Source organism: Sceloporus occidentalis, unplaced genomic scaffold (assembly GCF_023333645.1).
Source record: "Sceloporus occidentalis isolate IW3139 unplaced genomic scaffold, rSceOcc1.0.p SCAF_5, whole genome shotgun sequence".
NCBI classification, from domain to species: Eukaryota; Metazoa; Chordata; class Lepidosauria; order Squamata; family Phrynosomatidae; genus Sceloporus; species Sceloporus occidentalis.
In genome coordinates this window covers 124,240,569-124,528,926 of record NW_028316985.1, presented here as the reverse complement: position 1 = coordinate 124,528,926, position 288,358 = coordinate 124,240,569, and the positions used below count along the sequence as shown (strand labels likewise).

Here is a 288,358-nt window from a genome sequence, read left to right as displayed (position 1 = left end):
TTTGCTATGGAAGCTGAGAGGAGGCAGCTTTCAAAGGTTATACACAAAGGGATTAAAAGTGGTTCTGCTGTTGGATCTAACAGTACAATCTAATATTAAAGGGAAGCATTTTCTCTGTGAAGGATAATGTTTCTGAAAGGGCTGATCTTGAGGCTGGATGCTCAGGAGAGATAAAAATAGACAAATCAAAATGATTTCCCTACTTTTTAATCTTTTTTTATTGTAAAAATGAACTTCTGATCTTGGTGATTACATCTTGCTAGAGAAGTCAACAAGAACACATTAATTAGCTCTAGTATTTCGGGCCATGAGGCTTGAGTAGGTGACTCTACTATCCCCAGTTAAGTGGTACATACTGGCCACAATCTGACTGTTGAACAATATTTTCTGATAGAAGAAAAGGAAGAAATGGAGTCGGCAAGAGACAATAAGTATTGGCTGTGTCAATTCAGGGTGACTCTGCCATTAGGCAAAGTAAAGTGACTGCCAAGCATTTGATTTGTACTGTGGTGGAAGGACAGGAGATATGTGGTTATTTTTATTGTGAGGAACGGGGAGAGGTACTTGTATGTTTTTCTGCTTCAGTTACCATGATCACTTTGCTGGACATATATGCATTTTCCAGCATTAAATGAAATTGGATGGTGGTGTCACTTGCTGCTCCATCTAAAGCAACAAAATAGCTTGTGTCTGATTGTGCCTGCTTTAAATCTTTATTGCAATGATTCCTTTGAGATTTAATAATTAAATTGGCCTTGTAAATTAGGCATTCTTGCAGAATAACCTGGAATTAACTTTTCCATCCAATAGTTTAATTTTCCTGCATCATTTGACTAATCTGTATGATACTATATCTACACCAGGTCGAAAATACAGGTATACCTCAGTTCATGAAGTAGATATGTTCCTAGGAACTACTTCTTTAGCAGAAAATTTGGTACCAGAGGTGGAAGTAATGTGGAAAGAATATAGGTAGTTTCCTGCACTACAAAAAAAGAAGAGGAGTTTAATATATTTCTGCAACTTTTTATTCAATATGGACATTAAAAAAAAATAACCAGGTCAGGTAAAACTTGCAAAAGTAAACAAAAATATTTTAAGTTTTCTAGAGACCAGCTGAAGGCTTCTTCCAAAATGCATTTAGGAATTATTTTTTTCATCAGCCAGTGATTATTTTTTATGATTTCCATTATAGGGACTAAACTTACAGAACTGTGCTTATTTAAATGCTTGGGGTAGCTGGTGAGACAGGTTTATCTGCTTTCCCTCTTCCTGTCTGTGTTGCTGTGTGTTATGCTCAGTAAAGGATTCTGCGGTCAGCTGCTGTTTATCTTGCCTGTTGTAGACAGAAAAACATAGTTACAATGTGTTTGGCTACATACAATCCTGCTCTTTTCCAGTAGCAGCTTTATTGCCTTGTTTGCTGCAGGCACCTTGCTGCAACCTGACACCAAGAGTTTCTCTTTTTCCAGTTCTCCTTCACTATCCTCCCACTACCGATGCTGCCAAGGAATTGTCTGCATTGGGCCCCTTGTTCTTCTGTCATCCTGTTTGGACAATACACAGCCCAAACTTAGTTCTGGGGTGGATAATCTGGACTATATCTGGCATATCTCTCATCACAACTGGGGCATAACATGTTTAAAAACAGAATAAAATAACTTACCTGTTGCTCTGGATCTTCTGGGCAGATCTTCAGCCCTCTGGTGGCTTTCTGCATGAGCGCCTTGCTGAATTGCCCAGTGTATCCACTGCCATCACAGATTGCTCATTCTGAGATCAGAACAAAGGGTATTGCTGGGCACCTTATTCTGATGTCAGAGGTAAGTGACCTGTGGCTGGTGACAGATCCACCAGACTGCCCACTGCAGACAGCCATGGCGATGCAGAAACTGAGGCCAAGGTAACTGACTGATGGTGGGTGGGAATAGGGCAGCTATGAAGCCAAGCTGCTCAAGGCTGCCCCTGGGGTATCCTGGCCAGTGCAGACAAGGCCCAAGAAACTTCAGCTAGAGAGAGGACAAGAGAAAAATGGTCCTGGGCAGGTATAAAAAGTCTTTGTGAAAAGGACCTTCTTTGTCAGAGGTTTTGGCCATGAGCAGATATGACAAAAGAAGTGACCAGAGGCTACTCTCACCCTGTTCTCTACCCACTGGGTGCAGGACCATGGCGATCAGACACCATGGTCCTGAGGCTGTCAGTCATCGTGGTCTGCAATGGACCACCAGCAAGAAGCACTTCTTTTGTGCTCCTTTTTCCACCAGGTTTGGGTCACCTTATGGTGTGGCTTAAACCCAATCCAGGGGCATGCGTCATCTGAATGCCATGCCCTTGGATTGGGGCAAAGCTAGCGCTTTTGGCCCATCTGTTTTGGGCCCTGGTTAACTTACATATGGCTGTACTCAGAGGCAATTTTCAGAACATTTTGAGCAGTGTCTGTCACTATGAAATCTGCTGAATTTCATTTTGTAAAAACATTAATGGACTAGCTTAGACATTACAGATTTGGATGACTCAAAAGTGAGAGATACCTCTTGGGGGTGTCACTCCTCCATGTACCAATCAGTGTTTAGAAAAAATAATAATATTTTGGCTACAATACTCAGATTCCATCTTGTCTGGGGATTCTGGCAGTTGTAATCCAATATTTGTATTGATTTTCTTGGTTATCACTTGTGATAAGGTAAAATCAATTATTTGGCCATTTTTGTAATTTCCCATCTTAATTGTATAGTGATTCTACTTTAAGTAGAGTGCCTTAAAGAAGTAATCATGACTCTTGGTGGCATGGTAACCACTTGATGTACAGAGAAAATTCAACACTGTGAAGGTATAAAATATTTTTATTGTGGTACACAAACTAGCACTTGGCTGCATTAATACTATTCTCTTTGCTGTCACAAACCTAAATTATCTCTGGTACAACACATTTCCTGTACCTGGGTGCAATTCTGTTGCTATGCCATTTCAGATTAAATACATCTGTTCCTGGAAAGTCCTAGAGTTTGTTGAAAAGCATATTGAGACAAACAGCATTGTAAAAACCATGGGCTTTTACCCAGTGAGTTTTCTGAGGCAAATCACACTCTCTCAGCCTCAGAGGATGGCAAAGGCAAACCCTCTCTTAACAAATCTTGCCAAGAAAACTCTTTGCCCCTCCTCCTTTCTTCCCTTCTTGTCTCTTTCTCTGCCTGGCTCTTCCTTTGATCACCTGCTCTCCCTCACTGCCTCTTTTTCTGTGCCAACTAGCATTCACTACCTCTTCCTTTTCCCTTCTCTTGCAGACTCTTTTCCATGCCTGCTAGCCTTCTCTGCCTCTTCCTTTGCTCACTCGCTCTCCCTCGTTGCAGTGATGTAGCCAGGTGTGGGTTCTGGACCCCTCTTTCCGCCTGGGAGGCCACCAAAAGGAATAATGGGTGGGAGGGTGGGAGAGGGCACCTAAGGTGCTCTGGACCCCCTCTTCCTAAAATCCTGGCTACATCCGTGCTTGCTGTCTCTTTCTCTGTGCCACCTAGCCTTCCCTGGCTCTTCCTTTGCCCCTCCCTCTTTTTCCCATGGCCAGGTTGCATGTGAAGGGAAAGAGCCCACTTTTGCTTTCTCTCTCTCTAGTTTGTTTTTGTCCCTTCTTCTCATCACCTTTGGAAAGCTCTCAATTAATTAAATCCATGAATATTAAACTTGTCAATGAGGAGGTGTAACTGTAAAATGACTCGCCATCCCTGTTCTAGAAGATCCAACACAGGAGGGAGTCCTGAAGAAACAGATGATTTTGACCTGCATAGCCACATCTTGTCCACATGTCCACCCTAACCCTAACCCTAACTCAGGGGTGGGGAAGCCATGACATTCCAGATTCTGATGAACTACCATTCCCTTCACACCTCACCATGTAGCACGTGGCATCACCATAAAGAGCCTGGCTGAAATTTCCTTCAGCTTGGCTGGTGGTGAGGCATGGCGGGAATGGTAGTTCATCAGAAGCTGGAGAACCAGAGGTTCCCCACTCCTGCCCTAACCTGTTTAATACTTTGGTAAGGTACATCAGCCTTCAGCAAATTCAGAAAGACTTTATTCAGCAAGCAGAGTAGATCATAGTACATAGGTATTGTCAGGACAAAGGAAATTCCAGTTACACCAATGTATTTTGAGTTCAAACAATTCACCTGTTACAAAAGGTCTCACCCCAATTGTAGCAGTGGAAACCATATTATTTTCCCAGGTCTGGACCCTCCTTATTTTCCCTCTCTTTCAAGCTACAGAGTCCCATAAGAATGAACTTGGCATTTGGCAACTCATATTTGCTCCCCACATATCTGCTCATTGTCCCAGACCACTCCTGGTACACAATCTTTATTTCACCCAGCTTCACCAACAGGATATCATAACCCATCATCTTGCATTTACACATATATGTTCAAACACAGCAAATAGGCATGGCAGGACCATGATCCTGACACCTTTCCTTAAGAAGTAGAAATGATAATTATTTCAAAATTTGTGTCATCTCCCATATGTCCTGTCTCTGGAGACTGGTTCATTTCTATTCACACTTCTACATAATGCAGTTTAATTTGTGTCCCTTAAAATACACATTCACATGACCGTGAAGTTACCTACTGACATGTTTGTATTTATTTTTTAATTTTGTAGCATGTAATACAAGGAAGACACTGATGCTGACATTTATCAAGGGGGGGGGGGGAGATCATTTTGCAACTTGAAAATAATAATAACTTTATTACAGCCATTTGGCCAGCACAATTACAAAATTCCAATTTAAAACGTAACTTAGTTTTATACCATAGGTTCATGTACAGGCAGATTGGAGATTATAAACAAATGATAGTTTATAAAAAGTAAGGATAGTACTGTACGATTAGGTAAACACACAACAATGAGTAGGCTGCCAGCACCTCACAAACAACTCTATCATATTGTGTAATAGAGCTCCACATTCAAGACATATTAGTTCAAAACCACAGTCATATCCCCCGTCCAAGCAAAAGTTAAACTACAAAGTGTCATTAATCAGATGCAACTGGTTGGGGTAACTTCATTAGACTTTAGTTCCCAACTAGGTTAGTTTGATGCTTGTAAAAAGTAACTTGGAAAAAAAAAACATACCACTGCCCTCTCTGAGGAAGAAGGAAAGATTATTTTACTTCAAAGCATTTCTATGAAGTCTTTTGTGGCACATTGATTTGGAAAACCCTGTGACTCACACAGGGCCTGATCCAAATCCCATTTGAGTCAATCAGATCCTTCCTAAACCTGTAACAGCTTCAAAGCTGCTACATGAGATTTTTTTCTTTGTAGGTTAGTACTGACCTCCATTTTCCCTTCCTTTTTATATCGAGCTTTAGCAACCCTTCATTGATGAAATGCCACAGCTGTAGAAAAACAGTATTAATAGTCAGAGTACTACTCAGGAAGGATAGGAAGCATACTCCACATGACCTGGGATACACGTAACTAATTAATCACAAGCATTTACATTTTGACTTGTTATGTGGTAAAATAACCATAAGAAAAACTCTATAAACACACTTAGCAATTTTAATCTTGAATATATGAAAAATGGTGAAGTCTAAAATGGCATCCCCATTTACTATTTGCCTGTTTGTTTGCTTTTAAAAGTCACTATATTTGTATCCTCAATAGGAATGGAAAGAATATTTGGAAATACAAGCATATTTCATTTAACAACATCTCTGACAAAGAGCTCCTTTTTACAGTCTATGTACACCTGACCAGCCCCCTTTCTTTCTTATGTTTTGTCTAGCTGGAAGGTTTCTTTTCAGCAGCATTGTCACTGGAATGATGATGAAGGAGGGATAGAAAAACTCACTTTGTGTCAGTGTCAGGCTGAAGCAGTATATTTAGAATAGACAATGGAATAAAGCTTGAGCTGGGAAAGCAAAGCATTCTACTACAGTCACCCCTCCAAGTCCGCGGACTTGAGATACGTGGACTTGGAAATCCATGGAGGGGTGACTGCCATTAATGGCAATGGACTATGGGGCTTGAATATGCGTGATATTTGGAACTCATGGGGGTGAGTGTTTCCACAACGGTTAATGTCCTAAAATAGTCCTTCCTTCCTGATGAATTTCCCTTTATTAATTATTTTATCAGCTCCCTCCTCCTGGCTATTTTGCCTGCAATAATCCCACTTTAGGGTTTAATGGGGGCTTTTCCTAGAGTTTCCATTTTGCCATTTTCTTGTTCTGGCATAGGACACAGACATTTTTCTACATCAAGTGAATTAGGAAATAGTGCCCTGCCTTTTACTCATGCCAAGGCCATCCATGTTATTTTAGCACAGTGGTTTTCAAATATTGACCTTCCAGGTTTTTTTGTACTTCAGTTTCCAGCATCCCTGGCCTGGCTCTGCTGACTGGGGCTTCTGGAAGCTGAAGTCCACCTAGCCAAGTGAAGCTAGATAACACTATGTGGAAATGAGGCAGAAATTCTGACAATCACGTCTCCCCATTCCTGGTGGTAAAAAAATCCCCAGTAGTAACAAAATAAGTGACAATTTATTTTCCTTTCATGAAACCCCAAATGTGTTGCCTTAAGTGGTCACCCCACTGACTAACGGTAGGGCTGGCCCTGTCTTTCCTTGGCACAAGCAAAGTTCATAGTAAGAGACAGATGACACCAACAGACACAACTCAGGCATGGTATAATGAATGGGATTCTTGGGAATAATCCTGTCCTAATTCAATATGCTGTGGTTTCATGAGAAAATGACTTTAACTCACCTAGTGAATGTCTGAAGCAGCTGTAAATTGATTGTAATGAGTTCCAGCCACAATGTTTTTTCTGTACAGTAGAGAAGCACATCTTCTAAACAAAGCATCCCAAGATCTCTGTAGTGTCAGCTTGTATTGCACCACAGCTCTTGGATGATGTACAACTTTTTACAATTCAAGTGTTGTTACTTGAAATGGAATAATGTGAAATGGAAATAGTTTTGCAACTTGAAATGGAATAATGTAAATAGCACTGGTTTGTCCAATGGAATACCAAGCCTCATACCCTAAAACTCTAACTTATACAGAATATCCAGTTTTCATGCTCTACACTGCTGACCTCACTTTCCTCCTTTCTTGAAGGATGTTGTTGCAAATTGTTTTTACTGATCACTCCTTCACACAAAATATTGATTACTACAAACTGGCAACCTCTACAAACAATATTTATCACAATGGTTTCAGCCTGACACCTGCCAGGAATACCTGAGTGGAATTTGATTATCTTTTTCTGAATGGCAGTCTGAGTTGCACAAGTTTGCTCTTTTTGAGTATCCCAACTAGGCAAGGCTTGTGGAATAAATACTAATTTATTCCTTGTCAGCTTCTATCAGATTTTGCATTTGGCTTGTGTCAGGACACTGGAAAAATTCAGACTCAGGCTAATCCAGTGCCATTGTATATTAAACAGAGAGGGGATGCTTGGTGCCAGTTGGAATGCTTCGTTGCTAAAAGTAATGTGATAGCATGCTACTAAGTTTCTTTTCCAGGTGGAGACTATTGTGCAAAGAGCCGGAGAGTCCCACAGCATTGACTCTGACACTTATGGAAACTGTGCTGTGGAAGGTAACTGAACAAGGAATTGATAGTTTCTTAAGGAAATGCTGTAGAGGAATAGTATTTACAAGTTGGACAAAACAACAGGAATAAAAATTGAAACACCAAGACTGTAAGTATACTACTAGGCATCTCCTTTTTCTGACCCACCTACACAATCTGGCCTCACAAAGGATGTGTGATTCACCATTTATCCCTCTCATATCTCTTTTGGCTGGTACCATAAAATGCTCATGCCCTTTATGTGAGAAGGAGATATTTAATTTAAATGTAGAATTTACAAGCATCTAAGGAGGCAAATAATCTGTTTATCAGAATCTTAATACAAATTGGTCTTATACTTCCCAGTAATGCAGTTTGTTGGGAGTTTCCAGGAACTAAAATACCTGTAAAGCCATAAACTTTCCCCTCTTCAGTTGAAATGTCCAGCAGTTAGCAACAGATGAGCAGCAGTAAATTATCCTATATACATTTGCTTTATTCTGTTTGTTTTCAGCAATGCAACAATTACCACTGGAACAGACTACAGATAAGACAACACACCTATCGGTATGCATGTGTACACACACAAACATGCATGTTAATGAATGGGAATCTCTGTATGTATTCTGTGAATGATCCAAAACACACTGGAGAAATAATCCAGTTTGAGACTGCTTTAACTGCCCTAGCTCAATACTAGTGAATTTTGGGAATTGCAGTTTATTATGGCATCAGAGCTCTCTGACAGCGAAGGCTAAATGTCTCAGAAATCTACAGTTTCCAGAATTCCCCTGCACTGAGTCGGGGCAGTTAAAGTAGTCTCCAACTGGATTATTTCTCCAGTTTGCATGAGTTCCTATTCCTAACTACAACATACACAACCAAGACATTTACTTCCATAATGCAATAATCGTTCTGCTCATGCTGAAGAGAGATAAGTGAGAGTTCTAGTAGAAAAGAACCTATGCAATTTAACAGAAATACAAAACAAAGTTGAAGAAGGGCTATATTTAAGGAGACACTTTGGCGGGTTACAAACTGCCAAAAAATACATATGGAATACATATTAGGGTTAGGAAGGGGCGGTGCTTCCGCATCCCCCTAACCCTAGTACGTATTCCATATGTACAACATGGCGGTGCCCCTTCCACATGGGGGCCTCCATGTTTACGTATCGGACGCTGTGCATCCGCATGTGTCGCGGCGTCTATGATGTCGCGAGTCCGCCTCTGGCGCCTCGCGACGTCATAGAGGCGCCGCTTAAAGAAGCTCCATTTTGGAGCTTCTTTTTCGGTCCGTACGGGAGCCGCGCGGTGTGGCTGCTGTGGCTCCCGCACGGAGCAAACAGCGGCAGCAGCAGACCGCCTCAAAGCGGCGGTTTATAACCCGCCTTTGTTGCCTGAGGCAAGGCAGTCCTCACTCACTTAAGTCAAGGAATTTAACTATTATTATTGACTAGAAATAGTCAAAAGAATTCCCATACTTTGGATCAAACAGTGATCAGAGTGGTGACTGCAATGAAGAAATCAGACTGGAGAAATCAGTCAGTTCCACACTAGGACTGGGAAAGGCAGCTATGAACGAACTATACAAGATCCTAAAATGCAGAGACATAATACTGAAAACTAAAGTTAGCATCATCCAAATCATTGTATTCCTCATCACCATGTACACATGTGTGAACTGGACAGCAAAGAAAGCTGGTAGGGGAAAAAATCAACTTATTTGAGATGTGGTGCTGGAGAAAAGTGCTAAAGATACCGTGAATGGTCAAACAGACAGATGGGTCAAGCATGAACTTTCCCTGGAAACCAGGTTGACTAAATTGAGGTTGTTGTAGTTTGGACACACTGTAAAAAGGAAAGACTCATTAGAAAAGGCAATGATGCTAGGAAAAGTGGAAGGCAGCAGAAAGAGAGGAAGACCACATGCCAGATGGCTAGACTGAATGAGGGAAACCACATGCCTGAGACTGCAGAACCTGAGCAGAGAAGTAGATGATAGGGGGTCATGGAGATGTCTCATCTCTCATTTACCATTAGCCAAAGTCGACTTGAGGACAGCCAACAACAACAACAATGCAGCAGTAGTAGTACCTAAAGCCAGACAAGTATCTTGGCCATTGAGGCAAACAAACATACAAAAACCTCTCTCATCTCTGATGGTAAAAATACAAAATAGGTTGAGACCTTCCTATCCAAAATCCTGAAGTCGAAAACACTCCAAAATCCAAAACTTTTTAAATGGATGGCTGAGGCAGTGATACCTTTGCTTTTTGATGTTTCAATGTATAAAATCTGCTACGTGAGGAACCAACCTCACTTTGCCTAATGGTAGGACCAGTCTTGGTCTCTAGGAAACATGCAAGACTTCTTCTCTTGTTTCCAGCTGGGACTTTGGATTCATGTGTCTATGTACTGCTATTCCATGTAAAGATACAAGATCTTGGCCCCTGGGGAAGGGCTTTTATGGCCTTCCTATGTAAGTCATTGTGCTTTTATAAATGCTTTGCACATTGTCAATTCTTATTAATAGGGAAATCTGTTTTTCTCAGACACCAAACCTCCTTTTAGTCTAAGAAGCCAAGTTTCCCCCAGAGAGACTCGATACATTCTGCTCATTGTTAATGCAAATATAATTGTATTTCTTAATTTAAAGGATTTCTACCCTGCTTTGTAGTCAAATGTATTTTCAAGGTGACCTGATAACGGAAAGCCACAAACAAAATTAAAATGTATGTTGAAAATCGAAATCCATAGAAAGTAAATACATGCAATTAAGGAAAAGAAAACAGAACTAGCTCTGAAACAATAAAGACCTTTAAAACCTGAATGTATAATAAACACTTATAGAATGTATATAGAAACCTAAATATATAAGGTTAACTAGGAACTTGAAGTTGATTGAACTAGGTATCAGGTAAGCTATCTCAAGAAGAAGGTTCCAGCATTGGGACATCACTAAAAATTACTATAATTTTAGGTTGTTTGTTTTTTTAGATTTCAGCAAACAAGGCCCTATCAACAGATCACTTGGGAAGAAAGAGTTTGCCCATGTGAATCCAATACAGTTGAAGTCCCAATCCATTATTTACTTGCATGCCTGATTTATAAAGATATAAGAGATGCCTTATTGAAAGAACTAGGAATGGTACCAAACATATCTGATTTGTATTTGATCAATTTTTTACTAGGGGACACTATACTACACATTTCGGAAAAGGTAGCTTGCTTTGCATTAATTTTAAGGAGGAAGTTTTGTAAGGATGACGGTTAGGTTTTAGGATAGATTTCAACCTATAAAAACTTGTTTTTGAATGATCTTAGCTTTGTGAAGTAATGTTATGTATTTCCAGTGTATCTGATTTCTGTGTTTATTCAGTTTGATTTGAGCCTTTAAGGTTAATGTTTTTAGATGGTTTTAGCTATGTAATGTAATGTACCACTTTTATAATGCATCCGATGTTCATGTTTTGTGTTGGATTCTTTTTTTGTAATCGCTTATGCTATACAAATAAATTTACTTACTTACTTAACAAGGCCCAGGACACCTGCTTGTTGACCAATGGCCCTTTTCAAAGCATAATTCTGAAAAGTTATACTAGATAAGGACTTCTTAGCCCTTTTTTTCCACCTATTACCCTGAACAGTATCACTCTCTTCCCAAGGAGCATTTCCTTTGAACATCTTAAATTCATCTTGCATCTGCTTTCACCTCACTTTTGCTTTTGGTATTCATCCCCAGCACTTCAGCTGTTCTACAAGTAACATTTCCTTGTTGCTTTCTACATGCCTGGCAAGCTGGACTTCAGAGACCTTTCATTCTGTTTAACAATCCTGTCACAAATATAAAGCAATTAGGATACAGTATTTTATTGACCTTCCCCCAAGTAAGGTATGTCTTCAAATGGTCAGGCTTAAATAGCTTCTCTGGCTGCATATCAATTTTTTAAAAGAGTTTAGCTGAAACTTCAGAAATCTGTCCTTAGCTGTATTTTCCCTTATGCAACAAATAACTCCATGCCAGCTTTTCTAGGGACTATTTAAATAAAGAACCAGCACATGGCACAGAACATAGCAACCCACAATAAGCTACTGTCAACACAGTTTCATAGCATCTCCCCTTGCTCTTGTTCCAATTTGAATTCAGCCTTCATAACATTGGTGACCAAAACAGATCAGATAAATGAGGTGTTTCAATTCAAGATGGTGAACCTCTAGCTCCCCAGATATTGTGGGAACCAGTTCCTGCCAGCCAGAAAGCCAATGGTTAAGAGTGATGTGGGGTGTATTTCAACAACATATGAAGGGTCACAGATTCTGTGCTGTAATATTTGATAGACTGACTACCCAAAACTACATGTGTGCATTGGCCCAAGACTTTTAAAAAATATTGATACAACAGTATGTTTGATTACAAGGCTATGCTGTTGTTTGCTTATACCTTTGTATCTGAAACAACAGAATGAAAGAGATACTAGCAATTTGTCTGAATGCTAGGGGTGGGAAGAATGTTTGCAAATATTCAAAAATGGATGAAAAATGTGTTTCTTGAGTATCACAGAACTTTAATGACAAGAAACCTAGTCCCATGAGAATCTTCGCAGTTTAGGATTTCTTCTTTGCAGAATTTGCACGTGATTGTTTTGTATAGGAAACATATACCTTGTGCAGGAAAATAATGGCTGGAATCTACTATCATGGTTAAAGATGCATAATCTAGAATTATGCATATATAAATGAGTTGTATTCATGGTCCCTACGTATTCACAGTTGTGGCAATGTTGACATGATCATAAAAGTTCCCCATTCATGTTTTACCTGGCTGTAGCCATTGCAAGCAACAGAAGTCAGTTCTACTGTAAATTGTGGTGCAGCATACTGATGCTTCTCACCCCCTCCAGCCAGTGGTCTCCAGTAGGAGGAGGAAATGTGACAGGGATTCTGCTTCTGATTGTCATGATAGACATCACTGAAAGGATGAGGTGGAAATATCAGTATGCTGCACGCTGATCAACTGGAGAATAGACTTTCACCACTCGCAGCATTTGCTGCTCACTAAAGCAGAAGTGTGTGGGGGGGGGGAAGGGGGGAGGCCAGGGGATGCTAGGATTTTCCTTGATAAAAAAAATAGATGTTTTCTGTGCAAAAAGTCACATGAAAATTTTGTGCAAAATAAGTCCCTAACTGAAAAATAAAGCCTGAGCATCATGTTAAATCCCAGCATTACATAGGACTGATGTCATAGGTCAGTATTGTTGCAGTGAGAGCAGGTTTGTTTCTGGGCTGTAATACTTTAGATGCCAGATTCATTCTAAGATTTTAGAACTGAGTGTATGCTATCTGCACTGGAAGGCTATGTGTTGAATATGCATCATGCATCTTTCCTATTCTGTCGATCACTGAGAAGTTAGATATTTCAGGAACAGGAGATAAGACCTCCTCCCCAAGCATATTGGCATGAGGGAAAAGGAAGAGATTTTGCTTATTCACTTGTCTTCTAGCCTTATAACATTGCAAAAGAAAGATGAGAGGCAGCAAGACAGAAGTGGCTTTCTGCTTACCTTCCTGCATGACATAGTAGTACTTCCAGTCTCACTCCAGAGTGAGCCAGTCATAAGTGTGGCTTTTGTCAAATGAATTTTTTCCAGCAGGACAAAAGCCATAGTTTTACAATCATCTCCTTCAGCAATAGAATGGAAGTGCTCTGTGGGCATGTGCAAAAGTAAACAGAAAAGCCACTTCTATCTTGCTGCCTCTCCCCTTTCTATTGTAATGCAATAAAGCCCTTATTCCTTAAATACTTGGAGCAAAGAAGTTGCCAGTTGTGTAGTATCTCTGATTTGCTAATAGTTGGAAACCATCTAGAGTTGTCCTAACAGTTTGCAAACAGTAGAAAAAGTTATTTTGTTTCTCGGTGCTAAACATTCAAGTCCTGAGATGTCATTAGGACTGGGAAATTTTTTTTAATTAACTCTTTAGAACATGATCATGGCATAGTGAAGTGTAATAGTTCTGCAGCCAGAACTAGACTACATGTTAACCTCCTAGGTTCACTGTTTAGCCACAGCATCCTCCCTCCATGGCCACATAGAGATTGGTGGGGATCAGAGGACCATAAGGCTTTGCCCCATTAATCAGAAAAAAGTGGTTGACATCTTCTGTTAAGATCTGCTGGGATCCTCTGAAGATTTTATCAGATGCCACTGGTTTGTGTTTGGCTATGTAGCAAGTACTATAAACAGTGCTACTCAAAGTGGTGTCTATGAACTGGTGCCGGTTTCTGAGCCATCTGCTGCTGCTACTAGTATAATTTCCTGTAAAGAAAGAAGCAACTGTATTTATTTTAATTATTTACTTCAAGGATTTATATCCCTCCTTTCTCCCACAATGGGAATCAAGGCAGTGGCCAATGGGCACAATTATGGTGGTGGTTGTGGCACACTCAGAAAAACAAAATTGCTGGTCTTCCACATCAATTAGTTTAAGAAGCATTGCTATGTACTATGAGTACCCGCGTGACAGAGTGGTTTGAGTGCTGGATTATAACTCTGGATAGGTTTGCCTTAGGGTCTCAATAAGTCAGAAACAACTTGAAAGCACACGACATATACACATGTTATAAAATATTCCTCCTGTCACCAAGTTCTTAGTACACTGCTCTTGGAAATCTCTTTGTTATCTATTCTGTTTCTGCACTGATCAAGAACAGAAAGTTGGATTAGTGCAATGTGAGCTGTGGGAAGAAGCTCTTCTGAGTGATCCTCCACCATAACTCTCAGACAGGTACACCTCTGAATCTGTCATTCCTGTCAATCCTTCTTTTTACCTCATTATTACTGTTGATAAATAGCTTCTAAAATGCAAACCTCTATTATTATTATTATTATTATTATTATTATTATTATTATTATTAACCTTTATTTATAAAGCACTGTAAATTTACACAGCGCTGTACATACAATCTTTATAATTGGACGGTTCCCTGCCCTCAGGCTTACAATCTAAAAAGGCACGACACAAAAGGAGAAGGGAGTGGTGGTGGGGAAGGGACCTTTCTAGTAGGATAATACATATAATACATATTTCATCACCCCTCATTGCAAATTCTGCAGTGAAGGTAGGTCCTGTAAGAGGAAAATCCCTTCACTCTTGGAAGCCTGTATCCCATCACCATCCTGGTTTTGTCCCACCTTCTACCAGAAAAAAAACTGGTCTGCTCCCCAGGGAAAAAAATTGCACGGCAAATTAATGTTTCTATTGCTGCCATTATTTGCACAACATATTTCTCCACATATCTTAAAAGAAAATGAGATTTGGGGCTGTGAACATTGAAAAAAATATCCCCCCAAAGAATCGGTGTTAGACGGTTGTAACAAAATGACCAAAAGGAGGTCAAGTGGGAAATAGAACTTAGTTGGGGTTCTACTTCTAGCCTTCCAAATATGCTTTATCCTGCACTCCAAACTGAAATTCATAACTGAAATACATCAAACTGCACTTATTCACCTTCATGCCTTTTTTCCCCTCCAGAGGAGCTCTTTGAAAGATTTCTTAGACAGCCCTGTTTAATTTTTTGAATTTAAAGTTGGATTTCACCACAAGAGGGGCTATTTCATACAGATTTGTGTCTGCTGATCTTCATTTCAGAATACAAGGGTTTTTTTTTAAAACAAAAAAACAAAAAAAATGACCTTTTAAAAATACCATGGTGCTTCAGCACATATATATTGAAAGACATCTTTAAAAGCTAAAAATAAAATTTACAAAGCTATTTGACTCCATTTTTCTCTTCTGTTCTGGCATATAGTTAAAAGCACAAACAGCATGGCTTCATTCGTATTCACTTTATTACATATTCATACACAGCGTGCAGATAACATGCCTATAGGGAAGGCAGAATTCTTTAAAAGAAGTGGTGATAGGGCAGACACAAAGACACCTTTCCTTGTTCAAACATATATCCACGTTTGCCTACCATTTTCATTTATAGATCTATGAATATATTTTTTTCTTTCTTTAATAGATCAAAATCTGATAGTTAACCTTATCAGAACATTACTGCTCCTGCTGTTCATTACCTGTGTTATACCAAAGGAAAACCAGAGGAGGGTGGGGAGGAATCCAAACAGATAATCAAAAGAGTGTTAATAGGATAATAAGTAATACTGTGAGAAAAATGGGGAATAAAACACTTTTTAAATTATCTGGAATCCACCATAGATGTTTATATGGATTATGTGTGGAATTGTCCTCACCTTATCCTAGTACCCCTTTAAAAAAACTGTTCCAGAGGGCAATCCGTCTGGAGATGCCTTAGGGGCAACTCCAAAAGCTACAGGGATATGTCACAAACACTAATGTTACTGCCAACCTAAAGAACCAGGATAAAAATCAATAGTTTTACAGGGCCACATGGAATCTTATTGGCTCTTTTTGTCACCTGACCCCTGTTGGAGTTAGTAGCACCCCTACTGTCTTCTCACTATCCACAGTGGTAGCACTGAAGCAGAAGATAGTTGATTTCTTTATTAGTTAGCTACATTTATATTCCTCCAGTGAGCAATAAGCATCATACATGGCTCTCCTCCACCACATTTTCTCTTTCACACAGCCCTTTCTGGAGGGGCCCAAGTTAACCCGGTCACTTTTACAGTTCAGTAGGACCTTGAATCTGGCTCTCCTGATAAACGCTACCCCATACTGGCTTAGCAGATAGCTCTGTAGTGTGGATCCAGAGCAAAGCGACTAGCACTTGGCATTTGAACCCACAGTACCTAACAAGGCCAGGAAAGAAAGAAAAAACAATATATTTCTTCTTACTCTGGCCAATGATGTGAAATGTGAGTGAAGACAAAATTCAAGATGGGTATGGATCGCCTTTCTTGGATGCAGTCCATGTGTACCCATAGAAAGTGAACTGGCATAGTGCTGTTTTTAGTGAGATATTCCTTCTGAGCACAACTTTCCTCCCACCCAGCTGGAGAACTGCAGTGTAATGCAGGCTCAGGACCAACCCAAGACTTCAATTGCCTGAAGCAAGAAATGGTGCCTCCACCCATTCAAGTTGAGGAACATTGTGTTTAGCACCAGCCAAGTAATTCTGGCACATGAGGCAGAACTTCCCACAAGCGTCATTTCCCATCTTTGGCAAGAAAAATCCAAAAATTCTAAAGCAAATAATTAAGATTTTGCAGCATTTTCATGACGCTCAAATATGCTGATTGGGGTGGTTGCCTTGCCCCCTCCTCATGCTAAGGATGGGCCTAGCTGACCTTAGCAACAATCTATCAGTAGAGATTTAAAAACAAAACACCCTGCTTGAAAACTGTATGCTTCCTTTAAAGAAGTGCTCTTTTGGGGGAAACTATTTGAAATCATGACAGGCTTACCACAATATTATAACAGGGTCAGTGTAACAGTCAGCAACATTCTAATTGAGAATGTATGATATGACAGCTCCTTAATAAAAGCAAATATAGAAAGAGATGTCACACTTGTTAACAGAAGGCAGAGAAGACTTGAGTTTAAATAACCTGCAATTCACAGGTCAGTTGAAGTAACATTGTATTGTTGTTAACATTCCTCACATAGAACTGGCAGACCATCAGACATGTTACAGATTTACAGCTTTATCTGTCAGTACATATTCTTGAAAGTAGCATCCATATTTGGAGGTCTACTTAAAGTTTGTGGCCCTACCCCCCAAGAGTCGGTGTGTGTGTGTGTGTGTGTATGAATGAATGATACTCTGTTGTGTAAAGAAAGAAAGGAACTGAAAATCCTTTCCTCCACCCATTGTTCCCCATTACACTCTGTTGCTTTATACAGTTTCTTTCCTACTGGAACTGAATTGAACTGGTCATTTAAAGAGGTGGGAAGAGATTGGGGTGAAGCAGTAGGTTTAATTCTCTTCCCTCACGTAAAGAATAGACTGCCTCTAATTTAAGTATGAATAGAACAGACACATATGTACCCCATCACCTCCAGTTTTTCCCTACTTTGGAAAATGTGGAAGGCAATTAAAGGGACATGGTGGCTCAGTGGTTAAGACACTGGCTCTGATGATCACAAAGTCAGCAAATCAGCAGTTCAAGACCCAAGTGCTTCTGTGAACCTAGCAGTTCGAAAGCATGTAAAAGTAAAAGTAGATAAATAGGTACCACTTTGGTGGGAAGGTAATAGCATTCTGTGCAGTCATGGTGGCCAGATGATGCTTTCCTGGGACATAAGTACTATGTGCATGTATATAGCAACATTGAAGTCAATGACATGACTCAATATGCAACTCAGGGGCTCTCCAGACCACCCCTTTCCTGGCCAGATCGGGGCTGTGGCAAATAGCAGCTCCTTTTTGTGCTCTCCAAAAGGTGTCATAGCTGTGGCAGCATGGCTGTATGGCTCCCCTTCTGCACTGTGTCATCTGGAGGCAGCGTCGGAGGGGCGTCATGATGCCGTGCGCCATCTGGTGGCAGAGTCAGGGTGTGCGTCATCAGGATGCTGCGCCCTGACTGCACCCACAGGCCGGCCTTTTGGGCCCATCTGAATAGGGCCTGAGTACCTAAATTGGACTTGGGTGTCAAATGAGGTATGTTTCTGTGCGAGTTATTACCAGTTGCAAGAACAAACAAGCCATTTATCGTTTTGTTAGGTTGTCCAAACAGAGTGAAGTAGTGGTGGTTATATATAACTTCTGCTGCAGCATTTTAAGGCAGTGTGGTCTGCAGTCATAGCCACACTAAAATTATGGTTTTCTTACTGTATGACATTGAGTCCACTAGGCCATTAGTTGGCAGGCCCAAGGTCCTCAGGACTGAGAATCCTCCTCAGAAGTAAGAAGCCTCTCCATGATCAGTTAGCCTTAGGTTTGATCCAAATGCTCACAGCTCATTTCTGGTGGGATTATGGAGGGCCAAGGTATTATTTACAATCTTTCTACTGCTTTGCAATTCAACTGCTTGGGAAACCTTGTTGATTCCTTACTCCAAATGTGTGTGCCTGCATGTGTATGCATGTATGTATGTATTCGTGCATCTCTCTCATTCTTTCAGTCCACATCTGCACTATAGAAATAATCCAGTTTGACACCACTTTAACTGACATAGTTTTGTGAGACATTTAGCCTTCTCTGTTAGAAAGCTGTGGTGCCACAACAAACTACAGTTTCTATAATTCCATAGCACTGAACCCTGATCTTGCTCTGGCTCAAAGTATGGATATGTGTGCAGAGACAGTATGAAATTGATTGGTATGCCAATCTTTGTTTGTCAGTGCCTAATGGAAGACCAGAAGGCCCATGATTATTCCTACTGTATAGAATCAGTTCTGGTCATTCAGTGATATCCTGTACAGACCAAAGGATTCCTTCATCCACTACAGTCTCAAGAGATTGGTAAATTAGCTCCTTTACAATCCTCAAATATCTTGGGACATCATCTTTTAACCTGTCTGGATGTTCTCACTACCTGTCAGTTGTGACAAATAAGGCAGTCAGCCAATTCTACCTCATTCTCCCAAAATCAGTATGGTGCACATGAAAAAATAAATCCAGGAGGCAATCAAGGGACACCAGTTTAGTTTTCCCCCTCAAACAACTAGCACAGACTGACACTGAACTGAAGGAGGGTGAGAGGGGAATGTATTTTTGACAGGGTGCAAAGGGTCTTTCACCCAGAAATTATCCAAAAAGAAGGATTCTGTCCATTTAAAAATTGAGTAATAATAATGATCATGATAATAATAATAATTTATTTGTATTCCACTTTTTCACAAGGAATCAAAGTGGATTACAACAGTATAATTAAAACCAAAGTGTGCGGGGTGGATTGTACAGGAGTAGGCACTCCCACAAGTAGTCAGGACCCAAGCCATGCAGGGCTTTAAAGGTTAGAACCAATACCTTGTATCTTGCCTGGAAACTGATAGGCAGCCAGTGGAGAGATTTTAGAACCGGTGTAATATGGGCAGTTCTGGATGTGCCCGTGACCAGCCTGGTAAAGATCTACATATTTGTAACTGCAGCTCAATGTAAGAAATCATAAGAAAGAATTTGACTCATAAGTAAAACTGAATATTTCTGACTTTTCTTCTCAGATTACAATTTTTTTTCCACTTTCTCACATTGATTTTACTTGTCTGAAGCTTTAAAAAATTGTACAATCCCATTTTATTTGTGCTTTATATCGTATTGCACACACAGAGAGATACAGATTGATTTCTTCTCAGCTTAATTTTGATTCTCTCATTTGATTGCACTTTGCGAGCACACATATCTAGTGGAAAGAACAAAACATTTGCCACAACAGATGTGTTGCTTTCCCCTATGACAATTCCATATTCAAATTCATTCAAAAATAAAGCAGTGCCATTATGTAGGCTACCTTGAATCTGTGATATTTAAGTTGCTCAAAGGAATGTCAAGATCACTAACAGTATGAAAGCAGCAGTTGTTCTGACAGCTGAAGCATGAACTGAATCTGTCGTGCAAAATTAGCCTAATATGGTCAAATGGCTTTTGCTTTTTAACCAGAGACAGCCAACAGAGAGAAACATGTTTTTCTACCATTTGAGTATCAAAAGAGGCTCATTCAGAAATTATTTAACATTTCATTTTGTTATCAGAGAGGAGCTGTTTGTTGAGGTGCAGATCCTGAAAATACTGTGACAAAAAGGCAGTTTAAATGACCAAGATGTATTCCTTTCTTTTTGCATTTTTGGGGGCTTATTTTATGTATTTATTTATTTTAGGTTTTGCATTATATCGCATACTCAGTTAGATGAAACAAAAGATTTCTAATCCTTCAAGTGTTACAGAAAATGTAAAAAAAAAATTAAAAAAAATGGAACCACTTCTGTTTAATGCCAATGAGACAAAATGACCCAAAGGCTCATTTTCTTTTCTTCCCAATTCACCTTCTATTGTAATAGCTTAGCCTTTAGTTAGTTTGTTTGTTTTCACAAGACCCTCCAGTTATGAAAGGACATGAGTCATTTTTCTATATTGAGCAAATGCCATGACACAGATATAGCTTGAATATGCACAAATCAAGTAAACAACCAATAACCTTTTGAAATCTGAACTGAAATTTCCCCTTGCTTAACTTTGGTTGGCTCTATCCTCCCCCCTCCTTCATTTTTGACAGTGAGAGGTCACTTGAGACATCTTTAATGGAACCTTTAACGTAAATTATCTTAGTCCATTGGTTTATTATAGTTGAGGGCATTGGTTTAATATTGAACAACATCTACCCAAGAGGTTTATCAGTAGTCAGTTGAATCCAATGACATCCCTCACCTTTGTTTTGCCAAAGGCAAGGAGATTCTTTTCCGTGATTTGGAAGCAATGCAAAGTACCCATTGTGGTTGCAAAAGCCTCATGATTTATTATACACTCAGTAGGCCATACAAAGGAATATGCATAAATTATATCAAGCAACCTCTTCTGTTCAATGCCTGGGAGCCCTGAAAAGATAGCAGTCGTAAAAGATAGACCCCTTCTCTAGCCACAATTGCGTGGTAGCTCAGGCCTGAAAGGTTTATGCTGAAGCTCTGACCTTATGCCAATTTCTTAGGAGTTTTATAGCTCCAAGATAATGTCACTTTTAAGATCAGACCCCTCCCATCCCATGCCATCGATCAGATTGTTGTTTTCACAGGTGTTAGCCATGGGCTCAACACCACTTTAAAGCCTGCGATCTTTAGATTTCTCCTTATGCTCTTCCATATGATGGTACTTCTAGGGGTTCCTCCCTCTGCTTTCCCACTTATACACAATCTCTAGGAGATTATCACATTACAAAAAACCATCTTATCCACGATGGGATACAGTCACATTTCAGATTGTAAACAAGTTTTACTGCGTTTAAAAATGTTGCTGCTGCCGCCAAGCAACTGCAACTCGCATGCAGCCTGGCTGATTTTCAAACATGGAAAGCCCCCTTCTTTGAAAACCGGCCAGATAAACACAGCTGGAACCTGGGCTGCATGCAAGTTGCAGTTGCCTGGTGGCAGCGGCAACATTTTTGAATGCGATAAAACCCGCCTGTCATCCGAAATGTGACTGTATCCTGTTGGGGATAATATGGGTTTTTTTGTTTTGTTTTGTTTTGTTTTGGTAATGTGATAATCTCCTAGGTCAGCTTGCTACCTCTTCTCAATGCTTAGATTCCTCTCTGTGCTCTCCCTAAAACATATTGTCTTTTACAGATATTAGCAAATATACAAGAACAATTATTTAGCAGAATCAAAGTAAAGTTTGGCTCAAGGAAATTAAAAGAAGCTCCGTTTTGGTAGCATGGAGAACATTGACAGGCCACTACACCTCCTCGAGGTACGGTTGCCCATACACCCTTAAAGTATATTCACAATACACAGTTGTAGTAGTTCCATTGTTGACCTAAAAAGCATTATTAGGGCCTACCATGACAAGTCCTAAGCTGTTCGCATAAACTTTTAACTTGGTCCTACCCAGCACCATCATATATTATCCTAGGATTTGTAATTTGGGGAGATACTTAGAATTCTGAATAAAGAGAGCTTTAGTGCACTCCCCTGAACTATACAACTGTTGCTTCCTAGCAGGGAATTGTAAATAACTCTCCAAACTACAAATCCCAGAATTCTGTAGGCTGTGGAAAGTACAGTGATATTGAATTGAAACAACTGTGTAGCATACCTATATGCAGATGGAAAGCTCTTTGATCTAGTGGAGGTTGTTTATTTATTTATGAATTTTTCTTGCTGATTCTCCCATGCACTGGACCTTAGGGGAAGGGGGAACAAGTGAAAATGCCCTTCCTTTCCCCCTTCTTATTCCTGTTTTGAAAAATTCCAGTGAATCAAGGAATCTGCCTTAGTGGAGAGACACCGCTAGATAATTTTCAGGCTCTTTCTTGAAAATGTGTGATAACTTTAACAGAAAATAGATACAGTATTTGAATTCCCTCCACTTCACTACTATAGTTCAATCTCTCTCTCTCTCTCTCTCTCTCTCTCTCACACACACACACACACACACACACACATATAAAATAAAAAAAAATCTGGAATATTTGTTTATTTCTATTTTATTTATTTATTATATATTTTTAATATTAAAAAATATTTCTCTCTCCATTAATCCAGGGGAAGATCCCCACCAACACACATTAAACAACAAGATCTTTAAGAGGAATACCATCTGTTGACTAAAACATTCAATATGCAATAAAGCTCTTTTTAATGATAAGCGGAAGTATACTATACCTTAAGCTGTAAAGTGAGGTGGGCCTCCAGCAGTCAAGTTTTTTTTTAAAAAAAGGAGCACCATATAGCTGCGGCAACACGGCTATGGTGCCCTTCTGAGGGTGCAAAAAGCAGCTGTTTTTTGCAGTGCCTCTTTCAGGGTGCAAAAAGCAGCTGTTTTTTGCAGTGCCTCTTTCAGGGTGCAAAAAGCAGCTGTTTTTTGCTGCTTCTTTTTGTGCCCTTGAAAAGCTGGATCGGGGTTGCAGTGTGAGGTTGCCACAGCCCTGATCTGGTTAACTGAAAAAAAAAGCTCCTAACTGAAAGAAAGAAGTTGGTAGCATGAGCTTTTGTAGACTTGAGCCTATTTCTTCAGATGCATGTTTACATGTTTACGAAAGCTCCTGCTACCAACTTCTTTCTTTGCTACAAAATCCCTTTGTGTACTGATAAAACGTTTAAACAAAAGTTTAAAAATGATTCAACATCAATTCTATTAAATATGTGTTTTTAACAGAATTGATGTTGAATCATTTTTAAACTTTTGTTTAAACATTTATTTTAAATCTCATAGGCTGCCTTGGGTCCCTGAGCAGGAGACAAATGGCATACAAATTGAATGAATGACTAATGAATAATATTATTATGAAGACTGGACACTCTCACTATTGAGTTTTTTTAAAACCCAGTTTTTACATACCAGTTAAATAGGTGTTTAGAAATTACATTACCAATTGCCTGTTTCCTTTTTTTTTTTTTTTTTTTTTTTTGAGGAATGCCTTTTGCTCAACAGGCTGGCCATTGTGAAATCCATATGAATAAAAATATCTTCCTCTGCTGACAGAAGAACAACTGGGAGTGAGGAGTAGCTCTTTGGAAGCAGCCACCAAAAAAGTCCTCTCTATCATTTGCAGTAAATGTGCATGTGAGTGTAGATGGACTTACAGAAAAAATTCTCCAATGCTTTTGTACATGGGCAGGCTCATAAGGAATATAATATGGTTCCTCACCAAGGATCACTAACTGGCTGAACAGACCAGCAAAAAGAGCCGGCTTCAGGGTGGCATGGGGGTGTAGCGTCTGCATGCTGCACACCCTGACTCTGCCCCCAAGCCAGCATCACACCATCTGCTTGACCAGGCAGTGGGCAGCATTAGAACATTCCTGCTGTGTGACGATTAGATACTGCATGCCACAGAAATGCATAAGAGCCACTGGTGTGGTGAAAGGGGCAGCTTTTTTCCATCCCAAAAAGAATGGATGGTGGGCAGCATTTTGCTGCTTCTTTTGGGCCTGGAAAAATGGGGCCGCAGTGTGCAGTTGCCACAGCCCTGATCTGGTGCTCAAAGGGGCGGCCAGGAGCCACTCTTTCAGGGTGGTCTGCTTCACCCCCAAGTAATTTGAATTAAGAAATATGATGTAGAATTTAGTATATGCACTGTGCTCTGAGAAGCTGACTTTCTGTTCTCTCCTAATAAAGGCAAGGATGTGATGCTGTCATTCCAGCTTCTAAAAGAATGTTACATTTTATGGAAATTATCAAATCTTACATAAAGTCTTTTTGTCACACAATAGCCCAGGAACATGAATTAAGTGGTACATTCACTCTCTCTCTCCTGAGGGTGGCTGTGTTATTTTTCTTCAGCTGTATTTGGCAAGCAGAAATACACAGTTTTTCTAATTATAAAGCCAACAGTGTTATTTCAATAATTTCTGAAGATGTCAGACATAGTCAACATTAAATCTTATTCCACTGCCCTCCAGATACTAATATACCTTCACTGAAAATCTCAGCTGAAACCTAACAAATGTTGCTTTTGAATTTTTTGGCATTTCCACAGGAGAAATAGTATCTGATCATAAATTCATCGACTTTCTATTCAAATAGGACTGGAAAGGCTGAGGGTATGGGCATAGGATGGAGAAAGCTTGTTTGTATGTTCCTTCAAATCATCTGTCAAATTGTGCCAACCCCCTGAATTTCATGGGATTTTATGAGGCAAGGAATACTCTGAGGTGGTTTTGCCATTTCCTTCCCCTGAAATATAGCCCACAGCACCTGATATTCCTTGATGATCTCCTATCCAAGTACTAACCAAAGCTGACCCTGCTTATCTTCCAAGATAAGACGTGATCTGTTAGGGTATTTAGGCTTGTTGTTAATTGCTCTCAAGTCAACTTCAATTTATTTAATTCACCAAATTAAATTATACTTTCCTTAGTTTCTTAATAAACAATTCTATACTTGCAATTTAACAAGTTTCTCTCCAACACTTTTCATCAACACGCATATACTGCATAGTTCCTTCCTAGAATTATTTACACAAATCACTCAAGAGCATTTCTAATAATTGTACCTATTTCTTCTTTTAGAAATTTAATCAATGACTCCCATCCCTTTTTAAAATCTTCTATTGGTTTCTTATTTATTAATTGAGTTAATTTATCCAATTCCATATAGTCATATAATTTTAGAGACCAGTCATTTATATCTGGTATTTCCTCATTTTTCCATCAGGAGGCGTAGATCATTCCCGCAACAGTTATTGTATAATACAATAGTTTCCCATGTTTTTTTCAAGTTCTTCATCACCAATCATATTTAATAGATACATTTTCGGGTCAGCACACCCCTCAATTTTTATAATTTTTTGGAGGCAAGAGTGAATCATCTACCAGTATTGTTTTGCCCTTTTACATTTCCAACACCAGTGGAAAAAGGTACCAACCTCTATTTCACATTTCCAACAAGTATTTTTATATATTTTTAAACATTTTGGAAAGTCAGTATGGAGTTAGGTACCATTGGTATTTCATTATTATTATTATTATTATTATTATTATTATTATTATTATTATTTTGTTATACAATCTTTTACATATTATTCCACATATATTATGTAATAAATCACATTAATTATCCATTCTTTACTACCTTATCCATTCTTTACTACCTTATCTAAACCTTATTCATATCAAACCATTTAATATTAATTAAACCAGTAATTAAAAAACACATAAAATTATTATTAATATTTTCATTCTTCTTACTGTCTTCTTTTATCATATACTATTCATTATTCCACAAAGATATAATACTATTAATTTTATCACTAATTCATTTTTCTTATTCTTTTCTTTTTTCCCCTTCCCCAAGTGCTCCCCATCACCAGAGACTAGTATCTTCATATTACTCTACCCTCCAAAATTGTAACTCTTCTTTCAGAGTTAAAACACCTCCCTCTTTTACTAAAGCTTTTGTACAGATATTTTCCATATTGCTTTTTTTAATCTTAATTCTGCAAGTTAGCTTATTGGTATTTCATTTTTATGAGATTTTCCTTCAAATCATAGTTCATAGAGTATCCTATTCTTTTATTCCGTTTTTTTCCCCATTGTGATAGCTGAATGTTTTGACCTAAGTCTTTGGCAGTTAACTTTTTAATTCTTTTAATAAGCAATGTATTCAAATTGACACTTAATTGTCTTCACTTTCCTACTCAAACTCGCATCTATTTTCAAACCATGGAGAGACACAGGATGAATAGAAAGTCTGGAGCAGCCAATGAGGATCTGGCTGACAAAAAGATGGGGGCTGGCCTGATAAGCAGATAAAAAAGGGTGGGGAGAAGTTGAGAGTGGGAGAGTGTGTCATGATCCTGAGAGATTAACAGCCAAGAAGGCTGGGGGTGACAGAAACTGCCTGTGGAACAGTTGGGATTAAGTTTCCAGACAGGGAAGGATAAATTTAAAAGGGATAAGAGAACTCCTAGGAAACCAGTTTAAAATAACAGGTTCTGTGAGAAGTGGAGAGCTAGTGAAGGCTGTGTATAAAGTCTAATATTCACAGGGTTCATATTCCTATTGACTAGATTGTAGGGGAAAGTGTGCATAAACAAATACAGTCAGCCCTCCCTATAGGCAGGCTTTCCTTCCACAGCTTTGAGCTTATGTACAAGGCAAGCCCTGGCAAAAGTAATAGAGTGCATACTTGCGCTGCTGCGAGCACATGCCTCCATGAGCACGCACCCCGTTATTTTCTATGGGGCTTGAGCATGCGCTCTTTTCCCCATAAGTGGTGGTGGTGGTGGTGGTCCGGAACGGATCCCCCGTGTATGTGGAGGGCAGACTATATAGCAGCACTGAAATGTAACTGAAGATACTCAGAGAACCAAAACAGTGATAATTTTGTAACCAGTGAAGTAAAATAACATTTTGTAACCACAAGCTTTAAGAACCAGCTACCAAGAGAAATAACATAAACCAGTGATGGTGAACCTTTTAGAGAATGACTGCCCAAACTCAAAGGCTGAATGTTACCCAGTGCTAGGGGGTGGGACCTCTTTGATGAGACTTCTGGGGAGTAGGATTTCCAGGGTGGTACCTCTCCAGTTATAGCTGAAGGCCTGTGATCATGGGGGAAAGAATAGGCGCGAACCTGTTCCTCATTCCCCCTATCCTCCTGGTCCTTTAGTTGTCTTTAGAGGCAACTAACTGCATGGGAGGGTGGGGGAAGAGAAGGAATAGGCACGTGCTTGTTCCTACTCTTCCCCCACCCTCCCGTTTCTCCGCATGCCTTCAGAAATGGCTTCACATGCCAGAGAGAGCACATGTGCTATAAGTTTGCCACCACGTTTATAAGCTCTTTGTGTAAATAAAAACTAATTTTCTTTTTGTTCACAACAGAGTGGCCTGTTGTTATTTAGTAACAACAACAGAAACATGCTACTAAGTATCTGAAAACATTTATTCATAAAGAGGGATAAAGTGTAAGGTTGAGCATGGTAGGACTCAATCCATGCGAAGTAGACAGATGGTCACATATCCAATAATGTTCATCCCCATGGACACTTGTACATGCTTTGGTAAAAACCATGATTCCTTTTTGTGTGGAGTTTGAGGAGATTTTTAGCTCCTGCCTTGCAAAAAGAAAACCCCAATTTCCTGCAAGTAGCAAGTGGAAGAATTGTATTCTATTCAAATAGAATGAGGAATATTTTAATTGTGTAAAGAAGCCTCTAATCTTTTTCTTATTTCTTCACTGCAGTCTCCATTCTGATTAATTTTTTGGAGCAGATTGTTGCCACACGTGTGTGGCTGCCACAGCAATGATCCGGGGGAGAAAGGGCAACCTCTGGCCACCCCTTTCTTCTCATCTGTAAAGCCTCTAAGATGATACCACAGAGAGCTGCCAAACTGAAAATTGGAGAGGGCTCCTGTACCTTAAATAGTTGTGTAGAAGAAGACATTTCAGCAGGTATTATTTGTCGCACAACCAGGCATTCCCTCTTATACCTAATTCCCTCTTATACATAATCAGCAGCCATTTTCAGTTTTCACTTTGGCAAGCCAATGTGAAATTAACTTCAGTGGAACCATATTTGTGACTTTTCAAGGCCTTTGCTTTTCTCAGAAACCTTAACACTATTATGCTTGTTTTATTAAGTTTCTCAAAGGAGAGATAACCTACAGCCTGTGAACAACTGTACAGAAATGTGCTGTTTAATGTTGCTACTGCTGTGTCAAAATGACTTACTCAGATAGGAAAATGTGTATCCGTGATTTTCACACAGTGAAAACAAAGCTGCAGTAGAAGTGCCTGCAGGCAAAACCGGCTAACTTTAGAATACAAAACTGTCACCCATTTCTTCATCTTATGTGAATTACACTTTGGAATAACTCGGTCTGTCAGAAAACAGCAGCATCGAAGTCCCTTGAGAACCAGAAGTGTTCTTTAATATAACAACAATGCTATGTCTGGTGTTGGGGTAGAACTGCTGTTTTCAGTTAATGAATCCCAACTAACACAATGAAATAGCAGTGACTGAGGAAACACTAAAACCTGGGAGAAGTTGGGGAAAGCCAAAAACAAGCTCTCTAAATTCTGGCATATGATTTGGGGCATTCTTTCAGAACTTACCTTCATCTTATCCACCTTACCATTTGGACCACTGGATTTTAGTTGCTATCTTATGTGTTCAAGACTTATGCATCATTGTTCTTCTTAGCCTCTACAGAGTGCCTTTTCTTTTTTAAAGATTCTAGACATATGGGCAGAGGAAATAACCAGTTTGTACTGAGTAACTACTAGATAGAGATGAGAAATCTATGTACCTATGTTTAGTTGCAAATAACCACTGCCATTGGTGGGGGAAAGGCTTGGAGCTGAGCATCAAGACATATGCTGTCATGCTCTCTTGGAGTTTGCTATATTGTGAAAAGGAGAATCCAGACATAGTCAGACACACATTCTAGACTTTAGGAGAGCTGATTTCAATAAACTTAGGGAAATACTGGGGGTGATCCTGTGGTCAGGAATACTAAAAGAGAAGGGAGTTCAGGATGGATGGGAGTTTTTCAAAAGGGAGATACTGAAGGCACAATTTCAAACTGCTCCAACAAGGAGGAAAAATGGGAGGTGTTTCAAGAAACCAGGATGGATGACTAAAGAACTTTCAACAGAGCTAAGTTTCAAACAGGGCATGTATAAGAAATGGAAAAGGGGGAAAATTACCAAAGAGGAATTCAAACAGATAGCGAGCACATGTAGGCATAAAGTCAAAAAAGCTAAAGTGCAGAATGAGCTCAGGCTTTTTAGAGAGGTTAAGAACAATAAAAAGGGCTTTTTATAGGTTCACAGCAAAAAGAAGAAAAAGGAAATGGTAGGGCTACTACATGGAGAAGGTGGTGAAATGCTAACAGGGGACAGAGAAAAAGCAGAACTACTCAACACCTTCTTTGTCTCAGTCTTCTCACAAAAGGAAAAGGGTGCTCAACCTGAGAAAAATGGAGCAGAGGACAGAATAATAGGGGAAATGCATCACAGAATAAGTAAAGAGGTAGTACAGGAATACCTGGTTAATCTAAATGAATTTAAGTCTCTGGGACCAGATGAACTATATCCAAGGTATATATATAAAAAAACTGGCAAATGTAATCTCCTCTGTCCACTATATGTGGCATAGCTGTACAGATTTCCAGCTCTATATAATAATGGCTGTCATCCTGTTAGTAAGCATACACAGATAGAATTCCAACTCATGCCTAGGCATATCTTCTTTCCTCCCTGGTCATTCTGGATGCTAACCAGAAGCCCTTGATAACACACATTCCTCTACGGTACCCTCTGTGGCCAGTGGAGATTGGAGTATAGCTGAGAAATGTCTGGCTATGTGACTATAGCCTGACAAACAATGATGAAGGCATCATTGGAGATCTCATGGGTGGGTGGTCCTTTGGAGGTCCTGGAACATGGCATTGTTGTGCATCTGGGGGTATTTACATAGCCAGATGCTGCTCAGCTACCTCCTGTTCTCCAGTAGTCACTGCCATGCAGGCAGGGTACAAGAGGAAGTTGAGACCTGTGGAAAGAGTAGGGGAGAACTTTACAATACATCTCTTAATGCATGATCTCAGCCAATATATTCAGCCACCAAGGCCACCAGTAAAATCCACAACCCATATATATTTCTGCAGTCCTATTCTGGTGGTAAGAACAATCCTGATAGATTCCATGGACTAAACCGAATATTGGTTATCCACACTACAAAATTATAGCACTTTGACAGCACTTTAACTACCATAACTCTAGCCTACAGAATCTTGAGATTTATAGTTTGGTGAAGCATGAGAGTTCCCTATCAGAGCAGGCAGAATACCTCACCAAACTACAAATCCCAGTTTTTTGTGGGTTTTTCAGGCTATGTGGCCATGATCTACAAAAAACTATGGATGCCGGCCATGAAAGCCTTCGACTTCACATTACAAATCCCAGGATTTCATGGGATAGAGTCATGATGTGATGTCAAACTGCTATACTTTTTCAGTGTGAATACATTCATATTTCACATAGTGTTTAGTGAACAATAAGCAGCTGTAGAAACGGTGTACTTTACAAACAAAGCACACCTTGCAAAACCTGTCATTTACAAATGAATGCACAATATGAATAAATTAAGTTTTCCATTTGCTTTCTAAGAATATCCATATTGGCAGACACTGGATGCTTCTAGGAAGCAAATGTAAAAGGGCTCCAATGAAATGTAGCCCAACTTGATATTTAGATTTGCAACTAAATCTAAATTTAGATTTGCAGTTCTGTCAAGGGAACAATATTTTGAATCTTTCAAATACCACAGCTATACCAGTAAATTTAATCTACAGTAGCAGTCTAGCAACTTGCTTGCTGAAACCTACATTCTTCAGTATAGCTCTATCTTCCAACAACTTATAAAGCCCCATGTAACTTGGATCCAGACTACTTGAAAGACTGTGGTGACCGCACGCCCTTGAACCCTAGGATGTACAGTTACCCATACGAGGTGCGCATCCATGATGCAAGCGCTGCGCAACATCCGTATGTCACTGCTCTGCGCTTGGATCGCTGATGCACCACAGTGCCCTAATGGCGCACTCATGGTGTCAGGTGTGTGCTCCTAAAAGAACCTGTTTTTTCTGGGTTCTTTTAGGTGCAGAGGGACACCACACAGTTTGGCTGCTACGGCATCCCTTGGAAGCAGAAAGGAGTGGCTGCAGACCACCCTTTCAGTGCGGTCTGTACAGCCCCTGTATCTCCTCACTTAAAGCAGCCCTTGTTTTGAGAACCTCAGGGAAAGGTTTTCTCTCAGCAGTGTCATGGGCATGTTTCATGAGGATATAGGAAGCACAAAGGCCTTCTTAATAGTTCTCAGGGTGTGGAACTCCCCACCACAATAAATTATTCTGGCCCCCTCAGCTCTTCTCTCACCAGCCGGCAAGGACTTAAACATGCTTTGGGGTCATTGCCTGGTTGTTATAGAAGAGTTTTGAATGGGACCATGCTGTACTTTCCCCCTCATCTGTTGTGTTTCAAATGCTTTTATACATTTTTAAATTCAGTACTGTTTTAATCTGACACTTTTTTCAATTTCTCTCTCTCTTTAAAAAAAACCTATTATTTTTAATTATTTCATTTACTGAATTTATATGCTGTCTTTCTCCCAAAATGGGATTCAAGGTGGCCTGAACACCCAGCTAAAACATTAATATACAAAAGTTAAGAAGACATGAAACATCAATAGTATTTAAAATATGATGGAAGACAGCTAAAAACAGTAAAAACAAATCATTGCCTTTAGCTATATTCTGTTTTAATCAATTCTGTAAAATGCCTAGAATCTTCTATTGGGACTAAGATGGTATACTAAACAAAAAAGGAAAGAAGGAAGGAAAGAAGGACAAAGGAGTTAATTTGTAGACTCTAAATTGCAGCAAATACATTTTTTTGCTTTTGCAGATGAATTTGTTGGAAGGACCCATATTCTGTCACCTTATCAAGGCATGGAGGTGACTCAGTATTCTCAAAGACTATGGCTGCATTCCCACTGCAGAAATAAGTTTGACACCACTAACTGTCATGGCTAAATGATATGGAATTCTGGGATTTGTAGTTTTGCAATATATTTACCCTTCTCTGCAGCTTCGGTGCTACAACAGACTACAAATCTCAGAATTCCATAGCATTGAGCCATGGCAGTGAAAGTGGTGTCAAACTGGATTGTTTCTGCAGTACAGATGTACCCTATGCCATTGGAATAGACACTCTGGCAGGTTCTATAAAGCTGGCAAAGCATCACCTCAGTGGAGAAATGAGTATGTGATGTCTGGTCAAGCTATGTAGAGAATGTTGTCAACAAGCTGCTGGATTAACAAATAGCAACTTTGAACACTGATGGTATAAAATAGCTGCAGTCTGTATCACTGTTACAGATCACAACTATTTTCACTGAAACAATGGAGTTTCATGGGAAACGCCTTTTCACAAACTTAGTGAATCTTACTGGAGAAGTTAAGTTACTTCTCTTAAGGATAAAAATCCCATGCATGCTTAAATGGAAGTAAGCCTCTTTGAATTAACTGGGATTTGCTACTGCAGAAGTTAATAAGGTTAGAGCTCTCTCTCTTTGTGGCATTCACCAGCAACACTCACAAGATACTGAAATTACATTGGAACATTAGTCCTGTCCTTCAGATATCAGGTACTGACTGAAAATTATTGAAGAAAATCCAGAGGATAACAAAGTTAATTCTTCCAAAATGACTCCATATCCCTATGAATAATTAATATGCACATGGATGCATAAAATTACCATATATAAAGATAATTAGCGATCTGTGTCTCTGTAGATGTTGTTCAACTCCCTTTTCTCTGACCATTGCTCATGCTGGTTGGGCCTAATAGGAGTTTGCATGTGACTTCTTGAGGACCACAGCTTTCCCATCCTTTCTGTATACTGAGATAGAGTTTACCTAGCATAGTTTACTGTGAATGGCAGTAGTTTCACCAAATCTCAGGCCAAGTACCTTTCCAGTTCTGCTAGCTAAGCTCTCTTCAAATAGAGGTATCAGGGACCTGAGGTGGGACATTCTGTCTACATCTGACATGCTACCACTTTAGGTGTTTTCTTGGATTAAAATAATCGCCCCCTCCAAATTCTTTCTCTTTTGTTCTGGTCTTTCTGTCTCTCTATTCTGGTACTCATTCATCCTGTACTAACTTTCCCTGGATGATAAAATCCTTTGTCCTTACACCAAGTGCTATTCAACATCTTTATCAATGACTTGGAGGACAAAATTGGAGGCATACTTATCAAATTTGCAGATGACACCAAACTAGGAGGAGTAGCTAATACCCCAGAGGACAGGATCAAGATTCAAAATGACCTGAACAGACTAGAAAACTGGGCCAAAGCTAACAAAATGAAATTCAACACAGAGGAATGTAAGGTACTGCACTTAGGGCAGAAAAATGAAATGTACAAATATAGGATGGGGGACACCTGGCTGAACAAGACTACATGTGAAAGGGATCTAGGAATTGAGTCAGCAATGTGTGACATGAGTCAACAGTGTGATGCGGCAGCTAACAAGGCCAATGCGATTTTAGGCTGCATCAATAGAAGTATAGTGTCTAGATCAAGATAGGTAATAGTGCCACTCTATTCTGCTTTGGTCAGGCCCCACCTGGAATACTGTGTCCAATGCTGGGAACCACAATTCAAAAAGGACATTGATAAACTGGAACATGTCCAAAGGAGGGCGACTAAAATGGTGAAGGGTCTGGAAACCATGTCCTATGAGGAATGACTTAGGGAGCTGGGGATGTTTAGCCTGGAGAAGAGAAGGTTAAGAGGTGATATGATAGCCCTGTTTAAATATTTGAAGGGATGTCATATTCAGGAGGGAGCAAGCTTGTTTTCTGCTGCTCCAGAAAACAGGACCCAGAACAATGGATGCAAGCTACAGGAAAAGAGATTCCACCTCAACATTAGGAGGAACTTCCTGATAGTAAAGGCTGTTCAACAGTGGACAAACTCCCTTGGAGTGTCGTGGAGTCTCCTTCCTTAGAGGCTTTTAAACAGAGGCTAGATGGCCATCTGTTGGGGATGCTTTGATTTAGATTTCCTGCATGGCAGGGGGTTGGACTGGATGGCCCTTGCAGTTTCTTCCAACTCTACGATTCTATGATTCTATGAGTCTATGATTCTATACTGTTTCTCTTCTTTCTTTGTCTATGCTTTTTCTTTCTTATTGGTATGCCTTTCCCTTTATCTGGGAGCCCACTCACATTACAGAACCAAAGCACTGTTATACCACTTTAAGTGTCATGATTTCATCCAATAGAATCCTGGGATTGGCAGTTTAGGGAGGGGTATTCAGAATATCCTTATTCTTGAGAAGCTCTCCTACTTTTGAGTAGTCTCATGTCTGCTACCTAATGGGAATCTCAACGTGTTTTTTTAGGCACAAATTGTCGTGCCAGTTTCTAGATGTCTAGGTTTCCTCATCTTGGAACTACGAGACAGACAGAAAGAAAGATGCATCCATCACACTTACATTATTATACAGGCTTACATATTGTTTCCATTTATTTTATTTAAATATCTTTATTCACCAAACACACTAACAAATTTCTTATCCATTTGACTCCCGAACAAATAACACATTAGACAGTACATTTTAGCCTTAACAATTCCATAAACATAAGTTCTTCCAAAAACATTCCAGTCTTTTCCAGCAAAAAATAAAACATGCAACATTTAAATCTTGACTTCCTCCCATACAAGTCTTGCTCTTCTTTATATCTTAATCTGAAAACATACTTAACTGTCCAATTCTATCTTGTATCAAAAATACAAAATAACATTTTCTAACTAGTTTTATCTTTCCCCTTTTTACCTCATAAATTCAATTTTTGAACATCTATATTTCATTCAATTATTTCATATTTGTTCTTTGTTTTATATATATAGATATACATGTATATATGTAGACTTATATGTGTATTTCCATGATACCTTGTCCATAAAGGCAACCTTTCCTTTGTACTATTTACAAATTTCCTTTGTACTATTCCCCCCCGCCTTTCCCCTACGTTCTTGTGTATGATTTTATTCTATTTACATTGTCTTCTCTATTCCATCTAATTTTCTATTATAGAAAGCTTTCCCCAAAGCATTCTCAGGTAATCATACAACATTTGCAGTCTTTTAAAATATATTCCTCTGTCTTCCCTTTCATCCAGCTTGTCATCTTATCCCTTTCTGCTGTCTCATATTGTTTGGATAGCCATTGAGCTATTGCATATCTTGTTTTTTTCCAGAACAGAGCATAAACCATCCTAGCACATGTTAACATAAAGAAAACAGTTCTGCCATTTTCTCTCTTTATCTTATTCAAAATCCACTGTCGGCTCTGTTAAGTGCAAATCAAACTGAGATTAACATTATTGCTATAATTCCATTAGCTAAGGATTTCCTGATGGATGGCTAATTGTTGGCTGTTTGGAAATGTTCCCATAGCTGCGCTAAATAATCTCCCCTCTTCCTGTTTCATGGTATTAAATAAGTTATTGTTTAGCACATGCAAACAAAAAGCTAAAAATATAGATTCTAGGTAAATATATTCATCAAAGGTAATCAATACATTTTAGGTAAACATATTCATAGGCATAGCAAGGGAAATAAACATACTGTAGGCAAATATATTCATCTTGATAAATAAGCAGTTAGATGCATGTATGCTTTCATCTAGGTAAATAAATGGACAGCCCTTTGAAATACAACTATTAAATAGAATTTTCATTTTACATTATTATGGTAAAGAATAAGTGTTATAAAAAGCGAGTAACTTTTTAAGTAAAGCAAAGGTAAATAATTGCAAGCTGCATATATACATCAAGACTTATCCTCTTTCTAGCACTACCCAGTTTTGCAATTCTGCTAACCTTAGAAGCAGGGGTGATACCCGGAGAGCTGTGAGGAGTGGTTAAAGTGTAGTGCTTGATGCCAGCTGCTTGATCAGCTTCCTGGTAATTGCTTGCATCTTGCAGTCAAGGATAATATTTACTGTAGTGGATAAAGTGCTGTAACAAGATATTGAACAACAGGAGACTTTTCAGCGCATATAGTCATAGCACTATGATTCCATTTTAATTGCCAGGACTCCAGTTTAGGGAGAGGTCTTCAGAATTCCCAGCCAGAGAGCTCTAGTGTTTCACCAAGCTATGAACCAAAAGTTTCCATAGAAGATAGGACTACAAAGGTGTTGTGTGAAAAGGGTCCCAGAATAGGCAACTGTTGCCAATATGAGATCCAATGTTCCAACCTTATTACCCTTTGGAGGGGGGCACACACACTGCCACAGGTTAACAAACCAAACCAAACCAGAGGTAGCCAGAATCCCACTTTTCGGTTTTAAAAAATGGCTGTTTCTTTATGTTGGACAGTTCAGAGGTCCTTGCAAATTATTTCAAAGATGAATGGTCACTCCTGGAAAGGCCACATACCTTTTTCTGAGCAGAAGATGGGAAGCGTAACAAGACTGGAGAGATCTAGAAACACAAAAGCAGCCTCAGGATCTACCTGTGGTCCCTTGGCTGCATTTTGTCCACACTGTCCTAAAATATTTATGGCATCATTGCCCAGATATTCACAAGGTTAGCAACAGGCCTGAAGCGAACAGCTTTCTCCTATTTTCACCTCTTCCCCTTGGGATGCAGTTCTTTTTCCTGGAGGGTCTGGGGCATGCAATAAGCATACAAGGAAGCTTTTCTGCTTAACTTGCAATTAAATGCAAAGAAGACTATTTTAGACCACTACTTGTGAGTGAAGGGAATTTAAGATTGCCTGGCCAGCTTGTTCTTTCCCTTAAGCCCCTCTCCCATGTGTAGGAGAAAAAAATTAAACAAAACCTCCATTAGTACCAAAAACATTTTTCTTCAGTTTTCCTCCCATGCAGGGCAGGGGGCAAAGTGGGAGACAGGGAGCTTGAGGAAAGATTCGTGCCTTTTGTGGGTTTTTTGGGCTATGTGGCCATGTTCTGGATGAGTTTATTCCTAACGTTTTGCCAGCATCTGTGGCTGACATCCTCAGAGAATACAGAGTCACAGATGCTGGCGAAACGTCAGGAATAAACTCTTCTAGAACATGGCCACATAGCCAAAAAAACCTACAACAAACTATGGATGCTGGCCATGAAAGCTTCACAAAGATTCAGGCCTTCCCTATGGGGAAATACTATTTTATGTGTATAAAATCTTTCCTATACAGAACATTCTGCAGTTGGGGATAATTGTGCAAATCTACAGCACTATATAAATAATAATAATAATAATAATAATAATAATAATAATAATAATAATAATAATGGAAATATTATCTTATGTCAAGAAAAAGCTGTTTCCTGAACAAAAATGCTGTTTTCAGAACAAAATAGACACATGCAAATTTTGCCCAGAATAAATCCCATAGTGCAAATAGGGTTCAAAAACTGTATGAGATTTTTTAAATCTTTCTCACTGCAGTAAGAAAATTTCTAAAATTACTCACTGCTTCATTTGACAAGAAAACAGTGATCAATTGCATAGTTGGTAAAGAAACATGAGTGCTATGACATGATATGCACACATATCTGGAAGTAAATCCAGTAGAACTAAGTAAACATGTATAGGACCAATCATTAGAACCAGAATTTACAAACTTTATTTTTAATTAGAACTCCCAGAATAAGAATTCTGTCCACTCAGACAGACCTGAATGTATGTTTGCAACACATATAGGCATTCATAATATTCATTTTATCTAAAGGCTTTAGAGTTTTCCAGGTAAGTTTATGAAAAACAATTATATCTGATTCATCATTACTTCTGAAACTGCAAATTTGTTTTTAAACTGTTTTTAAAGCTGCCTGCACATAACTGTATAAATAATATTGTACTATATTATGCAAAGTATGCTCAAGGATAATCTTGTTTAATTTTTTTTAACATTGCTCCATTGGAATATTATTACTGAGAAATCACTTTCCAAGCACTGATTATTTCTTCTTGCTTTTTCACAGACAGTGGCATTGGTTATTATTATTTGCAGTGTTTCATTTAATTTTGATTATGTTTGGGCTTTGCAGTTTCAGTAAGTATAAAAATGTCTAGAAACTTTTTTTCTTGTATTTTCTCATGCCTTTCACATCAGTTGCTTTATTTCCTTCTTGTTTCTTACTGCTTAAAGAGAAAGTGGGAGCATGCTTTCACCATGGGAACCCAGCCAACTAGGAATCCTGTAGTAAATATAACAATGTCATAGAGTTATAATTTCAACCAGATTTGGCTACTTGATGTTTCTGAATTCCTCCAGATGATCACTACTCCTTGTAAATGTCAGGCTAATCTGTTTCTTGATTGCATGCCTTACGAGTTGTTCACTACCACAGATCCAGACATGCCATAAATATACCTTCTTAGCCCTACTTGAGGTTAATTGTGGTGTTTGAAGGATTTCCTTCTTCTCTTATGCTTCCACATGCAAACTGTCATCACAGGGGGTATGGAACATTCTTTTATTTGGACATTTAAAAAAAATAACAGCAGAGAAATGCCCACTAAATCCCCAGGCTTTTCACCAGTCCATATGAGCCTTCCAAGAGCAAAGAAGTCTTCCTGTTGCCCAAAACTGGCATAGTTTCCTTTGCAATTTCCCAACAGTGTTGTATTCCCCAGCAGCACTACATTATGTTGGTCTGATCCAAATTAACAACTGAATCTAGACACGTCCATCCAGCATGTCTACAGTGCTGAGTTTGGTGAGAATTATTCCTAGGTAAGTGTGGCCAGGATTACAGCTTTACCGATCAGCCCCATGCAACTCCAGTCCCATTATGTTAATATTGAGCTTAATCCCAGTTAAATGGGCATAAGAAATGGACCCTTGATCACATAATTATGCCTGACTAGTTACAACAGAAGGGGGTGGGGTGTATTTGAATAAGCATCTGAATGCATGTTCTGTTGAATAAGATGCATTGGGTATGAATGATGGCTGCATCTTGATGTGTATATAAATCAAGATGACATGCATCTGCACTGCATTACTTACAATGGACTGAATATTTGAATGTGCATCTCAATGTGCACTTGTGACAGATCTGGGGTTTGGGAGAGAGGTAGGGAGGGTGAAAAATCTTTCATTACTGGCAGAACTGGAATTATTTTAGGGTGATTCTAGCCTGAACTGTTCAGGCTGTCCAAATGCTGAGGGCATGTCTAAACTGTGTTTTCTAATCCCTCCCTTCAGACCAGTTCTAGAAGAAACATAAGGAAAAGGAAAAGGGGAGGGAAAAGAAAGGAGAAAGTAAAAAAAGAAATGTCCCCAGAAGATTAAAAACTTACAGAACCTAGTAAACTCTCCTTAGGAGAAAGGGCTTAGCAATCACACAGTCTAAAAAGCATTGCAAAGAAAGTCTAACTAATCACACAGTATTTCTAGTATAGGATTATTTTGGTGAGAAACTCCGTAGTTTCCCCCCCCCCTCAAAATAATTAAATCTAACTATTGTCATAATAAAATTGAAAAAAGTGGGGGGGGGGGAGAAGGTGACAGTGATATACACAGCATTGGAAGGGTTTTTTTAAAAAATATATTTTTAAAACAGTCTAACAGTGAGCTTCCAGCTTTTGACCTACCTCAATTGAGTTTTGGGTTTCAGAGCATATGGAGTGTTAATTACAAAAGAGATGACACCAGAAACACCAATTTGGATGGTTCTATAAAGGTAAAAATATTCTGGCAATGTTTCAGTTATACGTTTTCAATTTTCAAAAAGCCCACAGCATTTTTACATGCGCAGATTGTTGTCTGTATCAACCTTGAAATACATTCTGCCTCTGCTGCAAATGGTCTAGGTGGACAATCAGACATTTATTTAGATTTTGAGTTATTGGGAATAAAAGGAGAATGAATAATAGATTTGTTCTCAGGGGGCTTGTCTACAGCTTCTGCCATAAAGTACTCCTGATCTTCAAAATATCCCGCTGTATAACCACATGTGGCTAGATTGGGACTACTGTGTCCCATTTTCTCTTTACCTTCATACTAGCACATTTCACAAGAAACTGATATTTTTGTGAAATTTACTGAGCTCCTCAGAATTGCCTGTTAAAAATCTAATTGGTTTACATAACTTCTAGGTATTTCTTTATTTTGCTTTCTAATTCTTGCACTGTTCATTTAAGTGCCATGAAAATCATGTGCTATTCCACTGAATACTTTGTTTATTAAATTGGCCAATCCCCTTCAGAGCACTTGCAAAAGTAAATTAATTGCTCTTATCCATCTCTCCCTCAAAGCACCAGTTTAAGCAAATATATCATGCAGCCTTGTATATGGACATTTAATCAGGACAGCTCTAAATATTTTAGAAAACAAACATAATGCACTTTCTCAGAACACTGAGCTTATATGATGCATTAGGCTTGAAATGTACTCTCATAATTATTATTAGTGCTTTGACTGCTACTTTAAGCAAAGCAAAACAGAACAAAAAGCAAGGAAAACAGGAAAAAATGCGGGAGTAGAAGTGAGCAATATGCCCTTTGCTCTGTGGAGATGGAGAGTAAAATTACAGTTGAGCTCTCCCCACAGCCAGGCAAATGAAGAATGACTGATGGGATTGCTTTGCTTTCAAATCAGGTCTCATACAGTGGTGGCATTACAACCCATCAAGTTATTCAATTAAATTCTTCACGAATGCATTTAATGGTCTTTAGGGAGGGGAATCACACTTAGCTGGAAACCTCAGTACTCTGTCACTCCCCATGGGAGACCATTATTTGTTTCTGCATATATATTTGCTATGTTCCCAAAGTATCTATTTCACAGAAGTCACTCATGCAGTAAATTCCAGAAGGGTCACTACATTAACACTTACAATACACAAAATCCTCAGATTTCAATATTCAAAATCAAGACATGTGCACATGTATATCAATCACTTTGCTGAATGTTCATTTTTCAATGCAGTTAATATGGAGCTTTTTCTCCCCTGTAGTCCAACACTCCTAGGCAACATTCTTTCATGGTGCCTTTAAATCTGGTTGATTCTAGTGACCACATGCTTTAGAGAACTGGGCAGCAGGATGGCTTTGTGCCCTGGGGCCCTTCCATAATACCCAATTCTATCACTATGCTTCTTGTTGAACTGTGGTGGCTGCATCCTATGGAATTTTAGGGTTTGCAATTAGTGCATTCTAAATTTTGTTGCTATGTGCCTTCAAGTCATTTTTGGCTTATGACAACCCTGTGCCTTCAATGGGTTCCTGAGGCAAAGAGTGCATGACTTAAGCAAGGTCACCTGAGCAGGGATTTGAACTCTGGTCTCCAGAGCCATAGAGCAAGACTCAAGCCAATATACCATGCTGGGTTGAAAATTCTAAATACTCCTCCCTAAACTACAAATCTCAGAACTCCATAAGATGGAACCATGGCACTTGAAGTTAAATCATAGCATTATAATTTTGCAGTGTGAAAGGGCTCCTGTTGTGTGCATGTGGGGAGAACGAGTATAGTCTGTTTTCCTTTCTTTCTACTCTCAACCTATGGTGGTCATTCCCCAAGTGGGGATTGGGAAATCTTATCTTCCCCAATTTGGGGTGAGGCCACTTCCCACTTGGACCATGGCCTACCTTGCCCTGTGCAACAGCTTGGGGAAAATCACTTATTTGGGTGACAGCTCCCAAAATCTTCTAGCCATTATAGCTGTATGTTAATTGGGGGATTCTGGGAAGTGTAATACAAGAACTGTCCCATGCTTCTTGGATAGTTCTTTCTCCAAGTCTTAAAATGGGGCAGTGGCAGAAGCCTATTTCCAAAATTGGCTTCAGCACCATGGACAGCTTCTAACTTATTATGTATTACTTTTGGCTCTAAACATTTAATTTGAAATCTAAGATCTGTGGTACAGATATTCCTTTTCCCTCCCCAGGTGAGGTCTGATTCAACACAATTCAGACTCAGCTTCAGTTCACAGTGAGAAGGTGAAGGAGAATAAGATGACACTAAAACAAAACAGTTCTACCTTTTATACTTTCACAGTAATATTGGGACATGCTTACATTAAGCTGTCTAACCGAGAAATCTCAGTGCATTCACTAAACAGCAAGATCATTTTATCCAGAAATAGGGTATCTTTGGCCCTCCAGATGGGTGTAATGGAGCTTGTAGCCTTAAACATCTGGAGGGCCAAATGTTACTCAGCTCTGGCATAACAGAAGCCAGACAAGTTTCATTGTTATAAAGCTGACATGAATTTACAGTGTAGGTAAAGTACTATTCCAGTCTAACAATATTTTATTCTAGCAAAAATTGAGGCGGGGGTTGGAACCTGTGGTCTCTTCCAACTCTAAGAGCCTGATCTATGAACTCTTATGTTCATACCTAGCTGTCATAAAGTTCACATATCTGAAGATGGAAATTTCCATGGACCACCTGAGATTTCACGCCAAGATTCTAGTATCAAGAACTTACTCCATTAAGGCAGTAGTGGGCTACCTCTGGCTATCCAGATATTGCTGAATTATTTCTACCATACATGACCAGTGGCCAAGCTGGCTCTGATGGGTGGAAGCTGACACCACCTAAACCCCTCACCTATGAATTAGGTTGGAGTTCTGAGTTGCCATTGCATTTGTAATGTGCTGGGAACCTATTACCTCTTGACCTGGTCACCTTGTCATCTTGTGACATATGAACAGTTGGAAACGGCAATAAAATTACTTCCTATATTGCTGCGTAAGCCTTCTGGGTTTCTCCACTACCATTCTTACAAGTTTGACAGGTCTACTAATGAATCAGTCAAAAGATGACATTTATTACTAATGTAGTAACTGCTGGTAATTTTTCATTTTTTGTGTATGTGTCCTATTAAATTTGAAATCCTTTGAAAAGTGCCTTTCCAGAATATATTTCTGTCAGTGACAGATGTGACAAAACAGTGGCAGCCATCTCAGGGATAATTTGGGGGTTATCCTTTTTGAGATGTGGTTAAAAATATTTTCAGTATCTGTGCCACAGATCCTAGATTGTTCTGTTGGGAAATGTAACAGATAATATTAAATCAAGGAAAAGAAGAAGTCATCTTGGTCTACACTATTTCAAGAGATCTTTTTTCCATTGTGGCTAGCTCAAAATAAGACAGACAAAACAGCACAAGGATTATGAAATGAATCTCTTTGCTCTGTCCTTGTTCATCTACAGATGAATGGCAGGCTGATAGTGGAAAGACCACTTTTACTGCCTTGGCTCCATTCTATTGATTCTTGAACTTGTATTCTATTGATGTATTTAGAATTCTCTTTACAAAGTGCTCCAGCTCAGTAGCTTGGAGAATGCACTTAAGCTTTCTAGCAGAGAATCATAAATGCCTCACTAAATGAAGAGTCCAAGGATACTGGAGGAAGGATCTATCACACAAAGTGGTAGCAAACTACTATAACTGTGTTGTGTTTTGTTGTGTATACACACTCTCTGGTAGGAATCAAGTGGCTCTCCAAATAATGTTAGACTGCTAGCCCCAGCAGGTCAAGCCAGCGTATTCAATAGTAAGAGTTGCAGCCCCAACAGCTTCTGGAAGTTTGAATGATTTCTATGCCTGTTCCATGCTTGTTCTTATCTGCCAGAAATGAATCTATTTTGTTACTAAGAACTAACTTTTCTCTGGAAACATTTCATGTCTTTCTAATGTTGCCCTAAAGTTCTGAGGCAAACCTAAGTCATAAACAGGACCTCCAAGATTGGCTGAGATTTTACCTAGAAGGTTTATAGTTGACAAGAAAGTCAAGCCAAAATGCCAGAATATTTAGTACTGTCATAGTAATATGATGCTACCTGAAAGGGTGGTTAGATTTATGGTTTTCTGGAACTTTTTGAATATATAATAATAATAATAATAATAATAATAATAATAATAATAATTTTATTTATGTTTCCCCGTCTCTCCCGATGGATCGAAGCGGGGTTACAGGCTACTAAAAACAAGTACATACAATAATCTTATAAAATACAAAGAAGATATTAGTACATACAATAATCTTATAAAATACGAAGAAGATATTACAACAATAACATCAATCCATCAAACATTTAGGGGCAAGGCAGAATATCGCTGTCAGACAGGCATATTGGTCTTCACTCCTCGGGGGGGGGGGAGCTTGATGAAAGAGTATGGTTTTAAGTCTCTTTTTAAATGTTTTCAAGGGGGTCGTGAGACGGAGCTCGTCAGGAAGACTATTCCACAACCTCGGGGCCATTATTGTAAAGGCCTTTTGGGATGAGGAAACATATTTGGAAGATGGTGTTTCCAATAAGTTTTTACCAGATGTTCTAAGTGTGTGGGGCGGATCGTACGGGGAGATGCGGTCCCTTAAGTAACTTGGGCCCAAGCCATGTAGGGCTTTATAGGTAATAACCAAGACCTGTATTGTGCCCGGAAGTGAATAGGCAGCCAGTGAAGAGCTTTCAGCTTAGGTGTTATGTGGTCAAACCTACATGCACCAGTGACCAATCTGGCTGCCATATTTTGTACTAACTGAAGCTTCCGGACTTGATACAAGGGTAGCCCCATGTAGAGTGCATTATAGAAATCTAGGCGAGAGGTTACCAGAGCATGTACCACTGTTTCAAGGTCCCTTTGGCCCAGGTAGGGTCGCACTTGGCATATCAACCGAAGTTGATAGCAAGCACTTCTGACCTTCACATCTACCTGAGATGTCAACTCAGGTAGGAACCTATCACAAGTACTTCCGTTTTCTCTGGATTCAGTCTGAGTTTGTTTTCCCTCATCCAGCCCATTACTGACTCCAGACAGGCATTCAGAGGAGAGACACCATCCTTAGTCACTGCATCAGTCGGAGACACAGAGAAGCATATCAGCATACCCCATGTCTCCAGATGATCTCTCCCAGCGGTTTCATGTACATGTTAAACAAAGTAGGGGACAAAATAGCTCCTTGAGGGATGCCAGATGTCAGCTCCCTCTTAAAGGAGCAAGTGTCCCCTAACTGCACCATCTGGAATCTGCCTGAGAGGTAGGATCGGAACCACTGGATCACAGTGCCCCCGATACCCAATTCCTTCAGGCGTTCCAGAAGGATGCCATGGTCAATGGTATCGAAAGCCGCTGAGATGTCCAAGAGCACCAACAAGGTCACACTTACCCGGTCGATGCTCAAACGGAGATCATCGACTAAGGCGACCATGGCAGACTCAACTCCATATCCCGCTCTGAAGCCAGTTTGAAATGGGTCCAGATAATCAGTTTAATAATAATGATGATAATAATAATAATAATAATAATAATGATAATAATAATAATAATAATAATAATAATAAAATTTATTTGTATCCCGTCCCTCTGAGAACAATCAGGGTGGCTAACAAAATTAAAAATACAAAACATATAAAATACCTGGTACCAAAACTGCTTGGAGTTGGAAGGCGACTGCTTATATGAATAAATACCTGGGGTAGCTAAAACAGATTGAGAAAATACATCTGGTGGTAGGAGGAGAAATCAGTCTAGTTGACACTTTAATATGACCTACCTAATTTATGTTTCCCAAAGTAAGCCATGAATTGTAGCACTGGCTGCATCTGCACTGCAGAAATAACCAGTCTGTTACCACTTTAATTGCCATGGCTCAATGCTATGGAATTCTGAGAACTGTACTTCATTGTGGCACCAGAATGTCTCAGAAACTACACATCCCAGAAATCTATGGCACTGAGCCATGACAGTTAGTGCCATCAAACTGGATTATTTCTGCAGTGTGGATGCAATCACTGTTGACTTTTGTTATTTGTACTGCTCCAAATTTTCTAATGCAGTTCAGCAAGCCTTTGAGTATATTAAAAAAAAAATCAAGGAAATCCATATTATATTATGGAAAGTTGCTTCCAAAATGCAAAATTGTATACAAAAATGTGTACATTGGGAGAAATGTGCCTTAAAATGTGTACAATTTTTCAGGTAGACTTTAAAAAGATGAAGAAACAGGATGGAGCATATTTTAAGACTGAAAGAATGAAAACTGGGATAAACCAAGAGTGATAGATTCACCAACCCCTATGGGTATTAGCACGCCAATACTAGGTAGCTTGTAGAATAATTTGAATGTGCATTAGTGCCTCATGCCTTTTGGTAATAAAATGAGTAGCTTGGGGATGGCAGGATGCCATGTAGGAAAGAGCTTGAGAGCCTATGGCCACACTGATGTTGTTACCCTCCAATTCCTATCACCTGTTCCAATGGGTATGCATGTAGAGGCTGATTTGGAAATGGAGACCAGCAACACCTGGAGGGTTTAGTTTTTCCAGCTCTACTTCAAGAGTTGTTGTAGTTGTGCACCTTCAAGTCACTTTCAGCTTATGGCAACCCTGTAAACCCATCACAAGGTTTTCTCACCAAGATTAGTTCAGAGGGGAATTATCATTGCCTTCCTATGAAGCTAAGGGGATGTGACTTGGACAAGATCTTCAAGTGGGTTTTCTTGGTGAGCGGAAATTTAACATTGGTTAACATCCTAGTCCAGCATTCAGACCATTTTCTCTCTCTCTCTCTCTCTCAAACACACTTACACAGAGACACAGCATATCTTTTTGATTCTAAGAAAAATATCAACCTATTTTCAAGGTCTCCTTTGTCTGAAATAATGCTAAAATCAATTATTTCAGAGTTTAGGAATGTAAAGACTTGGTTGTTGGATATTTTTGCATAACAATGTTTTCACCTCAGTTGCCAAAGAAACCACTTTTTGCAGACATCAACAGCTGTGAAACCGAAAAACTAATTTTTAAGTGTCAGATTCAGAGATGGATTTTTAAAGGTTGTGCTGGGAAATTCTAATCTTACTGCTCTGACTTGATAAGAAGTAGAAAGGGAGAGTTTTTTTTTAAACTTCTAATATTAAAGACAGTTTGACATGTCCCAGCAAGAAAGTCAGACAGAACCAAAAAATGGAATTAACACAGGACTACAGTGCCAGATCTCATGATTTAGTTATGATTGAACATACAATTAATCAGAAACAGAATCTATAACATAGTGATGCTGAGACAGCATGACATGAACTCAGCATCTCTGATCCTCCTATTTTTCCTTTTAATTTTCTTTTCCTTTTCCTCTTGTGTAAGGGACATGGAAACCTCAATCTTGAATTTGTTCTAGTTGTCTCAGTCCCACCTAGATTTTCTGTCTCTCCTGGGTTGCATCACATTGCAGAAGTAATGCAATTTGGCACCACTTTAACTACCATGGCTCAATGCTATGGCATTCTGGGATTTGTAGTTTTGTGAGATATTTAGCCTTCTCTGTCAGAGAGTTCTGGTGCCACAACAAACTACAAATCCCAGGATTACATAGCATTGAGCCATGACGGTTAAAGTAGTGTAAACTTGGATTATTTCTGCAGTGTGGATGGAGCCAGTTTTGTACTGGGTAGCAAGAATATCTTTTCTTCCTGAACAGAAATAAGTATTTTTATCATGCATTTTTAAAACTCATTTTCTTAAGTTACACATTTTCCCATTGACTAGAATATAGAATATTACATATTTTCATTTTATTTTGTAATATGTGTGTGTGTGTGTGTGTGTGTGTTAGCGTACATATTAATTTTTGTGCAGTTTGAAAAAAGGAAAAAGAAACAATACGGCTTGCATCCCCCTCCTCACCATGACAGCAAACTGTCAGATGGGCATATGCTTTTCTTTATTTTTTCATATTTTTCTTTATTTTTTCATAGAGGCAGATTGGATAAGTTCATTAAAAATTCCATTTAATACAAATTTATGCCATGTCTGTTCAAGCATACCTTTTTGTGTGTATGTGCCTGCAAATCACCTGTCACCCTATGGCAACCCTAATACTCAGAGGTTTTTTTGCCAGATCCTTCCTCTGAAATATAGCCTACAGTACCTGATATTCACTGGCAATATTCCATTCAAATATTAACCAATACTAACCCTGTTTAGCTCCATGATAAGATGGGATCTGATGCCTTTAGGCTGTAGTGTAAGGTTAAACAGATTACAGTTTAACAATGCGTAATACAAAAGATAGTTTATTTCTATAGCGCTATAAATGTACACAGCGCTGTACATACAAATGATCAAATCAATAAAAATAAAGCCTGCCAATGGTGTACAATCTACAAAATACATATAAAACAATAGGTAATAATATAAAATAGAATTGGTTTAAATAAGCAGGCAACAATTAAAAATATCAACATCAACTATCCAATAAAAATCAGATAGATAATCACACAGTGCCTGGGAATGCTTCCCTGAACAGGATAGTCTTCAACTCAGATTTAAAAGTGGCCAAAGAAGTGATGGACTGTGTTCATGGGGAAAGAAGGTTCCAGGAGTGAGGGGCAGCAAGTGAGAAGGGACGAGTCCAGGAAAGGGTGGTGGAAATCCAAGGCTGGCACAGCAGACCTTGACTACTAGAATGGAGGGTACGAGTGGGAATGTACGTTGAAAGAGTTCAGATAAAGAGGGGCCAGCCCATGCAAACACAGATAAAGACTGAAGGCTTGTTCAAATAAATAAAAAAGTATTTGCATCCCAGCCAAAAGAAACTGAAAAAGCATCTAACTGTGTGAGAGAAAGCGTTTCATTGAGGGCAGCCACGAAGAAGAGTATCTCCCATGTCCCACCCAACATATCTGTGATGGTGGCAGAATAGAAGGAAAGCATTCCCCTGGAGATCTTAAAATACAGACAGGCTTATATAGGGAGTTAGAATCTTTCTGATAGTCTGGACACAATTCATACAGGTCTTTATAGTTTAACTGTTACCCATGCTATGCAAAACACAAGCCATTCCTTGATGTCATTAATCATCTCTTTTACTATATGGGGTCAGAAGTCAAGTGAGAGCTTCACAAATGAATAATCACAAAAAAGCCACCTTATAGTAATAGTTGTCACTGTAGACAAATACTACAAACAGATTTCCCTATATGTTGACTCACTATGCAACACTTGGGGCTTGTCTACATGGCAGATTTATCCCGAAATTTCCCTGGGCTTGCTGCATCCCACTTATATGGTGCAGGGTCAAAGCCCTGAATTGGGTCTGGACTGTCTTCAAGACACTTGCAGCAAATCTGGGGCTTCCTCCCACTAACCTGAATGTAAATAACACACCTTAAACTGTGGGATTTTGGCTCTCTTTGGAGCAACAATGGCAGCTGTCTTTTTGTTGACAGTCCCTTGAGCTGCCCAGCACTGCTGCTGTGAGTGAAAATTGTTCAGAGGTCCAAATGAGGAGGCCAATTTTGATAGCTTGGCTGGGTACCTTGTTTTGATCTCAGTAGCAGTGCTTGGTGATAAATGGAGGCAACATGAGAAGTCAGCCACCCATTGATCGCTACAAGAGCTGATGACCTGCAGCAAAAGAGAGCATGTTTGGGGCAAATTTGGGGGAAATTTAGGGCCAGAATACTCTGGGGTCAGCCTGGAGCATTCTGGCAAGTGTAGACCCAACCTAGGTCTATTTTGGTTAGGACTAACAAACAGGATATCAGCCATGATCTTTGTGATTTCTTTCATTAAAAGAAAATCACTGTTAAAAGCATTATTTTAGCAATGGGAGCTTCCAGTTTCCATGTCAGGGGTGCACTGCATTTGTCTGGGTTTAAGTCTAGACTTTACAGGAACTACCCATGATACTATTTAAATACATAGCAATGTTAGTCTGAAAAACCAGTATGCAAAGGGATCTAGCTGACAGTGTCCATGTATCCATGGTGCTGAACATTTTCTTTTGGGGATAGGTCTTAACACCTTGGACATGGAAGTCATCATCTGCCACAATGGAAATGTTACCATTTTGTAGCAGCGGTTGCTGAAATCTTCTGATTTTTTGAATGTGTTAAAGATGTTAAGGTAAAATGCAGTAGTTGTACATGCTGGACTAGTGAAGTAGCAGCTACAAATGTATTCACAGAGTTCATTATCAAGTTGAAATTTAAGTTAAACAGGAACATTTTCTTTCCTAAGGCACAGGGGGGCAGTGTTTAATAAACTCAAACCTGTGTGAGTGTGCTTTCAGTTGTGGTGCTAGTTCTTGCAATAAGAGAACACCAGTGACAGACACAAAAGATCTATCAAACAGTGTCATTGTATAGATCAACCTAAAGGCACAAAGAGTGAATTAAAAAGAGGAAGAAAGCCTTAAAAGCTTTGTAGATTAACCTTTTGGAAGTATTTTCTTGGATATCCAACACACGGCTGATGCCATAGTAACAGCTGCACAGTGCTTTTCTATCTCAAAATATTAAAAAATAAATATAATTACTAATTATTAATTCTTGCCCTCATTCTATTAATAGGCATCCACAACTACTACTTATAAGCGAGAAAGATGACTGGTTTCAAGACTGATGGGATGAAAGGATAAGATTAATATTTCAAATATGTTATCAATATCACATGTTTAAGAAAAACTGCTTAAAAAGATTAAACAACTTCAGAGATGTTTGCATTAATTAAGGCTACACTGACTGTTCTCCAGCTTCTCTTTTCATAGTGAAAATATCAGCTTCAGATACAGAAGGATGGGTCCCTTTTTGCTCCTTATTAGGGCTAGAGAATTTGCATGTAACAGTATCTGGGATTGAATCATGGAATTATAACAAAAATTCAGGAAAACGTTCAGGAGAGTATTTGGGTTGTTCTTGTCTCAGGATCACTCTGTGTGTGTTGTAAGAACATCACTGGGCAGTGTGTCTGAGAGAAGAGGGATTCTTAAAAGTTAGCGTAAAAATCCTAAGGCCCAGCCATATGCATTTCAGGACAGAGGATGCTTCTTTGGAGAAAATGCATCGATTTCAGAGGGCATACAAAATGGTTGTTGTGCCAGATTAACCATTTTACTAAATGTGTCTCTGCCTTTAACATTCAGACTTTTAACAAGAAAAATGGAAGCCCACTTGAGATGGAAGCAGATGGCATCTCCTAAAACTGAAGTAGATGGGGAGGTGTTTAAGACTTTCCTTGCTGTGGTTCTGCCCAAGTTGTTATTTTTTCCCTTTTATATTGTTATCTTGCTATTTCTTTGACTGGATTATTTCAATTAAAAGTTTTTTTAAAAAAAAAATCATGCAAACTGAAAAAAGATACACATTTAACTTTATTTTGACTGCATCGATTTGATTACAAATCAAATTGCAATCAATGAAAAATGATGCCCTAACTGCACTTAGGGGACACAACAGCCATAGATTGGAGGTATCATCAAGTGATAAAAATATTGCCAAAGACACTTTCTCCCTGGGTCTAATCACAGTCTAAAAGCTGTGCATAGTAATATCCTAATACAGTTGGCCCTCCTTATCCACAGATTTTTCTCTCCATGTATTCAAGCATCCACAGATTGAAAATATTCAAAAACAATTATAAATTCCAAAAAGCAAACCTTGATTTTCCATTTTGTATAAGGGACACCATTTTGCTATGCCATTATAATTAATGGGACTTGAGCATCCATGGATTTTGTTATCCACAGGAGGCCCTGGAATCAAACCCCAGCAGATAACAAGGACCCACTGTATATCCCCTCCCCAAACTAATGTCTTCCCAAATTGGTCTAATTTGATTCTAAGTTTATAGTTGGTTTTCTTTTTGCTATATTCAAGTAATTTCCAGCTTATGGTGTCCCTAGGACAACCCTATCATTGAGTTTTCTTGGCAAGATTTATTCAGAGCAGGTTTGCCACTGCTTTCCTCTAAGGCTGAGAGAGTGTGACTTACCCAAGGTCATTCAGTGGGTTACCATGGACAAGCAGGGATTCAAAAACTGATCTCCAGCATCATAGTCCAATGGTCAAACCACTATATCATCCTGACACAAAGCTTAAAAGATTCTAAGGTTAGCATATGTTATTCCATGGGATGGATTTGAAGCACAGAAGAAGACTTTATCCTGTAAATAGAGTCCTGGTGTTCTCAATCAACCTTACCTTGGGTTCATTGGGAACACCAGGTGTTACCATATATCAATTTAGATGATTTATCCAGAGTTGTATACTGGTCATGCCAATGTCCACACTTACTGGATGATACTGATAATTGTATCTCCCCCCCCCCTTTTTTTTGGGGGGGGGGCAAACTGTACACTGAACAATGATCCCTCATCCTGGAATGTTTCTTTCTAATGGTATAGTGTAACCCAGAGGCTGGCTTTCAAATAGAAAACACTGAATGTAGAGATGTCTTTCGATTTTACAAAGTACTATGTAGCAGGATAACTTACAATAGGCTAATGCTGCAGAAAAAGGTTCCAGAGTTGATAGGAGCCTGATTCATAGTAACAATGAGCTGAACATCAAAAGGTTCCCAGAGTCCTTTAAGATTTAATTTCCTCAACCATTTATGCTTTCCTACATCAGTCATGTTGAAAAGGTGTCTAGACAGGTTATCGGCAGCTACCAGGGCATTGCTAGATGCATGCTCTGCGTACCAATTGTATCTGATTATGCACAGAGGTAGCCTTCAAACATCTTGCTGGTGCTCATTTCAGCTCATCAAGAGGGTGAGTGTGCCTTTCACTCCAAAGTACAAAGGAACCTGACATGTGCAAATATTTCTCCATATATATACAATGGCATTTCATTTTCTTGGAGTTTGTTTTCCTTTGTCTTATCAGAATACAGTGAACCTCAGCCCTGGACAGACATGAGTAGCAACTGATAGAATCCTGATGAAGTCCAAACACTGATATATTGAAACAATGCATTAATGGCATCAAGCCAATTAGTCCTGATCTGGCACAAAGACCAAAGAATGCCAGAAAGCAAGGCAAGGGAGCAGGGTAATACAGGGTAATTAAGCAGAGGCTAGATTGCCATCTGCTGGGGATGCTTTGATTTGGAATTCCTGCATGGCAGGGGTTTGGACTGGATGGCCCGTGCGGTCTCTTCCAACTCTATGATTCTATGTGTGCGCGCTGTATGTGTATTTATCCATCACATACACAAAAAGTCTAAATGCAGAAGCAGCACACATAGTTCACAGGGAAAAAAGAAATTGTATCCTGCTACCAAGATGCAAAAAAGCAACAGGTATATTAGTACATGTGCAGTATATGTTTAAAAGGTGACTTGCACAGAAATCCTTTTTCCTCTTCCCCCTCCCCCTCTTTCTTTGAATTTGGACAAATATTAACTCCCTATGTCTGGACTGTCATAGCTCCAAAATTTGGACCTGTGAAAAATCTGTGAAAAATATATGAAAAGTTATTGCCCTTTTGATGGCTATATAGATGTCAAATGCAAATCAAAGGGAGGCACTAATATATGGATTTTTTAAAATTCTGTTGGAATTAGGATCCAGGTTGGTTTACATTGGGATCAGTTCATATCAAATCAAACTCACTTACAGGGTTGCCATAAGTCAAAGTTGGTTTGATGGCATTTAGAAACTACAGTCGCCCCTTCAAGACTGAGGACTTGAAATGTGTGGATTTGAAAATCTGTGGAGGGGTGACCGCTATTCAACTTAATGGGGTGCCCACCCATGGTGTATGTACCTCATGCATGCACTCCATTCAAGCCTATGAGCTTGAATATGTGCAAGATTTCAAACTTGGGGGGGGGGGAGGTAGAACAGATCCCTGTGAGTTCAAAGGAGCAACTGTACATATATATCTATGCTGTTGAATCTGTTTTCTACATTTGACATGCACAGCATATGGAATAGCATAAATCTAAAATTATGCCATACTTACTGTGGGTTGTTTTAATACATAATTTGTCACCTTACTGAATTTCAGAGCTTCTAGTGAATGCTAGCTCTATTTTTTTCTTTGACATAAAGGTGGCAGCAATAGAAGCAAAAGGTAGAGTGTAGGGAGCAGCTGTTGGAATGCTCCAAAATATAAGGACCCTTCTGTGCATAAGTCCAGGAGAATGGAAGCTGAGAGAAGAGAAGAAACTACTCAGTTTCACTGTGCTTCAGTGCTGTGCTTCAAGAACAACAACAAAAAAAGATTTTTCAAGATGAAGAGTTCTGCGGCTCCTCAGTTGAAGAGTATTGATTGGCGAGTCCTAAATAATATAGAAAATTAGCTCTAAGCCAGCAGCTGGGTCTAAAAATGAAGATGTCAGCTTTCAAACTCAGTTCATGACATTCTTTGGCAAGCCTGGAAGACTTAGCTCTGGTGGTCAGAATGTTAACAACCAAGGAAACAAGCACAAGCATTTAGAGGGATGTGGTCTGTCTGTGAGGACACACCTGCTTCTGTGTGTATGTATACTGTATTTTCTAAAAAGATTAAGCTGCTTTTGCAAACCATCAAACATCACTCGACAAACTTCTTTTCTCAAGAAGATGGTGACAATTGAAAAAGTTATTAGAAGATGTGCACATAGCAATAGGTCTTTGCCCAAATTTATACTTTACTTTTCTTGCACCTGAGTGTGTGTATGCAATTAATTATGTGAGAAGACAGCATACATTTTGCAGAATGAGGTATACATCTCTTTCAAACACTTGATAACAGGTGCCTCATCCTTTCCTAATTCTTATTTTAATGCAAAAGCGCTATGCTTTTTAAAAAGGGTCATTCCTAATCAATGTGTTTTTTGCCTTTGATGTGCGTGTTTACCAAAGTCTAATATATATCATCCATTTCTTTATTTCTACCACACCAAGCCGCTCATCTTTTTATTGACTTAAATAAATGGGGAAATAATTCATTGCTGCTTTAAACAGTGGTTGCCAACAACAACTCTTACCATGATTAAGAGCTTCCCTGCAGAGTGATAATAAGTAAGTCTGATATAACATAACCAAGAGCAGGAATGAATAGAAGAACAACTAATACACACTTCATAGTCACTAATGTCTTTGATTACATCAATATTTTGCCCCCACTTCTTAATGAGGGGAACTGGCTTGACTCTATCAAGACAAAGGTCTTTTGTACATTTGCCAAAATACTCTGGGTTGCCCACAGAATATTCTGGCCCCAAATTCCACCAGAATCCCCACCACCACCACCATGTGCTCCATGTTTGGCTAATGGCAGGAGGCTGCCTTTCCACATGGTCCTTGCCAGTGCCAGTACTGTGGGTGTGAGTTGCTCTGAGGACAGAACGAGGTGTCCATCCATATTATCAACAGTGGGTGTCTTGTTCTGACCTCACAGCCCAAAGATATGCCAGCAGTGACACAGAAGGAAAACAGCTACCCATCACTTCATTTGGTCTGGATTTTCTAGAACGATAAGCAAAAGGTAAGTCTTTTTAATACAGGACAAGAGGCAGAAATCCCAAACTGGGTCCAGGTGTTGTATAAACAGACTGGACCTAATTTGGGCTTTGGAGACTGTGTAGTGTTAACAATATGCAGCCAGCCTATGGCAAATTCAGGGTTTCTAGGTACTATAGACAAGCCTTAAGAAACAACTCGGAATTTAAAACCTTGTTACTTTCCTAGTGAGTTTTCAGAATAAAATTATCTGTTTTCAGGGAATTCTTTCCCTGGTGTAATATTGACCCAATAATTCTAGAGTTTGAATTCCCCAAAGAGGTCAATGTCCCTGCATCCTAGGCAGAAGAGAACATTTCAGACAGTACACCTGCTGCAATATCCTGTTTTTCACAGCTCTTAATGGCACAGAGTCCTGTTCTCCTTTGTCTGTCTCCATTGTATGTTGTGCTGAAACGGTCTTCTGAGTTTTGCTTGTGCTATGATTAAAAGCCATCCCTGGTTTTCACTTGCTTAGACTCAGAGAAATGTCCCTCAACATTTCTTCTGTTCCACATCCAAGTCCTGGACAGTAATTACAGCTTGGGGGAAAAATGTGAAACATGAACACACATCCTAACACTACAATTTTGTATTTTAGATTTTTGGGGAAAGTGTAGTCTGGTTTTTAAAGCTCTGAAAAAGCACCTAAGTACAACAAAGGGCCATTTCAGCACCAAGCTTCCTGATGTGAGTAAGCGAAAGGTTTCAGTCTTTATGTTCTTGTCTGCAAGCTGTCCCCTTGTTCTTCAAGTTGACTCTTGGACTAGGAGAGCCACATTGGTCTCCAGCATCTGGAAAAAAATTCACCCAAGAACAGTAAAACAAACAAATAAAAAGCCACCCTTTGTAAGGCTGTTCAATGATATTTTGAGGAGACTCGGCTCCCCAAAATAGCCCAACCCACTCCCCCAGAAAGACCTGGACTTTTGTTCCAAATGTGAAAGAGAACACAGCTTCTGCACCTGTAATAATTCTTGCGCAACAGGTGACACTTGCTAAAATTTCCCCTACACCGAGTCTATTAAAGGTAAAGGAACTCTGCCATCTCTTGCATTGGCCGCCATTACACTGGCCTAAGGGAAAGGTATGCACAGAGTATCTAAAGGTAATGTTGAAGCTCATTCAAACTGACCAGGAGATTTGGACTGTGTGGTCTTGTCCTCAGAATTATACCCATTCCCATGAACTATTGCCTGTGCCATAACTCAGAGAGTGCATGGATTCCTGGCACTGTAAAAACAGCCTTCAGGAATGTTTGCACAAGTAACAAAATTTATTTACGCTCTCAGAACTTTTTGGAGAAATGACAGACAATATGTAATGCATCAAAACAATTCAAGGTGGATATAGTCATATCCCAGAAATGATAATTAATGAACACCAGTAATATCATTCTATTGCTAGTATTGTCCGTGGAATATTGAGAAAGCATTTTTTAACATTATTGGCATATGCCATTGATAAAACATTTGCAAAGATCCCCTTCTACAAGTAAAGTGTGCAAGGCCTTCAGTTCAGATCAATTTCCATTGTTCAGTAGTTAATTCAAATTGAAAACTTTGTCCCACTGAGATTCATTCTTACATTTATGACATTAAAAAGTCCAATAGAATGTTATAAATCCTAATAAGCTTTTAAAGGTTATTATTTTAAGCAAGATTTTTACCAGAGGATATAATTGACCTCTTAAGTTTACCCCTGGCAGTTTATTCATTATGAAATGGTAAGTAACATCTTCCAAATAAACTCTCTTTTAATTTCTTTTTAAAGAACCCCAAAGGCTGAAATTAGTCAAACCTTCTGAAAGAACAACTACTTTAACCTTTGGGTTTTTTTTGGGGGGTGGGGGTGGGGGTGGGGGGCATTTTCCCTTGCAGCAGACCAATTCAGTAATGGACAACTTGAGGTTGACAGTAACTCAAATAACATTCAACTCTAACTGATATTTTACATGAAGAAATGACATTTTCATAGTGTATGGATTTTCTCCTCTGTATTCCCATGACTCATAATAACTGTCAAGTTATTTAAATTACTTTAAAGCCTGATTTAAAGCCCATACTCAGGCACTTTATCTCCAATGTTTGAGGTTGTGACAGTTTCAGTGGAAGAAACTCTTGGAAGGAAGATACCAACAGAAACTAGCTTCAGTATAAGCAAGACAATCTGGAAATGGAGCAGTTGTATTTCTAACTGAAATAAATAAAAAACAAACTACCTATCTTAGGGCTGTTGAAGAGCAGGGTTGAGGCTGGGCATTATTCTCCTCTTGAGGGCCAAATGAGCCATTATTTTGTCATGAGCCCTATCTGTATTTTGTTCCATCCAAGCCCCCAACCCTGTACCACGATCTTCACCATTATCTGCTTGGCTCCAGCAACTATGGGAAAATTCCTCACGCAAACGTCTGAAAATTCCAGCTCCAAAGTCCAGGCATCCCCCTTTGAACCCCTCCAATTTACATGGCATTACACTTTCCATCATACCTCTTCAGTGTCACCCCAATGTGTTTATTTTTAAAGTATTCCAATATAGTGACCTACCAAATATATTTACACAAGACAGAAAACCCCAGATTCTGACACCTAGTTTTAGCCAAGGCGTTTGGTGTAATTCAAGGAAACAAGGTGGTATCCTTGCTTACATTCAGAGTAATATGGCAAATACTCTGTAATATAATAATAATAATAATAATAATAATAATAATAATTTATATTTCCCACCTCTCCCTGCGGATCGAGGCAGGATTACAACAATAGAAACCACATTACAAGATAAAAAACTACAGTTTCATATAAAATACACTCAATAAAACAGTAATAATAATAATAATAATAATAATAATAATTATTATTTATAGACTGTCTCTCTACAAAAAGCAATCGGGGCGGCTTACAAAGTTAAAATATACAGTCCAAAACCTCAACCCACCCCCCTTAAAATACAATTAAACAGTGTGGAATTAAAAACATAAAACATACTTAAAAAACAATAAAATAACTGTGGTGAAGTCAGAGGTCAGCAGTTAGATTTTCCTTCCGATGTCCAGAGAGCTATTCAGGAAAGACCTGCTGGAAGAGATCTGTCTTTATAGCTTTTTTACAGCTGTTTAGAGTGGTAATATGACGGATCTCGTCCGGCTGGTCATTCCACAGTCTGGGAGCAACAGCTGAGAAGGTCCTCTAGGAGCTCGTAGACAGCCTTGTTTTACAAGGCTGTAACAAATTTTTCCCTGAGGATCTAAGTGTGTGGGGAGGATTATATGGAAGGAGGCAGTCCCGAAGATAGGTTGGACCCAAGCCATTTAGGGCTTTAAAGGTAATAACCAACACCTTGTACTGAGCCTAGAAACTGATGGGCAGCCAGTGGAGTGATCTTAAGATTGGTGTTATATGGTCTCTTCTAGATGTACCAGAGACCAATCTGGCTGCCATGTTCTGAACTAATTGAAGTTTCTGGACCAAGCAGGAGGGTAGCCCTATGTAGAATGCATTACAGAAATCAAGACGTAGGTTACCAGCGCATGTACTACGGTGTCAAGGTCCCTGACTTCCAGGAAAGGTCGCAGCTGGCGTATCAGCCGGAGCTGATAACAGGCGTTCCTGATTGTCACATTCACCTGATTTGTCATGTGAAGTGATGAATCTAGGAGCACCCCCAGACTGTGAACACAGTCCTTTGAGGAGAGTGTGACCCTTTCTAGGACTGGAGGTTGTATCCTGATGCCTGGGTTTGGAGCCGATACCATAAGTACCTCTGTTTTGTCTGGATTCAGCTTCAATTTGTTTTCCCTCATCCAATCCATTACTCATCCAATCCATTAAGACAGTCATTGAGAAGCGAGATGCCATCTGAAGTCACAGCTGAAGACCAAGACATGGAGAAATATATGTGGATGTTATCAGCGTACTGATAACACCCCCTCCATGCCTCCGGATGATCTCTCCCAATACAATACATATGTATTTTAAATCACCATTTAAAATACATATCTTTACAAGTAGAAGTGGGGTATTTATAACTCTCTAATAGCAGATTGGGTGGATAGGCCTGCCAGAAGAGATCTGTCTTAAATGCCTTCTGAAAGGCATCGAAGGTGCTAATAAGGCAGATCTCCTTCAGCAAGCCATTCCATAATTTAGGAGCTACTGTAGTAAATGCCCTGTGGGAAGTTGTTGCTAACCTGTTGTTTATATAGTCTAATAAGTTCTTCCCGGTTGTTCTGAGAGTGTGGGGCAGATTGTATAGGGAGAGGCATTCTCTCAAGTAACTCGGGCCCAAGCCATGTAGGGCTTTAAAGGTAATAACCAACACCTTGTACTGCGCTCGGAAGCTAATCAGTAGCCAGTAAAGAGATTTTAATACTGGCGTTATGTGGTCTGATCTAGATGTTCCAGTGATCAATCTGGCTGTCACATTTTGCACCATTTGAACTTATTGGAGGCCATTAGAAACAGAATGCTGGGCTAGATAGATCTTTGGTTCTATCCAACCAGGCTTTTCTTACATTATTTCTAAGAGGGAAATGAACAGCCTCACATTTATTTATTGGTCATACTATATAACACTCACGACTTCTTTACTTTACACACGACTACTTTACTTTACTTTCTCTGTATCAATTCATTCTGCAATATATTAGTTATTTGCTGAATAGCATAGATTTTTTTTCTGTTACAAACTAACTATATTCCTTTCTTAGAATTAGTCAAAGATGTCAGTCAGCAGGGACTGAATATATTCAACTGTCTTGACAGGACATAACACATACAGCAAGCAAACTTGACACATACCAGCCCAAATAAATAATTCACATGGCCCTTCAATAGCACTTACAGGAATCAATACGTTTGTACCAACAACCTGACAAGATTGCTGAATATTTTTGAAATCTATAACTCCAATGTGGCAGATACTTGACAGAATACATCTCTTTGCCAGCACCTGGCTTTACAAATGGCTTTCTGTGAGTCTTCCATGGAAAGCCTATTCACATTTCACAACCGTTGTCAATTGCACAAAATTATGCATGCGGTATGTATGCTGAATGCCTGTCTCAAGAGATATAAGGAAAGAAGGCTGCTGCTGCTCTCTCTTAAGTAGGTAGAAATAATCCCAATGGCATCTTTATATCAGAAAGTTCCATTACAACATAGCTTTGGCTTCAGTAGGCAAACTAATTATGTGAATAATCATTATTCTTTTCCTTTTAAAGTACTAAATTTTGACTGAATAATGTATTATCCATTTAAAAGGATAAATAAAGTGATCCTCTATAAAGTGGATCCTTTTGGACCAGCACTGACTCTCTACAGTGTGAGACGATGTTTTCTCCAAACATTGCAGTGTAAAACAGGGCCTCTCATGCTACTTAATGTGGGGAGGTCAGCAATTATTTCCCCCCAAAGTATCAAGGATCAGCATCATCTTTGTGTACACTGGCTACAATTGTTTCTTTCTTTCCTGGACACTTTTCAGGGACCAGCCGACAATGGTTTAGGGACCACCACTTTGAGTAGCACTGCTCTAAGATCCTTTTAACTAGAAGTATTACAATTGGCAAGTGACACACACCCTAGTTAGATCCAGTTTGGGTTACTGTATTATACTCTACATAGGGCAGTTTTTGAAGAGTGTTTGAAAACTTTATTGCTACAAACTGCTCCAGCCACAGTGTTCACTAGGGCTAGTTACAGGAAACATAAACTCCCCTGGTACAATAGGTTGCCAATCTGTTTCTATGCACAATTTAAAATGTTGGTTATGATTTATAAAGTCCATTTAAAATCTGAGGTCCAGGTTATGTGGCAGACCCCATCTTCTCATAGGAGCCTGTTTTATTCCAACATTCTTTAGAACTGGAGGTTTTCAAGTGAATGTAATGAAGAGAGTGCTGTACTGTTTTAACTGTATCATTTGAAATTGCATTTTATCATGTTTAAGTGTGTGCTTGACTTTGTTTTAATATTGTTAATAGCCAAATCCTGTTTTAATATTTATCTTTTGCATGTTTTAACTATAATGTGTGTGTGTTTGTGCGGGTGTATGTGTCTTCAAGTTGCCTGTGGACTTATGGCAATCCTCTGGATTTTATAGGGTTTTCTTAGGCAAGAAAACCCTTAGGCCAGTTCCTTCTTCTGAAATATACCCTACATTATATTGTATCCATTTTAATCTGCAAGCCATTTTGAGTCTCAGTTTGGGGAGAAGATGATTACAAAGATGATGATAATGGTGACAATGATAGCAATTGAACTTTCTGTGCACAACATCCTGTTCACTGAGCTACTACTAGTGATGGGAGAGTAATTTCTTTCATACAGTATTTTAATATGCAAGTACCCTTTGTTTGCACCTCTCAGAAACAAATGTGGACCTACATGGACCCAAAGCAACTTACTGTTGGCAATCTGATGTGATTTGCAAAACAAAACAATGACGTATTGAGGCAAAACAACCCCATATTTGAAAAAGTTATATGAATATCAATGGGAAAATGCATGGGATCGTTGTACCTATTTTGAAAAGTGCTCATAGAAATAGGCTTTTTTTTGGTTTGGGAGGAAGAAAGGCTTGCAATGCATGGCAGATCCTAGTCACAACTAACTCGGTATGGAAAAAACAAGAATCTGAACAAGATCAAGGCTGCCCATTTCTAGCTACAGCCCTTCTCCAGAGGAGCAGGGGAGGTTGTTACTGATGAATGAAAGTTTTTGCTTCACTGTTTTTGTCAAAAGGGTGTGTGTTTGTGTGATAATAATTATTGCTGTTGAGTGCCTTCAAGTCGTTTCCAACTTATGATGATACTAAAGTGAACCAATCACAGGGTTTTCTTGGCAAGTTTCTTCAGAGGGGGTATGCCATTGCCATCATCTGAAGCTGAGAGAGTGTGACTTGTCCAGTGAGTTTACATGGCCAAGCCAGATTCAAAACCTGGTCCCCAGAGTTGCAGTCTGATATTTGTCATCAAATATGAACAAGGCTAAAGTTGACATAGCTTTAGAAGCAGCAGTAGCATCAAGTGGCTCCCATGGAAGTATGTGGTGAATTTCCTCTAGGTTTTAGTGTTAAAGGAGCTATCCAAGATTTGGAATGCTATTCCTCCAAATAGGTTCAGCACCTCGAATATCTCCTTTAACATAGCATAGTTTTTACTGCTGAGCTACCAGCTTCCCCTGACAAGCTAAATTCATGGTCATGTGAATGGCAGATCACATATGCTATATTAAATCACAGAGAAACCTGTGTTTTGCTTACTATAACCTCAGATGCCACTGTTTCTAATTGAGTTATACATTCATCTTCCAGTCGTTGAGTGTAAAGATTTAAAGTGAGGTAATGCATGTGGGAATCAACTCAAAAGAGAACAAAAAACCGCAGGCAGCAACACAATGGTGGTTTACAAATCACAATGTTTATCAAAATGCAGGGGAAATGTACTGTATACAGTGTAGATCACATGTAACTATAGCAACCATTCCTGTCATTATACAAAATCCATTCTGTAGGTTGCTCCTGATACCAAGCTATCTCCAATGTGTGATTTGAGGATTAGCATTTGTGTTTTCTGAGGGACAGTCTCCATTAAAGCCTTGTGGCCATCTAGAAATGACAAATGTTTGCCTTATTGAAATGTAAGGAAATGTGAGCGCTTCCAGTTGTTAGTTACTGTTTATTTCTAAGAAGAGACCAGTAGATAACATTTCTGGGTAGTAAATTCTAATACAGGAAACTCTTCTACTGTGTAGCTTATCAACGCACAGGGAGAGATTCCCCCCCTCTTCATCGCCTCTCTCTCCTGACACATCCTCTCAATGTGGATGCCATTCTCCTCGCCCTCTAGCTCCAATTCTCAATTTTGTCTGTCATTGTTCTTGACATACACTGAGGATATGTGTGTCCTATTAGCCTGCCTCTTTCTTCAGGGCTGACATTTGACATAGTGCAGCCTAAGATAGTCAAGAGGACTCTTTCCTTGATTCCATCTGTAAAAGTCGGTTGGAATACCTACTGAGGTGTATTTCAATACCAGGGATGGGATAGCATGCTTGACCACAGCTGAAAGTAGCAAATCAATGATGGGGTGAAGGACAGACACATACAACTCTGTGCACCAAGGGAAGAACTTTGACAATAATAATTATTTATTATTTGCACTTTTTTGTGCAAACCCAGAGCCCTGTTACTGCAATTTAAGTTTTTTTGTAAAAGAAAAGAAATAGAAAAAATATAGAGGGAATTAGCCTACTTGGGAATAGCAAAAGGGGGGAACAGGGGGAGAGGAGGAGACACTGAAACCACATGACTGCCAATATCACAACTGCCCTGGCAGTGATGCTTTGCACCATAGGACTAGCACAGTTGATGGTTTCCCTGCCCCCCCCCCCCCCCAATCAATCAAAAGAGATGTCCTAACTGTGCTTCAAGGACATAGCAACTACAACTTGAAGATATTGTTGTGTGATAAATATTGGCAAATCTGCTTTTTTTCCAGCTCTAATTGTGGTTTGAAAGCTGTGTGTGATTAAGTCCTGAGAGTGTGTGGCTCGATCAAGGTCATGCAGTGGGTTTGCATGGCCAAGTGGGGATAACTGAACACTGCTCTCCAGAATCGTAGTCCAGTGTTCAAACCACTACCTCACACTGGCTCCCAGCATTTGTGAATTTTCATTATATTACTGCTGATTTAATTATTTTAGCCCTGGAAGCTGAAAAACAAGCATGTGTTGCAAAACCTGTTTGCCTGATATTTCACAAAGTTCTTTTCCTATCAAGTGCCATCCATGCCAAGCAGTTAAAGAGCAGTGCACTGGTTTTACTGGTTTAAAGAAAAAATCTCTTCCTGATACTAACTCTCTGCAAGGTTTTACAACCTGAAGGTTTTAAAAATCGACAATTTACCAGAGTAATTCAAGTGAGAATGAGGTAGAAGGACAAGCTGATTATACAGCAAAAACAATTACTTTATTTAAAAGACAAAAATAGATATCAGCAGGAACTAACAGAACACTCAATGCTAGCTGTTTTGCAAAGTAAGTTGGGGGGGCACAGAAGCTAAATTCCTTCGCCTAATCAATATAAGGAGGCTAGAGCCATACTTAAGGGACTACAGACCTTAACACGTGCATGGATTTTCTCATCCTCTGTTGTGAAGACGAAGACCGGAGCAGCAGAAGTCAGGATGGCAGGTCTAAGAGAGAGACTCTCTCTTTGTATCTCTTTATTTCAAGGCCTTCCTAACTTGTGGGCTGTCTCTTAAGAGTGAAGAGAACACATTTCGGTGGGGCTGGACAGTGTTGATCTCAATGACCTCAATGTTGTTCTAACCACTACCACTACCACCACCCCCACCCCCAAATGTGTTTGCAAAGGACAAAGGTGAATTTGCCTTTCAGGTACTGATAATGACTCTTAAGTAGTCTGGGCAGTATTGAACAATGGGATTGCACACACAGAACAAAGCCAATCAGTATAGATATGTATTCTGTTTCAAATCCAGACAGGTTTCTCAACCTTTCTGGAGTTTGCAGGATACCTCATAATGTGTGTAGGTATGTACCTATTTGAGCCAGCTTTTGCCAATCTCCATGCAGTGGAAGTGGATGAGACAGTTAAGCACTGATCACTCTCAGTCAATGCAACCATTTCCTTGTCAGCAGCAGGAGGGGGAAGTTTGGACTACAATTTCAGGTTTGGACTTTAGCTTGGCTCCCCCCCTCCCCCCAAGATGGACCGAGTCCAGGTCACAGCAGCCATAGCCTGTCCAGTGGGTTTTTCTTAACAATTTGTGCGAACTCTGGCAACAGACAGCTTTCCTCACTTATGCATCAGTCTAATATTCATCTTTATTGAGTATAACTGATAACAACCTCTCCTGCAAATTTATAATCCCTGATATATAAAAAAGAGAGTTGTGTGAAAACACCAGGGATTGTTAAAATGACTGTTTAAAAGGTGAAAATTGAACATTTGGGGTACCTTTAAATGGTGTTAGAGAAGACAGATTAATCTTCTTCTTCCAGAGAAAGGGGGAGTGGGTGAGAATAAGTGGCATAAAGTCACCTCTAAAAGTCAGACATGTCAACATGAAACAGTCTTAATGTCAATTGAAAGGAAAATGATGCCACAATGAATGCCTTGAAATCTAGCATCCCAGGAGCTAAGTACTCATTTTCACTGTGTGCTACAATAAATCTGTCTAACACCTTTTTCTGAAGTGTTCTCGCACAAACTGTTGTTTTCCAGCAGGTCTCTCACATAATACCATGTCCCAGGTGATTTGAAGTGGTGACAATCAGTAAACTATGCTGATTCTGCAAGTCTCTCTCACTTCACTCTATTTAATCTCTGCACTAGGAAGATGACACACAGTATTCCCTGCTGAGTAAACTTTGCTATTTCCATTTCTCCCCCTTATCAAGGGTGAAAGTGTGGTGTTAAGAGAACAACGAAAGACTGTTTGAGCTATATAGGATCAATAACACCAAGATGTAATTCAGTTCATATCAGTTGAAATTCCAGTGGCAGTCAATCTGCTGTCCTCCAGATGTTTTAGATGACAGTTCCTATAAATCTCACTTAACACAGCCCATGGTGAGGTGTGTCTGTGTTTGTTTATGCATGTATAGACACACTGACATGCAATATATTCTAATTTAGTTCAGTTCTCAGGGTGCTACCTGCCACTTCTGAATTCAAAATGATAGGAGGAGTGTGAAAGCGGGAGGTGTCATCAGATAAGAGTTGTTCTTGAAGTTTCCAAATGTTTGGAAAAACAATGAAACGTGGAGGAGACTGCATCATGTCCCATTGAGGATTTGAGAAGCTCAGAGGCCATGGAATGAGGTATCAGCAGGTTTGAGTTGGGAGGAAATCCCGAGATCTGCAGAAGTACCCTCCCATCTAAATATAAATTGTTTAGGAGAAGGAAAAATGTAAGAGGGTAGAAACAAAATGAAAGAAAAACCCACATCAACCCAAAACTACACAATGAAGATAGAAGATGCTGTTACAGCAGGTCCCCAGCTATTCATCCATCAGTTCATTCATTCATGGCATTTCTTTATTGCCTCTCAGTCCACCAGGGTCAATTAAGCATTTGTCATGAGCTGGCAAGGAAGCAAGAATAGCAGTTCAGCAGAGATTCAAAAGTTGCTGTTAAGTGTTCCATAACTGTGAGAGACACCACACAACAGTGGCACTTTTCATCAGGAGTCATCTCCAGTTCAAAGTTTGGAAACTTATTTTGAAGAAATATAAATACAATGACCTGCTGGAGCATGCATAACTGAGCAGTGGTAAGATGCATTTAGGACCCACAGAACCATCCCACTATGGCAAGATTCTACATGCCATTACATTCAGTCTTCAGTGTTTATACTTGCCCGAGTTCCATCTGCTTTGGAATGGCTGCATGAGGCATTTCAGCTTCCTGCATAGGAGAAATATCTCCAGCCTCTCACTGATCCAGAAATTTACCCTCTGGACCAAAGTCCAACTTTTTAGTTTAACCTCCACTCTACCATATACCAGACCTGGAAGAAGGTTAGCGGTAGGTAGATTAGGCTAGAGAGAAGCCAAGTGTTTAATTTTGTGCTTTAACCTTAAAGTAGTACCTAGTGAGTTTTATTTTGATGCATCCCTTACCTTTGAACATTTTAAAATAAGAAATGGGTGAATCTGTGAATTTTACTTTCTCCCACATTCTTTCCATCCCATAGATGATGATTTTTGCTGCATTTGGTAATTTCTTATTTACAGCGGACCCTTATTATCTGCTAAGGTTTGGTTCCTTGACCCTCCTGTGGATATCAACATCCATGGATGCATAATTCCCATTGATTGCCTGGCAAAAAGTAGGATAAAAATAACAAAAAAAAAAATCTTTATTATAAATACAATTGCATAGTAAAATGGTGCCTCTTATATAAAATAGTAAAATCAAGGTTTAATTTTGTTTTTCAGAATTTATATTTTAAAAAATATTTTCAAGTCATGAATGATTGAATCGATGGATAAAGAATCTGTGGACACAGAGGTCCAACTGTATTTTTTTTTCTTTAAAGAGCATGGCTATCTTCTCTGGTCAAATTCAGTAAGTACAGTATGCCCAGGATAGCTGTTAAAAATAAGGAGCCTATCACAAAAGAAAAAAGAGATGGCAATCTTAACGTAATACCCCAATATGGCTGAATAGGCAGTAATTCAAAAACAAACATTTAAGAGCTAAAGATGCAAAGTCTTCTGCAAGATTTGATTCATCTGATAGATTCATTCAGTTTTTGTTAAGGCACAAGTACTTTCTTGTTATATTTAGAAACAAATTTACATGTTTTGTATCATGCTGTATATACAAATACTATGTATACATAGCATGTAGCCTTTTTTGAAAAAAATGTGCCAAAATATACTTGAATTTCTTTGAGAGATGGAAAAAATATCACCCAGTATCATAGATGCAATGAAATCAAACTGTGAAATGTTTATGTTCATCTCATTTCCTTCTGGTGCCTTGGCTTAATTGTGTCATGACACCCAAAGTCAAGGTTCCTAAATCCTTCATACATGCCACATAGCCCACCTGGCTACCTCTGTTGGGCTAAAACTGCTGCCTGCACCTACTACTGCACAAGATGCTAAAGAAATATCCAGTCTCCACATTCTATTTACAGAACTTTACTACTAAGTATATACAGCACTCTATACATGGCAACAGTCCACTACCCAGCAGTAACCACTACTCAGTAACCCACATTGTCCATATATTATGTCTATATTTATGCACATTGTTCATGTTGAGATACAGAGTCTTGAAAAAATGCACAATGTGGTATTATATAGTGACTGGGCAACAAAAGGTCACTGCCAGCCATGATTACAAGGATTTTGCACCATCAGGATTTTGCTGCATAATGGGAAGTGACATCAGAGATGATGGTCTCCAAGTGCAGTAAAGTGCTGCAAAAGGCTGCAAAAGTGCAAAGTCACCCTAGACAGGGGACAGAGATCATTGTGACACAGGAGGAAGAGGCAGGACCAAAAGGCCACATGGAGCCTTGGCTATAAAAGGGATGTGCAGTGTGGGTCGCAGTGGGTTGTTGCGATGGTGGATGGTGTTGGAGTAGGGTTGCCATAATTCTCTACTAAAAACCGGGACAAAATGTAGGACAAAATTTAGACCAAAATATAAGACAATTGTAGGATAAAATTAAGCCCAAAATGTAGTATATTAAAGAAAAATGAAGGACCTTAAATGTCCTACATTTTGGGCTAAATTCTATCCTACAATTGTCTTATATTTTGGCCTAAATTTTGTCCTACATTTTGTCCTGGTTTTTAGTAGAGAATTATGGCAACCCTATGTTGGAGTTGTATGATAGTGTTGTATATAGTGGAACTTCTGAAGAATAAAAGCCTCTTAGTGAGACGTCTGTCTGCAGTATCTCTTCACTGACACTGAAGGGGAGAGGTGTTTCTCCAGCTTGTAAGCAGCTGCCTGCATCTCCAAAGGTGAAGACTCTGGTGCCAGACGCTGACTGTGCAAACCACACTAACAGTTCATGGCATGATCTCTCCTCCTAGGTCCCTGCAACTGCCCCTTGTATCAGCCTGTTGAATCTTACTGGGCATATCGTCCAAGTGGTGTGAGGATGACACTTCGCCATGGTGCAACTTTTCTAGATATGGCTTTATCCAGTGATTCCTCAGCTGCCATATTCTGTCCTGTGAAAATTCATAATACAATGGTGTACATACATCCATACATACACTTACACCCTGCCTTGTGGACAACACAAATGAACTCTATATTTTCAGTTGTGTCCTGAAAATACAATGCTCACCAAACTTAAAATGATCACTATTCTGAGCTTTTAAAATAGTAATAAGAAGATGAGTAACATCTACTTCTTAATCTTGTTTCATTGTGAAAACACTACCCATTTTCAGTCTATCCATCTACGCACCTACATAAAGAATGAACAGTCCTTAACAAGCATCAGCTCATGTCCAAGAAAGTTTCATGGAATCCACAAATTTAGATTAGAATTCAGAAACATAGCCATGTTAGTTTGGATTTTGTACTACCGTTGAGACTAACTATAGAATATTTCCAGTTTTTAACATGAAACAGGTATATAAAATTGCATTTTGTGAGTTTGTGCCAATTTTGGTGCAAGACCCTATAGCATTAAAAGTGACTAAAGATAAGCATATGTGCTGAGACAGATGCTTAGTTATAAAAAAAGTAACCAGTGTCTCCTGGCCCAGCCCTCACAGCCCACCTTAAAATCCAGTGGCCAGAGCAGGTTAAAGAGCAGGTTCAACTTATCATGAGGTGCAAGAAGGAAGGCATTTCCACTTCCCTCTCATCAGCAAGTGAGGTTATAACAAAGACTTGTGACACATGTTGTCTAGCATGGAATGGGGGGTGGAAATGTAATCTTCTTTGTGTCCCAATTTAAAGTTGAACAGACCTAATTCTCCTAATCTAGTTGCTGTGTCTTCAAGTGGGCTGGGGTGGCATTTATGTAGTTACAGTAAGATTACATATTCTTATTGAATACAAAACAGCTATAGATGTCTAACTACAATAGAGCATACTAGTGATTGTGTCAAAATTCTTCCTTACTTCCCCACAGGATTTATTATGAATCATAAAAGGTCTAACTCTTTGCTCTCTATAACAAATTGTCCACTACTGAACTCTAATAGGACTATAGATATAGTATTGTATTGTACCATTAGTTTCACATAGAAGAGAACCAATGACTTACCAAGTTACTAGTGATTCAATAGGTCTACTCTAGCAGTTCTTAATTTCTAGCAATACACAGCTAAAGAAAACAAGAATGAAGAAAACAATGGAATATCGTGAGAAATCTATATGTGAACTCAAAATAATATCATTTCAATTTTGCATACAGCAAAACAAGTAACTACTCTTTGTCTAAAAGAAAGTGGCCCACAGAAAAAATAGCAAATAATATATAGATATTCCTTAAACTATCATTAAATGAGAACTCCAAATTTTTGAGAATGAGTTGTGCCCTCTAAATCTAAAGTTGTTAGTCTGGAAATGAGAGCCAGCATGGTTTAATGGCTTGAGCTATGGACTAAGGGGCTATACAGACTGGCACTTTGTGCCTGAACAGCACTGCACATAAGGGGCATCATGATGCCATGACACAGTGCTTAAAATGCCCTGGAACACAAAAAGAAGCCCTTTTTCAGGGCTTCTTTTTGCTCCATCTGGAGGCTATGGCATGTGGTTGCCGTGGCGTCCTTCTGGGGCACAAAGGGGCGGCGTTGAGCCACCCATATGTATAGCCCCCATGACTCTGGAGAACAAGGCTTCAATACATGCTCAGCCAAGAAACCCACTAGATGACTCTGGGCAAGTCACATTCTCTGAGCCACAAAGGATGGTGATGGCAAACCCCCTCTGAAGAAACTTGCCAAGAAAACCCTGTGATAGGTTCACCTTTGGGTCTCCATAATTCAGAAATGACTTGAAGGCAACCACAAGTTATTTGAGAGTCAGTTAGGCTTGCTCTCAAGGTAATGCACTTAACATTTATATTTTTAACATTAGGTTACTGTAGATTGCTCCCAAGGCAAAGAAAACCCTTGCATCAATGACTTGTATGGTGGTTTATTGGGAAGTATCAATCAAAAGCACAATTGATTTTCACATTTGCAGTTTGTAATTTGTAAAGTCTGGATCTGCTTGGAACCTGTGATTAAGTCATATTTTTCTCTTTAAGAAATATTTGAACTATATATTAAAAAGAAGCCACAAAAGGGCATAAACCAAAGAGGGAGGAGAAGTAGTTCTAGAATGATGTGGATAGAATACTAACAGCATTTGCACAGATTATTTGCTATTAATACATTTTGGAATATAAAAATAGAGCAGTGGACTATAAATCGCATTAGGAATTCTTTGCAGTTTCTGCTACTACCGTGATGACATTGGGAAACTGCAGCAGAGGGCAACTGATCAGTCAGGGCATGGTAAGTTTGTACATAATGCCATCTTTCATAAATCATCACATATTAATTCATAAAGCAATTTTTACTTTAAATGGTTTCTCAAAGCTTTCATTCTAACACTGTATATTGGAAGAGTCACCTCCCACTGACATTTAGTACCATCTGAGCACAGCTTGGTGAAATTACTTTTTGGACTACAACTTCCAAAATTCTCTCATTAAAGAAATGGCTGGGGGGCTCTGGGAGTTCTACTCCAAAAAGTAACTTCCAAACTCTGCATTTGAGATTCAATTTGAATATTTCCCATCGGGGAGTTAGAGCTTGGAAAAGTTGCTTTCTGTACTGTGAGATTTCCTTGGCTAGCATGGCTGCAACACTTAGCAGCTGGAAAATTCTGTGATTTGTAGTCTGGAAGGTGTGAGTTGCTTTTCTGTCCAAATTGTAGTTGTGTCAATTCTATAGTCACCAGAGAAATTGATATCTTTCTACTAGACTAAGGATGAGAAATGTGCTGCCCTGGGGCCTCATGTTGCCCCAATTATGCTTTTGCAACTCACAGTTCCTCCAGACTGCCCTTTTACTGCCCCCTCCAAAACAGTGAATGGCCTTTTCTGGTTGTCACCAGCACACTGAATTGCACCTGGAAATGGATTGGCAGCCAGTGGAGCTGTTGCAACAAGGATACAGTATGCTCCCAGTTAACAATCTAACTGGAGTTGTCTGAGCCAATTGAAGTTTCTAAACACTTTTCAAAGGCAGCCCTACATAGACTGTATTACAATAATCCAAACAGGAGGTAAAACCAAGGGAAACAGTAAAGTATTCTGACCTCTGCAGCAACCAAAAAATGAAATACAATAGAATAAGTTGGGCTTGAACTATTTTAACTCATATACAAGATTACAGCATATGCTTTCAATACCTGTAAAGGATTTCTTAGCATGCCTTATTTATTTATTTATTTATGGATGGATGGATGGATGGTATGGAGAAGAATACTTAGAATACTGTGGACAGCCAAAAAAGGCAAACCGATGGTCTGGGAATAGATAAAGCCAGAACCCAAAATGATTAAATTGAGGATGACATACTTTGGCCATATAATGGCCAGAGAAGACATGGGTCACTGGAAAAGACAATAATGCTAAAAAAAGGTAGAGGGTAGAAGAAGGAGGGGAACACTGCATGACAGATGGAGGGACTCAATCAGATAGGACACGGGCATGCGTTTGCAGGAACTAAGCAGAAAAGTGGAAGGTAGGGGTTCTTGGAGGTGTCTCATTCATGAATTGAGGTCAACTTGAGGGCACACAACAACAACATGCCTAGCTGTGTGTATAGACCATGAACAGTCCTGAGGGAACAGAATCAATCCTGGACCTGCTGCGGTTGCCCATTCCTTTACTATACAAATCGGAAAGCTTAAGGAGAGGAGGGTGCATACATCACTCCACTTTCCTCTTTTGCCTTGGCAATCTGTTGGGTGCTTGGAAGGCAAGATGGCAGCATTCCTGAATTGAAAGGGAAAGTGATGTAAAGAAAAATGACCAGCTCAAAAAAGTAGAGCAACAGGATTCAAAACTTCAAAATATCTCTAGCATACTCCCTCACCACCTTGGGTTTGAAATTTTAGACTTAAAAATTTCTATATGTGGGAGTGAGAGAACAAACAAATTTCAGTGTGATAAGTGCTAACATTTTGCAACTGTCACTGCTTTTATTTAGAATTATAAGAAGTGACTCTCGTTCAAGTCACATGAAAGAGCTGGTGACCCACCTGCAACTCAGTGAAGCATATTCATTTCTTGACAAGATCAAACCACACACACACACACACAATGTTCCACCCATACTATAGAAATGATCTATTTAGTAGTTATCACTTTCCACAATTTATCTGTCAGGATTATTTGCTGCTTTATTGTTGGCTTTCTAGTAATCAATGAAATGAACACTTTAAGCATCATAGTCAAAACTGTGGGAAAGGGGTATAAAGAGCTGTTATAACAAGAAAGTGGAATTTGTGGTCCTCCATAGGATGTTGGATTGTTACTACAATTATCCTTCATCACTGGCTATTTTGGCTTGGTCTGATGAGAGTGGGAGTCTTGAAATATCTACAGGGCTACACCTGTAGAAGCCTACCCCCATATTCACATAAATATGAAAAGTTGATGGCGAGCAAACCTAAGCCAATCTTATTAATAACATTAGGTATCATTTATATTGTAGTGAACTCATTGCCCAAATGTAAATGTTCAAGGAGCCAAAACAACAGCCTTCATATGTAGATGCAAGTTAGCATAAAACTGGCTGTAATACTAATACTTAAGCAGACACACACATACCAAAACATCGGTGGTAACAAACCAACGTTTTTAAACAAGTAAGAATCATTGATGTCATAGTGTTTCCCTCTTCTATGTACAGATGTGGAAGCTGGACAGTGAAGTAAAGATGGCAGAAAGAATATCAACTCCTTTCAAATATGGTGTAAAAGACAGTTCTACAGATATCAGGGACTGCTAAAGAGAGAAATGAGTGGTTCTTAGAACAAATCAAGCATACTCTCTAGAAGCCAAAATGACTAAACTAAGATTATTGTCATTTGGCCAAGTCATGGAAAGACATGATTCATTAGAAAAGGCAATAATGCATGGTGAAGTGGGAGACATTAGGAAAGAGGAAGGCTGCATTACAGCTAGATTGATTCAATTAATCAAGAAGCTATGAGCCTAATTTTGCAAGACCTTTGTGGAGCTGTTGATGACTGGGACTCAGGAGAGAGGGAGCTTTCATTCATAGGGTCCTCATAAGTCAAGGCTGACTTGATAGCACATAACTATTCAAAATTACAGTATTACCATTCTTGTCCCCAGAAATCGTTCAGCCAGTGGGAGCGGTGCCTGATTAATTGCATCTGAGAGTATACCGACTGCTCTTCAAGAGAACATGTGTCATCCTCTCTGTCCTCTACATTGTTTTAAACCTTGTGGCCTACTGAAGAAACTTTGGTTTCTAAACATAGCACACCAATATGTCTGTACCTTTAATAATACAGTTGTTCCTTGGTATCCATGAGGGGTTTCGTTCCATAAGACTCCATGGATACCCAAATCCATAGATGCTCAAGTTCCATTAAATATAATGGGATAGTATAATGGTGCCCCTTATGTAAAATAGCAAAATCAAAATTTGGTTTTTGGAATTTCTATATTTTTTGAATATTTTTAAGCCATGGACACTTGAATCCATAGGTAAAAAGCCTAGGGAGCACTGACTACTCTAATACTAACACAATATGGAATCTGGAACTTGTTTTAGGGTCAGGTTTAGAATTAGGCTGCTCCTACATTTGTAAAATTTGTGATGTACATGGAACATGGGTGGGTGGGTAAAACCAAGGGAAGGGGGACCCTAAACAGGCCTGAAGGAACTAGCCATATTTTGTCGGCATGGAATGCTAATTGACTGTTAACACTATGAGCAAGAGGCAGCCAGTTGGGGATAAAAATAATTATCAACCACCATCCTGTTCAGTGCTTGTTCTAAGCTTTGGGAAATTCCCTTTCAGTAAGCTCTGTTCCCTGAGTAAGTGCCCTTTCTATTTGGCACTATTTCTTTCAGTTGTCCATTAGCTTGCCTCTCTCCAGGACTTTAAAGGTCCTGCCTCTGAGACAGAGGGTGCACCTACACTGTTGAAATAGTGCAGTTTATCATGACTTTAAGTGCTGCAGCTCCATCCCATGGAATCCTGGGATTTGTAATTTTGCAAGGTCTTTAGGCTTCAAATAAAATGACAAATCCCAGGATTCTGTAGGATGGAGCCATGGCTGTTGAAGTGGCATCAAACTATATGTACAGTGTAGATGCACCCAGAGAGACATGTACTGGAGTAAAAATGCTGAGTTCCTGTATTTTCCCTTTTTCTCCTCAGAGCAGAGGTGTAGCTATGAGGAGGGGGAGAAAGAAGGGCATTGCCCACAAATAACATTTCTGCTCCACCACATGAAATTGCCCTTCAGTACCCTTCTTTGTGCAGTGTAGTGGCTTGAGTGTTGGACTATGATTGGAAACCAGAGTTTGAATTCTGGCTCAGCCATGGAAACCCACTGGGTGACCTTGGGCAAATCATAGGATTTGATCACACTGGGAAAATTGGGGGTTTCAACTGTAAATATCTCATGAAAATTGTGCGATCTTGATTAAGATTTTCACACAATGTCATAATTAAAGAGTTGTTATACTGGGAATAACCAGGGAATAACCAGCAACAAATCAGTCACGGGATTTCCCCAAAAATGATTTGTTGCTGGTTATTCCCTGGTTATTCCTTGGATAATGACTCTTTCATCATGATTTGTGTGAAAATCTTACTTCCTATCGTGCCATTTTCATGGGATATTCACTGTTTAAACCCCTGATTCCTCCCCCCCACCGCCCCAATTTTCCCCTGTGTGATAAAGTGCATACTTTCTCAGGACTTTTCCACATGGGGACCTATGTGCTTCCATCCCAAAAATGGTTAAAGTGTTGGCAACCCGGAAAAGCAAGCAAATTCGCTAATGCTTATCACACAGAGAGCACAACAAAGGGTTAAAAGCACATTACTTAGGCAAGGAAGTGGGTTGAAAGTGAATTTGGGTTTCAGACAGATGAGGACAAATCCTGTTGCTAGCTTGGAAATAACTTTTTTGTGCATGCTCCAAACTGTCATTTCTACAAGTGCATACACACACATGCTCCAGGGAGGGAAGGGAAACTGGGGAGGAAAATCCTCTTTGCCCCAGAATCTGTTTCAGAGGAAGCAAGGAGAGGTGAGGTGAAGTTTTCCCAAGTGCTGGGATTTGAGGAGAATTCTGCTGCCTTGCACAACATTTTCATTAATATTTAAAAGCAGTCTAGCAGTGAATGAGCCTTGCTCCAAGGTTCCTCAGGCCTTAATTGAGTACAAAAGAATTAACAGTATGTGTGACTTTGCTACAACTGGAAACAGAAAATCTGAATCAAGATGAGGATCTGGGTTGGGGTTTTTTTCCTTTTCATTTTAGACCCTAAAGCAGCCCAGACTGTGGACAGAGGCCTGGAAGATTCATTGGTGTCATTCAAAATAAATAACAAACAGTTCTATTTTTTTTTTTTTTTGCCAAACTGCATACGTGTTAACCAAAACAATTCAAGTGTATGACTAATCATTGGAGAAATGTGTGTGGATGGGAGCTTGCTGGAAGAGGAGGGAAGAGGAGGGAGAGATCAGGGTCAGATGTTCTCCTGATGTCCCTCCCTCCCTTCTTTCCTGCCTGTCTATCATTCCCTGAGAAGAGCTGTCTATGAGGTGGCAACTTATTCCTATTTCTCCTCTTCCTTAGCCTTCCCTGGTAGGATGTGCCACCGCAGCAGAGGGAGGGCTAGTTTTTGGCTTGCTGCTGTTGCCAAAGAGTGCAGCTGAGAATTAATCAAAGGATACACCAGTCAGAGCATGTGTGTGCAGTGATACTTTTCATTTTCTGTCCCCACAAGTGAAGCCAACAAACGTAAAGAACTGGGTCAGGTGAACTGGTGCAAACTGGCTGAATGGCACCACTTGGAAGATGGGTATCACCAAATGCAAAGGAAAAGCCCAGTGGCATACCCTGCATATTTGACACTCAGTGCAGATCATTTTTTTAACATCCCCGGCAACCTCCAAGCAGACAGGTACAGCAGCAGAGGTGGCAGTGGGGCCAACTCCATGTTTCTGCTACCTCTTCCTCCTCACTCAACATTGATCCCAGGGAACATTTTGATTCTTATGTTGTTGCTGATGTTGTTGTTATGTGCTTGTAAGTCATTTCTGACTTATGGCAACCCTAAGGTGAATCACAGGGTTTTCTTGGCAGGGTTTATTCAGAGAGTCTTTGCTTTCTTCTGAGGCTGAGAGAGTGTAACATGTTGAGGTTACCCAGTGGGTTTCCATGGTGAAATGGGGATTCGAACCCTGGTCTCCAGAGTCATAGTCCAATGCTCAAACCACTATACCACACTGGCTCTCTTGTGTGCTAATTATAATTCTCTTAAGAAATAGATGTGATCGCAAGTTACCAGAACAAGTCTGCTTACAAAGTGGTACTGTCAAGCTTAAAATATCCTGTAGAACTGCATCCTTCAAACTGAATCTTATCATATCGTAAGTCCACTTTATAATATCTGGAGGTATCCTTTTATTTTATTTTTTAAAAAGAGTCACCTTTTAAATATGTAGAATGTGATGTCCTCAAAATTTAGAAATAGGTATGCTAACAGAAATTATATATTTAAAAAAAACTTGAAAGAAAGAGAAAGGTGAGATAAATGATGATATCTAGCCATCATTTGGTTGAAAAGAATTCCTAACAGAGAAATTGTACTGGCAGTATCTTGCATGTGGGGTTCACAAAAAAAGGAAAGAAAAAGGTAGATTTCAAGGTGATGTCATCAAATTTATTAAAAAGTGAGAGAGCAAGAGGGAAAGATACCACTTAAATATCACAAAAGGCAAAAGTTCAAACCAAAGAACAGGGTGTTGTGAAACACTCTTGACCTCAGTGGCTTTCTTTTGACTGGAAAATTAATATACATATCTCACACTAGTAGAATATGCTGTGGAATGAAAAACCTCAAAATATCATCAAATATCTATTTAGATGATTAGAAACTTGATATAGTGGCAAGATGTCTTCAGCCATAGTAAAACCAGGTCCACCAAGGGATGGTTACCCAAGTTAATAATGTTTCAGAGCTGAAAGGGAAAGGTTGCTCCACATTCATCAGTGGCAACAGCATCAGGCACCGCCCAGGTTCATAGTCTGCTGTCTGCTACCTTCATCATTCTACCTCCTCTGCTACTTTTTCAGCACCTTGGTGGCTGTATCTTGCCCCTACTGAGTTTCCCTTTCATTTTCATGGACTATGCATGGAAACAGATATGGTTGCCCCTCTGAAGGGATATGCATCAAGCAAAACCATAAGAAATAAATAAACATATCTCAATCAAATGACAGTATATAATATTTCTAACAATACTAATACTAATAGTCTGTGAAGATAAGTAAGCCAAAACATTTATATTTAAAGCTGTTGGAAAGTGATATATGGAATATTGAAAGTAACTCCACTGAAGAAGACCAGCAAAAGGACTTCATAAGCTCCCAGATGTGGCCATCTTGAAATGATACATAGACTTTGCCATCATGCATAGCTTGGATATACATACACCTTGTTTCTGTCTGTCTCTGATTTCAAGACTACATATAGTTATTTTCTATGAGTGTTTTTTGTAACCCATTATATGAGTTATTAAAATTCCTTGCAGGCCTGCAATTTTGTGGTTATCTATCTTGGTTTCCTACCAATGGCACTACCCTTCCATGGTGATGGGATTGTGTACTCGTGTGAGGTAAGGGGCAATGCTGATGGTAACAGTACTGCTGGTAGGACTTCTCATGTCAGGTAGGCTTTTGCTGAGGAGCCAAAGTAAATGTGCAAAACAGTTACTGGTCATTGGTAGCAGAGGGTGCTGACACAGGCAGAGGATCTACTGCTCCAGAGAACAGGACCTGGAACAATGGATGCAAGCTACGGGATAAGGGATTCCACCTGAACATTAGGAGGAACTTTCTGACAGTAAGGGCTGTTCAACAGAAGAACACACTCCCTCGAAGTGTAGTGGAGTCTCCTTCCCTGGAGGTCTTTAAACAGAGGCTGAATGGCCATCTGTCAGGGATGCTTTGACTGAGATTTCCTGCATGGCAGTGGTTGGACTGGATGGCCTTTGTGGTCTCTTCCAACTCTACAATTCTATGATTCTATGATCTCTCAGAGGCAATGGCAATACTAACAAAGTTAACACTTGTTAGTACTGCACAGAATGGTGCATGGTAATTTCCTTTTGAATGTCTTTTACCATGAAAATTCTATGATGAAAAATCCAAAATGAAACAAGAGATAGTGCCAGAAGACATCTCATGGATGGTCAGCTCAAGGAGCTGCCAGAACAGAGCAGAAAACAACTATGACTAGTGCTTTGGTTAATAATGCTGCTGGATTCAAGCTGAAAGGACATCCAACTGTTGACATGCTTAAAGATAAAAGGAAAGTCTGAAGCTGCACAATACATAATGTATAATCATGGAATGTAAAAAAGCATCAATCGGGGAAGTTAGCCATAGTAAAATAAGAAATGGTACAGATAAACATTGCAATCATTAGGAGAAGTGAACTAAAGTGGACAGCAAGGGGACATTTTGAATCAGCTAATTGACTCAGGTGTCCTGCTTGTCTCTACTGAGGGCAGCACAGCAAGGGAGTATACAAAGGAATAGTCCAGAGTCCAGTCCAAAGGTCACACCATACCAGTCAGCCAGTCACAGTAAAGGGCAGAGGCAAGAGCATAGTCACAAGGCAAGCCGAGGGGTCAGATAACCAGAGTCATTAATCAAATAGTAAGGAACACAGGAACAAGGCTGCAAGATTGGTTGTTGGCTGCAAAAAACCTCTACAGCCGGAAGTATTTTAAAAGGCCTCTGCTTCTCTCAGATGAAACTTATTAGCTTTCCACTTGGCTTCTAGCCTGGATGAACTCCCCAAAGACTCCTTGACCTATCTTCGTTCCACACATCCTAGCACCTGCAGCCTAGAGTCCATAGTGTCTGTTTCTCCTTCTGCAACTTCCTGAGTTTCCTCTGAGACTGCTGATCTAAGCAGCCCCAGATATGCCCCTGTTTCAGTCTCCCCCATGTCTTCAGAGTCTGAGTCCTCAGGCCCAGGACAGTCCATGACATCAGGAAATAAAAATATAAGAAGAAATGGGGTGCCATTAATAGCGATGAGAAATGTATCAAAAGCAGTCAAAGGATATGACACAAAATCTGATTGAATAATATTAATAGGAGTTCAGGGAAAATCCATCAATATAATCACAGTCCAAAAGCCAAGAAGATAAACAAATGGGTTCTTGAGCACATCAAGCCCGAGCTATCTCTGGAAGCAAGGATGACTGAACTGAAGCTGTCGTATTTTGACCACATCGTGAGAAGGCATAAATCATTAGGGGGGAAAAACCCAGTAGTGCTAGGTAAGGGCAGAGGAAAGCAGAAAGAGACGAAGACCACATACCAGATGGATGGACTCAATTAGAGAGGCCACGGGCCTGAGCCTGCAGGACCTGAGCAGAGCAGCAGAGGACAAGGAGTCTTGATGAAGTCTCATCCACAGGATTGCCATGAATCAAGGTCAACTTGAAGGCAGTTAACAACAACAAAGAAGAAGAAATTCAGGGATTCTGTGCTGGAGTCCAGGAGAAAATTGAACATACACCAAAACATTCTTAATCATAGGTGATTAGAATGCAAAAGCAGGACTCAGAGCAGAATCAAAGACTAGGAAAATTTGGCTTAGGATCAAGAGATAAAGCAGGAGATCAATTGATTTAATTTTGCAGGGCAAACAGCTTGTTCACAGCAAACAACATTCTTCAAGCAAACCAAAAGGTGACTGTATGCATTTTGAGACTTTTTTTTTCTATTCCCAGAAGTTGCTGATGTTACTTTAAGTGTTGCTACACTGCAACAGCTCAAATGGCTAAAACAGGGAGTGCAGGAATATATAAACTCATCTAATTTGATTTGATTAAAGGCCCTCCCCCACATATTCAAAATTTTGCTTGCATAGGGTCACTTCAGAGGCCATTAGTATGCAATGCAATTTATGATTTGAAGTGTTAGCAAGATTGAAGCAAGACAATTACATTTTGCATACAGCTATACCATGGTGACCCTGACATTTGAACAATCTACAGATGCTCCAATGTATAGTGCTCAGTCTGAAATTTCCTGAGGGTTGCAGCCTATCAAGGATTAGAAGTGTATGATTAATGACTGCAATTTCTGGAACATGAAAACTCATCAAACAAAAAGCAAACTAGTCCTGATATAACAAGAGACTCAAATTTTACAGCTTCTTTTTTTTTTTTAAAGTAAAAGATTACTTTTGAAAATGGGATATTTCATAAACATGTGAGATGCTTTATAAATATATGAATATATTTGGGGGGTTAATTGTTTTTCACATTACCATAACAACAAGAAAGTTGCAAAAAAAAAAAAATCCCAGAATCTATAGTTCATTCAGTAATGAGATGAATTCATTAAAATAAAAACTCCCAACACAATTTTAAAGAAAATAGCCAGTATTTATCACATGCCATATTATGCTCTGATACAGAACTACTCTATAGAAGAATCTGGTAGCAGAATAATGACTTCAGGCTGACAATTTGTATGTTAATATTTGGGTGCATGCATTTCCAGACTGAAAAATATACTAAAACTCTAAGCCTGTAGAAAGATAAGGGAATGATAATACTGTGTACCACAGCAAAAAGGTAACTTTGAATAATCAATAAAATTTCCTCTTCAGGATTTTTATTGATTTTATTATAATTACCATACCTGTATTACCGATCTTAGTGGTCTGATAATACTTTCCTATGTTAAGTTCTTAGTCCCATTTCCTTTCATTTGGCTGTACTGCAATTGAAATTTTAGCAAATCTTAAAATGCATTAAGTCCAGAAGGCAGTGCTTGGAAAAATTCCCAGTATAGAGTTAATAAAAATAACCCAGTGTTGAGGTAAAAATAATTTCTAGTAAAAGTATTTTATTGTACCCTTGCTGAGCCAAGTGGTGTAATAATTTGTGTGTTGGACTAGGACTTCAGGGGCCCAGGTTTCAGTCCCTACTCAGGATGCATCTACACTGTAGGAGTAAATACAGTATGACACTACTTTAACTGCCATAGGTCCTACAGAATCCTGGTATTTGTAGTTTTGTGAGGCACAGCACTCTTTGGGAGAACAGTCTAAAGACCTTGTAAAACTATAAAAGCCAGGATTCCATAGGATGAGCTAAAGTACTTAAAGTGGTTTCAAACTGCATATTTTTACAGTGTAGATGCACATGCGGTCATGGAAAACCACTGGATGACCTTGGCAAGTCATACTTTTCTAGCCTTAGAGGAAGGCAATAGCAAACATCCTCTGAATAATCTGGCTAAGAAAACCCTCTTCCAGGGTTGCCATGAGCTGGCATCAGTTTGAAGGCACTAACAATCACCTCTTGAAGAATATTGTGTTCTAACTTTTCTGTGATGGACTATAGGCAAAAAGGTTTTTTAAAAATATTCTTTTCTTTGTGGGACAAAATTTAAACATACTATTTTCCATCTTCAGTATGAAGTGGAATAGACCAGTAAGATCTGCCCCCATCCCTCAAGTCTATTGATAGTGTAGCTGGACTCTAGGCTGCATCCGCAGTGCAGGAATAATCCCAGATTTCAGGGAATTCCCCAGTACTTGGCAACACTGATAATAGCCAATGCCACATGATTCCCTTTTCTTTAAGTTCTTCTTGTTATCTTATCTTATATTGTTCATTTTGAAAGCTAATTAGGTCTCCAAATACCATCTATTTATCATCCATAGGAAGTTCTTCTTAATGTTGAGGTGGACTATTAAGAGAATTTAAAAGCCAAGATGGGAAAGGATGAGGACTACATGTGGTGAGATGGACTAATTCAGGAATCTTGTCCACATAATCAGGCTGCAACAACTGAAACTGTTACCAAGAAAATTTACCAGATGGTGCTCTGGACACATCCCTAGACTCTGCAATAACTGTGTCATCATGTTCTAAATGATTATGAACAACTTTCTGCTCCAAGTGCTTGGCAGATTTATCACAGCAGTCAAGCAAGGCCTCTAATCCTGGCCCATCTGAACCTGATCCCAATATGCTCTTCACCCACTTGGAAAAGCTCTGCTGGAGGGTGTACCTGTTTCATTGCCTATAGATGTTCTGTAAATGCAAGCAAATTAAGGGCTCCACAACATTGGATTGGGCATTTAGGTGTGACTGCACCAATGGCCTTTTCCATCTCACCATTCCATAGTGGGACGAAGACCTAGACAGAATTGCCAACCCCTGCAGGGAAGGCCTGCAACAGGAAGTTCCTCTTTATCTGATGGATTAGGAACCAGAGGACTGTCAAAAAGTGGAATTGATTGAAAAATGGAACCCAGGTTTTTTTAGGTTCCAAATGTAAGACTGAACACTAGATGGCACCAAGTCAACTGAGAAAAAAAATAGCATGTTGAGTAGACTGAGAGGAAAACAACAACAACAACAACAGTGTACTGAGTTGTCTGAGAGGGAGGGAAAGCAGCAGTAGTGCTTGAAAGAGCAGACAAGGGGTCAAAAAAGCAAAGTACATGGCTATACTTTAGATCTAGGGAAACAGTGGAATGTCCAGGACACCTGTACTGCCAAACCAAACTTCACAAGGAAAGTCCAAATCACACTGCAGAAATAATCCAGTTTGAGAACACTTTAACTGCCCTGGCTCAGAGCTAGGGAATCCTAGGAATCCTGACAGAGGAGTTTATCACATGGGAGGAATTTCTCTTAATTTCAAATGAAAAGAAAGTGGGGCCAGAACGCATCCACATAAATTCGCTAGTTTGGCGAATGTACGTAAATTCGAATTGCGTTCGAACTGACTTCCCATTGCCCGAAAATAGCTTGACATTGCCCGAAATTGCATGTGATCACCTCTCATGCAACAACATGAAACCCCATGATTGCGTTCGGATTGCCATTGGATTATACTTCCAATTTCCCTTGTCTGATAAACTCTGGAGAAAACTAAATCTCTCACAAAACTACAGTTTCCAGAATTCTCTAGCATTGAGCCATGGCAGTTAAAGTGGTCTCAAACTGGATTATTTCTGAAGTTTGTTTTGGACCCAAGTGATCTGATCATGTCAATGGGGTTGTTGTACACCCTGCTAAAACCAGATCACCCCCTCCCAACCATTCAATAGCAAAACCTATATCTAATGTATGTCCTGCCACACGTGTCTGACCAATGATGTATTGAGACAGCCCCATGGTTTTCATAATAGCCATGAACATGTCCTCTCAGAACAGCTTCAGTATTGAAATAGAAGACCACCAGAACCACAGTCCTGGGGTTATCCAACAAGGCAACTGAGTCATCGAAGTTTATCGTGCATGTTCTGGGAATGGGATGGGATTGGCATGGAACGGGTGAGAACGGGTGTTACTGCACGGGAGAATGCCACTGATGCTACCGGGAGTCCCCAAGCCCTTCCCCATTTGTGATATGGCAGCTGATTTTGAAGAATGATTTTGAAACGTTCTTCAAAATTGGCTGCCATAGCATTGATAGGAAACTGCTTGTGGACTCCCAGCAGCATTGCCAACGTTCTCCCCTGTGGTAACACCCATTCTCATCCATTCCATGCCAATCCCATCCCATACCCAGAACGGTCTGGAAATGGCATGCTATAAACTTAGTCTTCAGACAGCGAGGTTGCTAGGTGGTATACCAGTAGCATCCTTGTTCTGTTTCTTTGACTCAACGGAAAGTACCAACTTTCAAAGTCAGTGCTAGAATGGATGGACTTTCTTGTGAGAGTAATAGAATCTTTATCGATGACAGCAGCTCCTCCTTTCAGCCCCCTAGTCTGGTGTGAATACCCAGGGGGACAATGTTGGGACAAGTTGACTCCGCTTAGCTCACCACCACCACCCCCAGCTCTTCTAATACATACCAGGTAATCCCATTCATCCATAACCAGGTCACACATGGTTTCTGTTTTACAAGTAATACAGACTGACCTGGGATTCAGCAGCAGCACTAACAGAGTAGAGAGCAGGCTGAAAGGGCAACCCTGATCTTGACAGAAGGGAGAAGGACCGAAACATGGGATAGATTTGAAATATCTATTCTAACTTTTCCTTACTTGGCCTGTCCAAACCCCAGCACCCTATCTCCCTCTGCCCAAGATTATAATCCTGAGGCATCAGTTCCTTCCCCTCCTCTGAGATTCACCTATGCACAAGTCTTGAATGTGCTCACAGACATAAAAAAAAAAAGAAATGAAAAGCAAACACACAAACATAAAACAATCTGAAGCAAATGTCAATGCAACAGATCAGACACAGAAGTCACAATAGTTACTTAGCTCTCTCCTGAGTAACCCTAATGTTTTCTCCAGCAATCTCACCCAGGGATTCTGGAGCTGGACAGTACAGAACCAGCCCTCACACTCACTGTGGGAAGCACAATGTTACCAGACCCTGCCTCTCACCCAGTGTCTTCCTATTCCTTTGATGTAGAGGCCATAGGGGTTGACTCATCACCAGTGCTTGGCTCTGCTTTATATCCCCTCACCAGCCAGGAAGGTGAAGGTCCTGAGTATGGAGGAGTAGCTGGTCCCAATCAGGAATCGGTCATGGTTATGCAGAAGCAGTAACAGCTGCCAGCCCAGTCCCAGTTTTGTGCAGAACAACTGCACCTCTACAGGAGTATAGGCCAGTAGATGTCAGATGGAAAGCCTTCCTCTTGTTCCCTTCTCTCTCCTGCTGGTCTAGCTGCAGATACTGACCACTGGTAAGGTGGTAAATTACTTCCTCAAATCAAGAGAGAAGGGTTCTATCCCTTCTTCTGGAATTCAGGTATCCAGAGTACAGGGAATTATATTTCACAGACGAACATTTAGTCATTTGAATCCATGCACCAGTAACTGGAAGAGGCGTAGCACAAATATTGTCTTGATGCCTTATATTTGTGACTGTGATGCTTATTCCCCATCTAGGTACCTATCGTTCCACTATCCCCCAAGGTGTAAATCTCTTTTTTGATTCTTTGTGACTATAACATTCAATGCACTGTTACTCCTACACACTTTCCTTAAATTTCTCACGTACATTCCTCCTACATACATTAAATGTGCAAAGCAGTGCTGTAAATCTGAGGGTGGTGAATAAAATAAAGGGCTCCCCAACCCCAGCCTTTTTAGTGATATTGTTAACTTGCAGTTAAAGAGATAGGGAGAGTGCCCTGGCTCTGACTAACCTTGAGAGCCTTAGGAAAACATTCTCTGTATACATTCAATGTATACAATTATGGAATTCGTGTTGGAAGAGGATTCTTGGGTTATCAAGTCCAATACCCTTCTCAGTGCAGGATTATTTTCACCTATATCATCACCATGAAGTAGCTGTCCAGCCTCAAGATGTCCACAAAAAAGATGCCCCTACCACCTGTGTAGTTGCCAAACTGCTTTTACTGTCAACTTCTTTCTAACGTTCAATTGAAATCTACTCTCCTGTAACTTAAAATCATTAGACCTGGTCCACCCTCTGGGACATCAGGAAAAAAACCTGGCCCCTTCTCTTTGCAACAGCCCTTGTGGTATTTAAAGAGTCAGCCTTCAGCCTTCTGTTCAACAAACTGAACAAGCCCAGCTTCTTCAACCTTTCCTCATATGTTTTATTTTCTATACCTCTTATCATTTTTTTTTTGCCTTTCTCTAAACCCACTCCATCTTCCTAAAATGGGGCATCCTGAATTGAATGCAGTACTCCAGAGGAGGCCTGAGTAGCACAACATATAATGGGACTATTACTTCCATTACACTTTAAACTGAGGCTGTCATATTGTGGCTGTCATATCTTGCCTACATCACAAACAGGCATGAATCATTAGAAAAACCAATAATGCTAGTTAAGGCAGAGGGAAGCAAATAGAAAGAAAGGTCACATGTCAGATGGATGGATTCGATCAGAGAGGCCACAGGCCTGAGCTTACAGAGCCTGAGCAAAGCAGTGGAATCCAGGGAGTTTTGATGAAGTCTTATCCACACAGGAACAAAAATTCAGCATTGGCTTCAGATAAAGTTCCCCATTTCACATTAGCAGATTGGGTAGTTCCCTTCCAAGTAATGTCTTACTTTTCAAGTAGTAAAGGCTTGAAGTGAGATGCTATTAATTAGAGTTCAATTGGATTTGAGGGTGCTTCAGGCAAAATGATGTCAGAGGATCCCCATAAATAGTTCTATCTTTTTGGAGTCCTTGATTAAACAATATGAAAATGATCATTGTGAGCATGGCTGAGATATTCCATAGGCAGTGTAGATTTAAAAATACTACTTGGTCTTATGTCACCAAATGAAGCTTTGATAGGAATTATTTATCCGTGAAAAACAAAATCTGTTTTTTTAAAAGAGCCTTGTGTCACCTTTAAGACTCAATCTGTTAGACATAATGGTGCCCCAAGACACCCCAATCCCTTTCTTTTATACTTATACAACTGCCTCTTTGAAAACTGGTACAATAGAACTCATCCAAGGAAGGGTTTCAGGCCCTCTTGTAGTCTTCCACTTCCATCCTGTACCTTCATGAAGAGAAAATATTATCTGAATTGGAATGTATCATCTTTATTTAAAGTAGTATATTACAATTTTTCCTCATCTGTTCCCAGAAAGACTTGGTGTTTTCATAATTGTGTTTGGGGTGTACTGTGTTCAAATGGAAATGGCACATCCTGGGATATACATCAAGGAAGCATTCAGATATAGTCCTCTCTCCATATATGTAGTTTCTCTGTGTGTTTTGGACTTTTGACAACTCAACTAAATAGTACAAAAATAAAAACAACAGCACAGCAAAGGCATTGAGACTGCCAAAAACAAGAATAGAACCCTAGAGAGTTGAGGGTAGGTAGAAACTGTCTATATTGACTCTTCCTCATTGATTAAAGAATGTTGTTCTTATGCAATTGCAGATAAATGCAAATGGCTGCTTTACTGCTAAGTCTCTAGCCAGACATCCTAGAGATTTTGCAGAACAGGTGACCCAATCCTGAGCAATTCCTTCCCATAGATTTATATGTATTTGTTTATGAACATTTATTAATTTCTTATATCTGAAGATTTCAGAGCCAGGTACCATAGCAATAGCAATAGAAAGTACATGCCTATACAACTTATCAGTGAACTAATACTCCCCAAACAGTTTACAGTGTGTAAGCTTATTGCCCCCAACAAACTGGGGCACTCATTTTACCAACCTACGAAAGGATGGAAGTCTGAGTGGACTTTGGAGCCCTGCCTGGTATCAAACTCATAATCTTGTGGCTGCAGTGCTGACATTTAACCACTGCACCATCAGGGCTCCCAACAATAAAGAAAAACATGGGCTGGTATCACTGACCTGCATTGCAGTTATGGATTAATGGCATAGAGTTATAGATCCATTATTGCTCTGCATTCAGTTATGTTCATGACCATGGCACTATTGCCATTATTGCTACCCAAAAACTACCTTAAAGTCCAAGTATCCACTTCAACAGGTCTGTGGTGCAATTGAGTGGGGCACTTCAGGATGATGATGCCAGCTCTCGACCTTCCCCATGCTATGGTGCAATGAGAATTGGGTGCCCACACCATCCTAAAGCACCCCACTCAACTGCACTGCAGACTTCTTTTGTTCAGAGTGGCTCCCTAAAATTTAAGGTGGATTTCAGGGGTCGATTCCTTAGATTATTCATAGCCACATTTGCAAACATTTACACAGCTGCAAATCTTGAAGTCATGACTACATAAAATAATACATAAAATTAAGACTCAGAATCTATACAGTGGAGCCTTGTTATACACCGGGGTTTGGTTCCAAGATCCCCCATGGATAACAAAATCTGTGGATGCTCAAGTCTCATTGCAAAATGGTGTCCCTTATTTTTTTAAAAATGGAAAATCAAGGATTGATATTTGAAATTTATACTTTCTTGGAATACTTCCAAATTGTGGATACATGAATCTGTGTATAAGAAGGGCCGGCTGTATTTTATTAGCTATTAAACAGATGGTAAAGCTGAATTAAAAAAACTTTTTTAAAAATAGGCAAGTCTTCAACATCTGCCTAACAATAAGAATAGTAGTGGGGTATGTATGTATGTATGTATGTATAAATAAATAAATAATGTGCTATCAGACAGAAGATTATTTCATATAGTGGGCGCTACTACGCTTGTCAGAATTAATGTAATGAATCATATGCAAGGGAAGGATGTCACTTTTCACCACCATACCTCCCAGCCTGTCCAATGTAGCCAGAAGTGACTGGTTTCATTTTTGGCCAATTGTTTGCCCCCCCCCCCCCATCCCCAACACACACTTATAGGTAAACTTTGCTTATGGTCTTGGTCTTGGTCTTGGTCTCAGTCTCTCTCTCCTCCCTCTCCCTTGCTTTCCCCTTTGGTGTGTGTGTGCTGATGGATTTTAGAAAATTCACATCCAATCCAAGGAAGGCTCTGATGATTTCCAATCAGATTCTGTTTTTTCCTCTCACAATATGGGCATAATACTGTAATATGGTTGAGGTGTTACACATGCCACTCTTAGTTCTGTCTCCACCACTAATCTGTATTATCAACACTGGATTACATTACAGGACTCATACAAATCCACAAACCCCCATCCAACCACCCTGGATTACATCACATGCAGCTGGGTAATTCTGGGCATTGTAGACTAAACAAAATAACTTTTCAAAGCTGTGCAATGAATATATTTATTTTTCCAGAGCTTTAAAATGTTACCTTTTTGGACTGGGAACTTTTAATTCCTCTCTCCCCACAACATCATATCCTATGGAAGGATCCCAGGCTCTAGTTTTTTTCTCCTCTATCTTTTTCCTCAAATAATTTATTTTATTAGACTGCTGATAGCCAGCCAAAGGAATCCTTGCTTGCATGTATAATTTAAATGCACAGGGTTTTTTCATCCCTGGGAATATGGTAAATATTCATTTATAAATGTAACACTAGTTCCTTGAGCACTGGTGGGCTTTCATGAGTCACTATGTATGCTACTGAATTTTGATTTGGCACAAATAAAAATATTTAGAATATCTAGAACAAAAGTGCTGAATAAACATTAACAGATTAATTAACACCCTTCAACACTTCTGGGAGGTGAATAAATGAAACCCAAGAGGAAAGCATCTTTATTTAGGACATCTAAATTTGTTTTGTTCTTGCATTTCCTACACAGATACAGTATTTTCAGAACAACAAAGCTCACATGCCCAGAGCTCATATCACTGTTAACTACGTCCCGTTCCGCACGGGCAAAAAGTACATATTAGGTACGTACTAGGGTTACGAAAGGGCGTCCCTTCCGGACACCCTAACCCTAGTACGTACCTAGTACATACAAAATGGCGGCGCCCTATACACATGGGCACTGCCATTTTGACGTTGCGGATGCTTAGCGTCCGCACGTCGCAGCTCACTTATGACGCCGCAAGTGTGCCATTGTCATAAGTGCACTGCCAAAAGAAGCCTCTTTTTGTAGCTTCTTTTTCGGCCGTCGGGAAGCCTCGCCATTTGGAGGCTGAGGCTTCCCAGCGGCGGAAACAGAGGTGCTGGCATACTGCCCTTTTTGGACAGTCTATAAAGCGCCTACAATACATTATTTCCTGTTGGTCACTGCAGAAATACTCAGTTAGCATAATATAAAAACTGACTCCTAATAATGTACAATATTTTTTCCTCTTGTTCTACCTGGGAAGGATGATAGCTCAGTTTTAGGACATACACCTAAAGACCTACAGACAGACAATTGTATTGTATTGCATTGATATGTATACATATTTTGTCAGTTATTTCTTTAAACACTGTATTGATCCATTTTGCTTATGCTTTTAAATATTCTGAGCATACGTTTGTACTTTTTAATGTAATACTTCCCTTTCCCTGTGGGCATGGAAGCAGCACTTTTCTGAGACAATGTCCATTAGATGTGATCTTGGACAAGTTACTGGGGAAAGATAATTTTCTAGGCTGCAGCACATACAATGTAATGACATGCTGAATGGTGGATTCTGGGATCTGTCATATAAGAAAACCCACTTCCAAGCTGTGCTCTTTTGTACATGTATGTTCAGGGTTTGTCTAGTCTTAGCTCCCTATTCCCAGCGGAGCTGTCATTGATTGCTGTGAACTACATGGTCAGAGCAGACCAATGACTCAAACAAGTTACTTGCTCCTTTTTCTTTTTTTTTTTTTCATTTTTGTCCTAAAAAAGTCCTAAAAAACAATTATAGCTCTGTCTGGATCGTACTAAAAAGCTGATAAAGATTGCTGCTTAAAGCTGTAGCAGACTGCAGTCTCTTAGACAGTCCATAAGAAACAACTCAGGAATCATAAACCAGGCTTGTAGGTGGTTCTGGAAATGGAGGGGAATGGAAAATAATTTTTTGTCCTATTTGTATGATTTCAGGCAGAAGAGCAGAATGGATCTGGGAAAATAATAGTGGATGGGGTGTAAATGGGAAGGAGGGAGAGATTTCTACAAGGACATATTGGAAATCATTCCAGCGTTCTCTCTTCATTTTCTTTCTTCACTCTGAGAACCCAAGACAGATACATCAACTATCCACTAGGATAGATAGATCAATAGACAGATGAACATGGGAAGAAATAGCTGCTAGGTTTTATTCCTACTCTATTCTTTGAAGCAAAATACAAAAATGTTTGATGAAGCATTCAATAGTAACTCTGGTTCATGTCTTCATGGAAATCCTTGCAAGACTTCTAAAAAAATTATTTCTTCTGACTCCATCAAGATGAAGAAATTATAATTCAATGGTTCTAATATTTTCCATTGTGAAAATCATGCTTTTTCTATTGGAGCTGTGCTAAAAAATTTCTTCTCCTTTCCCCCCCCAATTATATACTTATAAAGAAAATAATAATAAAAGAAATGTTTTTTGGGGGGAGGAAATAGTAGAGGATCTTTGGGGTGAAATTTTTAAGACTTGAGAAAAGTTTTTGTATTGAACCAACTTACACAGTGTCCATTGTGTCCTTCTGAGTGTTCTGTATGCTGACTTGAAAATCGTTTCTTCAGTGGTCTTCAGCCTTCTTAGCTTCCCACACTTCAGTTAATACCTTGGAGAAGATATTAGAAGTAAAGTCCTCCCATGAGAGTTTTTCTTTTATATCAGGAACTGCAGGCAACTAGGGAGAAGTGTGTAATAGAAAGAAAAACATTCATAACACCATTTACTGTCTTGCAAAAATAGCTTATAAACCTTGCTAAAAGATATTCTTAAGCACCCTGAGAGTGACCCGGAGTAAACCAGGAGGGTTTTGTTTTCCCCCCTCAGAGCATAAAACCTTTAGTAAATGGGAGAACAGATTTCAGCTGAATGTGGGGACTTAGCAGATAAGACATCAACTCTGATGACCGCAAGGTCAGCAGATTGACAGTGACCTAAATGCCACATGATGGAGTGAGCTCTCATCACTAGTCCCAAATTCTGCCCACCAAGTAGTTCAAAGGCATGTAAAAGTTCAAGCTGACAAATAGGTACCACTTTGGTGGGAAGGTAACTGTGTTCCATGCACCTTGATGTTTAGTCATGCTGGCCACATGACCACGGAGTTGTCTTTGAGTTCTCCCTACACCCCTTACAATCAGACATGACTAGACAATTAAGTGAAAGGGGAGACTTTTACCTTTACCTTTTTTCCTCTCCCAATAAAACAAGGATAGGAATAATGGAGTGGGGTGGGAAGCTCCATGCATCATTCAGATCTCCTAGATCCAGTCATACCTTTCAAAATGCCTCCCACCCCAATATCAACTAAAAATAATGTTCAGCTAGAGGTTACTCTGGGGTGTGCAGTTTTGTCCTATAACACTGCTTCAGGTGGACCAAAACTTGAAACAGCAAAAAGTTGACCTGGTTCTCCACAATGGCAGTGATGCAGCCCCTGTAGGTTTGTGAGGAGTGAAGAATGGCCCTCTAACCCTTTGCCCTTGTCAACTTTACCAAAATATATTCTAATGTACAATGTGAGTAGGTCACATGTAAACGTAGGTTACTACGTTTACTCTGATTGAATCTCTCTGTGGCAATTTACTGTATATACTCATGTATAAGTCAAGAAATTTAGGTCAAAAAATTGACCCAAAAAGCCTGAGTTGACTTATCCATGGGTCAATGTAAGTACCGTACCTTAACTCTTCTTTAAAAGAAGAAACCATCCCCTGATGAAAAGTAAGAGTATAATCTGTTCTGGAAGCACTGACTCCCTCTACTCTCTCATCCAGCCAGCCTTAAGAGAGGGCACAAAGAGATATGTCTGCTGGAATTTTGTAAATTCTTTGACATTGTTTTGCTTTGCTTCATCCTTTAGCTCCTTTGCTATATGCCCCTAAGTCTTACCCTCGACTTATCCACAGGTCATATCAAAATCCATAATTTTGCCCCCAAAACTTACCTTCCACTTATACATGAGGTCGACTTATAGTCAAGTATATACCGTAACCCTGGTGAAGTTCACATTACCATTGGTATCAATTTAAAATGGAGCCACCATTTCAATAATTCTCAGTCTTTTAAAATGTCAATCTAATGATGCACATCTACATCACATTGCTTGGGTGAATCCTCACCACCACCACCCCCGGTCAGCCTCAGAGGATGGCGATGCCAAGCCCCTCTGAAGAACCCTTGGTTCTTCAGACCCCTAACCCCCACTCCCATTGATAGGGTGTTTTTAATGCACCTTTGTCATACTGATGATGCCAGTATTTAAAGGTACTGTCTACTGCAGCCATGCAATAGCACACGTGCATATTCTATCAATTATTTTTAAAGTACACCATCTAATGGGATGTTCTGAGAACCACCTCCATGGCTATGGTTTTGGCTGGCAGAGAAAGAGCAAAGGGGTGGGCATGATCTGTGCCCTGCACATTAAACCCTCCCTTCCTGTGCTCCAAACTGAATTGAAAGCAAGTTCCCATTTGCAGCTAGTAAAAAAAAAATCCGGTTCTTTTGAAAAGACATGCAAATGAAGTCTGAATTCTCCCTAGAAGCCAAGAAGACTAAACTGAGACTGTCATACACGACTTCCTAGAAAATACAATAATGCTAAATAAGGTGAATGACAGTAGGAAAAGAGGAACACCACATTACAGATGGATAGATTCAATCAAGGAAGCCACAACACTGACTTTGGGGGACCTCAGTAAAATTGTTGAGGACAAGGTAGTTTGGAGGTCTCTCACTCATAGGGTCACCATAAGCCGAAGTCCATTGATGGCTGTTAACAGAAACAACACAGTAGGATTGGCTAGGAAAGTGGACTTATAGAAGCAACTGACTACAATACTGCATACATCTTCTGGTATTCAATCTAAACTATTTACTGTACTATTAACAATCTGAAGGTAAACTCGTCAGTCATCCTGATTGTTTCTGTGTAGCAGCTGGGATACTTATCATACAGTCTCTGGAGGAAGTATAAAAGGAGAGGCATAATCTCTTCATTCTTGCCAGAACTTTTTTTTCCTGTCCAGCAAAGATACTGGAATTCAGACACCAAGCACCTGGGACTGCATCACTGTCTGGGCCTCATAATTGGCAAAGCTACTGTTCTGGCAACGGCTACAATACAAACACTGCTCTTTTGCCTAGTTCCTCTAGAATCAGTGGATTCTGTTCTTTTCCTCCACTATAGCTGAAACCACGCGCCAAGCTTTTATGTCCTGCAGCTGACTGGCCTCCCACTGATAACCAGGAGGTTTTGAAGAGCCCAGTCTTAGCAATATATTGTCAGTACTTGTGACTCTAATAACACTTTGGCTTGTCTGGACTTCTCTCCTCTTGTGATTTATCTCCTTTTAGCTCTGTAGCTTGGTTGGATCAATGACAAGGCTGGGTTCACTTGTCCCAATGGGAGCCCAGTCTCACAAAACATTGATGTATTGTGTGCACTCAGGCTCACCCTGAGCCTACTTGCAAAGAACCAATTTAATGCCTTGCATTACCCCTAATTGGGTTGCACTCCCACTTTCTCTTGATCCTGTGAAAAGTCCACAGTTAACATAAAAATATATCTACATTACATTGTTGTATCACTTTAATGCCACTTCAGCTGTCACCAGACCATTCTGAGGAATCCTGGAATTCGACACTAGAGAGAACAGAGGACTGAACAGGTTTAATTCTGTAACATAAGCAGGCACTCAGAGAACCTTGGGAGTTATAGTTCAGAGGAGTTCACTAAAGCTCTCTAGCTTCTTCTAGTCACCACATTAAATGTCAAATTCCAAGATGCCTGTGGGAGAAGACACGACAATTAAAGCAACATGGAACTGATATAACTGGGTAATGCAGATATACTTTTGGTTATCACATGGAAATTAATGAATCTGTATTTGCACCTTGAGCCAAATTAACTGTTGTTGGGAAGATAATCACCACTGTTTATCCCCTCCCTCCCCAGAGTCCCACAGGATGGTTCTGTATTTCCCTGTGCTGAACAATTCTTTTCTAAAGTAGGAGCACACATAGTTGAATTGTGTATACACTGCTGTATGCATTTAGACAGGAATTCTTGCTGGATATTTGGAGGGTGTTGTTTTTTTTCCCTTTGGTGAGCACTGGCATTTCATTTATGCCTTGTTATACAGTTATGATATCATGCAATAACAGCAATCTGGTATATGATAGGAGACCCCCATTTGCACAGTCCAACCAATTGCCTCAGTGCCAAGAACAACTATAAGCCATTTAGGTCACAAAGCTAGGGTGATAAAAATGTATAATTATGACACATGCATTTTGACCCAGTTAAAGACATAACACCAGGAGTACAAAGGAATGTGGGGCTTTGGATAGTCACGTGGAAAGAAACCAAGAGCATATTTCAAAATGGAAAGAAAGTGAGAATGTACTTCAGAATGGAAAGATGCTGAGGGCATATTTCATAATGCAAACAAACTGAAAAAAATCTCCTTAATGACAACTTTGTGCAAAACATAGTATACAAACTATGCTTTACAATGTAAAGTACACTGAAGTACCAAGTCCTAAGACATATAATTTCTCTAGTGTACAAAAGGATACTCTAAAAACAGACAAGATATTTGGCCGGGGATCGTGGTGAAACTAACAAAGCCTTTACCCCACCTTGTCAGAGTCACTAAGTAGGAAACAGAAGCTAATGAAGTGAATGATGTGGGTCTCACACCAAACAATGACACCAGTCATTTCACCAAACATTCCCCAACATTATTTTAGTCAGCTGCATGATTCTTTTCCCATCAGAAAAGACTGTGCCGCTATTGTCATAGAACAGGATTGAGTACTTGTGGCCCTCCTGATTTATTTTTAAGCCTACAACTCCCATCAATCTAGGCCAGCATAGCTAATGGTATGGGACTATGGGAGTTACAAGCCCAAAATTTCTGGAGGGTCATTACTTAAAAGCTTTAAAAATCTGTAATAAATAAAATATTTATGGAGTGATGCTGGTTGACAAAAATGAAAACACAGGGATACAACAGTTCAGGAGGAAGGGCCTCTAAATCCTCAGTAACAAAAGTGTGAGCAAAGACAGTAGTGTTGAAAGTGGAGAAAAAGCTAGTTTGGAAGCTGTCACAGAGTCAAAACAAAGATATGTTGATTTTAAGCACCTGGCCTTTAGTGATGTAACACAAGGAACAAGATAGTAAATCTGATTACCATGAGTGTAGGGGGTTTGCTAAACGTACAGTAAAATCAGAACTGATCAGGATTTTCCAGATTCACGGTGAACCTGGGACTTGTCTATATATTAAAAGTGAAACTGAGGCTATTCACAGCAAATTCGAATTAAGCAGTGATATGTTCCCCCATCCACAGGTTATGTCAATGTAAAATGACAAGCTTCCCCAAATTATTTCTGGCCACACAAAAGTGGCTGTTCTGCATTACTTTTTTTTAACCTATCCATCAAGGATGCATACCTATGCATTTCTCCATAGTGCAAATGCAGAGGAGTACAGGTAAAATATATCAATGAGATATCCCTGTATGCGGTTATATGCACAAATATAGCCACCTTTTTAAAAAAAAGACAACTGTGCTGCTCAAGCCCCCTTGGGGGCTCATCACCTCCTGGCAGGAATGGTTCTGGCTTCCTCCCACACAGCCCAAGTTGCTCTGCCACTACTAAGGTGAATCTGACAGCCACACTTATCACATATCTGAATTTTCCAGGAAAACCTGGAGAAAACTGTGATTCTTTTTCCCAAAATTATCTGCAAAATAAGCCCCCAGGTGCCTAAAAACCCTACATATGCTATTAACTGGCCAGTTGGTCATGGGTCCACATTGCCACCAATTCAGGGTGAGTAAGGAATTTTTTTAAAAAAAAGGTATAGACAAGCTATGGGGCTGGGCTTTAGGAAACAACGTTATTTTAAATTACATGTGGAATCAGGTTTATTAATGCCACAAGAAAAAAGATCTAAAAACCTTTAACCCTTTCCAGTTCTCTGCCCTACTGTTCATAACGGGAGGTTGAGAGAGAATGTTTGGTATGTTTTCCCATCATCATGGCCAAATATATTTTTCATTTTAATTACTGGTCAGGGTAGTGTCAGAAAACTCTGAGCTTGGAAAGTTAGAGGCAGTACAGACCGGCACTTTGTGCCAGCCTGACTACATACTAGGGGTGAACAAGGGCTGCTTGAAGCCCTTCTTCATTCCCTGGGGTGCCATCTTGGCACGCTCCCATTTACACGGGGCGCACCACAATGACATCCTTCGTGCACAGTGCCCAAACAGCACTGTGCACAGGGGGCGTTATAACGCCACACCGCAGCGGTTATGGCGCCTCTTCCAGGAAGCTGCCCGGAGCAGCTTCTTTTGGGGCACAGATTGGTGCTGCTGCGTGCGGCTGCTGTGGCACCAATCCAGGGAAAACACGGGCAGCATTTAGCCACCCATCCGTATAGCCCCTTATTCCACTGGCCATATTTGTGGGAATATTCTGGACATTTTAGTCTTAGAATTATTTTCCCTCCCAAAATATATGATTCTGAAACTGTTACATATTTTGGGCCCTTCCTTCTCTCTCTGTTAGAATTTCTGGATATAAAAATTTCTGCCTTGTTAACTGATATTTTATGTTTTAGGGTTGTTTGGAGAGAGTGGGGAGTCAGAAGCATGACACACACTTAGCAATGCCTCTGACCCAGAGAAACATCAGGGTGCATGCATTATGAAAAATGTCAACTGGTTCAAGCTGAGATTGCTTGACCAACCTGCTGCTGTAAATGTTTTTTTAAAAATAGAGGCACTTTGCTTTTACCAGCATAACACCCTGGTAGGCTTAGATTATTGCAATAAACAATTGTTTTTCCTTTCCTTGTCAAATTATTACACAGTGAATGCATTTTAAAAGATTAGAAAACAGTTTTTACATATAACTAGCATCTTATTTTTGCTCAGATTTCAAAGTTTTTTTGCCCATTATGAGAGATACATGGTGTAGGGATTCTACAGCACATAAACACAAGTCCTGAGAAATTGGCTGTGGAAGGAAAGAATGCTTGAATCCCATGGATGATGGAAAAGATTCTGAAGGAACAATAAGATCTGTTGCTTAGGCTGCATCTCCTCTGGAGAAATAATCCAGTTTGCTACCACTTTAACTGCCATGGCTCAGTGCTATGAAATGTTGGGATATGTAGTTTGTTGTAGTACCAGAGCTCTCTGACAGAGAACGTTAAGTATCTCACAAATCTCAGAATTCCATCGCACTGAGCCATAGCAGTTAAAGTCAAGTCATACTCGATTATTTCTGCAGTGCAGATACATCCTTAGAAGCTGTTGCTGTGTGTTGAGCAGGGATGGGCAAAATCTCTGGGGAGAAGCAGATCAAATCCCCCTCCCAACCCACCAAAGACTATGCCCTACTGATTTTTTGTTGAAATTTAGCAGTGCAGCAGCAGCAGGAGGAGGAATGACACAATTTCCTTTAAAACAAGATGACTGAGTATCATGTACCTTGTTTTTAAAAAGAAGCACACTTCCTGTAGGCACAATGACAATTTGGGTAATGGTGGCGGATTGGGGGAGAAAAGGCAACATAAATAAGCAAGGAGCCACCTTTTGCCCACCTTGTGGTCTAGATAAGCCAATTTCTGCCATTTCCATTTGGCTTCTTTATATCCCATATTTTAAAACTATGTAACTAAGGAGGATTTAGGAAGAGACAACAATTAAACATCTACACATAGACACACAATCACAAATCCCCTTAATGGTTCATTTCCCTCCTGAGGGTCTAAACTGAATGTTGTTCAAGGAAGGAGGAACAACATGAATATGAACAGTCAATCTATCCGGTACCATTTTTTCCTGAAGTTACCAAAAACCTAAGAAATCTTACTAATAAAGAAAGATACAGAGTATTTTTCTTATAGGTAGGGCATCCCTATTTTATGGTTTGTTGTTGTTGTTGTTGTGTGCCTCCAAGTCATTTCTGACTTATTGTAACCCTAAGGCAAGCTTATCACAGGCTTTTCTTGGCAAGGTTTGTTTGGAGGTGGGGGTGGGGGGTTGAGAGTGCCTCCCTCTGAAGTTGAGAGAGTGTGACTTGCCTAAGGTCTATGGTAGCATTGAAAAATGTGTGGCCAGCCAGATATTGTTGGATTACAGTTACATCTCTCACCACTGGCTATGCTGGCTAAGGCTGAAGGGAGCTATATTCTAACAATATCTGGAGGACCATACACAGTCCAGACCAGCTCTATGAGGAAGATTCTGCCATGTAGGACAAAGGAAAAACACTCAGCCCTTTGGGGGGTGCTTAGGATTTACAAGTGTTAACATGGCTTGCCAACTAGGAACATGTGCAATAGATAGAATGTCATGTAGATCCTGTTTTTTGCTGCTCCAGAGACTAGAACACAAGCCAGTGGTTTCAAATTATATGAAAAGAGATTCCACCTAAATATCAGGAGAAAATTTTTTTACTGTTAAGAACTGTCCAACAGTGGAATAGACTGCCCCAGAGAGTGATTTGCTTTCCGTCTTTGGAGGTCTTTAGGGGCAGTTGTTAAGAGATACTGTGTTTAGTTTTCCTTTAAATCAATTGCCATTAATCAGATTATATGAAAAGATTGGTTACACTAGCTTGACTCCCATTGATTAGTCCTAGCTGGCACAGATCCACTGAATCAATCACTGAATGCTGAGATAACACATAGGTAAATCCCATTGATTCAATGAGTCTACTCTATTTGGGACTAACCATAGTATTCAGACCATTGTATGAGTGTGTGTGGTGGGCCGGTCAGGTGTTACTCTTTCTGGACCATTCAGCATAAACCATCCTGTACTTCTAGGTCTATTGAGTCTAGAAAATGACAGTATAATAGTGCTTTGGTTCACTGCAATTTAGTTGAATTTTGTATAGGGGCATCCTCAATGTAAAGTAATTAATACTATCTATGGCCCCATACAGACTGCCAAAATAATGCTGCTTCGGGTCACTTTGGAGGTATGCTGTTTAAATGATGCAAACGTCCTAAGAGTCTGGAAGCCATGCCAAAGCCACATTCCATTCCTTAGGACTGGATTGTGGCTTTGGTGCAGCTTCGAGACTCTTAGGACGCATGCAACATTTAAACAGCATACCTCCAAAGTGACCTGAAGCAGCATTATTTTGGCCTGTCTGTATGGGGCCTGAGTCATTTATTTTAGAATGTCATCGCTACAGGCAGCCTGAATGAAAACAGTGAACAGTTACAGGGTAATATCTTTACATGGCATTTATTTAAAACATTGTTATTTTGCCTTTCATCCTTTAGAGGATTTCAGGGCAGGGTACGTTCAGTTACCAATATAATAATGAACAATAAATAAAACCTGTATAATCAACCTACACTCTTTTGAAGCCCTCATATAAACAGAAATGTTTTTTTTTTTACTTTCTGCTGAGAGAATTTAAGGCCCCTTTGAGGAAGATGATCTAAATCCACGATGCCATGCCAGAAGAGGAAGAAGAAAATGCTCTCTGTTGTTCAGTACTGAAATTACAATGAAGAAAGTACCTCCATGGGCATACTGAAAAGGTATTTCTTTAGGTTTTGGGGTCACAGGCCATTTAGGCATATTATCTATTTTACCTGTATCAAAAATTGATTAAATTATTCTTTCCTCCTTGCAGGAACAAATGGATTTTATGGGATTTAAATAAGAGAGGAAGAAATATAATCTTGTACTTCCCAGTAGCTTCTTGCCTCTGTGCTTTCCTCATAAGTAACTTGTGCCATTTTGACCAAACTCTGATGTTGCTTGAAGTCACTTGAAGGCACATACTTATTTTCTTAAACTATGCCCATATCCATTCTAGGTTAGAAGCCATAATAAGAGAGAAACACTGACAAAATTTGCTCTTACTACTTTGGAAGGTTTGCTTTTTTTTACTAAACTATCCACCCACCGTCATTCAAAAAAGCCATGAAAAATATTAAATAGTCCATCAAATAATCTATTAAAATCTTGTTTTAAAAAAGGCTGAATTAACTGTAAACACTCCCAGTGCTATTTCCCCCAGACTGACTGGAAATATAGGATTTGTTCTTGAACATATTAGAATGAGTTGTTGTTGGAAGTCTGAGAAATGATTTGCTAGCTCATTAGGATGCACTAGCAAGAAAATTACATTACTCCAGACTTTAGAGAAGAAATCAAAACACTATAATAAAATGCTTTCATGGAATCAGTGTTTCATGTTTGGAGCTAAAGAAAGGGGAGAAAAAGGCCTAAACTCATGAAGACTATCTATTATCAGGATACTAAATGTTTATCTCATGACAAGTGGTGGTTTTTTTTTTTTTTACATTATCTCTGAAGAACTGCAGTCTCTCTTCTACCATAGTGTAATAGTATACATTAATAGTCTTAATTTTTTGGCTTGTCTTCTGATGACGAGCAAAAATCATATTCAGATGCAAAACACTGTTCTGGGCCAAATCAATGTGCTGGTACTCGCTTTTATAACTCTTATCCTCCAGTGTTTTCCATATGAAAACTGAGACACATGTGGCCAAGCAACATCAGTGTTATCAATCTGACAAAAGTTATTTAAAAGGAAGATCACACAAGCTAGAAGAGGCTGCAGCACTTTGCTTTTGCCTGAGTCTACAACGAAAGGTACGATTCTCCTCCCTGCTGAGTTAACTGAATGCAAACTACTTTTGCACTTGGAACTCAGTTTGCAGCAATGAAACAAAGGTGAGAACAAAGGGGGAAGTAGCAGGAGAAAGGAAAAACTGAGACATTTTAAAAGCAGCAGGAAAAGTGGGATAACAGAAGATTAATTAGGACAGTCCTTGCTAAATCAGCAATACACAAGTCCTTTATATTCTTTAGAAGCCCATCCCACTCTCATAACTACAGGATCAATTTATGGATTTCCTGGCTTTACAGAGCATTCATCTTCAGAACAGTATGACGTACTGATCTACATCTCTAAATTATCCATTCCCACAGAAGGGATTATTCAGAAGGAATAATTTGATCAATTTTCCCCCTGCTGCAGGAACACCTGCATTTTTTGCAGATTTTTTGACAGTCTCCGCTTGACTCATCTTTGTCCTGTGCCCCTCAAGACATGTCGTGGCCTGCAGGACCAGGACTGCTAAGTGAGAAGGATCTTCACCTGTGTACCTCTGATAATGACAGAGCAGAGATCCTCTCTTGACTTTCCTCTCCTCCCCGAAGTATTGGGTATCACTGCCACCACCTGTGTTTGTCTGATGTAGGCAGTGGCAGCGACCTTTATTTGGCTGCTTCCCATCACATTAATATACTCATTGGAAAGTGTGTCAGTTGAGCTGAGAACACTGCCACCACTGGTATTTTCCTCTGACATAGGTGGTGGTAGTGATCTTCCATCATCATCATCATCATCATCATCATCATCATCATCATCAATTTATAACACTTTCTTCACCAAAGGACAGAACATCAGGCCTATATAATCAAGAATTAAACAATAAAACCCAACAATATACTAAGAACAAAGTTTTCTTCACTCCAACAGTCACTATCCATCTCAGCAACTTAGGCGCTGGACAGACGGGCCCTATGGGGCACCGTCGTCACGTGCGAGGGGTGGCGCTTCCAGACACGACTCTCCCCTCACACGTGACGTGGGCATCAAAATGGCGGCGCCCTGTACATATGGGCTCCGCCATTTTGATGTGACGGACATGTAGTGTCTGCATGTCCTGGCACCTTTGTGATGCCGCAAGGGCGCCATTGGCGCCCTTGCAGCATCACAATGGCACTACAGAAAGAACCCGCTTTTTGTGGGTTCTTTTTGCTGCACGAGGGAGCTGCGCAGTTTGTCCACTGTGGCTCTGTTGCGCAGCAAACCAGGATGGCGAGAGATCGCCCTTTTGGGCAGTATGTATCCCACCTTAGACACACACAGCAGCTTAATCTGGTGAATCAAGCAGGAAGGTCTTCAGCCCTTTATGAAAATGTGTAAGACCTTTCTCTACCTGGAGGTACAAAGGAAGACAGTTCCACAAATGCAGAGCCAGATTCTGAAAGGCTCACAGCCTTGACAGAGCCAAATGCATTGGTAGAACAACCAATAATCCTTTGACTGTAGATCTTGAGTTGCTAGGTGGTACATACCATGCCAGCTGAGTGGGGAAGGTTAAAATGCAGGGCTTTAATTACCAGGACCCAAAGCGTGTAATGAACCCTGGCCCAAACTGGTAGCCAGTGGAGGGATCTATGAAGGGAAGAAACATGTGAGTATTTAGGGAGATTTAAGACCTTCATTTTTTGACAGTGGGAGAGAACCGGGGGGCGGGGGGAGTCATCATTGATTCTATTCAAAAACTTGAAGGACAAAATAGAATAAATAATAATAAATAATAAAAATTTTATTTGTATACCGCCCTTCCAAAGATCAGGGCGGTGAACAACAGATTAATAATACAGAAATCAATAGAAAAGGGACTTTAGGAAGATTCTCATCAACATGGTTTCCTGTCACTTCAGAAGACCTCTTTTTATTTCCCTCAAGACTTCAAATATTACCATTGCCACCCCACAATTGTGTGGCCATTTTAATTGTGAACAGATTTCCTACAAGATATCTTAAGCTCTCAATTTATTCCAGGCCAGCACTAGAGCAATTTTCTAGGCCAGTGCTGGTGTTACATCTTACCTTACCTTATATCCAATTTCAGAGTGACCCTTACTTCCTTGGACTCTTGCTACACACTGCCTGCAAGCTCCTGTGGGCTTTGGCTCAGAATAGGACACTAGAAACAAAGCTAGCTTTCAGACTTTAAGAGTGCAACTCAAAAAAGATTCTAATTTTCTTTCTTTTCTCCTTCCTTTGTTAGCACACATCTTAGTTTTGCCAGTTCCATCCCCCTGCTTTCTCAAAATCATGACCATATCACCAATACTATTTTAAAATTAATTTCTCTTGGGCTTTTAAGAAGCCCAAGGAAGGGACTTGGAATTCATCGGGGGGGGGGGGGACTCACCTGAGAAATAGCATATTTTCTTCCTTAAAGAAAAGTTAATTTTAAGGTAAAATCATGCTGTACAATTCATCCTTCCTAGTTTCACTATAATTTGTTCAGCAGTGCCTGCATTCAAGCTATCCCATGGCTCACAGTTTTATAGGCCTATATTTAGAACCTATATAATATTTTTTTTTTAATTAAACCTCTTTTCAGTTGTCTGAAGACAATTCTCCTTTTTGACCTTCCTTCACCAGTAATGCTTTGCCCCATTTTTTAGTGAACACATTTTTACATCTTACTGGGGATTTGGGGACTCCTACTGTCCTTCGCTACTGCTTCTTTGCACTTTGCATACAATATGCTTTCTCTATTTTATTACAAATAAATATTTTAGGGTTGTTTTTTTAAAAAAAATCCTTTGCAAAACAAAATAAGCTTGTGAAGGGTTTTTATTTCCTCTATTATGTATTTCTCTCAGCACAAGTTTCTCTCTGCTGATACATTTATTTGAAGCAAGAAAACAAAATATCTTCATTGTGTTTCTCTCTCTCTCTCTCTCTCTCTCTAGATCTCTCTCTCTTCTGTAAAGATAGGGAACATTCTTAAATGTTCTAGCTCAGGCCTTTATCATTATGTGCCTGATTTATGCAACTATTTTCTATTTTCCACAGTACTTTAATATATAATATAAATAAATTTAATATACATTACAAAAAAAACTCCAAATATTGATTTTGCCATTTTATATAAGGGTCAGTGTTTTACAGCACCATTGTATTTCATGGGACTTGTGCATCCATACTACCAAACCCCAGTAGATACTAAGGCGCGTTACAGACCGCCCCTTGGGGGCGGCCTGTAGACGCTCCTTGCCCCGCTGGATCGGGGCCTCAGCTGCCAGAATGGCAGCCTCCGAGGCCCTGATCCGCCGCTTTCCAGGCCACAGGGAAGCGGCAAAAGGCCACTTCCCCACGGCCTGGAAAGGGGTGTCCTTGGGGCTTCATGCTCCAAGGACACCCAATGGTGGCGGGGAGGAGGAGAAAGGGGCCGCTTGGCCCCTTTCTCCCTTGCGTCGCTGGTGCAGCTATCTAAAGGCTGCGCCAGGGATGCAAATCACGGAAGGAGCTCCGTTTCAGAGCTCCTTCTAGCGCCATTTGGAGGCGGCACATTCGTGACGTCGTAATGGCGGCCCCTGTGTGTATAGGGTGCTGCCATTTTGTACGTCCTGGGGACGTACTAGGGTTAGGTGCATGCGTAAGGCATGCACTTTCCCTAACCCTAGTACGTCCCCAGGACGTATTTTACGCACATCTGTAACGGGCCTAAGAGCCCACTGTATCGCAATATGCTGAGGATGAGAAAATTTGTGAGTATTCTTTGCATTCTTACTTGAAAAAGAAGCCATCAAGCCAAATAAATACTTAGAGTTCCCCAACTCCCTAATCTCTTAATACATGAGCACATGGATTTTGCTACAGTTTGGACCTTTGCCACCCCACTTGTTTAGTTCTTTCATTAGTTTGAGGAACACTCAATTTGGCTATTCAAGAGGGGGCAACAGGATTTGCAGGATCCAGTATCAGCTATGTATACTGGTAATAGCTGACAGGGACTTCAGGCATGTGAAACTGTGGCAGATTACAGACCGCCATTTAGTACGTAATGAATATGTACTAGGGTTAGGAAGGGGCGGTGCTTCCGCACCTCCCTAACCCTAGTACATATTCTGTACGTACAATATGGCGGCGCCCCTTCCACATGGGGGCCGCCATGTTTACGTATCGGATGCTATGCGTCCGCACGTGTCGTGGCGTCTATGACGTCGCGAGTCCGCCCCTGGCGCCTCGCGACGTCATAGAGGTGCCGCTTAAAGAAGCTCCATTTTGGAGCTTCTTTTTCGGTCCGTGCAGGAGCCGTGCGGTGTGGCTGCTGCGGCTCCCGCACGGAGCAAACGGCGGCAGCGGCAGACCGCCTCAAAGCGGCGGTCTATAACCCGCCTGCGTGAACCTTTATTAAAGAATTATAATAAGCACACAAATGCAGGTAACTCATCCAAACAGCCAACAAAGAGAGCTAACTAAGGGCCTCAACAGATTGGCATAAAGAGCCGGCCTCGGGGTGGAGTGGGGGGCATGGCATCTGCACATCAGCCACCCAGACACCACCCCCATGCCACCCCCATGCTATCCACCTGACCAAACTGTGGGTGGCATCACACTGTGTCTTTGGCACAGTGCTTACATGTGCTGTGCTGAAGAAGGGGTGAAAACTGCCACTGCCACCAAGGCTAGGGTGCCCTTTCCACTGTGCACAATAGAAATGCCAGATCGAGGCCACGGCATGTAATTGCTGTGGTCCTACACTGATGACAAAAGAGGTGGCTGCAGGCCACCCTAGTCTGTTCAGCCTCTAAATAGGAAGGTGAAGTGAAATAGACTAACTGCTTTATCACACTAGGGGGCAAACAGGATTTAAACAAGAGTTAAAACTAGAAAAAAAACAGGAAATGTTGGTGGGATACAGACTGCCCAAAAAGGGTGGTCTCCCACTGCCCTGGTTTTCTCCGTGAGGGAGCCACAGCGGACAAACCGCACAGCTCTGTCACGGTACAAAAAGAAGCCACAAAAAGTGGGTTCTTCTTGTGGTGCCTTTGTGACACTGCAACGTGCCAATGGCGCACTTGCGGTGTTACAAAGTTGCTGGGACGTGCAGACGCTAAGTGTCCATCATGTCAAAATGACTGCGCCCATGTGTATAGGGCGCTGCCATTTTGACGTGCGGAATACGTACTAGGGTTAGGGGGTGTCTGAATGGTGCGCGCTTCCTAACCCTAGTCTTGCCACCGGCACGCTACAAAATGCAGGTATGTATCGCACCATTGTGTGATAAACATCAAGCATTTCCTGGTTTTCTGTAGTTTAACTCTCATTTAAATACTGTTTGCCCCCTAGTGTGATAAAGCAGTTAGAGGCTTAGGAGAGGGGATGCAATTACTGATCCTGAAGGAATAATCCACGGAAAGCTGGAAAGAAGAAGGACTGAAGCTGCAAGGCTTGGGTGAGTAGCTTCAGGGAATGAATGGAACAGACAAAGAAACTCAGACCAAAACCTGACGACAACAGTCATGGTGCAAGTGGAGCAAGCTGGCTGCATCAACTGTCACAAAAAGGTTTTGTTGTCTGAGTTATATTTATACCCTTCATCCATGGAAGTTCCATGGGAAACCAAAAGTTTGATTACCTCTGACGGAACCCGAGGATGTTTCTAAAGCAAAGAAATTGTTTAGGTATTTGGGACATGAGAAGTTTTGATTCTGATCTATGATGCTTCACATACCTTACAACACTTAGACAAGATTTTGATTTCCTAAAGTGTGAAGACAGGCAGTGTGTTGAACACATAAAAGATAAAAGAGGATTTTGGTCTTGTTTTATCTGGCATAATCCACCCCTTAGCTGTCGGTTTGTGTCAGAAATGCAGAATGGGGGTAGGTGTCAGTGCTCTGCTTCTTGCATGCTTCTTCCTTTCCATGCATTTCTACATCGCTGAGGCTATGTGTCATTCACATACTCCTACATCTGATGATATGTGTGTCACTTCATACCATGTCTGCTCATGCTGGCACTTTAATTTCATATCAAACTTTATCTGGATTGATATGTGTATCAGGAGCTGTTCTGCGCATTACAGCTGTGTCCCTGGCATGCTGCATAGGCATATAGCCAGCCAGGGTAGCTCATTATATGCTGGCATAGAGGAAGACTGAATGCCTCCTCATCCATTTTCTGCCCCCCTCCCCCCACACACCCAGCAATGGACAGAAACTGGAATCCTAGTAATAACGTGAAGAATGGTTTGAAAAACTTTCGAGATTATCGCACACACCTTATCCCATCTTTTCCCAGATGAGATGTGCATGTGTGTAACTGTCAATAATGGATCTTATCACCTTGTTCAGTGGCCAGGTCTATGCAGCCCGTGTTTTTCCCCTTAGCTTTTCAATGAAAAACCATGGGATAAGCCCAGGTTGCTTATGGTCTGCATATGTCCGGCCACTGGAGAATGCAATAAGAGCTATTATTGACAGTTAAACATGCAGGTATCCTGTCCAGGAAAAGACTGAATAAGGCATGTGCGATAATCTCCTTGTGGTTACTTCCCAAACTGACATCTGAGCATGTTTTAATACATTTTTCCTAATCTTTGACTTGATTTATGCAATTCTTCTCCTACTAAATAAAGCATGTTTTGTGTATTTCTAAAAATCATGGGAATTTCAGCTGTTTGCATTTCAAAATGCACACATTGTTTTGTTTGCACTCTACTTTGTGGAAAGGCTATGCAACCTGCACAAATGTGTGAATTCTTCAACCAATTTATTTGAGCTAATTAGACTCAGCTGATTTTCTCACAAGTCTCACAACGTACAAGAATGCAACTTTTTATGACACTACCAAGTCTAAATATTGAGACTGTTGAGACTAAATGTGCCAAACAGCTACTGAACAGCAGCAGTAGTGGGGGGGGGGGGGGGGAGAGGAGTAACACTGGCAGAGGATCTCTCAGAGACAACGGCAATGGCATCATAACTAACACTTCTTAGTACTGTGCAGAAGGAGGCACAGTAAATGTCTTTTACCACAAAAGCCCTATGATGAGACAATCCCAAATGAAACAAACAATAGTGTCAAAAGATGACATTCCCAGGTCAGATGACACTCAATGATCTATTGGGGTAGAGCAGAGGACAACTATGAGTAGTGCTGTGGCTAATGATGCAACTGGACCCAAGCCAGAAGGACTTTCAGCTATTGTTATTATAGAAATATGGAATGTGAGAAGCATGAATGGGGAGAAGTTGTAAAACAAGAAATGGAAAATATCAACACTGTAAGCTAAAATGGATAGGAGTGGGGCATTTTGAGTTAGGGCTGGAACACACCGGCAAAATACACTGGCTTCCTGGTGGCTTGGGTGGAATGGCGTATGCATGACACATGCCCCAAGCCAGCAGGAAGTCGCCCTGAAGTCGCCTGGCTGTTTACACGGCAACAGCTTTTCAGTGCTCTGGTTGCACGGCCTTTAGACACCACATGCTGCAGGAGCACTGAAAAGCCCTTAATGCTTCTTTTTGCGCCTGAAAAAAAGCCAAATTGGGTGTGCAGCATATGGTTGCTGTGGCCCTGATCTGGCACTCAAAGGGGCAGCATCATGCCGCTCCTTTGGGCCTGTCTGTTTTGGCCTTTAGATAATTAAACACTGTTTTCATTAGGAATTGAAAACTGAAGAATGGGGTGGCATTAATACAGAGGAGACATGTAGCAAAAGCAGTCAAGCATACAATGTAAAACAGACCAAATCCAGGTTGTCTCTCCTATCCAAAATATTTGGGACAAGAAGTGTTTTAGATTTTTTTTTTTTTTTTTTGGATTTTGGAATATTTGCATATTCCAATTTTATAAAATAAATAAAATAAAAGCTTTATTTATATCCTGTTTCTCTATTACAACCAAAGTGTCTTACAGTTAAAATACCGAACAATACACTATATATAATATCCTAATCTTCCCTCCCCCTTAAAACAATAATTAAACACAATTTCAATTAAAATAAACTATTAAAATCCATTAAATTATCAAACTGGCCAATGGGGTTACAAAGAAGAGAATGGGGTGAGTAGATTCAATTTATGGCTGTTTTTTTTTCTATTCACGAAAGGCCTGCTGAAAGATATCCATCTTGACAACCATTTTGAAGTTGTCTAAGCTGATAATCTGACTGATCTTCTCAGACAGGCTGTTCCACAGTCTGGGAGTGGTTGAAGAGAAGGTCCTCTGGGAAGTTGCAGTCAGTCTGGTCTTTATAGCCTGCAATAAATTCTTCCCAGAGGACCTGAGTGCGCAGGGTGGATTATACGGAAGAAATAGGTTGGACCCAAGCCATGTAGGGCTTTAAAGGTCATAACAAACACCTTGTACTGCGCACAGAAACCAATAAGTAGCCAGTGGAGTGATTTCAAGATAGGTGTTATATGGTCACTCCTAGTTTTTACGGTGACCAGCCTGGTTGCCATATTCTGTACTAACTGAAGTTTCCGGACTAGGCACAAGGGTAGCCCCATGTACAGCACATTACAGAAGTCAAGTCATGAAGTTACCAGTGCATGTACTACAGTTTCCAAGTCCCTCAATTCCATCACATTTACCTGATTTGTCATCTGGAGCGACGGATCTAGGAGCATCCCCAGGCTGCGAATACAGTCCTTTGAGGGGAGTGTGATCCCATCTATGACCAGTTAGTGTATCCCAGTACCTGGATTAGGGGCCCCTACCATGAGTACCTCCGTTTTGTACAGTTTTAGTCTGTTTTCCTCATCCAGTCAATTACTGCTTTAAGACATTCATTGAGAGGAGAGATGCAATCTGTAGTCAAAGCTGTAGACCAAGACATGGAGAAATATATCTGGTTGCCATCAGCGTACTGATTGTGCATTAAATGAGGTTAAACTGAACCAAAAGAAAGCAAAGTTGTTGTACTGTACTGTTGTACTTTGGAGATATTATGAGCAGACATCACTCACTAGAAAAGGCAGCAATGCTTAATAAGGTAGAAGGCAGTAGGAAATAATCTTAACTCCCCCCACCCCACGAAACCTATTTTACTGGACACCAGCTGCATAGGAAAAAGGATGACCATTCTGCAGGCAGTTGGAGAATGGGTCTGGACTGAGGGAAGAACTGCCCACAAAACTGGTGACAGTCCATACTGTGGTAATTATCTACTTTTCCACTTAAAGGCAGAAAAATCAAGTGGGTGGTTTTTGTTTTGTTTAGTTTTGTTTTTGCACAAGCCAGAGGTCTGCAAATGCTTCCCAGAAAACTTCTCTCAGGTCCACCATCTTCTTTCTCCTAGAATAAAGAATTAGGAAAAATCTGCTTTACATTAGAATCATAGAATCATAGAGTTGAAAGAGACCACAAGGGCCATCCAATCCAACCCCCTGCCATACAGGAAATCCAAATCAAAGCATCCCCAACAGATGACCATCTGGCCTCTGTTTGAAGACCTCTAAGGAAGGAGACGCCACCACACTCCGAGGGAGTGTGTTCCACTGTCAAACAGCCCTTACTGTCAGGAAGTTCCTCCTAATGTTGAGGTGGAATCTCTTTTCCTGTAGTTAGCATCCATTGTTCCGCGTTCTAGTCTCTGGAGCAGCAGAAAACAAGCTTGCTCCCTCCTCAACATGATATCCCTTCAAATATTTAAACAGGGCTATCATATCACCTCTTAAACTTCTCTTCTCCAGGCTAAACATCCCCAGCTCCCTAAGTTGCTCCTCATAGAGCATGTCTTAATCAAATACATAGGGCCGGAGCAGATGGACATAAAAGAGTGGCCTGAGTCCACTCCAGCTGCAAGTGGGTTGGAAACTTGCTGACTGCACGGTCCACTCCCAAGGCAGGCCGTGAACACAGTGGCCAACCAGTGGCATCAAGAGACGATTTATCCCAGCTCCTTTTTGCTCCAGTCTGAAGGACAAAAGTGCTGCTTTGGTGTGGCTCCCAGCCACCTTGGAGTGTGCACCATCTAAACACCATCTGTGTCACCCTCTAGCCTAATGGAGTAGAGAGAGAAGAAGAAAATGGCTGTAGATTAGAGTGAAGTTGCCACCAAGTCACCATAAATACTTGCTGTTTCTAGACATTACATCTATACACTACTGTACAAACTAGCAATTAGTGAGTATAGGCATGAAAAAAATCTGACTTCAGTACTTCTATATATGTCCTTGGTTCAAGGATAGCAACATCAGCCAGAGGGACATTAGATGTCAGAAAATACTACCTGACATGGCCATTGGTGGAAGCACTGTCTTCATTTCCTCAAGTAAGAATTTACCCAACAATCTTTATGTGTCATCTTACAGGTATGCAAAATTCCCTTGCTACAGCTTGAAAAATACTTTGCATTCCCTGCCAAAATTTTCTTTAAGAATACTTGAAAAAAAGTCAAGGCAAAAATTTGATTAAAAACTTGAAGAGGAGGTGTATGAAAAGTGCTGCAAGCAAGCCAATTCATCTCAACACTTACAGTATTTCCTGCTTGAAAATATAATCTTTGTTGTTTTTTTCTGCCCTCTTCCCAAGGCAAATTTAGGAAACACAAACCCTGCAAAGCCCATGTTCACCATCTTTCATTTTCCTTCTGGGAGCTCAAGGGCAGTACCCCTGGTGGATAACATGAACAGCATGTACACCATTTTTTTCAGGCTATTGATTCTCCCAAAATAGCCAGAAGCTGTGCCAAGGCCACACTAGAAGGCTAAAAGACACCCCAAAAAGGAGTCAGTTTGGATCAACTCCTGGTCAGCACAGCTTGGGACTGTGGTGGTGGCCTGCTTTGGGAGCGGGCCATGTAGTTGCCATGGTTCAGGCCCGGTTGCAGCTGGAGGCTGTCTCTTCATGGCCATCTGCTTCACTCTTGTTTCAAATCCCTTCTAAGCCATGGAAACTCACTGGGTGATCTTGGGAAAGTCACACACTCTCAGCTTTAGAGAAAGACAATGGAAAGTTTCTTTTAAATACAATATTGTCAAGAAAACCCCTGGAAAGGTTTGCCGTAAGTTAGAATTGACTTGAAGGCACATAACAACAGCAACAAATTGAATAATTTTCATGAGTCAAATGGCCCAGTAAATGTCCTAAATCATATACTACAATTTTCTTAATTAAGTTGTTTTCTTAGTTAAGTTGTAGAACTTCTCACAGAATTAGAACGTTTGCTCCACTACTTAATCTAGTTCTACATTTCTACAGTTTAAAGTCATTGAATTTAACAACATAAACCATGATTTTCTTTCTCCCTGTTTATATACCACACAGAAAGGAAACACTTTTAGTTCAAGCTGTTCAAGGTAATTATTATAAAATGCTTGTGTAAAGTATTCCTCTTATTAAAAGCTTTTGATCAATATTTGCTCTATAGAATCATGCTCTTCTGGTTTTACTGCAGTGAGGATTTTCTTCCACCCAGTAACAAGGCCCCAGGGCTCAGAATACCCAGAGGAATCACAGCCTCTTCAGCAGTCTTAGTGTCTCTTTTAAAGGCCAAACTGCTAGGCACTCAGAGAGTGTAGTAAGGAGAGGATCAAAGCTACTCATCAGCCACGAGAGGAGAAGGGAGGTTTCAAAAATAGAATGCGGGGGAAGCAAAAGAGAGCATGCATATGAAATCATACTTGAACTTGTTGCTGGCACGAGGCAAAACGCAGGGTTTCCCTAGCAGGGAATGCAAATTAATAAGACATCAGACACAGAGAAAAAGTTAATCTGAACTGTCTGTGGAAGTTTCCTTCCTGATTTTCCAACTCTGGTTTTTCAAGGCTTACAGCCATCATCCCTTGTGAACACTCTTATCCCAGGCTGGGGAAATTGCCACTTTCCAGATGTTGTTGGATGAAAACTAACATCATCCTTTATCCTGAGGACATCCAAGATGGCGGCGCCCCATCTACATGGGGGCCGCCATGATGGCGTCACAAACGTGCCACCTCCAAACGAAGTGGCGTGGACGTGATGCTGTCGCGCCTCGCGAAGGCGCTTAGTGCGCCCTTTCGTCCGCGCAGGAAGGAGCTCCGAAACGGAGCGCCTTCCTGGTCTTGCGTCGCTGGCGCAGCCTTTAGATGGCTGCGCCCAGTGACGCAGAGGGGAAAGGGGCCAAGCAGCCCCTTTCTCCTCCTCCCCACCACCGTGGGGTGTCCTTGGGGCTTCAAGCCCCAAGGACACCCCTTTTGAGGCCTTGGGGAAGTGGCCTTTTGACGCTTCCCCGCGGCCTGGAAAGCAGCGGATCGAGGCCTCAGCAGCTGCTGCTCTGGCCACTGAGGCCCCGATCCGGCGGGGAAAGGGGTGGGTGCAAACCGCTTTTCGGCGGTCTGTAACACGCCATAGAGTTTGGGATATACTCACTGTATAAAACTACTCCTCTTCCAACGCACACCAAATAAAAATTAAAAAAAACATCAGATTTGATTTCAATATGGTAATTTTAATTCAAATGACATGCAGGCACTTAGCAGGAAACCTTGTTGTATACAAAGCCTGCTTGGATTGGCCAGCTCTCCCTGCCTGCCCAGGCCTCCCTGTCTCCAAGACTATCAGAGCGGTAGTTGCTTTCATATGATCGTCGCATATGGTGGGGATGCAGCCGTGGCCATTTTTGAGCTCCCACCACCATATGCGGTGACCGCAGCTTCTCCATTCTGGCTCAGAAGTTTCAGCATCTGCCCTGTAAGACGACACCCGGTGTATAAGACGACCCTCGACTTTTGAGAAGATTTTCCTGGGTTAAAAAGTAGTCTTATATGCCAGAAAATACAGTAATTAAATACATACTAGATTAAAAGAAAAACACACCATTTTCAGCACTGTTCTGCCATATGGTTAAAATCAATAACATCCTGAAAAGAAAGCAGAGAAGGGAGTAACCAGACTTCCCATATGAGTCTGAGAGCAGCCACAAAAAAGGCCTTCTCCTCTATCCACACCAACTGCACCTGTAAAGGCAGTAGGACTCAGAGAAAACCCTCTCCCAAAGTTCTTAGAACTTGGGCCAGCTCATATGGGGAGATACAGGGGCGAAAGAAACCACTCCTGCTGAAGCTGGATTGGGGCTGTGGCAAGCACATGCTGTGGCCCCAATCCACCTTGAAGCTGGTGGAGTAAGGAGTGGCAAACGTCTGCTCCTTTTTCAGATGGCAAAAAACCAGCTTTTCTTACCCTGCAGCATCTTGAAGCCAGTCCCCCCCCCCCAACTCTTGTGTTTCACTCCAGAGGCCTGTGGTATATAAATGCCACACTGCTTGAGTGTCTTGAAGCCGCTCACACCTAAACAGCTGGGTGGCCTCAAGACATCTTGGGGGGGGGGGGGGAGTGTGATATCTAAACACCATGCCCCCACGCTGCCTGGAAGGCGGCTTTATGGGGCTGTCTGTTTCAGTGCACAGTATTTTAGACAGTCTGTCCAAGACTTCCCTCCTTCTATGGAAGCAAGTTTCTGAGGACCCTGACAAATGAGATCAGATAAAGAAGGGGGAATCTATCCAAAGGGATCTTGTAGCACCTTTGAGACTAACTGAAAGAAAGCAGTTGATAGCATACCATAGACTTAATCTTCTTCATTAGATGGATGGAGTGAAGTGCCTAGGAACAGGCTTTAATAGTCTATGAATGAGCAGATTGTATGTGTGAATGGAGTTGGGGCTAACAATTGGATTAATTCACTATGTCCTCAGCACCCCTACCTGGGTGGGAGAACATAGGCCATGAAAACTTTGGAAAGTTAAGGTGGCTTGCAGGGGAAGTGCACAAAATGGATGGAGATGTCATTGCTCTTGATAGACTGATTTAGAATATTTGCACAATGGCTTTCCTTCAGCTATCTTCTTAGGTGTCTCAGGCAAATGAAAGGTCAACACCAGTAGGGTCTCCTGAGTTACTGGATTCCTGGCAGTTACCAGATGATGCTGTAGACCACTGTCTGTATCCAGAAGTGACTAAGAGCTTTAGACCTGTGGGGGCAATGTTCTTGAACTGCAACTTTAATGAACTCTAGCCAACAGCTAAGAATGGGGATTACAGGTGTTGGAGTCCAACTGTGTCCGAAGCATCACAAATTGTGCTGCCCTGATTAATCTGCCAATTCTCCCTTATTACAAGAGCTGTCTCTTTTTGAGAGTTGGAAAGCCTGTCCCTTTAAGACACACCTAACGCAAAGATGGGGCAAAGATAGTCTGACTGAAAAGAGGCAAGGCCAAGAATGAGATCATGTCTTGCTGCAGATTAGCCATCCTCTCATGTCCCAGCATGGAAGTGTTGGCTTAGCTTCATAGACCATAAGCCATTTTAATTTGGTTTTAATTTTATCACAACAAACCCATATCTTCCCTTGCATACATCTGTCCCTAACAATTAAGACCACGTTGATGGAAGATTTATTCTGACATTGTGGTTTTTTAAAAAAAAAAAAAATCTGATAGATCTGCTTTTATTTTCTCCTTGCTTTGAAGTTATTTTTTTTTTTAAAAAAATAACCCATTCTTTCTTGCATTAATAAAAAGAGGTTGCTTTGATTTGCCTGAAGCACACTGAACTATACAAAGCAGTAATGATCCAAGCAAAGACTGAATGTCTAATAAGATGTCTCCAGTCCAGCCTGAAGCATGCCCTAAGTAAAGGAAGCACTTGAATGCAGTAATTAGCACACCTCAGTGGGAACCTGCTTTCCTTAAAGGCACCTGTGTGCTCAACCTTTATTGATCAAGGAAGCCATTTTAATTATTCTTTTCCCCCTCCTGTTTGTGCATAGTTTACAGCTGCTGAAGCAGCCATTAAGCAGAGCAATTAACAGCTCTCTTTGATATTTGGAGACTTAAAAAGAGGAGAGCATAATAGATCACATATACTTGTCACTTGTTTTCACTGAAGGCAATTGTGACCTTAAGGGCCAGGCTGGTGGTGGCACTGTAAAATGCTCTTATTATCCCAGAATATGAGAAATGAGAATGTGAGAGATCCAGAGTTGGCAGCAGGGAATACCAATAAAACACAATGCCCATATTCCTTTGCAGAAGAATATAGTGCTTGTATATTTTTTTTGATGGAAGAAGGATGGGATTAAGAGTATTGAAAGTATGGACTTTACAACACAAGAAAAAAAGGTGAAACAGATTGGGAGAATAGTGGCTTTCTCTATGCCGCTCCATATATCATCATAGTCCTTCTGTTCTCTTCCTGAAGGGAGATGGTCACCAAAGTGTACCTTTTGCCAAATGAGAATTCCTTCAGCAAAAAGCATGTTTTATTTTTTTTAAAATTTTATTTTTAGACATACAAAAGTGAAATCTTTATAAACAAAGAAATATAAAAAAGACAAATACATAAAACATACAACCTAAAACATAAAAAAAGAAAAAAACCTATATAAGTGAAGTATAAGAAATAAAACAAAATAACCTGATTTTAACAAGCATATATCTACCCTGCTACAAAGTAATTTTGCAAGCTGAAGTATCTTCTATTTACAGTTTGTTCTCAGTATATTCGTTACAATATATCTTCCTTCTTACTCTTGTATTATTTCGTAGATTATACATCATAGGCAAATTTGCTTTACTATTGCTTTTAACATATCCACAAGTCTTTCTTAATGTCAAAAGATCGTTCCCAATATTTTATCACTGGATTCCATTCTTGCTTCCATTCTTCTTCTGATCTGTTATTTAATAATCTTGTGAGCCTGTCCATTTCTTTCATTTCTTGTGTTTTTAATCTCCAATCTTCTATGCTTAGGGGTTTGTTGTTCCAGTTTTGTGCAATAATTAATCTCGCTGCCGTTATCAGATATAAAAGCCCTCTCCAGTACTTTTTTTTTCTATGTCTTTGTCAATATCCATTAACATATTCAACAAATATAGTTCCGGTGAAAGATTAATTTTACAACCAAAGATTATTTGCATTTCTGAATGAATTTTATGCCAAAATTTGCTGATCTTATTACAGGACTACCACATATGGAATAACGTCCCTTCATTTTTTTTACATCTCCAACGCTTCAATTCATGTAGTTTGTAATTTTTTTTCATTTTTACAGGAGTAAGATACCACCTATTTGTGATTTTAAAATGATTTTCTTTTAAAGCTTGCGAAGCGGTAAACCTATTCATTTTATCCCATGACCTTTGCCAAGCTTTGTAGGCAATTGGGTGTCCTATGTCCTGTGCCCATCACACCATATTGCAAAAAGCATGTTTTAATGACAATATCCCCTTGGGAAGACAGTGGAAATGTTATGACAGCATGGAGAGGGATCCGAAGAAAGTTGCTCCTATCTCGATCCATTTCGTTTCTTGTGTGGTAAAGTTCCAGTGTTCTCCTAGAAGATGTTAAACTTTCTTAGATTTTGGTTGGAGGTCTGTGCTTTGGAAAACAACTTCCCAGAGCCTCAAGCCAACATAGCCCTGAATAATACATGTAAGGAAAAAATGTACAAATCTATGTAACTTGCAATATACTACCTCTTCCATTCATAGCATACTGGTCCTGAGTGAGGGAAATGTCCAATCTGTTGTTCACTACACTAAACTGTATAGGCATGATTTTCACTTTCGGTATAAGAGATCTTGACTGAATTCTGAGACAAGCCACACCTTGGAGGAAGAATCATGCTTAGAATAAAGGAATGATAGAGATGGAAGGAGTCTTGGAGATCACCTAGTCCAACTGCTGCTCATCTGCAATACAAGACTATACCACCCCCAACAGATTGCTCTCCCACCTTGGCTTAAGTGCCTTTACCAAATGAAAGCTTAATATTTCTCATGGCAACTTTGTCTGCTGCCACACTGCAGAATTAATGCAGTTTGACACTGTTTTAACTGTCATGTCTCCATCTTATGGAATCTTGGCTTTGTAGTTTGTTGTGACACTAGAGCATTCTGACAGAGAAGGCTAAATATCTTGCAGAACTACAAATCCCAGCATTCCATAGCATTGAGCCATGGCAGTTAAATTAAGTTTTTTTCTCCCAGGGAGGAGGGAGGCTCACTAATACAGCAGGTGGTTTGCACACCAACAGTCCCAAGGTCCTTGCTCAGCATCTCCATATAGGGTTTTGAAAATTCCTATCCTAGACACTGCCCATCAGTGGTGAAAATAACTATGGTACACTGACCAATACTCTGTATGTGAATTATAGTTAATATAATTATGTGGCTTAGCTATTAGTCAGCATTGGATTTAGGTTTAGCTGGATGTAATCTGAATGCCATTCAGTTATTCAGTTCTTATTTACAAAAAACAATACCAGGTAATGGGGAGTGAGGAGGCTAATCTGCTCTAGTTGAGGCTCCTAGAGTATGCATGGGGCCTTTGGACTGCAGGCAAGTCAACTAAATGCCACTTAGAATTGCCATGTTTCATATCACCCAACATTTCGCAGATGAAAACCAGGATGTGTGGCCAAGCAACATCAGAGTGTAGTCAAGATGGCAAAAGTTATTAATAAAAAGAGCACACAAGCTGGAAGAGGCTGTAGCAGTTTGTTTTTGCCCCAGTTTACAGCAAAGAGCAAGTTTGTGCCCTTTCCTCATCTGTCCCCACTAAGTTAACTGAGTGCAAACTATTATTACACTCAGTTTGTAGCAACTCGACTAAGCTGAAGACAAAAGGAGAAGGTAGAAGGAGGCAAGAGAAACTGGGACATTTTAAAAGCAACTGAAAAGTGGAATGATAAGGATTTAATCAGGGCTGTCCCTGTCAAATTGGGAAGATGGGAGTATGGCATTGAGTGGTTGGTCACATGATGTTTTTGGAGAAGGGAAATCACAGCACCAGGTGCCAAGGAAGATGAAATGCTGAGAGAAAGAAAAGAAACATGGAGGAAGAGAAAGGAATGGAAATGTCAACATGGTGAGAAGAAAGCAGGAAGTCTGGGGTAGAGAAAAAATGTATACCATGTTGTTATTTACTGATATTTGTTAAAATGCAAAGAAATGTTTTTGAAATATGTAAATTTGGCAGCCAATTGTTGAAATAAAAATCTGGGAGGGGGATGAAAGGACTCAAGTGACTACTTGGATACATCTACAGAGTAGGAGATGTAAATGAGGCAGCTATTGGTGGCCCCCTGACTTCAGGAAGTTGTTCATCCCTGCCTTCAGACAGTTGGCAGAAGACAAATGATAGCAAATAAAAATATTACAAAATGTCAAACATCTAATGCATTACACTTATTAACATTAGTTTCCTGAAAAGTGTCCACTTTTGCATTCTTCTTACATGCAGCAGTCCTGCTTGAAGATAATATCTCCCTACACATTTACATAAATGACTAATGTTTTAAAATGCAGTTTATTTTCAGAGAGACTTAACATTCTGCAGAGAAACTCTTTGTGTTGCATAATTTATGAATAAAATTTGACCCTTCCCATAAGCGTGTAACTCAACCTGCATTTATTCCCCAGGCACTGGCAGATTTACATCTTCTCCAATGACAGGCAGTCTCATGAACCCACTCAGAATGAGTGGCAATAATCAGCACTTAAAAATAATTAGGTATCTTCTGTACAACTGGACAAAGTAATGGAGCAATTACAGGGTCAGAGTTAAGGCCCTCTGTTAAGGTTAGGTCACATGAACTGCCTTCTGCTTTTATAACCAGAAATCATTTGTAATCATAATGCAGGCCCAGGTTCCTCACTTTGTTGTGTTGTTTCCTTCAGTGTACTATTTACACATTGGAAACAAGTTGTTGAATTAGACAGACACTTGGGAACAAATTACATGTGACTTTGACTGCATGGTTATACCCTCCAATGCAAGATTGTCACATCAGGACCAAATTGTCCCATCCACCCTGAAGTACCAGAGCAAGAAAGAAAGTGTTAAGGGCCCCTGGTCCCATGTTCTGGAGCCCCAATCTAGATGTCTGTTGTGGACATTGAGGCAACAGTGAAGTGGATAGGAGCATGTGATAGGTCATTATGTTTTTACATTCAGATGAGTTTTTAACTACTTAAAAAGTAAAATATTTCCTTTAAAATATTTATGTTGTACTACTGCTGGCTCCAAGAGTGGCATAGCTATGCCAGTGCAGGAGATGGCAGCTGCCTCATTGACAAGGGTGCACTGAATTTGCAGGGAGGCATTGGGCCAGTGGAAACTTTGGCAGGGAGGGCTTAGAGAATAGCCTGTGCCATGGGCTGAAGAAACTATAGTTTATGAGCTGAAAGCAGACCCTAAAGCCCTTTAGCATTCCTACTTTCCCCCCCTCTGAATATCCCCCAGAGAGGCTAAATTGCAAAGGGAGCATTTCTTTTGCCCTTCTTCTGACATTTTGAGCCCAGGAAAATGCTTTCTTTCTGTATTGCTAAAAGCTATAAAAGCTATAAACCGTCACAATTCCATATACTTTAAATAAAACACCAGATAGTATGTTGACATTTAATATTTAGCACAAAAACAGATAATGAAACAAGAAAAGTTTAAATAGAAGTATAACAAGTTTAAAGCATTATTCTGATAAATCAGCATGACAAAATCCTTTATTAATAGTTTCGTAACTTAACTTACTTGCAGCCAAAGCAAATTTTGTCACCATCTCTGTTTATCAATATTGTTGCCTGCTACTAAAATACAAATTTGCTCAAGATGTGGGTAAATGATACACAAGGTGATATAGGTTTGTCAGTCATTTGGCCTATTAGTTGTCTCTGAAATGTTCAAGCAATGTTTTCTTCTTACTGGAAAGTTAATTCCCCCAAAATCAAAGATCAGATATCATTATTTTAAAGAAATGTTTTTTGTTCCCCTTACTGTGATGAGAAACAGTATACTAATATCTCTAGTGGGTTAGGAAACCATTATCTCTGTTTAAACCTCTCTTTATCTCAACCAGCTATTTCCTTTTCCAGCTTTCCTTGAAATTCTTTTATTCCCAAACAACTATTCAGTCAGTGATTGTTTAACTTGGGAGACAGAAATGTTCTCTCTGAAATTTTGAGTGTTGAATGTTAACTGCCCTCAAGTCAACTTTGACTTATGATAGCCCTATGAATGAGAGACGTCTAAGTTATCCTATCACCAACAGCCCTGCTCAGCTCTTACAGACTTAGGGGCTATACAGACAGCCCCAAAGGGGCAGTCTGCAGGTATTCATTTACTGGCCAGATTGGGGCCATGGCAACCTCACACCGCAGCCCCGATCCAGGCTCCGGAGAGTGCAAAAAGGAGCCACAAAAAGCAGCTCTTTTTTGTGCCCTCTAAGGGATGCCATAACTGACATGGCGCAGCATTATGATGCCCCTTCACTGGTTAGGTTGTTGGCATACAGGAATTAATTTGTTGGAAAATTTATGTATTGCATTCTCCTTTCCTTCCTTAGATAGACAGGGACCTCCCTCTATCTCATTCTATCTAAACATATGACTTTGGTCATTCACTCTTGGAGGCTGCTTAACAGATTCTCTGTCAAGATTCTAAACAGTCTCCTCTCAGCCGTCAAAGTATCCTCTGAAGGAGGTTAACAATCTCGTCCCACTATATTAAAGGTGATGAGATTTCATCTCTCTATCCAAACCATCACCAGTTAAGATAGGGTTTAGGTTGTTATGTATTTATTTATTTATTAAAGTCATTATTTGTTTTTAAACTACAAACTGCATGTTTTTGTTTTTTGGAGTAAGTCTTTGTTCTTTAGGAACCCAGATTTAGAATAAATAGTTGAACTCACACTTTTGCTGTTCTGCTGATGAAAGCTGACCTCTAACAAGTTTAACTTTCATACTTGCATATTTTTGTTTCCTTTAAAAGGGTTAACATTCTGAAAACTAAAATTGCACCTCACATAACTCAATAGTGGCTAATTCTCAGGAGTGATGCAAAGGCTATAATGTAATTTGCATTTTTGGTGACAAATGGTTTGAGAATAAAATGCATATATCCAAATATCCGTACAGCAAAAGTCCCAGTGCTTGAGAGACTGGGTGGCCCAGAGTTGCCTGGTTTATATATTTTGGGTAGAGAGAAGGTGTTTGGTTGAGGTTTCTGTGGTATGCCTATGGTCCAAAACACCTGCAGAAATAATCCAGTTTGAGACTGCTTTGAGAATTATGGGCACTGTACTTTTGTGAGACGTTTAGCCTTCTCTGTCAGAGAGCACTGGTGCCACAACAAACTACAATTCCCAGGATAGGTATATTTATATATAGACCTATGTATATTTGTATATTCTCTCAACAATTAGAATAGGGTTTTTGTTTTTTAGTTTGTCTGTTTGTTTTGTATTCTTCAGATCTGTAGACTGGACCATGCAAATTGTGGTATCAGACAGTTGTCTGTCAAGCTCCAGTGTGTAGTCTGACTTGTTCATAAAGGCAGCAGCCTCTTTTTTCTCTTTAATGGAAATCTTTGGATTGTTTCTGAGGCTTTAAATGGCTGCGCACCATACAGGCAACAATGTGTGGTAAATTATGTCACTGATTATTTCAGCTTGGAATTTAAAATTTAAAATCTTTAGATTTTAAAAATTTAAAGATCTTGTTTTCCCTGAAGAAGAGAAAGTGAGCAAGTTCCATGGCTGATGGGTGTCAGCATGCCACATAAGAATAATAATGGTACCTCATCTTCCTTTCCATATAAATAAGAGATTAGCTGATATACTACCAGCAGTAATCTCTCAGTAGCCTATTGTTTTCATGATACTAACTAAAAGATCATATTCCATGGGAGACTTTAGAAAGATATTAATTTTTCATCTCAGTGCTCACCATCTACTTTATATTTCTCAAAACCTAACTATAGGAGGAAGATAAAATGTTATCTGATCTAACCTTTGTCTAGTTTTCCAAATTCTTTCTCCTATGATGTCAAGCCAAGCAGATTTTTACTGCTCCTCTAAGTAATATTATTTCAACTTGAAAAAAGAAGTGGCAACGATTTAGTGTTTACTTCAAGCTCTTTACTTTATGGTAAAGCCATACATTCAATCTTTATGATGGGCTTGCAGTTTGAAATGCAGTTTCAGGGGTTACGTTGATCTCTTGTAGACTCTCAGCTGCTTGTATCTACTATACTGGCCATCATGTATTTGTATACAAGTAATGCCATGACATAAATCTTTGCTTATTTTCTTCCTGTGCAGGCAGACAAAAAATACCAAGAATATTCTCTCCACTAGGTGAAATTATTTCATATTTTTGGACTCTTTTTCTCCCCAAAAAATAAAGTTGTTTTTACCCAAAGAATATTTTATTTTGCACAAATATAGATTTTTTACGCCTAATACAATGGCTAAATCCTAGCTGGGAGGGGCAAGGAGGAGGAAGAAGAGAAAGCAGAAGAAGGGGAAGATGAAAGGTGTGGAACAGTTGTTCTTTCTCAGAGGTTGTGAAAAAGTTGTTCCGAGTGTAGTCAATTAATCTGCATGGGTGTGTACATGTGGATGTGTACATGCATGCATGTGCATGCACACAGTGAGAGAGAGAGACCGCTCTTACACTTTTGATTTGTTGGATAGGGAACTAATCAGCAGTTTCACAATAGGCTAACTCAGACCTGTGGCATCTAGTGTATAATTGGTTTTGCATCTGTAGGATCCACTACACTAGAATATGGGTAGGTAGAGAGCCAACATGGTGTTGTGGGTTGAATGTTGGATTAGGAATATGAGAAACCAGGGTTTTAATTTCCACTCAACCACAGAAATTCACTGGGTGATGTTGAACAAACCACATTGTGAATAAACCTTGCCAAGAAAACCCTGTGATAATCTTGTGGTAAATTGCAGTTAACTTGAAGATACATAACAACATCAACAATTGTATAGTTATCTAATTCAATCATTATTTGCAGGCAATAGACCCGGCGAGACATCCTATAACTTAAAACTATATAAAATAGAAAAGTTACACAAAAGATACAGGAAGTTTACATAAAATTAAATTATCAGATTGGGTTACAACACTGGAAATTGTTTTTGGTTATATAATTATAGATCTAGGGTATGTTGCCATTAGTCTGCCCATTTTTGATAATTACATCTCTCTAATTTTAACAGCTAAAGGTAACATTTTTGAAACAGACAAGGTAATATTCATGCATTTATCTTGCAATAGTATTTTGATATAAAACATTTCAGAAAAGCCCAGCTTGACTCCAAGATGGTGACAGAGAGGTAAGAGTGGATGTTAGCCATATATTTTTTCTTTGCAGAAAATACATTTTTGTCCACAAACGATTTTGTGTGAAATATAATATATTTTTTAAAAAAAACAATGGAACCAAAAGAAGTGCTCATTTGATCACTGTCATACTAGGGCATTATGTTAGTAAATGTACATTTTGGGGCATCTCCTAACCAAACTAATGTGCAAGTTCCACCTTAAGATACAGTTCACGAGAGCTGAGGTGTCACCTATAAAGTATGTTACACTGTTCTGTGTAACAATATTCCATAGAAGTGAGATAATAAAAATGACAGATGGACATTTGACTAGTCAGTTGACTTGTGTGCCAGCTCTACTTAGATTTCTTTAAAAAAAAACAACTAAATATATTGCATTGAGAAAGAAACTCTTTCCAATTTAGCTTTATAAAGTACAATAAGTGTTTTGGTTCACCTGAGCATCCAAAGTGAGCAGTCAAGTAATTCCTGTTTTGTATAAAAGGTTGACTGCTTTGCTTCAACCTGAGTGACAGAGATAAGAGCCTTAAATACCATTTTAATGTGTCATCATTCTCAGTCATCAATATATTAAAAGCATGTGCACTACCAAACTATATGCCCTGCTGCAAGAGTTTTATATACTTATGAATTTGATGTTAAACATTTCTCTCATCCCAATCAGAGACCATCTTAACTCAATGAACTGATAAGCAGCATATTCTAGAAAAGCCAGCATTTTCTTTGGATGTATAGTAAAAACTACAAAAATGATGGATAAAGAAAATGCATAAACTTTCAAATTATGAACAACAAAACTAGAGCACACAAAGTAATGCATTGCCTTTGAATGGATAGTTTTCCCTAGGATTTGGAGGGTAAAGGTGTGACACCTAAACTACTAGAGTGGGAAAGATTCTTCACCAATCTTCTTGTCTTTTATGAGAAATGGTGTTTTGACAGACAGAGATATGCTATCAAACTAACTCTACAAGCTACCAGAAGATTTTTGGCTTTTGCGGGAACAACAAAAAAGAACTTGCCCTTTTCTGTTTTCTTGCTTTGCTTTTTTTGTTCTTTGCTATAATGTTCCCTGCAAAAGAAACCTACTATCAACAGTGTACAAAACCCCATGTAAGTTCACCCAGTGGGGAGAAAATTTTTGATTTTAAAAAAAATTCATGTGGGAGAACCAAAATAAAAATTAAAATTGTACTACCACCTGGCTTCCCAGACCTCCATGTAACTACATTAAGCAGCATTTCCAGCTTCCAATAGGACATTGGCCACAAGTTGCACTTGAAAAGCTCTTGTCATTTTTAACCTTCAGCTGAATGCACATATTATGACCTATGTGGGGGAAGTCTACTCCTCTTGCATATTTAGTGATGAAGTCTGCAGGAAGACTGTAAGTCTGTTGGCCTGAAAGGTCTCACAAGTCCCTTGTGATTAGGAACTCTGCCTGATCAGGATTCACAATTACACAGAGTTCTGGAAGTGCCTTCTGCTGAAGACATTTACAGAACACATGTAAGCCTTTATCCCCAGGACAAACCAATTTATGGAAGAAGTAGATAGGAAGGGTTATTGGAGACAGAGCTTGACTGTGTTTTCTCATCCCACACTCCATTTTTAACCTCCAAATCTGTATACTCTCCAACTGTCCTGATTTAGAAGTGCCAAATGCCTTGCACCTCTTGCAACTTTCCCCCTTTGTCATTAGCTTATTTCAACTGCTGCAAACTGAGTTCACAGAATCTTGCACTTCCCAGTAGGCGCAGTCTGGGAAGTGCTACAGCCTGTCCTAGTTTATGTGTTCTTCCTCATTAATATTTTCACATCTTGACCATATTATGATATTACTTGGCTACATGTGACCTGGTTTTCATCTGTGAACTGCTGGAGGATATGTATGTACTGGTTTTGGTTCTACCACCTTTCTGTTGCTTCTTAATATTCATTATACTTAGTATGGTTGTTCATACTTAGTATACTTGCTCATGCTTGCCCACATAGGGCTTTGGTTCTTTCACCCTTCTGTTGCATTCACAATACTTAGTATGTTTGCCTGTACTTCCTCTATGTAAATTTTTGGAGTCTGTTCCTCTGATTTCCAATTCACCACTATCTTTTCTACTCCAGTCTTCAGTAAAAGGGGAGAGGGGGTACTCATCCCATTTTTTTAAAAAATAGTACTCTCAAAAACAAATTAATAACCAAGGGCAAGGAAAGTATTTATTCTCTGCAGTCTTGTGGGCTATTGTTGCTAAAAAAAATGACTAAATTATTTGAAAGGAAACAACACTGATGATTATAATTTGTGGCAGGCATCATAATATTTGATTCATTATGGATCAAACTTTAGGGATAGGACCTAGAGCCTTATCACATTATTAAACAAACAGATGTGTGTGTTTTTTCTCCTTCCGCTTGGTCGCTTCAAGTTGGAAAAGTGTGGGAGAGTGTTGTAAAAGTATCATTTTTGCCAAACAGATTATTTCATCTTGGCAAATGGGATACCTTTATGACACTTTTATGACCATCTCCCATGAAAACCAGAAGAGAATGAAAGTGAACAATGTCAGGCAGAGGGAGGGGGAAAATACACAAATCTTTTCTTTTGGCTGCAGTAACAGGATTAGTCATGCTTAGCATTTAGCATTATTCTACCTGATCATCAGAATATTGCCTTCTGCTTGTATCTGGATAATAGAGCACTACCTTCTATGTGCTTAGACTGCTAGGACTAGTACAGGGGTGAGCAAAATTCCTGGGATGTAGTGAATGCCACTCTCCCAATTCACATTTTATTGGAAAATTAATATTGGTACCTCAATAGACCAGATAATGACTACAATATCTGTTGTTAAATTTAGTTAAAAATAGACTAATTATGCATTTGGCATTGGGTCCTGCCTTGATCATCAATGAAGCTCCAGTCCTGATATTGGGGGATGTTATGCTGGATGATCTACCATCTCTGCATTTAGGTACAGCTATTTTGATCCTGAGAATTGGTTCAAAAATGACATTGTTCTCAGGATAACATACATCCCTCCCTATTCTTCTTTCTGCAAATGTTGTATTCTGTTTATCCTTCATTTCCTGGACTCATAGAGCTATTATTGGATATTGCTATTCCATCAAAGGAACTAAGGCGGGATACAGACTGCCCAAAAAGGACGCCTTGTTTTGCTGCATGAGGGAACCATAGCGGACAAACCGTGCGGCTCCCTTGCGCAACAAAAAGAACTGCGGCACCATAAGGACGCCGCAGTGCACCAATGGCGCATTCGTGATGTCCTTATGGGGGTGTGATATGTGGACGCTAAGCATCTGTCACGTCAAAATGGCAGCGCCTGTGTGTATAGGGCGCCATGATTTTGACGCCCTTGTCACATGCTAGGGGTGAGGCACGTATGGGCGGTGCGCCCTCAGCCAACCCCTAGCACGTGTCGGGGGCACCGCAAAAGCCTGTCTGGAAAGGGCCTAAGATGCCATTTCAATTTTAATGAAGTAATATAGGTGCTATTTTTTATTTGGTTCATCCCCCAGCCCTGCTGTACTATTTCATCTTTTGTCACCACATGGGTACATTAAACTATATGCACCTTAACCAAGCAGTGTCACCCAACCTCCCCCCACCTTAACCCTTGTGGTTTGGGAGGAGTCCTCAAATGACTGGAGGCCCAGTCATTACACCACGCCAAAGCCATGCTCCAATCCTTAGGACTGGAGTGTGGCTTTGGCACAGCTTCTGGACTCTTAGACACATGCATCATTTAAACAGCATGCCTCCAGTGACCCGAAGCAGCTTTATTTTGGCCTGTCTGTATGGGGCCTATAAGTTTAATCCTCTACAGATCATCTACTATAATTCATTGACTGTGGGCCCAAACAGACAGGCCAAAATAAAGCTGCTTTGAGTCACTTTAGAGATATGCTGTTTAAATGATGCATGCATCCTAAGAGGCCAGAAGCCACATCAAAGCCACACTTCAGTCCAAAGCACTGGAGCGCAGCTTTGGTGCAGTTTCTGGATTCTTAAGATGCATCTGTCATTTAAACAGCATACCTCCAAAGTTTCCCAAAGCAGTTTTATTTTGGCCTGTCTGTTCAGGCCCAAAGTCATTATCATCCCTACACCAGCATCAGCATCATCAGCATCATTTCCTCAGGCTCTGGGTAAAACTTCAGAGAAGGCCTTCCCACAGCACTGTATATGAAGGAAACTTTGATGTGTATTAGAAATTGTTTTATAAGGAGGAGCTGTATTACATTTGCATATATGTAATTGAAATATTCATTTTTCAAGGAGATAAGCATGGATGCTAATGACAGTCAATCAATTCTAGTAGAGGATGCTTAGAGAATTGGAGCTGTGCATTATTTAGACAGATTGGTACCTTTCCAACACCTCACTAGAAGCATTTAAGTACTATTAAGATTTAAGCAACCATGTTTGTTACGGAATGTATTTAGTACTCATGCTGTTTAATCCTGCTATTTGAGGGGGAAAAAATCAGTGCCCTGTAATTAAGGTATAGAGAACAACAGTGACGGAAATGAAAGTAGGATTTATAACCTAGAAAGTTACTGAAAGTAACCTCTTCTAATAATAGACGTCATTGTGTATATAGGTTACAGAAGACTCCCCCCCACCCAATGTATTAAAATGCTATAAGATGAACAGGATGAAAAATGAAGAAAACTGAAACATCTGAAAGAGATTTACATGAATTAAGTCCAGAGGGGTTTTTTTTAATCCAACTTATGTGAGAATCAATACAAAATATTTGGACTAAAGGTATAAAATTACACAATTGCTAGCCAAGATTTATAAACTGTGTAGAGTCTGGTTTGACATAATGCATGTGTGTGATAATCTACAAAACTTGAGGAAATACCAAGGGCTAAATTCAGTTGGAAAATCCTAACTAGTGGTGAACCACCGAGTCAGTTGTTGAATGGTGAGACAATATGCAGGTTAATCTTATTGATACAAAGAGGCTACCTTAATTAGGATAAACAGTAGGATGTAGGCTTTACATCTAAATTTTGAATGTACATGGTTCAGTAGCTATTTTGAATTGACAAATTATTTCATCATTGTTTCCTGACATTTCAGGAATGTTTTTATTTCAAGAACTAAACTGGACTACATTAATGGGATATTTAGTAGAAGTCCCCCTTTAATTTGATGCCGTGAACATGTGTGGAAAGGTGGCGGCATATCTTTCTGGTGTGATAAACTTCCTGATAAATTCGAGAGTGACAACTGTGGAACAGGAATATTTTCCCACACTGACATCTTCTTACATTTATTCAGAAACCTTTTGATATACAGTATTCTCCATGCATTCATCCTGAAGTGTTGCAGATGAATTATTCTGCATACAAAAAGTGTGGAACTGCTTTTTGAAGAGAAAAGATGTTTCCTGAAACAATGTTTCCTGTACAGAAAATCTCTCTCTCTCTCTCTCTCTCTCTCTCTCTCTCTCTGTGTGCGTGCGTGCGTGCGTGTGTGTGTGTGATTTCTCAGCAAGCAGATGATTTGGAATAGGAAAGCAGCATGTATATGGGTGCTTTTAACCATTTTTTTTTTGTTCTTCCTAGAACCATTTTACCCTCTATGGTATTCGAAATGTGTGTTTGGTCTTTTTCAGATAGAAGTTTCAGCCGTTCAACACTTTTGTTATGCTACCTCTGGGCCAAACTAGAAGGTCTAGCAGTTAGCCATAACTTCAGAAGTGCCTGGAACAATTGATATGTGCCTGTGACAACTCAGTTCCCTCTGCAGCATTTTTCTGTCTCACGTCCTAGGGCTGAATTATTCATGTGCCATGATTAGTGAACTGTTCCTCTTCCAGTCTGCCAGTTACTGAAGCTCAGAAGAGGCCATAAGCAGCCAGAGGAATAGCAATCCCAGGTGAAAGGTGGTAGCTAGAGAAAGAGATCCTTTCCTGAATTAAATAAAGTTCTAAGTTGTGCTTATCCTAGAGTGGAATATAGCCAATAAGAAAATGCCACAGATACCATGTACATTCAGATGAAGAATTTATCCTCCTTGATTTTGTATAGCTAAAATGGTTTAGGCCCCTCCTCATTTCATCCATAAAATTCACCCGCTTGTTTAACAGGTAGTATGTTTGAGGCAGGAATGGGAACCTTTCACCTTATGATCTGTAGGAGGTTGAAGTCCCAAGTACCTGCTTTCCTTATGAATGATCAGAGAGAAGGAATGCCCCTCTTCCTTCCCTATAGTGAGAAAGGGTGTCAAGATTCTAATTGTAGTTTGGATTCCAAAGAAACGTCTTCCTTGAATTGCAAATGGATACTAAATTTACTTGACTGTGAAAATCTACCAGTGACCGCATGGTCAAAGGGGTAGGTGCCAGCCTGCAGATAGCCCTCCCTACCATCTGAACTAAGACCAGAAACAGAAAATGCAGGCCTATTACTAACATTTAAGGTGGTTATCAGAGGGCAGTTTGCAAGAAAACTAATTTAAGTGAAACATGCATCTCACTTAACAAAAGAATACGTACTGAATTTAAAACTTAGAATTCAAACATAAAATATGTTCTGCAGATATTTTATTGGAGTTAAAAGGGAAAAGGACTGTCAGATATTAGTAACTGTGATTTAAATGTACTAAACAAAGATTCTATGACTTTTATAATAAAAAATCAACATTACTGCTTGATTACTGGCCAGTTTCCTAGTTGGTTTTGGGTGCCTTCAAGCAGTTTCTGACTTATAGTGACCCTATGCAAACCTATCATGAGGTTTTCTTGGCAAGATTTGTTTAGAGGTGGTTTGCCATTGCCATCTTCTGAGGATGAGAGAATGTGACTTGCACAGTGGGTTTCCATGGCTGAGCTGGGATTTGAACTCTGGTCTCTAGAGTAATAGTTCAGCACTAAAACCACTACACCATGCTGGCTCCTTAGTTTCCTAATTAAAACAGGGAAAATAAAAATAACAGCCAACTCCAGTTTATTAAGGATCTTAATAAGATGAAATAACATCAAACTTGTCAAGCTTTTAAAAGAATACTTTAAGCCTGTCTATGTATCCTTCCATCTTAATGAAAAAGTAATTTACTGTCTTCTGAGAAAAGCCTACTGAAAATCAGTAACTGGGGGGAAAACAGGGTCTTTTTTAAATTGACCAATCAATCATTCTTAATGAAATTTGTGTTGCTGATGGAAAAAACAAACTTCACAAAGTTGCACAGTTGGATGGATTCAGTGGCAAGATTTACAGAACTTGCAAGGAAATAATTTCACCTACATTGTTGCCTATATTCAATTGAGCTCTAGCTGGCATATTGATTCATAAATAGAATTGATTCACCAACCAGAAGAAATGAATTGCTATTGGTAAATTTTATTAATTAATTACCATTATGGCCTCTAGATTGGCTACTATAATTGGTAACTACACTGGAAATGATCAGTTGGATTTCATTCAAAAGAGACTATATATGTTCCTGTTAGCAGATATCTTAATGTCTTAAATACAAGCAAAGTAGATAAGAAAAAATCAGTCGCAGTTGTGTCCTTTAGTGCTAAGAAAGTGTTCAATACCTTGAAATGAAGGTTCCTTTAAATGTATGTACGGAATAGATAAGTTTATTTTAGCATTGCATATGTTATATTATTGCCAGAGGTCTTCATACCAATAGTCTAGATTCTTCTCCATTTGACATTCAAAATGGCACTAGGCATGGATGTCCACTGTCACGGCTACTATTTGTGCTGGTGATAGAACCATTTGCCAATATTCTATGAGAAGGGCTGTGCTACTTTAATCAATGGATGAAAATACAGTGTGCCCTTTTTTTATGTGGGGGATCCATTCTGCCCCCCCCCCCCCGCATAAAAAAACATGTATGCTCAAGCCCCATTGAAAATAATGGGGCTTGTGCATGGAGTGTTGGTGCGGCGGTGTGCATGCCATGGGAACGCACCCCATTATTCTTAATGAGGCATGCCGCCACTTGCGCCCCGCATGCTCCCTAGCGGCTTTCAGCATATGCGTATGATGCAGGTGCACTGTATTTTGCAAACTTATTTGCAGATGACATTGTGGTGATATGTGATAATCCTATTTTGAACATTTCAAGGATTTTGAGTATAATATCTGAATTTGGTACAATCAGCTCTCCATATCCACAAATTTTTTATCCACTGATTAAAGGCCCCGCTGTATTTCTTCTATTGTCTATCAACAAATAAAAGTACTTTTTTGTATAGCTATAACTAAGGAGATTACAACACAGTTTTCAGAATGTCTAGATGTGATATTTCCAGGTAACTTGTGGAAAAATGTTGCATTTAATTGTTTCAGGTTACAATGCTATGGGAGAAACTGAAACTCTTGTTGTTGGGCAATATTGTGACATACTTGTGGAAGATTTGACAAGATTGCGGAAAATGTCCATACTACCTACTACTGTCCATTCCAAACAGATCTCGTTTGCCTGTCTCCAAAAGATTTGAAATATTGCAAGATTCTATTAATGTATTTATTAACAGAGGTAGGTACAGTAGAGTGGCCTATTCTGTAAAAATATTAAGCAAAACAATTATTATTCACCCTTTCAAATATACCAGCTTGTTAAAATGCTCAGGGATGAACCCTCAAAAACATGGCTTTCTCCTCAGATACACAAATCTAACATAAATTGATTAGTGGGTATTGCATGTTTTGGCTTTACTAATACTATAATTAATCAGAGCAAGAATCTGACTCTTAGAGTATTGAAAAAAATGAAACATCTCTCTACCATCACCAATAATTCAGTGCTCAAATCATATACCTGCCTTTAACACAGAGAAGTGGAAAAATATAGGGGATGAAGATCAGAAAAATTATACAGATTACTTGATTTACATATAGGATCACAAGTTGAATCTGAACAAGACATTCACAACAAATTAAATGTCAATGAATTCAATGGCTTCAAAATTTAAAGGTGACCAAATTTATCTTGAATGTAACTGGTAGGGAATGTGGTATAAAACTACTAAATGCCTTTAAGGATCTTATTGTTACATCAACAAATACTGTTCAAGATCTAAAAACTAAAATCTATGACTTGGTGATCTTTTACACATACAGTGGGCTCTTGGTATCCACTGAAGTTTGGTTCCCGAACTGCAGTGTATACCAAAATGTCTCATTATATACAATCTGTAGTAAAATAGTATCCCTTATATAAAATGGCAAAATCAAAGTTTGCTTTTTGTGGAGAAAAATATTTTCAAGCCATGAATGGTTGAATTTGTGGATGCAAAATCCGTGAACACAGAGGGCTGACTATTATTGTTATAGGGGCACAAAAATGGAAGAAAGATTTAATTATCAGTATAAATGAACAGATGTGCAAACTGGACTAAAACTCCTAGGTAATTTGTTGCAAGATATATTTAGGAACACATGATTAAGCTCATACACAGATGGTATTCTAACCCAATGCATTTAGGGTGGATTTTTAAAAAGTTTAGATCAAAATCCTGGAGATGGCATGAAACCTAGGATCTTGCATGCACATGTGGTGGGCTTGTCCCTTGATTGGACATTTTTGACAAGCAATGTTTAAAAAGATGTGTACTATAATTAAACAAAGGGCTGAAACAGATCCAGAACTATTTCGGGATTCTAATGAACCTATCCAGCATAAAGAGCTAATCAGGGATTTTTCTATCTAGTAGTTAGAAATAACATGCTACTGAACAGATGCATTTAATCTGATTGAGGTCACTCACCCTTATGATCATACATATTCCTGGAAAAAAAAGTAAGGACCAATCACAGAACTACAGAATTTATTAATTATTCTAATTATGATAACAGTCAGTATTGTCCATCTGTTTCACATAGTAACTTATAGAAAGATCTGTACAGGACTAACTGCTAAGTACCTGTAACTGATTTGGGTGACTTTGGAGGATGTTGTGGTTTTTGTGTTTCTCACTGTGTTGATTGTGTGCAGCTTATGTTTCTTCTTGTAGTTTTTTTACTTTTTGTAATTGTACAAAACTTTTAAGTAAATAAATGTGAACCTCAAAGAACATACACTAGAGTTGTGTTGCTCTTATTGCCTCGTAAATCAACATAACTTTATGGTAACCTTATAAATGAGAGATCTACAAGTGACCCTGTCATTAATAACCCTCTCTGGAATTGTCCTGGCATTTTGTATTAACAGGAGTTCACGTTAATACAATTCCACTTCAGTGACAGGGTAATGACAATATCAGTGCTGCGTATATGAAAGGCTTTCATGCAATTGCAGTCATGGACAGGATAAGGATGGGAGTGCGAACCTGACCCTGTCTCATCCCTGTATGAAAGCTACCACATCTCCAAAGCTACCACAAAGCTATGATTGTTAGATAAGTGCTTTAATAAGCAGTTTGAATATTCTGTTCAATGTTCTGGTATATTTGTCATTAGACTTTTTTAAAATGGAGACTAGAAATGGGATGTTGCTTTTAAAATGAAACTTTAGTGCAGATGGGAAAAACAAAACTGCTATCAGGAAGTCTGAACTCAGAAGAGGGGTTTATTGCAAGCTGATGTAATGTAAGAATTTGGTAAGCAGTGCATTCCTCCCAACCTCAGCATTGCTACTCCCCCCCTTCCAATATAATGAGGATACTATGGCCTGTTACAGACAGCCAAAATAAAGCTGCTTCGAGTCACGGTGGAGGTTATGGTGTTTCAATGATGCATGCATCCTAAGAGTCCAGAAGCCACACCAAAGCCACACTCCAGTCCTTAGGGCTGGAGCATGGCTTTGGTACGACTTCTGGACTCTTAGGACGCATGCATCATTGAAACACCATACCTCCACTGTGACTCGAAGCAGCTTTATTTTGGCTGTCTGTAACAGGTCTAAGTTACCTTACAACATTGACGTGAGACAGAATCAAGCAACTCAGTTCTCTCTGGTTTTATGGGGCCCTATTCAGATGGTGAGAATAGTTCAGGATGAATCCATGTTGAATCTCTGGATTACATGCTTCCAGAATGCACCCAATTAAGTTTGCGGGCGCTGCCAAAAAGCCCATTTAACTTGGGATAATTGTTACCTTTTTCCCCCTGAGTTTTTTTTTTAAAAGATTCATATCATTGGCAGTGTGAACAACTGATCTGAATATACCTGGAATAATTCAGGATTAAACTCTGCACACCTTGAATGTGTTTTGAATGCATTCACATTATCAACTCCTTGTTTATTTGAGTGCTGGCATGTGTGAGCAACCAGATTCTCAGAGATGCACATAGATACTGTTCCATAGTGTGAATAACAAACCTGGAATGCATGAGTGAGATTATTCATATCATTCTGCTAAATAAAAACAATGTTTGAATGACCTCTGGGACGATAACTCCTGTGATTCCTGTTCACTTACCATTCTGATTTAGAGTCTTATTTTAAAACATCAGGAGGGGTATATAGATCTGGAGAGCACAATGAAGCACTTCAATTATTCTAAAGCACAGTATAAATCCTAAATCCTATAAATCCTTCCATTTTAATTTTGGATTTTTCTGCCCTGGGAAGATAGCTGTACAAGCAAACTTCAGATGTATTTTCAGTTTTCTTGAATCCCATTTGGGGAGAGAGGTGCGCTATAAATCCAATAAATAAGATAAAATATATGAAAGCAACACCATCTTTGCTGGGAGTGGGGTGGTTCAGGTTAAACTAGCAGTAATGTTCTCCACTTAGAACACAGCCAACCAATTTGAAGATGTCTGATTTATAACAGATCCTGGGAGAAAAAATTGAACTGCTTAAGGTTGAAAGCCTCTGCCAACATACCCAGGAGCAAGCCATAGGAAATACAGTCGGAAATATTGCTGAATAAATATGAGTAGGATCACATATGTCTGGCAGATTCTGCTAAAACAGGAATATAATCTGAAAGCAGCAAGAGCTGCTGATTTTGAGTCACACACATTGCAGCAATTCTCTTTTTTCACTGGGCCAGCCTTCTCTCCACCCATTTCCTCCAGCATGAAAAAGAGTGATTTGCATATCTTTTGGAGGGGAAGGGTCAGGTGGAAATCTTTCCATTCTCTCCCTAGAGATCTCATACAGATGTAGCACATTATCACACAAGGGTAGCATACAGGAACTTGACCATGATAATTCCATCTATGGCTAAATATTACGCATGGTGTTGTGATGTATCTGTAACTGGTCTGTTTGCAAACTGTTACGCTGCCATACCTTTTCATTCACTCAACAAAACTAATAGTAGAATTTTTTTAAAAAATTGTACTTGTTGCATTTACACTTTACTTTGTCTCCTCAGACCTTACAAAGTGCTGAAACACTATTAACATTCATGTTCCTAAACATATTCTTCATATGAACAATGAAGAGATGAACACATTGACAATACCATCTTGGATTAGTCTGCTGAACTGTGGTGTATAATTTGAATTAATTATCGGGAACCAGATAATTGTTTTGTCCCTTTGTCCAAAGACATTGCATGGGGTCCCACAAACCTTTTGAGCTAATTTTCAAATTGATGATGTTTAGCTTATCTACAAATGTTGCCATGAGAAATGCACATATAAAACTACTGAGTGCACAAGATTTGGGATATAGCTTAATAATTCTTAAATTTATTTATTAGGTCCAGGCTCATAAAATAAATAAATAAATAAATAACTGAAAATCAGTGTATTTAGAAATGGCTAACAACAATTAATTATTGGAATTACTGTGAAGCTTAGCCTAGTACTGGTAATTATAAATGAATGTTCTTTGATGAAGAGACAGTTCTCATATAAACAAATGAAATAATATGTTATATTGCTACGGTTGGAAAAACAACTGAGTTACGATTTTGTCACTTTGTTATTGCCAAGACCTAGATGTGGGAAAAGCACTTCCATTCGGTCACAGATCCTTGTTTCATTAATTTCAGCCAAGCACTAAAATGTAATATATTGCCAGACTTTATCCCTACCAATGGGGAAAGTGAGGCATTCACTTCAAGCAGCAGATTTTGGATGTCATGAAAGGGCAGCAGACTATTGTTCGTGCTGAGTAGTTAACTAGCCTGATATCACAGGAGACATTTCCTTCAAAACTTTGCTGAGAGAAGCAAGGCTATGTTTCCTGCATGTAGCAAACAGCTATATATATAAAATCACAAAGGAAAAAAAATGAAAGGGAAAGAAAACCCATAATTATGACACATACAGTAAGAATAATAAGGAAGCTCCTCTGAAAGGAACCATGAAAATAAAATGCTGTATATATAATCACTGACAAAACGGAGTAGCAATGAAAACAATATATTATTGGATGCAAAGAGCATTGTACCAAGTAGCTAATAATAAATGTACTGTACAAAGGGGTTTCCCTATGATTCATAAGAGTTTTTGCATAATTGCATAACAAGTTTTTCATCTGTAAAATACTTCCCAATATATTTCTTTTCCTTGTAGGTTTGTAGTGAAGAATGGCCCTATATGTGAACTATAAATATGCAGGCAAAACCAAAACACCCCCCCCCCCAAAACAAAACAAAACAAAACAAAAAAAACACCTGGTAAACCTTGATACTTCCAGGGACTTTTTCCTGTCTGGATAAGCTCTAAGTTTCTCAAAGCCAAGTCCAGCTTTTAACCATAACACTGCACTGATTTTATTTATTTATATCACCACAGTAAAATATCAGTTTAAATTAATTTGCTGGCATTTTATTGTGTATTCTTTCAAATATATATTTGTTCAAGACACTGAAAATGGGAATAGTGTTAAAGTGTCGAGTAGCAAGCAGTTTGTTTATTGTTGTTGTGTGCCTTCAAGTCATTTCTGACTTATGGCAATTCTAAAGTGACCCTATCATGGGGTTTTCTTGGCAAGTTTCTTCAGAGGGGATTTGCCATTGCCCACCTCTGAGGGTGAGATAGTGTGTTTTTTCCAAGGTCACCCAGTGAGTTTCATGGCTGAGCTGGGATTCAAACCCTGGTCTCCAGAGTTGTAATCCAATGCTCAAACCACTACACCATGCTAGGACCTAGTAAGCAGTATGTATCAACAAGCACCAGTGGTCCTTGAGCATCCTGCTATGGGGAGGGAATGAGGTGTGCACGCACACATGCACACACTTACTACTAGGACCATAGATTGCTGTTACAAACTATATGCCTATGGTCCATGGTTTGTGTAGCATTTGTATTACTCATATGAACCAACCACATATTTGGAAGTTGGAATAAAACTTGAAATATCTCATTAGAGTACAATGATGTTCTTGTGGCTTAAGGTGTCATTACATTCAGAACAACCAGGATCTCTCTAAACAGAAACAGAACTTGAAACTAACAATAAATGACCAAGATGACTGTGTTAATATGAAGCATTAAATCGTTACAATGAGGGAGATGATTCAGCTGTGATAATTAGAATGGGGATTTGTAAATGACTAGGATTATTTCTCCTGATTCCATTATTGTTCTGATATATTGAGAGTGTTTATTTCTTATAAATAAATTTTGATAGGTTTCATTAGTATTACACACACACACACACACACACACACAGAGTGTGTGTATGTGTGTATGTATGTAATTTCTACACTATCTGGAGGTCATAGCTTATATTTGTCAAGTGACAGAGAACAAGATTTAATTCAATAATTTTTTATTTGGGGTTTCAAGGAAAAACAGAAGAAGAACAAGAAGAAGAAAGTCAGCGAGCGAGCGAGAGAGAAACAAAACAGAATGCATACAAGATATATTCAATTTTAGTTTATAACATTGTCCCTATCCATTTCCCTACCTTTTCCCTTTTCAAAAGCCAAGTGACAGAGAATAAGATTTAAGGAAGCCATATGCTTTCTTAAAATGACTAATTTTAAGAAATTACTGTTAAGCAAAGTTGCATGGTTATTTTCCAATCAGCTTTATATCACTAAAGAAAAAAAATCACCCAGTTTTAAAATATAGGTACATGCATACATATGGAAGACAGAGGACTGTATTTATTGACATTGCCACTTGGCCATGAACACAAGTAAGTCATTTGGCTTCAGCTTGCAATGCCACAATGAAGTCAACACTATTTATAGAAAATGTTTTTGTGGTAGGCAAATGGAAATGTTTTAAGAGTCTGTGGTTGTTATTGTTAAAAGACACCACAGCTTCTCTGCCAGTCAGATGAATAGTTCACCTAATTCAATATCGTAATAGCTGGTAATGCCAGCTGCTTCAGATTTCCAAACATGTTATAATATTGCAATATTTAAGAAGAAATATACCTTTTTTTAATTGTTATTTTTAACTTTTCCACATAAAACAAAACATTTCACACATTACAAATTTGACAATAGACCACCCCCATACCCAAACATCATTATTAAAACTACATATATGCGATATAAAGCTACTCTATAGATGTATATTTCTAGGTAAAGCAAAGAATATTAACAATGAATTTTTTTTGATTCAACACAACATAAGGACAGATCCAGGTGAAGGAACTAAGAAGGAGAATACTTCAAGATAAAACAAGATGGAAGAAACCTTCAGCGCAAGCCTCAAGTAGTATTAGGAAGCTCAATTTATGTTATATGTAGCTTTTTTTGTATATTTTAAATGCCCATATTTAAAGTTTCAGTATGCTTATTTTTAAATAAATTTAATTTATTTGTTTTTTAAAAAATATATTCCTCTTCCACCAAACTAAATATATCATTTTAACCAACTTAACACTACAATTTTGCACCTGTTTATTCAGAAGTAGATCCTATTAAAATTCACTGGGCTTGATCCAGGAAAATGGGTGTAAGATTATAGTTTATTACAGTAAAAGACAAATAAATGCTAACATCCAGTTTCTTATTGGATCAGCACTACTTATTTGCAAAGCATGGCGGTTTTATGCATTCTTTGTTTCCGTGGTTTCCACATGCTTGTACATATCTTGGTAACTCATGTACTGTAGTATCATTTTCTGTTTGAATGATCAGAACGGATACCATACTAAGATATATCCATTCTTTGTAGGATGTAATTGTCACAGGATGTAATTGTCACAGTCCACAGTAAAGGCAGCAGAACAATTGTGGAAGTGAAGCTACTGGGCAGCAGCAGTAATGAAAGGTGACAGGATCACAGATACAATGGCAACAGCATTTTAGCTAACTAGTACTGCACAGAAGAAGGAACCACCAAATAACTTCTCAATGACTGAAAACTCAATACTATGACGATTCCAAATGAAGCAAAAACATATGGAACATATGGTAATATATGGTATAAGCTAAAGTAGGCAGGAGAAATACATTTTCACTCAGCTAATCATATATTATTAGTTTGAGAATGACAGCCTACAAAGAAGAAACACAGTGAGGTGAGATATAGCAAAAGCAGTCAGGGGATATAATGCAAATTCTGTCCAAATAATATCAGTAAGACTTAATCAAAAATGTATCAGTTCCAGAAGGAGTGGTAGCCTTTTCTGATCATTTACCTTCTTAGGCATACACTCTTTTTGTAGCTATCTTTTACTTAAGATTATTTCTTTTTTAGGTGAAGAGATTTTTTTTCATTTTATATGATCTTTAGTTGCAAACAATAGCTCACAGTTACATAAAACCAGGCTTTAGGAACCTCTGTGTGCTGCTGATTAAATAAGTCTACACTATCTCCCTTGTTACTAAAATAACTTGTTTTTAATCCTACCACTTACTTTTCTGTGTTCAGCAAATGATGTTCTTAGGTTTAGCACATGTGCTATTTTCAAGCACTAATAATATCAGTTGTTAGGAATTTGGACAAGTGAGCAGCTGATTAATTCTGCAAAAGAGTTGTACTCTCCAGCTATGACTGAACAGGATAAAATGTTCTTACAGCCAATGCATGACATTATTATTTTCATATCTTTATAATCCACAATGGTATTTCACAGACAGAAGGGATCATTTATTTATTTTACATTCCCAGAAGATGACACAAGGGTACATATTGTTAGGAACAAGATAGCAACTCACCTTTGGCTATGTGGTACAGTTTGCTGATGCTATGGGTCTGAGGGCAACTACACATACCTACCAATATTTCAGAGACTGAAACAGGGAAATTTGTGGCCAAGTAACATATAATAGGTTTGCCTTAGGGTCTCCATAAGTTGGAAACGACTTGAAGGCACAAGAGCAGCAACAACAGAGCATGGTCAAGATGGGAAAAACTATTAATGAGCAAGAATGCATAGGCTAGAGAGTCTGCAGGAATTTGCTTTTGCCTGAGTCTACTGGGAAGGGCAAGATCCCTCCCCTCCTTCCCAGTGATTGGGAGGTATATAAATAAATCCTATTATTATTATTATTATTATTATTATTATTATTAAATTAGTTTTATTTTATTGAGGCAGTTGGGAGCTATACAATTTCTGCTCCCCCCCAAGAAAAGACAAACACTCCTGTGGAAAACACTGTTTGGTTATGGCAACTAGGAGATATTCACAAGCAGAGGAGCTATTTAGGTCCTTTCCCCCTCACCATCTTTTTCTTTTGATTCTCCCCTGAGGAATGACGGATTGATTGCTGAGGAGGCAAGAAAGAAATCTGTGTATTATATATGTAGTGTAGCTTAATTTTTGCAGCCTTTGTGGCATAGCAGGCCAGAGCTAATCATGGCCTACTTCACATCTGAACAGCAATAGTGTTAGCATGTGCTATATATATCTCGCTGGAATATAGGCCCCTCCAAAAATGGCAAAAGTATCATTCTCCCATGCTCCAAGTAGAACTTCTTCTCACCATGCAGCTGATGACTGGTAAAGTAAGTTTGGAGTAGTTATGATCCTGGCAATAGTGTCAAAATCATGACTTATTAGTGATCTTGAGTACAAAATAGTTACGGATGAGTAAATCTAGATTCTGTATTCATGACTGGTAGAGAACAAATGCCATTCTTCCAGGCCCAGGTCTTATGAAAGGCAGTTCAGATTAAACCAGTCTTTTCAGCTGCTTTTAAAATGTCTCATTTCTCTCTCCTTCTCCAACTTTTCCTCTTTGACCTCTGCTTACTTCCTTCAGTGGTGTCACTAGGAGGTGTGGTGGTGCGGTCTGTACCAGGTGACACTTCAGAAGGGAGGTGACACCTGATTGGGCCCTCCTCCTGCATTCCTCCAAGCACTACCCCATGCATGCTCCATACCCCCCTACTTTGCCCCCATGTCTCTGTGCTCGTTCCCACACTGTGCCATCCTGGATGGGACAGTGTGCACTTCCTCCCCACCCCCCCCCCCGACATGCTGCCCTGTCTGTGACAGTATAGGGAGAGCATGTGCAGGAAAGTGCAAGGATGGCACGGGAGGATGGTAGTGCATATGGGGAAGGCCCACCCCCAGAAGCCCCCCCACACACACACACACCAGGTAACATGAAGTTCAAGGACGCCACTGACTTCCATTACTGCAAAGAGAAATCAAAATACAACATGTCATGCCCAGCCTGGAGGACGACTTGGAGGAGTCAGAGGATGAGCCAGAGCCTCTGGAACCTGAGCCTGCAATTGGGGAGCCTCAGGCCGGCCCTAGCTCTGCTGTAGCAGAGTTTGTGGTCTCTCCAGAGGTTCAGCAGCCAAATCTGCCTGGGCCCGAGGGTGTGGACATAAAGGAGGATCAGGGCACTGTGCCTACCTTCAGGGAGCATCGAGCCAAAAAGGAGAATCTTCAAAGGTCATGGAGGCTTTATCAGAAACGAGTTGGTAATCACATACACCTGAATGCTTGCTGCTTGCTTATTTAGTGTATCTGGTTGCAAGTGATTATCTGACCTTTTTGGAGGAAAGACTCTGGCTCTTGTTCCCCTGGATTTTTGGACCAAGCCCTTGCTTCTTATACTACTGACCTATCTTGATTATCTGGAACCCTTGACCTTGGACTGCCTTATCGACCTGCCTTTCTGATACCTTGAATCTCAGACCATTTGACAACTCTTTTGGTAATCTTTCTTCTGATATTGCCTTTAAACGCAAAGGCTGTGTTGCTTGCACTGACTCTGCTAGCCAGGGGCTTGTTTATTTGGGAACTAGGTTGGCCTTATCAGCCATTTGGCTGTTTTCCTGGACACAACAGTATAGAGTCACAGAATCAAAGATTTGGAAGAGAGCACAAGGGCCATCCAGTCCAACCCCCAGCTCAGCAAAGGAGAGGGGAGGTAGAATCTTGCCCTTAGACTGAGGCATAAGCAAACTGCTGTAGCCTATCCTAGCTTGTGTGGTCTTCGTCATCAATATTTCTTCATCAATATATTGACCTCATCAGTCATTTGCTATCTTGATCACATATTGATGTTGTTTGGCCACATGCACCCCAGTTTTCATCTGTGCAGTGTTGGAGAGCATATGATAGCTCTTGGGAAGGTTCCTTCTCCTACTGTTTCGAAGTGTTGCCGCTGAGGATTATACTCAAGAGAGGTCTTGAGTCACATGGCTTGCTCCAAATGGCATGATGGGCTCACATGCATACACCTATTATCTGTCTCCTCCTTCATCTCTCCTAACTCCTAGGATTTGATACACTGACCTTACTGATGCTGAGACATACATGAAAATAGCATTGTGGTAAGACAGAGAACCATGGCACCAGCTGAAAATGGGTTGTGATGGGTACTCAAGCTTTAAAGCCACCTCACATACACAAATTTATCTCCTCCACCTCCTCCTCCTCCACTATCACTGTTCATCCTGATATATGAATTTCTATTTGGATTGCATAGACTTCAGTTGGGACCTTTGACAAGTCAGTCATATATAATATGAGAATTCTGCATAGTTGAGAACTCTGAACAAGTGAGAAGAAGAACTGGAAAGTATACACACTTACTGGAGTGTAAATCACAATGAATTTGGAGGGTGGAGCTTACTTTCAGGCAGACATGTATAGGATAACACTGTCAGTGGGCATAATAATATAAGCTGTGTTGTATATTTTACTATAGACATCGCATGCAAGCATAATATATTCTAGCAACAAAACTAAAGACAATCTTTTGACTCTGATTTTTCAGCCTAAAAGCTTTTAGGGGCTTCCTGAGAGACACAATATATGCAGTTACTTGCATTAAATCTAAGCCCCCCCCCCTTTCATGCATGACACTAATTGCAGAAGAAGTAACTTGTTTTGAACAGATGTGTTTCAAATCCCTTTAGCCTGGAAATGGCTATGCTGTTACTTGTGTGAATACAATAAAGCTTCACTTTCCCACACTAAATAGAATCATTGATAAAAGTCTTTGTGCAGTAAAGCACACATTGAAATTGGAGAGCTCTTTAGCTTTGGCTAATCTTCTTCAAAAGAATATATAGTTCGTTCTATATCATCTGGAAGTGATTGAAAAAAACAGCCAACAAGTACCTTGGACTCTTGTGAGAACAACTGCATTATTCACTTAAACTACCAAATTAGTGGCATGTGCAGATGGGACAAATAATGGATATAAGGACAAATAGCAGCACATTTCACATATATTTCCAAAGGAAATTCAATAAAGCCAGATTCTGGTAGAATCCAGCCTCACATATGACAGATATCCAGCCCAAGATTTTTGGATATGGAAGAAATTGGAGTAATATTGTTGCATCTATAGCTGCCATGTTGGATGAACCATGTCAGATGAATTGTGCCTCATTATTAGATACACGAAAAACACCGAATCTCAGTTTCTTTGAATTTCTCCAAATCCCAGCTGCATATCTGTCATTCTTGGCTCATATTAGGCTGCAAAGCTTTATTATTCCTTCCCACAGGGGATTTCATACACACTTTCTGTAGACATTTTTAATGAGATAGGCATTTACTTATGCACATTTTGTGCACATGTTTCCTCACTGTATAATTTTATGCATGCATGACTTCATATATATTTCATTTCTCCAAAATGTTCCATAAGCCTTGCAAATGCACAAAATTCTGAGGCAAGTTGTGATTTATCTCACAATGAGCTAAGGAAGGTGCAAAATGAATAATTTCCAAGATTCTTTTTCTCCTTGGTACTCATTATAAGCAGAAATGGGATAGCACATATAGTGAGGAGAAATGCAACAAAATTAGTCAAAGGATACATTGAATAACATCAATAAGATTTCAGGGAAAACCTACCAGTACTGTATAATGATTATCTAACTTTAAGCTTCAGTTACATAGGCAGAAAAAGAAAAAATGGAAAGATTCTGTGTTGGAGTCCAGGAGAACTCTAAAACTGGACTTCTTTTTAATAATGGCAATTGGAATACAAAAATAGGCAACAGAGTAAAATCAAAGAATGTAGGAAAATTTGGCCTAGGATCAAGAAAAGAAGCAGGAGAGAAACTAACTGAATTAACAACAAAATAAAAATGAAAGAAGCTAGCACAGTGAAAGGCCTATCACAATGTCCAGAATACTGTTGGAGAGTTACAAAGGAATAAACTGGTGTTATGCATTCATAACTGTGCGGTATTCACAATCCCTACATAATCCCTGGTTTAGGGGCACATAGGTACGGTGAGCCCCTCCCAATCCCCAATTAACAGGAAGCAATTGCTGTGATTGATGAATGTCCATACTCTTGTTGCTTGGGAAGCAGCTGACTGATGTTTCCAACAGCCTCCCCCCTCACACACACAAACGATCTCTGGCATGAGGGGGAATTGTGACAGTGAGACCACCTCTGGATGTTGCAATGGAGGTTGCTTATGGGAAGAACTGGGAACATCAGTCAGCTGTTTCATGAGTAACAGGAGAAAAGACCCCCATCTATCAAAGCAGTTGCTTACTGGCAAGGTGGAATGAGGCGCAGTGGTGTCAAGAGGGGAGTGTGGGATAGGAGTAAATATGTACAAGTATGCATTTAAGCTCCAATATCCCTGAAATTAAAACAACTCAAGATGATCCTACAATACCAAGCAATTGGATTGCGATATTATTATGAATAAAGCCAATGCTTCTAGAGATCCGCAGATTTGTAGCAGTTGTAGAAAGGCTACCTCTTATTCAGGGGTATTACTCCAATTTCCAAGCAGTGTTCCATTTGATTCTTCAGCTTGCCTAACATAGGCATTACTTTTCCTGCTAAGCTTGAAAATTTCTTGGGTTTCTATTGCTCCCCCCCCCCCCCCATTAAACCAGCTTGTTGGATCATCTCCTCCTCTCTTTCTTCTTAAGTATAATTTATTTTATTCCCCACTTTACATATCCACACATTTGAAACCTGCTGTTCAATCAGTTTTGCTGGTTTCAAATGCCTGCCCGAATGGTAGGGTATATTTGTGTGTGTGTGTGTGTGTGTGTGTAGTTGTATAAATGCCAGACTTTCACCCCTCTCATTGTGAATTGCAGAGCCTATATAGAACTGTATATGTTTAAATTCTATTTTTAGTCTTGACTAGAGTTGAGTCATTAAATTAACTGGATTTACCTATATGTGGACTCATGATTCAATAGTTGATTTAATTGGTTACTCCAGTTGGGATTAATCAACCAGAATCCAGTCATATAATGAAATCATTTCAAAAGAAGCCTAGCACTTTTTCTCATTAATCTGAATGGGCAAACACATTCAATCCACTTTGACAGTTCTTGCAAATGGGGAAAGCTTATTATTATTATTATTATTATCATCTTTAAAAGTGCACATGCCTGTTTTGGCTCAGGGCCCTAGAAAAAACTGCATAACTTGCAACTCCATTCCTGGAAAAATAAAATTACACCCCCAACTGAGATCTTTTAGTTTTAGGCTTCACGTGCACTGCAGAAATAATGCAGTTTGACACCACTTTAAATGCCATGACTCAATGCTATGGAATCCTGGAATCTATTGTGGCACAAGTACTCTCTGATAGAGAAGGCTAAATATCTCACAAGTCTACAAATCCCAGAATTCCATAGTAGTGAGCCATAGCAATTAAAGCGGTGTCAAGCTGCTTTATTTTTGCAGCCCAGATGCAACAGTTGATCCTACATAGTTGGAGAGATGTAAACATCTGACACTGGATAGAAGTGATTAATTATACCACTGGAATTATGCTGCACTTCTGCTTCTGTCCCAAGTGCCACACAGTTAGCTGTCCTTGGGGTACACACTCATGGCCTGGGGAGGAAGGGGGCATCCAGTCAGCATCTGACTGCAGTTATGCAACCAAAAGCGAGGAACAGTTGTTGGCCTCCCAGATCACCAGCGATTATACTGCATGTCCTCTAATGCATGCTGGTGGTTTCTTTTTTCCTGACCCCATTGCAGCTGGACACTGTTGTTCCTCCCCTTGTTATTAATTTTCTTGTGAGACCATGCCCCACTGCTGTCAGGCTTCAGTTATGTGAGGAAGGATGCGATGAGATACTGGTTACCTCCTTACATAGTTTCCCAAAGAGTACATAAGCTGGTGTAACACTGGTTTTGCCATCCTTCGTTGCCAACAGAATTTCAGACAACATTGAATGAATCCTATATTCTGATGAAGCATTCTATTCCTTCACAGTTTTAGCTTTTTACTATTTAGTCGGTTTTAATAATTTCTTTTTTCTTGGTTGTGTAATTCTACAATGCTGGAAATTGCTTTGATTATTATTGTTGCAATACAAGAACAGAATACATTTAAAAATCATAAATACAGTTGGTCCTCACTACCTGTGGACTTGCCATCTGCTGATTCAAGCATCTGCAGATGTCAAGCCCGTGTTGTCCCCAATGGCAGTGCATGCACATGGCTTTGCTGCCATTAGGGACAGCCCCCATTGTCCCATTGCAGGGTACGCATGCAGCCGTGCCTTCATTAATTCCCGTTATCCCTAATATAGCTGTGCTGCCACTGGGGACAACATGCATGTGCCACCATTGAAGTTCCTTTGTCGCTAATGGTGGCATGACAGTATGAGTGCACCATCATTGGCAACAATGGAATTTGAGCATCTGTGGATTTTGGTATCCACAGGGGGAGAGGATTTCATGCCAAGCCTGGAGGAGGACTATGAGGATGAGTCAGTGTCTCCCCTGGGACCTGAGCATGCAGCTGTGGAGCCTGAGTCCGGCCCTAGAACTGCTATGCCCACTCCAGCAGAGTCTGGCCTTTCAGGAGGCTCAGCAGCTAAGTCTCCCTATGGCAGTGTCTTTGGACATGGAACTCAGTAATGAGTTCACACCTTAGGGTCACCATAAGTCAGAAACAACTTGAAGACACACAACAACACCATTATAAGAGGGTCCTGCAACTAAATGTTGCAGGATGGGATGTCCCTATTTAAGGTTCCAGACAGCCATATCCTTTTCCAAGATTTGAAAGACTGTATCTCCCCATATGAACCTGCTGGAACTCTAATCTTCAGGGCTTTCTCTCAGCCTCTCTCTTCAAAGCTTTCTCTCTGTCCCACGACCACCACAGGCTTGCTTTCTGAGGACATGGGAGATAGCCTTCTTGGTGGCTGCTCCCACACTCTGGAACTCCCTTCCATGGGAAACTAGGATGGCACCCTCTCCTTTTACTTGCAAGCAAAAATCTTTATCTTCAAGCAGGCATTTAATATGTAATTGCACCCAGGGAGGCTTCTTATTTGGGCATTTGCTATTCTATTATTTTAATGGCTTCCTTTTTTTTTTAACTTAATAGGTTTTTATTGATTTTACATTTTATAACTTCTTATATTAATGTGATCTTTTAATTCTGTTTTAAAAACTGTACTGTATTTAAATATCTTTTGTGAGTCGCCTTCGGTCCAATTTAGGAGAAAGGTGGCGTATAAACTAAATAAAGAAAGAAATAATAAAAGATTCTCCATTCCTTACCCTGCACACGGCTGGTGTCATTTGGGCTATATAACAACCAGCACACAAGAGAATCAGCTTGTCATTAACTCACTGCCTGCAAGGGGCAAACCTTAAAGTCTGGGAATCCCACTACTGTGTAGGGAAGCACTGACTGAAGATAAAAGATTTCCAGAGGGTGAAATCTCATGTTTGTGATTGGAGATAAGAGGTATTATCTGGCCAGTGTTAACACCTCTGCCTGGGCAAGGAGACAGCAGATTAGATTGTAACCTCTTCACCATCTGGAAACAGGTGCCACTGTTGGCTGAAGGTGTCCCCAATCCCTGGGCTAAACAGGGAAGCGTACACACACAGACTAACACACACATAAGGGCTGGATCTGCCTTGTTTGCTGTAGACATTTAGGAATCCTTCCAAAACTGCTCTTCTGATCTCTTGTCCCAATATCATGGAAGCAAAATCTGCTAGTGAAGCAGCTCCGATTGCTCTCGTCTACTCCTCCCACTCCATCAACAACATCATGCAGTTCCCTCCCCCTGGCTGGTGCATAGCCAGGCAGAGTATGCTAGCAGATGGCCAGTCTGGCCCATTCAGACAATGATATCACCCACCTGCAGTCATATCACCCTTGTTTTTCAGGCTGCCTCTGACATATGCTACCAAGAGGACCAAGGAAGGAGATGGGAGGATAAAGGTAAGGGAAAGAAGCTCCTGAATTAATCCCTCCAGGGTGAGGGAGCACAACAGAAGGCCAGTGGGACAGATGCAGCTCATGGATTCCACCTTTTAAAGCTCCACTTTAGGGGCTGTAGTCTACTCTAGGTCCTGTGTTTTCAGAGCAGACAACCAAAGCCCAAGACATCATGGAAGCGGCTCAAAAGGACAGCAGCCCAGAGAAAATAAGCAGAGAAGAGTCCACAGGCAAGATGGGTGATAGGAAGCCTATTCAAATATTCATGTACTACATGTGAGTCCTTTTGGGACTGAACCACTATAGGAAGCAAGTGGGGACCATATGTTGAATGTTTCTCAGATCTTAACAACACCAGCTCCCCATTCTGGCCACTGAGACCCAGCAAGCTGGCAAGAAGGCCAAGACTGAACTTTTCTCCTTGATGTACTGGTTTTCCAGAGGCAGACAGATGGCAGAACTACCTTAAGTCAGCATCGAGCCGAAAGGGAGTGCTTTCGAAGGTCATGGAGACTTTATCAGAAATATACTGGAAATCAGATGCACCTGGACACCTGCAGCATGCTCATATGAGCAGCTGCAGGATGCCTGCCTAGTTGCCAGTGATTATCTGATTTTCTTGGGGACAGTACTCTGTCTCTGGCTCCCATTCCTTTTTGGACTGAAACCTTGCTTCTTGGACTGCTGACCTGGCTTGACTTTCTGGAACCCTTGACCTTTGGACTGCCTTATCGACCTACCTATCTGATACCCTGGACCTCGGGCTTCTTGACAAATCTTTTGGTAATACCTCTTGTGATTCTGGACTTGGAATCAGATACTTTGTCTGCTGCTTTGCACTGGCTCTGCCAGCCGGTAGTTTGTTTGTTTGGGAACTGAGCTGGTCTTATCAGCCATTTGGTCACTTTCCCAGACAGGGGGCTGAAACAGATCTCCTGTGGATACCGAGGGCTGACTGTAAATAATAAAGATGTGTTCTAGCATCCTCTGTGACATCATGCTAACCAGAACCCCATCTTCAGTTTGTGCATGTTTCCAGAATAAGCTGCAGCAGGTATTCCAGATATGCATGCAATACTTGCCAGCCAGAATTTCTGTGACTTCAGAGATGTACGGCTGAATAGATTTGTGTAGGATTGCCCTATTAGTCTGAAGTCCTATGTATGTACATTTACTGGAAAACAGTTCCAATGAATACCTTTGCATATTAGCATGCAAATAAGAAATGTATATGATTGCACAGCTGCAGCTGGAGCTTGAATTTATCCTACACTCAGGTCCAGAAATTCTATAAAGCCTCAAGCTCAGTTTCAACACTTTACTTGTGATATAATAAGTAAACTATTTGTGATTGAGTGCAGAGTATGTTTCCTTAAACACTGTGCAGTCGCAACCAGCCCTCAAATGCTTAACAGACAGGACCATGACAATCATGAGAGATAGTGATGAGACTTAGGCTAAGCATTTTTAAAGAAAGGAAAGGAAAAGGAAATAAATTACATGCTGGTTTTTGAATGGGTTAAAATCTTCAGTGCTGTGGAAATATTATATGCTCGAGGCCAGCAGCTTTCTTTAATATTTTCATTTGCATTTAATTAATATAATTTTCTTCTCCTTGGCATAGTTGTGGGACATGCTGGCCCACAGCTGGTAATTTTGTTGTACATTTCTTTGATAATATTCCAGAATATTTGCTCTTTTGTGCTGGCAATGAATATGGAACCTAAGCATGTGTGAAGCACTACAGGACATACAAATTTTAAGCATTCTTCAGCAGTATAGAACTGCTGCCTTCTGCCCACTCTGGCAGGCTCCATAGCCAGATCTGTTTCTGCCATATATTTTATCTCTGGAAACCTGTTTGATGTACTCATGCTTCAATTTATAGCACCTTAGCCATGCCCCTAAAATGTTAATGACATGCTGCTGCTGCTGCTACTGATGATGATAATTTTATTGTTTATATATTGCCTCACTTCCTCAAATATTCAAAGAATATTAGAAAAACTAGAACAGACACAAACAAAAAAGACATATAGATTTAAAAAGATACAATTCAATAGATATATTAATAGTCTTTTAGCTAACACTTTTGTGTTTTATCTAAAAGAAAATTAAGTGGTCTAGGGAATAAACATAAATTAAAATATATCAATTAAAACACAAGAGATAATACAAGAGTACAACACACCTTTAAAACAACTTCTTTAAAAAATAATGAGCACCAAATGTCTATTGCAATAAAAAGACTTCACCACCTGAGTGAAGGATAAACATGAGGGTCTCAGCCAGCCCAGTCTCTCTAGGGCCCCATTCCCACTTACAGATAAATCACTGTGCAATCCGAATCGATTCAACAGCGGATTGTAGTTTCCACTACATTTCCCTCCAAAAAAATCCACTTGTGGTTCACATTCAGGCATAAATTGATTCAAAATGGACCTGCTCCAACTGTACGAAGGGCAAATTTAAATCAATTCCTATCCGCACGTGGTTCACACTTGCGCAAATTTGATTTATGAAAAAAGAAGTGGAAATTAGTGTCAAAAAGACAAGAGCTAAAAGCGTCTAGCACAAGGCCCCTCTCTCGGAATCGCTTCAGCAATTCAGATTAAGTGGGAACCAGGGACATTTGAACCAGTTCAAATTGATTCATGATCCAATTTAAAAGGTAGTGGGAATGAGGCCTAGAAAGGGGGTGCCTTGGAGCAGTCACTGAGAAAGCTTTCCCTAGTGTTCCCACCAGTTGAACCTGTGAGGGTAATGGGACCAAGAGTAGGGCTTCCCCTGAAAATCTCTAGACAAGTTAAGACTCATATGGGAAAATATAGGCCTGTTACAGACTGCCAAAATAAAGCTGCTTCGGGTCTCTTTGGAGGTATGCTATTTAAATGATGCATGGGTCCTAAGAGTCCGGAGGTCGCACCAAAGCCACACTCCATTCCTAAGCACCGGAGTGCAGCTTTTGGTGCAGGTTCCAGATACTTAGGATGCATGCATCATTTAAATAGCATACCTCCAAAGAGACCCGAAGCAGCTTTATTTTGGCAGTCTGTAACAGGCCATAGTCATTCAGATAGCCTAGATCCCAACTGTATATGGCTTTATGGGTCACAACCATCACTCTGCTTTGTGTCCAAAAACAGGCTGTGAACCAGCAACACTTTTTTAGCAGGTGAGTTATATGCCTTTTGTAACCAATTGTGGTCAAGATGCCCATAAGATGTGGTTCCATGATGAGCCTTGAACTTATGCATTCCCCTTTTCCTTCCTCCTTTGCACAGTAAGAGTAGAACAGTATAAAGTTTCTGTACATGGTTTTTGGCAAATCAAAATTTCATCACTTGTCTGAATAAAGGAAAGTGGAAAATCATGTTTCATTTACAAAGCAGGATATCAAACCAAAATTTGATACTGGCTTAATATCCTTAACCAAGATTGTCATATCTGAATATAGCCTGAAAATGAACAACAGCTTCTAGGGCTGGGGTGGTTCTGCCATCCCCATAACCCCACAAGGCCTCACCTATTCCATAAAAACTACGTTTGTTCTCTAGACCACTCCTCCATGCTCTGAACCCTGGGGAAAAAAACCCTGATGAGTCCGAAAATAGGCAATTGTGCCCCTCAGAAGCCCCCACAGAGCAAGATGGGTTCCTCTAGATTCGTTTTAGGCTAGCCGAGGCCTTTTGTAAAATGAAAACTGAACCAAACCTCTTAAATGCTTTTCAGTGATGTGCTCTTGGGGAAAAAAAAACTTTGTAGAATTTATAAATATGTGTTTAAATAATTTTTAGATTATTTTAGAAATTCAATGCCCTGAATTTCAGACATTTCATGGGGAATATAGCAAGCCATGGATCAAACACTCCTTTATCTGTGCTTAGTGGTAGTTTAACATTTCCTAAATCAAAGAGAAGAAAAAGCTATTTCATTATTTTCCTGATTACAGCCGCAGTGGTGGGGACTGAAAGAGCTAGTAAGTCAGCTGTTTGGCCTACTACCAAAATAATGTCCCTTTGCCCCCGTTGCAGGAGGGCTTCCTTCTTTAAATGAATCTTCTTACCACCAGAAATTTTTCATATGTGCTGAGTGTGTAAGTACTGCAATCTACCGCAGCTGGGTTTTTAAAAAAATTTCACATATGGCCCCACATTTGTTTCGCACAATGTTATGCCTTGCCTTTTGGAGCATTGCTACTGTTGGCATGTGCACCCTCTGGCATATGAGGAAACTAAAGGTGACAGCTGCATGGTGCTTGAATGACATACAGGGACTCAGTTTCTGAAATTGTAGCAAAAGAGCTTAGGGATAAAATCACTTTCCATATTGGGAACAGGAGCTGAGAGTGGGGTGAGTAGGTGGAAGAATATATAAAGAGCATTAAATTAGTTCTAGTCCAATTAGAATTAGCTGAACTTTTATGATTAATTGGACTTCCAAAAGTGTTTGCATTGAGTAGACTGTATAGCATTTACGTCACTTGGTTACAAATGAAGACCGTTCTTTTTTGAGTAGTGGAAAGGATACAAGGGTACTGTTGATACCTGAAAAGACTGCTTGATATCAGAGGGTAAATACCTTCCAAATGTCTCAATGTGGCAGGGAAAGTCCCTATTAATCCTTTGTTGTCCCACCTTTTCAGCTACTTTTAAAAGGTGTCATTTTCTCTCATCTCCTCCCACTTTCTCCTTTCTTCCTTGCCTACTTCTGTTGCTGCAAGCTGAAGTCTAAACGCAAAAGTAGCTTGTACTGAATTAACTCAGGAAGGAAGGGGCAGAATCTTGTCTTTCTCACTGGCTCAGGCAAAATCAAAGTGCTGCAACCTCTCCTGCATGTTTTTCCTCATTAATAACTTTTACCATTTTGACCAGTTAATTGGCCACATATAGCCTGGTTTTTTTTAATCTGTAAAACATAGTAGATTATGATACTGGGCAATTAATGTGCTTCAGGTCAGTGTGGATGTTGTATAAAATAAGCCAAGCAAATACAGTTAGGGTATGATAAATCTTTCCTTCGCTTTGAAATAAATATCTGAAAAGCCAAGGTATTTTTTTAATAAAATGACATGGCATCCTGATGGTGTTTTATATACATGTAAGTTGTCTTAGGCATAAGGTTGGGTTTATTTGTTTTTTAGCCATGGTGTATTCATTTCACACTTGTGTATGCAGAGTTTCATAAGTGTAACTGTTGTACATGTACTTGTACATTTTTGGTTGGTGCACTATTAGTCATCAATGCCTTCAGTGTACCATTAGTTTTTCTGAGACTGCAGAAATAGCAAGTACAATACGTTTGTAGATAAGCAATTGGTTGTGCCATGTTGGTATTCAATGGAAGGGTGGTATAACTTAACCAGCATGTAACTATTCAGGGGTAGCCGAATATGACAAAATCCAAAATCCACAGAAGAGTGATACATTTATTGGCCAATCAAAATGCAGAAAACACATCACACAGGCTTTTGAAGCTTCACTGGCTTCTTCATCAGACAAAGATGTTAAAAATCATGCAGGAGAAAAAATGCGACAATGTTAGAGTCACAGGCTTTCATTTTGTCTCAGATGTTATTTCTGTTGTCAGTTAAGATGGTTAGATAGATATCAATGTAGGCAGAGGCCACTACAACTTCTTGGATGTATGAAGACCAGGGGAAAGGGGAAAGAAAGGTAATACATTTTTAATGCCATTAGCAACAGAAAAAGAACTTCTCTCAAGATCCAAGGTGCCTCTTTCTTGTGCCTCTCTTAGGTAGAGAACATTGGATTTCTCAAGAAGACCATTTTGTCTGAGACACTATGCATCATATAGGATCTCAGCTATGTTATGAAAATGTTATTATTTTTGTAAGAAATAAGACATTGCTTTAGCTTTACCCATTTATCAGGGTAAATCATGTCAGGATTCCTTTTTAATTTTTCCAGATAATTGTTTAAAAACTGGGTTAAATCCACATTGTATCAAGCAATGGCAAAAGTCTACCCTTGCAATGGATTAGGAATGTATACAATCTATACCATCTACGGCACTTTATAAATTAAGCTAACAACAACAACAACAACAACAACAACACATGATAAAAGGTTCATGTTTGTGTACCAACTGGTGGAGTTGCCACCATATATTATAAAAATTAGAATATTCTTCCTGGGAATAGCTGAGCAACCCAGCCATAAAAGCCTCAGAGCTGACTCAGTCCAGTTGCTGAAAGCCATCTCTGATGTGGATCTTGCCAGAAGTTCCTGAAAACCTATGTGTCTTGTGGTTACTTACTGAAGATCTCAACATGGACTGTATTTGTTTTCATCATTTTTTTGCTTATTAGTGTCTTTGCTATGTTTGCATTTTAATTTCATATTACTCAATTTTGCCTTACCCTCGCTGATTTTTGGACTGATTTGCTCTCATGTAAGATGTGGTTATTTGACCTTAACTTGATGGCTCACCCTACTACAATAGAAATGGATAAGCTAATAAAACAGAAGCTCAGCATAGAAATGTTTCTCAAAATAGAAGCTCAGCATCACATGGCAATCTCTGGACTTTTTCACACGGGAGGCAAGCCTCATTAAAATGTGATTAAATTGTGGTAATAGAGCAATCGGGTAGAAGATTATCACACCTCTGCGCACTTCTCCCATTCGTGTCCCATGCATAAACTGTAATGTGTCATTAGGTAATAATGGAAACTTCCGCTATTATCCAATGATGCATCCATTACAGTTTATGCATGGGACATGGACAGGAGAAACATACAGGAGTATGATAATCTTCCCCTCGATCATGCTATTGCCATGATTTGATCACATTTTGATGACTCTTCCCTCCTCCGTGTGAAAGAGCCCTTTATTTCAACAAAGAGGGAAATTAAATTTGTTGCATTATTTGAAAATGGGTCCATTGAAGTGAACTGGTTTTGTTAGTTTGTGGGTGGAAGCAGATGAAAGCCTTTCATAACTGGATGGAAAAATGCATTCTAAAATCTTAGTCTTTGTCCAGTACGTCCATTCTTGGAGCAATTGGTTCAGCACCAAAACCCAAATTACTGTTTCACAGGGTGGAAGTGGGGTATCTAATTAAATAAGGACTCAGGGTCAACTAACACTCTTGAATTGTTTCTCAAATTTCAGCAGGGATACAACCTGTTCAATGTGAACTCTTCATTTTTCCTAAGTATGCTCCCTAGCCTCCCTCATACATTGCTAAGAGTATTGGAAGCCTTGCAGAGGCCTGTGGGGTTTGAACAGTTGGGAGAGAGATAGGTGCACACTTCTCTGCACATGAATGATCTAAGAAGCAGACAGCACAAGGGCAAGTCAAGTCCAGGCAGTGTTCATCAAAACTATTGACTCAAATTTTTTTGTCAGTTTCAAGCGTTCACACCCTGAGGTTTGGCTGGTTCTTTTTTGTTTCATCCACCACTGCCCTCTTCTCCCAGGTTATGCCCACCCTCCACCTGTTCTTTCTTTAAAGCACATGTCAAAGAGCTGAAAGACATGATCAGTGTTTCCTTTAATTTATTTACCTGCACATGTTACGCCAAAATTTCTTCCTTTGGCAAATGCCCTTCCACCTGGCATGAATGAACCTAATTAATTGAACAAAAAAAAAAAAAGAGGAGGGGGGCAGTATAGATCTCCTCTTATGGCATAGTAGCTATGAAATATCTAAACTGTGTAGACTCTTGTGAGAAATGTTTTTCTTCAGTAATGGACATTTGATTTCACCTCTCTGCCACTTGGCCCCTTTCTCTTCTGTATTGCTGGTGCAGCCATGTAAAGGCTGTGCCAGCAATACCCACGGCAAAAGGAGCTCCCTTTCAGAGCTCCTTCCGGCGCCGCTGAAAGGGCACCACAAGCACCCTGCAGCAGTGCCAGGATGTCATGCCTGTACTGCACTGTTTGGCTGCAGCGTGGCTGTAATGTCGTAATGGTGGCGCCCATGTAGACAGGGCACCGCCATTTTGATGCTGCAGTTACGTGCTAGGGTTGTGGGGCATCTGTAAAGGATGCCCCGAGGCAACCCTAGCATGTATCCAGGCTGGTCTGGATACCGCCATTAGCATGTCTTCATGCTCATTTGCACACTCCTCTGGATCAGAAACAGTTCTGGTCAGACTTGGAGATATGGTTTGGTAACACGGTTGGTTCCAACCTCTGATTTCAAGTTTTGACCATCCTAGGAAATGGGATATTGTTGATCTGGCAAGCCTCTGTCTTCACTACTGTACTTTGAAAGTGTTAACTACCTCTTGGTGCTCTAACTTCTTTGACTTGTCTCCTCTAGAAGATCACTTTCAGGTCCTCTTAATGATGTCTCCTCTTGGAAAAATAACAATTATTGCTGTTGAGACGTCTTATCAACACATTCCTTTATTAAAAACAGATAATAAAACATGGCTAAAAGTTTCACAAAAGTCTTAATCTCCTTTTAGCTTATCTTATTCGTCCAGTTCAGACTGGCCTACTTCATAATGGAGTGGCTAATATTAAACATGATACATTGTGTTCAAGGAATTCAGTTGAAGCCATTCAACTAAACTTTGATTCTGAGAGACCTTTGATCTAGTTAAAATTGGAATCTTATTTCAGATATTAGGTAGAGCTGATCTTGGTTCACAGCAAGGTATAAGAAAATGAAGTTTGTGCTCACCCTGGATTCAGAGTACCATGTCTGTTCCAATCTTATCCATTAGAGCTGTGCATGAGGTTGATGATTGTCTTCTAGAGTATAACTGTAACAAAGTGCAGAAGTCTACTCAGTTCGTTCAAAGAATTCTACATTTATTTCTTGCATTTCTGTTTTCTGAAGGGATTGATTTGTCCTATATGAACTTTCCCTCCCCCATCTTATTTTCACAACAAACTTGTGATGTAGGTTGTACAGAGAGGATCATTCAATGAGATTCATGGGCAAATGGGGATTTGGATCTGTGTTTTCATAGTTCAGTGTTCCAACCATTATACCACATATATTATATTTGTAACAGTATCGTATTTTTGGGTCAATTCTCAAATTCTCTATACCTACATCCAAGCCCAATGTACTGTAGTTACTGCATTTAAGTTGGTAGTGTTTCCTTCTTATGTATACTGTTTTATATTAGGCCTTTATTGTTGGAATTGTGAAAAATAGTCATGTATCTCACAGGTAATTAGTATTTGCAACCAGATGAGCAGTAACCAGTCCCACTCTACATCCCACAGACACAGAGTCTAACAACGAAATAAAGCAGGCATAGTCTTCTTGGGTAAAACAGGAGGTTTCATAACATCCTATGGTGAGAGGCTTTGTAACAGGTACTTTTCAGATATGGAGAAGAGAGAGAAAGAACTGCTAAAGCAGTGTCAAACTGGATTTTTTCTGCAGCGCAGATTCCTCATAAGTGATGCAGGAGGTATGTGGCTAAGACCAATAAACAGTAAATTACATGAATACATGTTATGCCTGAACTCTTACAGAGAGATGCGAACTAGCAGCCACTGAATATAGGCATGAGAATGTTGCTAACATTAATTGGTGCATACAACACCCAGTATTCCCAGCAGTCTCCCATCCAAGTACTAATCAGGCCAGACCCTGCTTAGCTTCAGATGAGACTGGACATGTGCAGGTGATATGGCTGTAAATTTTATTGATGGTGATGAGCTCAAATTAGAAATCGTTAGTAAACTTAATGATGTCCTTGATTGCTTTTGCATCTACCACCTGAAAGCTTCTTATTCCATAAATAAGAGAACAAAGCCTTTTAATCATATTTTCATTCTAAATTATGCTTGTTATCATGAGTTAAAGGACACCATTTTTAGGTGCTACAGAAATAAATGACAGAGGGAACAAGAGGAGTAAGAGAGAGCAGAACTCTTAAACAAGGACATAATAAACTTCCCCAGGAAAGACAAGCATTGCTGTAATGGTAAAACAAGTGGTTGCTGGTTTCATTCTGAGGTTCATTAATATGAATCTAAGATATGCAGGAAGTTAATTGCTAATGAAAATTAAAGCAAGGTAATGGAAAAGATAAATACAAAACAGGTGTCAAAATGCTGGCATAAATTACGAAGATGTGCATCAGCAAGGTCAATGGATATTGTGCAAAACCCTCAGGGAGTGTCAGCTCAGGGGAAACAGCTGAGGCATAAATTTGCTGTATGTTTGTTGAACATAAATGGAAAAAAGAAAATATGGAAGAGGTCCTGGGGAGAGATAAGGAGACCAAGTGAAGAAATTGGTGACCTGACAGGCAAATTTCTGTTCCCATTTAAATGCTGGAAGACGCCATAAGGAAATGGATTCTGTTCTGTGACTCTCCTGATAGACAGCTCAGAATAGGGCAAACTACTGGTGGATCCAGATAATTACATCTTGTTGTTGGCCCTAAAGCAGACACTACTGTAGCAGATATTGACATGATGGAGGGCAACTCATATGTATAAGATAGGAACTTGCTGACTTTGAGGATCAACAAGGGAGGCTGTCAAGAAACTCAGCTTGGAAGATTTTTATTTTTCAGGCATTAGTGTAAGGGATGCTAGGTAAAAATAGGAGAATAGAATGAGAAGAAAGCTGTGGATTCTTTTAAGGTAAAAAAAGGAGGAGGAATATGAATTCTATAAAAATCAGTTAGCATGAAAGAAGCTCTTGAACATTCATGGGAGGTGAGGTAAGGCTTTATGAGTAAGCAATAACAGAAAATTTAAAAGTGGAAAAAGTTAAAAGTATTTTTTTAAAAAAATGTTATGGTGGCAAGAAATGTACAAAAGCATGATAACTTCTGCCTTGTTCCTTTTTGTTATATATGGAGATTATAATAGATATAAACATAGTGGCTAGATTGGTGCTGGCACAAAAATGGAAAGATAAACATATGCCGAGCATGGACGACTGGTTTTTGAAGGTACTAGAAATGAGAAACATGGATCAACTAACAGCTCTTTAGAACAATAAAGACACTGAGCAGTCAGAGGAAGAATGGTCTCCTATTCAAGAAATATATAACCAAAAATGGGGAAAAGGTAGAGAAAGCAGTAACTAATTTAGAAATAAATAAATAAATAAATAAATTCTTAGACCTGGGGATCCTACTCATAAAGGAAAGAGAGCGAACAGTTGTACGAAGACTTTATCAAGCTTGCTAGTTTGTTATGGATAGAGAATAAGTCAGGTAATATTGGTTTGTATAAAATCAACTATTGTGATGACCTAAGGAAGTAATTATTGGATATATAACAAGGATTTATGATTTGCTAGGCTTTGGAAACTTTTTGTTTCTCTATTGAATTTCTGAGTCCAAAGGGGCCAGATGATGTGTTTAGGTATAAGAATGTCAATAAGATAATCCTTGTTTCCTTTCATATATATTTTGTGTTGAAGCAAATGTTTTATAGTTATGTAATAATTTAAAAAAAATAAAGTTTTAAAAAAATAGATATAAACATAGACCCATAGACACACACACCCCTCCAGCACAACATGGATCCCTATGGAAATACATCATTGCATTTGTAACAACATAGTTATGTTAGGGACTTTACATGATTGATAAACCTGGGTAATTGATACATTTCTAGTAATTGCCACTATCAACTGCTGTCTTTTTTTAAAAAACAACAATATCAACAGCAACACCTGTTTAATTAATTGTATATTTGCTTTTTTCACAATCAACTTACACATCTATATTGTGCTAGAGGTATTTATACTTGTCTATTACTTCCATGTGCAATGGGAAGATGCCAGGTAGAAGCTGTCATGTTTTTGTGCATTTCTTACCAGTTTTTGTTGCCTGTTTAATTAAGTGTATGCTATTTTTTCTCTTCCTTGGATGGATTTCTTTCCATAGTGAGCACTATGAGTGTGTCACGGAGGCTGAGAATAATGTCCTAGGAAGTTTGAATCCTGTTAAGAGCATAGACTCCCAGCATATTCACATGGGGCAGAATGATCAAAGCAGAGATAGGACTATACATCTATCCTCTTCATGGAATAACAGCCATATCAGCACAAAACAACTGATAATGAGTGTGGTGGAGACGTGGCAAGTGAAGGTAGCAGGCAGCAGCAGCACAAGGAGATGACACTGGTGGAGGATTTAGCTAATTTAGCTGTTGCTAATACATAAAGCACAGATGTGGCACTGTTAAGCTGCTTCTGATTATCTTTTCCCTTATAAACCCTCTGATGAGACAATCCATAATAAACCAAGAGGTAGTGCTGAAAGACAAGACATCCAGGTCAGATGGCATCCACCAACTACAGGGAAGAGCAAAGGACAAATATAAATAGCCCTGTATCTAACGATGCAATTGGTATCAATCCAAAAGAATATTCAGTTGCTGCAATGCTCAGCTGTTGATGGAAGGTCCAAAGCTACATAGTGCATATAATGGGAACAGAAAAGATGGGAAGATTGAAATTGTGGAAGGAAGGACATATAAGCATCGCACTGTGAACATGCTAAAGGTGATTAGAAAGGGTCATATAATTATTAAGTGTTTTACTTTGGAAATAACTATCTAAGAGGAAACAGGGTTACATTAATAGTGAGGTGGGATGTAACGAAAGCAGTCAGGGAAGGGCAGGGATACTGAATCATCTCAAAACACTTGATAAAAATAAGTTACCAGGAGTAGAGAATAGAAATAAAGCTGTTTCAAAGTAGATACAGAATCTGAGAAAGACAGTTTGAAAATTAAATAAAGAAACATTAGAAATTTAAAATAAGCAGAAGATACCATATTATTAGCAGAAAAGAGCAAACACATGGAACAACTCTTGAAGAAAGTTTTGGAAAACAGTGAAAAATCACGATCACAATCTGAATACTGTAGTAAGTACAGACAAAAATAATGACCACAGAAGATTTGCATAACTATAACGTAGATGATGGAAGCATCAAATTGTTAAAGATTTTCTGTATCTTGACTCAGTCATAAATCAAAACTGAGGACTGCAGTCAAAAAGGTGAAGACTAACTAGATTACTGCACTACACTCTTATAGCACTGCTATTCCACTTCAACTTCTCTGGCTGCTTCCTGTTGCATTCTGGGATTTGCAGTTTAGGGAGGGGCATTTAGAATTCTCAGTCATTCTGAACTACAAGCCTTAGAATACAGCAGGAGGCAGCCAGATGTGTAAAAGTGGAATAGCAGCATTATAAGAGTGTAGTACAGTAATGTGGAAAGACTGAGAAAGAATTAGATAGGATCTTCAAGTGTAAAGAGATGCCACTGAATACATTTCTTTATCCACGGACTTTCCATCCACGGATTCCAGCATCCGCGGAAGGCAAGCCTGCATGGGCGTGGCAGGAGGAAAAGGAGGGAGGAGGAGGAAGAGGTGGTAGTGGCAGTGGGGAAAAGAGGAGGAAAAGGAAGAAGGGGGAGGAGAAGAAGGAGGAGGAGGCAGTGGTCGGGAAAAGGAGGAGGAAGAGGTGGAGGTCCTGGTGGCTGGGAACAGGAGGAAGGAGGAGGAAGAGGTGGCAGCAGTGGCAGGAGGAGGAGGAGGAAGGGAGAGGAGGAAGAGCAGAGGCATTGGCAGTGAGAAGAGCCAGAGGAGAAGCAAGAAGATGCAGCTCCACGCCGCTTGCCATGATGAGAGCGGCAAGGCAGGCTTTGGGCAGCCAGGACAGTAAAGTCCCATTGTCCCCAATGGTGGTGCAGCCACAAGGCCACACCACCTTTGAGGACAATGGGGCTTGAGCATCCAAGGATTTTGGTTTTCACAGGGCGATCCACAATGTATCCCCCACACATACTGAGGGCCGACTGTGTCAAAGTCAGGACAATCTATATTTTAGTATTCTTTGTATAGGCGTGAAAGCTGCATAGTGAAGAAAGCCAATAGGGGATGGCAGAATCAGCTCATGTGGAATCTGGTGCTGGATGAGAGTTCTGCCAATACCATGGGCTGCCAAAAATATTAATAAATAGTTTTGAGAGCAAATCAAGCCTGAAATTTCACTACAAGCCAAAATGACTGAACTGAGGCTATTGTACTATGGACATACAATGAGACTTGGTAAAGTGGAAGGCAGTAGGAAAAGAGGAAGACTGCAATACATGCACTACATCTATTCAATCATGGAAGGCAAGAGCCTAAGTCTGCAAGACATGAGCACACTGTTAAGAACAATCTCATGGAGAGCTCTCTTACATAGAGTAGCCATAAGATGAAGCCAAATTGACAGTACAAAGCAGCAACAATGTTGTTGCTTCATTTCCACATCTGAGCTGCATTGATGAATTCAAAGCTAAGGAGTTCAATAAAAATATTTTTTTTCAAAAAGGAAAAAGAAAATAAGCAAGCACAACTGCTGTCAGATGGTGTGTTTTTCTACAGAGAAGTGGGCCAAGAATTAGAATTACCAGCAGGATCTCTCAGACCTTTGTGTTTGACCCTGCTTAGAGAGATGGAGCTCAATAACATGAACTTCCTCAGTGGGAGATATTGATTTACTGTTGCCAAACAAGCATATTTCCAATTTTGGTCTCACTGTAAAAAAAATATGATTCATTACAAAAGAAAAACTGGTTTCTTTTCACAACTTTCCTTGTACTTATGAGGAAAGATGTATGCAAAATTATTACACTCTACCTCTGAAGCTGATGAACTTTTCTCTTTATGCTCCTTTCCTTTTCCTTCTTCACCTAACAAATTATCATATGCCAACCTTCTCCTTCTGGGTTCCCTTCATATGCTTTGTACAGCAGCTCCCAGCATTCCTGACCATCAGCCCATTCCCATCATCTAATCAAAATACCTTTCTATTTCATATTATTTTAAAATGTGCTTTAATTACATTTAACTTGTGTTTTAAGATGTATTTTTAAAGAGAATTGTGATTTAATGGTAGTTTAACTTATGTATTAATTATTTTTAATTGTACTGTGTTTCAAAGTAATTGTAAGCCACCTTGAATCCCGTTCTGGGAGAAAGGTGAGACATTAATTAATTAATTAATTAATTGCCTGACTGACTAATTAAAATAACATAGACCTGTGCCTCCAAGTGTGGACTGATGGCAATTGAAGTCAAAAATATCTAGATGACGTATCCTGTGAACCTAGATATTGACTTCAGATTGCCATGGAATGAAAAGGAAGTTACCGAAAAACAAGAGGGCATTATGAACATGCTTGTGGAGAAACAGATGTAGAAAAAAAGGGAATGTTATGGATCAGGGCTTTATTAAAGTTGCCACACGAAAACAGATTCAAAGGTGATCGTGATGAAACAAATTTATGCAGCCATTGGTGCAAAAAGTAGGCTTATTGTCATTTAATGGATGCAACATGTTTTTACCTACAGAAAGCTCACTTCCCCATTCAGATGTAACCAAACCCTACAAGCTACCAGGTGGATTGACGTAGAAGCTTTCAAGTCTTCAAGCATACATTTATACTCTCACCCTGGAGTAAAGCTCAAGGCATGGTAAAAATTAGAATCCTTAAATAGTAAAAGGCAAAACAAATGGCTTTTTAATGCACAAACCCCAAACCCCTTCTTCTAGGATCTGTGAACATGAGCAAAGCAAAGGTCCAAGGTAAAATTACTTGTACATGCTTTTTCCAGCTAAGCTAAAAGACTTTTGCAAGAAAGCAAGTGCCATATTCATACTCCTATTATTGGAATTTTCTGCCAGGGCAAATAGTGGAGCGAACTCTACTAAAAGCAAAATAATTCCTTCCATGCCAACATACCATCCACTTTGGTGGTAGACTCACTACAGGGGGCAAATCCTAAAGTATGAATGGTGGGAACATGCCACAGAACCGCCACATAAGAAGTAAGCATGCTTATTAGGCACATATGGTTGTTTAGAAGGGAGGGAATGGAACATCTTGAAGGAAGGCATATCAAGCATTCTGGACTACTGAGCAGGTGTACTCCATACTACAAGATTTTGCTGTAGGCCCCATTTTCAACCCCATGTTTCCTCTTTTGATTGATTTGGAATGCTTTGTCACACCCTCATTGAAAGTCACATCTTGGAAAAGGTTTTTTTTTTACTACAACTCCCAAAATATGGCTATAATGACTGAAGTGGTACCTATTTATCTACTTGCGCTTTTACATGCTTTTGAGCCGCTAGATTTCCCAACTCTTGATGTACAATATCCTAAGCAAATGGTATGTAACAATAGGACAGCTTCATAGGGAAGTTAGGGAAGAAAACGTGGGCCAAGAAGATATGAAAATCTTTGATTCAAAGACAGACCTTTTGTCAATTATAAGAAATCTAAAATCCCTTCAAAATGAGAGAGACAACAACCATCAGCCCAATTGCCCAAAAAACTGTTTGACTTTGAGAAAGAAGTAGAAGTCTTGAGGCAGCTGAGGAAATTAGATTTTCTCCCAAGGGGCCTAAGATGTGATGAAGTAAGGTATACACTTTGTTCCTGTTTAGGAGTACTTATATTCTGTAAGGTAAAGAATCTCTTTAATTTCATCTCTGTGATGTTCTTTCACTTGAGCCAATATCAATGCTGTTAAATCACTGACCTCTAAAGGAAATGCTCTATATGGTATACTGACAAACAGATGAGGAGTGAATGCTAAATGTTTCCTGGAAAATGGAACTTTGCGGTATTAGCTGTTTCTGCTTGGTTCCCTGAAAGTTGTGAGAAAGGGTACATTTGGAAAGTTAATCTCCTGCTTTGTAGGACTGGATGCTCTACATCCTGCATTAGCAATATTCATAATTTCCGTTCTCTTCTTGTCTGTTTGTGGGAGCCTCTGTTCAAATGTAGTGGAGGGGTGAGGATGGAAATCCTATTTAATTGTAATTAAAGATTTCATGCTGCATGTTACAGATTTAATTAGTTTCTCTGGTTTCATATAAGGACGACTAACCCTTTCCCCACCCTGAAAAGTTTACATGGGCAGCATTTAGCATGAGACTTTAGAAGGAATGTTGGGTAGCTATTTTTAAACCTTTGAGTGTGGGGAAATAAGCTTAGCCACCCTCAAACAAGTGTCTCCAGATATTTTTCTGAATCTAAGCTCTTCTTGATTTGGAAATCTTTTTTTATTTATTTTGAAAGAGAAGCAGTCTCATTTAAAGCTGTGAACTTCTCAGTCCTAACTCTAGGCAATATTTGTTTGCAAGGCATTAGCTGTGTAGAGGAAATACTATAGCTGATATATAGTTGATATATAATGTTCCTAAAATAAAGAAATTCAGCAGTTCTATAAAATACTGAACTCTATTGGCCACCATGCTAATATTTCTTTATTAAAAATGTGGTGGTGTTGTTGTGTTCCTTCAAGTTATTTCCAAGTTAAGGTGATTTTAAAGTGAAAATGGGGTTTTCTGTGGCTGGGAGTGTGTAACTCACCCAAAGTCATCCAATGGATTTCCATGGCCAATTGGAGAATTGAACCCTGGTCTCCTGAGTCGTAATGCAGTGCTCAAGCCACTATACCATGCTGGCTGTGTACTGTGACATTAATCAACAACCCCTGAAGATACAGCAAAGGAAATAGAAATATATTTTAGAAAACCATGCGATGAGAAAGAAGAGATACTTTGTGAGGAAAGGGTACTGTATTTATGAATATCCAGTTGTGTTACTTTTGTTTCAGCAGAACAAAATGATGACAACCAATTTGGAAAGCTCTATAAGAGAAGTAGAAAAATCCACGAGAGACAGCATTGCATGGTGATTTGTGTACTGGACTGTGACCCTGGAGACCAGGGTTCAGTACTCCACTGAGCCATGGAAACCTGCTGGGTGACCTTGGGCTAATCACACACTTTCATTCTCAGAAACCTCCATGATAGGTTCATCCTAGGGGTGTCATAAGTTGGAAATGATCTGAAGTCACACAACAACTACAACAACAAGGGATACCAATGGATACTACCCATGATGCCTGCATTTTATTTCCATCAGCAGAAGAAATACTGGATGATTTCAAAAGATTGGTGCACTTTGGGGGAAGCTTTTCTTACCTTTTCTTCAGTTCAAATGACATCTGGGACTTTCCACTCAAGGCTGTAAAAGCAGAATTTTAACAGGATAAAAGCATCTTTGGCTGGTACGTATCACACAATGTTATGTCCTTCCTGCTGCTGCCTTGTATTCTATTTGTTACTGTAGTGCACCTTTTCACCGATGGGCAAAACCCATTAATAGACTTTCAGTCTCATTGCTATTCCATTACTGCCTTTGTGTGATAGATCCCATCCACTACAGTTCAGCTTTTCAGACAGTCACGCAGTGTGAGTGGGTGTGATTCTGCTCCTCTCCCACTCCCCTTCACAGCAATATCAGTGGCCAACAGCTTCCTGAAGCCAGCTGCTGTGTGCATAATTATACAGTAGCTGGTTTTGGAAGGCAGTCAGCAGCCATGATTATTCATTCCACCTTTCCTCCTAGAAAGTGATGTTCGGCAGTGCAGAAAACAGATCACACAACCATGGGTTGCCAAAGCGCTATTGTGGGGACAACTGTGATAAGAAATTATGCCAAAGCTATATGTTTCAGTTCTTAAACAAATACGATTGTGGTAGGACAGTGGGCTGGTGTGATAATGTCCCTAGCCAGTTTGCTGAGCATTGCGTCTACTTTATTATTCTTCCAGGAGGAAAACTGAGCTTTCAAACAAGTAACTATATCCAACTGATTAATCCTCTGTCTTCTGACACATTAAGCAATTACTTATGGTTTAAATTGAAATGAACATATATTTTACTGGAACCATGACAGACACTTTTCAGAGATATTTAAGAGAGGAAAAAATGATGGGTAGTTGACCTTTTTTTTAAGGATCTGTATTTTTAAAAAAAAAATCACAAAATTGATTGCACTGAAAGTAAAAAACAACAACAAAGAAACCCTAGAAAGAATTATCTGTCTTTGGAAATATTATGGGCTGGTAGAGAATGTATCCCCCCCTCAGAACCAATACACATTAGAGGAGAGCATGCAAGCTGAGAAACAGCTGGATACAGAGACGTGAGATTTGGTGTGGAAAAATAGCTGTTAATTATTCACATTGGTTTTAACTTTGTAAAAGAAAGGTGTATACTGAACTACAGATCAATTTCTGAGACTCAGGAAGGAGAAAACAGAAGACTGATATAAGACAAGCAATTGACCATAGGTGCACAAAGAAAAGGAAAAGAAGGGGGTAACATTATAGAAGGATTTAAGATGAAAATATTATACAAGTAATAAAAGAACAGAAAAAGAAAGAAGGGAAAAAAACTAGTGCTGACAATTAGAAAACTGTAGATAAGATGGCCATATTAGAACAAAAATTGTTGAGACTTGCAGGACAATGCTATGCTTTTCTATTCATAAGTCCTATTGAATTCAGGGGAGCCTAATTCACATGCACGTGTGCAAAGGATTGCAGCTTTAAATAAGGAGAAAGGAAAGATCTGAATATGAATATAAAAATAAAAAATTATGTAAAGGAAAGCATGGCATAGATGGCTACACTGAAGGATTGTAACTGCTAGCAATTTAGGTAATTTATACAATTAAATCTGTGAAAGAGGAAGATGGCAAGAACTGTATAAAAATCATAAACTTCCAGGAGGGAAAATGACAACATGGTACACAAAGAACTAATATTCAATTCAGTCTTAAGGTACAACTGTTCTTGTTAACTACCCTTGAATTGACCCCAACATGGTGACCCTGAGAATGAGGCATTTCCAAAACTCCCCATCCTTCACTGCTCTGCTTAGTTCTGCAGCTTCTTCAGCCCCATAACTTCCCTGATTGAGTCCTGCTAACTTGTTTACGGCCTTCCTCTCATTCTGTTGAAGTGGCTAAAGTATGACAGTCTTAGTGTCATCATCTTCGCTTCCAGGGAAAGTTAAGGTTTGATTTGTTCTAAAACCCATTTGTTTGTCTTTTTGGCCATCCATGTTATTCTCAGCATTCTTCTTCAGCACCACATCTTGATTGAGTTGATTTTCTTTTTATCTACTACTGTCCAGCTCACATCCAAACATGATGATGGGGAATACAGTGGCTTGGACGATTCTAACTTTAGTGTTCAGTTCTATATCTTTAGTATCTTCTCTAGTTCTTTCATAGCTGCCTTTCCTATTCCTAGTCCTTTTCTGATTTTTTTAACTGCAGTCTGTTTTGATCAATATTTGATCCAAGGTATGGGAATTCTTTGGCTATAGCAAAGCCTTTGACTGCATTGATCATGAAAAGCTATGCAGTGCACTTTAAGAAATGGGAGTGCCAGTACATCTGATAGTAATGATGTGATATCTATACTTAGGACAAGAAGCTACTGTGAGAACAGAATATGGAGAAACAAATGGTTACCAGCTGGCAAAGGGGTCAGGCAAGGCTGCATCCTATTATCATCCTAGTTGTTCAACTTGTATGCAGAAAAATATAATACAAAGGGTAAGGTTAGCCTGTGAAGGAGGAGGAGTGAAGACAGGAGGAAGGAATATCAGCAATCTAAGAATATGCAGATGACACAATACTACAGAAAACATCAGAGACTTGGAACAATTCTTAAGGAAATTAAAAAGGAAAGTACAAAGGCAAGCTTACTGCTGAACATAAAACAAAAATAATGACCATGGAGGATCTACATAAATTCAACCTACTGTATATAATCGTGTACAAGTCTAGAAATTTAGGTTAAAAATTTGACCCCAAAAACCTGTGTCAACTTATCCACAGGTCAGTGTAAGTACTGTTTCTTAACTCTTATTTTAAAGAAGGAACCATCTCCTGGTGAAAAGCAAGAGTATAATATGTGAAGCACTGACACCCTCTACTCTCTCATCCATCCAGTCTTAAGAGTAAGCACAGAGTTATGTCTGCTAGAATTCTGTATGTTCTTTGACGTTGTTTTCCTCTGCTTCATCCTTTAGATCCTTTGCTATATGCCCCTAAATTTTACCCTCGACTTATCCATGGGTAATAGCAAAACCCATAATTTTGGCCCCAAAACTTGCCCTTAACATATACATGAGGTGAATTTATAGTCGAGTATATATGGTAGATAATGAGGAAATAAAAATAAACGTGGGTTGGTGGATGATCACTTAGGTCATGTAGTCACTTGGTTCACCTGATAATTCCTGCAACAGAAAGGTAGCTTCCTTATTTATATTGACATCCAGAAAAAGTAGTGTTGTCTTTTGAGGGGGGTAATTTGAAGCTTGCGTGCACACATTTGCAAAGTCAACATTTTACCTTCCCCTTCTCTACATGCTTCACTTATAGAAGTGCAGATGAACAATCAGACGAAAGGAAAAACAAAGACTATTTGATTAAGCAAATATGCAAATATATTCATGCACTGTGGGAGTCATTCCTCCCTTCCCCACCCTGCAGCTGCTGCAGTTGTGTGACCAGAAATAAACTGATACAGAAAACAAGTGCACACAATAGAAACACCCCCTGGCTATGTGGCTATGCAATGGCGGTCCCGTGTGGCTTTCCAAACTGATTTCAGTTTGGATTAAAATGAATTGTGTGGCAGTAAAGGGGTCAGACTGGGACATGGATATTACACAGTGGAGCTGTGATACAGCCATCGTGTAGATTCAGACTGTTGTACTGTATTCTTAAGCTCCAATGCTAAGCCATTTAAAAATGCAGATTGATTATCTTACTGAGCTTTCCTTTGTACAGTGAAATTTCACCTTGGGACCCATTCGGGACTTGAAGTTCACTCTGAACTCAACCTCTGTATTCCATCCTCTGATGTTAGTGCTTTCAGAAGTACCCTCCTCAACCCACACATCTGTCCTAATTGCATTTCTTCTTTTTTTCTGTGAGTCTCAGTACCCAGAATGTATAAGTGAACCCACGCACAAACTGTAAGACCTCAATAAACTTTTCAGAGTTTCAAAGTATAAGCAGTAAAAAACTTTTTAAAACTTTTTGTTTTACTTTTGACGTTCTTCCAATAGCATATTTTCCCCTTCAGTGGGACTGGCTTTGAACTGGCTATGTGAATGTATACAGCCTACGTTTATGTATACATTGCTGTATACATCTGTTTGCCGCAGGAAAGAAGTGTGCACCTGAAAGGAGCTCTGTTTTGGAGCTCCTTTCTGCACCACAGATAGGGTGCCGCAAGTGCCATCCAGTGGCTCAGTGACGCCACACACATGCCAGTCTGTGTGGAGGCGGCGCATACATGACGCTATCATCACGCACTGTGTATGGACAGCGCGCCTTCAAAATGGTGCCATCCATATGAACTAGGGTTGGGGAGCGTGCGGTTGCTGCGTGCTCCCCAGCCCTAGTTTTGGCTTTAGGAGGGCGCTTCCGTGCTGTCTGTATCAAGCCTTATTAAACAGGCATGTTAACGAGAAAGAAAAACAGAAGATTAAGATAGACTATTCAACAAGAAAATTAAAGATAACAAAACCAACAAGTGTCCATATCTCACCACTGCTCTTAATGATTTGCAACTAACACAGAATGACAAAAAAAAAAAGTTATGGCTTGGTTTATATTAATTACCTCCTATAAGCACTGTAATTGAAAAATACTGATGAAGTACATAATAATAATAATAATGGATTGTACATTAGAGCTGTCAATGAGCATAGCAGAGCTCCCCTTTGCTCCTGTGAATCACACCGCCTTGTTAGGGACACAGTGCTTCACTTTTTCCCAGTCATTTTTGATGTCTAAATCTCTGGATGGATCCAAATAACATTTATTTCTGTAATAAATAATTAAATAAATAAAATTAGTTTGGGGGGGGGGGGCTTAAGTGCTATTCTTTTTTTGCAAAATATATTATTTATCTTGGAGTTTTAGAATATTTGAATCCCACTCTGAAAGTCAAACCAGACATTATGTTTAGCATCTTTTTTGCAAAGGTGTTTCTCAATTGGTGGAAGTTGTTTATCACAGTACATTATTTTCCTAACCAACATATATTTTGGATAGTGTCCTATGTTATGTGATTGGTCATTGGAAAATGAATACAGGATTGATTTACATGTTTGATGGCTAGGGCATAGGGTTCATACTACAGCTCTGAGGAAATCCCACTGTGGAAAGGGGGCAATCCCCTCATGAGTCATACTGACATGTTGACAATGCATTGGAAGTAATATCACATTAATTCCAATTTTGACCAATGTGTGGCCAAAACGATTTTGGGGGAAAGAGAAATTGTGAGTTACATACCAGGAGAAGTATGTAGAGAGATCTTGTGGCACCTCTGAGACTAACTAAAAGAAAGAAGTTGGCAACATGAGCTTTTGTAGATTAAAGTCTACTTCCTCAGATGCATTAGTCTCAAAGATGCTACAAGATTTCTCTACATACTGTTTTTACAGACTAACATGGCTATATCTTTGAATTATACCAGAAGGTATGCATCATATAAAATAAATGGATGGATGCATGAATATGTTAGTAATTAACTGCAGGAGAAATACATTAATTGCATTGTGGCATAGTGGTTTGAGTGCTGGACTATGACTCTAGAGACCAGGGTTTGATTCCCAACTCAGCCATGAAACCCACTGGATGATCTAGGGCAAGTCACATGCTCTCAGCCTCAGGAGAAGGAAATGGCAAACCTCTCTAAACAAATCTTGCCAAGAAAAACCCATGATAGGTTTACCTTGGAGTCACCATAATTTGGAAACAACTTGAAGACATGCAACGACAATAACAACTAGTCTTGATATACACTGGAATTTTGCTTGGAATAGAAAAATGTTGCAAAAGACATTTGTATACTTTTCATTTTTGTTATATTATGTTTGTGACAGTGGGGGCTGGTGTTTCTTTGGCGCGTTACAGACCGCCCAAAACGGGTGGTCTCGCGCCACTGCTGGTTGCTGCGTCCGGGAACCCCAGCAGCTAAACTGCCACTTCCGGTGCGCGACGTCCGGATGCTATGCGTCCATGACGTCAAAATGGCAGCGCCCATCTGTATGTGGCACCGCCATTTTGACATACTCATTACGCACGAGGGGCAAGGCGTACGCATGAGGGGCAGGAAGCGCCGCCCCTCGCGTGTAATGACGGCGCCCCATAGGGCCCGTCCGGAACGCGCCTTTGTCACATCCACTCCAGGTTTCAATCCAAACATTAAAGGAGCTATCCAAGGTGGCAAACCTTCTCTGCAGATAGGCTTTGTCACTTTGGATAGTTCCTTTAAAGGAATGAAATCCAAGACAGATTCACCACTTCACTGATGTGGAAGCCGCATACCACTACTGGTTTACGTTAGAATTGTAGGGCTCTTTTAGAGGCAGAAAGAGGAATAATATGAATAATTTAGTGCTCAGGAATGGCTGAGCCACCATGTTGAATTAAATCATCATATACCTCCCTTTCTTGTATGCTGTATTAAATGACTTCTTGTTCTGGTTGTTATGTTCCATAAATAGATATATTTGCAGATTTAAATACTTGATTTGTTCTATACCGATTTAGCATAGCATAACATAGCAAGACAGTTTTTCACCTCCTCTTACCTAACTTCACCTTACCTAATCTAACCTCACAATATCTTATTTTATTTTGCCTTGCACTTGTTCCACAGTTTCTATAGCAATGTATAGCAATAATCAATACCAAGCCGGTAGCATGCAATGTATGCTAAATAAACCCGGACTTGTTTACTCAGAAATAAAGCTCACTGGGATTAATAGGACTTGCTCCCAAACAAGTGGGTGTAGGATTACCATCTAATGGATTGCTACAGCATCCCTCCCTTCATTCTGAATGATAGCACAATGACATTGGAAGGCAAGCATTTTCATCCCAGGACTTTTGTTAAGAGATTAGCCAGAAATCTATTCAGCATATGGGCTCAAGAGAGGTTGACACCCTGTGAGAATCACTGCAAGGCAGTTCTTTTGGCTAAAAGATCATGCCTGGAAGGAAATTGTTTTCTGTAAATTCTGTATTTCAGACAAGAAATACAAAATGTCAACTTTTTTTTCTGAAATGCAGTAGTTACCATAGCTATGGGTAGTTACTATAGCAACTGAAAACCATAGTACTACGTCAGTTGTCAAAAAAACTCAGCACTTACTGTCCTGAATATTGTATTCCTTGAAATAATTTTTTGAGCCTTACGGGGATGGCAGGAGACTAAACGAAAGCACACTTCCTTTACAGTGTTTTTGTAAGAATAAAGTGCCAGTGATGGAACCTCAGCTGTTTCCTGTAAAAATAATAATAACAGATGCTCATAATAGAAATGAGAAAAACAGAATGGGACTGATTCCAAAAATAAAAATAAAAATGCAATTGCTTGTTATTTTATAGCACTGGGATCCTGAAGGACTAGGCGCCAATAAAAGGTGTCCATGCCCACACAAAGAGAGACACAACTATCTGTAACTATATATGAGGTTGGATTTCATGCTTAAATGAAATTTCGCTGGTGTAAGAATGACGCTGTCTGAATTCAAATAAGCATATTAATTCTAGGGCAGTGAATCCCAAGAAATTGACTTGCTGACATAATGCCCCCTTCTAAGTATTGTACCCACATTAATTAACCATAGGGTAAATTAGAACAATTTTCACTTTTGCAGCAGACTGTGCCTCCTTTGCTCCTATCTTTGTACATGAATAGACTGCTTATATTAGAGGCAGGCAACCTGGTGCTGCACAAAATCTTGGATTACATTTCCCATGATCCTTGATAATTTACCATAGTGGCTAGGGCTGATGGGAGTTGTTGCCCTTCCTGATCAGATTGCTGATGAACAAGAATCCTACATGCTCCATTTCTCTTTCATAGTATTTGTTCATCAAAACCTTTTCAGATGTTCTACTGGACATGATAGTGTTAGAGTGGAGGCTATAGGCAATATCACACAATATTGTTATAGCACTATTATTCCATTTTGACTATTATGCCAGCATCCTGTGGAATCCTGGGATTTGTAGTTTAAGAGAGGGGTATTTAGAATCTTTAGCCAGACAGTTCTTAGGCCTCATTAACCTACAAACCCCAGAATTCCACAGGATGCTGCCATAATAGTCAAAATGGAATAATAGTGCTATAACAATATTGTGTGATATTGAAGATTTTCACATCAGTGCTTACCCCATGGTAAAATGGTGGTAAAGCATCAGGGAAGTGCACATGTATGAGTAGTATATAGGGGTGGCTCCTGTCAAAAAGTGATTTATGACCCTTTGGCCCTGCCCCCTAGAATGATTTATGACCCTTTGGCCCCTCCCCTCCCCTAACCCCACCCCTTTGGCCATGCCCCTGACCCCACCCCTAGAATGATTTATGACCCTTTAGCCCCGCCCCTGGCCACACACCCCTAGAATGATTTATGACCCTTTGGCCCCGCCTTTAGCCCCTCCCTCAAGAAGGATGGATGACCTGTCAAACTGATGGGCGTGTCCTTACCCCGGAAATGCTAGGGCAGGACATCCGGGCCATGTGACAGACCCAATCAATGGGGGCGTGGTTCGACCCCTCCCCCTGCCCTCCCAGGGGTTCCCATTAGCCCCTTGAGGGGCACGTGATCCTCCTGTAAGACCCCACCTCACCACGCCCTGGCCAATGGTTTGGGCCCTACGAGAATCACGTGGTCTGCGCCAGCCAATAGAAGACGGGCAGCAGAGATCTCTAGGCCGTATCGATAAGCTGCCATTCTATGCATGCCCAGACACATTCTGCGAAGGCAGCATGGAGGTACCGAGCACTCCACAGCGTTTGGCTGGACCTTCTACAGCCAGGAGAATCAAAACCACAATGATAACATCCTGGCCCAACTACCGCGGGCCTGTGGGCTTTAGTGACCCTCCCGTACCCTTGAATATGGCTGAGATCTCACATTCTGACAAAGAGAATTGTGCACCACAAAATTCTAAGGGGCTTCATACTGTTTTGGACTCAAGAGAAGCCTGTCAGGCAGGTAAAAATCAAAATCCAAAAACTTTTTTTTTTAAATTGGGGCTTCATGGATGGAGATCAAAAGCAATAACGACTGTTTTTAAATTACAGAGGCCTGAAAGAAACAGTTGTCAAGCTGATGCAAAATATGTCGAAGGTCCTTGTAATATAAGTTTGCAGAAGCTCGTCTCTACAGGAGATGTACAGGTGTGTGAATCTATCTGAAGAATGGTAGTAAAAGCCTGTTGTATAGAACCACTAATTAAAAGTGTTTTTAATATTTAGGAATCTGTGGAGCACCCTACTACTGAACCTGCATACCTCAGAATGCGACGCATTTTAAGCATGGAAGCAACCCCTGTTCTGCCAAGCAAAAGATGGTGGACTATGAAAGCTATCTCTAGAAGCGTCATTTTTGTGATTATAAGAAAAATTGCCGATGCACAATTAGGAAAAAATTGTTCTGCTTGTGCATCTGCAGCACAGCAATCGCTAGAATGCCATTCCTGTATAAAAAAGGATAAAAAAATACTATCTAAATATGTGAGAGAGATATGCTGTAAAATCTGCTTTAAAAATTTAATACAACTGATCATTGCAGTATCCTACAGTTTAAATCATATGATCTTGACAAAAAAAGGTATTGATTCTATATTAAATACTGTTTTGATTTTAAGTAAATCTGAACATGCTATTGATGTCTTAAAAGCATTATTGAAGCCTTCAGACAAATCAATATTAAAATATGTAGAAACGGTAATTAAACAAAGACATCTTTCTATGATTTGTAAAGAATAAATTCCTATGTATCAATGTTCTTATAAGAACTTATCAAATAAAGCCTGTTTGGAAAAACCTTTTGCTATTTCTTGATATGTCTATATTCTATATAATGGGCTATGAAGGTATGCAACTAAACAAGATTTAGAAGGGGCCAGAGACCCTCTGACAAATGCTGTTTGTGTATTATTTTATGACCCTGAGAATCCAGGAGTATTGAGTGTCTAACTTGTTTTTCTGAGGACCATGCTGTTTTTTCCTGTCAGGTAGAAGATATAGTTTTCCAAATGCTGTTTTCCAAAGGATGTTTAGACATTTTATGGCTGAGCTGTTACAAATGAAGATTGGATTTCTAAAAAAGCCTATTTCTAGGGTTACCAGGGGGTCATGAGAACACTGTTCATTCAAATTAAATAATGTGCATATATCTATGGCATCTACAGAATTCTACATGTGTTCATTAGTCTATTCAGATAAAGCCTGTTTGGGGAAAAACCTTTTGCTATTTCTTGATATGTCTATATTCTATATAAGGGTCTATGAAGGTATGCAACTAAATAAGGTTTGGAAGGGCCAGAGACCCTCTGACAAAATGCTGTTTGTGGGTCAGAAGGGGTGGGTGGGTAGGAGGATAGGCCACTCACTCACAAGGATTGAGTGTCCAAAATCCTATTTTCTGTCATGTAGAAGAGATAATTATTCCAAAGCAAAACATGACTTAATGAAATGATGTTTTTGCAAAAGGATGCTTGCATTTGGAGAATCATGATAAATGCTGTTTGTGGATTTTTATGACCCTGAGAATCCAGGAGTATTGGGTGTCTAAATCCTGTTTTTCTATCAGGTATAAGAGATAATTATTCCAAAGCAAAACATGACTTAATTAAATGATGGGATCTATATTATTTGTTATTTTGGAGACACTGATATGGTCTGTGAGATATTTTTTCTAAAGAAAGAGTCCAAAAATCCTATAAAAAGAGAGGCTCTTTCCAGGTTTAAAACACAGCAAGTTTCCCTACTTGACTGTAACACAGCAAGCTTCTCCACTTTAAGGACATCTGAAAATTGGGTGAGTATGTTTTCTTATTTCTGTCTCTCTGTCTCTCTCTGTCTCTCTGTCTCTCTCTCTCTCTGTTTCTCTGTCTCTCTCTTTCTCTCTGTGTTGCTTTGTTAAAAGTGGTCTCTTCCAACTCTATGCTTCTATGATTCTAAGTTTTATAAAATGTGTTCAGGCAGTAACTCTAAAATATAGACAGGCCCTGTTGTGTGTGTGTGTGTGACTAGGTTTAAGAGCTGTTTTCAAAATGCAATGTATTTCATTTTGTGTAAAGATATTTTGCCTCTTTCTGTGTTTTTCTTGTTTCTCTGATTTTGGATTCTGTGTGTGTGTGTGTGTGTGTGTGTGCATGTGTGTCTGTGTGTTTCTTTTCCTTTCTGTTTAAATCATGTTTTTGCATCCTTCTCTGACCAGCACAGTCTGTCTCTATTATCAGAGGGGTCTGTGAGGGGGGTGAACCCTTCCTCCCCTCATTTTTGCTAAATTGCTGGCCTACATTCTTTCCTAAAGTCTGCTGTTGTACCTAGATATTGTTCCCTTGTCTGTCTGTTAGTGTGCTTGGGCTTGTGTTACACCTTTGCAATACACAACTCTGAATTAGTTTTCTATGTTTTACAACCTTACTGTCTCTTCTAGCTATCTCAGATTCTGATTTTATACAATGTCTTTTTTTGAGCTCTACAGTCCTCAACTGGCACTTTGTGTGTGCTTAGTCAGTGACACTGTCTCAGCCTTCTTGTCCCTTCTTCCACTTGTATGTTGTTTTTACATCCTTCTCTGACAAGCACAGTCTATCTATTATCAGAGGGGCTTGTGAAGGGGGTGAACCCTTCCTCTCCTCATCTTTGCTAAAGTCTCTTTGTCTCTGTGTAACTTGCTCCTTTCTGTTTAAATCATTATTATTATTGTGTGTGTAATTTTGCTTTCCTGCGTGTTGCTCTTGTTAAAAGTTTTTCTAAAATGTGTTATTGTAATAACCCTGTGCATATATATATATATATATATATATATATATATATTCTGTTAAAGTTAAAATTTCAAAGTTTAAAACATGGGTTTATTCTGAGGCACACACGCCCCCCCCTCCCGCTGTTAAAATAACACTGTTCCAAGCATTCATTCTCCCTAAAAAATTTTTTTATGAAACAAAATATGTCTTGCATTATCAATTTAGTCAGATCAATAATAAACCATAGATAGGTTTTGTGTCATTATGATTATTTGCCTAACTGTTTAAAAGTGTAAACTTTGGTTTTTAATCTCTCTTTCTGTGCTGCTATGATTTAAAAAAGTATCATCATTATTATAATTATTAGTGTGTGTGTGTGTGTGTGTGTGTGTAACTTTGCTCTTGTTAAAAGTTTTTATAAAATGTGTTCATGCATTAACGCTGTGCATATATATATATATATATCTTTTCATTTATTTTCTGATTTAAGGAATGCTTTTAAAGTGCAATGTATTTTATTTAAATATTTCATTTAAAGGTTTTAAATCACATGGCCCATGCTGATTGAAATGAAAATGTTGCCCTTACACATTCAATATTAGACAGTTTGAAAAATAAAATATAGTTAGGGTGTGTTCATTCATTGTCTTCTGATCTAAGTGCCCCTCATCTCTGTGTGTGTAAAAATAATTTTCTTTTACTCTCTGCTTATTTAAGACTTGCTTTTAAAGTGCAATGTATTTCATTTAAATTAAATGTTATTTTGTATAAGGATATTTTTGCATTCTGTGTGTTTTTTCTGAGCTTTACAATCCTCAACTAGCACTCTGTGTGTGCTTAGACAGAGTGACACTGTCTCAGCCTTTTTGTCTCTTCCTCCATTTGAATGTTGTTTTTTGCATTCTGTGTGCATGTTGTTCTTGTTAAAAGTTTTATAAAATGTGTTCTTTTATTAACTCTGTGCATATTTATATTTCTTTTCATTTATTTTCTGATTTAAGGGATGCTTTTAAAATTAAGCATTCAAAGAGTTTTTCTTTTTTTCTTTTGCAAAGGAATGGTTTTATGAGAGACACACACCACCGGCTGTTGGACCAAATTCACCACAAACACACATTCTTTGTTTTTTACAAAATGACACTGCGCATGATCCCTGGATGTGTACTAACATGTCTCAACATGTTACCCTGAAGATAAGAGTGCGTCATTTCCCCAGGATATGTCCCCAAGCATATCCTTGTACATTCAGTGCAGCACTACCCATTTGTCTTTGCACTGCTGTTGGTAAAAAATGTTGTATATGCTTTTCAGATTTATCTCAAAGCTTCTGAGACATATATTTTGAAACAAACGCCATGGCATCATCTAAACAAACAGGTAAAGAGGTTTTCTTTTAGGGTTAACCTTGGAAAATTACAGAGGCTTCAAGATGTGTCTAATGCTAAACTGCACCCCTCCTTTCCTATTAGGAATGGTTGCTCAATATGTGGACAGTGATGATTCCGATTTTGGTAAGTTATATTTATATATTTTATAGGTGGAGAGTTAAGGTGTATTATAAAGAAGTTACTAATGTGCACCAGTTCTTGCAGCAGGCACCTCTAAACTTAAGTACACCATGAAACCAAGTGAAAAGAAAATTAAATGATTCTGGTGCGTGTTTTTGAAGACTTTTATATATTTCATTTAAAGGTTTAGTTAACATTATTATTATTATTATTATTATTATTATTATTATTATTATTTTCCTAGTTCTTTCAGAAGTTATGGACAAGACCTTGAGGGCTGAAAATCAAAGAAAGGTTTTTTGTGAGTATGGGCGTTTAAGAATATGATATGTATAGTCTCTGAAAGGTCTATGTAATTGCATTATTATTATTATTATTATTATTATTAATATTTATTTTCCATGCTTTTTCAGCAGGCAGCTCTAAGCCCAAGTTCTTGACGGCAAGTGAACAGGGAGATTTGAAGAATGCAGGTGGGTGTGCGTTTAAGAATATGATATGTATAGTGTCTGAAAGGTCTGGTTCATTGCATTTTTATTATTATTATTATTATTATTATTTATTTTCCATTCTTTTTCAGCAGGCAGCTCTAAACTTAAGGACACCATTAGGACCAGTGAACAGAGAGATCTGAAGAACGCAGGTGTGTGTGCGTTTAAGAATATGATATGTATAGTGCTTATAATGTCTAGTTCATTGCATTATTTATTTATTTCCCTTGCTCTTTCAGCAGGCAGCTCAAAGATTCTGGACAAGAACCCCATTGAAACTCTGACACCAAGTGGAAAGAAAAGAAAGCTTTTTGGTGAGTATGTGCATTTAAAATCATTATTACTGTACTTGAAATGCCCAATATTACTTTTACAGGAAAAGATATAATGAGGGGAAAACACCATTTAAAGGGTTGCTCTTTCCATCTTTGAATACAGCGTGTGCTACAAATGGAGTAGGGACCCTATTTACTGATACCTTTCTTCTTCTTCTTTAGACAATAAAGTTCAAAAGGGAGAAGACCCTGAGAGCAGACCTCCCAAGAGACAAAAACATGATGAGGATCTTCTTGAAGAATTTGCTTTCAAGTACAAGACAATATCTGACTGTTTTATTCATTTACAAAGAGCCGCACAGCAAATGCGGATACATCGCGACACGTTGAATAGTCTTGCAGCTAATTCACAGTGTACACGTGCAGATCTGGAGGCTATTGTGAAGGCCATTAAAAAATACTGTAACGATGTGGTCTGTGGTGACACACCCTTTGAAAATGTTCAAGTAGGTGGGGGAAGTTCTAATTGTCAAAAGGGTAGAAAAAGAAAAAAGTCTATCAAAGAAATGATGTATTGGAGAAAAAGAGCTATTAAAATATTAAACAGGGCAAGAAAGACACTTGTTACATTCACCTTTTGTAACTCTTCAGGGTAAAAGCTTCCAACAACAGGCTCCTCAAGATAATCTTTCAGCAGGTACACAGGTCTCTTTGCAGTTAGGATGACCTGGTCAATAATAAATACTTCTGTGGTGAAATTCTGTTCATATCCTTTGGCAAATATGCCCTTGCTTTTAGAAACCCTCACATGGTCTCCTTTTCTAAGGAGCGGATGCTCCTTTTCTGTTTTGATAGGGGCCCCATATACTGTTTTCCACACGGCTAGAGCATTAGAATCATTGACGTCTGCAGGCCTTGCTTTGATTGTTCGATGAAAACTCTGGTTATAACTTTTTAGAAACAGGGGAAGCATGTCAATATAGGTAAAGGTATTTTTAGCTGTGAAATACCTCCACATTTTTGTTTTTAATGTTCTATTAAATCATTCCACAACCTCTGCTTTGACTTCATTATTGGTGACAAAATGATGTTTCAATAGGCTGTTCACAGATTTGTTTAGAAATTTACGGCCACTATCCGTTTGTAATTTGACAGGCTTTCTGCCGCTTTGGCTAAAAATAGTGTTAAAAGCAACGGCCACTTCTTTACCGGTTTTGTCCTTTAAAGCTAAAGCCCAGGCAAATTTAGACAGGATATCTATTACTGTTAAAATGTAACCTCTGTTATACTTAGAAAACTGTTGCATATCAACCAGATCAGCCTGCCATTGAGAATCCACATTAGATACAACCGTCTTGTTTCTTTTAAAATGCATTTTGGCAGGTCTGTGTAGCGTATAGGCATCTTGGCCAGAAAGCCATTGGGACACCTCCTCTCTTTTAAGATTTTTGTTCTGTATTTTGGCTTCATGGCATTCACACCCCCAAAGCTCCCAGTTCTCCCTGGAGAATAATATATATCACCCAGAATTTTTTCATGCCCTCCCATTTTCAACTCTAAGGTAAGTATGAACACACTCATGTAATACAAACAACATTTTATTGGTGGAAAGATTAGAAACATATCTACACCTTAGGGATGGGGGAAACATTTAGGGGCTGTAGACACTTTCCAGCCTGGTTCTCAGCACCGTCTGCTTGTAGGTCTTCATCCTAAGCTAATAAAGAGAAATAAGAAACATTTTATTCTTTTAGCAAACAACACACTTGTCTCCCAAATGATAACCAGCCCACTAACATTTTTTTTTTTTTTAGATTTTATTAACTTACCATTAAACTGTAGTAGCCGGAATCGGTATCTATGCTTTCATCCATAGTTTCTTCCACATGGGAACACTGTGGTGGGTCACGATCTCCCTCTTCCATGACAAATTTTCTTATAACCACAAAAATGACGCTTCTAGAGATAGTTTTCATAGTCCACCATCTTTTGCTGGGCGGTATTGTTGCAGGTTCCAGGCTTTGCATTCTGATGTCTGCAGATTCAGTAGTAGGCTGCAAACTTATATTACAAGGACCTTCGATGTATTTTGCAACATCTTGACAGCTGTGTCTTCCAGGCCTCTGTAATTTAAAAACAATCATTATTGATTTTGATCTCCATCCATGAAGCGCCAATTTAAAAAAAGGTTTGGGTTTTTACCTGCCTGGTAGCTTTCTCTGAGTCCAAAACAGCATGAAGCCCCTTAGAATCTTCTGGTGCACAATTCTCTTTGTCAGCCATACTCAAGGGTACGGGTGGGTCACAATCTCCCTCTTCCATGGCCTCTTCCATCTGAGCGGCGGGTTTCAAAAGTCCTGCGCCATCCGGTTCATCAGGGCTCTGTGGAGTGTCGGGTACGTCCTTCTTCTCCTTCTTCTGGAGAATGGATTTTAAATTGCAACCACAATCACACTTGAGTTCTGAGGAATCGTCAATGAAATCCATAATGTTGGGTGTCTTTTCAGGCTCTTTGGATTCCTTTCTAGGCCAAATGTTCAACGGTACGGGAGGGTCACTAAAGCCCACAGGCCCATGGTAGTTTGGCCAGGATGTTATTCTGGTGGGTTTGATTCTCCGGCTTGTAGAAGGCGCTGCAAACCGCAGAGGGGTGCTCGGTGTCTCCATGTTGCTGGCGCAGAATGTGTCTGGGCATGCATAGAATGGCCGCTTCTCGATACAGGCTAGAGCTCTCTTCAGCCAGCGTACTGGTTGGCTAGCACGGACCACATGGCTCTCCTGAGATCAAACCATTGGTCAGGGGGGCACGTGACCTCAAGGGCGGGGGTGAATGGGAACCCCTGGGTCAGGGGAGGGGTCAAAGGCGGGCCTAAAGTGTCATCAATCATTCTTGGGGGAGGGTTCATGGGTGGGGCCACAGGGTCATAAATCATTCCAGGGGGTGTGGTCAATGGCGGGGCCAAAGGGTCATCAATCATTCAAGGGGTGTGGTCAGGGGTGGGGCTTAAGGATCATAAATCATTCAAGGGGCGGGGCTTAAGGGTCATCAATCATTTTTTGACAGGAGCTACCCCTATATACTACTTGTATGAAATCCTGATGCGCTTCTCAAATGGTAGAGAATTGTCCCCTTGCCTCTAGCATCCTTGAATTGTTCGCAGAGCAGCAATTTTCTATGAATACAAAGTTTCAAATCATAGGAAACTGCTGCTCCACAAACGATTCAAGGATGCTAGAAGTGAGGGGATGATGTCCTGCCGTTTGAGAAGCACATCAGGATTTCATACATGTGCACTTCCCTGATGCTTTACCAGCATTTTACCAGTGCTTACCCCACAGTAAGCACTGGTGTGAAAATCTTTATTGTCTTATGAGCGCACCGAGAAAGTGCCATTGTTCTGCTCCCTGTTCTGTGCCTTCAGTGGATATATGAAGGAGAACATTTGAACAGAACTAATATTAGGTCATAGAATATTTCTAAAGGTGCCTATAGTCCACAGTAGTTAGAATGTGGGGGTAACAAGTTAGTATTAACCAGTTATTTGTAATTAGCCCTGCAATGCAACAAAGAGTTGCAACAGGGGGTCCTGGTTCAGTACCAGCCAAGGGTTCAAGCCTGACTCAAGCTTGCATCCTTCCGAGGTCACTAAAATGAGTACCCAGCTTGTTGGGGACAATTCGTTTACACATTGTAAAGCACTTAGAGAGTGCTTAAGTGCACTGATAAGTGGTATAGAAATACACTTGCTATTGCTTCTGATTGTCATAACCTTGCTTGCTTGAAACATCATCCTGTTGCACCAGTAGGTCAGACCTGCTGGCTGTTAAAGTAGATAGGGGCAGGATTTGCAATCATGGCAATAGTGCAATAGATTCCACTGAGTGGCAGCAAAAAGATGTGAAGTTGGAGAGAGAGACTGAGGATCTGTGAAATGATGGGAATCTAAGTGTCATGGTTGGTGCAAATCCACACCTCACACCATTTCACAGAGCCGTGCATATCTTTCCAGCCTCACAAATACAGCACAGGTATGTATTATTCCACTTGTGTATTCCTAAATCTGAAAAAAAAAATCCTTCCATCAAACCGGTTCTGGTCCCAAGCATTTTAGATAATGTATAACCAACCTATGAATTTATTAGGTTTCGAGGGAGTGTGTTATGGGGAGGGAGAGAGATAACAGTTCTAAGGAGGCTGCCAATGAGCTGCTGGAGCAGATCAAGAAAGTGGGATGAAAGTGGAAAAACAATAAAGGGGGGGGGGTGTTAAACACTGATGTGAATGAACCAGCCAATTCTTTTGCCATGGGCTTATTGTGAGAAATTCATTTCCATTTTTTACATATTTTATTTTATTGAGCAAGGAGTATTTAAGAGACAGTGAATGAGTTCCAGTGGCCGTTGTGATTGAAACCAAGGCAAAGAAGGGAATGTGAGAGCAGAGTCACGTGCATGGACTCATTTTGACTGGGTGATGAGCCTGATATATGCTTCAGTTGCTATAGCGATGACATCCAGGATGCTGGGCAATTCATTCTTACTCCCTGTGAGAAGCCGAATTACTAATTCGTAAACATGAAAGGGTGCTGTTTTTGTCCTGTCAGGGAGTAAGTGTAAGTCATTCAGGAGGCTTTCACAATGTTAGAGGAAGCAAACATCCTAAAGAAGAGAATATGACTAATTTCCTGACTTTGAAAGCACCTCTCCTGATATGCCTCTCAAACCAATGGCTGCATCTCTCTTAGGGACACAACAACATGGTGAACCAGTAACACAAAACCTCCAAGCTACTTCACATGCTACCCTGCTCCTTTCTACTGTGTTGGGAGTTCTGTTATCTGTTGGAGTTCTACAGGGCTCTGTTTTGGGTCCCCTATTTTCTCTCTTTACACACTCTCCTAAGGCAAACTCATTAGTTCTTTTGGCTTTTCTTACCATCTGTATGCTGGTGACACTCAGCTGATCTTTCTCCAGGTCTCTAACAGCAAGTTTCATCTTGTTTTACAGCTGTTTCTCAGTGGATGCGGTACCAGTGTTTGTCCAAAACCTAGCTTCTTGTCTTTCCACCAAAGCCTACCATGCAGTATTCCTTTTCTATTCTTGTTGACGATCTCAACTCGACCTGTGCAGGAAGCCTGCAGTCTTGGTTTCATTTTTGATTTTCCTTTGTTGTGTATCCCCCAGATTCAGGCCATAGCCAAGGCATGAAGATACTTTCTCTATAATATCACTAAAATCCTACCTCTTCTTTCGGCCTTTACTGCCAAGATTCTGGTCCATGCCCTAGTGGTTTCGTGACTGGATTTTTGTAGCCTCCTTCTGGCAGGGCTTCCTCTTTCTCACCTCCGTCCTTTAATTTCTGTCCAGCATTCAGTTGCACGGATAATCATGTCTGCTCACTACTTTGATCACATTTCTCCTTTATTGTCATCCCTCCATTGGCTCTCCCTCCCTTTCCGTATTGGTTACAAACTTCTGTTGTTGACTTTTAAAACCCTGCATGGGCTGGCCCCTCCTTATTTATCAGAGCTTCTTTCTCCTTACCTTCGCACTCATGCCCTCCATTCTGGTAGTCAAGGTCTGCTGTGCCAACCAAGGATTTTTACTGCTCCATCCTGAATCTGTCTCTTTTCACTTGCTGCCCCTCATTCCTGGAACCACCTTTCCCCACAAGCACAGTTCATCACATTTTTAACCAGCTTTAAAACTGAATTAAAGACAAGGCTGTTCAGGGGAGCATTCCCAGACATTACATGATTGTTATCCAATGTTATTTTAATTTGTTGGCTGCTATCTTTTATTGTTTGAATGTTAATATTTAGTAATATGTATTATGTTTAATTATTTCCGTAGAATGTACGCCATAGGCAGGTTTACTTTATCTATTTTATTTGATTGTATGTACAGTGCTGTGTAAATTTACAGCGTTTTATAAAGAAAACATAATAATAATAATAATAATAATAATAATAATAATAATAATAGAATCCCCTTTAGGTGTTGGGGCATGGTCAAGACAAAGAAAATTTTAAGGTTGTAAAGTGGCATCCACTTTTTTTGTCAAGGAACTTGAATATATGTGAAACAGTCTCAGGGATATTTCAAAAAGAGTGCTGGTGATAACAGCAACATGGTGGCATCAGTCAGGGTTTTTTCCTCTTCTGAAGTTTCAAGAATCAAAACCTCCCCTACATGCACTGAGTAAAAACGACTATGGGAAGAAAAAGGGTAGAAAAGACTAAACAGCCATTCATGTTTATTGTGCTAATAAATACAAGATAAAATTAATCCAAAATAACTATTCATGAGACATAGTATAGTGGTTTGAGCAATGAGTCCAGAGTTTGAATCCTTGCTGAGCCATGAAACCGCTGGGTGACCTTGGACAAGTCACACTCTCTCAGCCTCAGAGCATGATAATGGCAAACTCCCTCTGAAGAAACCTGCCAAAAAAAACCCTAATAATAGGTACCCCTTAGGGTTGCTATAAGTCGGAAATGACTTGAAAGCATAACACACACACACTTGCTTTTCAAGGGTAGGGGTGTCTCACATTTTGTCTTTTGAATGTGTGTTGTTTGCAATCTTCATTGCATTTGCTAGCAGACAACATGTGAGAATCTTCTGCTTATTGTAACAATATTGCCAACTTGAAGCAGAAGCCTTAGGGAAAGTACTCTTAAAGTAACAATACTTACTGTAGTAGCTGTAGTTCCTTATCTATATACCACCACCCACCCAACCCTGGCTCTATATCTGGCTGCCATTTTACTCTTACGATCATATGGCCCAAAATTTACACACTATCTGTTTCTTGCCTTTGAGAATACATATTTGATCTTACATTCAATGATTTTTTTTTGGTATTTTATGGATCTGCTAATTCACTCAGTCTGTCCAGCATTTCCTATTTCTTGCTATATCTCTTATATCTCTTCATATCTTATTAGTTATGAAAATGGAATGGAATATTATATCAGAAGAATACTGTAAAAGGAAGGTTAGGGTAACACGTCCATTGTTCCATCATGGTGACCACTTTTGCTATTCACCCCCAGAAGCCTATGCAGCATTGGCTTTAGCGCACAGTAAGTTTATGTAATCTCAGCTCTTATGTTTCTATTTACTGTAAGCCTGATGTGGCCTTGAAGAAAAGGGAGGTGTCCGCACCAATTATTTGCTGTGATTCATCCATATCCAGTTAAATGTAAGCTTAGTGATTAGGACAGCTAACACTAATTAGCTCATTAGAACTTGTCAAGAAAGTGTGGGTATGAGTAATTAGAAACAAAGATCCAAGGAAGTGCAGGTGTAATAGATTAAAGGTGACTTCAGCTGTGTCCACACTGCATAAATAATCCAGGTTGACACCATTTTAACTGCCATGGATTGATGCTATAGAATGCTGGGAACTGTAGTTTTGTCAGAGAGCTGTAGTTCTAAAAGTTCCATAGCATTGAGCCAAAGCAGTTAAAATGGTGTCACTTCTGGATTATTTCTGAAGTCCAGTTGCAGCCTTCCTCTTACTGCATATAAAGCCCTGTGGACTTCCCCTGGCAGTGCAGACCAGAAAGGGTGGTGGTATATACTTGCAAGAGAGATGTGTCTGTGGTTGCTTCTCAAGAGTTTCCAAGAGGTGCATGGATATGCAAGTTTGCTTTGCAGGTTTATTCTCTTTATGAATAGGAATTGTCTTTATAACTTCTGGAATGTAAGAATTGCTTTTGTATCACTCAGAGATTTTGCCTGCTATGTTAATAACATTGTTAAACTTTCTATTACCTCTGTTCATTGTCTCCATAGCTAAAAGAACCACTTGCCTTTGGCAAAACAAAATCCTATAAGTGCCCCAGGAGGGCTTTCTCCCTTTTGGTATTTGTATAGATCATAAGCAGGGGACGCAGATGCTCATCACTTGTGTATTGTTTCATGGGCCTGATGATCTCAGACAGGGGAGTGACACCCCTGTGTCAATGGCAGGGCAAGGCCACCTGAGTAGGGATGTAAGTCTTCATAAATGTTATTCTTGCAGGCAAGAATAAGTAATTTTATAATTTTTCACATCATGGCAAGAAAGGTATGGTGTGGGAGAGGAGTGGGACACCTCAATGATGATTAATTCATGGGAGACAAAAGCAATTGGCTATCACACTCACACACTTTGCGAATGATTTAGTCATGTTTCAGGTACGGTAAGGCTCAGTGCGATAATTGCCTATGACTCCCAAACCAGAGCTCCATAGCCCTGGTACCACAACGTGCAGATCCTGGCCTATGCTGCCGCCAAGTTGTGATTAAAAACCACCTAACAACAGCGGTGGGTGGGCAGGAGAAGCACCAAGACTTGCTCCCTTCCACAGCTTGGCTCCGCTCTGCTCGAAGCCAAGCAACCGACTGAGGGAAGGGGCCAGGAACATGGTCTTATATAGGCCTGGGCCCCTCCCTCCCTACGTGCTGTGCGGGGCCCCGCCTCCAAGGCCCAGCCCACCAATGGGCAGCCTTGGAGGACCGGAAGCCCCGCACCAACAAGACCGGCTCCCAGAGCGTCGCGGAGCGGAAGGGCTGCCCCTTCCACCCCCGCGCACCAATAGGGAGCCGGGCAAGCAACAGAGCACTCTGGGGCTTGTAGTCCAGCCGCGTCTAGTGGCAAAACGGTCTGCCCGGCGAGGCGGGTGACCGTTGCTTTTTTTTAAAGGACATGTTAAAATATGCCTTTAACCACTGGGGTCAATTTCTGTTGTATGTTTTTCTCAGAGGAGACATTCATACATTTTATAAGTACCCTTAGTCTTGTACCATATTTCTGAAGTACAGGGAGCTTCTGCCATAGTAAATCATCTTTCCTCTCTGCTGTCCCTCCCCTTCAGTTATCCTATATTGGAGTCTAAATGTAGATTCTGACTTTGGTAATTGGAGATGAAGGTGTGCACTGAAATCAAGATTTGGTTCGAATATGACTTTGATAGATCACTTGGTTTGGACCACTTTTGACAAAAGCAGCTTTGTTTTGCATCTGAAGCCTTGCTTTACCTTGGAAAATGTAGGCCCTTGCTTGGTCTCACTGATTATTGTTAGGGGTATTATTAAACTGATCTAACTTTTTATGGATAAAATTTGTAGCTGTAGTATTGAATGGAAGATATTTGCTAAATAAAGAAACGAGTTTGGGGAGTTTTGCATTATATTGCCTTTTTAGCTCATCTTATAAGGTTTACAAATTTCTTGAGAAAAATGAGTCAAATTTGTAGGCAAATTTTGAAACGGGGGCTAAAAATGGCCACATTTCACATACTGTATGTATAAGTCTAGAAATTTTAGTCGAAAAATTGACCCCCAAAACCTGTGTCAACTTATCCATGGGCCAACATAAATACTACACTTTAATAGTTATTTTAAAAAGGAACCATACCCTGGTGAAAAGCAAGAACATAATCTGTCCTGGAAGAGCGGACCCTACTCCATTATCTCATCCATACAGTCTTTAGTATGAGCACAAACAGTTAATGACTGCTGGAATTTTGTATGTTCTTTGACACTGTTTTCTTTTGCATCATCCTTTACATCCTTTGTTATATGCCTTTAAATTTTATCCTCAATATAACCATGGACCATATCAAAATCCCTAATTTTGGCCCCCAAACTAGCCCTTGACTTATACATGAGGTCAACTTTTAGTCAATTATATGCGGTATATAAATCCAGAAGTGTGCAACTCTTCACTTTCTCAGGGAGATAAAAAGTAAGCTTAGTATTCCTCTGTGATTTGGGACAATTTATATGACAATCACATCTGCCAGAGAGGTGGTGTTAGTCAATTACCTGCACATAGTCAGAATGATACCAGCTGAGGGTTTTGTGCAAGGGGCTAAAAAGTTGTGATCACTTAATTTTCATGTGGTTTTGAGATCCACTGTACAAATATAGCACTAATTGTAGAAATATCACAGCTAAATAAACTGCAAAAATCTCAGACTCTCAAATTTTATGTCTCCCGACTGCAATTGGAAAATCAACAAATGGCTATAATATTGTGTGGTGTTGATTTTTTTTTTCTGGATGAAATTTACAGGTATATTTGAAGTTTTTGATGGAAAGAATCCAGTGACATTTCAGACAGAGACAGGCACAAGTTTTCATGACCAGATAGCTTTTATAGTTTGGAGGCAAATGCTTTGTTTTATGGACAATTCATATAAACAGGACATACATCATAGAAGTGCTCTAATGTAGATAATGTAAAATGTCAGAGATATTTTTCAAGGAAATTGCTGGACTATAATGCATAAAAACTATTTGAAGGCTGAGACTTGCTTGTTTTCTACTCAGCTGACACCTTTACACCTCCCCAGAGCACTGTGACAAGGAAAGATATGCTCTGATTGGAAACTTGTGATGCATGTCCCATACACGTCCTCCTCTTCTTCCTTGCTCCCTTCTTGTCCTGATAGGGAGAATGAGGATATGTAATGCTGTGAAAGTGGCATCCTATATCTGAGTTCTCTGAGACTATACAATTATAGCATTATGATTTTACTTTAACAGCCATGGTTCTATCCCATGGAATCTTGGGAAAGGCATTTACAATTCTAAGCCAGGGAGTTCTTGTGCTTCACCAAACTACTAATTCTAAGATTTCATAGGATTCAGCCATGGCAGTTAAAGTGGAATCATAGTGTGGTGTATATTCAGCCTGACTTGTAAATAAATTTATTGCTTTGTTTCAACAAGCAGCTGCCAGTGTTAAAATTCTCAGCTTTCTCTCAGTCCTGCTATCACCACTGGTCCATCTGGTGAGGACATGGGAGAGAGCCTTCTCAGTGGCTGCTCCCACTCCGTGAAACCACCTTCCATGGAAGGCTAAGCTGACCTGCTCTCTGTGTTCCTTTCACCAGCAGGTGAAGATGTTTTTGTTCAAACAAGCTTTTAATGAATAATTCTTTTCAGGGAGTCTTTTTAGCTGGCATGCATGCTCTATTTTTAACTTTGTAATGTTTCTGAATGGATGGATGGATAGATAGATAGATAGATAGATAGATAGATAGATAGATAGATATGGTTTTAATATGATGATTTTAAATTGTATTTTGATTTTTATTGTCAGTTTTTTTTAGCTGATCATGGTTTAGTTTGTGAGCCACCTTGGGTCCCACATCAGAAGAAAGGCAGCATATAAACCAAATAAATGGAATAAAAGCGGCAAGTAAATGGAATAATTTAAAATATTAAATAAAGAACAGATCTTGGATCACCTCTTCCCATCCCTGAAGAAAAATCTACATCCTTCCCCATTTTCCAATGAAGAAGGTCCATCATTGGGAGTGGGGGGGGGGGGGGTTGAAGGATTAGGGGTGTCTTGTGAGCCGAGTGGCAGATGCTCTAAATTTTCATGATTTAAAACCTTTCTCATCCTTGGTCATATCTTTGGCCAGGTTGAATAATCAGACCAGCCCAGAGGTTAACTAAGGCCCAAGACAGGCAGGCCAAAAGCACTGTCTTGCCGCCAAAATTAGGGTTCTGGAGCGTGTGACAACCACACACTCCAGAACGTCTGGGCAGTGGCCTAATGGTGGCTTCCCATCCACATGGGAGTCGCCATTTTTACTTAAGCAACATACAGCTTTTGCACATTGCTGCGCATCACGCCACGAGTGTGCCAGTGGCGCACTCATGACATAACCTGGGTGCCACCAAAATAACCCAGAAGAACCGGGTTCTTTTTACTCCAGAGGGACAGCACATGGTTTGGTGGCTGCAGCGTCCCTCTAGAGTTAAAACAGGTGCCCGCAGACTGCCGTTTTCAGGCCATCTGTCTCGGCCCTGCATTAACATTGCTCTAGAAATGCCTGGAACAAAGAGTCGCAAATGCCCCCCCCCCCCCCGCTTCCTCTTTCATCCTCCCTGCTGGCAGTGGCTGAAAAGGACACTGGATGCTCTAGTATCAGAATCCTTTAATACACTCTGAAGGATTTTCCTGCCCATTATGTGAAGAGCTGCATCTCATAGGTGAATGTTGATGTCTACTGTATTCCATTCACTGGGTATCTCTTGTTTAGCCCTTACATCTTCATAACCAAGTGCAATTACACAGCAGGCAACTCATTTACCTGACAAATTAACTTCTAATTTGTTCACACTGACAGGGCCTACAATAAGTGGTTTGAAAATGGCAACGTGAAGAAAGGAAGGAACAGACCATGTTGGATTTAATGGAGTGATGATTGACAAATAATGTGTAGTCTGGCACTTGAAAGTTAGATGTTATTTTGCAGCCTGATAGCCTCAAAGAGTGCACATCTTTGTACTATACTTTTCTGTTCTTGTTTTGTTCCTTTTTCTGACTTGCCTGTATTTATCTTGTTACTGAATTCCTACTTTTACAGTGGTATTGAGCAGCTAAATTGTAAGCCTTGTAAGCTAGTGATATGATCCAGGTTCATGCTATTCCTCTGATGACTAATTACCCCCCATGCAATTATTTTGGCTTAGTAAAGAGACTGTTTCACCCATCTGTAAATTTTATAGAACTCTGTGCTGAAATTAAATGATGAAATTGCATGACTGCATGTGTTGCTTTCCTTTCCCTTCAGCTTTTTCTTCTGGGACTTCATTTTAATGACAAACTACATGTTTGACTCAATGTGTACCATGCAGCTACATTTCCTTTCTACTTCTATTAATTATCAGTACATGAGAGCTGGGGAAAGAGGGTAGAGGGTTGATCCATACCAGAAAGGCAATGAACAGGGAAGAGAGAGTATCTGCTGCAGCACAAGCTAAAATCCCACTCACAGCACCTAGATGGCTTAGGGTAAACATCACCATTGGTGTCAGTCTTTATATGAGCCTTTGCACAAATTGCCACAAAACAATGGGGGTTGAAAGTAATTTTTTATTAGTACCGCCAAACTGTAAAGGAAAATCTTCTCTGAAATATGTCAGGTTTTCTCCCCTTGGATGTATCAGCTATGTCTCCCAATTTCATCCAACATTGTTAAAACGTCAAAAAGCATTAGCCATTTCTTACCTATGATCATCAACTGAAAAATGTAGGCTTCAGATTTTCCAAAGTGAGACTTTTTGTCACAGCTGCATAACCCCAGAAGTGTCTCTTTATTGACTGATTGATCAGTTGATTTAATGCTATCAGTAACCATGACAAGCTGTTCAGATTGGTTCAGCATTAGCAATGGAGTGACCTCTTTATCAGTTCAGCTAAGTTAGTGGTTTTCAAACTTTGGTTTTTCAGGTTTTTAGGACTTCAACTCCCCAAAGCCCTAGCCAACTTGATCAATACTGAGGAATTTTGGGAGCTAAACTCCAAAACATTTGAATGACCAAAGTTTGAGAATTACTGAGCTAAATTATTCTCATACAATCCAGATAGGCTTGCCATATCCCGCCTGGGGGCGGGACTTTCCTGGTTTGGGGCAGGGCCGCACGGTCACAGCCCGGTTTGGCCCCGCCCCTGGGATTGCCCCTGCTCCCGGGCAAGATATAGCAAGCCGAGGGAGGCTTTCCCTTGCCGCTTGGGCCCAGGCCTGCAGGGAAAGCCTCCCTGAAGGGGAGGAGTCCCTCTCCGCCTGGGCTCCACCCCTGCCAAGGGCGGGGCCCAGGCCTGCAGGGAAAGCCTCCCTTAAGAGGAGGAGTCCCTCTCCACTTGGGCTCCGCCCCTGCCGAGGGCGGGGCCCAGGCCCAGAGGGAAAGCCTCGGAGGCTCCTATTCAAATGTAGGACACACACAAAAAAATGTGTCCTACATTTGAACATTTTGTCCTACATTTGTCCTGGTTTGGAGGTCCTGATGAATGGCAACCCTAAATCCAGAGGAAGCTAGTTGATCTTTTCTTCTTGGTCCATCAGGTTAATAGCTCTTAGGAGCAGTGACATGAGGGAGGACAGGAGAAAACTCATAGGATGGTGCTGAAATTATTTTGTTAATTTCTCTCTCCTCCTCCTCCTCCTTTCCCCTTTTGTCCTCAGCTTATGTGAGTTGCTGCAAACTGAGTGCAAAAGCAAGGAGAAGAACAGAGGAAAGGGCCAAGTCTTGCCCTTCACATTGGGCTCAGGCAAAAGCAAATTTCTGTAGCCTCTCCTCATTAATAACCGTTACTATCTTGAGCACACTTGAATGCTGCTTGGCTACATGTCTCCTCATGTTCATCTTGCAGTGTTGGAGGCTACATATTGGAAGCTTTTGTTATATATTTATTGTAAAAAGAGGGATCTATAGAAGATCTGCTAGATTCAATCCTGTATTTATGATGACAATTTTAGAAATACATACATAAACTTGAAAAGATTTTGCGAAAGGGAATACAAATTTGTAGCATATTGTGGCGTTTTGATGTGAAACAAAGGTGTTTCTGTGGGAAGAAACAGAAGGGATAGCACTTCCTCCACAACGTCCTGTAGCCCCCACATGTGCCAGACTGTTGGAATACCCTCTGAAGCATTTCAGCCGCGGTGGGGTGAGGGCAACGTCCCAGCATTACCATGAATATTAAATTTTGTGACATTGGAATTTAGGCCTACCTTCTAAAATTTTAATGAATTTGTTTTGGAGAAAGAGAACATGTAATTGAAAACTGGTTTGTTTGAAATAACAGGATAGCAACATACCAATAAATTGTTGATATATTCCTTTTTTGCAGTTGAAACATCTTAAAAGATAAAATAATTATGGAAAGCAGTTTTGATAAAAAATTCCCTCCAGTTGGTCATACACATGACTCTGGGGGAATTCCTTAAACACACACACACACACACAAAATGAAGAACTTAGAAAGAATAGATAGGTCTTTAAAATTATTGCTATATTTAGCAGCTTGTTAACATCACCAACATGCATATTTTCCGTGACTTTATATTTAATACAAATATTTTAAAATATCAGATCTGAAAATGCTATCCATTTTAATAGTTGGCCTTTACACCAAAATATAGACCTTTGGCATAATGTATGTTTTTATTGCATATAGCAAATCATTTTTTTCACAATTATAATAAAAAATATATTTTACAGTGCAATGTTATGGATGCCTACTCATACATAAATCGTACTGAACTTAACAGGGCTTACTTTCAAGAAAATGGGTGTAGGATGGTAGACTTAGAGATTTCAAGCTGAAACCTGCTGGCCACTTACTTGGGAGTATATCCTGTTTAACACAATGAGAATTATTTATGAGTAGACAGGCATCAGGTCACACTGTTAGTTTTTCTGATAACTCGCATTGATTGATATATACTAGTTTGAGCAAAGGATGTATAGTTTTGATTTGAGCTTCCAGATTCTAGAGGGGAATAAGAAACCTCTTTTTAAAATATACTAAATACAGATCAGACTACTGCAACTACTTTATTTATTTATTTATTTTATAAATAATTTATGCTACTTGTCAGATGGATCATGAAACATAATCTTATTCTTAGTCATAGTATCATTTAAGTAAGGCAAAAATTTTGTTAAGATTTCAAACTGTGTATTTCTCCTATATGATTAAAATTGGGTAGCTTGACCCCCCCTTAATTGTTTGATATCACTACATACAAAGCAATGCCAGTATACAACTAAGCATCCTCTAAGGATGGAATCACAGTGAAGGAAGCTGTGATATAGAATTTGGTCATTCATACCACACGATGTCACAAGAGAAGAGCACTGATTATTTACACGGTGGCTTGGTTTGCAAGCATGGTTTAAGTGTAAACAAAGTGCTTCAAGAAATTCATTGACTGGCTTGTTCAGACGTTAAAAAGTGGCGGTTGCTGCTGTGATAATATCATTGCAAATGTAAAGTGAGCATAAAGTAATAACAACACAAGATTCTTGTTAAGATAAAAACACCCATTCAGTTGACCAAATGTTAAGTTTCAAGTATGTATGAAAGGTTTCCCCCCTATTTGCCCCATGAGCTATGTTAAATTGTACAGTAATATTATTCCCTTAGGAAGTAAGAGCTATTTTTGAGATTATGCCTAGTCTATAGAATATGATAAATATTTAGCACTTTTAAAGGCATTGCATCTAAAGTGTTTCACTACACTGTACAACATGAACTTACAATAACATAGGTCAAACTATTTATCCACTTGCCCCAACCAAGAGATGGGTTTGAACTAATATGGGATACTGTTGACCAACACAGTGGTTGTCTAGAAATCTAGAAAGTATAGTATTTTTGGCTTAATGTAGTAGCACATTTTGAAACAGAATACTTTTAACAGAAGGGGGAGAATTTGAAAGGGGTATTTGGACACACCTTGAGCCAAACCATCAGATACATGGAAATTATCATTTGGTATATACCTATGCTTCACATTGTTTCTATCTGTATCACCATAAAGGAGCATAGGCAACAAATGCTTCTGTGACATAACTGGACATCTCTGATCTTTGTCTCCCTCTAACAAAGGCTTCCATCTTCACCAATGTAGGCGGTTTTCTAAACTTTCTACTCTCCACCTGGGCATTTATGGCAGATATAATAATGGAATTTAATATGAATATCTCTGATTTCAGTATTTTATAAAGTTCATCTTAACAGGCAAGAGCCACAGGATCCTTTACTGCTACCATGAGAAGAGAATCCTTTGCGCTACATATTTGCTCTTGAAAACAGACTCAGTCATTCACCTGTCTCACCTTTCCTTATCACTGAGGCTTGAAAGGCCATTCATCCTTAGAGATTTCTTTGTGCACCTTCCATTTCCTCACACACACACAAAGCTTGGAAGCTACTTTATAAAAGCAATCAGTTATACAATTCCAAGGCCCTCAGACTAGTTAGTGCCTGTTAGCTATGAATTTAAAAAGTAACTCTTTACTGTCTCATTATTCCAAAGTAGATAAAATAGTTTTACTGACTTTTAAAAACAAAGCATTATCTTGCCACGAGCCAAAGGCCTGTAGTACAAAACACACCTGAGTAGTGAGGCCATGCTACCATGTAACTATGAAAGCAATAGCAAAACAATTATAGTTTATTTGTAAAAGGAGGAAAATTATTCCTCATTACATTATGATTGTAATGGAACTGTACAATTGTAATGTAACCTTCTTATTGGAAAATGCAATAAATTTAAATTAACTTATTATTTGGAACTAGTTACTTCGAGGCTCTGCACATGCACAAATGTGACAGACTATGCATGCTTTTGTCCTTTATTGCTTACTCCTCATTAGTGGTTTCCTGTCATTTGACACCATAACTTTTTATTCATTGATTTCCTGACACATATATTCCCAGATAATTTGTAAGCACTGGTTTGGTTTTAACTGTCTACCACCTGGTGTAACACGTATTTTTCTCATTCATAATATCTATTTTACTTGAGCAAGTATTGAGGATGGACAGTTTTGCTATGAGAACCTTGCTTTGCACCTTTAGATTAAGATTTGGGTGGTGCTTTTATTTTTATTTTATTAAAAAAATAAAATAAAAACACCACCAAGCAACATGTCTCTATTAGTTCCAGTCCATCTCTATTGTATATCTAAATTAAAAGAAAGTCTGACAACTATTTGCTAGGCAATTCTAATTGCTTAGAGCTGCAAATCTTACACCTCTTTATATGGAAGTAAATCCCACTGATTTCAATGGGACTTTCTTCTAAGACAACAAGGACAGGATTGCACTTTAAGACTGTCATTGTGTCAGTGAATCACTAGGAATTATCCAGCCAAAGAAAAACATTTTAGTCTTCTTAAAGTCAATGGTAGAAATTTAACATCATATTTAACTGTCCCACTGACATCAATGGGTCGTAGATAGTTGATTTTGGTTGGATTATGCCCACTGTATATAATAACATATAGTGCAATAGGAGGACATTTATTTCAAAATTGTTGCTTTGGCTCAAAAATCCTGTACAGATATCCTCTTCTGAATATATTTGTGGATCAAAGTTTCATTGCAGTAATTGAACCATGAGGCTAACAGACATAGCCTTTAAATGTTGCACGTTATACATCGGTAAATTGTCAGTGACAAGGTTTCTCTTTTCACACTGAGTCAACCTTCACTAAATTGTTGTTTGTGATCAGTGGTGAGGGTTTGCTTTTCATCCTGTCTACTGCATCATTAGAGCTGTCCTGGAAGAAAACTTTTGCTGTACAAATTGTCACAATGATTCGTTTATATTCTCTTCTGAAATTCTGGTTCAGAAGTCCATAAATGATAGCATTAAGGCAGCTGTTGAAATATGCCATGTAGTAACTAGAAACAAACAACCACTCTGGAATCCTGGGCGTTATTGTTTCTGGATCAACAGCCACTGCAAGGCCTATAAAATTCAAAGGAGCCCAGCAGACGGCAAAAAGTACAAAGACCACAAACATGGTAACAAAGTTCCTAAGGTCATGTGGCTTCAGTTTGGGTTTGTTATCAGGTTTCACTCTTCTCCGTACCTGAATGACGAGGATCCATATTCTCAAGTAGCAAAATGTAACAATGGCTATAGGGAGCATGAAATGGAAAAATACGACTGCTATTGTGTATGCAGAGCTCACTGACTGGGAGAAGGTACATGAGTAGATCCTGGCATCATACTGAAGGGATCCAACAAAAAGGTTGGGCACAATGGCAACAAATGTCAAGACCCAGATAAGTATGACGTAGAATAAAGCGTTCTTGTCACTGTAGAACTTGTCATACTTGAGGCTGTGGCAAATGTAGCAATACCTGTTAATAGCAATTCCAGTGATGTTGAAGATGGACCCAATAACACTTAGGCCCATGAGAAAACCACTGATTTGACAGTGCAGGTATCCCAGGTTCCATCCATTGTGAAAGAGAGATGTCAGGACCAGAGGATATGGGTAGATGGCCACTACCAGGTCAGCAACAGCTAGACTGACAACAAAGATGTTTCCTGCAAAATAAACACACATACATTAATTATTAATGACCACACTTGATCCTTTTAACTGAAGCAATATTCTAGGTGAGCTCCAACTATATGGGTTTGTCAGTTAATTTATGCTTGCCATAAATGCTTCACATATGCAGTAGAATGATACAAGCCTAAATCTGATTGTTATTCTGAGATAGAATAAACCCAATGAATCAGTGCAAGTTACATCAGTGTTGATCTATCAAGCTTCCATTAATTCAGTGGGTCTACAAACACAGGATATATTTTGGTCTCATACGTGGAAATGAATATTTTAAAATATTTTCTCCCCATTGAGTAAATTTATGAGAACTTCTGTACAAGTTTCAATTATTTTTCTCCTTTCAGACTTTTTGGCAAATAATAATAATAATAATAATAATAATAATAATAATATGCACACAAAATGGCATTTCATTCCAAATAAAAACCTGTTCACAAACATTACATAATACATCTTTTTTGGGTGCAAAAATGTCATCATCCACAAGATACAATGCATTTTGCAGTTTGTAAGTGTTCTGTAAACCTCTTCTTCAGACTGTAGGTTTGTGTAGGGAGGGTATCATTTTGGAATGTTCTTGTACATCCCTATACAAACATAGTTGTGACTCAACTATGCTAGTTTTCTATTTGCAGGGAAGCTGACTTTGTTTTGTTTTATTTATATCCTGCTTTTCTCCTGAGTCGGATTCAAAGTGGCTTATAGTATAAATTAAAACAGACCAGTTGAAACAATATGAAGTACAAAAGTTTAAAAAGCATTAGATAGCATGTTCTGTTAAACTGTTATTTTTAAAACATTAACATTTAAAACATTTTTTAAAAAACACTTAAAACACACAATGCATAGTAAAGCACATCCAGTTTACCCATCATTCCACCCTGGTCAGCCAAGGCTGACGGCCTGTTTTAACAAGGAGGTCTTTGCCTGGCAGCAAAAAGACAACAGATAGGGAGCAGCACATGGCAGGTAGTGGGGAGAATGGAAGAGATTGGCATACACCGGGGCACCACCTTGTGGTGTAGGTAGAGCTCTGAAACCACCTCGCTAGGGCTTCCACGGCTCTGAGTGGGGACTCGACTCTTGAGGTGGACCTAGGGTTTGCCACCACTTCTAAAATTATACGGCTTGGGTGGGGGTACCTAGGTCCGCCTTCCATCGAATGCCCGTCTGCAGGGGCAGGTGTTTTGCCCAAGGGAAGGCAGGGGAGGTAGTCAGGGGTGACACCTGGCCCCAGCTGATCCTGCATCAGGTCTCTCCCCTATGTTATCTTCCAAGATTTACAAATGTTAATAAATACGTCAATAAAGTGGCCCTTATTAAACCCATCTTCCTTGTCTGGTCTCATTAATCCATGGTGGCACATCAAAAAGACAACAGAGAGGGAGCAGGTTGATCCTCCTTTCAAATGGAGTTCCAAACCCTAGGAGGAACTACCAAGAAGTCTGTGTGTGTTTCCACCAACCGAGCCTGAGAGGGTGGTCAGATGCAGTGGTGTCACTAGGGTTGGTGTCACCCAGTGTGGTAACTTGTTGTCCCCCCATTGACCCCCTCCCACTTCACACCATACAGAATCCTTAGTAATGCTTTTTTGCACAAATGGTACTCATTATTCATAATTCTCATATACCACTGAAGGTACTGCTAATAGTTGTGACATAAACAACTAGCAAAATTAAAATTAGACTTTCAAATTACAATCTCATACACATAACCTAAATGCATTTACATATATATAGTAGTGAATATTTGGTTAAAATGTGATGTTTTAAAGAATATTTAAAAAGACCAAAACATTTATACAAATTTCAGGTTTTTTTTTTAAAAAAATAAAATTTGAAATTTTGAAATTTAAAAATTCTGGAGCCTTTCCTTTCTTCTTCCACTGAGCTTTCTTTTTTCCTTTCAATTTTTTTTCCTTTCTTCTCCCACTGAGCTTCACCCTACACCCACCACCTCTTAAACATTTGAAAGGGAAGCAGATGAATGCAACAGCCTATTTCTGCCATAAGATAGATGTTTGAGGAGCAGTGGTATCACCCCTATTAGGGTGTCACCTGGTGCACTCCACACCTCCTGCACCTCCTCGTAACAGCATTGACGAGATGGAGAGAAAGCTTTCCCTTGAAGACTGTAATACTTGGGCAAGTTCATATGGGGAAATATGGGCTTTCAAATAGTCTTGACCTCACCCATTCTTTTAAGCAGGAGAGGAGTCTTAAAACAACAACAATGAAGTTCTTCTTGGTACATGTGTAGCTCCAGAAAGGAACATATTCATACTGCAGGCATAACACAATTTGACACCACTTTAACTGCCATGACCCTATCCTACAGAATCCTAGGATTTGTAGTTTCGTGAGGCAAAAGAGCTCTCTGACAAACCAGGCTGAATACCTCACCGAACTTCTAATCCCAGGATTCTGTAGGATCATGTCATGGCAGATGAAGCTAAAGTGGTGTCAAACTGCTTTAATTCTGCTGTGTGGCTACATCCCAGTTGTGAGGTGCATTGAGAGAAGTGGTTGTGGAAAGCTTCTGAGGTTTCTATCCAGCTGCCTGTGCCTACCATGCCTTCTACTTAGTTCAAATCTATATGGCTATGGACATTCTCAGCTCTGTGTGAAACATTCATATGGCTCCAAACACCACATAGGTAGCACACAATTATGAATCCTGACCCTCCCCACTCCAGGCTTGTCATTTTCTAGCACCCAGATTTGCAGTGCCTTAGCACCCCATTGGCTGGGATGTCTGGCATCATCACATGTAGCTACAAAAAAGCTTCAACGTCAGATATATATATCTGATGATACAGGATCACAGCCAAAATATCCTAAAGGCACCACTATCTTTCTTTGGGAGATGGTAGACTGCCAACAAATACCAGGTGCTGTAGGCTATATTTCAGAGGAAGGAACTGGCAAAATCACCTCTGAGTATTTTTTGTCCAGTATTATCAAATTTTATATATTTGCAACTTGAATAACTTCCCAATAAAAGTTGAAAGTGGGAAAGGGTTAGAGCCCCTGATAATCTGGAACCCTAAACTATAGTTTACTTTGCTAGTGTCTAAATCTGGGACTGATACCCATCTTTTAAGCTTAGCTCTGAAAACAACACTCAGCAACTAAAGAGAGATAGTAACATTGTATGAACTTGCATGACTCTTGGGAACTTTCTTCTTTTTACAGACGATATTACCTCCCTCAGAGGCAAAATGTCTATTTCTGAATTCAGGTTCTATATATAACCCTGACTTGAATGAAAAAAGAAAAAGCAATCCATGTGCATATTAAATTTTAATTATGTGACAGGGGCCTGTGGGATTTACTCCTGATTAACAAATTAAATCTGGTACTGCAGGTGGCCATGCAAGAAGAAGTGAATGGCTTCAAACCTAGAGTGTACATTTCAGCAGAAAGCACGTGTGCTACAACAACTCTTCCCATCTAAAAATAGGCCTCACACTCTACATTATTTAGCAATTTTTACAAGCCTCTATTTTAGTAACTCAGCCAAGAGAGTTCTGTTCTTTGGTAGCAGCTGTCACGTTAGTCAATTGACTTAGCCAAGTGACTGCAGCAGGAGCTAGAAGCAGGCTTTACTAGTCAGGCAGGAAGTGGACCAGAGGTAAAGGAAACAAGGCAGCTCCAAAAACAAAGCAGCCAAGAGTTGAGTAAGCTGGATCATCCTACTGGAAATGAAACAAGTAGTATTGTCTGGAGTGGGGAGGGTCACGATTCATAATTGTGTGCTACCTATGTGATGTTTGGAGCCATATGAATGCTTTACACAGTTGAGAATGTCCATAGCTATATAGATTTGAATTAAGTAGAAGGCATTATGTTAGGCCAGTGTTCAAACTGATGCTCTGTGGATTAGTGCCAGTTTGCAAACCATCAGCTGCTACTCTGCAGCAAGCTTAAAGGAAACAAAAGAACAGTTGTAGCCAAAAGGCACAATTATGGTATCAGTCCCTGACACATCAGAAAAAAGTAACTGTCAGCACCCACACACCCCAGACAACGTGAGAAACACTACTGTATGTTACCATTAAAAATTGCACCTGCACAGTGTCACCCACTGGAGCTGTCTTGAGTCAGGTGCCTTTTTTGTTCTACCCCAGAGCCACGGCAAACACATGCTGCAGCCCCAATTTACCCTGCCACTGGCCCAAATAAGAATGGGAAAGATCAGCTCCTTTTTTGGGCTGGTTTTTGGCCTCCTTAGGCAGCCCCAGTGCAACCTCAGGGTGACATTTGTGCAGTCTGTGGGCATGTGTCATCAAAATACCATGCCCCTGTGTGATTGCCCAGCATGATTTCTGGCATCTTGGGGGTGTGCGCCGTCAAAATGCCATGCCCCCAAGATGCCCGAAAGCTGACTTTTCCAGGATATCTGTTCAGGTCCAAAGACATCTATTTTTACAGCTGTAAATTTAATAACAAAAATGACCCTCACAATTCTTACTAGAATCAATGGCCTGTCTGGCACATCTCACACCAGAACCAGGCCATAACAGGGTTATGAAACACAACTCTTACTTGTTGCTCGGGATCTTCTGGGAAGATCTGGAGCCCTCTGTTTCTGCCCCATGGTGGCTGTCTGCACAGGAATTCCACTGGCCGCCAAGAGCATCTACCAGTGGTGCAGTCACTTGTTCTAAGGACAGAATGAGGCGCCTAGCATTTGACTGTTCCTAGGTGTCTCATTCTTACCACAGAAGTGAGTGACCTGCTGTGTCAGCAGATGTGTTAGGCAGCCTAGAAAGATGTCCCTGCAGACAGGAACTGCAGTATGGAAACAGAGACCAAGTTAATAAGGCATCTGTGGAGACAGGATAATTGATGCTTCTCCTGGACTATCCTGGCCAGTGCAGACAAGGCCTTAGAGACTGGAAGTGACAGCACAAACTCAGGGATTGTTTTCTAACTTTGAAACACTCATGAACTAAAAAGTTGAAAATTTAACTAATTATGGAAGCTGGCCCTTTCCCTAGTTTTTAATGAATAATTTTTCCGTATTGTTTGTTTCTCTGTCTGGAAGTACAGAACTAGACAACTATATCTGAATTGCATAGCTGACCCCAGAAGACATAATAATCATAATAATATTTATTTCTATTCTGACTTTTCCCAATAGGGAATCAACATGGATTACAACAGGTATTAAAACACCAAACAGTTAAAATTACAATCATGATGAAAAAGAAATAGCATATCCCAACCCTCCTCCCAATCATAAAACCCAAAATAAAAATCAATTAATAAAGAAATTAAACAATACAAGTGTTAAAAAAAGAGGGGGGAGATCCTGTTAAAGGTTGGGTAAAATAGAAAATGAGATCCAGATTCTGTTTCAGTTTGGGGGGAGAAAAGTGTGTTTTTCACTGGGGAAGGAAGCGTAGATGATAATATCAATAATATCAGTAATATTGGTAAGGGGAGAGTAAACTAAAAAGGCTAATCTGGAAAGGCCTGCCAGAAGAGATCCATCTTAATGGCCTTTTTAAAGGCTTCTAAGGTGGTAATATAGCAGATCTCGTCCGGCAGGTCGTTCCAGAGCCTACGAGCAGAAGATGAAAAGATGACTTATGCCAACATCATGCACAAACCTCTTTACAGTTGATATGAGAGATGATGGGGCAGAGCTGGGTGAGTGAAACTTGGAGAAAAACATTTTTTTTTCATTTATACATCACTAGTAATGGATAAAAACTCTGCACATTCTTTCATAAACTTGTTCCTTTGGAATAGTTTGTTTGATTAATTATACATTTATTATTGAAAGCTCCCAATTATCCTCTATCCATTTTTTCCTATATGCATTTCTTTAAAGTTTTTAGATTAAAATGAAACCTCCTGGTCTATATGGGGACTGAACCCATAACCAAGGTGTTGTTAGCACTACACTCTAATTAACAGTATGTTTTTAAACATAAATTACATGCATTTCATATCCGCTCTAAGTTTACAGTTCCCACTAATTTTGCAGTTTTAAGCTGGGTTTGCCAAGAGATCTCAAAACTGCTCAATTAGGCAGACAAAAGATTTTAGGGACATTGCTGAAGTTTGATTTGTTTGCTGATGGGAGTCAGTATGAAAAACCATTAGAGAAGGTCATTAACCAAATAAGTCTAATTATGGGAAAACTTTATAAACATAAGAAGTGCATCATTAAATTTTAGCACATTATAATGCAAAACAGAAAATTCAGAAGATGACATAAACTATTATAATTTGGTAAACAGTTATTTTACCCTGCCCTTAAAAATGGCATCACATTTGAACAAAGTCCAGATCATTAGTTTTGGAAGAAACTATAAGCCAAACTGCATATTGAATCCACTGCCTTTTGAAAGCTTTGGATCTAGTAACTGCTGGCATAGGGTCCAAAGGGTTTTGATCAGAAAACGACGCACATAGGAACATTTCTAATGCCCTTTCCCACCACAGCCCTTTATAACCCCTGAAAAAATTACTCCTATAGATTGCAGGAACTTGTTACTAGATAAAACAGTGATAAGCAACTGGAGCCCAATTAGCAACCCCCATTTCTTTCTCACAGGTTGTAGCCACAAGTTTTGGTGTAGAACAAGTGATATCTTATCACACTTAGGTAGCATTTTGGCTTTTTTAAGCATTTTGCTTTGGTTTGGATGGGTCTATGTAGTGACCCAAACTGTGGCATTTATAGGCAGTTTGGAACTATTTGGGTGATTTTCAGATGAAAAATCACTTTAAATTGAGTGTTGGGAGGTCAGAGCCACAGATTTGGGAGTAAAGGTGACGTGAAGAACATGGAATTACCCAAAACCAGTGGTACAATTCCAATATTGTTCCAAGCTTATAACTATATTAGATGTCTTTGCTTACTTTTTTTGCCTTTTGTATCCCCAATTCTCCTTCTCCTTTATTTTCGTAATTGTCAGTTTTTGTTTGTAATCAAGGAGGAAAGAACTAGTGCTTGTTCATATACTGAAAAATGCACCACCTGTATTGATTGTACAATATAGATCCATACCCTATAACTGTCCCAATTTGGTGGAAAAATCCTAATTAATCCTCTGTCATCCCACTTTTCAGCTCCTTTTTAGTATGTCCCAGTTTTTTTCTCCTCCTTCAACTTCTCCCTCCATCCTCAGCTTACTTCAATTGCTGCAAGCTGAATTTAAAGTATGAAAGTAGTTTACACTTAATCAGCTCAGTAGGAGGGAGTGGGATGACATGGTGGAGTCTTTCTCTTCCCAGTAGGGTCATACAAAAGCAAACTATTCCATCCTCTCCTAGCTTAGATGTGCTTTCTTATTAATAATGTTTACCATCTTGATCACACACTGATGTTGCTTGGCCACATGCGTCCCAGTTTTCATATATGAAATGGTGAATACGTATGTAAATCCATAAAGATCTGTCCCTTTTCAACACAACACTAAAAAGCTCGTGTTATACACACACAATATAACCAGAGAATTCATAAAAACTGTTGACATTCCTTGGCTGAAAGAGTCTGGAAGACAGTGTCTCTCTGTCTGGAACAAGTTACAATAACTGTATTGTCTTATCATGATTATTTGTAGCATTATTTCAGTCTCATCAGCCCACCAAGGCATGAGAGCAGCTCTATGCATCGGAGAAGCACCCTATGCATCTGAGGACATAGGCTCAAGTCTATGAAAGCTCATACCAACTTCTTTCCTTCAGTTAGTCTCAAAGGTGCTACAAGATTCCTGTGCACACTAGACATTTTCCAGACAAACATGATTATGTTTCTGAATTATACAGTATATGTGATTGTGAGTATATTTAAGGCTCTTGCTGCTATTTCTGTGGCATGCAAGGCACTGTAGTCATTTGTCTACAGGATCCCTGGTGGCACAATGGTTAAATGCCTGTACTGCAGCCACTCACTCAAAACCATAAGGTTGTGAGTTCAAGACCAGCAAAAGGGCTCAAGCTCGACTCAGGCTTGCATCCTTCCAAGGAGGTGGCTAAAATGAGTACCCAGACTGTTGGGGGCAAATTAGCTTACAGTTGTAAACCGCTTAGACACTGCTTAGGCGGTATGAAGCAGTATATAAATGAAGCTTGTTTGTTTTTTTGTTTTGTCTCCTTTCCACACTGCAATGATAATTAACAGTAGGGCTCAAATATAGTTGCTACTTCTTCTTATGTGCCTTCAAGTTGTTTCCAACTTATGACACCCTGAGTTGAAACTTTCATGGGGTTTTCTTGGAACGATTTGTTCAAAGGGAGTCTGCCTTTTCTCTAACGCTGAGCGAGTGTGACTTGCCCAGAATATCCCATGGGTTTCTATGGCCGAGTGGGGATTCAATCTCTGGTTTCCCAGAATCTTGGCCCAACACTCAAACCACTATATCATACTGACTCTCCATTTTGCTGATTAGATTCCCTTAAAACCTCTTGCTACTCATACAGCATCTAAATCATTATAATAAAAGAACATACAAAGCAAGACAAAAAGTAGTAAGAGAAATTGGCAAGAACTATTTGAAATTCAATAAACGGTAGATAAATAACTAATGTTAGAACCGTAACTCGTTACCCTTTATTTAATAAAAGTTAACTTAGAATCATAAAATCATAGAGTTGGAAGAGACCGCATGGGCCATCCAGTCCAACCCCCTGCCATGCAGGAAATCCAATCAAAGCATCCCCAGCAGATGGCAATCTAGCCTTTGCTTAAAGACCTCCAAGGAAGGAGACCACTACACTCTGAGGGAGTGTATTCCACTGTCGAACAGCCCTTACTGTCTGGAAGTTCTTCGTAATGTTGAGGTGGAATCTCTTTTCCTGTAGCTTGCATCCATCCGGGTCCTGTTCTCTGGAGCAGCAGAAAACAAGCTTGCTCCCTCCTCAATATGACATCCTTTCAAATATTTAAACAGGGCTATCATATCACCTCTTAACCTTCTCTTCTCCAGGCTAAACATCCCCAGCTCCCTGAATCGTTCCTCATAGGACAAGGTTTCCAGACCTTTCACAATTTTAGTCATCCTCCTCTGGACACGCTCCAGTTTCTCAATGTCCTTTTTGAATTGTGGTGCCCAGAACTGGGGCCTGACCAGAGCAGAATACAGTGGCACTATTACTTCTCTTGATCTAGACACTATACTTTTATTGATGCAGCCTAAAATTGCATTGGCCTTTTTAGCTGCCGCATCGCACTGTTGACTCATGTTCAACTTGTGGTCTACTTGGACTCCCAGATCCCTTTCTTCAACTTGACTTGAAAATTAAATTTGTTACTTTGCCTCAAGAAATTTTGATACATATTTGATTCATCTGTTCAATAATACAAATTTTTATTTAACTTATGCCTTTAATAGTGTTATAAAATAAAGGTATAAATGGAGTAGTAAGTGGGGGTTGCTAACACAGTAGTAAGTGGGGGTTATGTTAGCTAACAGAGGCTTCTCAAGGATTATGGTATTCAGTTTTAAATAATATTTTAGTTCACATTTTCAAGTATACTATATTTTGTTGAGTTAATTAAAATTAGGGCTGTGCAACAGATTCAACAGACGTGGTGTCTACATGAGCCAGAATGTTCTGGCTCCAGAGCTTCCCCAATGTCCCCTTGTTACCTGGGCACTCTGTTTGTGATGCTGGGCAGCTGTCTGCACACATGTCCCAATGTGCCTCCCATTGATGTTGCCATAGCTTCCTCCCTCTGAGGTCAAAAACAAGACACCCCGCATTTATCATATGGCTGGGCACCTCATTCTCATCTCAGAGTGAGTGATTCTAACCAGGTGTGTCAATGCCAGGCAGTACAGCAGGATGCATTGCAAACAGATGCCTAGTGTTTCAATGGAGGGGTCCAGATCTTCCAGGAAGATATGCAGCAAAAGGTGGTTTTAAAAAAAAAATGTTTTAAGGGTGTTATACTTCAGGTTCAGTGCTGAACTGTCTGGACATGGTTGACACTTTACACCATAACCAAGGATTGGGCCCTGCATCATCTCAACTCATTGCCAGGTGACCTGGGGAAAGGCATTTTATTTGGCCTGTGCAGGGCCCTAAATCCCCAATAGTAAAGTAGACCAGGCTGATTCAGATTGGTTTGTATGTGTTCCAGATCAGAACAGACCCAGAAATTGAATTTTTAATAAAATGGATGGGGGGAGACACTCTGTCTCCAACATGACCATAGGAGGAAGATACCAAGGTGGTGTGAAGAGGGAAACTGGACTTTGTCCTCTGACATGATTATTATGCAACTGGGCACAAATTTCACCAACATTCTCCAGTCACTGAGATTATGATGAGGTCAATGTAGTTATATGAGCTCCTCCAGCATCTGTGCCACTGCAGATTGTGAAACAGAGGAATCTAGTAAGGTGACGGCAGTTTTAGATTGTCATCTGAGGTGGTGTCATGTCTTTCTCTTTTAAACTTCCATTTGTCTTGTTGAATATCCTTACTTAAAGCTTTTCTTGTTAGTTTGTCTGCATAGTAATCCTCTAGATGTTTGGACTTAAATTCCTTAAATTCCAGTAAGACAGAAGGTAAGGAATTTTGGGAGTTGTCATCAAAAACATCCAGAGGCTAAAGGCCCCCTGTCTCTCTGCTATACACTTGATTCTGCAACAGAATACAATTTAGATTGCCATAGCTTGAGGCAGCTAAATGGAGAGACAGCCGTTGTGTCTTTCCAAATAAATGCAAGTAGCAAAAAAGAGAAGGAAAGTACCTTAAACAAACTGAGGTTCTAAATATAGAGAGAGCTAAAGATAGTTTCTTTTAAAATATTCAGAAAGAACTTAGTTGGTCTCCCTCTGAACCTTTGATATGAGTTCACTATCTTTTTTTCCCTTTTCTTTTTTTAGTTATGCTTCTAGAGTTTACAGGCCTGCTTCATTATTTAAGAAAATCTAACAAAGCAGAAAAACAACAAGGAAATTCTCCTCTTAGAGGGCTAAAAATAGAACGAATGCACCAACAGAAAAGTATGGGATGCTAACTCCATGTATAAGTTAAGAAAGTCCAAGACTGAACTCTTTACAAAATTGAAATACCTGTGATTATTGCACATAGTGTAATAATTCCAAAATTCCACATGCTACTATGAATCTAGACTACTTTAATTTAAAAGTACTGTACATATATTTTTAGAAGTACATTATCTGGATCCAAGTGTACTTGGGTCAGATAAATCTCACATTCTAAAGCCTTTCTGCATGTCACAAGACATTAAAAAATATTTATAAAATGTATGACTTGTTTTTAAGTTTAAAATACCCATGATCTTTAAAAAAGTATAGTTCAGATGCAGACTTAGTCATACTTAGAGAGCAGACTATTCAAATTAATGCAACCTATATTATTTATGATTGTTGTTGATTTTAACTTTTGTGTTTTTATTTTATTATCCACTTTCAGAACATTTATTAGAACATGGCTTTTAAACTTTGGTGCATCTACTGTACATTGTGGAAATAAGGACACCACTTTAAATAGTGTAACTCCATCCCATGAGACCCTGGGATTTGTAGTTTGACAAGGTCTTTAGCCTTCTCTTCCAAAGACTGCGGGTGCCTCACAAAACTACAAATCTCAGGATTCTGTAGAAAGAAGCCATGGCAGTTAACATGGTATCAAACTGTATTATTTCTAGAGTGTAGATGCACCCATCCTCAGCAGGTAAACAAATATTTGAAAGGCTGTCATGCAGATGATGGATGTTGCTCAAGAACTGAATCAATGAAAAAAAGAGTAGAAAACAAGAACAAGTGTAGATGCTTCAGAGGTGAATCTCATTAGAAGCCCAAACTGAAGCTGTTATAAAATCAGCAACAATCATAAAGAGACAACATAATTCACTGGAAAAGCTGATAATGCTGGGTAAAGTGGAAGGAGGCAGTAGGAAAAGACGAAGACTGCACTACAGGTGAATTGATTTAATCGAGGAAATCACCGGCCTGAGTCTGCAAGACCTGAACAGGGTAGTTGATAACAGGAGCCCTTGCAAATAACAACAAAGAGAGATGAAAGGCAGGTTATAAATTACATGAATAAATATAAATAAATATGCATATTTGTAAATGTTCTTGTCCTTGACAAGAAAGGGCGACTTGACACAATGAAAATAAACAAAACTGTCAGCCATTGGAAGATTTTTCACCCCTGCATAAGAAAAGGGGTGAAAACCAGAGAACAGCACATATGAACAGTGACCGGCACATTTTGCCAGGAAGGTGGGAAATATTTGTTGTGCAAAGATGTGCTCTTTTGCATTTTAGAAGACTTTCATGCTCTACCACTGTTGAGTAGGATTTTGATGCTCTTACATGGGATCTACCCTAAATTGCCAGTTTTCTTGGCTGACCACTAGCTCCTGCCTTCTCTATCATCTGCCTGAACTATACAACCTCAGTTGTAGCCATGTTTCTGACATGGAGTGAAATTAGTTCTCCCTTCCTTTTATGGCATCTGTGGGAGTTTTTTGGAGCCTATGTTATACAATATGTAGTGGGATGCAATTAATTGCTGAAGCTTTCCCCCTGGGGCACCTTGTCACACTCATTCTTATCCTCAAACAGAAGTCATAAGGCACCAAGTAGTTAAAAGTTACTGGATAAGATAAGGCTTACTGTGAATGCAAAGAGTTTCACCTCAGGGAAGTGCATTATTGTGACATTAAGTCTCTTTAAATGTGCTGGTGGGAACCTAAGGGCACATAATAATAATGTGGTATCATATCTTATTTGATAAATGCATTTCTTGTTGGCATATGATAGGATGGCAACTGGGAGATGATTTATGGACAGCTAGTCTCCAGGGTACTTTTATTTTTCTTCAGTTCAACAAACACTGTTTGACTCCTCCACAGTAATTGCCTCAGGGCTGCAAGCATATTTCATATTTAAACATCTTTATAACTACATAGTGACAATGAGATTCTTTCTGGAAAAAGATTCAGAAAAAGAAAAAAAAAAAACCTTACTTCCAGATATGCATCTAAAGTGGGCCTCTGGATTTAGGAAGACAGTCTCACTGATGAAAATGAACAATAATCATATTATTTTGCACACACCTATGTGTAAAATAGGAGCTTTCTAATAAACAAAGGATGGATAATTTGTGGTCCTTCAGATAGACTGAAACTTCCACCAGTCCTTGGCTACGTTGGCATTGGCTACATGGCCTAAACGTAATGGGAGTTTCTACAGTCCAAAAATATCTGCAGGACTTAAAGCACCACAATTCTGTTATAAACAGTATCCATGTTATAGCCCCATACAGAAGATATCTAAAATGTTTGATTCCATATTGTGGCAATGCCTTTGTTAAACCAGCTAAAAAGGTACAAAATGTAGTGCACAAGCCTTTGAAGCTTACGGGCTTTGTCATCAGACAGAGGAGGCAGAAAGCATGCAAGTAAAACCTACATGCTGCTTTAAAATGGTATAGAGGTTTAGTCTGTGTAGATTATAAAATTAGGCCATGTCCCCAACAGTCATGAGCTGACTGTGGACAAAGGGAGTAAAAGAATATCAATATGACAAGGTTGCTTTTCCACTTGAAAATACAAAACCACCTCCCCTCCAAAAGTCAGAGCTGGCTCTCTCCTTGACACAGCATTTATAGGTCACTGTGTGGAGTCTTAATAGTTCCACAGTGGCATAAAGAAAACTGTACTTAGAATTACTGTATTGTAAATGAAACATTATGTGATACAAGGTCTGGATTATGATAAATCAGATCCCAGTTCTACATCAGCTCTTAATTATTTTCATTTAACTCACTACTGAATAATGGCTGGAATCCTATTGGGTAGTTACAAATGCATAATCACAAGTTCATATATTCATGATTCCCCAATATCACCTCATTTAGGGTGTACACAGGGACTGTGAAAGCTCCCCAGTCATCAGCCACTGTGATTGATGGCGGTTGGTTCCCCTGTCATTCAGGAAGCTGTTGACTGACATTCTCATCCCCTTTGCGCAAGTAATCACTGCTAAGGGAGAATTCCTGGTCACAGTTTCTGCCTGCTGTGATGGCGATTGGTTGCACAAGGAGATGAGAATGTTGGCCAGCCTTTTCCCCAATGAAAGGGGAACAAATTTTGTTGATCGCAGAAACTTCTGACTGGTAAGTGGGGATGGGGGGTGGGTTAGCTAGGATTCATTACATAGCTACATAACTGTTGGGGTTACATACCAACATAGTACATAGAAGATTCCAGCCAATAGATCTATCTGATAATCATTTATATGTGAGATACATGATAAAAATCTGCAATAACACATTCTATTCTAGCAATTCATTTCAGCCCAAAAGAAAAAGTTGTCTGAAACTATGAAAGGCAAAAACAACACGTTTTGTTTCAATGAATAATTGCTCTCCAATATGTTCAGACATTCGATACCAGGCACAGAGTGCAGAGAAATATTCGTTTTTCTCCCACAGGTGGGAGAAAATTGCCATAGTTACTCATTCTCACATAAGTAGATAAAATAGTTGAGGATTTACATCCGTATATTGCACAACCACATTTGGATAGATTTTTTTAATTTATTTATTTGCACCATAAAAGGCAGCAATTTAAATGTGTTCTGACCTCAGTCACTTTTCTGGTGTTTGTGTTTCTACTGTGCCACAAAACTGTGTTGCGTTTGATCCTATTCCATCTTGGTGACTTCTGTATTCCTGACTCTACACATTCCCCCAGCAACACTTTCTGGCTGACTTCTGTTAGCTGCTTTTGGAAGTGGACATATGCTCACAGCCCTTCTCATGTAAGTAGGGACAGAAATTCTGTCTTGGTTTATTCTTGTGCAATGAATGAAAATCTCTCACACACATCATGACAAACTTAGCTTTTTGTTGGCTTTACAGAGATTTTTGAAAGTGACTTTTGCAATGTTCTGTAAATACAGAAGAAAAAAATCAAAAGTGCAATAAATGCTGTCTTATTCTAGGGATTGTGAAAAAATAGCCACACTGGAAAGGTTGTATGTATCTTTTTGATCAACTGATGCACCAATTTTTTTCATAACAGAAAATCAGCCCTCATTTAATTACTGATGGATAATATATTGTAATGAGGAATGCATGTTATATATTTCAAGACTTTACATGTGATATCATATATATGATGTAGATTATTAACCTACAACAACAAATTATATCAATGCAATGCCAAAAACAACAACCATGGGTCATAAACATACTTCCCCCAATCCTGCCAAGCAGATGAAGACAGTGCTACTGCCCCATCTTAACTGAGAAGTGAGTCAGGAAAAAAGGACTGTGACTGTTTTGGCTGAGTGTGACCTCAAGCTCAGTTTTTGAATTAGGGATGGAAAGAGTTATTGACAATTATTCATTCTCAGATAGAAAAATGGGTTTCTTGACAGTCAGGAATCCTTGTTAGGAAGAATAAAAAACAAGTAAGAAATCTGGGCAATTTTCTCCTGGTATTCAAACATCCTGAACTGTTGTGGAGACATTATTCTGCAGAAAAAACACATGGGTTTTTTTAAAAAATGCAAAACTGCTGTTTTATGTGCAGAAAATGGGCTTCCTGTACTGAAAACATTGATTCCTGTGTAGGAAACCTATGTATGCATGGAAAAATGTTTTTTTCCATATAATAATTCCTCTGGAACACTTCAAGGAGTCTCAATACAGGGAGGAATGTTAGTCTTCTCCTGCAGTAGGAGAGAACTACTGTTTGTTTCATGCCCACATGTAAAGACAGGTCAAAGTGACAATGTCATTGCCAGGGCAGCCCAAGACAGTTTCCAGCCTGAAACAAAGAAAGAAATGGCACCTTCCAGTTCTTTGCACAGTAATAGTTTCCTCTGCTGGTCTAGAAGGCAGGAGGCTAGCTTAGGGCACAGCCATGTGAAACACTTCTCTCTATTCCAATGTCTACCCCCTCCTTTCCTCACATCTGCCACCTAAGATGACCACCTAATTCTGCCTTATAGAAGGGCCAGCACAAGTCTTTTATTTGGGAAAGATCACACGTTAGACAAGACAAAGAGAGTGGGTACATAAAACTGCAACAGCAAGTGTCAGCGTTTGCAGGAAAAGCTAGTGCCCCAGCTGTACCTTTCTTCTCTGTTCTCTTGACTTCTCAGCACCCTCCTGACATATATATTTTGTTACAAGTACTCCCTCCAATGACTTCCACGGGAGCCAGGGAAAAAGAAATGTCAGGCACTGTACTTTTGAGTCTGCTGTTCTGCTTCCAGCTACACACACACTGGTTACATTAAATTGTGTTTGTCAGGTCTTGCACTTGGGCTTTTGCTCCCTATCAGCATAATTGCAGTTGGTCTATTGGCAAAGAGAATGGCAAACTTTGATTTGGCAATGTATCCTTGTACAAAAAGGCAGTGCTTGGCCCAACTATACTGTGCAAAGTGCTTCACTGAAAGGGAATGTTGCCCTTCAGGATTAGAGCATGCCATCATAAAGAACTTGGAGAAGAAATAGCACTGCAATTGCTGCCTATCAGAGCACCCTGTTATTACTAAAATAACAATCCTCTGTGCACCACACAAACTGCCAACCATGGGGAATAAATATATCAGCAGATTGTTTTTTATTCCAAGTGAAGCTTCATTCTGCAAGGAAGAACAGAATTGTCTCAAGGGAGTGTTCCCCTTTCTTTAGCCATATTGTCCACCACTCTCTCTCAATACAGCTCTAGGAGTGCCAGTGCAGGGCCAATCTTAACAGCAAGAGCCACAACCCCCTTCAGATTTCCCCCTATATTGGGGGCTGTTGTTTTCTACCACAAGAAATAGCTGCCAGCCATAGAATTATATGTCCTTCCTTTCAGAGATATATACTTAAGATCCTTAGTCCCTGCAGAGGTTGGCATACTGTTCCCATAATCTTTTGCATTTGGCTATGCTGGTTAAGGCTACTAGGAGTTGAATTCAAGCCACATCTAGTGAGACATCCATTCTCACCTATCCATTACAACTTCATGCATTTACTATAGAATAATGACAATATGTCCTTATTCTATAGTAAATGCTTTACCCCACCTCAAGCTGTCATCAACTCCCCCTTCCCCTCCTCCTATAACTCCTTAATCATGGCTTGTCCTTAATCATGGTTTAACATTATAACCAAGTCCCAGCAATTATTGGCTGCCGTGAAAACATGGGACCGGACCTTCTCTCCAGGCCACATATTGGAAATAATGATGGTGGGCTGAAATATTTCAAGTATCGGTGCAAAGCAGCATGAAACAAAAAGAAGAAAGGGATAATGGATCATCACTAGCTCAGTTAATGGAAGTGGTAATCTGTGGACCAGTACTGGTCTCTAAGTCATTGGCTGTCAGTCATCAGTGAGTTTCCAGGAAAGTACAGGCATACCTCAGTTATCAAAGCAGAGGTGTTCCTAGGCATTATTTCTGTAACTGAAAATTTGGTGCCAGAGATAAAAATAACATGGATAGAATAGGGGTACGTTTCTACAGAACCAAAACAATGGAGGTGGGGGGGGGGGAAGCAGTTCATCATATCTCAGCAAACTTTTTATTAACTGAACTTTTATTAACAATATGGATGTGTGAAATAAAACAACCAAGCCAGGTAAGCCTTGCATAACTAAGCAAAAACATTTGAAACCTTCTATAGCACACTTAAAGGCTTCTTTCAAAAGGCATCCAGGGATAATATTTTCTTTCATCAGCCTCCACTTTTCTTATAATTTCCATTTGGTCAAATTTACAGATTTAAACTTTTTTAAAAATATAATGGGAATAAGTGGTGAAACAGGCTTATCTGCTTTCTGCTATTCTCTTTGTTTTGCTGTGTACATCCACAGTAAGGGATTTTGGAGGAAGCTGTTTACGTTGTCTGTTGTAGGCAGGCTCAGAAAGCTACAGTAGAAATAGCAAGGACAGAATCCCATTCTTTCCCAGATTGGGCTTTGTTGCATTGTTTACTGAAGTCATGTTGCTGCAACCCAGCACTAAAATTCTGATAGGTTTCTTTTTCTAGCCCTCTTTCACCATTCCAATGCCACCCAATGCCAATGTAGCTTTAAAAAATCCAGCTAGGCAGATAACAAGTAAGGCAAGAGGTGCTGGGTTGACATGAAAAAAACTTTGGTAAAAAGAGCTTCTTTGTCAGAGGCTTTGTTAAATGAATTATTCCTGGTTATGAATAGAATAATATGGTACAAATATGTTACAAGTCCCTTGAACATTAGGGGGAAAATGCTAGTCAGTCACATAAAATAGCTTAAGAAGCAATGGTTTAGCTCTGATGCCACATGCCAAGTTTTCAAAACTTTTTCAAAACCCAATTTGTGATATATCATGAAAAGTCTGCTGTTCAAAGCCAAAAGGACAAAATTGCCACCATGCATGTCAACATGTATTCTTTGACTACCAACTAGCACATATTATTTCAGTTTTTGAGAAGATGCTGGAGGAGTCCTGAAATTTGAACCAAGCCTCCCCAAATAGCCATGCAGATGCCCACTCCTGCTCATTGTATCAATTTCCAGAATTCCCCCAAGCCACATATTGGAAATGAAAGTTGGTGGGCTGAAATATTGGGAGCTTCAATACACAGTAGCATCACCATTGTAAAAAAAAATGAAAAATTAAAGAAAAAATTAAGTGAGTGTTATAGTAATTACTGGTGATGTGACCTCACTTGAAGCTCATCCAGATTGTGGCACTACAGACTGGTGAATCCAGCTTTAGTAGCGTCACTGTTCAGGTCAACTGTAATGCAACTGGATTGCCATTATTTCTAAATGGAAAAAGTGGTTCCATGCTTAGTGGCATGTACTGCCTCTCACTGTTGCCTTGTAAAGGTTTATATCTATGTTAAAGTGATGTATCCTTCCCTGCTATTCTCTCACATTGTCAAGTTGTTCATTTCTTTACACCAGCAGGGGATCAGAATGCTTCTAATGTACTCATATATTTTCCTACTACCCTTTTTAATCTGTTCCTTCTCAGTACTAAAGCGGTATGGATGAACTCTGGCGCTCTGTCATTAAAATAGTATGGCTAGAAGCAATGGAATTAAAATGTTACATTTTGCTCCAGTATACTATTCATCTTCTTGAGGGCTATTTGAAATGTATTTCTGGACAGTAGCTTTGGGTTATTTTTTTGTATGTTAGAAAATACTTTGAAATCTAAGTTAACTTGGAATGAAGCAGGAACTTATTTGCTCCCCCAAAAGTTGCAATATCTTGTTGTATATTTCTGGTACTGTAACAAATTTTAGAGCATCTAGTAAGAATCACAGACCTCAAATAGAAATGTTATTACATGGAATGATTTCCATGGATCCAGCTCAGTGGTGGCTCATGGCTCCCATGTCAGTGGGGTTGTGATGCCATTCCAGGATTTAGTCTAAACTTTAAAGGAGTTATAGGAGGAGGAGAAGGGGGAGTTGATGACAGCTTGAGGTGGGGTAGCATAGATAAAAACATACCATATGAAGTCATTGAACCACTGTTAGAACATTACTAAGATACATAAACACAGGACACATTTTAAAATAATCCATCATAAATTAAAATATCCTAATTTAAAATTAATAGTTTAATTAATAGGTCTTTAATATACTTTTGAATTCAGATAGCATATTTAACTGCCCAATCTCTCCTGGGAGGTAATTCTACAGCCTCTCCAGTTGTTCAGTGTGCTGAACCTATAAGGTAATACATTTCAGTGCCTTGGATAGTTTCTTTACAGTTCCAGTTAATCCCCAGATTAGATCCACTGCTTTGCTGATATAGAAGCCAGTACCTAACATTGCTTTAATCTACACACATAATCTCTTTAGGAACATCTGCTGTGAGACTAGTTAGACATTCACCACTGGAAGCAGAACTAAGCAGTCCTTCAAGCAGCCCTCTGAGGACACAGCAGTTATGTGTTTCCTGGTGTTGGGGAGATGTAGCTGGTATGCACACCTAGAATATGTGATTAACACACATATTTTAATTGTAGTTAAGTTATACTCCATCAGTCTTCTCCAATCTAGTGCTGCCCAGATATGATGAACAATACGTTTCATTGTTCCCTCGCCCGTAAATCTAATGAACATTCCAGTGGAGAATTATAATAATAATAATAATACTAAATAATAAATGTTTTATTTGTATACCGCCCTTCCGTGAGATCAGGGCGGTTCACAACATTAAAAATACACAAGAAACTCCAATAAAACAATATTAAAATTACAAAACAATACAAAGATAAAAACAACAACAAATGCCCCCGGGTTAGCCAACCATTGCCTGTGCGGCCTTTACGGCGGGGGGGCCTATAAGGACTTAATCGGGGAATGCGATTTTAAACAGGTGGGTCTTCAACTCCCGTTTGAATTGGGCCAGGGAGGTGACTGAGCGGAGCTCTATGGGCAGCGTGTTCCAAAGGTTAGTTATAGTCCTATATATCTCAGAGGGCATCACGTTGTGAAAGGCTATGCTGCCTAACAGAGAAAGGAGAGGGGAAGGAAAAGCTGTCACAGAGCTGCCATCTTTCATAACATCACATTCTTAACCTTGAATGGCATTTCTTCTTAGCATTCTAGCAGCCACATGGGCCTATCTGTTTGATTTCACTTGCTTTGCTTCTTGCTGTTCACAAATCATTTGCTTTATTTTCAAGTCAGTTTGTTATGAAAGTTCTTTTGACACTTTTGTGCAATTGATATGACACCATTTTATAAATTCAGGCTAAATAATGTGAACTAAGAGTACACATGGTTTCAAAAACACATGTGCATGCATATGCACATATAGGTTATATTGTGAATAAATTAACAAACAAATTAGCATTTAGATATTTTACATTCTGCCTCTAGATAAATTATTTTGGTAATCCTTTCAACAAACCATGAGTATGAATCATCTTTTATGTCCTGATATGATTTTCAATTGAATTTTGTCCTCTTTTACACCCATTTCCCCACATGTGTCATTTCTTGTATACAGATGGAATATTGAAAGTGACAAAGCAGAATAGGAATGGAAGTAACGTGAGGCTGAGAGCTCAGTTTAATGATCTAGTATAGGATAAACTATAATGAAGTTCTGAGAGCCGGTGTGGTGTGGTGTGGTGTGGTGGTTTCAGCACTGGACTCTGGATACCAGGGTTTGAATCCCTGCTACACCATGGAAGCCCACTGGGTGACTCTGGCCATGTAAAACTCTGTCAGCCTCAGAGGAAGGCAAAGTAAAACCTCTTCTAACAAACCTTGCCAAGAAAACTCTGTGATAGATTCACCTTAGGATTGCCCTACATTGAAAATAACTCAAAGATACACAACTACGATGAAGCTCTTATGTTTTTTTACCTTCATTTTTCATAACTGGTCAGGAAGTATATGCCAGCCTACAAACAATAAAAGGTAATTTTGAGTAATCCAGTGCTTAGTTTGTGTATATAAATCTGCTTTTGCTGAGCTAAACTCATAGTTCAATTTATATCTCCACAGAATGTATAGATATAGGGCCTGATTGCCACTATCTTTTAAACCAGATTGCAAATCTGTTTTAACCGGTTCAAATAACCCTGGTTCTCACTTGAACTGAACCACTAAAGTGATTGAGAAAGGGAGGCCATGTGCTAGACCCATTTAACCCACATCTTTTTGATGCTGATTTTTTTCCACATCTTTTTGGATAAATCTATTCCTCACAAGTGTGAACCAGATGCGGATTGGCATCAATTTAAATTTGCCCTTGGACTGGCGGGAGCGGGTCCATTTTGAATAGATTCATTCATGAATGTGAACCACAAGTGGGTTATTTTAGAGGGGAAAAATGTGACCAGGGCAAATGGAGTGTGAATCATGTTCCGCTGTCAAATCGATCCATATTGCAAACCAATTTATTTGTTAGTGGGAATGAGGCCTAGGAATATATCAAGCCTACTGACCTAAATTATGTTAATTTATTTTTGCAATCTATGTATGTTTACTCAGAAGTATGTGCCATGAAGCTCAATGAAGCTTAATTCCAGGTTAGTGGGAATAAGGCTGATCTCAAATGAGCCAAGCATTAATGATGTTTGGAAGAGAATCTAATGGCAATTTATAGTAGAGAGTACCATGAAAAGGCATCAAAAGATGTCAGCAGCCTGTTGTTTGAAGTTGTCTGAAGTACATTTCTCCAACCAAAATCAAATAACTGCTTGACAAAGGAAATATGTATTATCCATCTGTTATACTATCATTTAGTGTTATCCCTGGAAATGAATGGATTTATAATAAATTCTATTCACCCATTACTTGCAGTGATAGAAACTGCAGATGATCACTGTAGAACTGATTAGATTCAGACCACAGGTAGCCACATTTTTGTGAACTGTTGGGATTAACTGTGAGGCCAAAGACACAAGTTGGAAAGTTACTATGAAGAAGAGTGACCATAATGACATGCTGAAGCTCTCTGAAACCGAGCATTAGTAAGATGATGCTCTGAATCCCAACAAAACATCCTTCCAAGCAGGGATGAAGTGCCTCTTGGCCCCTCCAAATCACCATAAGAGGTATCTTCAAGAGTTCTTTCTACAAGATCCAAACTCTATCACTGAAGAGAAGGGGAGGGAGGGCAGGAATCAGGACCCGCTCAGTCTTTCTCAAATTGTTGTTGTGTGCCTTCAAGTCATTTCTGACTTATGGCAACCCTAAGGTGAACCTATCATATGGCTTTCTTGGTAGAATTTGTTCAGAGGGGTTTTGCCCTTACTTCCTCTGAGGGTGAGAGAGTGTGACTTGCCCAGGGTATCCCACTAGGTTTCCATGGCCAAGCAGGGATTCCAACCCTGGTCTACCAGTGTTCTAGTCCAACACTCAAACCACTACACCATTCTCCAGAACAGCTCTCAAGTTGGTCTAAATGAATTACCATCACTTCATTTGCAACATGGAAGATAAGTCATTTTAGCCTGTATCCAATTGTATCATTGCACTAGCACAGGGCCCATTGAACTGAGGTTGAACAATTTCAGAATCAGTTATGGTACAGTTTTATGCTTTACTTTTTATAGTGCAAACAAGCATACAAAATGGTTGAGCAACTGGTTGCCCAAATTCTTGTTTGACTGGTGGTGCAATCCTACACATGATTAGTGACACGACCTCTTACACGACCGTTTTGCCCAACCACTTGCACAAGGTGTAGTCAGCATATTGGCATGGGGAGTATTCACTCCAGTATTAAATTGGATTTATCCTTCTGTTCTAAATTTTAAGAAAAATATATCTTGGGAAGGAGGAAGGCCAGCAAATGGCTCTGTCATTACTTCTGCTTTGCTGGCCCCACAAGTCTTTGGGTCAATCAGAAGAATATATTTTGAAGCATTTTTGTCATTAGGTTTCCTTCCCCTAGGATCTGTACTTTAATTAAATGTTACTTATTTAACTTATCGATGGTATCTTTACACATCATATTCCCAGAGTAGTTAAAGCAGTTGCTGTTGCTTGTGTTAATGTGAAATCAGTTTGCCTCAACTATTCAAAAGATTACTCTTCTGCTTGAGGTTAATGACAAGTTGTTACCAAGAGAAAGGCTGCTTTTGCAAGAGTGTCAGAAAAAGAAGCCAGCCAGCTGTGTAGCAGAATGCATTTTTAATTATCTTTATAAATGGGATTTTGTAATGCTAACTTCTTTAAAAGTTTTATCTATCCTTATTGGTATACTGATCAGTTATTTTTTAAAAAAGAGCAAATTCTGTTCCATAGCAGTGTGTCAAAATGTTTACATCACATTTGAGGAAATTCATTTGCACATCTGAGTGCAGAGTATGCCTGGAAGATTTCTGGAACTCCAAAAGATTCTGCCCACACAGCAAACTAGAGCTGCTATTAGGAAGAGCTGTTGTTAATTGTTAATTCAAAACTGCATTAATTCAGTTTCCTCTAAACAGAACCCTACTGCTTCATAGAGTTTTAATTTACATTAATTTGTGTTTTTTCTTTAAAAAATAATCCTAAAATACCTTGAGTCATCAGTTAAAACCCAAGGCTGTCTTTTCTGCCAAACAATTGTTTCTTCTTGCAATAAATATACAAAATCTTGATGTATCTGCCCAGACAAACTCATCTGAAGTGAGACTAATATCTGGAATGCTCTCAACATCTAGTCACTCAAAGAAAACACAATACTAAAGCAATCTCGATATTCATCTCCTATCTATCTATCTATCTATCCCATCCATCCATCCATCCATCCATCCTGCTGATTTGGAAAAATGAAGTGAATCAATGTTTCAGCAAAGGTTTTGTTCTAAACCACTATTCAATACATCATCCACATAATAATGTTTATACTGTGAATGGGAACAATAACCTGTTTTATTATGGACTAGCCAAGTTAAGCATGGGATGATTTTTTTTTCAGATAAAAAGTTATTCATACACTACACTTTCCTTTGTACTGTACTGCCTATAATATCCAGTGCCTTGTCCATTGATCCAAACTTTCTGCTGTGTAATAGCAACAGTGCCTTCTGCTCATACACGGTAAGGAGTCCACAGTTTGTGTTTTCTACAGTAAGAGAATACATCCCTCTTCATCTCCTTCTTGTACACAAGAATGAAAAATACTAAAACTTTTCTCATCTGTGTGAAGGCAAAATATTTTTTGTCTCTCAGGAAGACCTTTTCTATTTACAAAGAAATTTCTGTGCAAATTATGCTAGTCATTGCCAGATTACTTTTAAAAACTAGAAGCAGTGGATTGGTTGTTTGCATCTTTTTGTCACTGCCAGTCCTTCTATCCTAGCACTATACAATGGACCCTCCACATTTACTGGGGCAGGGGCACAGGAACCCAGTGAAAGTGGAAAAACTACAAATAAAAAAATCTCTAGGAATCTCCCAGTCCTCCAGCACAACTGTATGGCCCACATCCTCCAGAGGTTGACCATAGAGTCATGCCGGAGACCCTACAAATGCCTAGAGAAGTGTTTTCTCTAATAATTCCTAGGTCCTCCAGTGCAACTTTATGGTCAACCTCTGATGGAATTGTGCTGGAGGACCTAGAAATTCTTAGACAGAACATATTAATCAAATCTGCAAAAGTCTAAGTGGCATTTGATTTGTCCTATACTTAAGTGCCAATCTACAACAGTGGCACAAGCTGTCCCACTGTCTGAGATGATTAGATATAAAAGGGTGACTCTAAACACTGTTCTCATTGCTGTCTGTCTTATTTAAAAACATTTCCCCATAGGTTTAAAATTTCCAAAAAGTGTGCAGTTCTAGGATAGACAGATGGGACCTCTAGGCAGCCATCCAGAGCCAAAAGAAAGCCAGGCATGGTGTTTTTGGAGATCACATGTATAATCAAGGAATATGGCTCTGTCTAAATTTGGAGTATCTCCTCCCAAAACAATATGCCTTGTCCCTTCAGCATGGTTCTCTGAGGATTGAAGGGGCCATCTCCATTATAAGCATGGAAGGATTATCCTAGGGAGGAGGGACCATTTCAATTGGCCTTTACTAAATTTTGATTCAATCTATTTTCTCCATCCATTAATTTATAAATGCATTAATAGTCCATTTACTTAAACATGTTCAGCACAACTAAAACTACAATAACCCACCACCCAGGGGTGCAGGGTGGTGGTAGTGAAGGCTGCACCAGATGAAACCCTAAGAGTGGAAGACACCACAGCTCTTCAAATATCTGCCTTTTGGCAGAAAAGAGCTGTGGTGTTCACCTGCATCTCTTTAAAATCCTGGAGTTCAGCAGAAGAGAAGGCATGAGAGTGGCCAGAGAAAAGGGAGTCCTTTTTTTTTTAATTCTTTTAAAAATTTCTTGAAAAAAAATCACATCTTACCAAATTTTCACTTTAATCACATGAGACTTTGTAAATGGTAATACATTTAGGCTGTGCTTATGATATTGTAAGTTAAAGGAGTAATGTTAATTTTGCTAATGGTTTATGTCACAATTATTGCCAGTACATTTAGGGATATATGAGAATTAAAATTTATGAGTAACACTAGTACAAAAAAAAACTTTACTAAGGATTCTATATTGTGTGATATTGGAGGAGGTCAATGGGGAGTGACACCATGAGTTACTGTACCAGGTGACACCTCTAGTGACGCCACTGCCACCACCCATACATTGGCATGATGTAGCTGACAGTTTTCTAAGACATGAACTTGCCTGCCCCCAAACAAAACAAATAACTTGGAGCCTTTTCACACACTACAATTATACTGTTATAATTCCACTTTAACTTACATGGTCCCATCCTATGGACTCCTGTGATCTTCAGTTTAGGGAGGGGTACTTGGTATTCTCAGCCAGAGGCTCTAGCATTTTACCAGACTACAAAACCCAGGTTTATGTAGCATGTAGCCATCGCAGTTAAAGTGGAATCCTAACACTATAATTTTGTAGTCTGAAAGGGCTGAAGAAGAGGAAAGAAAGAGAAGACCCTTTACACTGGGAATTTATACTGGGTAGTTTATAAGGAATGTGCGTGGTCTGTAGAAGACGTGAGGATGCTTTGAAGAAATTACATTCAAGTGAAATTGATGAGCATATCACCACCTAATTACAAGCACACTTTTCTAGTTGTAGTATATGTAAATAAAACATAATCATCTTAGCCACAGGAACAAATTAAAGTCTGCACAGCAGGGAAGGAGTTTGAACACACTCGTTTCAAAGCCAGTACTCTCATGCTAGCTGGTGCATGGATTTTCAAAAAAATAATAATTTGGGGAAATGTAGTCTTTAATTGCTTCAAGCAATAATGAAGCTAAATTAGGTAGACAGAGATCCCTCACAGGTGTGAAGTGGGAGGGGGACTGTGAGACGTAAACATCTTATTCATGTCAAATCAAAAGTTTTGTAAATTGCTGCTTTGGAGCAGCAAAGGAACTCCAAATGTGCAGACCTGCCAAGTTCAATGAATCGCGAAAAAATATATGCTCAGGGTTGCCCTTGAGAGCCCAAGCCAAACATTATTTACTCAAAAACTCCATTAATTTGAGTGGGATTCACTGTCAATCTAATTTATTTAGAATTGGCTCTTAAATGGCTTTTCCGATTCTTTTACAAGTTTTTGAGTAGAGTTCCTTTATTTTAGATTCAGACATAGTCAGTGCCACACAGAGAGATGACCTTGAGGTATGACAGAGCTTTGAATACTTGTTTCAGAATGTAGCATATTATTATTATTATTATTATTATTATTATTATTATTATTTCTTATATCCCACCTTTCTCCCAATATAGGGACTCAAGGTGAAGAACAGCAGGTTTAAAACAATACAATTTAAAAAAATAATACAACATTAAAATGTATAAATATAAAATCTAAAAAACAAAAAAGCATTAAAAAATTAAAACATTTATGAGCAAAAATATAATATGTTAAAAGTACAAACTTAAAGTTTATTTAGCACACCACTCCTAGCCTTTACCAGTTTTCAAAAGCCTACCAGTACAAGAGAGAGAGAGAAAGTCCTCTCTGGATGATCTCAATACTCTATGGGGTTCGTACAGGGAGATACAGCCCTTCAGATAGCCTGGACCCTCCTTATCCACAGATTTTTTTAGCCATGGATTCAACCATCCATAGCTTGAAACTATTCCAAAAAAAAAAGTATAAAATTTTCCATTTTAAATAAGGGACACTATTTTGCCATGCCATTATATTTAATGGGACTTAAGTATCCACAGATTTTGTTATCCACAGGAGGCCCTGGAATCAAACCCCAGCAGATAACAAGGATCCACTCTAGGTCAAAACCGAATTGTGTCCGGAAACAAACTAGCAACCAATGATGCTATTGCAACAAGGGAGTTGTATGCTCCCTGTAGCCAGCTTCAGTTAACAGCAGCTGAAGTTTCTGAGCACTTTTCAAAGGCAGCCCCACGTAGAGTGCATTACAGTAATCCAGATGGGATGTAACCAAGGCATGTACCACCATAGGCAGGTCTGATTTCTCCGGGAATAGGCACAGTTGGTGCACACGTTTTTGCTGGTCACTACTGATACCTCGGCTTCCAGGCTCAGCGCTGAATCCAGAAGTATCCCCAAACTACGAACCTGAGTTTTCAGGGGGAGTGTAACTCCATCTAACACAGGCTGGATCCCTATTCCCAGATCTAGCTTTCAACTGACCAGGAGCACTTCTGTCTTGTCTGGATTAAACTTCAGTTTGTTTGTCCTCATTCAATCCATTACAGCAGCCAGACACCAATTTTGGACAGAAACAGCTCCCTTGGAATTAGGTGGAAAGGAGCGATAGAGCTGGGTATCCTCAGTGTACAGATGACACCTTCCTCCAAAACTCCAGATAACCTCTCCTAGCAGTTTCATGTAGATGTTAAAAAGCATGGGGGCAGGACTGAGCCCTGAGGGAACCCACAGGCCAATGGCCAAGGAATCGAACAGAAATCCCCCAGCACCACCTTTTGAGAGGACCCCTCCAGGACAGAATGGAGCCACTGTAGAACAGTGCCGCCAAGCCCCATCTCAGAGAGGCAACTCAGGATACCATGGTCAATGGTAGCGAAAGACACTATGGACGTTATCACATGGGGCAAAATTGGAAGTTTAAAGGGGTGGCAATGCAGGGTCATCCAGGGCTTAGGGACAAATTTGCAGCTGCTTTTCACATGACGCTTCATGCAATCAGAAGAGATTGCAGGGAGAATGTGAGGTCAATCAGGAAATAAGTAAATTCTCAAAACTACCAGATTTACGTTTCCATTTTACGTTGTGAATTGACTCCTCTCACATAATGGTTGCTGTATGAAAATGCAAGCCTCCAGATGCATCCGGTTTCCTGATTTCTGAAGCTGCCTTGATGTCCCTGGGAGACTTCTTAAAGGGATATACACAAACTTCCCTCGCCCCGTTCTCTCCTCCTCTAATGGAGCCTCTAATTAAGGGCATTGCTGGTGAAAGAAGGTAGAGGGAAGGTGTTTTGGAAGTCCTCCAGGACAGGAGGGAGAAAGGGAGGACATGCCCTAGAAAAAGAGGGCATTGGGGAGTATCAGCCCTTGCTAGAACCAGGCAGGTTTATGGAACCAGGCCTCTCCTTTCTCTCTCTCTCTCGTGTGTTTGTGTCTATCTGAAAATGGGAGAAATAACATGGGTCCAAATGCAGTTGCTATAAGGATGCAATAGCATGTTACAAGTTTGTCATGCTGATCTTTACTGATTGCAAACTGAGATGTTTGACTGCATCCTGTTAGTGGTACAGATATGCATAAGTTGTTCTACATATGCAGGGCAAACGATTCACCATTGCACAATGGACATATTCCGTTCTTGACCATTTCTTTCCAATCTATTAAACATCAAGTGCAGAATCATTGGTCCACCATACTAACAAAACTGTGTGAGCAGCCTATTTCTCCAGTGCTTGTATTCTAGAAGGATCCTCAAAGACAAGATGATTTGGAAGGCTAGTTTGTGCCATGTGATGGGCAATTGTCCAAGCCAGCCTTCCAGGCTCTGGCTCTGGGGACTGACCGAGAAGCCAGGCATTGAAGAAACGGGATACTCAGAGGTGGCAGTTTTTTTTCTTCCAACAATGATCCATGGCCTTTTGGGTCCCACTAATTATCCTATCCTGCCCCACTGCTTCTACTAAAGCTGGAGTAATTATCAAAACACAAGTACACAAAATCACACAATAATTTCCCCCTTTTCCTTAGAATCAGATGTGTGTCTAACCATTGCTAGATTGCTAGATATAAGATGAAGTTAGGGGTTAGTGTAATGACTGCCTGTGCCATAAAGATACTGGTGGCTTCTCATAGTAGGAGAAAGTTATAATATTCCTGTGTATTTCTGTAGGACTTTACAGGTGAGATGGGACTGAAACATTCAGAATCTCCCAGTCAACAGGACACTGGCCAGGGATTTGGATGCTGTAGTTAAAAAGGTAACATTTCCAAGCTCTGGTCAGGCCATAGTCTGTCTACCTACATACTGTGTACACTGACTGACAGCAGCTTTCTGGTGTTTCAGATTGAGATCCTTCTTTCCTTTAATCATCTGGAAATGCCAGGGACTGAATCCAAAATCCTTTAGCATGCAAAACATCTACTCTACAATTGAACTGTAGCTTATCCCATTACAAGTTCTTATTACACTGCAATTCTGTTATAGGCTGCTTGCCTTGTTTTCAGATCCCAGGTAAGCATGCATAGGATTTCTGCCTAAATTTAGAATTAAAATAATGTGGCTACAATTCTCTGCACACTGATCTGTCACTGAATAATGAAGTGTGAATCTGAGAGTGAACCCAGTGAGACTTACTTTCAGCTAAACATACATACACAAGTACTATACTTTTCTTGTAGTATTTGTGTAATCATTATCAGTGATATATTCAAGCTTTTTACTCCAAATCTCAAGCCTCTACATTGAAGTCTCAAGTCAAATCTCAAGATCTTGAAGAATACTTTCAAGTCAAATCTCCAGTCGAGTCTTAAGTCTGGGAGTCAACTTTAACAGTGAAAAAAAAGGAGGTGGGGGGACTTGAAGTGGAAGGATCCTTTTATAGCTTTTCAAAAGCTTTCAACGCTTCCCCAATGTGCAGTGGGAACAGGATGCTGAGTAGATCTAAACCCATCAAGCCCATTGCCTAATGTGTTTGCTGTTTCTGGATGAAGTTAGGCCAACAGATTGGTTGCTAAAAATATACAAGTTGCAAGTCAAGTCAGTATATCATTTGTTGTCGACTCATGCTCCAGCTGAATAACTGATGCTACTTGAGTCTGACTTGACTCGAGTGACATTGAATTTTCTTTCTTTCTCTGTTGCACAAGTATATGAAGCTGTAAATTTTGCTCCACTACTACTATGAATGAGGAAATAAATCCTTTTGTCTCTTCCATTCTATTTTCAAGCTTGAGGATCCTTTGTGCCATGAGGGCACATGTTAACCATGGATAAGCCACTATGGAATCACCACTGGTGTTTGCCAATCATCACAGGGCTCTAACTTGTGGATGGTGGGACAAAAAAACAGTGCAGAGTTTTTACTGGAATTACATCTAATTTTGGACTCAGCAATTCATTCAAGATTTCTGCTTATGACAATAAGACTACAACACTAGAACGTGACCAGAAAAGGAGATCATATTGCTAAATGAAAAGTGGTGCTGAATAATCCTGTGTGAATTCAGGCAAATCAATATTATAGTGCAGATTTTGCATGCAGTTTTATTTCTTAAAAAATAAACCCATGGCACAGATTTTCTGGTTCTTTTAATTACTTTGTTTGATTGCGGATTACTTTCAGTAGTAGAAACTGCTAGCTTGACAAAGGATACTGAAGAGTTCATTTTTGTGGGATGAGAGTTAATCCAACTTAAATTGCCTTTAATCTTTATTACTAGATTAACAAAATGTATGTTCCCAGTTACTTACAGATTACATGGAAATAACCTGTTGTAATTGAAGAACTAACATTTAATGGAGCTCTTTTATCAAAATCTCCCTATGTGTCCACTGTACAGAAATGATACAGCTCTACAGGCAGTTTTTCTGAGTCAAAAATACTTATTTGAGCAGAATCACAACAAACTAGATAAAAAAATCAACACAGTACCAACAGTATCAATATAGGTCATAAATTCTTTTATATTATATTTCTTCCAAAATAAAAAAAAAACAAACCTTAAAATATGTAAGCCCCAAGGACTGAAACCAGTGCTAAATATCTGCTTGCACAGGAGTGAAACACAGCAAGGTGTTTTGGCATCTTACAGGGAAGGGATGGTTAAATTCAATCACCCATGCTACACTAAGGGGTTGTTCCCACTTAAGATTTGAAACGATTTAAAATACAACGTTTTTAATAAAATCGATTCAAAATAACACTGTTCTTATCCCGCTATCCGAATCGCTTTGTTCATCGTTCCCATCTGGTTATTTAAATCGAAGTTTTTACCTGCAAGCGTTCCTACTTGGCATGAAATCGGTGTTTAAATAAAGCGATTCTTCTCCTCCATACCTTATTTGGAGCTGTCAATCAATAGTACGTCAGAATGACGTAACGTTAATCCGGAATATTTGGAAGCGATTTATCTTTTGGCATCGTTTCCATTTCATTGACTGTTTGTGAATTTAGCGAATTTAGGAAAGCGAATTTAGGAAACCCAAGCTCTTTCCAGAGGAACTATGGGATAGGTTTTGCAGGACAGCATCCCCTCTTCATGTCTCCCAGACAGCCAGGGAGAATCCCTTCAGAGAGCCCAGAGATCAATGGGGGAGGCTGCTGGAAAAGCGAATTTAGGAAACCCAAGCTCTTTCCAGAGGAACTATGGGATAGGTTTTGCATGACAGCATCCCCTCTTCATGTCTCCCAAGACAGCCAGGGAGAATCCCTTCAGAGAGCCCAGAGATCAATGAAGGAGGCTGCTGGAAAAGCGAATTTAGGAAACCCAAGCTCTTTCCAGAGGAACTATGGGTTAGGTTTTCCATGACAGCATCCCCTCTTCATGTCTCCCAAGACAGCCAGGGAGAATCCCTTCAGAGAGCCCAGAGATCAATGAAGGAGGCTGCTGGAAAAGCAGGGAGGGAGCACTCTTCCCAAAGATTCTCTTTCCAGGGTTGGAGGAGAAGGCAGATTCCATTTGAGAAATGGAGGGAGAAAGGCTCTATCCCCCCCCCCCCCATTGATCAGAGCCCTTCCTTGCCTGGGCGAGATCAGATGCCTCCTCGCGAGGAGCCTTCCCTTCCCTGTCTGGGCGAGATCAGAGCCCAAGCGGAGAGGGAATGCCTCTTTGAGAGGAGCCTTCCCTTCCTGCCTCTCCTCCGTTAGAAATGGGCTCTCCCCACACAGAGGGGAGGTTGCAATCCACCGGCAGATGCAGGCGCTTGAGCAGCCGGGACTTCAGGCGCTTAAAGCGCTGAAGAGATTAAGCGCCTGTAAACCATTAAAATAAAAAATAAAAATAATCCTTATCTCTTATTGAAAGACCACAGAGGACAAAGGGGTGAGGGAAGCAAAAATGGCCACAGCCACAACGGATGGGGACAGAAAGGGCAACTCCCCCAAGGCCAGCCCCATCGCACTCGGCTCCTCCCATCCATCTAACCTGATTTCAAAGGTTGTCGTTCCTATTTAAATGCTCCGGTTCCTAACTCGAATCAAGGGAAAAACGTAGGTCGGACCCTAGTGTTTTTTTAACACGCGTTAAATGAGGAAAATTCGATTTAAATTTTTATCCCGCTCTACGATTTCGATTTGTAGTGGGGACGATTGCGGGTTGCTCTAGAACCATTCTAGGTTTAAATCGGATCCTAATAGGAACGCCACTCCTTGGATTCGATTCAGAACGCGGGGTTTCACCTAGTGGGAACAACCCCTATGTGTTACTTTCAGCATGCAGTTTTTTTCATAGATTCTGAAGGCAGAAAATCTCATGAGGTGTGATTAGCATATTTTACAAGACCGGATTTATTGTTTTTTTTTTATTAAGAATAAAGTATAACAATCTATAAAGAATAAAGAATAAGAAAAAGAAAAAAGAATAGAAAAAACATATATCTACACTAAACGATAGAAATACATATCGACATTATAACATACACACATATATTTACATAAGATCATCGATATCACTGTCCTTCTAGTTATACTTCCTTTACATTTGGATATTTACCGCATATTGTAAATTACTTATTTACTCCATATATACAACCTATAGTAATAATGCATTCTCATGGTGATATACAAATTACACAGTTTAGAATCAACCATAACTATTATTCAATTGTATATTTTACCCTTTTCCTCAAATGTTTTTAGAACACTCCATTCTTTTTCAAAACTTTCTTTAGATTTTCCCTTTAATAAAGCCGACAATATATCCATACTTCTGGCTTCATAAATTCTAATCAGCCATTCTTCGATAGATGGGTTATCAGATATTTTCCAATACTGTGCAAACAATATTCTTGCGCACGTAACCATATATAGAATGATTCTATTCAATTTTACATTTTTTACGTTATGAGTCATATTCAGTAAAAATAAGTGTGGTTCAAAAGGAATATATATTTCAAGAATACTTTCCATGACCGGATTTATTGTTTTATAACTTAAAATTGATTCTAATAGCAACCCTATAACAGTGTTTTCTTGGCAAGATTTAATCAGAAGAGGTTTGCAATTGCCTTGTCTAAGAGCCTTCTCACACTACACGAATCCTGCTCAGAAACAGGATTTTAGAAGTAGGAAAAAAACCCTGCAAGTACAGGAAGTTTTCAGAGACGTTTGCACCAAATGCAATAATGTGAAAATAAAGTGAACAGAAAGTGGACAAAAACATTACCTTTTTACTTTTGGGAACTTCCCAAAAGTAAAAAGGTGTCATTTTTGTCCACTTTCCGTTTGCTTTATTTTTGCATTATTGCTGTTTGGAGGAAACATTTTCTGAAAAACCTCCTGCATTTTCTACTTCCAGTTCTACTTTTTCCTACTTCTAAATCCCATTTCTGAGAAGGATTTGTGACAGTGGGATTTGTCCAAGATCACCCAGTAGATTTCAATGGCTAAGTAGCAATTCAAATCCTGGTTTGTTGGAGATCTAGTCCAACACTCAAACTATACCACACTGCTTTCTAAAACAGGATTATGGTGGCTTTTCCAGTTTCATAGAGCCCACCACTATTAAGATCAGCAATCATTAGCTGCTTTGTTTTACAGGTTGAGTATCCTTTATCTGAAATACTTGTGACTAGAAGTGTTTTGCATTTTGGAATATTTGCATATACACAATGAGATATCCTGGAGATGGAGGTGTGTACAACTGCAAGGAGATTGGGGGCTAATTTTTCTCTGTGTCCCACAGGCCTCCATGCACACCCACCCCATAGCACTCTGAAACATCCTAATTTTAAATCAGTATCTCAAATAAAATAGATGTCCTGGACTGCAGCCAGCACCCACAGACACACGCCAATAAGAATGGCTTAGTCAAGCAAGTGTAAGCAGGACACAGACTTCGCAAGGAGTAAGCATGAGAGCAGTCCAAGAAGCCAAGCCAAAGTCAGGATACCAGAAGTCAGAGCAGTCCAAAAGCCAAGCCAAAGTCAGGATACCAGGAGTCAGAGTAGTCAAAGCAGTCCAAGGTCAGAGCAGCCAGAAGCTAACAAGGGTCCAGTCCAAGGTCAAAGCAACAAAGAGTCAAGATACAAGGAGCCAGTGCCAGAAGCAATCACACCAAAGAATCATGCAATAAACTCTGACACTCAGAGGAGGCTTCTCTACAGCTTAAGTAAGGGAAACTTCCCCCATGCCACCTGAGGCTGGTTGGCTAATTGCCTCTCTGCAATCCTCTTGGATCTGCACCTGCAAGCACTCTCAGCCCTTCTCTCTTTGTAAGTAGGCACATCCAGGCAAGCTTCCTCCCCAGAGTCACCACTAGGCTGTTGCACCACATGAGGCATCTCACTAGCACTAGGACCTGGTTGGGCCTCCTCCTCTGGGGCTGGGAGAGCACAGCTGGGACCTGGCAGAGCAAGATTATCACCTGGTGTAGCCTCAATTAGCTCTTGCTCTGGAGGAGGCTCATCCTCCTCCTCCTCCTCGAGCTGCTCTTGGCTGGCCACGACAATAGAGAGCAGAAGTGATGCACCATCGTTTTTGACTACCATTATAGTTGGGACACTACTGAAAAAAGTAAGGATTTGGGAGTGCAGAGGTCTGGGTGGGAGTGTGATTTTCAGATCAGTAGCACTTGAAAATCACACACACATAAAAATGGGGAGAGTTCAAGAGTCCTTGGGGAAATGATGGAGAGGTTTTGGGGGTAGATTAGGGACCAGGGACCACAGGTTTCCTGGCCCTGCATTAAAGCAGGGGAAACAACCTATAATGGGATTAGTAGTGTGATAAAATAATGAGTTATGAGTCAAACCCTAACTTCAGTACAACCACTATCTTGTACTTGCCACTTGCCCTGGTGGTGCAGTGGTTAAATGCCTGTACTGCAGCCACTCACTCACAAACCACAAGGTTGTGAGTTCGATACCAGCTAGGGGCTCAGGGTCTACTCAGCCTGCCATCCTTCTGACGTTATCAGCTTGTTGGGGGGAATTAGCTTACAGTTGTAAATCACTTAGGGAGCACTTGACTGCAGTGATAAGCAGTATAGAAATGTACTTGCTATTGCTATTGCTATATTGTACTTCATGAACATTTCTTTGTTGAAATAACAAGCCTTGATTGAACTGTTACTGCCTGTATAAGGTAATTTTGGGGCTGGACAGATGGGCAGAAAGGAGCGGCAAGATGCCACCCCTTTCTGCCCTGGATAGAGGCCACAGCAACCAAATGCTGTGGCCTCCAGGAGGCCTAAAAAGAACCTCCTCCCAGCAGGTTCTTTTTAGGTTGTGCGCACAGCATCATTGGTGCACTTGTGCACCATGATGAAGTCCACGTGCCTCGGCACAGTTTGGGCGCCGCGCCACACGGACATCATCATCACGTGCCCTGTCTGTACGGGGGCATGCCAAGGTGGCACCTGGGCTGCGCGGTAGGGTTGCTGAGCATGTAAATGTCAGCCCCCATGCACCCCTAGTTTGGGCCCAGGCCAGTTCAAAGCACCCGTCAATCGAGCCCCCAAAGTAACCTTCCCCATCCTTCATTCTAAGAAACCAATGCACTGAAATGTACTAATTGCCATAATGAATGTTTTGTTTCTGAGCAACGTGTCAAGTCTTTGTCTCCCTCTTTGGGAAAGACTTTTGCTTTTGGTTCTGCCCTGTACCTCCATTTTCAGATTCCACCTTCTACTGAGCCAAATTCTACTGGTTCAAACTTAGAGTTTTTGAGTCAGAGAGCAATGGGAATTAATTCATAATATTTCTAAAGGAACTAAGGTAACAGTTGTTTTGCATTCATGAATTATATGGCTGTCCACATGGCTATGAACTCCTCTGAACTCCTCTCTCTACTGTGAGTTCCTCCGTTCCCTTGTTAGCCTAAAGCATAGTTTCATGTTCATGCTCTCATGCTAGTCATGGCACATTGTAAACCACAGTTGGAAGCAGGTTTACAAACCTTACGTCAGTGGGGAACTGTTAGCCCTTGTGCAGATGGAACACTAAGCTATGATAAGACCAAGTAGAGAAATGGGGATTTACACTTGAGTCATGGGAAGAGGGAAACGATAATGTGATTGCATAGTTCACTTCTCACTGCTTAATAATACTGCATTGTCAGTGGTTAGATGCTCTGAGATTGCTAATTCAAAATGAAAGTGATTTTTAAAAATGGAAGCATTTGAATAATCATGAAGTATCCTTCTCACGTCTTATTTGAATTATCTGACTGCTATTCAAATAAGTGTTGAGGAAGGTGGAAATTATTATATTTACATTGTTCTTCAGAACTACAAAAATGTGGTACATTTTCCCTCTAGTGACTGATATTGCAAATTACAGCTGCTTCAGTGCATTTCTCAGCAATTATTTTAATGATTTCTAAAATTTTGCTACAGGTCAGAAGGCAGATTTAACTACTAACTAAGTCACAATCATCCTCTTACTGAAGCCTATAAACATGCAGCCACTGACCTTAAAGAAATCAAGATGCAAAGAATATCATTGCTGCTTATTTATGGTAAGTTACTATTTTACTGAAGAAGAGACTCTGTGTATATATATGTGCTTGAAAGAGAGAGAATGAATGTATGAATGAATGAATATGAGTATTTGAAATTTGTTTCTATATACTTTCTCTCAGTCCAGTAATAGCTGTGCTTCCTGTACTGATCTATTCTTTTAGAAATTTCTGCATAGTTCTTTTGCATCAAAATTATAAAATAATAACACTAGAAATTTTCAAAAGTCTCCAAGATCATCTAGCATCAGTGCCTTTCATACTATCTGAGATGGGGGTGTGGCCTTTAAGTGCCAAAGACCAGAATCCTGAAATCTGAAATACTCCAATCTCCAAAATTGTCCACATGAGTGGCTGAGATAGTAACAGCTTTGCTTTCTGATAGTTCATCATACACAAACTTGGTTTCAGTGACAGAATTATATAAAATATTGGGTACAAATTACCTTCAAGGTATACATATAAGATGTATATGAAACCTAAAAGAATTCCATGTTTAGACTCAGGTCCCATCTTCATTATAATACATATCTCATTATGTATATGCAAATATTCAAAAATCCAAAAAATAAGAATCCAAAATATCTCTGGTTCGAACATTTTCACATAAGGGATACTCAATCTGTACCATATTTGAGCCCTTTGGCTTCAGCTATTTTGTTTTCTTTCCTGGATCAGAAGCCAATGACTCACAGACCAGCACTGTTCTATGGACCACCACCTTCAGTACTGATGATCTAGCCCAACCCTGTTGATCCAAGAAATAAACAACTAAAGCACGCCTGAGAGATAGCCCCCTACCTCTTTTCAAAAATTTCTCACAAATGAGAGTCCATTAACTTCTAGTGGCGGTTGGTGGCTCTGCTGTGCATGGGGCAGTGAATTTGCTTCTGAGCTTCAAAGAAGATGCAGAATACTATCCCAAAATAGGTTCAGAACATTGGATAGTGCCTTTAATGCTATTTAAATCCCAGAGGGGAGTCACTGTCCCACTGACATGGAAGCCACAGCAACACTTTTCAAAAAAATAATTTCAGAATAGTCAGAATAGTCAGGGGGAAAAAGAATAGTCAGAAAGGTAATCATCACAGTTATTATAACCATATTTTTAAAAAGAAAGAAGAGCAGCAGCAGTCACAAAAACAAAGATGTGTTGGTGGACAGAGATCACAATCTTTCCACCCAGCCAAAGGAAAGCCATTCTAATACATGAAGGAATACAATGGCTGGTCACAGGAGTACTACAATTTAACTATCAATTTATACAATGTCTTTTATGTCTCCGCAAAGAGGCCTGAACTTTCTCAGATGCAAACTACAGAATCAGAGAACTTTTAGAACTGTTACAAATTGCTACAAACACCAGGGACTGCTGTTCACTACCTCAGTGTTATGACTGGCTTTACAACCATCTCCTGCAAAAGGGTACATTCACACTCACGTTTTGGTCCCAAGAAGATGCAGATCGCCATGCTGATGCAATACTGAACTGTTCTATCCATTACATTTTGGGTTTACAAATATCTCTGAGGCATTTTAACTCTGTGTGTTATTCACACATGCCTGGGCAAGCTCCCTTGCCCTGGCAACCGCTGGTTTCTCCCAGTCCATCCCAGCCAGAGAGCAGCCAACAGCCTTGGGAGCCTTTCCCAGTACTCCTAGTTTTCCTACCCCCTCTCCTCTGGAAAAGGCTCAGAGGGGCCAGAGGGGGGTTGGTTGGGCAATCTGGATCAATTCACTAGTGTAACACTGGCAAAAATGCAGGTCGATGTGGATCTTTCATGAAAACTCAGGGGGGGGAACGGTATTGACTATTCCGAGTTAACTGGGTTTTTGGTAGCCCCCCCCCCTCAAAAAAAAGTGTACATGGGAAGTGTGAACACCAAAGAAATAACCTGGGCTCATCAGCTTATTTTTATAGTGTGAATGGGCCTTAAGAGGGGAGAAATTTGAAACTATCTGTCTTACTACAGGCCACATTGGCCTACAGCAGAAGCACCACCAAGCTGGACAATAATATTATAAACTTTTCTAGCCAGGCAGAAGAGTTCATCCTTTTATGAGGGCTATCCTTCTGGCCTATACACATAATCAAAACCTATACATGTGATTGAATGAAATAAATAAAATTTAGTTCTATGGGGCCTGGAGACTTTTTAATCTACAACTTAAGGAATAGTTTTGAGAGAGTGATCCTGGTCAGGACAACAGCTCACAAACATCATCTCAGCCTCCACAACATAACAATGGACTTTGCACCAAAATAAAAGAATATGTTTCCCAGCGCTACAGAAAGAACTCTACATGGACCTTTCAAAGCATTACCGTATTCTAGTCCCTCATATCAAGGCATATAATTTGCATATTATTATTATTATTATTATTACTATTAATTTGCATTCTGATTATTCAAACTCAACACATTAATCGTTGCACTTTTTCTACCATTATATATTAACCTCAGTACAAGTAGCAAGCTAAAAGTTCTTTTTTCTTCTTTCCCCCCTGGCTGCTGTGAAGAGATTGAGACTTCCAAGCAGCCCCTTTGATCTCTTGAAACTGTTTGGAAGTGAAATTCCATAATGCTGTGGAAAGGGGAGAGGGATTGGAAGAATAAGGTCACAATTGTACCCTTGTGCAGTAGCAACCAGAGCCTGCAGGGCGGAATGAGTCTCCCACCAGTATGGGTCTCCTTGCACAGTTTCCCGCTTCATTGGCACTGCCACATTTTAAAAAACCAAAACGAGCAGAAGGTTTACAGTATAACTAACAAGAGGGGAGGGAAACACTGGATAAACTGTACTACTAATTATAAGGAATGTACCAAAGACATATCATTACTTGCAATATATATATATATATATATATATATATATATATATATATATATCTATAAAGTAAATATTAAATAATAATAAATAAATAAAAATTTTATTTTTATACCGCCCTTCCCATGATCAGGGCGGTGCACAGCATAGTACCGATACAATACAATAGAAAACAGTAAGAATAACAACAATAGACATTAAAATTACATTAAAACCAATTTCTGGCCAGCCGACCACTGCTGCCAGAGGAGGATGCTAACCAGGACCAGCGTCCGGGAATGCTGATAAAAATAAGAAGGTTTTGAGCTCCTTCTTAAACTGGGCCAGGGAGGTGGCCGAGCGGAGCTCTATGGGCAGCATGTTCCAGAGGGTTGGGGCCGAGATGGAAAAGGTCCTCCTTGAGGTGGAGGCTAACCTTGCCCCCGGGACCCTCAATAGCTGCTGCCCAGATGTTCTGAGTGTGCGGGGCGGATTGTATGGAGAGAGGCGGTCCTTGAGGTATCCTGGGCCCAAGCCATTTAGGGCTTTATAGGTAATGACCAACACCTTGTATTGCGCCCGGAAGCGTATAGGCAACCAGTGCAGACTTTTAAGCACAGGTGTTATATGGCTGGCTCTGGGTATGCCAGTAACCAGCCTGGCTGCCATATTCTGCACCAATTGTAGCTTTCGGGTTTGGTACAAGGGTTGCCCCATGTAGAGTGCATTGCAGAAATCCAATCTAGAGGTTACCAGGGCATGTACTACTGTTTCAAGGTCTCCCTGGTCCAGGTAGGGACGCAGCTGGCGAATCAGCCGAAGCTGATAACAGGTGCTCCTGACTGTCGCATCCACCTGAGATATAAGGTGGAGCGACGAGTCAAGGAGCACCCCCAGACTGCGTACAGTGTCCTTCACAGGAAGCGTGATCCCGTTCAGGACAGGTGGAACCACCGCTTTCCCTGGGCCAGGGGAACCTATCACGAGCACCTCCCTTTTCTCTGGATTCAGACTGAGTCGGTTTTTCCTCATCCAGCCCATTACCGACTCCAGACAGGTCACGAGAGTTCAACAATGGTATACAAATCTTGAAACACATTCAACATGAAGCCAGCTGTAGGCAATAACTCTTCTGAATGTTTTTGAATATAAATAATAGTCCCAACAATAGGAGTAGAGTATCCAAAGTGTTAGCAGTAGCAATATTCTGCTGTTTCACCAAAACTGTCCAATCCAAAACATGAAAGGAATTATTTGTAGTACTTGTTGTCTAGGTAGCATGAAGATCAACAGTATAAACTTTACAGATATATATATTTTTTGCAAGTGATGATATGTCTTCAGTACATTCTTTATAATTAGTAGTACAGTTTATCCAGTGTTTCCCTCCCCTCTTGTTAGTTATACTGCCACATTTTAACCTACCCATTGGTCTGTGATGAAGGAGAAATCTGGGATTTACTGCTTCAATTGGCCCAGCTGGCTGGGACATTTTGTAGTCCCTTCGATCTGGAATTTTCAAGGTCTTCCAGGACAAATGGCAATCTTAACCTTTTGAGAAGGCCAGATCATGGAATGGCAGAACACTCCTAGTGGCCACATACAGTCCCCACCACTCAGACACATTATCTGCTACAAACAATTCTAGCAAATATAGCCCTCTCACAGGCTCTGTGAAGTAGGCCTTTACTGGCCTACAGACAGCCTCTAAACGTAAACCACTACTCACTTACAACAGGATACATACCATGGAGGAAAATACATGCACAAGACCCTTCCACTAACCTAGATGCCAACTCTGTCCCCACAACTATTCTGGGAGCAATATTACAGGGACTAATAATATCACTCACAATATCAGAGGTTCATTTACTCGCTCTTGCACTAATGCCATCCCATGCCAGCAATGCCCCTCTACACTCTAGACGGAACAAACATGACAGTATAATAATAAATAATAATAATAAATAATAATAATGAAATATTTATTTATATCCCGCCTCTTCCCTTTTGGAGATTGAGGCAGGTAACAACAGAAGTTGATACAGTACAAAATACTCAAAAAGTATCCATGCAAGAGGATTAATGAGGATTAACGGATGCTGGGGTTAGAGGTGCAGGACTCCTATGAAAGTGGAAAAACCACAAATTAGATACACACACACACACACACACACACACACACACCTGAGAAACCTCTCTAGGAATTGTTAGGTCCTCTAGGAATTGCTAGGTCCTCAAAACTGCAAAAGTCGAAGCCACCAACGTGGAGGCCCGATTATTTGGGGGCTTGTTCTGAGGGTCTTTGGGTATTACTCAAACCTATGAATAATCAAAACTGCAAAAGTCAGAGCCACAAATGGGGGCTTGTTGTGAGGGGTTTGTTTTCATATATGGGGCAGGGCTTTATGTGAGGATTTCAGGTGAAAAAGCATTGAAGGTTTTTAAAAAAAATAGTTGTTTACTTATAATATTTCTTTTAAAAATACATGTTTTTAAAAAGAGAGGTAGATGGCTACTTGGGGCCACAAAAGTAGAGTCCAGGGGCAAGATGTAGCTTGTGGGCCACACTTTTCTCACCTCTATCCTAAGGAATCCCAGTACAAGGGTCAGGGCTGCCACGGGGTTTGGCGAAAAGTTCATGCACACCCCTTCTCTTTTGCTGCAGTGGTGGAAGCACTGCCACTGCCATAAAAAAGCAGGGCTGGGGGTGCTTGGCCTTATCATACCCCACCAAGGTGGTGGCTCCTCCTGAGGAACTGCCTCTGCCATGGGGAAGCAAGGGTGGGGATGCTCCCCCCTCCCCTCCAGTGGAAGGACGGCCCGATGGGTGTCACCTCTCTTCTGGGATGTCACCCAGTGCAGGCCACACATCCCCAATGACACCACCGATTCTGAGTCTAACTTTTTAACTGTTCATGCCGTTAAAACCTGGTCTTAGCTTTGCAGTTTCAGAGCAGTGCCATGCTTCTTGAGGACAAGCTCATTTCTTCCTTGTCTCTTGTTTGAAACAATGGACAACATGATTCTATATAGGACTTGTAATGGTACAAATGTTATTCTGCCATCTCCAGAAAAGGAGGGGAAATTTGTGCATTGAAAATGGCAAGCCTCAAGATATAGCAGAAATCACATTAAGCTTTCCCTTGTTTTCCCAAGTCTGTAACCATTCAAGCACTATCGCTCAAAGGGGAAACAAGATGATGGACTTCAGTTCAATTATGGAAGAATGAATACCGACATGTCCTGACTGCTGAAATAAACACAGTCATATAATGCAAGTGGGAAGTGCTGCTACTAAATATTAAGTAATCCCAAAATGCAGATAAATCTGTTATTTGAAATAAATGGTTTTGGATATAAAAACACATCCCCTTGGGCAAGGCAGTTTTGTTGACTTCTCCTCCATTCTCTTTCAGCCACCTGTGTCCTATTTTACATCATTCTAGACAGGAGGCCCTATGAATGAGAGACCACCAAGTTCCCCAGACACCAACTGCCCTGCTCAGGTCTTGAAAACTCAGGCCTGTAACTTCCATTGATTAAATCAATCCATTTGGAATTCAGTTTTTTCCTATTGCCTTCCCTTTTACCCCACATTATAATTCTTTCCAATGTGTCACACCATCTCCTCACAGGTACAAAGACACTACCCATGGAATCCATCATTTTTTTTTTGCTTACAAATGTGAGTTTGCTATTTCCTTGATAAGTACAAGAAAGTACCCTGTTAATCTCTAGGTTCAGCTAGATTGGCTGTTGACCAGTGTAAATAAGAAAATATGCTTTTTGAGTGAATGACAAAAATGTAATACTGATAGAAAGAGAATCTAATTGTTTGCTTACTTTTTCAAGTTTCAGTATGAGAGAAAAGGTGACTATCCAACAAAGTCAACTACAGCTACAGCTACAGCTGCTGTACAGATGACAGAAATTTCATGAAATCAATTAGTTCCTGTCCTGGAAAACTGGGAAGGCATCGGAAATGTGTGCTCTGCTCTCTCTTGTACAGTTTCTTCACAGGTCAATGGTCTTATAAACACACCCACACAAATGGCACAGCAGAGGCCCTCTCTCATTTTGAGATTTTTTTTTAAAAAAATAGCTTTTGGCACTTGCTAACTATTGGCATCAACCAGCCCCTAACCAAAGACACCCTGTCCTTTCCTCTGTGCTTAGCTTGCTCTAGAAGCCAAAAAATATCCTGAATTTCTCAAAGACCACTATATAGATATGTCTAAGGTCAGAGGGTGGGAAGACAGAATTCAGTTGATAAGTGCTACCAGTCATTTGTCTACAGGAGCCCTGGTGGCGCAGTGGTTAAATGCCTGTACTGCAGCCATTCACTCAAAACCACAAGGTTGCGAGTTCAAGACCAGCCAAAGGGCCCAAGCTCGACTCAGGCTTGCATCCTTCCGAGGTCGCTAAAATGAGTACCCAGACTGTTGGGGGCAAATTAGCTTACTTGCTAATTAGCTTACTTGCTGTTCACCGCTATGATCTTTGGAATAGCGGTATATAAATAAAACAAATTATTATTATTATCTATCTATCTATTAATCTATTTCTAGGCTTGCACAACTCTCAGAATAAGCTAGCAATTAGGTATTAGAACAAAATATGATTGAGTATTCAGGACTTGGCCAGGATATTTTTGTTGCCTAAGGCTAAGCAAAAAAACCAGCTTCCTCTCATCAATCCTATATACAGAAGGGAAATGGAACAGCAGCTGGACTTCACCTCAGCACTGGACAGTGCTCCACCATATCTGAGGCAATAGTTCAGTTTCATGGATCTAGGTCAAGTCATACAACACACATTGTTCTATTCTTCTACACAGAGAAATGGTAGAGAGAGGTGGAGCTGGCTAGAAGAAAAGTCGAAGAATTGCTGCCATGACCTCAGCTACCTACTACCTGGGACAGTTGCTCATTCTGTGTAATGGCAAGATTTCACTTTCAATAAATGGAACCTGAAAAAGGCACTCACCTGTCTTGTGGAATCCATCCAAGTTGAAAGATACACTAGGGAAGCAGGGGGCATAGGTTATCCTGTGATTACAGTTATCCTGTGATTAAGGATGGCAGCATCTGGAGACAACTGTCTAAACAGCTCATGAGTCAACTCCTGGAAATTGATATTCACTCAAAAAAACCTCCTAAGATTTCACTACAGATGAATGAAGACATAACATGGAGCTGAAACCATTTCCAAATGCTGACTTTGTATGACTTTGGCTCTTAGGAATGTCAGGTGGCTCTTTCCCACTTCCAACGCTCCTCAGATACAGCGGACCTGAATCCTTTCTGTGACATAATGTCAACAAAAGTGCTCTAATGGTGTTGGTTTCCTGTTTGGGGGACATAATCAGACTGCATCCTAATTAGGTAAGGCAAGCAGAATTCCATTGACATAAACAGGGTGCAAGAAGTCAAACCCTGTTTTAAAGATATTGTGTAAGCATACCTCCAACTTACTGTACTTAGCATGTACTGGAAAGATGCCCAATTCATTGCACTATAGCTCCTCTATAGGATCTTACTAATTAAACTGAGATCTTCAGACACAGAGCAAGATATACAAATTTAAATAAATATGATTTCTACACCAGAATTTGAAACCTTTTTGGTGTCTGGTGAATGCATTGCCCCCTGTGATCATCACCAGAATTAGGCAGCAGTCTTTGAGGCTCTCATGGCTTTAACTACTGCAAATTCAGTAATCACTGCAATAGCTTTCTATGGTATAGGAAGAGGTCAAAGCATCATTCCACACTAGAGTATCTTGCAGGCTGCAGCAGTGTCTCTGCTTCCCTTCAGGAATTATTTCTCACAGGGCAACAGACTCATTCCGCTGACAGTTGTGGAAGTGAAGTTCTAAATACTCAAGATAAACTGCCAATGTACACACTGTACACTGTGGTTGTGCATTGCTCATAGTGGTTGAACACTGAGCATTGCACAACTTCAACCAGTGTGCAATGCTGCTATTCTGCATGAAGGTTGTATAGTATTGGGGTAGCAAATTACCATGTGCAGACATTTCAGACAAAATGTTAGCTGAATTATTTCCATCATTACAATTTCATGAAGATTACTACTGTAAGAAAGAAGGGATCAGTTCTAAGTGGCATGCTGCACAATATCATAAGCAGGAACAGGTTACAACATCATGGTGATCTCTGCTCCAAATCACCATAAACAGAATTTTCCCCCATGCTAAAGGTTTTAAGAATAATCTCGCAATGCTCTTGTGACCAAGTGCAAACATCTGACGTTTGCTGAACTTTGGCTAAGTAATGCCAAAGGAAGTATAAATCAAGTACTTTTCCTAAAATGGTTTTTAAGGGAAATCCCTTAGAGTTTGCTGTAGATGAATTAACAAGCAATTGGTTGTAGAGGGAGTTCTCTTTAGACAGTAAGCTAATGCAATCTGACAGGTTGAATGGTGCAAAAATAATAGCCTCAGCTGTCCAGTGACTGTAAAACAGAAGCTGTATAAGGTGAAGATTTCTTTGTGCTATGTATAGATATGTGCTTGCAAATACACAAGGCATCTCAGCCCAGAGAACCGTTAAGTGCAGAAGAAGGCCATGCACCAGTTGCTGAATATAAGCCCTTCCACCATGATTCACCGGAAAAGTCAATAATGTTAGGGAACGTGGAAGGCAGTAGGAAAAGAGGAAGCTCACATTACAGATGGACTGATATAATCAAGAAAGTGCCAGCTCTGATTTTGCTAGACCTGAATAAGGCTATTGATGACAGTAGCTCTTAGTGCTCCCTAATTAATAGCACTGAAGGACCTCCTACGTTTGCCAGACAGCTATGCTATAGTGCCTATAATATCTTACCAGATTTGCCAAATAACAACTCTCTTACTAGCTGAACCTGTAATATCTGCATTTGTGGGGTATTTGCTGAGTAATCAGAATAAAGAGGGAACATAATTATTAAACCAACGTTCACCTATACCGATTGGCTATAGCTATCCATGGGTTTCAATCAAGTGTCTTTCCAGCTGAATTGGAATTTGGGAAATTATCTTTGGACCACAATTCCTAGAATTATGGCACTATAGCTCTCACTGGGACCATGCTGATGGGGGGGGGGGGGTGATTGGGAGTTTAAGTCCAAAGAATAACTATTCCAAGATATTCACCTAGCTGCTGAAGAGAAGAATTGAACCTGGGATGTTCAATTTGCAAAGAATTTGTCCCACCATGGTATTATGGCTCCTACACTTTCAGTGATAGCATAGCTCAAAAATATTTTGACTGGGTACAGGGACCCTGTGAAAGTGGAAAAACCACAAATAAAAAACCACTACTTTATTACCTGAGAGACCACTTCTCTAAGAATCTCTAGGTCCTCTAGCACAACTCTATGGTCAACATCTGCCAAACGTTGACCATGGAATCATGCTGGAGGAGCTACAAATGCTAGAGAAGTGTTTTCTCTAGTAGTTTCTAGATCCTCCAGTGGAACTCTATGGTCAATTTCCAGCAGAACCTCTCTGGAGGACCTAGGGATTCCTAGAAAGAACATATTAATCAAATCCACAAATAATCAAAACTGCAAAAGCCCAAGCCATAAATGTGGGGGGCCAACTGTACAGGGATAGCTAAAAATATGTAGACATTGATATAGATTTAAGTGCTACATAGTCATTAACTGTTTTCTGCCAACAGGTGAAGAGGGGAGTCTGTTAGCCCTACCCTTCTCTGTCCTCAGTGCCATTTGTCTCCTTCTGTGCACAGCAACAAGACCAAATGAAGGAACTTTCCATACCTGTCAGTACTCCCCATTCAATTAGGACTCCCCCACAAAAAATCAGGGTCCCTGATTTTGAGAGGGTCTACATAGAGGTAGCCTTCCTGTTGCTAAGCATGCCCAATGATTCATCAAGATTCTGGCAAGATCTACCCCCTATTTGACCTGGCTGCATTTAGTATCTCTTTCCCTTAGCCACACCCATGAAGCATTTTTCAAATATCTGCTACCTTGCTAATTACATCTGCTTCACCCTCTGTAATGGTTCAAGCAAATCCCCTCCCCAAAAACAGAGGCAAGCCATTTTTCAAAAGAAGCATTATTTCAAACCTAGAACATTATCACATGGAAGCAAATTGGAGGCAAATTGGTTAATTCTGTGCAGAAACGGGATTTTAAAATCAACAAAACACCCGCTTTTGCAGGTTGTTTTTCAGACTTGTTGGCATCAATGAGAAATAATGTGACATTAATCCGAACACAAAGTCGAATCCTTTTTACTTTTCGGAATAGGTTTTGTCGACTTTGCGTTTGGATTAATGCCGTGTTATTTCTCATTGGCACAAACGTCGTTTGAAAAACTACCCACTTTTGCAGGTTATTTCTAATTTCTGTTCGGGCTAACCCTCCATGTCATTGTGAAAAACAACCCACTTTTGCTGTTTTTCCCCCACTTTAAATCAAGTTTCTGAATGGGATCTGTCCCATGTGACAAACTCCCTAGAGTAGAAAGGAAATGCTGAGCATTCAGCAAAGGAAAGCTAAACTCTAGGGAACTGTGCCACTATTACTTGAAACCCCATTATTATACCATTAAATAAGACAAATCTATCACTCAAATACAGAAAAACTGAAAGGTATCAGAGATAGTTTGGCAGGCTGTTGTTAATTTCAGTCATATAGGACAGGAAAGAGGCATACCAAATTAAAATAACAGATTGAGGAACGCAGTGGGAATCCCTTCAAAATCCTGCCTATAGATAAATATACCAGCAGGGCTGCACATATTGTGAGGATGTTTGTTCCAAAAATTCATAATTAAAGTGTTTGTGTGTTAATTAAATATCACATCTCTGTTCTGAATGTTTGATTTACTAATGATACATTCAAAAAGAAAAAAGAAAAACTCTATTGCTCAACAGCTCAGTTATTCTTCTTAACCATAACTAAAATGCAATTTACAGCTAGGTCATACACATGGAAATCCAGTGCTCAAATAGAAAAAATTGAAAATTGCTAAAATAAACTCTCTACTTAGAATAATAATAATATAATAAAAATTATTTTTATCTTGTTTCTTCCAAGTATCGAGGCAGCGTACAATAACAGACATACAACATAGTAAAATACATCCCATTACCCTCCCTTCATAAAATAAATCATATAATTATAATATAATAAAACAATAAGTACAGCTAAAATCATTAAACATTAAATCCATCATAACAGAAGCAGGACATCATAAGCAAACATGGGTTAATCAGGGAAGGCCCGTCAGAAGAGATCCGCCTTAACAGCCTTTTTAAAGCTGTCAAGGTTGGTAATATGTCAGATTTCCTCCAAAAGGCCATTCCATAATTTAGGAGCAGCAGATAAAAAGGCCCTCTGGATAACTGCAGTTAGCCTGGTCTTTATTGGCTGTAATAACTTTTGTCCAGAGGACCTATGCATGCAGGGTGGATTAAACGGAAGGAGGTGTTCCTGAAAGTAAACTGGACCATGTGGGACTTTAAAGGTCATTACCAAAATCTTGTACTGTGCCTGGAAACTAATAGGCAGCCAGTGAAGAGATTTTAGAATCGGTGTTATATGGTCACCTCTGGATTTTGAGGTGACCAATCTGGCTGCCATATTTTGAACTAACTGAAGCTTCTGAACTAGGCACAAGGGTATCCCCATGTAGAGTGCATTACAGAAGTCAAGCCGTGAGGTTACCAGCACATGTACGAATGTTTTCAGGTGCCCTGGCTCCAGGATGGGCTGCAGCTGACCTATCAGCCGAAGCTATGAATCACAGAATCATAGAATCCTAGAGTTGGAAGAGACCACAAGGGCCATCTAGTCGAACCCCATGGCATACAGGAACTTTCAATCAAAGCATAACCAACAGATGGCCATCCAGCCTCTGTTTAAAGACCTCCAAGGAAGGAGACTCCATCAGTCTCTAAGGACATGTGTTCCACTGTCGAAGAGCTCTTATTGTCAGAAGGTTCCTCCTAATGTTGAGGTGGAATCTCTTTTCCTGTAGCTTGCATCCATTGTTCCGGGTCCTGTTCTCTGGAGCAGCAGAAAAAGAGCCTGCTACCTCATATGACATACTTTCAAGTATTTAAACAGGACTATCATATCACCTCTGAACCTTCTCTTCTCCAGGCTAAACATTTCCAGCTTCCTAAGTCATTCCTCATAGGACATGGTTTCCAGACCCTTCACCATTTTAGTCACCCTCCTTTGGACACACTCCAGTTTTTCACCTTCCTTTTTAAATTGTGGTGCCCAGAACTGGACACAGTATTCCAGGTGGGGCCTGACCAGAGCAGAATAGAATGGCACTATTACTTCCCTTGATCTATACTTCTATTGATGCAGCCTAAAATTGCATTGGCCTTGTTAGCTGCCACATCACACTGTTAACTCATGTTTAATTTGTGGTCGATTTGGACTCCCAGATCCCTTTCACACGTAGTCTCATTCAGCCAGGTATCCCCCATCCTACATTTGTGTATTTTATTTTTCCACCCTAAGTGTAGTACCTTACATTTCTCCATATTGAATTTCATTTTGTTATCTTTGGCCCAACTTTCTAGTCTATTCAGGTCATTTTTAATTTTAATCCTGTCCTCTGGGGTATTAGCTACTCCTCCTAATTTGATGTCATCAGCAAATCTGATAACTATGCCCCCAATTCTGTCATCCAAGTCATTGATAAAGATGTTGAAGAGCACTGGGCCCAGGATGGAACCCTGTGGGACCCCACTGGCCACTTCTCTCCAGGATGAAAACGAGCCATTGTTAAGCACCCGCTGGGTTTGGCCAGTCAACCAATTACAAATCCATTCAACAGGTACATTATCTAACCCACATTTTGCTAGTTTGTTTGCAAGAATGTCATGGGAAACCTTGTCAAAAGCCATAATGAAATCAAGATATACTATATCCACAGCATTCCTTCCATCTACCAAGCTAATAATTTTATCAAAAAAGGAGATTAGATTTGTCTGGCATGACTTGTTTCTCTGAACCCATGTTGACTTTTTGTGATTATGGAATTGCCTTCTAGATGTTCACAGACTCTCTGTTTAATGATCTGCTCCAGAATCTTTCTTGGTATTGATGTCAGAGTAACTGGACGATAATTGTTGGGGTCCTCTTTTTTCCCCTTTTTGAAGATGGGGACGTTTGCCCTCCTCCAGTCTACTGGGACTTCTCCTGTTCTCCGGTTCTCAAAGATTATTACCAGTGGCTCGATGTAAAGCTTAACCATTTGACTACATGATTATTTTCACTGCTGAGAAAACTGGTCAGTGGAAAGCAGTGACTACTGAAATGGCTGCCACAGCACTGTTCTGGATGGATGCACTGAGTAACCCATAAATGTGAAATGTGTTTTCTGGTAATAATATTCCAAAGTTTGGTTTTGATGGCATACCTCTACTTTCTTTAGAAGTGATTTACAAATTTAGTTGCTGCTTCCTTTGGTCTTATGAACCTCTTGTTTATCAAAGATAAAATGAATGTTATTCTATTTCGTAACATGCTGGAATGGATTTAGCTGAAGGGCATGCAAACAATTTGAAATAGTGGAAATTCATGATATATGATTTACTGGTGCCACTGATTTGTAAACATAGCAAAAAAAATGTAGCATTTATGAGAAATGACCCATGAGAAATATTAACTGCAGTCTTGACAGAGCAGGGTCTGACAAATGTAGTGGGCAATGCTGTGAACTATGGCATGTTGTCAAAATAACCCCACCTTGACCAATGAGAGATTTAGAACCTTTGGTCTATCAACACTGGCAAAGAGTGAAGATGTACAAGGAAAAACATGAGAGTTAAGTCACATCACATTCTCAGGTTATGGTGTGAGAATTATTCCTAGTTTCACATCACAACTGAAAACAATCTATAAAGCAGTGAATCAAAGTGCTCACTTGGCCATCTGCCTTCCCTTTCTCCCTATGCTTCAGGAAGGTTGCCTCAGAACCTGAACTGTGATTGTTTGTTTATTTGTTTGTTTATTGGGGTATAACCACCAGAATCTCACAGCCAGCATGCTTGTTTGGCCTTTTTTAAAAATGTTTATAAAAACATATCTGCCCTTTGTGTTCTTTTAAAACACCATATGAATATTCATCAATTTATTTGTTGCCCACTATATTCCATTTTAGAGGAAACATTTTGGTAGTTTTGGTGCAAAAGCCAGAAAATAATGGCCCCATACAGACAGGCCAAAATAAAGCTGCTTTGGGTCACTTGGAGGTATGCTGTTTAAATGATGCATGCGTACTAAGAGCCCAGAAGCCACGCCAAAGCCACGATCCAGTCCTAAGGATGGGAGTGTAGCTTTGGCGCAGCTTCCGGACTCTTAGGAGGCATGCATCATTTAAATAGCATACTTCCAAAGTGACCCGAAGCAGCTTTATTTTGGCCTGTCTGTATGGGGCCAATATATAAGCCATGCATTTGTTGCACTGCCAAGATGTACTGAATATCATGGATTAAAAAACGATGAATTATTAGTTCCCATGGCACTCAAGTAAGCCAAGCCATCACCCCACCCTGATTTGATGGGAAGTTCTTCTTTCCCATCAAACGCAAAAGTTTATTTGTTGTTAGACCATTAAATCATATGTAATTAATTCTAATGCTTAACCTTTCAGAGGCAGGAAAAACAGAACATGGGCATGATCTGGCCAAAGTTAAGCATTGTAATTCCTACCAATTTCACCAAGAGGGTTAATCTCATGAAGTCAGTCACATATAGTTCGAAAGAGCCTTGTAAACAAAGCCCTGCTTGATCTGAGAAATCCACAACTAGAATTTCTAGAAGATGGCTGTCCAACCAAGATAGTTATCCACCTTGAGAAGCAATAAGTAAAAGCTGAGCACTGCCCTCCTGGTAACAGGTTGCATTGTTGATCTACTCTTATTATTAAGTAGTTCTTCCTCATGTTCAAGCTGAAATCTACACTCCCAGAACACAAATAGATTTGACCTAGGCCTGCTTTCTTGGGCTTTAGGGAACAAAATAATGTTTAATCTTTTCCAGAGAAATTAACAACATTGGCTGGATGATAGCCAAACCAAATTTAATACAGATGACAAGCAGAAATCCTGTTTTTGACACTTTATCAGTACCTCAAGCCAAATTATATATTCCTCACACTTTATGCTACCCCGTAGAAAATAATCAAATTGCACAACAAAGTGAAGCTTACCCAGATATTTAATGATCATAGATGATTTACATAACTTTAAAGTGAGTAATGAGCCATTGAAATAAAGAATATTTATAGTTTGGCATGATCCTTAACTCAAAATAGAGACTGTAGTCAAGAAAAGAGAAGACTTTAGAGTTTGAAAAGCAGCTATAAAGGAACTAGATGAGGTCCTCAAGTGTAAAGATATATTAGTAGATAACAAAATCAGAACTATCTGTGCCACAGTATTTCCAATATCTGTGTATGGTTGTGAAAGATATACAGTGAAAATAGCTGAGAGCAAGAAAATCAGCATATTTGAAATGTGGTGTTGGAGGTGAATTCTATGGATACCATGGACTGTAAAAAGACAAATGAATAAATGGATCCTAGAATAAATCATGCCTGAACTCTCACTAGAAGCCAATATGACTAACTCAGACTGTTGTACTTTGGACATATCATGAAATGACATGACTCGCTGGAAAAGATGATAATCAAAGTGGAAGGCAGTAGGATAAGATGAAGACTGCATTACAGGTGGATTGACTAACGGCTGAAACAGACAGCTCTTTTACACCGACTTCTAGGTGGCTTGGGAATGCAGCGTTTACATCTGCATGCTCCTAAGCCACCCAGAAGCCGCCTGGCCAAATGGTGACATGGTGACATGATGTTTACTTGTCATACACCGCAGGAGCATCATGAAGCCAACTTCCAGCTATGGTGCACGTGGAAAGCTGGCTCTTTACCGCTCCTTTTTTTGGCGAGCTTCAAGATGGACTGGGGCTGTGGCGTGCAGTTGCCATGGCCCCAATCCACCTTCAGAAGGGGCGGCTTCAAGCCACCTCTTTGGGGAGGTCTGTTTTGTCCCTTAATCAAGGAAGCTACAGCCCTGAGAATGTAAGTACTGAGCAAGGCAGCGGATAACTGGAGAATCTGAAGGTCTTTCATTCACAACAATGGAAGTTGTCTTGATGTCAAATAACAACAAAAACCCAGAAACTGAAAAAGTCTTTGCACACAAGCCTAAAAAGTAATTAGAGGTAAATAAGCCAAACTGTTCCATACTATATATCAACTATGTAAAAGTACAAAAACAATACAACAAATGAGATAAGCAAATTACAAGGTTTGACTTGGTGCTGAAACAATTCCTGTGTTGGTGTCTGAGAGCCAATAATGTGCTCTCGGTTGTTGAGACATGCAATACCTGAGCTAAGTGGAGTAGAGCATCCTTTAATAACTTTAAGTTATGGGAACACTGGTATAAGAAGAGATGCTCCTGAAGATGTGTAGGTTCCAAGTCATCTGTAATTTGAGATTGCTGAGGCTATCTGAAAGACCATTATGTATCTTCTTTTAACAAACTACCCAAATTCTAAGTTCTTCAGGGGATGTGCTTCTTTCAATCCCACCACCTTCAGAGGAGCATTTGGTGGAAAGCAAAAGAAGGCCTTCTCCATGACTGCTTGAGATTCCCTTCCTAGAGAGGTGAGGCTGGATCCCTTTTTGCTGTCCTATTCCAGCAATCATTTGAGAACTGAATGTTTTACATAATGGTTTTTCAGTTATAGTGCTGTATTATTTTATACAGTTTTAATTCTTTAGATACTTTTTTTACGTTAGCCATATGTGCTTTTACTTGCATCTCTTTTTATTCTCTAAGGTGCCTTGAGTCCTGCTCTTGGATAAAAGGCAGGATATAAAGAAATTTGTTATCTCAGTATACAAGACATCTAATTTGTTATCTCAATATACAAGACATCTTAAATCCAGTCTCAACTACATAGATACATGCAAGATTGTAGGGCATTTTGGGACTGCCAACTTTTATAACACAAACTTCATATAATTTACCAATTTTTAATTTACCACTGGAGATCATAATATTGTTTGGATGATTAAATCTTGTATTGCTGATCACTTGTTAAAATGTGAGGCTGCTACTCAGTAGAATTATGTGTGCAATGACTTTCTTTATGAACTTTTTTTTCTAATAAATATGTCCAACTGCCATTTATGATTAACATCAAATTAGAACCCCAGGCTTAAAGGAAGTCATAGCAATGATGCAAAGGACAGTGTGGTCTGACATTACCCAGAGCAGTATCATCTGCAAAGCACTAGAGCAGGAATGGGCAATTACCAGTGGTCTGGGGACCGCTTCCTAGGTTGGCCAAGGGTTCAAGGGCTGCACTTTTTTGTTCTTGTTTTTAAGGATTTTTTTAAGTTTAAAATAAATACAAATTAGCTGCATGCATGTAATACAAATTAAAAATTAGCTGAATTGTTAATGAATCCTTAATTGCTTATTAATTGCAATAAACAATTCTAAACTCATTGAAACATTGAAAGATCCAGTTGCTGACTATTGTAGATAGCAGCTGTTTGAGTGTAGTAATTTTCTATATGCTCTTTATTTTGGGTTTTTTCTTCTTCTTTTAATTCCTTTGACACTGCTGCAAATTAATGGTACTGTAATGTCTTCCTTGTTCATATATATTAGTGGTAGCTAATATGCAGCTGACCTTATTCGTGTTTTCTTTCCTACATGTTGAGTACTATCTCTCTTGACATTGGGAAAAGCTTCATTCTGACTTGCTCTTAGAGGACAAAGTATTAAAACTTAACATTGCAGCCTTAGAAATTCAGAAGGAATCTCTATGGAGTGAAATAGAAAGCAACCTTAACGAATTATATTTAGAATTAAAGCTTAAAACTCTATATTCTTCAGGGTCATATTATACTAAGTCTAAGAAGCAAAATATACAGTAACCATACAAATTATAATCATGCAATCATTAGTGCAAGCTTCTGAATATGTATTTTTCCTCATGTTTTAGATTTTATTCTCTTTATGTTTCACTCCCTTCCCCTATCATCTTTCAAATGAACAAGGGAGCTATTTTTTTCATTTGCAGTTTTGAGCATCTGTGTAATTATTTTCAGCTGAAGACACTGCTGCTATCAAAACCCATTGTTCTATGAGTGTTTAAATGTGAAACCAAGGATTAAAAATTCACAACAGCAAAATAAAAAGAAGTAGGGAAGTTCTTTGGAAAATCAAATCCATTCTGCCATTTCAAGTCACAACATATGAAGCTACTTTTATAAGCTACCACGAGGCCCTGAGGATTATGGCAATCAATGGCCAGTTCGGAAAGGCACTCAAGCCTGCTGTTGCCATATAACTCCAGATGTCTGGATTATCTAGATCCATTTCAGTTTGGTTTCTGGCCTAGACTGCCCTCTTGGATGATCTATGCTAGAGGAAGGCTAGAAGTTAGAGGACACTGCCAATTCACCTGGACATCTTGTTGGCTTTAAATAGTTATGGTATAGTTCTGGACCAAACATCCAACATACCAAGAATTGGATGGATTACAACAACAACAACAACAACTTTTAATTCGATCATAGACCAGTATAAAAATAATACAAATATAATATAATATAATATATAAAAAAGAAATAATGTACAAATCAGAAACAGAAACAAGGAAATCCAAATTGGATGGATTGTGCTTTGGGGGCTATATTTTTCTCCAAGGAAACTTGTCATGGGTTTAATCTGATGTCATTTTGGTGATAGGACTGATCTTCCTTATTCATTCAAGGATGAGCTACTATTCTGTTCCAATGGCCTAAGCAATTCACATCTTGAGTCCTAGTTGATTAAATTGATATCGTCTAATTGGGACTAGCAATTGGATTTAAACTTACCTTTTTTTATGCTGACCTATCATACTGTTATCTTTAATATACTGTGAACTGAATCTTTTAAAGAAAATATGGAAACTATCTTTCACTTATTTTACCTATTTAGTCTGCTTATTTTAATTTCATTATTTTACTCTATTTATTTTTTTATTTTATACTGCTCAATTACCAAAATAAAGATTGATTGATTTATATAACTAAGATTAATAAAATACTATTATTATTATTATTATTATTACTATTATTATTTAAACTATCCTGAGAAATGTTAGACTGAAAAGCCAGTTATTAAATTCTCCAAGTAGATACAAAAGTGTAACAAAACACACACACAAATGTACATACATACATTCCATTTAACAAAGAAACATTTTTTACCAAGTGACAAACATATGAAATATTACTTAATATTAATATTACATACCATTAATATTATGGCCTTTTTTCTCTCATATTGGCTTTTTTTTACTTAATGGAGATCTCCTAATGAATTTAATGGGACCCGCTTACTTATCCAAAGAGATGCATAGAATTGCCTTGTAATTAGTAAATATCCTAGGCAATTAAAATATATTGGTGATGTTACCAGTTTACCAGTACCAAAGTTACTAATATATCCCAACAGCCTAGTTATAGCAAGGTATTTCCCCCTAAAGCTTGAAGAACCTGTCCTATAAAAGCGAAATAGAAGAAAGGAACAATCTTTTCAATTCTTTCAAGAGTCTTTCACTGTAGCAGTGAAGAGAAAATGAATTTGTTTGTCAGTTCATGACCAAATCATTTTCCCTCTGACAACCCTCTGTCTGGGGAAAAAATACCACCCTTGCTCTATTTTCTTTGCAGTTATTATTGTAATTCTTATATATGATACTTATTAGAAATGAAGAGACTGAGGCAAATGACTAATCATTCCTAGAGAGATTGGAATGGCCTGCACTTTGAAGCCATTTGATGTAGAAGTCATTTGAGGAGAATATATGGGAAACTTACAGCTGCAGTTTTTGAAATCTTTTCCATTTCTCACCCCAGTTGCACATTACGTTTAGCACACTCTACTGTGTAGAGAGGCAATAGCCTCAGGAATACAAAAGGATAAAAGGCCAATGAATTTGGTTATTTTTGCTTTACTGACAGTGAACCACCATACACGAGATGATTTGGGTTTTCTATCAAACAAAATATGAACATTCTGTCAAAACACTATCATTTGGTAGAAAATTACAGTACTGTTTTAATGCATTTTTTCCTTACAGGTCAGGGGAGTTCCAAAGACAGTAAATGTTAAAAAGTAGAAAAAGTTTGTTTCAACATTTATGATGCAGGTCTCAATACACCTCCCAAATCTGGGATTTATTTCTGATTAGATGCACAAAGGATTGTTAGATGTCACTCTCAGCTGTTACTAAGGACCGGTACAGACGGGCCAAAAGAAGTGTGGCGCCGCCGATACTAGGGTTCAGGAGTATGCAGCAACCCATGCTCCCGAACCCTAGTATGTACGGGCTCCCGAACCCTAGTATGTACGGGCGCCGCCATAGACTGCAAGGCCCTGCCCAGATGGGGCATGCGTCCATGACACAAGTGCTGTGCAACGTCTGCATGTTCTCTTTGGAGCGAAGGGAGCCCACATAGTTTGGTTGCTGTGGGCTCCCTCCGAGGAAAAACAGGCAGCTCCAGACTGTCCTTTTGGCAAAATTTTATAATGATTTCATACATTTATAATTATCTTATCTTATTTTATTTTACTTTTTCCTCTTTGTCTTTTTAATATAATTTTATAAGTGAAAACTATTGTATGTGATTGTTGTTTGTTGATGGTTTGATCAGTTGATCATAATAAATAAAATGAAATGGGGCAGTTTGTCAAGCCCCTAAGCTTCATGTAAGGATCCCTGCTAGCGCAGTGGTTAAATGGCAATACTGCAGCCAGAAGGTTGTGAATTCAATCCCAGGCAGGGCTCCAAGGCCCACTCAGCTTTCCATCCTTTCATAGGTTGCTAAAATGAGTACCCAGCTTGTTGGGGGCAATTGGCTTACACATTGTAATAATTAATATTTATTTGTATCCCGTCTCTCCCTGTATTGGATAGAGGCGGGTAACAACAAACAAGAGAACAATAAAAATGCTACACAACAACCCTCAAGTAAAAATATAGCAAAACATCCTAAAACTCCCTCCCACCCTAAAATAGCAATTCCCAATAAAATGTCCCAATAAAATCAATAAAATCAATTACGATCACAGTCCGGTGGGAACAGCTATGCCATTGGAGAGTAAACATTCCGAGGAGGTCAGTTTGGGAAGGCCTGCTGGAAGAGATCCATTTTTACTGCCTTCTTAAAGGCCTCCAAAGATGTTATATGGCAGATCTCCTCGGGCAGGTCATTCCAGATTTTTGGAGCGGCAACAGAAAATGTCCTCTGGAAAGTCGTTACCAGTCTGGTTTTCTTAGATTGCAAGAGATTCTTCCCAGAGGACCTGAGAGTGCGGGAAGGATTGTATGGGAGGAGGCGTTCCCTCAGGTAAGCTGGACCCAAGCCATGTAGGGCTTTATACGTAATGACCAACAGCTTATACTGTGCCCAGAAGCTAATAGGCAGCCGGTGTAGGGATTTTAAAATAGGTGTGATAGAACCCAATTTAGAACTCCCTGTAACCAATCTGGCTGCCATATTTTGGACCAGCTGCAGCTTCCGAACGAGGCATGAGGGTTACCCCATGTAGAGCACATTGCAGAAATCGAGACGAGAGGTTACTAGTGAATGTACAACTGTTTCTAGGTTTTCCCGTTCCAGGAAGGGTCGTAGGTGGCATATCAACTAGTTAGGGAGTGCTGGTTCACTGGTAAGCAGTATAGAAGTGTATTTACTATTACTATTTCTATTGCTATGTGACAGTAGCAAGGCTATGCTGGTCAACATGGTGGTTCTTCTTTCAAACACCAAGTAGGACTAATTGAACTACAGTGGGCCCTCCTTATACACAGATTTGCCATACACAGGTTTGAGCATCTGTGGATGGCAAACCCATATTGTCCCCAATGACGGCGGGCGTGCACGCATGCCGCCACAGGGAACAAAATTCCCTCGCCTCCTGATCTCTCCTCCCTTCCTTTGTTCCTTCCCTCCCTGCCTCCCTGCCTCGTTCCTTCCCTCCCTGCTTCCCTCCTCATCAAACCACCATGGAAGGGCCGTATGGCGGTGTTGGAGGCCTTGAAGGCCTCTGGTGCTGCTACTCTACCTCCTCCTTGCTGCCAAGCTTTGGCCTCCTCACCATCGCCGCCACTATGGGAAAGGCCATGTGTTGGAGGCCAAGAGGCCTCCAGCACCACCACCAGCCTCCTCGCCACCACCACTGGAGAAGGCTTGTTCTAGCTATTCTCACTATGATACCACACTAATTATCACAACTATAAATTATTAGTGGCTCAAGCATGCCAACAGAGATGACTTTATTACTTAAAAAAATGAATAAAATGACTTTACATTAAAAATTTATCTCCATTCTCCTAGTTGTTTTTTTTAAAAAAAAGATCAGATAACTCAGCATTTGACAGCTCACTTATCCTAGCCAAAGACACAATGTTTCATCCAGTCTGTTTAAAGTTTGATTCTTTTAGACCCAGATAAGTCAAATGGGACTGCAGCTTCTCCAAATTCCATCTGTATTCCTATTGTACATTTTGTTTTTATCAGGCTGACAGATTTTGTGTTTCCATCACCCATCATACACATTTATTTACACACTTTTATTTATACAGTTTCGGATTACATTTTCCTCTCTGATGAAAGTATGTGTGTGGTGTACTTTCCAACTGGACATAATTTTAGCCCTTCACATTTTAGAAATGTATGCATGGTTACATTTGTACAAACCATACAATAAACATTGTGAACATGCATATTTCTGAGGTATCTGTTGACATTTGTCCAGTTGACAGCTGCTGGCTCCCATGTCAATGGTGGTGAATCTTTTCTGGATTTAACTCTGAACTTTAAAAGAGCTGTTCAGAATTATGGACCTTGGATAGTTCCTTTAATTCAGAGCAACTGTCCCCACCACTGACATAGTGGTCACAAATGATAACACCACTGGCTTCCTAACCTTTTCCCCTCAAATTTAAAGGTGATGTTGACTGCAGAACCAATATTCTGCTTTCTCTCTCCATAAAAATAATTCTCCCCAGTTGCCATTCGTTTTGTTTTCCCCCATTAGAGAGAATGATGGTGTCATATAGTAACTGCACATCTCTAAAACTAGAATCAATTGATTCTTCTTGCAGCTTCTGTCATAATCACTGAAGCCATGTCACCATAAACCTTTCTAAAATGGATTGTGAAGTGCCATGCCAAACTGTAATTCATGATGACAAATCATTCTGATGTCAGGAATGCTGAAGGCACAGTTCTATCCAGAGCAGAGACATATATTTGGGCATGTCCCACTCATTTGAATGGCAGAGTGGGCAAGATACTTTGGAGGACAAAATAGTGTCCTCTTTTCTTTCATATATGGAAGCAAGATGATCCTGCAGATGGATTTTGCTTCATCCCTGGCAATGGAACAGAGCCTTCTCCCAGACTTGTGGCAGCAAGATAGTTTCAGAGTCACAGGACAGAATGTGTGGCATACCTGTATCTATCAACAGAAGGAACAGCTGAAGGTTCTGGGGACATGCTAGGAGACTGACTGCTGTTCCCAAACACCTGAAGCCTGAGGCAATCACCTCACTCTGCCTAATGATAAGATCAACCTATGCACAGGGAACAGTCCTGGAGAACTGCACTGTAGAGGTTTATATAATGGGTAATTACAGATTGTAGAGATGAGGCTGAGATGCCTCAGGCCATAGCCAACCTGTAATTAAAGAGGAATTTTAACTAATGGCAGCTTCCAGGTCTGTAGGTGAAGGAAAAGGTAAGAGGTTGACCATAAACACACAATAAAGCAGAGCCAATCTAGAAGAAAAGTATTATAAAAATTGAAAAAATGCAGGGCTATTAAGCTCTAGTGCTCTGAAAGAAAAGCAGATTAAGCATTACCAGAACAATGTGAAGTCGAAGGCTTTCATGGCTGGCATCCATAGTTTTTTGTGGGTTTTTCGGCCACAGATGCTGGTGAAATGTCAGGAATAAACTCTTCTAGAATATGCCCACATAGCCTGAAAAACCCACAAAAAAATTACCAGAATACTCTGACTCTTCCATTGACTAACAAGCACTTTTTAGTAAGAACAATAGCAATCTGAAATGTAAGGAAAGGGTTCATCATAAACAGTTTTTACATGGTGCTCGCTTGGTAATTTTCAATTACAGCAAATACAGTTTGCTGTTTTATGTTTGATTAATGTACTCCAATATCCTCTTTTGCTTTTCTATATATTGCTGTATGCTGTTACTAGGAGATTTTCCAAAACTACTATTAATGGTAAAGAATATCCTTGATTCAGTTCCAGATTTCTTAGGATGAATGTCAACATCTGGATTGGCACTGTATCACAGATGTACTGCCCCACTGACATGGGAGCCAGAAGCCAACCCTAACCTTAATCTGCACCCCCCCACTTTCATACTACTGTCCATCAAAGTCATGGTATGCAATAAGAATAGAGCTCATTTTTACTGAAACAGAAAATAAGAACAAAAAGAAAATACTGTTACCTTCCCCGATTCCAGTGAAACAGCAGATAAATATTTAATTACAATTCCAAAAGGAGCAAACTTTCCAGTTACTAAATAGGATAAATACAAACCAGAGTCTCAAATACTGTTCTGCCATCAGAAACTCAAGAAACAAGAAGAGACCCTTTTGGAGTACTGCTTAAAAATGTTTTTTGAGCCAATGTGTTAATGAATGATAATACAGAATTCTGCTTATAAGAAAAACAAACCAATTCACAGCTCCACTGGTAGCCTATGAAGCACTCTCAGCATAAGAAAACTGCCAAGCCAGTCTCAGAGAACATTCTGGTAGGAAAGATCTGAACAAACACTATGAGTAACAGTGAGAGGTTTGACAAAACTATGACAGTCTAATCTCAAAGATACCAACACAAAAAAAAGGGAGGGGGGGAAGGGAAGGAAAAAAGCTGGATAGCATTTGCACAATGCTAGGGCCTACAGCAGAAATTAAGGTGGCTTTGAGCATTACTGGCAAGATCATTAGCATCATTCACTAGTTTACACAGGAGATTATCAAAACACTCTCACCACTGGCATGCTCTCACATAAGGAGACACCCAGACTTTTGCTAAGCCCTACATTGCCATTTGAGTTGGGCCCAAATGCAGGCACGTGCCTTCTCCTCTCCAATTCACTGCTGACAGTATTTGGTGTGCCACTGTTGTGCAAACATACATATAAAGACCTTTATGCTGAGCCAGAGAGCTCTGTGACAGTTGCAAATGGTTGCAGATAGATGCCCAGGCTATTAAACTGTCTTACCAGGGGGGGGGGATCTAACTTCTTACACCTCCAGAGCTAACCTACCAATCTTAGGCCAGAAACAGAAGGGCCTAAAAAGCTGGCTTCTGCACGGCATGGGGGCATGGTGTTTAGATGATGCATCCCCCAACCTGTGCAGAAGCCATGCTTTGGTTGCTCCTGGGCTGCCTAAAGTGGCCCAAACCTGGTCCCAGAAGGAGTAGATCCTTTCTGCTCCTTGCTGCGGTCCATTTGGGACCACGGCAGGGGCGGCATGGAGACCATAGCGTGTGGTCGCTGCAGTCCCGGGGCACTTCAGGCGTATAAACTTCCTTCTTGCTCATCTGTTCCACCCCATAGTAACAAACCATTTTGCTATTTACTTGCTAAGAAGTAAATTTAGCCAAACTTCTTTACTGTTGATCAGGATGATCAAGTTTAAAGACTGACCCTGAGGCAGTGGCATCACTGAGGGTTGGCATCACCTGGTGCAATAACTCCTCCTATAGCACACCATAGAAAATCCTTAGGGTTTTTTTGTTTTGTTTTTTTTACTAATTTTACTCATAAATTGTAATTCCCATATATATCACTGAATGTAATGGTAATAGTTGTGATATAAAACAACTAGCAAAATTAAAATTACATTATCATGCAAAATTTAAATTACAATGCCATGTAAACAGCCTAAATGTATTTACATGTACATAGTTTCATATACTTAAATTGAATATTTGGTAAGGTGATGTTTTAAAGACAATTTTAAAAGAATAAAAGAATAAAAATAAAAATGTACATTTTAAATTTTAAGTTTTTTTAAAAAAATCTGGGGCCTCTTCTTTCTCCTCCCACTGAGCCTCATCCCACTCACCAGATCCCTTCAGCATTTAAAGGAATGCAGGCAAATGCCACTACCTATTTCGACCAAAATTGGGGAGCAATGGTGTCATGCCTCTTTAGAGTGTCACCTGGTGTGACCTGCATCCCCTGAATGATGCCCTGATCTGAGGTAATTTGTTTATATGACTCTGGGAATGAACCAGTGCTATATGCTTTCATTGTGTATATGCATGGCAAGGGACTAGACTGCAAGACCTTGTGGTCTCTTCCAACTCTGATTCTATAACTGATATCCAACACATTTATGTTTCTTTGGCAACATAAAAAGTCAGAAATTGTCCCTTAATACTTCATTTGGCAAGTTCCAATTTGCCAGCAACTGCTCCTGAACCCCAACTTCAGTATCATTCACAGATGTACTAGATGAATAATTTGCCTCAGGAAAAAAAGTCACATCAACAATGCCAGTATTACAGAGCCAATTTTTGCAACAATCTTTTACAATTGGCCCTTAGCATCGATCGACTTTCCATCTGCGGATCTGAGCATCTGCAGATGGTAAACCTGTGTTGTCCCTAATGGTGGTGCATGCTTGTGGCCGTGCTGCCATCAGGGACAGTCCCATGGTGGTGCATGCACACAGCCATGCCGCCATTAAATTCTGTAATTTCCAATGGTGGCACAGTGCATGTATGCACTGCCATGGGACAATGGGAGCTGTCCCTAATGGCAGCACGGCCACAAACACACACCACCACTGTGGACAACGCAGGCTTAACATCTGGACCCTCCTCCCCCCAAGAATACTGAGGGTCAATGGTTCCATAACAAAGAAAGAAGAGTAGACTAAGGTTTACAAGCTATTATCAACTCTCTCTTCAAATTCTTCCCCCCTCCCATTGTTGGCTTTAAGTATTACAACTTCATGGATTCTAAAGAGGTTACTGCTTATCCATCATTTGAAAACCTGCTTCAGCTTTGGTTTAAAATCTTGGTGAGGGGAGCCTTGGCAATATCAGAAATGTTCATGTTTCACATATATATATTACACACACATATACACACAATATGAAGGCCGCATACTGTTGAATCCTGGAGTTTGTAGTATTGGAAGGAGTATTTAGAATTCTCAACCAGAGAATTCTAGTGCTTTACCAAATTACGAACCCCAGGATTTCACAGGATAGAACCATGACATTTAAATGGCTCTATGATGCTATAATTGTTTAGCATGAAAGGGCCCCATGTGGGGTATACAAATTGCTACAGAGCAATAGGAGAAGAAATGGTGAAATGATAAGTGGCAATGAGATAATGATTTAAACAGCATACTAAGGATTTGCCATTCCTTTCCTTGGAAGCCAGATTTTTTTAAAAAGCCATTACAATCATTTCCCCCTTTTCTGTGACAAGCTGTTTTAATGGAATCATTTAGCTCAGAATCAGTAGATACAAATATTATCATCCTAAAAGTTAGCCACAGCCATTAATATTTTACAAGACACACTGAAGAAGAATACACTTAGAAATAGTATCACTTTTATTTATTTTTTTCTGAGGGGAAAAACATTGGTATAGCAATAACAAAAAAGACAACATTATTTACAGGTGGGGAAGAATGGATATTGTTACAAATCATTACCCACATGGTCTCCAAATTATCAACCAATAAAAATAATTTGCAAAATGTAACCTTATTATAAGCTAGTAGAGAGCTGTAATTATCTGAATGCCTTATTATTAATCATTACATTCTAAAATGACCAGCATTTCTATGTTACTAATAAAGCTTAATTAAACGAATCTGCATGTCAGATATGCAGATTTATACAACACAAATATAATTCCAGTGAAATACGTCTGATACAAATGAAAATACATAAAAGACATTTTATGTGTTAACATTTCAAGTGAATCAAAAAGCAGAACCAAATACAAATATATCACAGAAATAAACAGAACTAAAGGTTAGATAACAAGTAAAATATAATCAACGAAATAATAGGTTGCTTCCTTATTTGAAGTAATATATTTGCTTTTTTGCAATTACTGGGACTAACTGAAATCCATCTGTTTCATACACTTGAATAAAACAGAGATAAAATTTGACTGAGCAGGATGGTCTTCAATCTTACCCAGTATTTTTTTTTTTTTTGGGGGGGGGGATTACACTGGCCAGAATCCCCTCTGCTATTATAACATACACAACAAACTTGTGGCCCTCATAAGTATTTCAATAAAATTCTCATTGTGAATCAGCCTGGCAACTGCCACATCGATTGGGTTTTTGCGGGAACTCTAGCATGGTAGCAGGCCACAGCTTGGGCTGAATCTATAGAACCAGTGTGAAAAAAGAGCTGTTTGCTAAACTGCGGCTGTTGTGTGTTGAATAAAATGACTTCCTTTAAAATATACAGTCAGCTCCATGTCCACAGATTCTGCATCTACAGCTTGAAACTATTAAGAAAAAATCCCCAAAGCAAACCTTGATTTTTGCCATTATATATAAGGGATACAGTTTTTCTATGCCACTGTATATAATGGCATAAGTATATATAACTTGCTTTGACCATCTCGCCCCAGCCCCAAGTGGAGGACATACTGTGGAGCTCACCTCTGTGCCTGATACCAACTATGGCCAGCTGTAAGCGGCGTCGAGGGAGTCCAAGGCCAGGCTTCAACAGCCTCACGGCTTTCCTCTGGACCATCCAGCCATGAGCCTAAGAAGGAAGATGGACCCTGAGCTCACCTCCTGCCCAGTACCAACTAGGGCCAGCTTAGGCGAAGTCTGGCATTTTACTGGTTTTGTATTATTTTAAGTGTTTAATTTAATCTAAGTCAAGGAATTTGCTATTATCTTGCAATGTTTTTGGTGGTCTCCTTCCATTATTGTATTATTACTGTCCTAGTATTTGTATTCAACAGTATTTTTTCTGCTAGGGGATAGAGTTATTATTATGTAATGTTTTGGGAGTATATGGGACTATGGTCTCCTGCTGCTATTGTATTATTATTGTCTTAGTATCTGTATTGAACTGTATTTTTTGCTGCTAGGGGAAAGTTGTTAGTTAGATTAACTATGTTAGGATATATTTTAATTTATTATGTTGAGACTGTGGATTTTGTTCTTTGTATATTTTCTTATATATTTTCCTTGCTTTAGACATTAGGTTTATGTTTTGTATTCTGGTTTATGTTTACTGTATGATTATTTTTTGTAGCTAATGTTCTTGTTGTAATCCGCTTAAGCAGAATAGAAATAAATTATTATTATTATTATTATTATTATTATTATTATTATTAATATTATTATTAGCATCCACCAGGGATCATGGAACCAAACCCCAGCAGATATCAAGGGCCCCACTATGATTTGATTCCTAAACAAACAGCATTACTAACAACCTAAAAACCCATGATCGTTTTATAACTGTGCATGTTTTTGTACCTGTCAGTTAATCCAGTAAAACTGCCTATGGTTCACTCAGTTTTTACCACTGACTTATACTTTGCTTATAATTATGTACTGAAAGAGAAAGACCTGAGTAGGACCTTCAAAAATGTTAAGAAGTAAATGATCAACTAAGGGATCTAGAGTATATGTGGTTGGTCTCATGCCTTGTTGTGTTTCTTAGCTGCCCTCTAGTTGACCAGCCATCTGCCATGCAATCTTCCTCTCTCTCCCCTGACTTCTACCTTTCCTAGCATTATTGTCTTTTCTAATGAGGCATGCCTTCTCATGCTGTGCCCAAAGCATAACAGCCTCAGTTTAATCATCTTAGGCTTCCAGGGACAGTTCAGGCTTGATCTATTCAAGGATCCATTTGTTTGTCTTTTTGGCTGTCTGCTATATCTTCAGCACTCTTCTTCAGCACCACAGCTCAGATGAATTTATTTTCTTTCTGTTGGCTTTTTTCACTGTCCATCTTGATGCCTATCTTCAGCCTATTCAAATATAGCATGATTTACTTTGGTAAACTTTAAAAAAATTGTGTCTCAAATCTTATTGGATCACTGATGAAAAGTAAAAACACCCCTGTGCAATTAGCTAGGATCACAAAAACTACTTCACCCAAGTGCTGGAGAGGATGCAGCACTAAGGGGACCTATATACATATGTGGTTAGAATGTCCCAAAATAAATCAGTTCTGGTCTGATATTGTAGACATCATCTCCAAGATAACAAAACAAAGGGTGAATTGTTGCCCATGACTACTGCTTCTCTCCCTATTCCTTGCAGAAAACAAAATGATGAAACACAAAGCTTTGATCATCTTCCTTATAGCAATAGCCAGATTGGAAATCGCTAAGAACTGGAAAACAGGTGAACATTTAATAGAAAATTGGTGGAGGAAAACCTGGGACATATGGCTGATGGAGAAACTCAAGACAATATAAGTCAAACATCATTTACTGAAAAATTGTTCCTTTTCATAGACTACATCAGCAATACTTCACGTCAGATACAACCTCCACCACAGCATCAAGCATTCTGGAAAGACATTCTACATGAAGTCTCAACTGTGCCAGGATCTGATTAACATTGGAATCTCATCAATATTGTGGACCTTTTAAACTTTCCTCAATGCTCTTCTTCTGCATTATCATATCCATATCATTACTGATTTGTTATTTTGTTATTAATAACTGTTAGACAAGCATTGCTGTTTTTATATGTTGGCATTTTATACAATTCCTGAATTGTAATACAATAAAATTTGAATATATATATATATATATATATATATATATATATAGACACTGATGGTTTGAAAGATCACAGCTGCTCCTTCTTTCGCAGCTGTGACAATTGTCGGAGAATTCCTGTATGTAGCTTATACTCCAACCACAGATTAACCACATGAATGGTCTTTGATGCCATCCAGCTCTGTTGCATAGCCAAAGAAAGTACAGAAGTCTTCACTACCCCACCCCCTGCCCAATGCCCCAAAAGTATTTGCACAGCATAATTGAGGATTAAGCATTGTTCCAATTGATGTTAGGATTGTATTGTGGATCTTACCACCTTCTGTTAGCTCCAGAATCTTTTGCTCTTAATTACTCATTATTTGATAATGATGGACAACCAATGGTTTGATCTGATTTCAAAAACTAGAATTTTTTAAATATCCATCATTCCATGTGATCCTAATGTTAATTCTCTATAAATATATACATGCTAGTCTCAGTGAGGCTCCAATACTACTAATCTAACATCCCAATTTGGCTGGTATTAACAAAAATGATGGTATTGATCAACAATGCTGAACATCACTCAGCAAGGGAAAAATTGATCTCTGTGCCAAGACAAGAGGAGAACTTATTTATTTGGCAGTTTTAATCATAAAATTAAAATGACTGCTGGGCTTGCAAAAGGCTAAATTGTTATAAAGCAAGATGCCATTTCTGTGCTTCTTTACACTATACAAAGGTTCCGTTATTTGAAGGAAGAATATTTCCTCCTGTTATAAGAAAAAGCCCTTCCATCAAAGAATGATAGCTTTTGTTTTAAAAAGTTTCCTTCTATTCAGAGAAAGCTCTTTCCACTGGGAGAAAGAAACATCTGGATGCAAATCCGAGGTTTCTATCCATTAGCTGTGGAACCCTGGCCAGATGTGGCCTACAGTGGTTTCCTCATTCTGCCACATGTTTCATTCTTTTCTGTCTCCTGTGATCAGAAATAAGAAGCTATTTAAAGTCTGAGTGATTGGACCAAGGTCACCCAGTAGATTTCTCAGCTCAGACAGGGCAGGAACTATGTGCTATAAAGCTCCAATCTAGCACTTCAACCATTATACCACACAACTCACACTACAGATACCTGCTTTAAACTGGGTCTGGGCTATAAATGAGAGAGGGGGCAGATATAGATGTAGAATTAATCAAATGGTGAACCACAGATCTAAATCAAAATGTGGGGGAATTGCTTGACAGAATGGCAAAGAGCAGACTATCCCAGGATGAGCTCATCTTATTTAATGTGGTCATTTTATGGTATTATTCTTAGGTTCCCCCCCTCTCCGATTTGGAAAGTCATTTCACAATTTAATTGATATAAATACTAACAGACTTATAAAAATAATTTTCAACATCCTTCCAGTGATTTTATTTACACCAGGATAGGTAAAGAGAAATACAGGCATGCATATATGATTTCTACCTTTGCAAATATTATCTTTGATAGCTGAATGATGTATCTGCAATACATATAAAGAACTGTTCCAGACAAATTGTTACCGTAATACGCATGATAAAAATTTTGACTCCCAGTTGTTAAAAAAAAAAAAAGGGGGGGACACATAAATCAGTTAAGGGAATTTTGCTGATCAAATACTGAAGCTTCTAATTTATTCAAATGGCATCTAAGGCCTAAGGATATATACAAAATATTTCAATAGTCACAAGATTATAGAAACAGCAATGCTCTTTGCATAAGGTTGCAGGGATGTTGGATGCACAACTGAGGAATAAATCCAATTTTAGTCCAAACTGGGGGAGACTTGTTGAAATAACTGAGATTTGTTATGCTCTATTCTAGCTAGGGTTAAAACTGCAATCAGCCATAGGATATGGAAATAAAAGCAGAGATACCCAACTATAGGGGCATTCTGTTTGTATTGTTATCAGCAAAACTAAGGCAGATACAGGACAACTGACAGACATAGTTCACTTGAAGCCACTCCCTCCCACTCCAATTATATTTGTACCCACAGCACTCTCAGTCCATTTCCCTCTGCCCAAGGATAATAGCCACCTGGGAAAGCAGTAATATAGTAAGGGGTAGAAACTTCCAATGCATCCCGTGAGCTACTCAGCTGATATACATATGCTTTTTTCCATCAAGAAATCATGCACTAGACTACAAGCCAGAAAGTTTTGCTCTGCATACCAATTGCTACCAAACAGATGACCAGTCAAGAATCCCTCTTGAGTGCCCTCTACTAACAGTTCTTCATCTCCTTTACCCAAGTGATTTGTCACTGGGGAGGCTTAGCAGGCAGTGGAAGGCCTGCTTGATCCCCTTGAAGTCTACCACACTGCAGAATCAATGCAGTTTAACACAACTGTCATGGCCCAGTGCTATGGAATTCTGGGATTTGTATATTTGCAAGCTATTTAGCCTTCTCTATCAGAGAGCTCTGGTGCCACAACTAAGTACAAACCCCAGGATGAAGCCAGGACAGTTAAAATGGTGTCAAACTGCATTTATTCTGCAGCGTGGCAGCAGCCTAAATGAGTTTATACCTGTCTCTGGAATTGGCAAACTTCCTTCACCCCACCTTATTACCTTTTGTCTGGTCATGTGAATCCTACAGGGCTTTGGATCTGGTGGTTCCTTCTCCATAGTTTCTCACTTTCTTGTTCTTATTAAATGGTTCTGCTGCTAGGATTTGCCACAGAGGGTTATGAAAGATATTTTAGGAGATGAACGGAAAAACAAGAAGGAACTTGTGCTAAGTTGTCACAGGTGCAGACAAAAGAAATGTGGGGTGGGAGAATCATGGGAATGTTGCAGAAAGGATTAATTGTGATCAGTTTGCAATGAAAGAAACAGTACATAATTCCAATGAATTTCCATTGATTTCAGAGTCTGAACTACACTATGTTTTCTTGGATCGTGCAAAGAACAATTCTCAAGAGAAAAAAAATAACATGTGAAATAGAAAATTATATTTTTTTTTTGCATAATTAAATGCATAATTGCATTAAAATAACTATTTCTCCCAAAACTACAAGTACTTATTTGGTTGCTTATTTGATTGTGCCACTTCAAAAAATTACAGAGTTGGAAGGGACCTTGAAGGCCATTTATATCCTGTCATATTGCAAAATGCACTCAAAGCAATTTATGAGGAAGCTAAAATCCAAATCATATGTGTGTGCATGTGTGTACATGTACATTCATCTGTGTATCTCTCTCTGTAGCACCATTGATTAAAAAATCTATTAATCAATAAAAACAAGGCAATAAAAATCTAGACAAAAGAGCAATGAAATAAGTAATTTTAAAGGCTGTCCTGTCCTGTTAAAAAATATTACAGATACAAGGGAAGAGTTCAAACTTTGCCAAGTGCATAAAGATAGCAAAAAGGGCATATTCAGAAAGTCTGCATGCCACCAATGAACAGAAACTGCTTCTGCTATGTCCAAATCAAACCTCTGAGGGCAGGAAATGCTCAGATAATGTCCTCTGTTCTACAAGGTGCACAAAGATTAATATATCTGATAAAAGTATTTAATCTACCTATGAGATGTACCACAAAGTTGTTTTGCCAACATACGATTCCAGTGTTTTTGAATAAATTGGCTATAAATCTTATTTTAGAGAAGACAGTCTGATTTGGGTCCAATATGGAGAGAAACACAAAATAGATAGATAGATAGATAGATAGATAGATAGATAGATACTGTAAATCTATTTGAAGGGTTGTCAGAAGACAGTCCCTTATCATAAGGTGCTTTCTGTTCAACAGGATATTTAGTTGAAATCTAGTTTAAACCTAAAGGGGAAAAAAAGATGGCTAGGAGCTTGAAATTGCCCATCAGTAGCTATAGCCCAGACTGGAAAAGAAGAGTCAGGCAGGTCACATAGCCATAGGTTTCCATGCTGAATTTCTATTTAAATCATTAAAAAATTGTCTAACATTGCATATTTACAACACAAAAAGCTGCATTATAAAAAAATTGAAATATATTTCTATTTTTTTTTCAAAATTAAAATACTTCCCTTTATAAGAGATGTCAGTGCATCACATTTTAGAGTAAAATATTGCACATGATGGTTTGATTTGCACAGACACTAAATCAAGAACACAGTGTCCTAGGGCTCCAATACCAGAAGGAGCACCTCTCCCTATATATATCTAACTCCCCTACCAGTGGAGGCAATACAGTGTGGACAGACATGGAACAAGGCCTTCTCCCCTTGAAGGTTTGATTAGCAACACTGATGGTTTCCTTCTGGACTCAAGTCAAGACATGGCATTTTTGTAAAGCTTTTAATTTATTTGAAATGTACATGTACATAGTTTTTGTTGTTGCAGCATTTTAAACTACAGCAGCTTTAACCTGTTACCATGTTTTTTTAGCCTACACAAGCAATTTTATTGTTTTAATCTGGGATTCTGTTACATTGTTTGTTGCCATGACATCCTACTATAAAGGGCTGCATATAAATATTTAAATAAAAAAGTAAATAAAATGACCCAATCAAAACCAAGCATATGGCAATAGATACTACCAGAAACAAGTATCTATATTTTTCCCAAGTGGAAAACTCAATTCGTGCAATTTATATAATCCATGACAAGGAAGCAAACAAGTGCCCAACAAGTATGTGTACATTACCTAATCATCACTCAATAATGGAAGAATTTGGGGAAAGAAATGTAAAATCACAGATTATGGAAGCATGAAAGAAGGACACTGAGATGTGATGGACATGGAAGGAAGGAAGAAATCAACAGGTGGCAACTGCTCTATCTAGCTGTTAGTTCACAAACCAAGGAACAGAGGACTTTATCACATGAGACAGATCCCATGCAGAAACTGGATTTAAAGCGAAAACAACCCACAAAGGTGGGTTGTTTTTCACACGACGTTTGGGGTTAACCTGAACAGAAAGTAAAATTAACCTGCAAAGTAGGCATCAATGGGAAATAACATGACATTAACCCGAATGGAAAGGCAACAAAACCCACTCCATTTTAACTTCGGGGAACTTTCACAAGTAAAAAAAAGAGGGGGGTTTGTTGACTTTCTGTTCGGATTAATGTCACATTATTTCTCACTGACATCAACACATCTGAAATGTTCACATAATGTACACTTTTGTGGGTGTTTTGTGGACTTTTAAATCCTGTTTCTGTATGGGATTTAACCAATTTGCCTGTATGTGATAAAGTCCAGACAGAAGTAAACTTTATTCCCATATACATTTTAGTAAATCATAAGGTTGTATTTAATTTCTTTTGTACTAGTATATTACTATGAAATTTACATACCTCAAGTTTCAGAATAAAATTAAAAAAATATTTTTTTCCTGTTTTATCCACTCACACAAAAGATTCAGCAATACACACCACAATCCTATACTCAGAAGAAAGTCCCATTGAGTTCAGTGGGGCTTAATCCCAAGCAAATGGAAACAGGATTGCAAACTTGGTTAGATGTCTCCAAACACCAACAATGTACACAATTTTCTTACCATTTAAGTTACCTGAAGATAGGCAAATCTGAAATACAATTCTCCATTGTGATCCATCGTTCATCCTCTTCCATTCATATCTTGAGTTTGCCTGTTGGTTGACTGTCTTCTAAAAGTGAAATTATGCTTGCAATGATCCAGCTGTTTCTCCAGTCATCCATTGTTCCCCAAGATAACCAGAAGCAGTTCAAATGACATCTGGAATAAGGACAAGGATTTTCTTACTCCAAAATTCAAGACAAAAAAAGTGTTTATTATGAAAAATAAGGCAATGGCAAGTATTATGCTGGAAACATAATTGAATTTAAAAAGGAGACCATCAAGAACAATGAGGGTGAAAGCGGTAGTTTGACTGCCAGAAGAGGGTTCAGATCCTGCACCTGGCACTTGTTTTTCAACAAATACCCATGCAAAGAAATAGAAGATTCTTCTTTGGCCAGTTAATTATGTTGCTAGCCAAAATGTTACATATACTTGTTATATATACTTTAAATGTAAATAAGACCCAATTCTACAAGCCCATATTGTCAAAAAATGTTACAAGGGCTTGGCTGTAATTTCAAATGCATACATGAGTGCAGACCTAGATGTAGTTATTAGCTCTCTAAACAATTCATTAAAGTTAACTGAAAGCCAAGCTATTACTAGACCCCTCTGATACAAACTAGAGGTGGAAGGTTAAAGACTTGATTGTCCTACCACACACATACTTCAGAATAAAGTCTTGTTGAGATAAATATGAGAGCATTCAAATGTTCAGTCTCCCACCAATATTCTGAAATGGTTGCATCCAGAAAAGCTACACAATATGGTCCTACTGATCATGTAGCTTGGCACATTTTGCCTCATGTATCTATCTGTATACGTTGTTTATAAAGGCCAGATGTATACAAAACTTGGACTTTTACTACATCATGGCTTGAAAATCAATGGGGCTCGACAGACTGCCTCAAAAGGGAGGCCTGGAGCTGGCCATTTCTCCTCTGGAGGGACACCACAGCAGCCAAACCGTACGGTCTTCCTCCACTCTTAAAAGAATCTATTTTTTTCCGGGTTCTTTTAGGAGCGTGCTCCCAACGATGTCAGAGCGCCATTGGTGCCCGGGTACACATTGATGATGTGAGCATGGTGCCGTGACATGTGGATGCAGTGCCACGCTTGCATCATGGCGGCCCCCATATGGACGGGAGGCCACCATGATGCTGGTGTCCATACGGACTAGGGTTTGGGAGCGTGCGGTTGGTGCATGCTCCCAAACCCTAGAATCACCAGAAGGATGTCACTTCGGGCCTGTCTGTCTTGGGCCAAAAACAGGTCTCACAAATGTACTTTCTTTCTCCCTTCCTCTCCAGTAGAAATCCTTTATCACCTTTAACTATGTGCAGCATTACATCTGTTGTTAACTTTCTGAAGCATCAACCAAGGTCTGAAATGGATTTGCAAATTAAAGTGACCTTGGTTAGTTATCCTTTTTTTTTTTAATCTGGATAGTATAAGTACAGATGCAGTGAGGAACCATGGTTAAAGACAGTGATGGAAGGGAACTGGGGGGAAAATACACAAGAAAGAAGGGAACGGCGGGGAGTCCAGGATCCTAATGCTATTTTTTATTGGAAACTACAGTTTGGAAGGAGGCAGTGTTGTATCTGCTCCAGGAAGCTCTCAGTTAAGGAGCAATAATGATTCTACATATTAAAAAAAATCTCAGGACACCATGCTCTGAACTTTTTGATTGGTCTCCTAACACTTCCTTCCTGTGCTTGATAACTGTACCTTCTTGTCTGGCTAAGAACACATTAATTCAGTAATATATTATGAGAGAACTTACAACATGGAAGTGATGCCCTTTCACAGGAGTATGGTGCCCTGGGAATATCAATGACTCAATTTTGTATTCTGTCCTAGTGACAACAACATTATAGTGACATTAAGCAAGAGAATTTAAAAGCAAGCAATTGGTTTGGGGAATTGGGCTTGCAGGTCTCAAGGGCCACTGTTAAAAATGCAAGGGAATCAAAAATGGGGAGTCTTCCATCACTGTCATTCCAGCCTGATATCCAATGGTCATCAAATGAAAAAGGGCTATTTCTTTTCAAGCTGAAGGGTGGGTCTACATTGAAATTTTATTTTCCAAATTACAATGTTTACTTTTTTTGAGGTTGAGCTCAGAAGAAACACTTTTCTGTATATCTATGCACTTCTCCTAAAGATTCAAAACTGATATTCTATTGTTAGAGGCAAGAGTGTGTGTGTAGGCATATTTTAAAAATGAAAAAGAGTAATTTTTACAAACTTGTATGAGAGCCACTCACAATCTTTGCCAAATGGGAGGAACAGAAAGACAATAGCAGGAGGAATATGTTGACTAAAAGTAGTAATGACTATTCAGTGCAACAAAATGCCCAGCAATACATCCAAGTCCTCCCACACTAGAGAATTTTGGATGAGCAAAGACTGCTAACTAATAGGGCAAGTCTATGTGTGTGTGTTTTAAGATTTAATTGAGTAACTGTTCCCCAAAATAGCATTCACAACTGCTCCATTCCTTTGTTCTTGATGTATTGCTTCTTTGCATGAATAACAATGAAGGCATAAGGATACAATGTTACTAATCAGAGTAGCATGCAAACACACTGTGCATTACTACTTTTACCAAATTTACCAACATCTAATGTTTAATTTCAAAGAATAACTGCCTGTGATATGCTTCTAACAAAGACATGGTCAATTTTGTGACCCCCATGGTCTGTCATGAAACTTGAGCACCTGCCCCCTCCATGGTCTACCAGAGTCCTCACTCCATCTCCATTTTTGCAGTCCCCGATGGCCAGCAAAGGCAGGAAATGGATCAAATTCTTGACAGGCCACAGCACATACTTTCATGGGACATGAGCACCCATACCGTGACTTCTTTGTGGAGCATGGAGAAATATATTTTGGGCCACAACTTCCAGACTTCCCACACAGCATGGCCATACTGGCCAGAGGACTCTGGGAGTTGTAGTCCCAAAAGAATTTTTCTCAAACCTTTTCTTCTTACTACTCAGCTTGACCTCATACTAGTAAATCTTCATAAAACAATGACTACTGAATCAAACAAAGCAGGAACAGAAGTTAGAACATGCTGAATTACTTTTTCTTCCTGAATGGGGTTTTGAAAGAATAGTACCCAAAAGTCTCTTTTTCTAGCAGGGAAGAAACCGAAGTCACTATTACACAGACAGACCAGCATCACCGTTCATTTTTCTTTTCTTTATTATCTCCCTGACCTGAGTCCAGATCCAGCCAATGAAATTGCTCACAGATGCAATGTAGTAGAAAGCTATCACACTTGGGCCTCATTCCAGCCTCAATCCCATACCATAAATAGCACCAAAAGGTAAGCAGATGTTATCACACAAAACAATGACCTATCAATGTCAATATCATTTCTGCATTACAAGCACATGCACTCCATAATGTGTGGCAAATGCACAAATGTCTATTTTACCATGCCTGGCAATAAGTCCCTGCTCAGAGAAACAGACACATGTTCATCTGTCCCACATATAATGCACACAAATAGTCTTCTAATACAGAAGTACTTGTTTGTGTAGGGAGTTATGTGCATCTCTTGGGCAAAGTAGTCACCATTCTTTAACTCAAGAACTCATGTGTACCAAATGGCAAAAAGGAAAGAGATGTTCAAGTGGCAGGAGAAATGCTGATACGCTAGGACAAAGATGAACATACAGAGACCCCTGATCAAACTGATTGTACCTTGCAGGCAAAAAGTATATTTTGCTGTACAACCAAACCCTTCATGGGTAGTAAAGCTATATAACAAAGCTGGAGCATTACTTAGGGGCAAAACAGACGCCCCCTTTGTGGTGGTTTCCTGGTGGCTTGGATGTGTGTCACTTAAATGACACATGCCCGCAAGCTGCGAGGAAGCCACCTGCCCAACCATACAGGAGCCAGCTTTGCAGTGCTCTGGCATTTAGAGGTTGCATGCCACAGGAGTGCCGCAAAGCCACAGTGGTGGCAGAATAGCTGGCATTTTGCTGGCTCCAAAAGGAGCAGCTTTCTGCCTCTTTTTGGAGGGGCTGGCAAAAAGTTGGATTGGGGCCATGTGGTTCCCACGGCCCTGGTCCAGCTTTCTCAGGGGCAAACTGAAGCTCCCCATTTAGGTTTGTCTGTCTTGATCCTCAGTAGCAAGCACTTCAGTTATGGAGCACATGTTTTAGGGTGCACATATGCATCACATATGAAACTCCCAGGAGAGATGTAACATTAATATGTGGAATCTCTCACAAACAACATTTGAAAAGCAATTTTCCATTTTATAAATAATCATAATTTGCTAAGGCTAGCTATGGTGTTCAGTAAGATGGACGCTACCTGACCCCCTCTGATGTAGGCTATGGCCAACTGTACATCTTTCTTTGGTGGTGGAACAAGAGTGACATAATGAGAAAAGATGGCAGATACTCCAAGGAGACTATTGTGATAAACATTTTGATCTTCCCTCTGTTCTTCAGCCAGCATTGCCCAAATGACTAACAATAACAGAAAGCTAGATAGCATAAATAAATAATAAAAATAAGAAAACTTTTATTTTTATCCCGCTTTTCTGTGACGAGACAATCAAAGCGGCTCACAACACATTAAAATAACCTTGGAAACAAGATCTATTGCATCCAAAACAGATTACCATTCTGGCAAAAGGAAATTACCATATTCTATGGAGTTATGATGTTCTGAAATAATAAACCAGCCCTAACAGATAGGTATCTAACTATTGATATCTACCTCAAATGAAAATATTGAGGCTGTTTAGACAAGTGAAGATCTATTTGCTTAACACAGTTTACATATCAAAATCCTTATGCCTTCTATGTATCCTCTGCAAGTTGTAGACAAGTTAAAGCCAACAGACATAGGGGACAAAACAGACTCCTTCACCCTGATCATGTTTATTCTGCAAATGAAAACCAATGTGTACAGTCAGCAATGCATCCTGCGACTGAGGGCTGCCCAAGTATTTCAGTGGGAACAGCAGATCTTGTCTGGATGTGGCTATAGCACTGTGCACTTCTTTTGTATGTGCAAGTCTAGTAGTGCCTGTCAAAATGTATGGGGCAGCCCATCTGTGCAAGACCTGTCTGTACACATCAAGATCAGAGTGCTAGTGATGGCAAGTGCAACATGAGTCACAAATGCTAGCACCAGGGACAAATCCCTTCTCCAGGAATCTGTTAAATCCTAAAAGAGACCAGATGAAACTTATTACAGTCAAGTACATTAAATAAAAGAAGATCCTACCAGTAGCATCACCAGCTTCTGTTTCTAGGAGAGCATCTACTGAAGTCAAGCCTGTGACTATGAAGGAGTCCCTTTGTATCAGACACGCCTTCCTTGCTGGGGACAAAACTCCTTTGGGAAACTGAATCCTCAGTTTTAAGCACATGGGCTCTTCCTAATGTCCTGACTGCTGGGCAGGAGAGATCAAATCTTGTAAAGGTCTTTTTAAGGCCTTTCCTACTGTTCAGAGCTCTCTTGTTATAAAAGAAGTCCAGATCTCCATTCTGAAGTTCTCTTCAACCATTTCTAGAAAGAACAAAGATACAGAAGGATCCCAACTATCACCACCACATCCAAGTTGCCTTAAATCTGCTTTCTTTGTAGAGAAGGATAAACAATCTTCTTTGTGAATACATGATCTTCAGGTCTCTTCTGTTCCTCCCTCACCTGATCCAGATGAGACTTCCAATAAGTTCCCAAGACTTTCACAATGGAAATGCCAGCAAATGGCCACGTTTATGCAAGGTTCCAGTCTGACTCCGAAAACAGTTGGTATTGTCCTTGTAATTAGCAAATTATAAATGACATGTATACTTGTATGTATGTTGTGTCTGTATCATATTTTTTAAAAATATAAATGGCACCAACAAATCCAAAGGAAAATCCTTGCTTTTTCTCTGTCACACATACACACAAATAGACACACACACACATATACACACACACCTAGAAAATATTACTACTACCACATCTCATATATCCTTTTTAAAGAGTACAGTTTTAGCAGCATTGGAATTCCCATATTGATTTGCTTTTACTAAATAGCATCTGCCCAGATATAAAGTTGCACAAAATATGTAAATATAAGACTTTACAATCATAGAATCTGTGATAGTCACTGCCAAGCCCTATACTTCAATAACTTGTGACATTCCCACTGGTGAGCTCTCTGTTTTGTATGCTTCCAATTTTCCAATAAGCTAAAAACTGCAAATTAATAGTTTTAATGAAAAAGAACAGCTTTATCCTTTTAGGAAAAATGATTTTGTCTGAATACCATTTTACTGGAACATACTTACCTAAAATTACAAGCTATGATATATAGGTAGGTAAGGTAGGTAGGTAGAAAACAGAGGCAAAGGAACCTAGGCCTAAATCCAAATGTTAGTGTCAACTATAGACCCACTGAACCAATAAAACACATTTGTGTTATTTACCAAGTTTCCACTGATTTAATGAATCTACTCTAGTTCAGATTATCATGTGACCCAACTCTGCTGATTTTAGGCTGAGTGTAAGTCCTTTTCCTAGGAGTTAGTCCTGTTGAATTCAAGAGGGCTTGTTTCTGAACAGGCACACATAGGATTGTGCCTTTGCTTAAGCAATGTTGTAACCTTTCCACAATCTACTCAATTATCCTTCAAAATCACAATTACGTGCTTCCCACTTGGACACAATTATACTGTTAGCACAAGTTGTCTCCAAACTCAACTGTAACAATAAAAAGATAATCAAAAAAGGAGAAACAAAAACATAAAGTTGAAGCCACACTAATAGACTTGTGTGAGGGTGTTACTGGAATGTAGTGAGAATAACCTAAGTTGAGAGCTGTAGTTTTCACAAAAAATGTGGCGCAGGGGCAAGACTGTCTCTTCAACAGCTGTTTCTAAGCAAGTGCCAATTCCAGCCTGTACATTTCTCAAAAACATCATCCCTGACCTAAACCCACAGATCTCATCTATGGCTTCCAAAAAGAAAGACACTAAAAGAATGCTGAAGCCCCTCATGAGAATGCCAGTTCACACATTAACTAGCATGGTTGTCCTTGACAAATGGACTAATACAATATACATGTCTGTAAACAAAGTTTGCCATGTTTACATTTTGCACATTTAGATGTACCCTTAAAATATCTTTGTGTTCACACCTGGAAAAAATAGAATGAGTGAAGGACACCTGCCTGTCTGAAACATGGGATAGGACCATAATTGCACATTTCACCTTTTGCTCTTTTTGCAGTCACATCACATAACTCAACAGTATTTTGCTCCCTGTGTGAAAGCATGCTTTAATCCATTTCCAATCCATCCTGCTGAGTATTACTTTCTTGACACACCTTAATGCTGGTTACCGTATATACTTGACTATAAGTCGAATTCATATATAAGTCGAGAGTAAGTTTTGGGGCCAAAATTATGGATTTTGCTATGACCTGTGGATAAGTCCAGGGTAAAACTTAGCGGCATATAGCAAAGGATCTGAAGGATGAAGCAAAGTAATGTCAAACAATTTACAAAATTCCAGCAGACATAACTCTTTGTGCTCACTCTTAAGTCTGGATGGATGAGAGAGTAGAGGGGGTCAGTGTTTCCAGCACAGATTATACTCTTGCTTTTCACCAGAGGATAGCTCCTTCTTTTAAATAAGAGTTCAGATACAGTACTATTGACCCATGGATAAGCCAACTCAGGTCCTTTGGGTCAATTTTTGAACCTAAATTTCTAGACTTATACATGAATATATACAGTATTTCAGTTGTATGAAATCAAGCTCAAAAGAATTACAGTACAGATTTTCTAAGTCACGCGATCCCTTGGGCTTTGTTTTCTTGAAATGGATTAGCCTTGGAGAAGTTAGACTTAACCAGAGCAAAATGGGCAAACTGAGTGACATCTAGACCACCCTTTCTCTAGGCTGAGGAACCTATATCTAGATATTGTTGGACTCTGATCCCCATTAGCCCTTGCTGGAATGGGTAATATGTGTGTGGATGGAGTCATAGTCCATCAATATCTATAGGCTCAGAAAATTTCAAGTCTTGGAGAGCTAGCCCAATGGGCAATGACTCTCTAGCATTTCAAGCAGATGTCACCTTCACATATCTAACTGAAGATACTGTACTAGGAAAGTAACTTGGGACATTCTACTTGCCAAACATCAGCACTTCCACTTGACTGTGGCCCTCCAGGTAGGGAGAGGTTGGACTTGGTGAGTTCAGAAAAATTCACTGATACACCCAAAGGGACTAATAGTTTATCTCTGTCCTCTATGATGCCAGTAAATACAATGCATCCATGCATTTCATGCAAAAGACCACTTCATACATTAAATTTGTGCCAGAAAGAAAACACTTCCAACATGAACAACATTAAGGATGCTGCCTGGACACACATTATACGATCAACCTTCCTTATCCGTGGAATTTTTAATCCATGGATTCAAGCATCCATGGCTTGAAAATATTCCCCCAAAAAAGTATAAATTGCAAATAGCAAAACTTGATTTTGCCATTTTATATAAGGTACACCATTTTGCTATGCCATTATATTTAATGAGACTTAAGCATCCACGGATTTTGTTATCCACGAGGGTCCTGGAACCAAACCCCAGCGGATAACAAGGGCCTACTGTACATCATACATGATTAATACACATGATGCTTCAAAGGCATGGAGGGTAATTTCCTTCTGCCATGAATACATGTGTAGAGAAGCTACACTCGTCCCCAGTTAGTGTGCATATAATATGTTGGAGGCATTTTCCCAGATGAAAATCCAGATAAGGTCTTGCGTGTTATCTGAAATATGAAAACGATTTCCATGGTTGGGAAGGAAAAGGCGGGAGGGAATGGGCTGTCACCAGTGGGCTTTGCCTGCTGAGGAAAAGTTTTACCTCCCATCCCAACTGCAACTCCCCCAAACCTGCTCTGCATAAAGAGGTGCACTGGGCTGAAGACAAAGAGAAATTGCCACAACATGAATGGAAGTCTGCTTACATAGATTCTGATATCACCCAATCACTCCTAAGAAAGCCTACCACTTGTGGTTCACCTTTATTCAGAAAACCAAACCTTTCCTTTGGTTGTTTTCCCCCCAAATCACATGTGTCACTGAAAACTGTAGACCATAGAACTCCAGTACAGTGCACTGGGGATTGCTTAGGAAATGTTCCCATGCATGTTCCCATATTCTTCAAAATGCAACTGTTTATACTTCACCAACTTAGTATTTCTTTTTTCTAGCATATCCCACCATCCATGCCATCTGGTTCAGCATTACTGAACAGGTGCATTATGAAATTTGGCTTAATAGTGCTTTAGAAAAATGGAAGGCAACATACCTTCAGTCTATACCTTCCCTTTACATCTATTGTTAACAGGCATATCAGCAATAAAACCAAATGAAGTTTTAAAAAAACAAAGAACAAAACTGTAGACCACCTTTGGCATGTGTCAATCTAATAAAACAAATGCATTCCCCCAAACGGAAATGAACAGCCACCACAGGCCACACAGGCATCACAACCTGAATATTAGGGATCCTGCCCTTCCCCTGCAACAAGTGTATTACACAGACAACATTCCAGTGATGTGGGAATAAAACGGGGAAGTCATTGCTACTATTGTTAATCCAAGACCCCATATATATATATATATATATATATATAAAATATCAAGACCAACCTGGAAAAAGAAAAGAAAAGAAAAGGAGCTGCATGTTTGCATGTTGTTTCAGTTGTGGCCACAAGGCTAGCCTTGATACATCTATAAATGTGTGTGTGTGTGTAGTCTATTTATATCTGGCATGCTGCACTATGTGTGTGTAGGTAGCCTATACATCACTGGCATGCTGCGCTAGCCTTGTGGCCAGCCCTGAAACGACAGGCAGCTCCATTTCTCTTTTTCATTCCGAGGCTTGTCCTCAAGATCTAATTATCTCATCTTAACCAGACTCTGGAAAAGAAGAGCACAAGCCCCAGGAAAGGAAGCCACCTCCTCCTAAGAAAAAGGGGGGGGGGAGTCCCAACAACAACAACAACAACAACAACAACAACGCCAGCAAGGCGTTCCAATGAAGAAGAAGAGCATGGACCCAAGCTTTGCCATTGCTGGGAGGGGAAAGGGAGGGGGAGCAAGCAAGACATTTGGGGTCCGCTTTGCTGGCGCCAACCCCTCGCACGTGTGTCTGTGTGTGTGTGTGTGAAAGAGAGCACCCAATGGGTTGTATGTGTGTGTGTGTGGGTGGTTTTTTTCTTCAATGAAAGTGTGAAGGGAGTCCAGGTGTGCACCAGCTGCTCCGACAGGATCAGAAACAGAATGACTCTGAAAGATGGGGTGCCCTGCCTGTAAGAGCAAGGAGCCACAAATAGAGGAAGGGTGGAAGGCTGTGGAAAGAGCCTAGTGTGAGACTAGTTCCCAGAATTCCAGAGCCTTGAGCCCTGGCCCTTGAACTAGGGTCAAACTGGGCTATTCCCAGCCTGAGAAATTCAACTTGACTGCTAAGAGGCAGCGATCCTCCTTTGCTCGACTGGATCTTCCTTGAGGTTTCGGTGGCTGTGGCTAAAACTACGCACAGGCTGCCTTTGGATCGATCGCGCCTCGATGGAGGTGCAAAGACACAACCGAGACACGCTGCTCTCGGCATCTGTCCCAACCTAGCATCAAGCGAGGGAAGGAAAGAAAGAGGAGGAGAGAGAGAGAAGTGGAAGGAGAAGGAAAGCAATGCCCCTCGCTGCTTAAAAGTTCTGAGTCTCTAAGCCCGGCTCTCCATCTCCAAGAAAAGGCTCTCTCCTTCCTTCCTTCCTTCCTTCCTTCCTTCCCGCCTTTTTGTTTTGGGGGTTTGGGGGGCAAGGCCCCTCTCCGCCTGTCCCCCCAATGCTTCCTGATGCCTCCAGGGGCGCCTTTCTTCGCTCTAGCCAGAAGGCCCTTTGTTCAAACTGCCTTGGCTCCACTGCACTGGAGAGAAAACTTTTCTCTTCGTCGAGAAGGTTTGTGGCTGAGACACACACCTCCCCCTCCAGATCCACACACCCCACACAGGCTGCGTCTACACTGGAAAAAGAGCCCGCTTTGGCCCCGCTTTCAGCCTCTTGGCTCCAGGCGAGGGCATTCTGGGAGTTGGAGTTTGTGGTGGGCTCCAGAATGCCATGGCCTTGGGCCAAGAGGCTTCTGAAGCGGCTTCTCCTCCCTCCGTCTGGAGGCTGCTCCTCACCGGCGTTCCTCAGCTTCTTGTTCCTGTAGACGGAGAGGATGACCAGGAGGTTGCCCAGGATGTCGACCACGATGGTGAAGATCAGGATGGCGGCCAGAGTGGAGGCCACCCAAGGGGGACGCTCCCAGGGGGGACCCCCGCCGGACCCAGAGGAGGAGGAGGAGCCGTTGGGCCCCAGGCTCCCGTTGGCCACCATGCCCAGCCCCTCACGGCATCCCCGGCGCCCGGGAGCCAGCAGGGGAGGCAGCGGGGCCCCGTGGCTGCTCCTCCTGGCGGGCAGAGAAAGAGGGTCTCCAAGGCCAGCCCCTCCGCCCTCCAAGTCTTCAAGGGCCCAAAGGCCGCTCCAGCTTCTCTCAGAGCCCTTCCAAACCAAGGTCCCACTCCTTTGGCGCCAAAGTGTGCAAGTGGCAGAGCCAGGGCCTTTTATAGCATCCTCTCCTCCTCCTCTGCCCCTTCCCTCCAGCTGCTGCTGCTGCTGCTGCTGCTGAGGAGCCCCCTCCCCAAAGAGGAGCCCCTTCTCCTCCTCCGCCAGTGTTGCCTCCAGGTGACATCCAGCGCCGGCGCCTGGCCTCCCCTCCCTGGACACGTGCGCGGCCGGGGATTCCAGCTGCCGCCGCTGGA

At 39.7% G+C, this 288,358-nt stretch overlaps 2 protein-coding genes and 1 long non-coding RNA gene across 9 annotated transcripts; 2 read left to right on the top strand and 1 right to left on the bottom strand.

The window, feature by feature from the left end:
* The first annotated feature begins 155,179 nt into the window (after positions 1-155,179).
* LOC149312776 (uncharacterized) lies at positions 155,180-178,374 on the top strand. Of its 3 annotated transcripts, none has more exons than XR_016281302.1 (4): positions 155,180-155,202; positions 168,758-168,899; positions 177,813-177,908; positions 177,987-178,374. It is a non-coding gene; the product is annotated as an uncharacterized LOC149312776 (long non-coding RNA). The 3 variants fall into 3 exon arrangements; XR_016281303.1 differs by having other exon boundaries at positions 155,182-155,202; positions 168,755-168,899; XR_016281304.1 differs by lacking the exon at positions 155,180-155,202 and adding an exon at positions 166,202-166,289 and having other exon boundaries at positions 168,755-168,899.
* Positions 178,375-181,844: 3,470 nt separating this feature from the next.
* On the top strand, positions 181,845-183,796 carry LOC149312775 (uncharacterized). 3 transcript variants are annotated; one of them, XM_089525340.1, is made up of 7 exons: positions 181,845-181,867; positions 181,960-182,001; positions 182,243-182,299; positions 182,412-182,471; positions 182,579-182,641; positions 182,732-182,803; positions 182,987-183,796. In XM_089525340.1, the coding sequence occupies exons 1-7, from the start codon at positions 181,846-181,848 to the stop codon at positions 183,418-183,420; spliced, it is 750 nt and encodes a 249-aa protein (XP_089381466.1). In that variant the 5' UTR covers position 181,845; the 3' UTR covers positions 183,421-183,796. The 3 variants fall into 3 exon arrangements, with proteins under 3 accessions (XP_089381466.1, XP_089381465.1, XP_089381467.1); XM_089525339.1 differs by having other exon boundaries at positions 182,729-182,803; XM_089525341.1 differs by lacking the exon at positions 182,579-182,641 and having other exon boundaries at positions 182,729-182,803.
* Positions 183,797-197,623: 13,827 nt separating this feature from the next.
* Positions 197,624-287,805, bottom strand: LOC149312774 (melatonin receptor type 1A). 3 transcript variants are annotated; one of them, XM_089525336.1, is made up of 3 exons: positions 287,738-287,805; positions 276,465-276,662; positions 197,624-201,636 (listed from the first exon to the last, which is right to left on the bottom strand). In XM_089525336.1, the coding sequence occupies exons 2-3, from the start codon at positions 276,526-276,528 to the stop codon at positions 200,768-200,770; spliced, it is 933 nt and encodes a 310-aa protein (XP_089381462.1). In that variant the 5' UTR covers positions 276,529-276,662; positions 287,738-287,805; the 3' UTR covers positions 197,624-200,767. The 3 variants fall into 3 exon arrangements, with proteins under 3 accessions (XP_089381462.1, XP_089381464.1, XP_089381463.1); XM_089525338.1 differs by having other exon boundaries at positions 276,477-276,662; XM_089525337.1 differs by lacking the exon at positions 287,738-287,805 and adding an exon at positions 281,769-281,926.
* Positions 287,806-288,358: the final 553 nt, after the last annotated feature.

What these genes read in the sequence shown, in the direction of transcription:
- LOC149312775 (XM_089525339.1), top strand. Translation starts at nt 181,846, where the DNA reads ATGGCATCATCTAAACAAACAG. An exon ending in GGGAGATTTGAAGAATGCAG is followed by an intron (nt 182,472 to 182,578) that starts GTGGGTGTGCGT and finishes ATTCTTTTTCAG; the next exon opens with CAGGCAGCTCTAAACTTAAG. An exon ending in AAAGAAAAGAAAGCTTTTTG is followed by an intron (nt 182,804 to 182,986) that starts GTGAGTATGTGC and finishes CTTCTTCTTTAG; the next exon opens with ACAATAAAGTTCAAAAGGGA.
- LOC149312774 (XM_089525336.1), bottom strand. Translation starts at nt 276,528, where the DNA reads ATGAACGATGGATCACAATGGAGAATTGTATTTCAGATTTGCCTATCT. An exon ending in ATCTTCAGGTAACTTAAATG is followed by an intron (nt 201,637 to 276,464) that starts GTAAGAAAATTG and finishes TTTATTTTGCAG; the next exon opens with GAAACATCTTTGTTGTCAGT.